Source organism: Molothrus ater, chromosome 4, assembly GCF_012460135.2.
Source record: "Molothrus ater isolate BHLD 08-10-18 breed brown headed cowbird chromosome 4, BPBGC_Mater_1.1, whole genome shotgun sequence".
NCBI lineage: Eukaryota > Metazoa > Chordata > Aves > Passeriformes > Icteridae > Molothrus > Molothrus ater.
In genome coordinates, this window is record NC_050481.2 from 14,616,335 (window position 1) to 14,904,692 (window position 288,358).

Below are 288,358 nucleotides of genomic sequence, written 5' to 3' on the forward strand. Positions count from 1 at the left end.
CGCACCTGCCATGGCTTCGGGCAGGAGCAGCTCCTCAGGCTGCAGGGCAGGGAATGTCCAACATGAGCAGTGTGCTTCACTGCACCTGGCTCTCTGGGCTTGACAAACCACGTGCTGATGCTGCTCTGGGCATCCCACTGGAAGAAACAAACCCTCAGTAGGCAGACCAGTCTGGGCTCTAGTTTTTGTTAACCTCCTGCTGCTCTTCCCATTGACCAAAGTTAGTGAATCCCTCTTGCCCTGAGAGAAATTCTATTTTATATACATGAGGTCTCCCCATTGACCCTGCCTTCTCAGGGTCAGACCTTCTCCAGTTGTAATTACAGTAAGATGGCAGGAGTTTTATTGCCCCTTCTATCTATCTTATTTTGTTCTGGACACTCTTTCAGCAATTCACCACCAAGTTCTGCACAAAGCCTGGTCTGTGGTGCAAAACCACCATTTAATTGCATTTTGGTCTTTTAATAACAAAGTTGCATGAACTTCTTTATTGCCAAAAAATCCCTGCACCTGCTTTCTCTTTGCTGAATTGTTCAGAAGGAAAGAATAGTAGGGGATCAGCAGTGTTAAGAAAAATTTCCCATATGTTTACAAGCAGATGCATCTGTCATTTGCTGTTCTAGAAATAAGATGATGCTATCACTACTTAAAACCATAATAAAACTTGCAACCTGACCTCAAGCTGGGGCACTCAGGTATCTGCAGAGACTGGGAGTTCATGAGGAGTACAATATTACTAAGAAAGGAGTGGAAAAATGCTCTTTCCTGTCACAGATTTTGATTGGTAAACCATGCCCTGCCATAAGGTTTTTGAGGTGTTCTTACTTTAATTGTAGATGTTGACAGGGTGAAGTTTATTTGGCACTTACCTGTGGCTACTGCAAGGACAGATGAGGGCAGACTGTTGGACTCTGATGTAGAAAACAATGTCCAAGGCACATTCAGCTGAAGAGGTGAAACTCCAGTGAAGACTTTCAGTGAAACCCAGTTTAGCACTGGTGCATTTACAGCCTACACAGGCCCTCTGTCAGCAACTTTTCTCCTTAAACTGCAAACCAGGTAAGAATTGTGAAATGGGTTAAGAGAACAAGGAACAGCATTAAGGAAGGCAAGTTTCTGCCCAAGTCTCTTCTGTGACACAATTACAGTGCCTCGGGTAGCAAAAGCTGCAAGCAGCGTGGCAGTTGTATTTTCATTACAGGACAGATAAATCATTACAGGACAGCTAATGAGATTTTTCTTTCACTCATAAAAGATGGCATCAGAAGGAAACCTGTCATGAAGATCAGCTGGGACAACACTTAACCCTCAGCAGTTTGAAAACCCCAGGGTTTTTCACCCAGCAGAGTGGAAGTGCTGCTGGCCAAGGCACAGCACTGCACCCTGGCCAGTGACTTACAGGCTATAAATTTCTGCTGAGCCCAGCTAGGCAGGAGTCTCAGCTTGGCCATTAATTATTCAGCAAACACATCCAACCTTAATCCCCAGGCCATGGGATTCAATCTCTGGCCCCACAGTGATGGCAAGGCCAAAGCTATTTTGCATACAAAGCTTTTTTTGGTTTTTTTTTCTTAATTCACATTGTGATTTTCAGCCCACAACATGCATTCACTATCAGCAGCCTCAGGTTTTGAAAACTGACAAGGCTGTGGCCCTGCCCACAGTAACCAGCACAGAGCAAGGGAAGGGAACCCAACCCAAGGATTAACTCCTCTGTGCCCCCAGCTGTGATAGGAGAGCAGTTCCATGAAAGAGGACAGAGGCCACACCCATGGAGAATGACCATCCTGCTGCCAGGCCCAGAGAAGGATCCTGCTACAGCTTTCTCCATAATGGACTCCCTGTCCTTCTTCCGGTCACAACAGCACATTACTGCACTCCTCCAAAATCTACCAAGCCATGGTACATGGCTACCAGACAGGAGGCATGCCCTAAAGGCCACCTTCAGGAAAGCAAGCAATCTCAAAAGCCTGACTTCCTTTATATTTTATTTTTTTTTTAATTTTAGTATCTTTTAATCTCCATTTCCAAGCAGTCAGTACCGAGGGCATCGTTCACAGCTCTGCTCAGCAGCGAGGATGAAGAACGAGCTGGGCCGTGGCTACTGGGCTGTGCAAGTCTGGACTTGGCACTGGTGTAACTGGGCTGATGTGGAAACCCATCTGGTGGGTAGCAGTTCCCACAAGTGAATTCCTCAGAGGCAGTGTGGTTAGCCTGGAAGCCAGATCTGATCTGGCTCAGCTCACACCACTGCCTTCAGACAACGGCTGGGACGTGAGAAAGTCTGGATTAGTGTTACCTCTGTTCAGTGTATCACTTCTCAGTAGAAAAGTTTTCTTCTTGTTTGGGTTCTGCATAGCTCCAGGAGTAACAGGAGTTTCAAACATCTCACCTAAAACAGGCTCACAGGACTGGATGGAAGAGACACTAAGACTATTATTCTTTCTCTTTTTATCTGCCTTTTTAAACAACTTCAGTTATAAGGAAAAAAAGCCCCACCACACAGAGCTAGAGCTGAGCAGCACATTGAGAATTTTGGAGGACAGCAACCAGAACAAGATCAAACATGCACTGCAGGTTTAAAACAACAACAAAACAAATGGAAGCAACTTCCAAAGCTTGAAAGCTCCAAGTTATCAGAGCTTCACCATCTGACAAGCCAGCATACCTAGCTGCCACACCTGCAAGGCTAACAGCAAAGATTTATATTCTCCCTCTCCTTTCAACATTTTCTACCAAGTGGTAGCCATGAAAACTGAGTTTGGCACACAAACACCATCCTGCCTCCAGAATGAATCTTTAAGGCCACAGATGAGTTGATAGAGCTGTGGGCCCAGGCAACAGGAGACCCAGCCAGAAGGGAGCTTTGCCACATGAATGAATGTGAGCACAGAAATCTGCAGGCTGTTGCTGCAAGTACTGGTGCAGCTATTTCCTTAGCACTGAATCAAGGAGCCAATCAGTCAGAAGTCATTTTCAGTGCTTGGGTCACTTAGCCAAGACAAGAAGTGCCTAAAAGCTTTGGAGCAGGGAGTCACTGCTCCAATACCAGGAGAATTCTCCAAATGAAACTCCTCCAAGCAATGAGGGTCAGTGCTGGAGAGCTGTACTGGCTTGGCCCAACCATTGCTCCATCTGGAAGTGATTTGTGCATACTCCAGTGGTCTGTGCAGTCCAGGCAAAGGAACAAATTCATGGCATGGAGTTAAATCCTCGGAGGAAGAAGCCATCCCAACCCCAAGGCAGCATTAACCATTAACTGGTTTACTAATCTCATTTGTTAGGAAAACTTGCAAGCTAAGTAGAGCTGCAGTAAATGACTCGAAATCCACAGAGTCCAGTTTAACAAATAAGTGAGCCTGTATTAGCATGCCATCCTGTCACACTTTCCTGCATCCTCTCTATTGTCTTTCTTGAAGGAGAGAAAAATAGAAAAATTAGTGATAAACTGCATGTAACTTTTTTTAAGTTCTACAAATTTTGAGGCATCAATAAGACCTTGCAGTTGACAATCAGAGGGAAGGAAGATAGGCAAGGTGAACAAGCAGCTAAAACAGACAACAGATAAAATGCTGGAATTCTCCAGTATGCAAAAGCATCATAGCCAGAGATTCTCTTTTCCCTTTGGCTTGAACTTCCAGAATTGCCTATTTTGCGTGAGGAAAGCTCCCCATCCCTTTTGGAGTCTGCTTGAGGCTGACTGCACAGAGCTGCCAATAGTTATTTCATGCCACAACTTCCAGAACCAGAGCAAAGTACTCTGCAACATAGGAATGACAAGTCAAATAACAAATAACATTTTATTTCATTTACAGTGATATTTTTGAGTGGCAAAGGAACCATGACATATAGGAGCCTGTAATAAAAGTTCATGTGTCTTATCTTTATAAAATAAATGAAATCATACACGCAACATAAACGAATGTGCTCTTTGAAGACATTTGAAAAATGTCATGTCTTGATAACTATTATTTTTACTTACTGATGTCTGTTCTGCACTGGCTATTCCACTCTGAAATATAATTTAATTGTCAGCATGATAGCTTTTTTTATCCATCAGTATTTTCCAAACCTAAAATGATCATAGAATCATAGAATGGATTGGGTAGGGAGGGACCTTAAAGACCATTTTGGTTTCAATCCCCTGCCACAGGCAGGGACACCTTCCACTAGACCAGGTTGCTCAGAGCCCCATCCAACCTGGCCTTGAACAGTTCCAGGGACGAAGCAGCCACACCTGCTCTGGGCAACTTGTGCCAGGACCTCAGAACCCTCACATTCTGTTAAAAATGGTGGCTATCAAAGCATGATCTCCAGGACACTAAGCTGAGTCACAGATCAACCAAGTACTTGACTTCAAAAGCTATTTATCTTGCAAACAAACATACTACTACTGCTCTTTACAACTGAAAAAACAAGCCCCCTATTAAAAAATTAACCTATCCCTCCATCCCTCTTCCCCCCCACCCCACCCATTCCAACCCTCAAAGAATCATTTTTTTCTAATTCATATTTGGCAACACTTAATGTCTTTATACAGATTAAGATCTTCAATCCATAGTCCAGCTCTTCACTGATTAAAAGCAGTCACAAAAGTAGAGACAAGTGACTAGAACAAAAATCCATGGATACCATGTACACCTTCTTGGCGTTCAATGCACAAAGCTATAAAAACTGAACATAATTTTGTGGAATAAGTCCTCTCTTGCCATCTAACGTGCCTTCTAGCCATCCTGGCTCTCTGGAAAATTGCACTGCAAAAGAAAAGGAGAGAAAATTACTGCATCTTTTTATGTTTGAATTAGTACTTTTCAGCTTTAGCTCCATGACACCAGGCAAAGCATCCATAAAAACTTCCCTTCATCTGCAATCACCAGTTTAAGAATCTGGCTAGGAAAGATAAAGAGGATTATTAACTTGACTTAAATTCTTTATAATATACTTCTGCAAAGCCTATATGGTGAAATAGCTTTTAGGTGCAGGAGACTTCATTAAGGAAATGGTTAATGGAGCTTAGGACAGATTATAAAATAGAAAAATTTGTGCCTTAGGGAAAAAGTCTGAATTCATATCAAACAGTGGAAAACACTTTCAGTAGTTGGGGCAAAACAAGAGCAAAAACCTGTCTTGAGGAGAAGTGATGAATCTGGAAGCTCAGAACCACAGAAGCACAGCATAGGACCTTACTTGGCATGAAAAGTAAGCATGGAAAGGATTGTAGAGGAAATAGAAATGATCCAGATGTCACTCCAAGTATCATCTCTTCAGAATAGAGCTGCTATTAGAAGTGACCAGTGGAGAAAATCTGAATCATTCTTCTGATTAAATCCTCTCTCTGAAATTCAAATACATAGTGCAAATCACAAAACACAAAGCAAAGGTTTGCAAGCTCCTTGTGCCATCCTAAGTGTTTACCACTGCGAATCCCAAAGTTCATGCAAGAGTATCCATGAATATAAAATAAGAAATATTTCAGCTTGGACCCTCAATGCCCCAGAAGTTACTCTGTGAGCAAGAGGACTAATGAAATCTGACTTCCTGAATATATATATGTTGACCACATTTGACAGGAAGTTAAGAAAGAAGCATAAGCCTCCTTTCTTTGGAAAACAGACTAAAAAGGCCTCAAATTCCCCTCTGAGGTGTCTTTTAAGGATACAATACAGATACCTATTTACCTATGTAACTGTAAAATCCCACCCTTTTTAGCAACCTACGGCACTCTCTCCCATCCTAATTTATCCTCACAGTGCTTCTGAGACAGACAGTATTTAGGGAAGACATCAGACAAATGCTGAAACGTGCTGCCAGCCATGTCAGTGCTTTATTTAAAACACATTAACACATGGGGAAATGTGATATTTGTAGCCTTCCACATATCAGGGAAATAACAGTTGAGAGAGAGCAACATGTTAAGTCTCACTTCCAAAAGCATTGTAAGGCTCTTAATTTGAGGACTTAAAAACATACTTTCCCTGGTTTTTTCCTTGTGTCCTATTATTGTTAGACAGCTGTGCTCAGAAATCACACTTTAAACAACAGCTGTAACTCCAAAGAACCCAGAAAACGAAACTGCTTTCAAATGATACTGATAGTTTAGATTCAGCACAAATGCTGGGCTTATCTTTGTAATAAATGTGTTCAGCAAAAAGATTCCAAAGGAAAAACATGCATAGACAATTACCTTTTAGGATCTGTGCTCACACAGTAACTTACATTACTATTAGTAATTAGCAGGCCCTCCTCTCCCTTTGTCCTTTCTGTTCCACAATTACAGAGTACACAGGCATTTGAAACTGCATGGCTGACACCACCACAAACCTCCCTCCAGAAGCTGTAATTCTGCATTTCCAGCAAATGCACCAGCAGCCAAATCCCTCCTTGAGGTCTCCCATACCTACGGAGCACATCTGTATTACAGGAAACAAACTCCCCATAAAATGAGAGATTAGGAAGAAAAGCAACTAGAAAACCTAGAAGTAGGAATTTTCTACCTGTCCTCTGGTACTTAACCTTAATTTCCATTAGAAAGAGGGTAGGTACCACTGGCATGAGAGAGTCTATAAATCCAAGGCCTGTTCAAGCTGAGGGGAGCCCTCATCTGAGGGGATCACATTGAAATTAAAATTTACCTAAAATTTACACAGAGGAGGAAATGCTCAAGCTAAGCTGAATCACATCACTCAACACAAGAGCAAACTTCCAAAGAAATATTTTCCAAGCAAGTTTGATAAGATGATGGTGAACTCTGCTCATTACAGCACCTTCATGGCCCAGCAGCTGGGTTTGAGTGGCAAACACCATTTTCACCCCAGCAGATGAGACCTAGCTGGTACAACTGAGCTCTGGGCTTAGGAAATGAAATATTGCCCATGTACATTACACAGCTCAGGGCCTCACTTGTTGGCAGACAGTTCTTTTAGACTCTAGGAAGACTGAAGAAGGAATTATCACTCAATTACACCTAAGGCCACCATTTCTAGAGATCTTTGCTTTAAAAAAAAAAAAGTAATAAAAACTAATAAAAAAAAGTAACACAGCAAAAAGTAATTCTTAATGTTCAGCAGCTGCAGTGGCTGTCACAGCAGGGAAGGTTTCTGCCCCCACTCCAATCACCTTGTGCCAGAAGGGGTAAGATAGTTGTGTACATCACTGACTGCTTCTGTAGGCAAAAGATATTAATGAAGGTGCCATCCAAAAGTAAAGCTGCTTTAAGCTCCAGTGATCCTATTTACTTTGCTAATCCATTTCTGAAGTACAGTGTGCAACAGCATGCATACCTTTAAAATCAAAACCACTTAACCACGTAAACTCCATTCCTCTCTCATGCACAGCTCTTCTTAAACCCAGGACACAGCCTATTCCTGAAAAAATACCCCACTCAAGAGAAGACATCTGTAGTGTCCCCTTTCTGTCATTTCTTCTCAGTCAACAACAATTACAGTTCTTAGCACTTTCTCAGGCCTGCCTCATTTAAAAATACCTTGATGCAGAAACTACACACTTGGCCTTAAAACTCATTACTAGAGCAATCATCCCACAGGACTAAGGCTCATGCTGGCACAGGACAGGAGGGGAAAACACTCATAGTATAAAGGATACAGAGCAGAGAACTAAACAGTAAATATTTTCAGCAAGATGTAAGGAGTGTATAGCAAGGCTGCACAACAAGATCAAGCACAGAACCACCACTAAAAGCCCTTGCCTCTTAGGACAGTGCAAATAGCAGCCAAGTTGAGAGCTCAGAGGGGGACAGTGACCTCCTCAGTACCTGCTGCAAGGCCTTTTCAGCAGTCTCACTCATGCAGGCAAGGTGCAGGGAAGGAAGATGTCTGAGCATCAGTACGACAGCAAAGGCTATGGAACAATCACCCCAGCTCAAATGGGCCAGCAAAATCTACAGACTTGGAACTTGAAGTGAGATCTGATTTCTTCCAAACAAGAAACACCCTTAGGTCAACTTGGCATTTGCAGCATTGCCTCTTACTTTTCTATATTCTTCAGAGGAAATAGCTTTGATATTGCCAATGTTATTATTTATTAGCAAATACATAAAATTCACAGGCAGCTCTTCCCAGAGACCCAATGCCATAAGCAGACTTTGCTTTGCTCTGGCAGCTCAAATGTTTCACAAGTCTCAACCACAATGAGAGCAGGACTTACTTCCTCAGCAGTATTAGTTCATTGGCTGGGTGCCACTAACTTCAGCAAGACTGAATCAGACACTGATTCACACTGATTTCCACGTCTTTGTGGAAACTGGCTGTTTTGGGAGCAAATCTAACCTGCATGGTGTCTGGCAGAAGAGGGCCTCCCTTCCTCATGGACTGTAAGTCAGAGTAAAAACCTCAAAAAGCAACATAAATGAGGATTACTGAGAGCAACAGAAATCTCACTGCTAAAACCACTACAGCACTAGAACTCATTTCCATAGAACTCAATGATGCTGGCCAATTTTTCATCAGGAAATTCAATTTAAGCAACCAAATGTTCTTGCAAGCCCTCTGTGTTTAGAAAACCCTTTGGGTTTTTGAAACAATCCCTGTGGGTTGAGTTGATAGCAGAAATGCAGAAATATTTATCATGCTTAGGGTTAGCCTGGAATTTGAAATTTCAAAACTCGCTGTTTCCCTTAATTATGCTGTGAGAAGCAGAATTATCTTGAGGACAGAACACAGGACTAGGAGTCAGGGGTCTTCTCCCCATGAATGTTTCCAAGTGCTCTGAACTACACAGATGAAAGGTGCACCAAGAAGTAGCTCTATCTCCATTTTTACCCCAACAAAAGAACCATTTGCACATACAGTGCAATGCATTATTTTGGGAGCACCACTTCTCTTTGATGCAAATCCTGGATTGGTCAGGACCATGAAGACAGTCCACAAGCCACAGCGTGAATGAGAGGGCAGAGAGTGCCTTGGAGTCAAAACCAGGACCATTAACTAAGGCTGGCACTTTGTTACAGTGGGAGAGAGAGATGGGGATGACAAGGGCTGTGTGAATGTGGCTTTTTGTGCTCCTTTTATACTTGGTGGGGATGATGGGTGCCCCACTTTTCCTTAGGAAAAAAAACCACACTCTCAGTTTTCCTCATGTTTTCTCTCCCCTAAAATCGGATTTTAAAAATTGTAAAAAGCCTTGATAAGAGCTATCTTGACAAGTTTTCAGGAAGCCTTCCTGCTAGCAGTTCTGCCAAGGAATTTTTATTGTGTAAACACCATTTAACCTATCTGAAACACTTCTCCAGAGTGAAATTCCCATTTACTGACTTTAAAGCAGTCTCTTTCAAGAACAAGAAATTTAATAACACTTGGCTCCAAGACTGGCAAAATTCCAGTGCCAGGCAGTCTGATTATTCTTCCCCTGATTATTGGGAATATCTGCCTCAACAACAACAGACATGCACAGCCAGCATATGTCTCTCAATCTCAGATTCTGCTCTGCTCCTTCCCTTATGTGCCCTTATCCAGCTGCAAACTCTCCAAGCTTTGCTTCCAACCACTTGAATTATATTGTTATGTGCTGTCAATAATATAGCCTGTAACAACTGGGAAATAAAAATATTGGCACAGCCTAAGGCAAATTGAATAGAAGATTTAAAAAAAAATCTAGTGGATATTGTTCAGATTACGTTATTCATTTTCCTACACAATTCAATTAAATAGAAAACTTTGCCTTTTCTTTTTAACTTACCAGATGGTGCCTTAGCATTTATATTCTATGGCACTTTAATGGAAAGACTGTGGGATTTGGGGAAGCACAATGTACATGCAGTACTGAAAACACCTGAATGTGAAAATGCTAAGGTTCTATACAGATTCCTATCAGGTGATGCAAAGCTTAACTTAGAATATTAGCAAATCTAACCTTGGCAGACTGAGACAGATTTTTTTCCCCCTGTTTAGAAACAGGAAATGGAGATGGGAGCAAAGGTTAAACTCACCTTCTTGCACCAATATTACATTTAGTAGCTATGACAGGTGCAAGACTGCTTCCCTAAATGCCATTATCCTGTCTGAGGCTGGAGCAGCCAGAAAGATTCATCCAGTGTAATGACAGGTGGGAGAGAACCTCTGCAATCAACATCTATGGACCAAGAGGGACAAACCAAGAACGGGGAAGGAAACAGGAAAAAGAAAACAAAGCCGAAAAGAGAGGAAAGAAAAAGGAAGAAAAAAAAAGAGGATTAGAAAGTGAGAGAGGCCGGGTGGAGAAAGGAGAGACTGATAAAACCTTCACTAATGGAAGCAGCACTTTTTAGTAGACATTAATTTAACAGTTACTTTAATGGTTGATACTAGCTGTATGTCAACTTGATTGATGCTTTGTCACTTTGATAGTTAAGGTTATTGGTAGAGCTGCAGAATTGATGTATTATTACTTTAATTCTTCATTTGGGGGCTTTATTAGGGCATATGGGAATTTAAATTGAGTAACTAAAGAACCTGAATTGATTCACTGCAATCTGATTTCAGCACAGACACAGGGGTGCCTGATACAGAAAGAAAAGGCCCATGTCGAGGCATTTCAGAGGTTTCAAATGTGGAGATAGGTCTGCACTTGGCAGGAAAGAGCCATCCATGACATAACATACTGGGAAAAGTTATGAAATTACCATTACATACAGTTACTGCCTTATTACTTGCATGCTCTCCCCATTTTTTCTGCCAATCCACAGCCTACCTGAGGGTGAGAGCCCTGCAGGGCAAGGACAACACCTGTGAAATAACCAGGATACAGCAGAACAAATTGAAACTAATGTGTTGAAGGAAATGTAAGCTTTGCCATCAGAAATCTGCAATTGGGTTTTCCAAATGCAATCCATGCAACCTTTTTTCCCAGTCTTTGGACCTTATTTGTCTGATGACATGGAAAAAGTCACAGTTGAAACATTTCTCCGCAGATGCCAGAGTCAAATTCCATACTTGTTTTGCGGCAATCCAACTCTCCAGTTGAAAAACTCAACCAAAGCTGCCATGCACCAAATCATGGGGCTTTGTCACCACTTCCTGATTTCTCATACCAAGAGAGAAACTTAACATTGCTGTCACACAAAAACATGACACACAAGGAACTACTTCTTGGAAGACTTCCTTACCCCAAGCTAACACAACCCTTGCTGTTCTGCAGCAGAAATGCCTCTCCCAGACATCAAATCTTTTCCACCATGCACTAGATTTTCTTTCCTGTACACAGTTTGATGTCTGCTGAAGAGCCCTATCAGTCATGTTTTAAAAAACTTAAATTAAAATAAGTGGTGTTAAGGACTTTAAAAAAGAGCAATCACTCAGCTAATTCATCTTTAAAAGATTTCCCACCTAACTTGATTCAGACATGATTTGCCTGCAAGGCAGCTCTAATAGGAAACATCAAAAATTATTTTGTAAAGTGGGTGCTGGTAGGGAAGAACCTAGTGGGGACCCCAGACCACTTTATGTTGAAAAAAGAAAAAAACCAGAACTGAAGTGTGGACCAGGCTTGCTGTTTACTTGTTTGGGAGGAGACAGAGGACAGGAATATCCTATTTTACATACCATTAAAAAAAAAAATTTCCTGAGCTTCCCATTCTCCATTTTCAGAATTTGTATTACAGTAGTCACTAGCATAAGGTTTAAAAACTAAAACCTTTCCTATCAGTTTGAAGTCCCTTTGCATTTGCTGAAGGGTAGATCCATGGAAGCTCACTGAGAACAGGAATCACCTTCTGGATGCTCACATGTAATGCTATATTTGGATCCATAGAAATCATTAAACACAGGCCTTCATTCCACACCTCAGTGAATATTCCATTTTCTACCAGTACATGCACACGCTAATGCAGACCTTGATCTAAATCAGTAAAAACTCTCTTTTTTCCTCCGTTGTTCACCTGATTTACCTGGCACTCTGCTTCAAAATCCTGAAACAGATTTTTTTTTTTCTTTAAAGGAAAACCCCTGTGTTATTTTACAACAAGAGTTCACATTTTAAAAAATTCAGTTTCACAGGCCGAGGTGTTCTATTACTGAATAACCTTTTTTTTGGTACTACAACACATCTAAATGATGCTGAAAAATTATACCAGCTGGAAGAGTCTATTCACCCAAAAATCAAAAGCATTGCCTCACAGTGCTAAGGATATGTTAAGTAGCTTCTTCATACCAGAAAATATCTCCATCACCAACTGTGTGCCATCAGCAATGTTGGCAGAATAGCAGTCAGGCTTGTATTTTTATCCAAAGCCATTTTAGCAGTTTTGTCAATTTGTTTTTCATTGCTTTATATTTACTCAAGCAGTACTTACCATCTTCAAATATTGCTCCTATCTGAAATGACAATTCAGAGCTGTGTTCTGCTTCACATGGATAAACTGCTCTTGCTTTTCGGTGGGCAACACTGAAAAATGAAATGATGAATTATAGCAACTTTTTACTATTATGAAGACACTGTCTCGACCATTCTCTCTCCATTCACATTTGGAGATGACTAAAACTTTAAACACAATCTCACATGCATCATTACAGGGTTATAATTCATACACACAGCCAAAGCTGAAGCTTCACAGCTTACTGTTGGCATTTCTGAATACCATACTCCCAACTTTCTGCACACTATTTTTATGACAAACTCGACTTTCAACTACAGTTAAATTTTTTTCATGTGCTAGTCAGCAATGAATTCAATAGCAGGCAAAGTATAATATACTTCAAAAATTCCAGCAGAAGTAAGAAATAGGATTTTTTTTATCAAGGGTTGGGAAGAATTTGTGAATATACCTATTACTTGAATGACTTAATTAGAAAGACATATACTACTAAATTTGAAGGGAAAAGCTAAGATGGTGAAGACCTTCAAAGAAAAAACTCAAAATACTTCAAAACATGGAAAACAACATGGAAAGAAGCAGAAACACGATGGAAGGAAAGCTGGACAAAAGAGTGAAAGAAAAGAATGAAACCAAAGAGAAAGGAAGAAAGTATAGGATGAGAATCTTAAATCTGGCAAAGGTGGAAGAATCTGCATTTTAAAAGACTCTAAGAGAAACACTGCAGAAGAGAGACACTATGAATTGCCCACCCATTGTTAATACAGCCTTCCTGACCACTGGCTCAGGGGACTGTGTGGTACACCAAGGTAGGTGTTCAAAGGAAAAGTAAGATGAAGTAGACAGGTATTTCATTCTGTTAAAATTGCTGCCAGGTTGCATTTCCTGGTTTGAGATAATCATTCACATGCCACGGGACACTGTTTTTTAAGGATACTGAAAAAGGAGGCAAATAAAGAGCCAGCAAAAGTTGAAGTGCACACCATACCTTTCCACTGCTCTGTCAGTGCCAGTGGCAGGGCTGGGGAAGATGAAATTGGGTAGTGCAGCATCTGTGGCAGCCGGGTTAGCAGATGGAATGTTCATCCATGAGACCATCGACGGGCGGCTTTGAGCAGGACTAAGAGGAAATACATTCAAGGCAGAATTAACAACATGAATAAAGTTTCTTATCCTACCAAAATATTTGAATCTTTATAACTGGACAACCTGTGAGATTTTCAAATTCAAACCAATCATATTGTCAAGCTGATTTTGCAGAAATGGCCACCATATGATTCTGCACTCCTCCTTGGAATTTTTTTCCTACATGCCCTACATCCTAAGCTAAGGAGAATTACCGGAGATGCATGACATAAGCAATAAAAGGGCAAAATTCCCCATTCCTTATCTAATAAAGACAGACAAAGTGAAATTGCATAGAGCAGGCTATTATTTGAGCTGCCACTCTGCCTTTACAAGTTTTGATGAATCTATTTAAAAATCTCCTCAGTACTGTACAACTGAGAAGATTTCTAAAGAGGCTGCAGCTATTCCAGCACTGGGATCACGATGCTGGCTCTGGATTGAGATCTTCATGGAGCTGTGCAAACACTGTCTCAGTGGCTGCCCCCACCAATGTTATCAAGGTAATGGCTGAACACAAAGATGCCCCAAGAGGAGAAGAAATAGCAGGCAAAATTTAAAAGTTGCATTAGTAAACACACAAAGTTGCCCCCAACATAAAGAACAATTCTAATTTTACACCTTAAAAGAACTGAAGTGTTCCAGCACTGGAAGGCTTTCCTTCATTGCATGGACAAAACAACAAATAGTCCAAAACCGGGCTGTCAGCATGTCTTTGGAACAAAGAGCTGGACTCCAAGCAGTTTCAAAGCAGAAACAGTATTAAAATCATTTGCACACAGCAATTGTTCCCTCAGAAGCAGAGACTTCCCAATACAGCATTTATGACTTTGTCTTACTCCAAGATTAATCTCTTAGACAGCATTGATCTGAAAAGCACCACCAAAATCTAAGAACTCAGTCAAGAAGGTTTTAGTGGGAGTCTAAATGCACACTGATCAAAATGGAGTGAACACAAGCAAAAAGAGGAATCAAGAATCAGCCCTGTTATAATTGTAGAGTAATAGAAGAAAGCAGGAAATCTAACTTAGCTAATTTTTAACTTATTGTACACTGGGATATTTAATTTCTAGAAGAAATTATTATTTGTTGGTTTGCATAGCATGATTTACAATCAAATTCAACTTTTACAAACTCATATATCATAGTCACTCTAGCAGTTACATAGTTAAGCAGGCATTTATTTTGAATATATTTTTTTTAATTTAGTACATTATAATGTGAATTTCATATTCCTTATTACAAGACAATGGCTTTTCCTTTGGAAATGTATCAGATGGCATTTGAATAAAAACTGGAATTCACAGTTTATAAAACAGCATTCTATAGTTAATTCCACTAGTAAAAATGAAACTTAAATATGTTGGAATCATAACCAGAAGGGTTTATCAAAACATGCTCTGCTTTTAAAAATTATCACATTTACCAAATAAGGAAAGGAATCATGTGTATTAAACTGAATGATGAGCAGGATCATGGTGTCTAGAAACATATTTTATGCTTAACTTTGGAATGAGAATATCCAGTCATCTTTTCTGCCTAGGAATCTTCCACGGCACAATTTTTTACATCTTCCAACAATTACATACATTTAGGAGCAGCACCTATAGAATTTTAGGGTTTTTTTTTACTTTAACTTGTCTCTTTCTCCCATTTTTACCTAATAATTGAAAAATTTTCCTCAAATAAAAGAAAAACCTTCAGCTAAAAGTGACTTCATTCATACAAACCAAAAAAATGAACACCAGCATTTGGATCATTTTCTCTAAATACTAAGAATAAAGCAATTCTCAGTGGTACTGTAAAGTTTATAAAGTTTGCCAGAAAGTAAATAATTTCTTCATCATTCCTCACTCACCATGTCTACATGCAGAATTAATTTTAACTCAGCAGGTGAACACAACAACAACATTTTTCAAAAGTGAATTTAAAAGAAGTATCCTACTTGCACAGACTAAACTCTTCTACTTAAAACAGTCCTGAGACTTAGAGAAAAAATATTTTCCTTGCTATTTATTCAATTCAAATCAATCTCTTGGCAGGGGGGTTGGAAGGATATGATCTTTAAGGTCCCTTCCAACCTAAGCCATTCCCCGATTCTGTGATAAGGATTGGTGTTAGGCTCATTTCTGAAACCTGTAAAACTACTGAAAACAGAAAAATAACACTCCAAGTATATTGCCAAATGAGTATTAAAATGTCTCTAATGCAAAGTATTCATAATTCAAGAATATTCTACCAAGTGGCCTTTTGTAGTGCAAACTCAGATGTGTGGTTTGATTTTCAACAAATGAATATTAAAACTTGCATTTATTAAATATTTCATTGATGGATGCATCATGTTAATCTCTGCAATTTACTCAATCAGCTCTAGAACAACACACACCACCTGCACCTCACACAGAATTAATGACTTCAAAGCAATGCTCAGAACAGACAGAGCACAAAAGGAATCCTCTGACCTAGGGAAGCATTGGTCATTCATAAGAATACTTGGAATAAATACCAGATGGTTTCTTGCTGAGACTTGGAGAGGAAAGAAAGAGGGAGGGAAAAAAAAAAGAAAGAGGTGCGCACATAAAGGAACAGAAGATGAAATGAAATGTTCAGCTCCATGCTATGGCATGTTAATTTCTCAAGTTACAGAGACTCAACAAAAACTGCAATCTATCACCAAGTGAGACTACACTGTCCTTTACCAGACAGGATTATATAGAAGCATGTTAAAATTGGCAGGTTTTCTACAAATTCTGAGCCACTCCAACACTTGTAGTGGAAAAACACTCCAGAAGCACAGGTATGTGGAGTGCTGGGCTGCTCCCTCCCCCACTTTTTTGATGAATTCCCTTAATACTTTAGAGCTGTAGGGAAAAACACTGCAGCAGAATTTGCCTGTCACTTCAGGCTCCTGGTTACCCAGCAAGAGATCATGCTCTACCATCCAGCAGGAGACAAAAAACCCAACACATTTTTCAATAGCAATAGCTTCACCACAGTAAGGAGAATGAAAGAAAGAAAAAAGAGAGTTGATAGCTTTAACTATGAAGCACGTCCTAGAATTTATGGATTTGGTTGTGAGGTTGTTTTTTTTTTTAATTTATTTATTGTACTTGGTTACCTCAGGAACCACTTAATTCTTGTTACTGAAACAGAAGGTTTTACTCAATGAGAAAAATAATTTCCAATGTTGCGGTGTGTAAGCAACAAAAGGTTAGATTTTATTGTTTTTTCCTTGAAAAGGCTCTTGTCAGAGCAAGGCTGCCTTGCTATTAAGATTTGCATACCTTGTTTATCAAGATGATGCTATATTAGAAAGTATTGCACGTGTTATCACACAGCATCTCAACTTTAAGAAGGTATGTTGAAGAAATCCTAAGGCTAAAATGAAGGCAATGCATTTTCTGTGGGTAGGAAAAAAACTCAAAAAGGCTGACATAACCATCTCTCTTTGAGGAAAAAATGCTATTGTCTAGCATAGTGAACGATGGGAAAAGGGAGGAGGGGGGAATGGCTTTACTGAAAATAAGCTAGAGATTTTGTACTGATATTCAGAAAGAAATTTCTGAAAACAAGATTTTATTGGATGTTTATCTGGCTGGTTCCTAAGGTAACACAGCTAAAGAGCAGCCTCTTATCTTGAGAGCAAGGAAGAGAGTCTGTGAAAAGAATCTACACTGCAACTCCTGAGAAAAAAAAGGGTTGTTTCAGACAAGTTTGGCAGCGCCACGGCTGTCGTATCACAGTGTCTGGCTGACAAACTCAATGAAAGGTTTCATTACAAGATGACAGTGTGTATCAAAGGGTGTTGGCTATTGCTGATTCTTTATGCAATCCAGTAGTGACCACCACCACGTCTTCCTGCATCTTAAAATCCCCTGTGCCCTGGGGAGTGGGGAGCAGAAAAATATCTGGCCAAAATTCTAGAAATTGTCATAGCTGCAGCAAAGCTGGAGACAAACAGAAGGCCAGAATTTCCCCATCTGTGTTCCCCCTGGAAAGAAACTGCATCCTCAAAATTTCAAGTATGTGACATGCACGCAGCTTTCCTGAACCCTCATTTATACAGAGCACATCAGTCAGCACTGAAATAGAGGGGTTTTTAACTTGGATTGTGAAGGCTCAGTGAGGCAGTAACACATTAGTGAAATGATCTTTCACACCAGTCTGGTAAATCCAAAGCTAATGTCTACAGCAGCTGTCCCAAGTTAAAGCATTTTTAAATGATAATTCAGACAAAGCAAAAGTGAAATATGTACATCTATAGACTTATAGCTCACCACTGCTCCTTTCAGGGAAAAAAACAATGAGGGGGCTGTGTTTCCCTGGAGGAACGCAAAGAAAAGAAAATAATAATAAATTTTAAAAATTTAAAAAGGAAACTTTAGCTCATCTCAGTGATTGCATCCACACCCCTCCCTGCCCTGAGCACACACACCATTTACCCTGTGCTCACACAGCAGTGCTGCTGTCAAGCTCCCTGGCAGCCAAGGAGATGGCAAGGTCTGTTTTGTACGAGCCACATGACTAAGTTATATTATGCCTGTCTCAAAGAAGCTGCAAAATGAGGGCTCTTGCTCTGCTTGCATAACGAAAGGGTACAAAAAGAAGTGCCTGCTCCGCTAAACCCGCTCTCAAAGTGCTGAATCACTGAAGAGGTGGCAGCTGAAACAAAAACAAACTGCAGAATAAGCACAATGACCCAACAGCAGCTAGAGCACCTTCTTTCAATAAAACAGGATGGTGACATTAGATATTATAAAAAGTTTTCAAGACAGTGAAACCGAAGTCACTCATCATTTATGTAAAACTGCAAATTCACAGCACTGCCAGAAAGTACCAAAAAGAAAGTATTGCCATTTTAAGGGGCCCAGACATGCCGTCTACTGATGTAGATATAACAAGGCTGATGGGAATTCATGCAGCAGTCAAACAAAATTAATAACTATCTCCAAGGCTTCTGTTATGTGCAGAACACCACTATCTCTGCCCGCCCTTGCCATCTGATGGCTCTTTTAACATCAGGTTGCTCACCAGCAATTTGAACAGCTTGAGATTTCATGAAGAATGAGTAACATCTTCCCAGCATGGTCAAAAAGACCCTGGATGCTGCACAGCACAGATCTTGTCACCATTTTGCATATTAAAAACCCCAAAACTAGATCCACAGTGTAGCACTTACATACCATTGAAATGGGTAACAGAATATTTTACTGTTGGGAGAACCAATTAAGAAAAATTCATAAGAAATGAGAAAAAAAAAAGACTTAATTATTTCATCTTCCATTAGTCCCTTGCACGTTCCTGAAAATCTATTTATATTGGTGCTTCCATTTCTCCTCTGGGCCTTGAACACTTTGGTATTTGGACTATCAGGACTGTACCTTGCATGCTCCTACAGAAGCATCCAAGGTGAGATTCAGTTTGGAAACTATGAATCTTACCATTCTTAGCCCAGAAATGTAATTGCTTTAACAAGCCCTGCACCCACCTAGACTACTGAAAATGTTTGAGGGACAGGAATGCTTTCCATCCCCTTGAACTGCAAAATCTCAAAGGCTTAGAGACGGAAAGAAAAACAAGCAAGGTAAACAGATGCTCAGTATCATCTTGAGGAAGGCTATTCCATATCCTGCATCATAACTCCATCCAGAACAACCATCAAAAGTCACCATGTTCCAGCCCCTTGGAAAACCCAGACACCCTGCAGTCTCAGATCCCAAGAATACACTCTCCAGCTGAGAAACAAGGCATTAGTTTTCATTATTTGAATGAAGAAGTGATCATGCTGTAAGTGTAGGATACTTCCAACAAAAAAAGGAAGACTGACCCAATTCTGAAAACCCAGCTCTGTGAGGGGTAAGTCTGTAAGGTCTGTAGATAAGCCCTGGCACAGGGCATTGTACTGTAAGCACAAAGAAATCTTGGGCCAGTTACAGCAACAAATCTTTCCTTATCAGAAAAAGGTCCTCAGAAAGATTAATTACAACACCTAGCGAGTCCAGAGAATACCAAGTGTTCAGCTTCTTTGATCCATTCTGAGGTCAAGTGAAAAAAGACATAAGGCAGTCCACAGTATTTTAGGACATGACTTGTAATCCACCTTTTGACAAATCAGTCATTGCAATGAGGGAAACCTGTATTAATCCATCAGAGGTGAGCTGCCATTACAGCCAGAGCTCTGTAAAGGCTGAACAGGACAGGATCATCAATAAATGATTCTGTAAGTAAATTCTATAATCAAACCACAGCAGCTGCAAAAAAAAAAGTTTCCCTTGCCCTGTTTTAATTTAATTACACCACTCCACATCTGATACTGAAACTTTGGCAATACCACCTCCTTCACTATTAAGAGGACTTTAAATTTTTGGACTTTGTCTTTACTTGCTTAGGTATATTTATTAGACACTGAAGTGTATACCCAGTTTAGCTATCACTGTTATCTTCTGCATGCGCAAAGCCATAGTGCAATAGGGTGAAATTCAAATTTTGTATCACTAACTTTCAACTGCAGGTAAAAGGGAGGATTGACTACAGCTTCACAGTTCAAATGCAGTTTAACAGCTACCCATAACTACTTCTAATCTATATCTCCAAGCTCAAGACCATCACTACCATCAAAACAGTCCGGGGACTAGCTGAGAAAGGCTATCCAGCCTTTTAGTAGCTGAAATCCTGAACTCCTCTTAGGAAACTACATGTGTTGAACTATTAAAAAATTCACCACAGGAATAAAAATCTGAGTGATTAGGGTGCACTATTTTTCAGTGCCAATTAGGAAGGGTCACATCCTCCAGCAAAAAGCCAGCAAGCCTCTTGAAGAAAAGATGTGGCAGATTTACTTACTTTTTGGGCAAATGCAACAGAAAAATCAGAAACTGTGTAGGAGAGTCTGTAAGGACAGTTAGAGAGGAAAAAAGGAAGAATGCAAATGCTGTTAATTAAACTGAGATTGCTGTTGCTGCTCTACCTTGAAGGGAAAAAATGTCCACACTAGTGGAGAGCAATCCTTTACTCAGCTCACAACTCTAATTATGAATTTATTATGTTTGAAATCACCATGTGCAAAGCATCCTTGGATAGAAGGTATTTTCAAACAGTACATGTTTATGACACAGTGCTCCATCAAGTAGAAGTGGTAATTCACCCATCCTAGCTATCTGGAGTTTGAACCCTGTGTCTACAAAAACCTCTGTGTAACTTGGTGATTGACAGGGAAAAAGAAACTCCTATGTTCTACCATAGAGTGTATGTAAAAATAAAATGTATTTATTTTTAGTATTTGGCTCTAGATGGAAGTGTGAAGTTAAAAATAACTTCAGGAAAAAGGTTAAAGAAAGTTTAGGGTGCATGATAGTCTTAAAGCAGCAAAGTCAGGTCTCCACTGAGAACCACCCCTGCCAAGCATCACCCAAGTCTCTACTCACCCCTACAGCAGCACGTGACAACACAGGACATATGTCTGATCCACACAGAGCTTTCAGAGAAAATCTAGCATCAGGCAGACACACACACTTACAGACATGAAAACCAACAGCTTAGCGGGGATTCAGAATGGCACATATGTGAAACATCACCTTCAAGTTACACCGTATGCACAGCACATCTCTAAATACTGACGTGACAATTGAGCAGTCGGGGCTTTGTGAGATATTTCACATTGGTGGCAAAGCCCTTGCTCTCTCAGCTTCTTTCACCACTCTGGACACAGAGCCCCTCCTAGAGCCCATCAGGAGGTGAGGGTGCATTTGCTTCCATTTGGTGCTCACCTCACCATGCTGGAAGCTGTAGCTCTTGCTTTGTTAGATGGGACAAGGAAAGGGCATGCATCACAAAAATCTCTGCCCAGAAACATCATGGTGACAACAGCTATCATTCTGGAAAAAAACAAGCTTCTTCTTTGTTGAAAACAAATACCACAAAAAGTATTCTCGCTACCCATCACGTACTCTTGCTTAAAGCAAACTACTGGCGTAAACCAGCTCTTGAAATATCTGACACATCTTGACCCACAATGCAACATGCCTCCCCTGGGAAAAGCTGCAAGCAACTCTTCTGCCACAAAGAAGTCACCATCACCTTGTTGACTGCATAACTCCGGAGTGATCGATCTCTGACACGGAACACCCATGTGTTACAAACATCAGCAGGAACCCGAGGAACTGGATCCTCTGGTATAATTCCATCTCCCCTAGACTCACTAGGGCATGTGCTGCAGCTCAGTGAACACCTGCGATACCATTTGAGAAATGATACTGTGGATTTAAGTAAGGGTTGATTTTGTCCCAGTTTGGCTCAAAATACAAAACATTTTGAAATCCTGCACAAACAGAAAGGTTTGCTCTTCACCTAACTCTAAGGGTTGGTCCATCTTATGAGAATAGTCTACAGCCAACAGCCAGTGCTACATTTCCTGGAGCTGTGAGAGCTACCAGAACTACATTCTGCCATCACTACACTGGAGCTGCTCTATGTTTTGGTTTGGGTTTTATTTATTAAGGCAGGGCCCTCTGAGTCATCTGAACTAGAAGGGGAAGAGAAGCCAATTTGAGGTGAGAAAGCAGAGGAAAGAAAGAATGTAACGTTCACAGACTATTCTGTCACTGTCCAGGCTTGTTACAGAGGTAGCTCTTAAGCAGACTTCACAGACAGGCGAGTGGAAGAAAGAAACTACTTTTGACAAATTATCTAAATGCACATACCATGCATCTTTATTTTTTTCCTTCCAAAGAGAACTCTAAGTACTGTTTCCAACTGAGAAGAAAACCTCAAGCCATCAAGTCAGGTTTCCAAAACACCAGTGCAATATAATTTTTGATGAAAATTAACAAACAAAAAAAAAATGCAATGTTCCTCCAAACACCTGAAGTTCCCAAATTCTCTGGATAAAACCAACACTCCCCCTTTTATTCTCTGAAGTGACATTATCAGTGTCCTGCTAAACCTGTGTTCCTTAATTAGCTTTCACTGACAGTCCACTTTTATACCAACTACAGCATCTTTCCCACACATGCACCTCTCTTTGGCAAGTACAACTTGTTGCTAATTCTACTCACTTCTAGAGGATAGTACAAGATAACTTCAGACCTCTACTGAAGAAACAATGTTTATGGAAAATACCTATAAATCTGGAATTCTTTCAATACAGATGAGAGAAAAAAATTGTTCCAGTTAATAAACACTCAAGTCAGCAGTTTATTATTAATAATTACTCTATGACTATCTATATATTCTCATGTGTTATGTACATCTACACATACATTTTACTCTTGTTTCATCACCAGAGCTAGCTACTCAGAATGCCATTATGGAAAATATTTGTAAAAGATCTTTTCTCCAGACCTGCTCCTTCCACTGTTCTTGGCACTAAAGGCTGGAAAAGTTTGTCTTGATAGTGGTTAAAGTCTGAATGAATAACAAACCAGAGAATTCAATTCAAGTTCAACTCTAATTTAAAAACAAGTTATGGTCAGCTTTTTGTGTATCAAACCTGAACACGTATTAGAGAGTCAGAACTAACATTTCGACGTCAATTTTTGCTAAATTTTAGTCACGCTCAAAACCAGAACACTTACAGCATCCACTGACGTGACAGACTGCACTTCCATTGGAAACCAGGCACTTAATTTGGTAAGAAGAGATTAAAAATAATAATGTTCTTAGACAATAGCATCTGAGCACACACTCATTGCAGTGTGTTTATCCAAACCCAAAGCTGCGCCCAAAATCTTAGCAGGATGGCATCTAAATGTACCTTAATATTTTCTTGAAATAAAACTAGGGTAAATATCATATAGAGGAATAAATTATATATTCACTGCTTAATTAAAAAAAAATTAAAACCATTTAAAATGTTATAACAGGTAACAGGAAAATGAAGTAGATTTCAATAGAACATTTTTTTCCTACAAGCATTCAAGTAGGCTCTAAGCTCCACCACAACACATAAACACATATTTTTGTAGCAGAAGAAAACAAACACAATTATATGCAATTTCTAAAAATCACTCCTCACCAAACTGCAAAGGAAAATGCGTTTCACAATCATACCAGTGGAAACATCCTTAACTAATATTCAGTTACTTACAGATTTGTTGTCCAGCCTGCAAGATCTCCACTGTCCATGATAAGGTGATTTTCATCCAAGAGCCCAAGGGGGCTGCTGGAGAATGCAGGTGTTGGAGACTGGGAAGAAAGAGAATCCATGCTCCCAGTTGGGGTGTTTTCTCTGGGAGAGCTGTGACTGTCAGCTAGGAAAGAGAGAACAAGTCAGGACAGTCAAAGAATTATCTCATAAAGCCAAATAGTCTGCCTTGGAGATAATGTCCTGAAATATGTAAGAGAAGAAACTTCTGTTCCATCTCCACTGGGTATTTTGGAGGACAAGAAATCTCCCTGTATTTCCCCAAAAGGTATCATTGCACAATTTCCCCCACTATTCTCACCAGGCTTTCTCCACATACAACATATTCCCAGTCCCTTTTCAGTTGTGTTTTATGTGAATGAAATGCTAAATTTTGGGGAGGTGTTTTTAGACAAAGGCAACACTTCTGATAAGAAAACAGTTTAGGCTATGTGCATTTGTCTCCCTAAGAACACAGTCTCTTAAAGATAATTTAACACACATTTGAGGAAATGAGTGCTCTCAAATACAATAAGCACAGTCTTCTCAAACATGAAACAATGACATTTAGAAAGGTCAGAATAAGCAAGAGATCTCTAACAAACACCCAATACCCAAAAATGTTACTTTTATTACTCCTTTCTAATGGTGTTACTTTTAAGAGAGTTCACTGTATTCTGATCTATTTGTTTTCTTAGGCTACTCTTAGGATATCACTTGAGAGGCAACATATTCAAATATGATTGATTAGGAAAACATTAAAGGAATAGCATTCCTATCCCAAGGACCATGAGGTTAAGTTACTAATGTGTCACAGCGGTCACTGCAAACCATGCTGACACATCAAGCCAAACAGCACATTCTTCACTGACAAACTAACCTTCACCCACATAGCCTTTTCCTTCCAATCTTTATTTTTTAAACATCAGCGGGACATTTCAGAAATTCTAAAAGAGGTGCATGAAATGAGGATGTTTTCAAGCATTAAAGTATCCAGCACAGCTAAGCCAGCAGTCTCAAATGGGGCCTGTAGCTGTTTTCAATATATTAATATTTAACAGTAATAAGGATCAATTCCAGCCACTCTTTACAAGGCTCCCTTCCTCCATCCATCCTACTCCCTGTAGCACTCATGAACACAACCCACAAGCCTGCCAAATAACACCAGCAGAAATGTCTAGAGTGGATTAGATACCATTGTCTTCACCATCTTTGTAAAAGAGTTCTGCTCTTTTGGGCCCAAAAGATTTTGGGGAAAAAAAAATTAACAACTATGTCCTAACCCAGCATCAAAATAATACAATCAAAAGCTGTTCAAATATTGTGCTATCTTGACAAGTTATATCTCCCATAAATAGTAATATACAAGATGAAGTCCTGTACAACATTACTTTCTATTTCTAAATTAACTAGCATCTGCTCAGGGAACAACTGAGCTTAACTCTATTTCATCAAGCTAAGCACTACTCTTGCAATGATTTCATTTATGATTTTTTTCTTAATTAATGAAAAGTGCAACATCACAACAAAACAAATGTGGACAATGAAAAGCCACCCTTGATGGAAAAAAATCCTTCTCCTAACTCTATCACAGCCTCAATTTCTTCTGCTACAATAGCTCAGAGTTAGCAAAGCCCTCAGCTGCTTCCCCAGCCATCTCATCCTCACCCCCTCCCAGCAGCTCTGAGAGAACAACTTCCCTAGAGAGTAAAATGACATACAACTGAAAACAGTGAAATGATAAAAGTGATCATCTGGAAATTTCTCCCCAAGTAGCTGCTAATTTAAGGATCTAAATTAGCCTGTAGCACCAAAGTGTGATATGCTCTGAGGAGGAGAACATTACCTGGGAAAATGAGTCACTTGCACTGTGGCAATCCTGCTCACCTGGCACCTCCCCACTGCACCAAGGCCATGGTGCTGCTGCTTCACATTTACATAACATGAGAATCACAGGAGTGTCAGGTAAAAACTAATTAATTACATCTCATTTGCAGATGTATGTGTCACAGTGATAAACATCTGAGAGATCAGACATTACTGATCAGACATTGCAACCTTACTTCATGAATTCCTTAGAACTAGAGTTAAACCCTTTTAATCCATCCCAATTTCCTTTCAAAGCAGTAGTAGTAGCACAGTCTAGATTATCAAACCACATATACCATATTAGAAGGTCACATTTACCTCAACCATTCACTCAGCATTACTAAAACACATTTGAAAGGAATATTAATCTCGTTCTTAATATTACAAATATGACCAGCTCACAGCACCTCCCTACAGAAAGCAGAGGATATCTGTTGAATTGTTTCCCAGAACACAAAGAAGTTAAACCCCAAAACACTGAACACTTGAGTCACGCACAACAGAGTCAACACTGGAGACTGTAGTATACAGGCAATTATGTTTGACATTATCTTAAATTAAACTATGCGTTAAATCTTTCCTCAAATTTTACTTCTTCCTTCCTGAGCCAGTATTTTCTCACAGTCTGTACTGCACTGAACTCCCAAAACTAAGACTGGGTTTTGCACAGTAAAAACAAATCAGGTATTTAAACAGGAAAACGCCTGCAAAATTCTATGGGATTAAGTAAAAACCCTCTAAAAACATGTTCAAAGACACTTTACATTTCTGATGTCTTCAGTTATCTCCTTTTGTAAAGTAAAACAATGTTTTTATTCAGGAAGAGGCAATTCTGTATAACGGCAAATACAGATGACTAATGACCATCTAGCACATTTTCATGATTAAAAACAATATATGCTCCAAACCTAAATCCTCAAAATATAGGGTCATTGCTATGATTGCAACAGCACAAAGACCTCACCCTGTATTGTCAGTGCCAGAAGTTCTCCTAACTTCAGAAATTATAGTACCTCCTGTGCATGGCAGAGGTAACAGAACTGTGCCTCATTATCTCTTCATTCAGCTTAATAACCTGCTTTTGATTAATGCCCATCTCACACTGGGGTCAAACTACATCTTCCAAATAGTCATTGTCCGAAAACATCAGCAGATGATAAAGGGAATGAAGAATCAATTGGTTACTAATTAACAGACTTGCCAATCAATGCATGCACCTTCACTTTGTTAGGCTTTATTTTCAGGCATGACAATAATAAGCACTACTAATTATTATATTACTTCTCATATCAGGTTTCTGTGCTGTGTATTTCAATGATCTCCTTTTTAAGTTTTACACCAAATCTCTTACTGGGAGGGATTTTGCAGCTCTGCAATCACATACCTGGTTTATAAAGCTGTTACAATTTCCCAGCGATCTCTCTGAAGAGGCTACATCAGATGTGATTCTATGGGGTTTTGCTGTGGTTCCATCAGAATGACATTAAGCATTAATTCCACTGCTTACCCCTACTCATCAGTCCCATTTGTACATCCAGGGCTGGCACTTGTTTTAGCCATTAATGTAAATTAATAATAGGAAGAGTTGATTAGCCTCTGTGACCAACAGACTTAGCAGAGTCATTGTTTCTAAGGATGTGCTCCCTTCTGTAATTCTGGGCTACATTTTCCCTCTAAAATCTGTACATTTGTTTCTCAATACAACCACACTTATTTTGTTTGAATGGGTGCAGCTTAGCACACAACCACAACTCCTACTGCCTGTCATTATTTGCAATTCTCCTAACTTTGTCCCATGTGCAAATATATTGTCAAATATTTGTATTTACCTCTCTAAATACTGCTACATCAACAGCATTCCTCCAGTTGCTTCAAACATCTTCAGCAAGCTACAAGATGTTTTAAAAATTAACATTGCCAAGCTACAGAACACCATGACCAGAGACCATTTTTCAGACAAGTTAGGTGACTTTGTGTTATTCAAAATATTCACCTAGCAACAGACCTACCTGTGATCATCTCTGCTTGATTACACATTGATTATCATAACGAAGTTCTTCTTGACACTTCTTCAGAACTTGTAACATACATGGACTTCTAGCTATTTCCCCTTTTTCCACCCCCCTGCCCTTTTCCTGCAGTTTGTTTTGTAGAGCCAGTAAAGACCCTAAGCTGCTGGAGACGTGCCTTTTAAGTTTTTACATGTTTTGTTTCTTTAAGTGCGTGTTAAGGACATTGCTGGAACTGAATCAGCTTTATGGGTTTCCTTTTACCTCAGAAGTCAGGGGCTCCTAATATTGATAGTCAGTATTTTTTACTATTTCTCTCCTCTCCTCTTTATCTCCAGCATTGTTCTCCAGTGAGCAGCATTGTCAGGTCTCCCACTCCTATGAAAAAGCTGACTGCCACATTGGACTGACAGGTCCTTTCGAAGAGGAGCTCCAGAAACTTCCTACTCTTCTTTCCAACCACCTGAATTCTAATAAGCTCTTACCTTCTAAAACATGTAAGATGTGACTGCCTTTAAAGCTCATTTATATTATTCTTTGAGCATACAGTCTGGTGTTCTTGGTGCCTTCACCTTCTCCTTTTAAAAATGTCAATCCCCCTCCTTTTTCTCTCATATTACACTCATTTTTGGGTGCCAAAGAGAGCCTGAACAGATGAAGGACATGAGGCTTCTCAGTACAAAAGCAGTAAGTCTGTATGACATCTCACAAATTTCTGTCAACAGTCCAGCCATCAACTCTTCACCTTCCCTTCGTCATATTTGTGGGAAGGCTCTGAGTGCCTTCAGCTTGGCCATTTTTCTAGAGCTGCCATCAAGCTGCTTCTACAATTCATGTCCCCATCCTACACAAATAGGTGTAAGATCCAATTTTACTATCAAGATAGTTAAAACTTGTTTCACATTCTCATCACCTTTTGCATACTATTTAAATTTTTTGACTGCCTGGATCCTTTTAAACTGTCATGTAAATGAATTTCTTGTTTCACTGATCTAATCACAACACTCATCCAAGCCTTTGAGCTTTCACTGTGCCTCTGCAACAGACACCCTCTGCTCTGCCTTTATGGCTGTTCATGGTTCAGACCAGCTCCATCTAGAAAATAATAACTATCTTAGGCTGATCCTAAAAACTTACTGGTGTGTCTAGCTGCTACTACTAATCCCTCAGTTTCTAACCCAAATATCCTTCCTCCTTCCCCCCTTCCCTGCCTCATGTCACCCTTTCTCATAATCACAGATACCCCCAAAGTACCAGCACAGACTAACATCTACCACATATCCAGCAAATACATAAAACCCTCAATTCCTTCTGCTTTTTATCTGAAGGAGCCTCAGATAGTAAAAGCTCTCAGACCCTCCTTACCAGAGATCTGAACTAAGCTTCTACCTAACTGAGCATGACATGTCTCCCCACTGCCTTTTTTTCTCCTTTTTCCATCTGGCTAGTCTAAGAATATTTTTTGTTGGCATCCAAAGTTGAAAAAAAAGCCCCGAAATACTTTGGCAGTGTCAATAATCAGATCCTTGCTTTACTCTGAGAATTCTAAATAAGAAAAAAGCATTTGTATTAAGGACCATGAAAAGCAGAGTTAACACTATCAGTTACTTGCTTAAGAGACAGTTTGCTTCCAACTTCAGCTTAAGTAAACTGATGAATTACATGTTTTAATGTTAAAAGCAAGACTAATCTTAATGTCAACAGTACAAACAATGCCTACAGTTTAAGGGTAACCAGAGAATGAATACAGTTTATGAAAGAGAATTTTTCTGGAGTAAATGAGGAATATGTAACTGTTTCTATTGAGATACACAGAATACACCAAAGAGCATTGTCATATATGTTTTAAGTGGTCATTGCATGGATGGATCAGGGTAAAATAAGAGGATAAAATCTATCTCAACTTTGACACAAACAGAGTCATAGACAAGGGATGATGGGGACAATTACTGAGGAGATTGTTAAATTACTGAGGAGATAGGTTAAAGATGAGGGAAAATCCCTGTTGCCACCTTCAAGTCTGCCATTTTCTGCATCAGGAGGTGGGGAAGCAGCAGCTGCATTGCTGTGCAGCCACCCGTCCCCCCCATCAGCACCACAGCTGCATCCCGCTCTGAGACAGCAAACATTCCTTCCCCATTAATAGCTCATGTCCCACAATAATCCAGAAGTTCAACCAAGTAGAAAGTAGCTTTGCTCTTACACTTATTTATGGGTATGTACTGTATTTTCATTTTAATAGGAATCTCAGATCGGGGACAGAAAAAAATATTGGTATCATAAATATCTTGATCAAGTAAGTACTTAATTCCAGGTGTTAGATCTTCAGCATCTACAGAAAACAGACACAAAAAGCATAACCAAAGTTTCTTCACACAGTTAATAAATCTTTAAATGATCCCATGAAATGATGTACCAACTAGTCTGGAAAGGATTCAGCCATTCCTGGAAAGCTAGAAGTAAGTCCATTGGAGAAAGTTTTCTGTGATAGTTATCAGAGGAATCTGCAGCCAAGAAGAGCCTTTTCTAGATGCAGGGCTGCCCCCTTTATTCACTGTTTACTGTACTGCTCATCCTGAAGTAAATCAAACCAAACACCAGGGAAACTCAGATATTCTTCTACTTCTTCAAACTTTAAAAAAGTTTTCTGAATTAATGAAGCCAAGTCATCTGTTTCTCAGTAAATTAAGAAGCTGTGTACTTTCATTTGTCATGCCACTAAAACTGGTCAATTGTTTATTACCTCCAGACCACAGAATCTGCTTTTTCAAACAAGCAGTTTCCAAATTAAGCTGAAAGCGTGATTGCAAACTAATAGTGACCTATAATTTGGTTAAAAAAGTAACCATAGTGAATGCTAAAACTAAACAAAAGAATTATTTCAGCGCTCCTGAATAATGGCTATTTTGGAGGTCAGATTCCTGTAAAAACTCAGAAAAATAGATTTGTACTGCCACATTCCATTATCCAAAAGTACCCATTAATAACCCCAGAGTGTAGCAAACCCTATACAATGCAGCCCTGCCCTGGTATGCAGTTAGTTCTTACATAAATTTAGACATCAGAGACTCATCCAGCCTCAAGCCAGCAGAGCAAATGGACAGCAGACAACCCACATTCCCATCAGTTTCATGCTGTCACACAGAGCACATGCAGCAAGAATCAGATCCCTGCTCCAGCTACTTTTTTCTCTCAGACAAAATAATTAACACAATTATTTGAACTGACTACAGTTTTTCCTAGATAAAGACCAACTTTGATATATTTTTCAAATGTGTGCATGTAGTAGCATGCATATATTAGGCACAAAGTAGCTTTCCTACAGCAAGGTTGTTTTCCCCAACTCCATAATGGTTCAGATACATCAGGGAAAAGGAGGAAGCTGTGCTAGACAGAATTTGCCTCAAGACTGGATGATGCAACTCAAGAATTGCAGCCAAAAGGGCCACAAGGTGTTTGAGTTGGGGTTAGGAAAGGGAAAGAAATGTGCTCATCTGCAAGTTAATTAGAGGCAAGCGGAGTTTGGGGACCATCATCCTGTCCTGGCCTCCTCCTTTTTGATTTTTTTGTCCATTTTCAAAATGCAAAGTTCAATTTTTAACAAGCATCTTTCTAGAGATACACTTAACCAGTATCATTAAACAATTAACCTGTAAAAATTTAGCAATTATTTTAATGAATAACCCCCTTACTGCAGGCCATCTTTCAAAATCAGAAGAAATACTGCTTGGATTATTTTACCTCAATAAAATCCAAAAGACACATAGCCTTTCACTGAGCAAGCTAAAATTAAAATGGGTAAAGAATCCCCATTCATTCCTCAAGCTGTGGAAAAACAGTTCAAGACAGTCACAGATACAATGTTGGGATGTTAATTAATTCACATAATTAAATTTTGAAACAACAGAAATCAGATACAAGCCTGCAGAGGGGTTCCTCTTTTGATTTGTGCACACCACGATAACAAGAGCAGTATCTAAACTCAACAATTACTCATTTTTACCAGAGCTGGCTTGGCAGGAAACCACACATGATCTCCAGCCTTACCAGTCTGGCCAGATGCCAGCCAATTTCATGGCTGAGGAATGCAACGATGAACTGAAGCTACTTCCCAAAAATCTGACAAATAGTAAGATAAACAGACTGTCCCACTTCTTCCATAGCTTTTTTGGTAGCACTGAGTTTGGGTTTCCACCAGTCCAGGCAACATTTACCTATGGTGCAGGTCTGTACTGAAACATACAAGGGAACAGCTCTAGTTTAATCCATGAGAATGAGAACTGTGAAAAACCAGAGCAGCTCAAGAAGGGGTACAATCACCAGGCCAAAAAGTTCCCTAAGTCAGACGCACTTCTTAAATACCATCAAAAACTCCAAGTCCATGAAAATATTACTCCATTTCCTTTTCTGTTTGGCACCAAGAAGCTGGAAGATGTGTCTGTAAGGGTGCTTCCACCCCCAAAAGGTAAGGTGTTCAAAAGCTCTTTCCCTCAGCTGTCAAACAGGGATAACATCATGCTGTTGTCTCCTTTTCTCTTGCTATTAAGCTTGCTTCACATGCAGTCACTTCCTATGACTTCTTAAAAGAAGTTTCTCACCAGTAATTCCACAACCTGGCCAATGACAAGGACTAACTCCTACCACATTGTGTCTCTCACAAGAAAGCCATTTAAATATTTTCACTGTGCTGCTGACACTTGGCTGTGCCTCCTTCCTCATTTTGTTCACCTCTCTCCTTTTGCCATAAGAGTGACTTCAGTAGAGGAATGGATCAAGCAGGATACCTATGGCTTGTTAAAAAAACTACAGAAAACAAGATAAGCAGCCCTTAGGGGAAGTTTTGTCAGTTGTTTCAATTGAACATCCAGGTGACAGGTTTGTTGATCTCCCCTAAGAACACCTTCAATCTCCCTGTTGGTTCAGCAAAACAGCTGGGAAGGAAAGAAGTGACAGCAATGTAATTCACCTTGCACTAAGTGCAACTTTCAAAAGAAGAAAACAGAAAGAGAGAAAAAGAAGAGCAAATAGGACAAAAACTTCCAGAAGCTAACAGGCAAACAAGAAGACATTTTTTTCTGACTGAATCAAAAACACTGATAGAGTGGGAGCAAAACAAGAAGAGGAATATTTTCTAACTTGCATATCAGCCCTATAAAAAGTTCACCAGCTCTCCCCTGCAAGATCTCTGCTATTCTTGTCACCAGTGAAGAGAAGCAAGAGCACATGAGGAAACCCCTAATTCAGTGCAATGCATGTTCTCATCCATGGGAAGGTGACTGAAGAGCTCAAGTCTTTGTTCTACTTACACTCTTGTGTGCTGGGTGAAAGAATTTACTTTTACCAATAGAGGTTGGCCAGGGCACAGCTGGCATGTAGTAAAGATATGTCAGTGACTTCATGCCCAGGATTAATGGCTTTTAGCATGCCAAATTAGCCTTCTTACAGCATTATCTGCCCCTGTGTGTCTGTGTGCAGAAGGTAGAGAATTAAAGAGATGAAGGATTATTACAGGAGGTCAGAGATTTTTAATAATGTCTGGCCTCAAGGAAAGACTGACCCATTCTGCTGAACTCTCCCTGTTCCTTCTTTCAATTCAGATTCTAGTTTTAAGTCTATTCAAGTTCCCTTTTCCTGCCCCCTGAGTTCTGTTCTATGCATGTGTGTGAACACGTGGATGTGTTTACTTTGAACATTTCTACAGCCTCTAGATTTCATACATTGAAAACAGACAAGCACTGGCAATGAAACTAAGGCAATTCTCACACCAACCATGAAGATCTGATACACCTCATTCAACAGAGATGAAAAAGTTAGGAGATGTTTACTACATCATGACACAAATTTGATTTTTGCTAGCAGCACAGCAAGTAGACTGCAGCAAAAAGATTACTCGAAGGGATAAAATGGCCAGATAATGTATATTGTGCATGCAAAGTGTGGACCAAAATTATTCTGTATCTCTTACAAACAAGAAAAAAAGAAAAAAAGACCTTCTATGGACCCAAAGCTCTCCAAGCAGAAGTCAACTCTCTGATAGGAAAGTAGGACCCACAATTACAAGAAAAAGGAAAAGCTTTACCTTCACTGGCAGTAGCTCAAAAAGACTTTTAAGTTTGTATTGCACACATCCTACTTGGAGCCATCAGGTGGGAAAAGCTGTGATGAATCACATAGAATTGCAGGAGCTACTCTTGCAGCAAGATGAAATACAAACTGTCAGAAATTCCACATGGCAAACAGCAGTCATCCTGATCTTCCCCTCATGACTAACATTGGTGCATTTATTTTGTGACAGCATAGCTGTGTTCTGCTCAGCTGTTAACAATAGCTTTGTAAGCAAGTGTTGCAGGGCCTTATGGCTTTTTGATATGCCTATGTAGCTGCTTTTCTTTCCATTTCCCCTACTATGTGCCAGGTTACAGAAACACTTCCAAGCAGCAAATTCATAAATAGAAAGAGTTCAAGGCCAGGTTTCACACCTGCAACCTTGCAGTTCTGGGCTGTTTCAGCCCTGAAGACCAGTCTCATTGTAAAGTCCAAGGCTTCCTCTAACATACAGGTTTTCTGTTCAGTAATTCCAAATAAAGTTTATGATTTTTTAGTTGTGTTTGGGATGGTGAGGGGGGGAAGTGTAGGGAGAGGGAATATTGCTATGTAGCCATTACACGTATCACACTTTATTCTGATAAAGTAATTTAATTGAATGACACAGTAATTCATGGAAATTAATTTATCACCCAAATTAAGACACTGTCTCACTCCAATCCCCACAAAAAAATCAAGACCAGCAACTTCTATTCAACATTAACATACCATTCATAACTGTGTCCTGAAATACTTCAAAGGGCAATATAAGTTAGCACAAAGTTTTGAAGGGTTAAGTAGCAGTTCTAATTTCTATTTCTTTTCAAATTCTGCAGAAGTATCTGTTTTCTAAATCACTATAAATATAGTATTTAATTTACAGCAGCAGCAGGCTATCAAAAACACCCCATATGATTCCAGAGTGGGGGGATAGGACACAAATGCCCTAAAAAAAGAACAGTGCAGCCTACCTTTGACACTAATGTGCTATGTCCAGGTATGTGCCAAGGAGAAATTTTGGCACCTAGAGAGTATTCAGAGAATAAGGCATCAGCAGGCCCTGTGGTTTAAGATGTATATTCGGATTCGTTTAGAAAAGAAGTTGTTCTGTCGTTGGACAAAGTGCTACGCATGACCCATTTCTTGACTCCAGGTGTGACTTATGCAACTTGTGCTGATTCTCTGCTCATCCTGGCTGGACTGCATTACACAGCCTACTTAAACAGGACTTTTCTTCCCACATTGCTCTAACAGCCCTGCAAAAATTGTTTAATAATCTCTAAGTCTCTGGCACTGAAAAAAACAAGAAAAAGAATGCAACAAACAAACAAGAGAAATCCCAAACCTGTTGCATTTGCTACAAGACAAGAAAGGTACATTAAAATTTAAATGAAATTGTAAGGGAACTAAATTTTAAATCTGCATTGCCCTCTAGGAGAAATGTAAACAGCAATCTCCTCTGATATATGCTGACTGCCCAAATGGAAAATAAAGACCCCATGACATGTTTAGAACATGATAAACAACTTCCAGTTCTAGCTAACAGTCTTTCTCTGTCTGCATAGAGAGACAGAGGCAATGAAAAGTCATTTATACATAGCTGAGACTGTAAGTCACAGGAGTTTCTGCACTGCTATTCACTATAAAGTTCATTCAAATAGTGAGGGGGAAAGAAGAAAGCAATTTCCATAGATTAAAAAAACCAAACCCCAACAAAATAAAAAAAAGATTAAAAAGCCGTTAAAAACCCAAAACCAAACCAAACCAAACAAACCAAAACCAAAACCAACCCACCACCAAAAAACAAATCCCAAATCTTCATTTAGAAGGCTAAAAAACTCGGGAAATAGTCTTAATGTAAATCTCAGACAAATCTGCATTTTGCTGAAACAAGAACTTTGGGTCTGGGCCACATATGAAAGTAGCTCAGAGTTCCCCATTAGGTCAAGTTCTACTTAAGAAAAGAAACTAGGATGTCAAAAAACTTCAGAGTGAAAATTTAGTACATGGCTTACCACAGAGCAAAGAAGAAAGAAGTTGAAAGAAAAACAGACAGCATCATCTGTGATTCAAGTTGATCTTTCAGGAAACAAAGATCCTCATGGTAGTAAATATAATCCTTGAATTGTTTGCAAATGGGTTTAATCATCTAATTGCCATGTACAAGGAAGGAAAATCTATGCACTATCAGAATTCAGTACAGCTAATTACCAGAAGGCAAAATAAAGATTTTTATCAAACGGAGCGTGTGTTCTTCAGCTATTATATCTATCAATATTTATATATCTTACAGCCCTTTCTGGGTGGTTGCTGCATACATTTTCTGTGCAGTCAAGAAGCTTCTCGACTGCAAACGTGCTTTTAAAAAGAAACCTGGCCCGAACCCTGCATTTCCAATTCAAGCAGTGGATTCTGAAGCCTGTTAACTCCCTGGAGCAGCTGATAGCTAAAGACTTGTTTCCGCTTTTCTAACAATTTCCTGGTTTGCATAACAATCCTAAAAGAAACACACTCAAGAAGTTTTCCAGCACAGAGAGATTTTGTCTCCGACATAGCTCTAGTTTCAAGGCATAGAGAATATTTATATACAATTACCATAACTTTAGAGATATATTTGTCTACAAATATATTTACATATAAATATGTATCAGCTGCTTGTTTAAAACAAGATTATGATAATTTTGCCATATCCAGGAAATACAAAACGCTGGCTTGTGCCTGGTGCTTAACTCATGCCATTGTGAATAAGGGGGGGCGGGGGGGAGGGAAGGGGTTTAATGTTTAATTTCCTGTTAAAAACACACACAGGATAAAATCTTCCAAAGAGCAGTTATAAAACATGCATTTGTTAGCCAAGAAACTAGGTAAATATGGAATGAAGCCCAGGATCACTTCTATTCCTTCACCCCTCTCCGAAGAAGAAAGCAACCGAAGGCCACAGAGTGTGTTTGCAGGCACTGAGCTCTACTCAGGACCAGATAATTCATGAGCCTGGCTGATCCACAGAGCCTGCAGCCACTGGGGCAGTGGCTCAGAGTGTGCACAGCTGGGCTCCAGGCACTGCAGCACTGCATGTGCATGGCACACGTGCCCAAGAGCCATTGTCCCAACTACATTGTCCTGACACAGCGGGCTGGCTGAACAAGGAAAAGAGCCATTAGCATGTGACCAGCAGCTACCAACAGCCTGAGGATCCTGCTACCTTTGGTAGTGGCTTTACAGACCACAGAGGGTATTTTTTCAGCAATTACAAGGGGAAATGTTATTGCCAGATGCCACCGAAATTTCACCTGCAGCAGTTCAGCCCTCACTATGGTTTTAATGTGTACCATGATGCATTAGGCTATTGTGCAGTTCACAGCCCACTACAACTCCCAGACAAGCACCGAGGTTCTGCATGAAATATAACTATTACAGCCTTTAACAATCCCAGCTCTTTGCCAAGATGCCCAAATTAGACAAGAATATGGACTGCATTTTGGTAAAATAGAATCTTTATAACAGTTTTCAACAGTAACACTGCATTTTTGGCTCTCAAAATAAAAACAACCCACCAAGTGCTTTTTGTCTGCAGTGTTTGGGTCAAAGTCAACTCCTCAGTGTGCACCTTGCTCCATGGAGTTTGAGAAGCTGTGGTACTTCTTGGGTCCTGCTAGGATTCACATTCAAAATAAGATGTGAGCAGCTCCGTGAGTGGCTTCAGTTTACCTTTGTTTTTCAGATGAGGATAAATTTATTATTCCAGATGCAGCTCAAGTGTTTTCTTAGCTTTTGGGAGCATATTATTCAAATTAACACATCTTAAGCTTTTTAAGCAGATATCCCTAAATATCTTCTAGTCAAGGCATTTAGTTTCACATTTGATGCAAGAAAAGACAGACACAGATTTTGTATCTCTCTGGTGAATCAAATCTGATGGCAGGAATGCTGAATTTCTTGCTGACTCTTTGCAAAACTGGCTTTGAAACCATAAACAGTCCTGAGTTTATTTCTAAAAGTTGCACTTAACAGCTGTCATAAGTATTTGTCTTATCTTATGAAACCAACCACTGTTAAATACCAATTTTGTGACAGTTCACCAGTGAATCTCTTACTACTGCATGATTCCAAAACCTTCCTGTTTATTTTCACTTGTTGTAACTGGACTTTGTGCCCTGATCCCAGGGCTCTTCATGTGAAAAGACAATTGGCAAAAAACATTAGGAGAGAGAAAAGGAGTAGGGTGGAGGAACACTGTAACACAAAATGAGCCCTGACTTGCCTCCTCAGTACTGTACATACCCCCAAGCAATGAAATTTCAGGAAAATGATTTTGGTTCTGGCCAACAGTCAGAATACATAAGACGTTATTATACACCCTTTGCCTCACTGTATGTTGCTACTGCAGACTCCACACAAAAGGAAGACTTTTCTTTTTTTTTTCCATTGCTTTTTAGTGGTAAGACAAGTTGACAAGTATTTACTGCTAGTTACAGCAAGGTATTAAAGATTCAAGTGAAGTAGTGGTATTCTCCAGTGCAGTGATGACCTGAGCCTTTAATCCAGATGAATTTAACTGTAAAGTGCATTAGCTCTTCTCATAAAAGATTTGCTTTAATTTTAGTTCTCTCTCCATTTATCTTATGGCTGTGTAATCTTCAGTAGAGGTCAAAGAGATTTCCCCAAAGAAACAGGAGCTGCTTCTTTTTTAGAGGAGAAAAGCATATTTAAGACAGTCCGTCCTACTTTTAACCAGAAGTCACAGGACAGTACTCCCTGCTGTCCTCTCTCTGTAGCTCTCCTTGCTGCTTTGCATGTTCCAAAGCAATTACAGCAGCGTGCATGTGCATCCACACATGTATACAAATGAAACATGAAATCAAAACACCTCCTGGAGATAGGATACACAGCCCATCTGATGCAAGGACTGAAATTATACTAACATCTTACCATCATCCAACTCCAGGCAGAGATTGTAAACAGCCAGAGGCCTCTTAATACGCTGTCCTTGTCTTCTTGACTGCCTTGGTGGGGCATTTGGAGGAGATACTGACATAGAGATTGGCTCAGGGAAAGAAGCATCAGGCAGGGTTTTGAAAATCTGCAATCAAGAACACAAAGGGTGTTAATTATTTATCATGACGAGCAACCTGTGCAATGCAACTGTAAACCATTATCAAACAACATTTGTTTTGGATTTCATTCAAAGCAGACAGGAGCCAAAAAATCCATTCCTTCAAGTTTGGGAGTATGCCGTGGGTTTTTAATGAGTGCTTTAAAAATAAATAAATAAATAAATAGATAAATAGAATATGGAAATAACCAATAGCACTGTCTACCCATTAACCAAGCTGCCAATCAGTTAATTCAAACACAAAACATTTGCAGCCACACTTACCAGCTAGGGTGGAGGGGAAGGAGAAAATGAAAGATACTAACTTAGGAACCAGTAACCAAAATGCTTTATAGCTTTAGCTAGAACCTGTAATTTTTACAGAATATGATTTTAATTTTCAAAACTTGTGATACCATTATATCAGCCATTTTAATTAAAGAAACACCACACTCTTGAAGAAAGCAAGGGGAAAATTTTGTGGGCAGGGGTTTTTAATGAGAAATACCATAGTAACAAACCACCAGAGAATTTATTCTGTTAACTATTACATATTGAGACAATTTTATATTAAATACTAACATTCACAAAGATGCATATAAAAAGGACTGCATTTGCTGTCATCCTTTTATCTTTTGAGTCACGACCATCAGCATATCCCCACTCCACAGAGAACACCACGTCATTTCTCTCTGAATTAACTAACAACATAGATTCACTGTACCTGATAGCACTTCAACTGTCACACAAAGGGGACAGTCCAACAGTGCTGATTTACTACTAGAAATTATCACTGTGCTGGCATGCAATTTGCCAGCAGCCTTCTACAAGTGATCATGGCATGAACCAATTGGCTTCATATGTATTTTAGCGAAGACAAAGCAGCAGATAAACACAAACAGGAACTGTGTAAGAAAACTCCTGTGTCTGTACAGCACACCTCACAGCAATGCAACACAGTGATATAACAAGATGTAATGAAACAGTGTATGATGTTCCTGTGCTCTGCAACTTTATAATATTTACTACCAGGACAAGTGGCAGAGGACAGCTGTAATCAATATTTCAGTGGAAGCTTTTTATAAAGTAGAAATTCATGCAGAAACTATAAAGGGACAACACAGATAACACATTTCTGGATAATAACAGCATGTGTCAGGTTCAGGATGACACTAAAAGTCAGACAGGTGAGAAATAATGCCATAAGCATCCTGTAGTAAGGCACTCAAAACACCATGTTAAAAGTACTAAAGACCCTAAATGCCATCATATCTGGCCTGCTAACCCTGAATATTAACGTGTGGGAAGAAGATGACCGAAGATCCCAGGTATGCATTGACTTACAGACATGTAATCATCACTTTTGTATTGGCAGGTAAAAGACTGTGCTGATACAAAATAATCAAGAAAGGACATATGCCATGAAAACAGTGAAGAAATTATCATATTCCCAAAACTGGGCAGCAGTGCATGTATGGTGTGCACAGAAAACCTTCAGTGGAAACATTTCCTTCCTTTCCAGTAAGTGAATGTTGCCATGGGGGAGGTAAAAATGCTCTAATTTGAAGTTCCCCATCCCAGCATAAGGAAAACTGTCTCCCCCTCCTTCACATGCCTACGAACAAGGGACTACGAGAGAGCGCCAAAACAGCACCTCTCTAAAAACAAAATGTTTACAAAGAAGAGAGGAAGCTGTCCAACCTGGTTCTCCCCAGTACAGACACAGCAGCACTCTCAGGCAGTGACAAAGCTCTAGTTGTGCTCAGAGTTCTAAAGCCATTTCTTAAAACATGATGCAATATATAATAGTGAAATCTGATGTGCACCTCCATGGCACTTGGCTAACAGTACCACACTGCCCCCTTATGTGTAAATACAGGGCTAGATTGAGCAGGTTTAGGGATAAATATTTGCTTCTGAAAAATTCAAAGGTACCAAAACTTGAAATGCCATCTTTTTCATGGACTAAGCATTGCATTTGGGCTCCCTGGCAAACAACTCTCTGCCAAGAGGTTTCAGCATGTTGTTTGCTATGCCACATTCCACAGCTGTGTTTATTTCTACAGCCGTATCCACGGATCTCTGCTGAAATTAGTGATGGTGAGAAGAACAAGTATTTCCCAGGAGTACTTCATAAGAGATGAACTTTCTCATATGCTTCTAGGTGACTTGCACTGGTGGCAGTGAATTTCTTCCTTGGTTTTTACTTGTCTCTCACAAATATTGTAATATACTCTTTTAAAACTATTATCATGAGAAATTAGGAGTCACAAAGGCAAAAGACAAAAAGACTTTTTGCTCTTTAAAGCAGCTCATAGTTGTGTTCATCCCTACTTTGGTCTCTTTTTAGGTCTTTTTATTAGGAAAACAAAATCCAGCCCAGCCCTAACTAGACATTTTTCAGCAGCAGCAATCTCTTTCTGTTGCAGGCCAAAGCCTCAGCTCATACTACAGTTTTGCAAAGGAGAGCATCTGAAAAGCAAGCAGAACATCAACCTCCGCTTTCAGAAGTGCACATACAGCATTTCAGCTATCTTCCTTGCTTTATTTTCACTTAGATAGACAAGTGTCCTTCATCCTGGCTTGGACATTTGTCTGCTGCACTGACAGAAGCACTGCTAGGTCTGCCTGAGAATGAGGGGATGGAGAGCTGCTTAATTTAAGCTGTGGGGAGAAAAGTTGGTTTTGGTTTTATTCAAATTTGCTTCTAATCTTATTAACTATTTAACCATCACTGAAGATAAATGTTTCATGACTAATAAAAGATGCCAGCTCTGAGTGACCTGTTGTCAGACGCCCAATGCATGCACACAGAGGACTGAATCCAACATCACACATACACTCACACAGTATGATTACCTGAAATGGCCCCAGCAGTGCTGTGTGCTGGCTGACTTGCACAAAGCAAGTCCTGGGACCACAGCTGAGCAAGTTTAGCAGTACTGTCCTGCACTACAAGCAGCTGCTATCAGATGCATGGCAAGGCAATCACACATATACAGTTGGAGGGAAACTCTCCCAAGGAAGAACAGATTGGAATTTGCTATTTAAGAGATTATTGTTTTGCTGCTCAAAAAACCACACCCCCTGAAGGTCAGATCTACCACTATCACTCATCTGGACTGCAGAAGTCACACAGCTTAGACTAATTCCTGTAATAAAGACAAGAGTGACGTGTGCTCATTACATTACATCATTCTAGAAGAGATAAAAATATACTAAGCCAACCTCAAAGTTTAAAGACTTCACAGTCACGTCCAGTGTTAACACGGTTTTTGACACTGTGGTCAAACTGCATGACATTTATAGACTGTCAGTTCTCTACAATTTAGTTCTCAAAAGCACTGGCATCCTCCTATTGACCTACCTGGGAGTAAACTCTGAAGCTAAATGTAACAATTTACACTTGGGAGAAGACTAATATACGTAGCACTCAAAATTTTAATCCAGCAACAAATCCCTCTGTTAGCCAGTCCCAGTTAGCCCACTATTGTAAATGCTTCTTTAGGTCTGATCTTATTTGAAAGCAAAATTTCAAAGTGCACACCGAATGAACCAGAGGATGAATCTCTGAACCTGCAGCGTAAAAGTTACAACAAAAAAGATGAAACTCTGGTGGATCAATTTAAAACTCTGGTAAGTCTGACCTATTTCTCTCTCTATGTAGGAGTATAAAATGGATGCTTTACAAGCCTAAACAAACCACAAACCATCTTGGGCATACAGCACTAATAACAGCTCTGTCTAGAGCAGTGAGCCCAAGATCATCCCTACACAGAACCATTCCAATTCCTAAATCTGTGTCCCACAGTGTCTATGGCAGCATTTCTTCAGAGTAATGAGCCAAATTCAACATATTATCATACTGTATTCTACCAGCAGATCCACATGGCAGCAGCCCAAGCAATTTTGCCAGATTCCCCTTAATCTGCAACAACAGTGTTGGACTCTAGACCCTGAGCTCTTACGAGAGCTGATTTTAGATACTGAAAAAACCCACAACTTGGGAGGATTTACCTTGGCTTATTCCACAAGTTTATGACTAGATGTATAGCTGTACATGGAAATGTAGATTAGATTCTGCTGCTACAAGAGAATACTGATCTGTTCGTTCTGGTCTCAAGCAGAACTAATTAATGAATTTCAGTATGTTTGCCAGGAATTACATGAGGAAAAGACCCAGACATCAGGTCATCTCTGTCTGCTTTGTTTCACTGGGGTAATTAAAATTTCCTCTAAAAATCAGTGGGAAGCAAACAGCAAGGACAGAGCGGGGTGAAAAAGAGCGGAGAAAAAACTGGAGGCTTAGTAATAGAATTAATGAAGATAAACTTATAAGAAATCAGTGAGATTTCTTATAAGAAAGCAGTCCCATGGTTTTGTTTCAAGAAAAAAACCCTATCAGTCTCATAACACCAAGCACCCAGAACATGCATCTATATCCTTTGAATACACAAAGACAAACCAGAGCATCAGAAGTCACTGTGTAATACAAAGGAAGCTAGAACATTCAAGGTTATTCCAAATTCTTTGGAATTCCACTAGTGGGATAGGCTTCACTACTACATTCATATGTTGTGGAGAAGAGTATTGCTCATGACAAGAATAACATACGTTTCTATTTGGGCAATTTCCCTATGATACCAATTTGATTTGCCATTGTTAAATAAAAGATACAAACACAGACACTTCCACTAATGTTCATTGAATAATATAAAACATTATCTAGCTATGGCACATGTACTGCTCTCCCCTTACACATTTTATCCCTATGGTACTCCTTGCATTTCCATGACAACTGGCTATCATATATGCTGATCAAAGAATATTTTATACATTAGCAGTGAATGGGATAGTGCAAGAGGAGCTCATCACCATGGTCTTTCCTTGACTTAGCTTCTTTTCAATGTAAGGAAAGCCCAATTCAGGTTAAACCCAGCAATCTGCACAAAACTAAAAATCATATATTTATATTACAGACAAAAACACCAAAAAAATGGCAACTGTCTTTGTGGTTCACAGTGTGCTCTTACTCAGATTAATTTTCAACATTTTTTTCCTCTTAGGATAATGAAGACAGTGGTCATACCCTGCTTTTTGCCATTTTCTGAAACCAAAGCAATGATGTCTTTTATGTCAAATTACAATTTTACTGTAGATGTAAGCATTTCAGAAATTGCAAGGTGAAAATAAGCATCCTAAAACACTACTACAATAGTTCAGCCACTAATTATAACCACTAATTGCACACTAATTGTAATCCATTTTTTAACAGTAAAAACCACATTCAATAAAATGAAAAGTTCTAGGGTTTTTATTCCCTATTTGAAGGGATTACAGAAGCTAATTGGAGTTATTAAAAGTTTAATCGTAATAGAAGTTACAAAATATCAACTTCTAGAGTGCTAGGACAACAGTTTTATTTCAAAACTGATTTCTGCACCAATTCTAACAATTTTATAAAACTTCCAGAGTACTGAAATCTTTTTAAAAAATATCCTTTGTTATTATAGTTTCTTACTGGTTCATGTTTTTACTTTACTATGGACAATGTTAGATCAACATGTTACATTCCTGGTTTTGGTGAAAATATTTATTTCTTTTTCTTGTTCACAAACACAATTCAATAAATAAAAACTACATGCACTAGGAATTCTTGACATCGAAACAGAACGTGTTCAGTGTGCAAAATGTCATTAAAGTTGATTACTTCTAAAATTCACATTCAATATTTTTAAATGTTTACAAAATTCTCCAAGAAAAATTATCAGCAGCTTCATCAGAATTCTTAAATAAGTTAGCTCCCAGATGTTACCATCATGTCCACTCCAATACAAGTGTGCCTGCCTCAAAATAGCTATCCTGTCTTTTGCACTTCAACACTTACATACTGTGAAGTATGATTTGCTGTGCACTGCTTTCTGTGAGATTGCAGAAGATGCAGGTTTTCTGAGGCTTTGGATTTGGAGGCTTGAATGCCACTACAAACCACAAAATACATTTATATATTATTCACAACCATTATATTGGGAGGTGGGGGGGGTAGAATCAGATCCAGAGCTGACAACTACCTGTGGCTCAGTCTCTAGAGGGCCACCAACAGAGACCATCAATAATGCCCTTGATGCTGCCCGGCACACACTGTTGAATTGCAGTGCAACAGTGGATGCAGCCTGGAAAGTAACCAGGTGTAAGTCAAAACAAGAAACAGGAATCATCCTTGGCTGTGAGCCAAACCACAAAGCTCTCTAAATAAATAAATTAAAATTGAATCCATCCAAGGCAGCCTTTTCTTCATTGCAAAGATATCATTTGCTGAGCCCATCTGCCTGGCAGCTGGGCCACCCCTAACTAAATGAAACATTGCTTATAGGGATTTGTGGACACTCTGAACCTCAATCTCCTTCTGACTGGAGTACCTGCTATCTCCTCTTCTTATACAAAAACAACTATAGATCTGGACAATCTGCAAACTACAAGAGTGACAAAAGAACCTAGGGAAGTTTCAGGCAGACTTGATGTATCAGTAGACTCTAACAGTCACTCATCTGCTGTGATTCCCTTGAACTGTGTAGTTCAAGTTTTGGGATGTAAGGAAGAACCCAAAAGGCCTGCAAACACAACATTACAGTCTAGAGGACAGCTGCAAAGGAAGGAGAAAAAAAAAAGAAAACCATACCAAGGTTAAGAACGCACGTCCTTTGATGGCTGGCGAATTCTGAGTTTGTTGAGTCAGCCTTTCTAAAAGTAGCACTCCTGATACAAAGACTGCAGCTCCACTGTATCACATCACACTCCACCTTTAACAATTCATGAGAAGAATGCTCCTGGTGCAGCCCATTCACTGCTATCAACCACTCCATTTCAGCCATCAAGGGAAATGAGAGAGTTAACCACATACCGGGCTGGGAATACCTCCACATTTGTCCACTGCACCAGCAGGAACAGCAGGTTCACCTTCTCTTCTGTGCTCACCCTACTCTAACTCACACCAAGGAGAGTATTCTAAAAAGGTTATCTTTCCCTGTTACACATAATAGCTATGTGAGTCTTGTTTAGATACAGGAACTACTTAAAATAGCAGAGAAATGCCTTAAAATTAAAAGATTGAATAGACAGTCTAATTACCTTGATTCCTAAAACATTAAAACATTACACACTTCTCAAAGGAAAATAATGCAGAAGGAGAATGTTTGCATGTATTTTCTTTTACAAAGAGTGTGAGAAGTCCTAAGAAGATGAAAGATGGCACTTGGAAACCTAAGTCAAGACCCAGCAAAAACAACAACTATGGCCAAACACAGCACAGGTATCTTCCCTTCATTTGTAATAAATATACATATGTAAAAACATATATATACATGTGCATATACAAACAAAACCACCATATCTATATATACACATCTATTTTACTGCAGATTTTATGAACAGATAATTGAGTATAAAAACCCACATTTTACCCCCTACCACACTGTCACCAAGCAAATCATCAGAATGAAATGACAAGATCTTCAAGACTATTGCAAATGACATGGTTCCAACTGCAGCCAACCTTGCAGCCTCACCAGCATTTTTCTTTTTCAAAGATATCCTTGCTGCCATTACAAGGATTTTTACCATCATTGCTTTTTCAAATTTTTTTTGCTCATTGTTTTTGTTAAAATACATTTTTTACCTTGCATTATGACTATAGGCTCTTTGGAGATAAAGAACATGCTGTTCTATTGTATGTCCAAATGAAATATTGATGCTTTATTAGTGCAAGAAGCATGCACTTGAAAATATTGGAAATAAAAGTATTATCAGCTGACTGCCATGTACTTTCAATACAAAAATGTTTAATGGTTTGAAATAACTAATCCTTCTGGTAAGGCAAAAGCTTACTAGAATTCCAAAGAGTACATGCAAAACACATTATGTCACACAGTTTCTGCATAAGAATTTACTTTTTAAACTTTTCAGAAGCACAACAACTTTTCCCCTCTTCATGTCCCTTGCAATATTTTACAGAATATTTTCTTTTACTAACAAGACTTTATTTAAGAACATCCATTTTGGCAGTCTCCATAAGGACTTCTCCCTTGCTGCCTCCTCCATACATGCAAGTACAACACCCTGACCATCAAGACTGAAGTAAATATTAGTCACTTGAATTCCACTCCTTCATCATCCTGTCTCTTTACTTACTTAGGAACATTGCTTGTGGGCAGCACAAGATGACATCTCTATCACTTTGAAATTTTGTATGAAGTAGAGGGACGTTCCCTCAAATTAACTGTAAATAAGGTAGGCAAAACAAGAAGTCAGAAATCTATATACTATTTCTATGTGCCATGTATTTGTAGTACAGCATTTCAGCAGGTCTCTTCGACCCCTGAGATCATGAATTTTGTTTTTATTTTCTTTATTAATATAATATGATTTCTCACAGTGCATGTTTTGTTTCTTTTGGACCAGTCTAGCAGCATACCAATCCAGGTATTGATCCAGACTGCCTCTAATATCATCAACTGCAGTCACAAACGTGAGTAGAGATTTGATATTCAGTCTTCTTACTATGCATAGACCACATTTAGAAAACTGGAGTCTTTTAAACAACAACAACAAAAATATTTGCAGTCCATTAACCACCACACGTATGTGTCTTACATGGAAGGGCTTTATGCTATCTACAGGGCAGAGAAAGGATTTAGAGTTTGCTCACACTACAGTGGAACAAAAGAGCTGCTCTGATTCCTACTAGAACTACTTTGTTGTGTCTGTTACCCTTTCTGCTTGAGACTCAGCCATGATTAAGGCATGCAATTAAATTAAGTTCACGAACAGTTTCAATGACACTTCTGATGAGTTACATGCTTCAAGTTCAGCATGTGCTGAATACCCTCCTGAATACCCTCACATGTTTTTACCACAATGGAGATATTTTAATGTCATTTTTCCCCCCTCCAAGTCCAACGTTTGTTGACTTGAGAAACATTCAGCTTGTGGAGGTTTCAAATTGCTGCTCCACAGCGAACCACTATAATTGCACTGCATTGCTTCTTGGTCCCCCTTTGCAGCCAAAGGCAAAGCAACAGGAAAGCTGAAACAAACCTTCTTCAGTAACTCTCATGTGTCCCTTCAAAAGATCTGCTCTGTTCCAAAAAACAGTCTTAAGTTTATCTGGTGGCGTGGCATTCCACCCTGAAGCATTTACCTGCAACAGAGCTGCTGGATTGCCAAGGGGAGACTGTGCTGCTTCATGCTCTAAAACAAACTGACTTCACCGCTTCCATTCCTTCTGTCTCACAAATATTGCATGCATTATGCACTGTAATATGTTTTAAGACAAGATTTTTCAAGGATTACTACATGAAGTTGATGTTGGCTTAAGAGCTCAGTAGTATTAAATTCTTCTCTTCTAGTTTAAAAAAGAAATCATGAAAGTGCCCAAAGTATGAAAAAAAAAGCATTTCATTTAAAAAATTCCCCTTAAAACTAATTTCAACATATCAAAGCTAAGCCAAAGACATTTTGTCTAAAATATGTAAAATCTTTCCCCTTTATAGAAAGATTGATAGAGAAAAGGTATCTGCCCTATATTTAGGAAATACTGAGCTTTTCAGCTTGAGTGTCTTTGAGATAATTGTGCCTATAGGTTGTTTGGATTTGAGAAAAAGGTATCTTTTACATAAGCCTATTCCCTTTCCTCAGATTCTGGTCTTCCAGTCTCCAGAAGGAGCTTCTAGGTCTAGCCCTTCGCTTTTTTCCTTCTAATTTTCTTTCACCGTAATCTTAATCTTCTTTCTGTTTTTATAATCTTGCTATTTGTACTCACTATTCTTTCCTCCCCCATATGCTGGTTTAAATATTCCAGTCCCACTGAGATTTTTATTCCAACCTCCTCCCTCATCTTCTTTCATTTCTTAGACTTTTTTTTATCCTGGTGCCTTTTTTGTCCTTCTTAAAATAATATTCAGGGAATTGAGAAACCAAAATGGTTCACATTACCACTGAGGCATCTCTAAATGGCAAATAAACAAGCCCTTTGAATAGTGACATTCACTCCAATAACATACACTATAAACTCTACAACAAACAGCAAGATAAATGTGTGCATGCTCTTCATGCTGCCATGGCATGGACCAACCTTCTTCCTCACCACAAGAAAGAGAAAAGACCAGAAGAACTAAAATGTCCAAAATTTCCAATCTGTTAAGCCCATGGGAAGAAAAACTAATTGAAACCCTAGAAACTCATTTGGAGGAGGCAAAGAGAAATCAAAATCATTTTTGGGGGCCAAGTTGACTAAGACTTTTCATTAGAAGTTTACCTAAAGGCCAAGATTGCTCCAGGCACTGTACAAGCACAGCTGCAGTCAGCTCCTGAGCTTGTTACCTCAAAGCAAAACAAACATAATGATGAGACACAAACATGAATTCCTTGATGCTTCTTTAGTGAAGGGGAAAATACAGGACACAAAATCTGGCTATCCTTCCCCTATCTGGCTGTCCTTCCCCTATAGCCATAGGACAGAAGCAAAGCAAGATATTTTATGGGTCTAATTATCCTCTGGATTGTCCCTTGCTTCCACAGCAGGTGATTCTGACAGTCCTGAGTAAAATATCTCAGCTTGGGTCTAGTTTTGTCTTTTTCTTACAAAGCAGAGATCTGCTTGTGTAGCTCACCTTCTAAGTGGGCACTGTGAAATACTCTGCCTGACAGAGACCCGCCTAGAACTGACAAAAGCTAAACAGTTCCCTCCCTGATGCTCTTCTAATCCCTTCCTATTCTTAATCATTGTGCAATTTAATGCCATTTAAGCAACACATCAGGCTGAATGGTCTAGCTTCAGTGTTCCAATCTCAGCATTTTGCAAAACATCCCCTCCTCAACACACTGTAACTGGTTCACAGACATGAATTGAGATGTACATATGCAGCCTGTAAACAAGGTGGAAGTGACACTGACTGGTTTCTAGCCAGGAGGATGTACATACCGACAAAGCTTAACAAAAAAGCAAAAAAACCCAAGCAAACAAACAAAACAAAACAAAACAAAAAAAAAAAACAAACAAAAAGCAAACAAACAAAAAAACCCACAAAAAAAAAACCACAAAAAAACAAACAAAACCCCCCCCCCAAAAATAAACAACAAAACCAGCTTATTCACTAAGCATGATACTCTTATCTTAGGGTAAGTCATTGTGTTCAGGTTTCCACACATTCATTGCACAGAAATTCTCTAATTAGAACAAAAAGTGATGATACTGGAATGACTGCACCAGGATTTCAAAGCCAGTAACCCAATTATGTCTCCTAAAAATGAACAGTGGTTCTCGTTCAATAAAGCTATCTACAAAACACATAATGGGAATTGATGGAATTTAAAAATCCTAACCATTTTTTACTGTTCTGCCTACCAGGTTTCCATATTTATATCAGAAATGCTGATGGCTCCTGCTTCTACAGTTGGAAAGTTTGTTGGTCATTTCCTTGGCTACAGGGGAAAAGAAATGCCTCTCTGCAGAGTACCAGAGCTGGAAATTACATGTGCACCGAGTGTGAAGGGTCAGTGCACCTCCATCTTGACTCCATCACTCTCCTACAGTTCCAAATTTTGCTCCTGTCAGCAGAAGATGCTAAAAGTTAGCTGAGTCGGAGTAGTGGCTGAACAAAATATTAAAATATTTTAACCCATAGCCAGTGACATTTCCTAGGACTTCACCTGGGCTATAAATAAAAATATTTAATGCAAGACTCTCAGAAAGTCTGAAATGCATAGAAATTTAAAATAACAACATAAAATGAACATTAGACTAGCAATGACCTTGCTTGCCTTTAAAAGTAGGTCCTTGGTCTGCCTTAAACGAAGAAATGTCACTTGTAAAATCAGCGTACTCAGTTTGACTATAAAATTTTTGTAATGCCTCAACACACCTCTCCATCGCCTTTGTTATAAACACACAGAGGTCACACTTGGGGCTGCTTTCCATTTTGGAGGCAGGTCTAGAATGGGAGAGGTTGCTGCAGGCAGACCACTGATGACAAGTTCACTGTTAGAATTGGCAGTGAAATGACAGAAATCCCTTAAAAAATTATACCCTTCTGGTTCTAAAGAAGGCATAAAACCAAGAAATTATGGAAAATGATGCAGTATTATACTGATGTACTTTCCATTCCTCACTTCTCCACATTTTCAGAGGAGCAAGAAAGGCCACTAATGTTTCAAAAGTAAAACTAGTGTCCAGTTTTAAGAGACATGTGACTGAGCTGGCATAAGAATAGGATGGTGTTAATCTGTGGTGATTTGAATATACACAACTCAACCTCCACATGTTATTAAAACATCCTGGCTCTGCTTGCTCTCTCTCAACTTCCTTTAATTTGTGTGGTCACCTCAAGAGCACTAAAATCATGAGCTCAACTGCAAGGTTTACTTTCATTTCTAAGATCCAAAATTAATACCATGGCTTACAGCTCTTGGAATATTTATTGCTTAGAACTTGAGCCACATGTGCAGCCCAGTTTTTTCCAACAGAACAATGCCATATCTGCTCAGTGTGCGTGTGAGGACAGCATTACACCCTAAGTCAACTAAGCCAACAAAAGCCACCATGTGGACACAGCTATGCCAACAGCAGCTTTGCCCAGCCTGTATCAATCAGGGAGGGAGCATAATTACATTGTCAGAAAAGCCTGAAACATATATTATTTAGAGTAGATAACACTTGACTTAAAGAGCCAATTTCAACACCGTTAACCTTTAAAGGAAATAACAATTTCAATGTGTTATTTGAGTGCTTAAGAAAGGAGAGAGGAAGAAGCACATCTTGGGATTTTTCCAAAGCACTTTTGGTTTTTTTGAAAGTAAGAATTAGGGAGATGCTGTCCATCTCTCAGTACAAAGTACCTTAAACATCCAGTTAGAGAAGTCAACCTAGACACAAGGGACTCCCAAAAGAGTACACAAATAAGGAGACAAGTGAATTACTTTCTTACTATTTTTATTTTTAATTTCAGATCCCAGATTACATGCAGTGATGTCCTGGACAGTACCTTGTACATGTGAGGCACTCTAGTAACTGGCAACTTTAGTAACAGCAGCAACAACAATTTCTATTTTCAGTACTACCTCAAATACAAAGGCTTAAAATAACACACATTCAGCTGAAAACAAAGGAAGTGTTAATACCTGACTCTCTCGTGCTTTTTACATAAAATTTAGAGTACAGTAGTGTCTTCTTTTTTATTTTGAGGTAAAATGGAAACATAAAACAATGAACTCAGACCCTGGTCAAAGTACTTGATGGAAGAGCCAGAAACCGAACCCAGGCTCTTTTCTCATTTTGCATCACTTTTGCTCAGAAAAAAAGCAAATGCAAAAATCCCAATGCAAATCTACTGGCGTACTATGCACACAGAAGCACTACCACTGCCACGAAACATGCATTCTGAAATGTCAGTTCAGCTATGAACAGGAATGATTATCAAGGATAAATAACCAAAAGCGTACTGTGTATAGAGAATATTCTTTAGAAGTAAATTCTATTCGCTTAATGGCATGCCTAATTCCATGCTTAACCCCATTAAGGCTAGCAGATTGTTTCAGACAATGCCCAGAAACGTGAAAACATAGCAAAACTTACCTTCTCGTGATTTTCTATCAGGATTTCAACAACAATATTCTGAAACTTCAGGTCCATGATGGCTGCTACAGTTTCCTCCTGTGGCCTCATTAAGGTTGGTCCAAATACTACCCCTAGGTTTGTCACAGTCATTAGATTCTTCTTGGCATGCTTTGAAACACTTTTTGAAAAGAATTGAAGGAAAAAACAGGAAATGGGTTATGAAAAATTTCCATTACTGCTGGAAATGGCAGTCTACGAATGAAAACACTGCATTTCCTTAATCTATGTTTTAGAAGTTTGTTTTGTGCAAAGTTTCTTCAAATAAAGTCTTACTAAATTCTGGAAAACTGAAAAGCCCTTCTTCCAGTGGCAACTTAAAAACAAAACCAGTCTCTTACTGAACTTAAATATATAAAATGCGCTTAGCCTTGGACCAGGGCAAGTGTGAAACCAACTTAAATTTGCTAACAGATCTCCACTATTCCCTCTGCCAGAATTTGCGAAAAGAAAGTATAATGTTCCCTTTCTCACTTCAATCAAACCCTCAGCTGCTGGCAGGACTGCTAAAGTAAATACTTCTATGGCTTCATTAACGGCTTAGATTTCTGCCTTTCCCGCCAAAATATGCACAGCGTGAGTCAAATGTCTTGTCTGCTTTTGCACGTTTGGTTCTTGGGGCTGAGGATGACAGCATCAAAATGGGCTTTAGCTCCAGCCACACTTCACTAAAGCCCTTTGTAGTCAAAGAATAGTAAAGACAAGAATTCTGACAAGGTAGGTAGGAAAGCAGGTCATAGCACTCACTTTGCTAAATGTTTCACCAGAATTTCCAGCATCTCTTTGTTCTTTTCTGGGAGCTTGTGGACCAAGAAGTGAACAGCATTGACTCGAGATTCCGGACTCCCACTTTCTATGGGATACAGAAATAAATATCTCAAAAAAAAGTAAAATAAAATAAGATCCACAGCAACATAAACCTTCTCCCACCCCTGCATGGAAACATACTGCACACACTTCACTTTACCACTTATGTATCTCCAAACATAGCAACACTGAACATATGTGCTTGTTTTCACAAGTAATATTGTTCTAGAATTATCATCTTATTTACTTATTTTGAGAACTTGTCTTTCAATCCACCTGCAAAAGGATGCCTTTGTTCATCTATTTTTAAAGTCTGACAGATGCAGTGATTGTTTTGCTGCATTGGACCCATGTGCTTAGAAATACACTGCAAGGTGAGCAGCAATGTTAGTGGGTGCCACAGAGAGGAACAGTGGAAGGTACTGCCTTCCACTTTAGCATCATTAACTGATTGTCCTCATGATTAGAATTCAGTTTTGTTTGTACTGTGCACCTAATGATACTGCATTTAGGCTACCTTGCTTTGGAAACTGCAAGCAGATCCAAATGCTTAGAAAACCTAATGACCTCTGAAGACACAGAAGAATAAACATGCAAAAAAACCTACAGAGAATACTATGACAAAGGTTCTGAATAACAATGGCATCTCTAGTACAGTACAGAAATACAGATAAGCAAAGAGCTTTTATTTTTGTCTGTTGCACATCAAATGGAATAATTTTGGCCCCTACAGGTTTCATTGTACACAGATGAAAACAAGAACCTGTAAAAGATGAAAATAAACCATCTTCCTACTTCAAGTTGCATTAAATCACAAAATTACATCTCTGTAGTGGTTATAATGAGAGGAATGGAAGCATTTCTACTGCCTATAATAATACTCACTAGAAAGTGCAGGATGAGAAAAATTTTGACATTCTGAAATTTTGACATGAGGACCACTGGTCAGGTCCCATTTTTCTCTAAGGCAACTGTGATTGTTAAGTGTATTTTCCATAAAATACCACCATTTCTTCAGATTCATCCATGCATATTGCTTGCAGATTTTAGGGCTGTATTTCATTCTTTTGCAGTGAATACGCCTGCACAGATTGCAAGAAAAAAGGCTACCAAAAAGCAAAATCTTTAATTTCTAGTGAGCTACTCAAAATTCTCATGGAAAAATTAGGTCTTCTTTAAAGTGAGACTATTTTGTGCATATGTGAGATCACAAATTCTAATTAAAGAATGTCTAAACAATTTAATTACAAGATACAGTCAAAGCTCATACAACTTCCATCTATACTGATATGCATAAAGAGAACAGAATTGAAGGAAAACCTTTTAATTTTGGCTCCTCCTGCAATAGTTTCAGGGAAAAGGACACTCCATGCTATTTCCAGTGTTGGTTTTTTTTATAGCCAACATAGGAAACAACACTGACTACCTATTTTTGAGCATACTGTAACTCAGATCTGCAATGTTGACCGAATTTCCCTCCCCAGAACCAACTCCTTTACTAAGCTGTTTACTACTTATGAACACTGTACTGTCTCAAACATGTAACTTAAACTGAATTCCTTTACTGAAAGAGACTATAATATAAAGAAAAATAAAGTGAGGAAACTGCTGGCAAAACTTCAGAAGGAGAGAAATTATTTTAACACTTTCCAATACAAACGTGAAGACTCACCACATAGGTAAGGATGTCAACTTTTGTTTAAGCACGTGCCTGCTAGCATGTGCTTTGGCAATGAATTTCCTGAGCTAATTCTCATTTTGAATTAAGGACCAGAAGAAAACACATTCTGCAGTGCTGGAAAGTCATTATAGCAATCTGAAGATGATAAAGCAATTGTCTCAAAGTTTATTTTAATTTTGCTTTCCACAGTTTGCCAGACGTGCTACAGGCTGGAAAGAAAATCAGCTAAATATCTGTGTGATACTTTGCCAAAAATTTTCTTACACAGTTTCCCTCTATCCTCTTCCAAAAAAATTCCGTGTACACTAGATACCATACAACTGAGCTACAAATGCTGTTGTGTCTTCTCCAAGTCTGTATTTGAACTGCCACAGTGTAATCTGGCCCGCTCTTTCCTTTCTTCTAATACATGAGGAACATTCAAGCCAGCCTACACACAGAGCTAGCAAGGCACTGAAAACAAGGGTCAGGCAGCTGTGCTTTAAGGACTCAATGAGCTCAAATGACTGTATTTTCTTTTGCTAAGCTTCATACTCTTTATAAATGGAAGGCAAAAAAAAATCACAGATTAAGTAGATGCTTATCATTATGCAATTAAGATAATAAGAATAAATGTTTACACTGGCTATCCAAAAGTTTTTCCATAAAAGTAAAAACTGTGCTAGGCAGTCATATTATATGTGACACACACTGGAACTAAATACTGATTAAAACATATTCTTAAATCATTTATTATTTCCTGTTCCTGTATTTTTACTAGGATGAAGCATTTTTCTGGAATTGCATTTGCAGAGTGCTCCTGAGGTCACAACAGCACAACAACAAAAGATTTCTATTTGAACTACAGTCATGTATTTACTGGCAGGAACGATGAATTCTCCATGCAACTCGTATGTCATCAGTGGCTCTGGAAGGCTTCTGCAAAACAAGGATGATATAATAAATTTAACTGTATTTTCTTCCAGCTGCATTTACTCTAATCAGGAAGCCTTTTTAACACTCAGTAGCATAATCCTCCTACTGGAAGCAACCATTGTTACAAAGGCCCTTGAATTCAGTGATTTCTAGAACAAAAGGAAAACTCGGTATTATAAGGAAAATAAGACTAAATGCATCCATTCACCTTCCATGAGCTGAAGTGATGCCTCTATCATAAGATACCTTTCCAGTTTCAAAACAAGATTGTGCACAAATACTGTGCAATTCATTCTTTATTAGCACTTTTCAAATGCTAAGAATGACAAGTCAGTGGCTTACTGGAAAGACGCTAATGTCCTAACAACAAGCACCACCACTAGAGTTAAAACCATTTATTATATTGACTTTACTGATGCTCATGAAATATTGCATATCTGAGTAAACATTCAGATGGAAAATACTGTAGGGGAGAAATAATTTATTGTGTACACTTCGGGGGTTTTTTTAATACTTTTCTATACTATGTAAGAGTTTTATCCTTGAGATACTTCTGCAGCACTCATAGATAGTGGTTGTAATAAAATTTTATTTAACAAAAATAGCAGATTAAAAGTACAGTGTGTTACACTGGAGATGCACAAAAGTGTGACATTTTATTTTCTTAGGCAATTTAGTAAAATAGCTTTATTAGGAATTGGCAAAGCCATTTGAATAGCAAACATATTTTAAATTCTTATTTAAAAATTTTGACACTCAAAATATTATTACTATTGCACACAGAACATCAGAGCAAGGGTCAGAAGGAAAAGAGGATAATATTAAAAATTTTACAGCCTTCTCCCTTTTCATTCCATCACACAAACACAAAAAGGAAACAAATTTTAACAAACTTAGCCAACTTTCAGTAACGATTCTCAGCAAGTTTAGTAACACTTCAGTTTTCTGAACCATCAGTGAAATGCTTCTGTGTCTAACACCAAAGTGTTTGGGGGCTAATCTCATATTAACATGAGTATTAGTGCTGATGAAGTATTTGGCTTCCCCCAAAACAAATAACAAATATGGTATTTGTACAAAATGAGCTCCTATTCCAAAACATAGCAAAATTAACTAGTACAGCTTAACATACTGCATAGGAGAACTAAAATAAGAACTTATAGTCTAAAAAACCAAATAAACAAGAGACAGCCTTACCGCAGATACTGCTTCATAGCACTAGTAATTGTCTTCACTTCCCAATCTACAGAGTTTTCCAGGTCAACTTCATTGCAGGTTTTACAATCTAGAAAATAACCAGAAAGAGAAAAGGGACATGAAAAAAAGGGAATTCTAAATCAGTATGAGTTACATGAACAGCAACACATTGACTTTCAACACTATGTGTTTGCTCACATGAGCATAGAAGCAACGTCCTTTTTATTAATATTCAGTGATATGAAGACGACCAAATATCCAAATCTGTTTATAAATTCCATTTTCATATTTCATTTTTTAAACTATTTACTGATTTTTTTTCTTTAATGAAGGATTAAAAACCACCCTCATGTAAAAAGATCTCTATAGCAATTGAAATTTTCACACCTCTAATTAAACAGAGGGATGTTCACAAACACAGAAAGATGTACAAAAACAGTTTAGGGAAAAAAGAAGAAGAATTTCTCTTTTACTCTTTTTCTTTCTTATTTAAAGTGATAGCTTTTTTCCATAGTTTTTTTGTAAACTGTTGATGAGAACAGTTAAAGTGCAGCATGACCCTCGGCATTGTGCGAGAACATTTAAGAGGTGCTTCCAAAGTAGGAAAAGGACTCTTTGCTGAATGTTTGCCTTACTTGATCAGTTTTAGCCACTGGACAAGAAATACTTGTTTGTTTGACCATTTGTCAGGACCACAGAACTCCCACCTTCTCCCAGGTTAGTTGGGAGAGCCTTGGAACAAGACAGATCAAACCAAAAGGTTTGTCTGATTGACCCATCAGGTTGAAGACTTTTTGACAGATTGAAAACAACACAGCACACTGGAACTTTCTGCAATCAAAAAAACTCCTTTTGGCCTCAAAACAGGAAGCCATAGCTAGCTGACACATGAAGAGAGCACATGTATATGGCCAGCCTAGCCCTGTGTGTTTGCTGGCTTTCCTGTGATTATTTACTGCTACATGTTTCCCTCAGTCACTGCAGTGGCTGATGCAGATTATGTGTGGACCCGTTCATACAATTCAGAACTCATTTGTTACTTGGCTTGTCAGACAAATGACAGACACATTTAAAAAATCAAATTAGGATCCCTGATTAAAGGTGCAGTCCTTTTACTGGGACTAAATAATTTTGTTCTAAAAGCTGTGCCAAGCAATTATTTCTGTAACTGAATATTCTCCCTCATTATATCAATTATTTAAATCTCATTTTAAAATACAGGTCAGATAACATTTTCTAGCAAACTGTTACTAGCCAACCACCACCCAAAATACTCAGGATTGTCTCAAATATAAGGTTCTTTATTTTTTTCATTTTACTATGCTAGCTGTTTCCATGTTCAAATTCTCTTTTTCAAGAAGAAAATGTGTCTCCTGAATTAATTAAATAAAAAACTGCCATCACATCAGAAGCTACAAAATCTATGGGGGTTTTGTTACTAAATCACTATGCAATATCCAGTTTTTAAATAGCTGCTTCATAATCATCAACCTCCTTTACATTCAAAGTATGCACTCTGTTCATTGAAATTTGTTGATGAATTTTGGGAGGAAAACAATGGGCGTCTGAATTCCAAAGCAAGCCTCTTAAAATAAAAAATAGAAAGTATTGTTGAAACATTTCATTATCTCTTGGAGAAAAAAAAAAAAAAAAAAAAGAAACAGTCCTGCTACAAACCCCTGGTTTGATAGTAGAAGCCATTAAGATGTAAAGACATTTTCTTCATTTTTGGTTTGGCATTCACTTTACATTGCTCTGTGGCCTTCCACCCAATAGATTTCACAATTCCTGCTCCATTCTCCCCCTCTACTTCAAAGATCCCTTTTCAGTAAGAATTGGAACTTCAACCAGATTTTAAGAAATTATTAGTCTAGCTTTTTTCATGCTACTTGTTCATGTAACAGCCACGGTGCACTCAAGGGCAACTTTATGCTTGTAAAACTAACTGTGCATGTTTAAGGAACAGCTTTTGACAGATCAGCTCTAAATTTTATGCAAATCTTTCTGACAATAAGGGAGCCAGAGCTTATAAAAACTGTCCATTTCACTAAGTTGTTTAGGAGGAGACTCTCTCTGCTTTCATATGCAATATGCCCACTGTAGTGCATGTATACTGTCATCTACTGTACAGAAATTAACAAGGAATTCCATGCATTGTTTTGAAACCTGCTAGTTCTGGGAAGGCAGAAGTACCCAAAAGCTTCCTGCTACATGTAATATCTGGTATTTTTCACACCAGACAGCATCAGAAATCAAACCTGAACTCATCAGCAGAAACTGCAACTGCTCAGCAGTCCCCTCCCACAGGCAATGGTCCATGTCAAAGCTGACCCATGCAGTGGCTTGTACAAAATCTATGGAACAGCGTGTAGGGAATGAGGCACCTCAGATCTATAATGCCAATCATCGATGAAACAGGAACTGGGCCCTGATGCACTTCCAGAACTGAGACTCCTGACAACTCACACTGCAGTGCTTGGAACACATTTCCAGAATATTGGAAGTTCTAGCTTTCTATCCCCGTTTACAGTGAGGTATTTGGTTAATTTAACATTTTCCCTTAAAAGGTAGAAAAGTGCTTTCCTCACCAGATGCCTCCCTTTAAATTTAAACAAGATCATTGCTGCAAAATAGCACAGTACCAGTTACAGGTATCTTCATGGACTAAGTTAATTGTAAATTTTTTTTTTCTAAATAGAATTATGTATTTGATTGCTAAGCCTTATTTTGCAGAGACTTAGCTCCACTAGATTTTTGCATTACAGCTGAAAATCTGTGCATTCATAGTACTAGAAAAGCCTATGTTGGTCTTCTCATACTCTTTTAACTCTCAGTCTACTTTCCAAAAATCTACAGAAAATAATATGAAAAAGAGACAAAACTACCAAAAAAAAAAAAAATTACATCCCTGGCTGCCATTTGGAAGACTTTTTTCACACAAGGCCTTTCCAACTGTGAACTTCATGGTCAGTGATAGGTAGCTTAAAATACTTTGAAATCTTATCAAACATTTTAAAATACAGAAAGTTAATATGAGTTCTTTATGATTCTGAAAAATCTTTCATATAAAAGGGTATCTAAGAGTATGTCCAGAGACAAAGGATTAAAGATTAATCAGTCATTTTAAATTCTCTGTACCACTGTATATCAAAAAGGAACCCTCTTTGTTCTCCTCTGAGGACAGATAGATAAAGAGCAGAGATAGAATCACTTTCAACAAATCATCAGAAAAGAGCACCTGCTTGCACCCTAACTTTTTCCTGTTCAGTATTTTGCCTCATCTTGATACCACTGTATTCCTCCTTTGTCAAATAAATATATGAAACTTAGGAATGACAAAAAATGTTCCTGATTTTAAAAAGTAACTAAAAGCAGATGCTGGAATCCCCAGTAAACTCTTCCAGCTGCTACTGAGCCACTGGCAACCTGAGTCTATTTAATTTGGATACCAATAATGGCAGCAAGGAAAATCTGCCTGCCAGACCTGCACGCCCAAGCTAAGCCAGCAAGAACAAAACTGAAAAGCATCTTGTGATATCAAACACATTAAATTAAGGCTCTCTGAGTGACAGCACATCATTCTTCCCATGGTCAATGGCTAAAGATGGCTATTGCTTACTGAGGCTAACTCCAACACAGATAAACAACTATGAAAATCTGTTATAGATCAGTCATTTTTATTAATCCCAGTGTGTATTTCCAAAAAGAGACTTTTTTCTGTAATACTTTAAAGGTTTACTAATGGAGTACTTCAGGGTGCTGTTAATATTGATTAAAGTAAGACATCATAAATTAATATTTAGCAAGGTCATTATGACAGATTGATATGACATGCAGGTCCTCAAGTCTCAAGATGCCTTATCATTTCTGAGGAGACAGGCTGTTTGAAAAAATAAAGGAAGGAAAGGAAAAGTCTTACAGGTGGCACTGAACTGACAGCAGCATATAATATAAAAGCGCTTTGTCATTCACATAATGTCTGGGGTAATGAAATGAATTCACTTTCTGGCTTCCTTCAGTTTGCAGTGCCAAAGAACACTGTGTTATCAGCACAGATGGAGCATGCATGGTTCTGGAGAAAAGCCTGGTGCAAACTGCAAACAAGCTTCTTTGCATACCAATGAATCCCTGAGAATCAGACCTTTGCTGTCAAGTGACAGGTTTGGAAGCTCTATAAAAATGAACTAATCCCAGTGGTCTTGTCTGACTGCTTGTACTGTCAGTGCTCTGGACAAGAAATGGGGGAACATGGCACATTTTGCAGTCATGGCTACTACTTTGGTGAGAGATGAGGGACTTCATCCAGGCGCCAATATTTCTCTCTTTTTCCCTCCCCCAGGGACAGCAGAGTGGCAAGAGAACTCCAGTCACTGGAATTAAAGATGCATCAAAATTTCCAGAAAGAAAGGGGAGAAAAAATTTTCTGCAAATTATTTTAGCTAACTGGGTATAAAAGAGCCTAAGATGTTTAAGTTTACAAAACCAAATCCTTTCTCCATCTGTCTCCTGCCCCAACACACAGTTATTATTAATACATATATCATATCCCTCCTCCTAAACCAAACAGCTCTTTAACAGTAGGCTTAAACTAACTGTCTTATTTTGCACAGTGATTAACTACAGATACATGGGCGTGTACACTGGTACATTCCAGACATGAGAGAAGGAAGGTGGAAACTTCAAACAATGAACCAACCAGCTTCAAACATCCCTGACTTTGGTATTTTGAATTTTTTGATCAGATCCTTCAACTTAGGCTGCTTTAATCCCACTTCCATCAACCTTGCACAAAGCACAATCTTTTCTCCTCATGTCTCATAGCAGTTCTTAATTTATTCATACCAACTAGTCCAGGTCTTTCTAAAGTAGGGAAATTTACAATGACGTGATGATTATTTGCATGGACTAGAGCAAACTACTGTAAGGTGCTTTAAAAACTAAATATTGACAGTAAAACAACATGAAATAAAATATTGAAAAAATATTTGTAAAATAGAGGCATACCCATCAACAAACTCAGAAGTCTCTGGACCTTTGAACTCACCCCCACAACTCTGTACAATCCTTGGTCATTTATACCTATTATGTAAAAAAAAAAAAAAAAAAATCATGAGATCAACCACAGTCAAATTTAGCATTAAAATTTCTGCCCTAGGCAAGAAATGATCTTCAAAGACAGAGAGACTACATAGTATTAACAGTTCCAAGAACAACATTGTAAATGAAGAATCCTTTTGTTACTCTGTTTTTAAAGTAACTTCATGTTATATTTCGATAAAGATTTCATGTACCTCAATTCCACTTCTGAAACTGAGAGGAGAAGCAGACAGGGACAAAGCTTTACTTGAAAATAAATAAATAAATAAACCACTGACTATTTTCAAATCTTTTCAATTGCATTTTGGGTACATCAACAGCCACATTGTAATAATGTAGGAACTGAACAAACAAATGCTAAATTAAGATTTCTTCAGTAACTTTAACATTTCTTTTCCCCCCCAATATGCGGTGACTTAAACATGAAGAAAAACCTAAGCCTATTCCCAGTCCTCAAAATCAGCACTTTTTCAAGTTTATAAATGCTTTCCATTTAAGATACAAGGCCTCATTCCAACCCACTGTGGTCCAAATAGGAGTTACATCCAGAAGCACCACCAAAAGCTACTGAAGAGTTTTTCTTGGGATGAACAGAGGAGCCATAACCAACACAGCATTTTCAGTCCTCTACTCCCATTCTATATGGACACTGGACCACTTTCCTGGCATTCCTCTGTGCCCTTCCATCATCTCACATACATTCACTTCTCTACCCCTTTTCTGCCCCTGCTTTTGCTTTCCATTACATTAGCCAGTTTTATCCCCAGGGAAGTAAAATTGTGAATATAAATTGAAAAAAAAAAATGAGAGGGAGAGAAGGGGCAGGGAAGAAAAAGGGAAAAATAAGGTAGTCTATGTCTTCTGCATTGTTTCAGAGCCTAGACAATGGGAGGTAAAATACTACAGTACACAGATGTTTGAGAGGCCTCATAATGAGCAGCCATCTACAAACACAATCTACCTTCATAATCACACTGGCCTGGAAGAGTAGAAATGCCACAAAATAGCTGTGTTTCTACTCCAAGGAAATCTTTTCAAATAACAGATTATGTGGTATTCTTATTCAAAATATGCTTCAACAAAGGAAGAATTGTGGAGAATTCCCAGCTTCAATACCAAGCTGTTCCAACAGAGAGAAGGAAAATTAAAACCAGTCATATGAGAAAAAGTTTCTTCCCAAATAAATATTAGATGAAGTATGTAAAAATCATTAGCCTTTTAATGAATTACTGTCAGACAGAGCCATAATACACAGCAATAATTCTCAATATGGTAGAGAGAACTTGGCATTTTCTACCTCCTCCTGCCTAGCCTTGCTGCATCTTTTCTCTCTTCTCTGACGCCTTCCTCTTCCTCACACAGTCTGCAGCCTCCTTGGCCATCCCAGATTCCTGAGCCTGCTGAACTCCTCCCTGCCAGCACTGCTCCTTCCCCTGTCCCAGGGCTGCAGCTGCTCCTTCCCTTGCTTGCTCCACCTGGGTAAAACTGGCCCTTTTCCCTCCCCAGGATGTAGGCACTGCTGGAACGGTGCTGAGCCTTAAGCTAGATGCCAGGTTCAGAGCTGGCTCAAATTAACAGAATGAGCCAGATCTCCTTTATTTTATCTGTGCTCATCCAAACACTCAGGAGTATGCTTGCAGTTCCGCTGTGCACAAGAGAATGACCTAAATAAAACCAAAAGAGCTATGGGGCCACAACACTGTTTTTCTCAAAATAGGAAGTTATCAACCCAACCAAGTTTTCCAATGATCCCTAGAACAAGTATGACAGCATGCTATGCACCACTTGAAGACACTAAAAAAAAATCTCAACAATACAGTCCTTGATACACTCCAAACAAGAATGCACTACAAATCTGTCCTGAAAGCAGCAAATAGTTTTGCTTCCAACTTCTCAGAGGTGTCCAGGAAAATTCTGGTACCAAACTAACACCAAGCTTTGCCAAAATGCATCACACTTCTTTATACGTCTTCTACTACTTTCAGTACCACAGAACAAGCCTTCTGCATCATACGCAAGATAAAAAAAGCTGAAGAAATACTATCACACTGAGCTTTTGCTTATCTCAGAGGTTGATTTGTGATTTCCTGTGGTTCTGACATTAAAACTGGGGGGAACCAACTGTGCTGACCCCAAACATACCTTTACAGGCTTCAATATAATCAAGGTCAAACACAAAACCTATTCCTCAGTATTAAAACAGACATGATAATGCAGAAGTCTCTGGAAAATGCCAGTATTGAAACTATGACAATCCTCCAGCAATAATCATGAGTCTATGATAGAGATTATCAGATAATTGATCAGTTTCAAATTCATCAACCTGAAAAAAGCATAGCTAATTGCTAGCAGACATCAAGGAGTGCAAAGAGGCATTAATATTTCAACATAGTTTGAGATGATACCTTTAACCATACTTTCAAATGATGTTTTATTTAAAATATACAAACCTGGTTTGAAACAGTCCTACTTCTGATTTAATCTGCACATTTCAGATCTTCAGCACATCCAACACTGATAATGCTTGGCATTTACAGAACACAATTGACAGGATGACTCACTGCAAGGAACAGCTCCCCACTGCCTGAAAAGCTGAAGGGTTCAGACGCTGTGTCTGCCGGCTCAACCACTATTGGCAGCCTGGAACGGTAGAGCCCCGCAGCACAACTTCCTTCATATTTACATTATCTCAAGATGTTTGGCTGCCTGATACAGAATTTGGCACAGGGACACAGCTTGTGAGGCATGCTTAGAAATATAAGGTACTGAAAGCAAGATAGTAATTTACCCTATTGTAAGCAAGGTACGGTGTAGAAAAGTTTATTTTGCGACTGGCATTGTACGTGAGGCTGACACAGACTTGCAATATAGCTGCAAATAATAATTTTTATACCAAAATCCATGGCACAGAAACAGCCATACAAGTGACACTCTAAATTCAAGGTAATGACAGAGGGTTTTATGTCACTTGCAAAGGTTTTCTACTCCCTCTTCACCATGTACTTTCTGCCAGCCTGGTCATGCAGCTCAATGCTGCCATCTCTCTCTGCAGCTCAGATTGGCAGCTCCACCAGTACTAAGCTCAAGACAAATACTGCTCTGGCAAACTTTACCCATCACATCCCTTCAGAAGGTACAACCAGCTACTCACACACAAAAACATGCACAGAGTCTTTACTAGTGGAGCACGCAGCTCTTTGATGTTTCAATAAACACCTAGCCCATTCTATCATTCTCAGTAGAGAATAATAAATGAAATACTCCAAAGAGAATCCCAAAATGCTCTCTCCAAGACAAAACACAGAGGCACATCCAACCAGCACGGTGCTCAGTATGTGAGAGATGGGATGCATATCCTGTTGCCTCAGCATGTCCTACCAGTGAAGCATAGCCAATCACTTGTAAGGCAATGGTGAATCAGAAGCTCACATGCATTTTAACCAAGACACTGATTTTTGTGCTTCTATTCATTCAGAGCAAATAATTCCCTTCTTGGCTTTATAAAAGGGAACATAACTGAGAAAAAAAAAATGATCCAGCCATTGACAAGTTTATGTTCAATATCTCCGTTATGCTCTTCTCTCTCTGAATACCAGACTACTTCTGCTGTGACATGACAAGACTATTCTCAGTTTCCACCCACACTAGACTGTCCTCTCTTCCCACCCACGCCAACCTCACACCCATTATGATTAAAAGAGATAAAAACATGGCACACAAGCACAGTCTCTGAAGAAGCATCTGTCCTGTTTTCTCCTGCTGAATATAACTTGCTTTTGATGTGTTATCATTAAAGTAAAATAACCAAGTAAAAATGGTTTTCAAGGAAAAGTACAGGTAGAAAATTCTGCCACTTGGAAGACGGATTTTCTTCATCATACAACTATTTGTCCAAACTCTTTTGAGACAAACAACTGAATGGTCTCCTGGCCCTCCATTTGTTTAGCTCAGCAGACATGAGCAGAAGGTCCTTTAGAGGTTTTTTTGTTTTGTTTTGGAGTTGTTTACTTGTTTTGTTTTTTAAATGCAGTTGATGTTAAGTTCAGAATCAGTAAACAGATAATCATCAACGACTGCTTAAAATGTAATGGAAAAATCAAGTGGATTGAAACCAAACTAAGTGGATTGTTGAGTTCCTGGGAGGTAGCATCTCCCCTAAATATATCCGTGGAACCCCAAGAAGAGAAATATTAATTGAAAACTGATTTATTTTCTTTCTTGAGTACTCTCTGAAACAAAATTAATAGACCCAAGTCTTTTTCATTGGTAGTAACTACCACAAAGCACTCTACTGACTGCACATCTTAGAGAGGCTGTGTACATAGGACAGGAAAGGTGCAAAGTCTGCATAGACTTGGGGAACTTTACTTCTTCCCCAAGTATGTTTCAGGGCAGACCCCACTATGGGGAGAAATGCTGCTACCCCATGAAAGCTCATAATTTGTCTTGAACAAGCCAGTCACACAAATACTTTGCACCTTCTTACAAGGTGCATAAATCAAGGAATAAAGGACAGAGTGAACTTAAACCTCCATTCAGTTTAACCTATCCACCCATATCCCTGAGGGGAAAAAAAAAAAAGGCAACAAAAAACATTTTTCCAAATAGTCATTTCATGAAGAAACTGTTCGCATTTTTTCCACAATTTTGTTATTGTTTCACTTTTCTTGTAGGGTATCAAAAAAAGAAAAAAATAATCAGACCACAACTTAAAGAAAACTATTTGAACACAGTTATAAATAATAAATCAAAATATAGAAATATAGTATACTCCACACTGTTTATAGTAAGGAGAATTCATGAGGTATTGTAAGGTAGCCTGTAACTGTACTACAGGCCAAAACTGGCCTTTCATTACGTGAGCACATGCCACCCTTCTTATTAAATCTGCTTCATTTACTGTAAAGAGAAGATCCAGACTATATTGATACAGGGTTTTGCAGTGAAGACAACTTATCTGTAGGATGCCAGCTTTATCTGCAGTGTTTCCCAGCTCAAATATTCAGATTGGAAATGCCAGTAACTGAAATTTAAAAGTGATGAGACAGGCAAACTTATCTGAAAAAATATTCAAAAGAACAGAATGAACAAATATAACACCAGATAGAATATGGCCTAATCTGGAATAACATCTTTGATGCATCAGACAGGACTGATAAAAAAAGGTCTAAGAGAAAAAGGACTTCAGACACCTCTTGCTGTTTAAATGCAAAACTTTAAGTATCACAAAGGCTGCTTATGTTCCTAACAATATTGTATAGTAAGTGTATGCATGGAAGACACTGTTTTTCACTAAGATGTTGCACTGAGATCAAGCATGAACCTGCTCTTCTGTTCATCTTATTTAAGCTGGACTGTGATACGCAGAAAAATATAAGTATTTTGCCCTGTGCAATGTCAGACCTCCAGAAAAAAAGATCTAGTTTGCGAAAAATTCTAAATGTCTCCTTTGGGAGTAGGAGGGAAAGTCAACAATTTAGGAGAAAACCAAAATCCACACAGAAATTATAACATCTTTTAGCAAACTGAGAAATATACTGTAACCTCACCTACTTTCAGGCCTTCACCTCTTTTTTTAAAAAACCACAACCAAACAAGCTGTTTCTCCACACAATGCCATGTACAATGCAGTGAGCCTCAGAGTGGCTGGTCAACATACACTTCAGCAGAGCATCTCCAAAATCAATCTCAAATACCTCTTGAATACTGTCTGCACACTGACCTCTCCTCCATCTCCAATTCTGGAAGTACAACAATGAGTATATGCAACAATAAATCCTGACAGCATCTTTGTCCCTGGGGTGAAACTAACTCCATGAAAAGTACTTCAACACTTTTTGTTAATCACCTGCCTGCTCAGCTCCTCTTCTTCTGCCCTAAGAGACTGAACAGAAATGAAACACTGAAAAATTACTCAGTTTGAACAGCAAAGCAAAGGTGCAGGCAACACCTACAAAACACAACAGGTTTCTCTTAGGTTTTGTGCACAAAAACTGGCTCCCTTTGTCAAGAGAGGTGCCATTCCCCACTTGTGAGCACTTCTGGCAAACACATTTCTTGAAAGAAAGCCATGCATCAGGGACAGACTGGACAGACTCCTGTCTTGGTCAGTGTAATCAGTGAAATGTCTTCCATGGTAAAGTCTTTTCCAGAGATCTACAGGAGACTTTGCCACCTTCTTCAGCAGACCAGCTGCTTCACCCTCTTCACAAACAGGTTGGGTTGATCATTACCTCGTGTTTCAACAGCACTGATGCACTTTTTGATGATGGTGAACCCTATCTTATCCAACTGTGCACCTACAAAAAAAAATAAAAATAGTTGAACAGTTTAAAAGCACCATTACAATTATGTCTTTCACTGAAAATAAGGCTGGACTTAATCATAAAGCTTGTACTTCTGAGGCAAAACTATAAATATTCTGAAACTGGAAGAATACATCACTTTTTATAGAGAAATTGCGCTTTTCTCCTTCACGAGCCTGCCTAGCTGAAGGAAAAGCTTGTTCTGGTGATAGTGGCTTCAGTGAATCTGTTCACAGCAGCATCCTTTGAAGAATGGGATCTCTGATTAGTTACACATGTTGGCAGATGCAAGATGGAATTTAACAGTACTTACTGCAACATCGACAACATCTGAGAGAGTTCACCAAATGGGACAAGGAAGTACTTATGATGAAAATACATAATTATCAACAGCAGGGCTTTTACTGAGTCCTACCCTCAGCCAAAGAAATTCCCACACTAAAGATACAGGACACATGTATATCATTTCACAGCAGTTAATGATCTGACTACATGAAAGCAGATGCATGAACAGGACAACAGCTGAGCTCCAGCATTCCTTTGTTGTTCCTATCTTACTCTTTTTCTTCACATCAAAACTTCATTTAAAAGCTTATGTTGCAAAGCTGCCCTTCCCCCAAACATCTGGCCTTCTTGCTCCTGGGGACCTGGTCTTGTACCATGAAAAGACAAATCCGAGAAAAACTTTCTATTAATAACACCAGGATCCAGCTTGAATCAGCGATTTCAGGTTTTTAAAAAAGCAAGCATAAATTGCCTCATAATCAAAGAAGGATACCTGTTTTCACTCTTACACTTCACCAACATAAGAAAGCTCATGTTGTGTAAAGAAAGCCATCTCTTCTACTTCCATATTTTAGTTTATATTTTAAATGCACAAATTCAGCTTTTTTGCTGATCTTGATCTTCAGCTGCAATTGCTTTTAAAACCATACCTTCACATTCTAACAGAAATGTACACACAATCTGGATTAAGAAATTGTGATGCATTTACAGACAAATTCACACTTGAATCAATTTCAGGCATGAAGTAAACTGTCAAAAACAATCAGACTGCTTCTCCAGCTTATGTCCAGTCCTATAAAATATGTACTGAGTTAGTATGAAAACCCATTAATTATAAAATTACTTAATTACTTGTAATTACAAAAATTACAAGTAATATTCAAACCTCAAGATTTAAAAGCAAAATAATTAAGGGGGAAAAAAGTTCCAGAGGGGGGAAAAAAACCAAATTACCTTTGTCTTTCTCAATTTTAAAATATTAACAAAATCAGCCTTAATGCTAATTCAAATACTTACTTCCCTCTCGTTTTGCATTCGCTTTATTCAAGTTGATGAGAAGCTAACACAAAAAGAGTAAAAAAGACAAATTATTTTAAAGACTTTCATGAATCCAGAAAAAGAAGATACTCTCACTCTTAATGCTCAGTAGGCACAAATACAGGTGATTATAGCCAGAGCATAGCCCCACCAGCAGCTCCAACAGCAGGACCAGAGGTCTGTGCCCCCTCAGAACAGATACAGCCACGGAACTGGCTGTAGCCAGTTAACAGGGATTTATGGGCTCCGTGTTCCTATGTTTGTCTGCAGGTTAAATTACCGCAGTTTCAAGGTCATTTAAATTATTAAGAATGTGATGATTCCTGGGACTTATGTTCCAGTTTGGGTTTCCCAGAAGTTTTCAACTTACTGGGGAGTCCAGCTCAGCCAACCTGTCATGGTAATAAACACCTCTGCAAATGAAACCAGATCAGTGTAACAATGAGGTCAATCAAACAACTACTGGGGCAGACACGTGACTGCATCTTTGTCTAGAAAACCCCATCATTCCTGGTCCACAAGACCAATACATTTATCATTGTAAGAATAAATAGTGCGTTTCAATTCAACATTTCAAACCTGTTTCATGATTAGAGGCAGAAATTAAGCAAATTCATGTACAACCTCAGTCCCATTAACAAGAACTTTTTGATCTGGTTTTTAAGAATAAAATAATAACACCATGTAACTCACTCATGCAAGTTTTGCCACTGGAATGCAGCATGTCAGCATAAGACTAAGTGAACATGCTTATACTAGACATTTTCTACAACACCAACATTATCATTGGCATGGGAAACCATTTATAAAAATTGATGCTGTCATTACAATGAAAAATTCTCATATCAGCATTAGCAGTTATCTACACTGAGCTTTACCAAGTTACTCATCTCTCCTGAGTTTTATTTCACTTTTATCCTTTATTCATTGAATCTATCATTTTGCAAACTACATAATGCCAGTTTATTAAAGTATAAATGGGATCAGAAAGCAGAGGGTGAGAGAATTCCCCACTACACTATAAAAGAATATTTTAAAAATTATGCTTACAGCTTCTTTTCCATCCAAGGCTTCCATCCACAGCCTCCTGTCTTCCTCAGAAAATGCCTGCATGGTGACAGGAACTCCAGGCCTGCAAATGTACCAACAACATAAGGTAACCGCATTCATCAACAAGTAAAAAATGCTTCTCAAATTCTATTTCCAACTACAAGCAAAAGCCCATTGTCCTAAAAGTCAGGGTTCATTTTCTTTTGCTTAAATAATAACTGAACACCACTGATCTTGAAAATAAAAGATATAGAAGTGATACATGCAGTAAGAAATAGGGAAAACAGGAGGAAAAAGGAAAATTAATGTAATGCAAACTATTTGAAATAGCTAATTGTTGATCACCTGCTGATTCCTACACTTGCTGGAGTTACTGAATTTTGTGAATTGTAAATAAACTTGCACTTGCACTGTTGTTAGATGAAAAATGGGATTTGTTAACTCTATATATAATCATCTTTAAAGCAGCAACAATGATCATAGTTTGCAACCATTCAGTTCTTTTCACTAAATTACAGTTGTCAAGGTATCAGAGGATCAAACTAGAAGCAATACATCAAACTCAATATGTGCTGCATGAAATATCATTTATATGTCTTCAAAATAAAGTCAAAGGAAACAAAACCTTCTCTCATTGTCCTATATTGGAAAAAAAATTAAATCTAGGTAGTATTTCAGAAGGATAATGCTCTTTATCAATAAAGTAACTTTTTCCTATCCTAGAAGACCTCTGCTCTTTCCTTAAGATTTAAATTTCCCTACATTTGCTTCAAGACACCTTCAAGTAAACATGATGGAGTACAGAAAAAAGTATCACTTCCCAGAGATTTAACCAGAATCTTAGCACCCTGAGAGCCATAAATATCAGAATTTAAAGAAAACACGGCCATCTCAGCATTCCTGTTGAAAGAAAAATATGCAAATTTTAGCTAGCTCAAAATTATTTTAGCTAGCTCAAAGTTATGCTTAAGTCACACACAAGATTGAATGTTTGCTACTTAAAAGTCTTCCTAAAATTTTACAACCTTGCCTCCTCTCAAAGCATAGTACTGGAGAAAATCCCATGCCCAGCTGTCAATCCCTGTGCTATTTTTTAACTTGGACAAGCTGAGGGATAAGTGTGCCCTGAACTGATACCAAGGAAACAAGCTAATGGCCTGCAGCACAGAACCAATCTCCATGGGAACATCTCAGCACTACACACATATATTATTAAAAGAAAAATGTCTGATATCAAGGTCACAGCAGATCAAATTGTGTCTATTATATCAAGAGAGAAAGAGGAACTAGATTTTTCCCCCTTTTACCAGAGAAGAGAATGAAAAAGTGTTTTGCAGGATCAAGGAAACCCAGCTCTCCATCCACCTCTGTATAAACTCCAAATACCCCACTGAGCAGATGACACACAGAGGCGGACAGACTGACATTTCTCACGCTACTTTTCAGCAGTTTTATCAGACTCAGTTTGAAATCTGTTATCCCTACTGACCAATCAATACACTGACCCAAGAGGAGCTGATGCCTGGAGTGTAAATCTTTATTTCATTTCATACTGTTGGGACACAGCGTTAGAATAGCTAAACCTCATCGTCCTCAACTCAAAATGCAAGTTCAAACCATGCTGTAGAGTGACAAAAAAGCATCAACTGAGCTGTAAAAGAGCATCTTTGCATCTGCCATGTGGGCTAGAAGGTTTCTGATGCAGTGGGAGTTTCACATCCCTTTACCCATTGCTTGTTGTAGGAATGAACATACCTCTGGCCAGTCTGACTGGTCACACAACCTCAGCACAGATGCTGATTAGAGTTTGAGCACATAATCACAAACATATCTGCAGACCATGAGCCATCACAGGACAGGGGGGCCTGAGAGCATTGACCCTGCTGCTTTTGAAGTGAAAAACACTAAGAATCTGATGCAAAAAAAAAACCCAAAAGCCAATAAAACTTGAAGACCTACTAAATAATAAGTTAGCATGTAGTTAATTGGTGTAAAAAAGGAGAAAACATATAGATTAAAATCAGCTTAGAGGGGGTGGATGCAAAAACTCAGCAGCAATTCAGTAATTTTTATCTAACATTTAATTCCAGATACAATCCATTTCTGGACCAAAAGAACGTAGCATTATCCTGGCCTAATTTATTTGGAGTACCTTATGAAGCTGGATACCCTCACCTTCATAAATGAAGGAAGACTAGAACACTGTTGAAAGACAATGTTTATCAAATTTTGAGGTCCTTTAGAGAAAAAGATTAGCAAGTCTTTTCTTTAGAAATAGAGCAACAAGTGATGCTTCAAAAAGACAGTGGCAACAACGTTCTAGATGCAGTGGATGATTATACCAGGCACAAGAAGCCTCAAAATCCAAATAACCTTATTTCAATCTGAAAATGCAGCATATGTCCTCAGCAGCCTATCATTTTGGAACACAGGAGTGACAATGTGGTCATGACTAGGTAAATTATTACTGCAATCAGTCTTTCACCACAGCTGTATGTGCTTCAATTTAAGCCATGTTTCTTCACTACGATAGCTCTTAACAGCGCCTCTTAACTCTGTCTGTGCTTTTCTTTAATGTGAGCTCAGGCAATGTCTACATTTCAGTTCATTTCCTCTCTGCTTTTGCTACACACAGGTGAGGTAAAACCCAGTGAGCCATGGCAGTGCTTGCCTGCTCCTCAAGTGACCATTCCCATTGGATCTCTGACTGAGGATTGAAGAAATCAGAAGAAAAGACAACAGTAATTTTGCAGTAGTTTTAATTATACCTCAAAAGAGTTCTTCTAGGGTGCTTCACAAGCTTACCTGTCTGAAGCTTCTAAGTCAAAACAGAATCGCCTGTCTATTGTATCTGCATTTCTTTTGGTACAATATGTAAGGACAAAGAGTTCCGCATCACCCTGTGAAAAGAAAGTTTTTATAAGCTTGACCCAGTTCTTGTAAGTTTTATAAGCTCCAGCAAGCCAGCTGTACAAGGCAAGTAAGGTAAATTCATATTGAATGGCAAAAGCTGTACTGAAAACTGACACTTGCAAAAGAATCCGCCCATGTTTGCAGTTCACTTTTCTACTCAATAACATAAATTCTATGGTCATTTCTGGGACATAAATCTAAAAATATTGAGTCCATTTCAGCTGGTACTTTACAGAATGACTCAACACCACAGTAAGTTAAACTAACAAAAATATTTTGCACTGGTTACAATATAAACACTCAAAGAGACTTCTCCCATTTTATGTCAGCCACAGTGATTTCTATAGTAAAGGCCATAGTAAAGGCTACACCAAAGAGAACAAAGGAAGTGCTCTTTACTGTCTGTAACATGTCTTACAGAACCAACTCTCTTTCTTCTAGACCAACACCAGGATCTTATTTTAGCCAGGAATCACAAACTCATCTGTGAATGCTGCCTGAGTTGTACCAGATTAAATCAGGATTAACTGCATATTTTAATTATTTTTTGTCTTATTCGGCATCCCCAGACATAGAAGGCTGTCACTGAAGGAGTAACTGCAGGAATTTCCAAGTAGGAGGTCTTTTAATACAGCAGAAATGGCTTCACAGGTGTTTTAGAATGCTGAATGCTCAGCCACATATACTATATACTCTACTAACTAAAATGGCTTATTACAACTAGGGCAAATTAAGATAAAAAATTCATAGATGTACTGAAGTGATTAAGGAAATCAAATACTACTGATTTTCAGTACATCAGGTTTTCCAAAGCTTTTGAAAGATTCTTCCAAATTCAATATATTCGTAAATACACAGAGTCCTCAAAATTATGTAAGTCATCTCCCCTCTGCTGAAACTAATAGGGTATAATAACTTGATAAAATTCCAACAACATGATCTCCTAACCAAATCTGAACACAGGGCAGGGTGCTGCATTTACAGGCATATTGACTCAAGCCTTAGTTTCCAGATTCAGATATCCTTTTTCTTTGCAACAAAATGCATTTTTTCCCATCAATATAGGGATACAATATAAAATTGTATCCCTACAAATACATTCATTTAATGTGTCATCTTTAAAGGTAATCAATTCCCAACTATTTCAGTAGTTTAGCCATTTAAACATAAACAAAGTCTTGGGTCTTGAATATTTCAGATGCTTTTAAAGATAGCTGAAATTACATTCAGTTATCAGTGCAAACTATATTCCTATCCACTTTTCTAGTTCCACTTCTAGCATTTAAATCTCCAAAGAAAACTCTGAATCATTTAATAAAGAAATTTCAAGGTCTGTTATATTTTCCTGATTTATATTTTAGAAAGTTAAAGACCTCATAAACAAGATTCTAAATGGTGAAACATTGCATGTTATCTGTGCCAGTTCCTCTGCTCTCCTAAAAGGATGCAACTGAAAAGTCTGGAGAATTCTTATCTATTAATAACTTAATAGAAGGTTAATGTCCTTTGGGTTAATGTCCTTTAATGGCAGACTGAATTGCATAAGGAAAGATGAAAAAAAGGGGCAAGGAGGGTAGAGGGGGAAAGTACTTGACAAATCTTATCTGACACATTCTCTGATCTTAATACAGGACAAGTGTAAGAGTAGAATACATAAATATACATACAACTTTGCCTCCTGATCTGTGTTCAAATGGGATCATGGAAAACTTCTTTGTCTCTTTCCTGTACATGCAATAGTGCTTCACCCAACTGGAACCAAAGGGAGCAGGCCCTACATAACACAAAAGCAATCAATAGTATGTACTTTTTCCAGTTTTTGCATTCTCCTCTCCTGCTTTCTAAAATGATACTTAAGAGCCCTAGTTAATTCCTAATAGTGCAGTATTTAAAGCAAAGGTACAAATTAAGAATATTATACAACATCATACTAATGTTAACCACTGCTTATATTCTAAAACACAATGCATGTTGTACTTCACCCTTATGCTTAATGACAAATGGAAAGAATTATTAATATATCTTTCTCTCTCTGTTACAGACAAAATAATTTTTCCCTATAAAGTAAATACCCCCTTGAGACTTTATTTAGAAGAACACAGAAAGCTAGGTTTATACTTGGTAATTTGAAGCTAAATAACCACAGATTACCACACTTCTGTTACAAGTTCTAAACAATCTCATGATTAAGGTCTGATCACACCAGAACTCTCTCCTATTAATCAGTGCATACCCTAGACAGAAGACACTCCCTTTAGAGCCCAGCTTACTGCAAAGAGTATTGCTGAGATTTGCACCATAATGCCAAGTGTTCAAACTTGTATTCTGACCCTTTCTATCTCTGCACTTCTATTACTTAGCTTTTCCTAAAAAACAGGTCTGCAAATGAATCTTTTCACTCTATAAGGGCAAACATCTCAAAAACATGATTTATGCAAAATGTTTTAAAATAAATAATAAATTACAATAAATTGTCATTCCTTGAGCAACAAGAGCTCTGCAGCTTGTTTGGCTTTTTTACTAGTGTGAGAAAGATTTATAATTGTTTGAAGTGTTGACAGGATATGATTTATGCAACATGCACCTTCACAGCAAGAATTTTAACACCAGCTACCTAACATATAGTCTGCTTTATTTGACCCTATCATCACAATTAGGTAATGAAAGTGTATCAATGAATCAAGGAAATGACACTCAATTTCATCATATTCAACAAGCCAAATTTTCAGAGGCTAACTTGACAACTCATCTTGCTGGCTGAGAACAAATGTTTGACAGTTCTAGAGGGGGTCATCAGTAAGGGATTAAAAATAAGATCAAATCCATTCTTTCGTCAAACAAAACTTCCCTGAATTCAGTCACTTTTACTAAAACCTGTCACATTCTCAGCTCAATATTCTTTTTATGAGCCAGAGTAACAATGCTGTTAAAAACTTTGAAAATATACTTAGATGACTCTTTAATCAACAGTAAATTCTTTGGATCATCATGTTACCTGTAGAGACAAGACTTGCCCATATGCCCAATATGTGCACTGTGGAATACAAAATACACCTTACTTTTTTCCTGGACATAGAGGTAGCCTTCCATCGTGAAGTGATTTGCTCTTTTATGTTCCTGAGGATTTCTTCTGATCTTGTTCATGAGCTCCTCTACCTCTGACCTAGTTCCTTCAAAACGATTTCGTGTCTAAAACGAGACAGCAAAAACTCTTTGGTAAGGAGAGTGGAAGAAAGACTTTTCCTGGCTGATAGGAGTCATGTACTGGGTTTGCACAGCAAGGCTACAGAGAGGGCTTCTGTGAGAAGGTGATAGAAGCTTCCTCCCTGTCCCATGGAGCCAGTGCCAGACAGCTCCAAGACAGGGCAGCCATTGGCCAAGGCTGAGCCCATCAGTGACCATGGTAGAGCCTCTGGGATAATGTATTTAAGAGGGAAGAACCACACAATGCCAAATGGAGCCAGGGAATGGAGTGAGAGTATGTGAGAGGAACTCTCACATACTCTCACTCTGTCAGCTCTGCAGACCCCAAGGTCAGTGCAGAAGGAGGGGCAGGAGATGCTCCAGGTGCCAGAGCTGAGATTCCCCTTAAGTGCCTGTGGACATTGGATAAGTCCATGGAGGGCTGTCTCAAGTGGGAGAGACCCCATGCTGGAGCAGGGGAAGAGTGTCAGGAGTCTTCCCCCTGAGGTGGAAGTAGCAGTAGAGTGTGCTGAACTGACCATAATCCTCATTCTCCTGCACCACTGAGGGAGAAGGGAGGGCTGATGCAAAGGCGTGTTTAAGATTTGGGTTTTCCTACTCCAATGTGGTAATGAATTAAACTGAATTCTCCCAGTCAAGTCTGTTTTGCCTCTAATAGGTCTGCAGTTGGTTTCCCTGTCCTGTTCTTGATCCACAAACTCTCCAGCTAAGGAGGGCAGTGAGAGAGCAGGTTTAGAGAGGGCAGAGATAGAGCAGCAGGCCTCTGGCATCCAGCCAGGGCCAACCCAACACAAATAACTACAAAAAGAGACAATGATACAGGCCATTTTAGGACATTTAGTCTTAAAGCATAATTCCCATATATGTGTTCACTCTCCAAGTTTTCTGATATTCTTCAAAAGTGAGGTTTAGATATCAGCTGCTGTGACTGTGGAAAGCACACTAAGACTGCCAGAGTAGGTTTTGAAACAATGCACTGACCTGTTCAGAGAGAAGTGAAATACTGAGTGCAAAATTAATTTGAATATTGAAATTTCCTTAGAAAAATATCACTACATATATTGGCTTAATTTGTGAGACTCCTACTTGTTGTCAGGAAGTAGAGGATTTTCTGTGGTAATTGAGGAAAAACTGTCAGGAAGGTCATCAACAGTGTATACAGACTGAGACTATATATGTGCCAAATGTTTGGACCACACATAAGCAGAAGCATGCAAAAGCAACCTAAAAAAACTTGAAAGTCCAGTTGATTATTATTCCTGAATGTCACTTATTCCAAAGTCTGCAAGCAGCAGGAAGAGAAATATTTATCAGAATATTAGCAAAAACAATCAGAAAGTAACCATGCCACCCACAAATTACATGACAGGACTACACGAAACAACAGAGTAGCTCACAATCTGACACAGGAAACTCTTTGGTTTGGTCTGAAAAACACTGGTAATTGGTAAATGAGCAAATAAAACCACAACAATCATGGTAGTAACTGGTTTTATCTACATATGCATCTGTCCAAGCTGAAAACACTGAAAAACACTTTAAAATCCAAGCTGGTACACGTGTTTTGAGGAAAGCACATAGTTCCAGATGCGTGCTTATGTGCCTTTTTGCTTTCTGAAAGCATCTTTATTTTTCTGAAAATTCGGCCTCATCTGTTTTATCTTTTCCCCAGGACAAGCATACAAGATAGCACAACTTTTGGAAGAATCAGCTTTCTAGAGCTGGGGCTACAAGGCTGGGGTCAGTCTTTTACTTTCTTTCATTTGAGGGGAGGAGATGGGCAGTGAGAGGAAGGCAGGGTTTGTGGTAGGGTGGGGAGAGAAAATTCATAGGATAATTCTCACATTAAAGACAACCTGAATAAAAGGAAAGGCAACTACTACAGCTATACTGGCAACTCTTTAATCACTCTCCATATCCAGCTAGGCTGTCTGTACTGGATCTTGTACCCTTCAATTTCTAACCCATCAATCCAGTGTTCTGCCAGCAGCTCAGCTCTACCACAGGCGGACCCCAGTTCTTTTTTCCTTTGGGATGTCTTGCTGGTCTTCAGCACAGAGGAGAATGTGTCATGTCCTCTCACAATCTTTTCAAATGCTTCCTTCTGTTCTCCTTTTACCTTGGATAGTTGTTGAGCCTTGCTCTGCCTTCTCTCTACAGCCTCTATCTGTCCATAAAACTTGAGCTGCAAAGCTCAAGCTCTTCGGAATCTGGTGGGGCACAGTGTGCTGCCATTCAGTCAATTGAAAATGCAGCTGCTGAGATTAGCTTACTTTATCACTGCTCATCACTTCTTCAGATCACTCCACTGGCTCTATTCCATCTGCATTCTGAAACCCAGCTCTTCAAAACTGTACCAGAGTTTCCCTCTCATGTTTCAGCTGGCATCAGTTCCCCTCTAAGCTGCTCCTCACTCTGTCAAGCACACAGAAGAAGCAAGTCTGGCCTGACATTTTCCCCACAAGCACCGACTTCTGCTACAAAAGTCTGATTACAAAGTTACCACTAACCAGTTCTCTTTCTCAAACCAAACAACAGCTCAAAAGGAAACTTGAAACTTGAACATACAGGAAAGAAAATGAAAGGAATGGTATGGACACTGGACACGTGAATCATGTCAAATCATGTCACTATGCATTACAACAGCTGTAATCCTCCCTTCCACCTCACTGCTAGTTAAGCCATTTCAAAAAACAGACTGTCCTCTCCAAGAAGTAGTTTCTGTGTCTTAATTCCAGGTGCCCTCAGAGGTCAACAAAACAAACGCACCACCAGGAACTGATTGTTTGCAGTAAGGTGTGTGGTGTGCTTCCTACCAAGAGGCCTCTAGCACACCCAAGTTCCTCTGAGCAAGATTTATTCTTCATAAATCTCAAGGAAGCAAACAGACCATCTGACTAGTAACTTTCAGTCCCACTGCTCCAGTCTTCACCTTGTTTCCTGCTCTCCCAGTCCAGATCACACTGGGAGATTTGGGATGAGGGCACACTAAACTAGTGGTGGCCCCATTTGCCTGTCCTTGAAGGAACAGATCTTTTTGTCAAATAGGCAATGGGTGCCAACACCAAGTCTCCTTACACAGTTCTGCACCCCAAACCAACAGGGATGTTCTTGTTTGAAAGGGCTGCTGCAAGACAAACTCCGCACTGCTGTGACGAGCTGGTTTTCTTCCCTTTTCTTAGTTATGGGTAATGTAACCCTACAGGGAAATGACTCTCAGACATGACCACCACATATACTCAATTTCAAAGCACACCCAAAACACTGAGAAGTTAATCTTTCATTACCCATACTCTCAATTATCCAGTGTTTTATACATTTTAACAGACTTCATTCGTTTTAAATAATCCTTGCATACTTTCTATCTCCAAAAAAAAGTAAAAAAGGAGTGGAGGCCTTTTACTTCATGCTTGCTTTTTACAGTATTATTAGAAATTACAAAGGACTCACTAGAATTAGTGATGATTTGTTCAGTGATGTGGTTGGTTATCCAGGAGATGGCACCATATCCCCAAAATTCACAGGCAATGCACTCACATGGAACTCTTAAGGGTTGGCAATGAGATACTGCACATGCAGCAACTTCACCAAGTGATTTTACTCACAAAAGTAGACTCAACTCACATTTTGTATATTCATCTGCAAGGCCGTTTTGTAATGGTTGAAGTCTTTAGCAAGTTCATATCCCTGGTGATAGAAAGTGAACAAACCCTGAAAAAATGATAGCATCTGAAATAGAAAAAAAAAGACTCGTTAGAACAAAAAACTCCATTTTCTTCAATACAATTGCTGCACATAGGCTTTTTTGAAGGACAAATTACAAAAATATTATTTTAAAATAAATTTCCACTAATGCCTATACTTTATGATTATCTATGTATACAGACATTTTGGATGGTCCTGTCTTTGGAATTTCACAATTGATCTCTACTTTCCATTTGACCATAGGAAATGTACATCCCATGTTCCCAAACTTTCCTATGTAACTTTTTCCTACAACTGCTCTGATACCAATGATGTCTGGAACACATATTTGTGCACAAGGAGGTAATGAGCATTCTGTCTTTTCATCACCATTTCCCTGGTCATTGCTGTCTCTGCTCACGACCACTTGGAGATGACTGTCCCATCTGTCACATCTGCTTTGCTGCAAGAAGGAAGCTTTGCCCATTGCTGCTTTTTGTGCACAGATCTGACCTTCTGTCAGAACCAGCAAGTGACCCATTTAGCATATGCTGACTTTAGTATTTCAATTTAAAAGAGCAAACAAGTTGTACTACACTGGAAGCAGCATGAGGTGTAGTCCTGTCTAACTCTCCTGTTTAGTCCAGGTTGTTGGAACAAAGCAAGTGAGACATTAAAGAACAACTCTCCAAAGAGAGCAAGCCAAAGAATGTATTTAATCAAAGTCTAAAGTCATATAGCAAATAAAGTATTTTCAACAAATGCAAAAAACACCCGCATAAATTTTAAGTATTTTAATTTTAAGTAAAGGAAGTAAGAATTTGGTACAAAACTTTCTAGTGTAGTGTAAACTTCAATTAAAAATTAGGCAACATAAAGTACAGCCCCATCCAGAAGGAGCTTTCAGAAATGAGAAAGGGACATGTTGCAAGAACATAATTTGAAGATTCAATTTTTTAGTCTGGCTCTGAGGAAACTTCAAACAGTCTGAAACACAATAACCAAATGCAAAACTATTTAGGGTTAGAAATATATTTTTTAAAAAAAGAAAAAGCCAACATATCTACACCAGAAAAATGCCACACAACCTCTCTTTTCACATCCTTTTGCCTTTCAATGCTAATATAATTGCAGCAATTTATTCCCCCTTAAGTATTTTAGCATTTTTTTTCATACAGGAATGATCTCTATCAGAATAGACAGTTCTTAAAAACTGCTTAATGACCAGCTATTTTGATTAGGGTCATTTGAAATTTTTCTTTCATTATTACATTAAAGCAATTGTATCAGAATAAAAGGACAAACTTGGCCCAAAAGCAAAGACTTCAGAGCATGAGAGAATGGAAGTTGCTTCCACAATCCATCCTCCATTTATTCTCAGTTTATTACACTTACTGTTCTCTTGTTGTTTGATAAATTTGTATTTAAAATACCAAGCTACTGTACATTTCAGAAACCTTTTATAATAAGTTCTTCTCATAGATTTAAGAAAGTCTCATCAGGGCATGCAGCATTTCCACCAAAATTAAATTGAACTCCTTGATTTCTGCATAGATTCAACTGCAAGTGAAATTAAACATATCAGGCTACCCAGGAACAGGCAGCACCTTCCTAATTGATTTATATCTGCAATTCTTTACTAGCAGGACTCTGAGCCCAACCTTCATAATCAAAATTAGATTCCTTGCATTAGTCAGCAATAACATTTCATTGATTAGAAAACTGAAGGCAAGAATCTTGACACCAACATCTTCTTGACTCCTCTATTCTATCTCACAATGTGCATTGAGGTTTTTAGAGTACCACAAAAGGTTTCACACATTTTCTGAAAATCAACATCAGTGGGTCCAAATCAGTTCTTATTACTGAGGTACGATTTGACATGCCTGGTTAAATTTATCTGCACTAGGAATCTGTACAGATGTAACAAGTTAGTTTAAATTCTGTTAAGTCACTCAATTGGTTGTGTTTTCCAGAAAGCAAAGCTTGGCTTTTGCCCAAATGCATTCTTTCTCCATTCCCTGTGAAAGGTAGAGTAGGTTGAATTCCCTGATACTCACAGGCTCCACACACTCAAATTTCTTCCGCTCCTGGATCTCCTGCAGCTTGCACACGTACTCAAGGGACAGCTCATAGAAGTGTTTTCTGTTCTGCTCCACTTGGTTATCTGCCTGCACACAGAGCACACCTCATGAAGTTTCACAGACACTGTGCAGACAGCTTCAGGATAACACACACAAAGAAGTGGCAAGCAGATAACTTTTACCATATTTGAGGGATTTGTTACAACATAGATCATTTATTTACTTTTAAACAACAGCAGCAATTCCCTTTCAGTAGGTAACATATGTTGCTTTGAATCATGAGGCTAGACTTTTTAGAAAAATTCCAGCAACACCTCTTTAAGCTTCTTTTCTAGGGAATCCAACTTTTAACAGCATTGCAAAGGTACCTGTCCAAACAGAGAGTGGGAGCTAAGAGCATCATCCATTGGAAAAGGGGGAAATCATCTCTCCAATCAAATTAAGGAAGAAAATGTTATTTTTGAAAACTACAGTGCTGGTGCTGTAAATTTTACCCTATAACCCAAATAACTGCTGTTAAATAGCCAGAATGTTGCTGTACTCATCCCACACCTGTGTTCACTCTCACTGGCAAGAAATGCAATGGAAAAAACGTTCACTTATTGGTACAACACTCCACAAGTTTCCCCAGAGCATCCAGTGTCTAAAAATGCAGCCTTTCTACCTGCAGCTGATATTTAGCACAGCTTTGCAGAAATGCCAACACCATATTGATGCTGAATAGCTACATTTCAGCTAACATCCATCTGCATATAAATAATTCACTTTCTAGCATCTACCTATTTTTTTATGAAGTGGTTATTTAAGGTACATGTAAGATTCATTCAAATTAATCTTAAAATTTAGTAATAGAAACTGTTATTTTAATAACATTAAAGGAAAGGTTACTCTAAGTAACTAACACTTAGTCTTTGCCCACAAAGATAATACAAAATGCATCTACAGTGAATTGCCAAAGGAAGTGGAAAAAGGGAGAGGTGAAAGGACAAGACTTACTATCAGACTCTCTCTTAAATACTGGGACTACATCCTTCAGGCAGAACAGTAACTGCTGTGCTTTAAGAGGATAAACCAAATTAGCTTTAAGACACTTTTGCCTTAAGACGTGCTTGGCTTTACTGCTCTGTGCTGGAGAACTCTCAGCAGTTAAAGGGGCATAACCACAAATGCCATTAAATAAATTAAGCCCTGATAAGTATTTCAGTAAGCAAATGTTTCAACAAGCCATGCCATTTTGATGCATCCCATAAACTGTGGAATTGTTTGAGTTGTCTGCCTACAAACACAGGAATTGTTTGAGTTGTCAGCTAAGCTTCTAATTATATACACATGAAGGGTACCACAACACCCTAGAAAGAGACTCTGAAGTGGATCTTTGAGGACATCTGGCCCACCACACAGTCCAGAATACTTTATCACACCTCTCAGTTTTTTGAGGCATGAGCCTCCCCACGCACCCAGCAAGCTGCATTGTAGTTTGTGTACTGCTGAAGGAAGACAGAAGTGAGAAACACACCGTGCCTCAGTAAAATTACAGGAATATCCCAGAACCTGGAGAGTTAAAAATTGTGTTTCTGTTAAGACACACCCCACAACATGGCACGTTTTTCATCAAATTTTTGTCAAATTTATCCCTGCACTATTTACTCCAGTCAGGAACTGACACAACTAAACATGAATAAAACTAAATTATATACATTATAATGCAACTATATATACCTGTTCTCTAAGTTTGTGCAAGAAATTGGTTCCGATCTCCTCTGACAACATGCCCTAAGGGCCTTTTTTCTTATACAGTTGTACTCCAAAATTAAACACATAAATGTGAGAGCCTGACTGAAGAATTTCAGAATTTTTGGTCATGAAACTTTGAAGGACATTTAAAACAAATCTATTTGCTCATTCTAGATTTTACACATGCTCTAAAGCTTCAGGCTATATTTGAGACAGCTTCAAAATGCCTCTTAGAGTCATTATGTATTTTTCCATTGAAGTTAGGTCTCATTTCAGATTTGATATCAAGAAACCCATATTTCATCAAGTGATCATAATCAGCCCTTTATCATTTTGTCTGCGTCAAGTTGTTTGGCAGCTGATCAATTTGACAAAAGTACAGGTCCTGACACATGAGCCATGCCCAATAACTTCACTGGGACAGCTCAACTCCCCAAAAGACATTTCTTTACACATTTGAGGGTCTATGTTGCAAGTGCAGCATGGTGAAGCGACATCTTAGTGAAACTCAAGAGTAGAGAAATTCCAGGGTAACTTTGCCAGTAATATTAACCATTGTTATGAAAAATGGCATAGAATGTTTGGGGTGGGGTAGAGGGCAGGGACAGGAGTTACCTCTGAGGAAAACATTAAGGTTTTTTATAGTCTAAACATTAATAATTCTGACACAATTACATTTATCTGGGAAAAAAAGTCCTTTTGGCTACAGCAAGTCTCTACAAGATTTCCCAGCAGTCTTCACACATACTATTTGCCATTGCTCCAGAAATAAAAACTATTACAAATAAGTTGATGATGATAATAAACCCAGAGGGAACCAGAAGGAATGCCAGGCAAAACAAATCTATCAAATTGTCAACAAATTTTTTATAGCACTACTCAAAAAAACCCCAAAACAAATCTTCAAAACATGAGAAAAAGCAAAGGCACAAACCCACTTTATTTGGAAATAAAAGTCTTGCTGTCCTCTGCTGTAAGTGCTAGCACAGGAGATTCAGTCAATACTCATAATGCAATGCAAATTACATGAATGGTAAAGGCTTTTAAGAAATTCAGAGTTTTTCACAGTATGTTTGCACTTCCCTCTTCCCCAATTATATATGAAAAATTATATGAGACTCAGTGCCTCATACACACAAAACCCTTGATTCAGAAAATGGTGGAGGTACTAAGTTCAGCAAATATTGGTTTTCTCACCAACCTTTCCAGATGAGAAAATTGGTTTGTTTTACCACTGAGAATGCTGTTTCTGCATTCCAAAGCCTTTGGCCTGCATTAAAAAAGAGAGGCAACAATACCTCTTGTAATTGTAGCTCTTTCTTCTTAGCTGATAAATTCAAATGTTTTTCTAACAAACTGTAGTTCTTCTCTGTCTCTTTATCAAACTTCTTCTTTTCCTCCTAGATACAGAAACAAAGTAGCAACCATGTCAATATAGAAGTGTACTATTTTTCTTCTTTTAAAATTCTAGTTCATCAGGAACAAAGAGAAAAAAAATCATAGCTCCAGAAAGCAGAGAAAAATATGCTTCATCTCATTTTAAGAATTAATTTAAAGGCTAACTTGAAATGAAATCCCATTGCATCATTATGGTGTAGCTTATCACACAGATGCTTACATCTTCTAAGTCAAAAAAGAAAAAAATCTGGCCTCTTCTTGATTTATTGTATTTTTCATTACTTTCAGGCATCATCCACACCACCTTGTTTTTGAATAAAAGGCATTACATGGAAATATCAGTTTCACTGAAAAAATAACTTTTTAAAATTGACAAGGGAGAAGTTCCAACAGCTCGAAACCCAAAGGAAATACACCTCTATATTCCATAGGATTTCTTCATTTTAAAGCTATACAACAACCCCAGTGCTGAATTCCTATTTCTACCAGAGTTTTATTGTGCCCATGACAAAAACTCAATAAAAAGAAAAAATATCCATAAAACTTAATATCATAGAATCAAAAGAAAAACTCTCACCGACATGTAGGAATATCATTTGAACAATGCAAAACCGTTTCTCTGACCACCAAAAACAATGTATTAGAAGAAGGACAGTCATTACTTTTTTTAGGAAATCTGAGTTTCTGAATCTAATTTAGTAGAAGATATTGAAAAGCAAATTGATTCCTCAGTTCCACTGTATTAAGGCAAAAATCAGTATTCATGAATTCAACCAACCAGTTTTGAAGCTATTTTTAGCATATCTAATTGCAGTTGAAAATAACCTCAAATAAATAAAATCAAGTATTTAATTACATATTCAAGAACTGGCAGATTTAATAATCAGAAATATACTAGTTCAATTAAAATATTTTTCCTCATCCATAGATTTGAAATGACATTTAAATGTATTCTAACCAAACCCCTGGTTAAACTCTACAGACATAATTGCTCTTTTTTTCTCCTCTTAACCTTTGATTTTGAACACTACTATATGTACTGCATTAGAAGAGACACACATCTTTGCTCTCTGAACCATTCGATTCTGAAAATGGCATTACATTAAGGAGGCTGCTTAGGATTGCTTCTCAGCAAGGACTTCTACCAGAATTTTTTTCCCCCACTCTGACAGTCAAAATTTCCTTTAAAAAATTAGTCCTAAAAAATATTTGTTATCAGCTGAGAAACATGAACATATGCATATAGTATCAGGGTGATTAGAGATAACATATTAGCAACATGGGTAATTACGACCAAAGTGCAAGGAAATAGGTGAATCTTTGTGTTTATATTAGTAAAATTTCCATTGATGTGGTGAACATTTGAGTGCTCCAAAAAAAAAAAAAAATAGAATTCTCTTAACTTCTTAACAGGCAAAGTCAGAAACTTTACATACATAGCTTGGGATTAGTGCAGCAACACTTTTCAATAAGGGGTAATTCAATAATTGTCTCAGCTTCCAGTTCTATGAAGCTAAACTTTCCTCCCCTTCCTTTTTTTAAGCTTAACTCAGACCATTTCATCAGCAAAGGGATGTAAGATGCAGAAAAAATCTGAGGCAGCAGATTCAACTTTTATTTTGTAATGGTAGAGAATAAATCTTTCCTGAAGCAAATACTACACAATGTTGCAGATATATTTCATCACTAGATGCCATAGGCTGGTTTTCAGAGCTAAGCAGAGTTATATTTCCAATGTCAGTGTTTAGATTATATTGAATAAATATTCAGTTAAGAATATTCCAAGAGCTAAATATTTTTAGAGGGTTTTTATTTAGAAATTATATAATTATGTAAGACTTCTATTTAAAGGTTTAAATGCCCTTTTTGACAAAATTCTGTAAAAAAAAAGTTTAGATCAGAAAGAAAAGCTACAGCTTCACAGAAACAGTATGCAGGGACACAAGGAAAGAAACATCCATCCAAAAATAATGGGAGATATAGGCTTTGTGAACATAGTTTGTGTTAGAAGCATCGGGAAGAGAATTCTAACTAGGAAATGAGTGAAGACATGAGATAACTCAAAGCATTAGGAGTTCTCACCCCAAAACCAGCAATATTTTTTAACAACAAAAATACTGCTGAAATAATGCATTCATTGCACAGCTGCTTCTATGACAATCAGTTACATTCAGAACAAATTCTCTCTTTCCTTGGAAGACTGGCTATATTACAGATCAAGTTTTTATTGTGCGTTGGTTGGGTCACCTAATATACTTCTCTCAAGTCCATAAAATTGCACAAAGCTCATTGTACCATTGAGCTGAAAGGATTTATGTTCAACAGAGCATTTTCAGTTCATGAACACTGAAATCATATGCAGACATGTTAATCATTCCTGCCAAAGTCAAAATGCATAGTGCTCTCATAAGTGAAACATTGTCTTATCATCATGAAATATCACTGGTGATGAAGACATGAAATTGTAAAATAACCCATATGAAGGTATTTTGAAAATGCATTGAGTTTTACAACAGTAAATTTTAATAAAATGCTAGTTTCTTTCTTTTCTACTTTTTTTAATAAACACTTAAATTTCTCTTCCTTCTGCAAGGAAGGCAGACAGACACAAATTTGTCCTTGTTACTTTTATCCAAATCTAGTCTGTACTTAATACATAAATTTCACTTAGCTTTTTAAAAAAATATTCACAACTTAATGACAATCTTCAAAAAAATGACCAAATGCTTTTATCAAAAATACTTTCAATGAGATCTTGCCCTCAGCCTCTTCATCCCTATTATTCCCATGCATCCAGAGCCAGTGAGTTATTTATTCAAAACAAAAAAAATAAATAAAGGCAGTTCTCCCTTGCAGGTGGCAAAAATGTAGTTAAAAGCATATGGATGAGTGAGCTCCTTTAGGTAGTTAATATTTTTCAGCCCTTGATTGTGCAACTGCAGGCAAATACAAAGCAGAACAGGGTCACCCATTGGAAAGGGGGGGGCAGGCTGTTAGCAGAATTCTTTCTATTCCAGACAGAGCAGATAAGGGTGGTGGAGAGAAGGAAGGGAGAGGACACATTATTCTCTTCTTGACACATTCCATTTGTTTCTGAAGCAAGTTCTCAAAGTAGAAACAAAAAAAGTGTGAACACAGGAAGCATAAACAATAATATGTTTCTGCCAATTACATGTCATTATAAAATGCAATCCAAGTAGAGAAACAGAACAAACTTATAAAGGAAAAGAGGGACAAACCTTTACAGCTCCTAGCTGCTCTTTCCTAAATCTTTCCAAAGGTTTGATCAGAGTTTCAGTAACACTGATTGCCTAAAGAAAACAAAGCATGAATTAGGTTTCTGTAGCCAGATTGATGAGTCATGTCAGCATCCACAATAAAAAGTAAAAAGCAAGGAAGATCTGGGGTAAAATAATAGAAGCATGCAAGTTAGAACTTCTAACTCAAAAAAAAAATCACATCAGAGTTCATTCAAGCTTACAAAATTTCTTAATTCAATCCACTATCAGAAAAATTAAATTAAAAAAAATGCAAAAATTTCAGAAATTTCCAGGTTGCACCCAAAATTGCAACTGCTTCATTTGTAGCAGTCTTGCAGATCAGGTTGAAGGCCTCAATGACTGAACACCAGGATGACACAGAGGACAAATGAGCTTCATTAGGGGGATGCAAAGATATCTGCCACAAGAAGCACTACAGACAACTGTGTAATAGACCAGTGAGTAGCAAACAATAATCTTTTAAGACAGTTAAAGCCACTAGGCATTCATATAAATCTCCAAATAGTAACACACTTAAGTACATTAATAAGACCTTAAGCTAAATTATAAAATCAAAGAGGTGCAAAGTCAATAAACAAGAGGTTGAGATGACTGGGAGAGCATCCACCTGTGCATGTATGATAAAAAGTCTCATGGTCAATGCAAAAAGAAAAAAAGGAGGACACAATATTCCACCATAAGACAGAAAACTGTAGCTTATTAAATCTGCACAGCTACTAATTCACATGAAATTTCCCTGAAGATAGAGCAGGGTTCCATTTGGTGCAAACAAGACTTCTAATTTTAAAAATATTTGAAATTTCAGGAAAGGCTGGATCTTCTTGAACACAGCAGCAGCATGGAAAAGATGGCAAGAGTATTGCAGGTGAAGGAGAGTGGGGGGAGCAGACCTTTTGGTCTCTCCTAAGGCAGATCCACAGAATAAATCATGCCCAGCACTGGGCTTAGCACAGCAACTGGTCTGGGAGGCCAAGAGTTCAGGCAGAGCTCCCTGGAATCCCCCTAACATAGAACAGAAATCTTTCTCTCTCTTTCCTCCCCTTTCCCCTCCCTTTATAGTGAAAATCTTCAGATAAAACATCACAGGCTTAAACCAGCCTCCTGGAACACTTCTGAAAATTCTTATCATAAAACACACACGGGATGTACCCGAGACCTGGCACAACACAAATCTGAGCTGCTCCCACCCATCCCCGCAGCCATGAGGGATTACTGTGGGAGTCATCCTGCCAATTCACTGTAACCACAGCAACCCACATTTCTGCAGGGCCAGCACAGCACACCAACCTGCAGCTAAGTGGAAACCCAAAGGGCTGGCAAGTCTGGGCCAAACTGGGTGCTGCACAGTCATCCACATACCAGCTACATCCTAATTTCAGAGCACCTCTTCTCAGCACAAAACTCCCCTCTGCATCCAGTTCATGACTTTGCCAAAAACATCTTAAAGCACCCTTCAGTGCACCCTTGGGAGGAAGAACTCTCAAGTCAGAGTGGTGAGCCTGGAAACCTCACAATCAGTCCTTCTATACTGGAAAACTTCAAATTGTTCTCTGTTCTAACAAAGTGAAGGAGAAAACTCAGAGAGGATGGCACAAGCTTCCACAAGGTAGAGCACCACACTTCCTGGAATCTTAAAGCATTTAAAGGTAACAACTGAGAACTCACATGGTTAGAGGGTTAAAAATAATTAACAAATGACAAGTTGCTTATTAGTTTTTTTGAACATTTACACAAAAAAGTGTAAGGTTAACACGCATTGAATGTATGCTGAACACAAAGTCCAAATCAAAGGAAACCATAGCACCTTGATGTAACAAATGAAAAAAATACCAAAAAAAGGAAAATATATGCATAAAAGACTGTGCTTTATAAAACAGCAGGGCTGTAAAACACTTGTCCTGCTACTCCTATGCAGTATTAACCATGGGAACCACTACAGGAATTTGTTTGAAGCAGAAAATAATCTTTAAATCAAAATGAGATGTTCTCCTCAGCGACTGCCAAGAAGCAGATTCCACTGCTGCCAGAGGGATGATATGCCAGTAATTCTTTCATTAAAAGAAAAACAAGCTTCCCCTCCTTCCAAAAAAGACATTTCTCATTTTGCACAACTTAAACTTTTGTTAACAGATGTATCCCCAGGTGCCTGCCATGAAGGTACTTTTGATTTGTCACCCTCTTTGCTTTCTGTGCCTGGGTTAAATAACAGAACTCTTGATTACTTCTGGGTGGAGTGAGGTTTTGCAGAGCTTTGGTCATTCTCACAGAGCTTCATACCAGGCCATATATAAGAATGCAAGATGGTAAATTCAACAGTGAATTACAGAGATGTTCTTCTGACTGACCAAGCTCATAATTAAAATACCTCCAATACAAGATTAAATAGAGACTCATTCCTGCTGTTTTCCAGTACTCAGAATCCAGTGCTTGTCATGAAAAACTACAAAAAGATGTATTATTATTTATAGAAAAAAATTATTTACACTGCTATTCATTCTTAGCTTATTTATAACTCGGAAACTTAAAACAACTCTTTTTTTAAAACTGTAGATAACAAATTAGCATATAAGCAAAGGATTACCTAAATATATTTGTAATCATCACTTGTACTTGTCTTCAGAACTAGAATCATGTTAAAATGGAAAATTTCCAGCAAAAGTTAAACTAGGCATTTAAGTTGATTAATATGAAACTAGATGTTCCTTCCTTTTTCAACTTCTGTCTTGACTCTTACATTCATTTTCATCCCTCTTCTTCTCTAATCCTGACAGATTATGACAGAAATGTACTATTTGAAATGACATTTTAAAATCCCTTTTTTTACATCTCTCATCTATCCAAACCTCCATGAAACAAATATATATTCAATTATATCTGGCAGGCAAACTGTGGCACGCAAGTCATAAGTGAACCAATCTAACAAGGTCATGTCTCAGGTAACAGAATTTTAACCAGTCTTGTGAATGTCAGAGTCTCAGGAATGCCCAGAAATGTTTAACCCAATGTGCGCACGTGTCCCGGGCAGACAGTCCCAGACTGCTCACACTAGTCCTGCTCTGCTTACAGCACCTACAGAAAGGTCAAAGAATTAACCTGAACTTGAACATAAACCTGGCAACAGCAGCAATAAAGTCATCAGAGCCATCACCACCTCAGAAGATCACTCTATCCAACATTTCCCACATCCTGAAGTGTGCTGTCAGCTTTGTGTGTATCTATTTCAGATGCCTTTACAGAACTCCATTTGCTCAGCAGAGAAGTTGTACAGATCACAGATTATGGGGCCCCAGCCTCTCTTTCCAACTGCAGCCCTCAAAGGCACAGGCTAAATCCATTAGCAAGCTCATTCACAGCTGCTGGATACTTCCTCAGTCAGGTCAGCAAGACCCAACAGGTCACTGAGCAGCCAGTGGCACTCCACAAGATGACTCCATTTAGACTGTCACTTCTTCCCTTCCCAGAAAAGTCGGGAGTAGAGGTGTTTAAGAACAAATTACTTCCACCAATACCTCCCCCTGTGCACTGTTATCTGACAGAGAAGATCAGGCACCAGCATTCAATGCTCCTCTTGCTTTCTCCTGCAGTAGGCAGGAGCAGGTTTTCAAAGTTCCCACTCCCTTTCCAGGCACAACCAGGCTTATACTGCAGAGGAGGAAAGCTGCTTGCATGACCTGTGAAGGAGTAGCAACCCACAATAGCTCTCCTCAAAGTTCAGTGGCTAAAAAGGTTAAACCAACCTAAGTTAATCCAAGTTTGTTATTAGACAAATGCAGCACTGGCCTCCCAGCCTTCATCCTAAAAACATTCTTAGAGCTCAGCCTTTACTGGAAGCACTGGAAATTGCACACTGCTCATCAACAACTTGGTGGTGAGGTAAATACATATCCTGACTCTGCTCCAGTCTGAATTGACGCATTCTCCCATAAAGAAACACAGGTTTACTGAGAAAGAAGAAAAATTAAGCCATAAACAAACACCTTCCTGTAGACTGCACTGCAACATAGGAGTGCTGAGTTCCCAATTCCATCTCAGGAACTGGAATGCAGATTGGATGCCTTGCATAAATGAGGGGTTTTAGTTTCTGAGCATACCAACTCGACAGATTTATTTGTAGTCAGGAGCAGGATTGTTGGTTGTCCCTCAACAAAGCTATGAGGGAGGCCAACATGTCAGTAAGGCAAAGCCCATGAAACTGAGCAAGTGTCAATGAAACCAGATCTGGGAAGGAAGCTTTGCCTTAGTGAGTGCAACAGAGAAGGCAGAAAGGAAGACATACCTAGCAGTGACTGAATAACAAAATAGTTGACAGTGCTGCTAGATAAAGAAGTTCACTTTCCAATAAAGATATTTACCACTACAGCTCCTCTTCTACTTATAGAGGATACAGTTGTGTTTTCCCTAAGAAAATGCACAATTCAGCCTAATAAAAAAAAAAAAAAGCCAATTCTGATACCTCCAATGTTGGAAGAGAGAGAATATATAAAGATTATTATTTTCTCTAAAAAGCTTTCCTACTTCATATAGTGATTTGCTACTGAAATTTCTCAAAGCATTAAGTCATATGTCTGAAACCCTGCACAATTAAAATTTGCAGATACAATTCCACTACTGAAAACATCAGATGTTATTTGCAAAGTCTGAATCTCTATTCTTTCTTTTCCCATGAGAATATGATTTGCTCTTACACATGCCCCCAGATAGCTGCACAGCCAACCCCCCTGCCATCCCTACATAGAGAGTTCTCTCTCTATAACCACACCTCAGCACTGGTTTTGCATTTATCTGGAGCACTGATGACTGCAGACAGTGCAAACCACCCCCAAGGCTCATTATTTTGTTTTCAAATCAAGTTTTCTTCTAATAAACATGTCTGGATTTTCTCCCTGCTCTAGAGCTTTCCCTGTAGCTTTACAATCTTAGATACTGAAAGGGCCTCAGGCAGACATTGAGAATACAGACATAGGAGTTTTTTGGTTTTTAGAAGGCCTGCAGTACATAGACTAAAGGATTTTTAAGGAGGTCTCACAGCACATTAATACTTGTGTGTCTTTGCATGTGTGCAGAGGCTATAAAAAAGAAGTGACATCCATTACTGTGGATTCATTTGCTGTGGAGGAAACCATCTGGTAACAAGAGAGCCAGGGGGACCAGTGATACACCTCACCTAGAGACAACATATTTTGTTGAAGCACCAGGAGGCATCTGTAACAAAACACATCACCTCCCTCTTAGGTGTTCCAGAGAAATACCCTCAGGGTTTGGCAGGAAGACAAGAAGTTTCTCAAACTGTTCCAAGGGGAATTTCCTAGACCATTGAGCCACTGCCTGACAAGCCTCAATACAGGCAGAATCCTGTGCTCTGCACTTCTAATTCCTTCACAAGCAGCAGCCTTGCCTTACAGGAAATGCAACTGCTGGACTCATGAGTTCACCCTTCAACAGAAAAGTTGTTTCCTGTTCATCTCCTGGAAGTTCATCACTCACCTTAAGGACAGACAGCTAAAAGGGCCTCCTATGATCCATCTGCTATGCTGTGCCCTACTCTGAAACACTGCCCTCATTGATTCCCTTGTCATGAAACTGCTGGCCTCTAAAATCAGATTGGTATCATAAGGAAATAATACATAATTTCCTTTTTTTAAGAAAAAAGATAATTAAATAGACAGTGGGTTTTAGTAAAGATTATTTACTGAAAGCTATTTAATAGTCCTGTCTTCTGAGTAAGTTTATTTTTAGCAATACATTCCACTATAAAGCCATACAAAGCCATAATCATAACAAACAAGAAAACAAAATAACGAGAAACAGACTTTCACACACTGCAACAAATCAGCTTTCCCCATTTGCAGTGAAGGAAAGCTGGGGATAACTCCTCTAAGAAAGACCTCACCTTAGCAAACAGCAACACACCAGAACATGGTCTGGTTTCAATACCATAGACCTTGTATGTCCTGACCAAGCAAAAAGGCTGCTCAGAAAAGAAAAATGCATAATTCCCAATTTCTTGATGCATGGCAAAGCTCTTCACTGAGCAAAAAGATGCCTCTGAAAGTCAAGGAATCCAGCAGCAAACAACGGCATCAGTATTCAGTCAAGAATGAATTGCTCAATTGTCAGCGCTTTCCTCCAGAAGAAACAGTGCTGTTATTAACAACCAGCAAAATCCAAACTGGTGACAGCTTTACAATGCAAATTCCAAACATTTCCCAATGATGAACTAACAGAATGAAAATTCTCTAGTGAATGATGTTGATGCATGTGAGACCACAGAGTTATCTGGAAGAGGAAGCCAGTGGTAACAGGACTTGTCAGCTGTGTTCACTCAGAGGTGGGAGGAACACACCCAGATCTGGTTCTGAACTTTTTTTTCTATTGTACAGGCAAGTCATCTTTGGTTTATAGGCTGATGTGGGCAAGTTCATATGTAACCCACAAAACTATTTCAGAAGACTGTAAATGACATTCAAAACCCAACAAATAAATGAAACATTCAATGTCAGTAGCCACCAAATCAGAGTAAGATGTGGCTGAAATACTCATAGTTGTACCTTCGTGTTCCATATTTTGATAATTACAGGATTGTCATCTGGTCTCATGCCCAGCAGAGGAAAAGGGGAGGCTGGGCAATGAGATATGGCAGCAGATTTTTTGCTTGTTTCTAAAACTGGAAAATGTTCTATTAAATTAGAAAAATTGCACAGAAAAGACTGTAGATGCTGCAATTAAGGTACTCAAATGCTGTTCCTGAGACATGCTGTGCCTCTCTATCTGCATCTGAAATATTCAATGTACTGCTGGCAGCCTAATTTTTCAGAAGTGGTCAACAATTATGTCCTTTCCATTGTCTTGACAGATATATTTAGCAGTTTGCACTGTCAGCAGACTTAAAAGCATCTGAACATATGGAGCACTACATAATGCCTTGAACTCCTGTTGAACAGATCTTGAATGCATCACACATCTAAGACTACTGGGTACTTTTTTACTCCAGATCAGTGAGTCAACTGATTGCTCCTTCACACAGATTTCTTCAGATTACTGTCAAGAGAGATTAAGATTTACAAACCCCTAAATACCACACGAAGAGTGCCAAAGAAAAGATTAGAAAAATTAATACCACCATCTTCACAGTAGAGTCAGCTGCTGAATCGGATCCAGATACAAAAGTCACTAGACAAAAGGTAACAGAGTTAGCTATGCAGGAACACTGTGTGTTAAGTGAGCACTTCACCTGTGAAATAAATACTCATGCACTTCCATATCTTATCACAAGAGGTAGTTTAAGTAAGAATAAATGAGTAAATGTACATACATGTACAGATTATTTAAAGTATATCTTTAAACTTTTGAGTGTACACCTTTGAATGCTAACAACATCTTTTAACTTGTGAAAGCACTGAGAAACTGAGAAGCCCTCTCTCCTCCTTTTTTTTTTTAAGAAGTAATAAAAGAAAGACTAAAAGAGCGACTTCACGGGGATATTTCTTTAAAAATCCATAGAGAAACCGTTTCTTGTGATCCCGATATATACCAGGGAATAACTCTGCTTTTCAGAGATGTTAATCTAGATTTGATTCTGCCAACTGGCAAAACTGATAAAGAACACAAAAGAATTTTTTCAGAGGCCAAAATTGCAAAGATACCCATGGCAAAAGAACAAGCCCTTTTTTTTGCTAAAAAAAATTAAAAGGAGGAAAAAGACTTAAAAGACTTTAAAATTTAGCTGCATAGTACCTTTCCTCTTAGGACATCTGAAGGGATAGAAGTGTGTGAAAAATGTAGCAGGAAACAGAAGAGAATGTATCAAAGTAAAACAGCTTGTTTATATTGCCTTGGGAAATCACAGGGAATATAAGGTGAATATAATTGTATCAGAAATCCCATACAAAGATAAATGTAATGGAGTGAAAAGAAAATAGACAAGTTTGTAGGGGCAAAATTAGAAAGAAGGTAAAAAAAAATTTATTTAGCAGCAGCAGCAAAAAAAAAAACTCTAAGGAAAAGAGGTTCTTCCTATGTTTCTGAAAAGAGAGAGGAAGGAAGCTATAAAACAATTATTGAACTGAAATGAGTGTCAAATCAATGATGGCGTACAAGACAACAGATTTTAATTATCTCCAGAAAGGAAAAAACCCTCAGTTAAATTATATCTATCTAACAAAGGGGGGAAAACAGGTCTTAAGGGGAGAAAGCACTCCTTAAGAGCCATTAGATGTATTCCTACATTACACAACAGAAGTATTAACTGCATTCAAGTCAGAAGGGGCTTTGCTTCAGAATAGTTTAGGAAATCAGCAAAGCAAACTAAAGGGAGAGGCAAGCAAGGTCCCAGAGGATGGTAGAAGAGCAAATATAGCAGCAACTTAAAGGCAAGAAGAGGAGGAGAAAGCAGTAATTCTAACATAAAAGATAGAAGGTCTAAACACAGTGTAATTAAATTGAACAAGGAAAAATACAGATGTAAAAGACCACTTAGAAAGGGTAACCATAAAAATACTACCATGAAGGAAAGGTGATCAGTTTTATTCCATGACTATGGCAGAAAAATTTTTAAAAATTTCCCAGCTTAACTTGTAGTAAAGGAGACTCAGTGTGAACATGAGGTGAAAGAAATGAAGACTAAATAGCAGAATAAAGAGAAATCCATGTTCCTGGAACTTTTTTAAGAACAGGTTAGACCAGCTCTTGACAAGAGTCATGTGAACTCCAGAAGCAGATAAACTCCAAGGAGGACAGAGGAACTCCAAGGAGGGAAAGCACTCAAAGCCAGCACACGAAGGTGACCACAGCAGGAGTGCCAAGCACTGCCAAGATAACTGAGGAAACAATACAAGAGCTATCACATTTGGTTATGACTTAGCAAGACTGGAATCAACAGGGAAAACTAATTAGGGGCAAACTGGTTGTCTAGGAGTAGCCTGGAATGGAGAAAGGGAGGTGTGAAGGAAAGGACCAAGAGCCACAGGCTAACCAGGTAACACTTCTCTGCTCACCACCACAGCTCAAATGGGGGCAGACAGTGAAACCTGCTGTTCTCAGTCCCTCACAAGAATCAAAGCTCCCTTCTGCTGCCAGGAAAAGTGGGGCTGGGAGGGAGGGTTTGGTGCTCTCCCTGGCACCCAGGGGAACAGCTGGGTACTGAGACAGAGCATCTGAGCATCACCATGCTGGGCCTCGCTCATCCCACCTTCTCCTACCACCTTGCCAAGTTCCCTGTCATCCCTGAACTTCCAAAGCACTTCTGCAGTGCCAAAGGAGCAGAATCTAAGTCCTACAACTCCATTCATCCTCAACATCTAAAAATAATTTCCAGAATATTCTCAGGGACAGTGATCCATTTCTGCCCTGGGGAGTTTCACCAACCTACAGTGCTATGGAAAGATGTAATTTGGTTTTTTATTGACCACTCTGTAATAATTTCAGTGAAATGTCTGAATTGTTGCCAACTTCTCTTTTCATATACAACTAAATCCTTTGACACCTGGGATATAATTTCGGCAACCTTTGAAGGAGATGGGAGAAATGGTAAAACCATGAAGTGCAAGATTCCATCTGAATGAAATTATATCCACCAAATAAATATGCACCAGATAAATTTACCTTTCTGGTCATTATTCATTGTAAACACTGACAGCAAGTTTTATGGACTCTGGATTCACTACAATTTCAGAAAACCATGAGAAGAGGAGATGATGAGCATTTACTTTGAGTCTAGAATGTATTTTAATTGTAGATTTGTTTCATTTACAAAGCAGTTCAGAAAAAAATAACCCTTTTCTCAAGTATCTAAAAAACCAAAATGCACAGCAGTGTCTGAAATCCCTTTTGTCCTGTAATTATTCATTGATTTCTTTAATATAACTTTATGGGCCTGAAATTTGCCTATCTATTCAACTATGCAATGCCACTGAAGACAGCAGTCCAAAATCCTCTGGTCATCTTCAAAATAGTAAGGGGGGAAATACTCAAAATAGTAAGGGGGGAAATACTCAACTCTTAACAAAGACTGAGTGCTTTTGAAAAAAAATGCTGCTATATACTTTGCATCTTAATGGAAAGTCTTTGGATCCCTGACCTCATTGCAAACATCTGTGAATGAAACATGTCCTAATATTCTCCACGGGAGTATCTCTAGAGCTCATGCCACTGTTAAAACATCCACTGAGAAGTCAAAAAAAAAAAAGCCAGAGGAGCAGATGCTGGGAATTATCTTTTCCAGTCACCATACAATCATTTTCTTAGAGACTTACAGCCATTGTTACATAAGCTCACTCCAGAAATGATACATAACATTTGCTAGACTACAGATGAAATAAAAAGGTCACACATCTGGTAACTCAGAGAATATATTCTGTTTCCATTTGGTAATAAATATTTTCCCCATTACAACTTATACTCCCTGTTTTTCATCAGTCACAGTTCTAATAAAAACTGCATTTCATCCTTTTCCTATCAAGAAACTGACACAAGTTAGCTTTCAGTATGATAGCACCTTCTGTGTAAGCATGGGCACCATACCAACAAAGTAAGTTAACACAGTTTCATGGCATTCAGTTTGAACAATGGAAGTGTTTCACAATCCAGACAGACAGCACTGGATTCTGCACAGCCTGCTGTGGTGGTGATCTATCCCTGCTGAAGAGCTGTTGATACAGTCACTGAAATGTGCCATGGAATTGTTAAGTCATCCCTCAAAAGCCTGACATCAAAATAATGTGGTAGCTCATTAAGTATTTTTCACTATAAAATTTCATTAAGATTTTCATTAATTAGATTTGTGCAATTCATTAAAATAAAATACAGTTATGGATGACAGGAAAAAGCAAAGTAAAGACTATACTGTAGTATTATGAAAAGCAAAAGAAGTATTGAAACATGCTTGAGCCAATCTCTACGATTTGGCAAAACAGCTCAAAACACTGAAAAATTGTCTCTCCTATCCAAAGACTGTTTTTAGGAAAGTGTGAAGAACCACACTGACCCTAATTCAGACCTTAATGTGGTTCCAGATCAGAACAGCATACCAGAACAGAACACAACACTTACAAGGAACCATGAATATTACTGGGATCAGGACTGGAAAGGGAAACATGGAAAAAAGAATTTTTCACAAGTTCTTTTATCACTTATTTACATATCCCTGCACTGCAGGCACATCTTCTGGCAGAAGGAAACAGGGAAGACAGCAGATTAGTCTCAGCTTCCTCTCAGTGATGCCAAGGGATCACTGATTTCCAGGAAGGCAAAGATATAACCACATGTCAAATACCAAGAAATGCAATTGCTATCATGTCAGATCTAAGCACATGTCCCAGATGGAGAGTCTGGCCTGACTCAAAAGAAAACTGGGTACACAGCAGCTGCTCTATGAATCACTGCTCTGAAACAAAAGCTGGGCACACAGCTGCTGAGAAGAACCAAAAAGAAACCATCCAGAAGGAAACCCCCATCTTCTGAAAAGTCAGGAAACCCAGGTAGCAAGGTGTTTGGCAGAGCTCTCAGCCCCTGCCCTGTGTGCAGCCAACATGAGCCATATTTCACTAATTACACCCCAAGCAATCACAGGCAACAGAACAGAGATCTTTTACACAATAGAGCAAGTGTCTGCAGCTCCAACCTCTCACTGAAGCTCAAATACAAGGTAAAGGTTTCTAAGTCTGCTACTTCAAATAAAACAGATTGCATCCCAGATCCACATAAGCATTGAAGCCAGAGCTACAGAGATTCTGGATCCAAAGTTGGCCAATTGCCAGAACTTGAGTGTCCCCTGCTGCAGCATTAACTCTTTCATTTGGCTTTTTACTGGAAATGGCAAACAAACTTAGGGTGGTTTTCCCATTCACCCCAGCCATAATTAACCTGGGCATGACTATTTTAAACCAACTCATATTTATCCATCCCTACCATACAGATTTCTTCTTTAATGAGAACAAGGTGTTGTCTGCACTCTAGACTACAGAACCAGAGGCTGCACAATGAGAGCTCCCACTTAAAAGTCAGTGATATCAACACCTTGGTGGTTAACAAAGCAATAAAAGCAATTTCACTAATGTTGATCTCTTTGCTATGTGCACAGCTTTTAAAATCATTTATTTCAACTCACCAAAATTTCTCTTTGTTCTTCAAGATTTTTTAAAAAGTTTGAAAACTCATGAAATGATGCATCTGTAATATAAAATAATACAAAGAAAGTTTAATCATGTTGCAGGATGGCATTGACAAAATATATCCACTCATAGTCACTTCTTACCTACCTATGTATCTTTCATCATCAGTCTCTGCATCACCAATGAATTCAAATTTAAAGTCTCTCAGAGAATGAGCAAATTTTCTCTGGGCTGCTGAAAGGTCTGCAAGAAAAAGAGCACAGGTTGAAGGGTAAGCAGTCATTTTATGTAGGCCAGAAGATCTTTCTATACCTAGAATAACCAACTTTTACAAGAAACTCTTAACACAGGTCTGTCTAAGGACATTACAGGACATCCAGTGTTGCCTAACCCTCTTCTGATAAGACATTTGTCACACAGACTTCTTGATGCAAAGCTATACAGTAGAAAGCACATGTGATCATGTGTATAGTGTTGTGTCTATCCTTACAGTGCACTTCAATTTAGGGCACATGAAAACAAATCTGTAATTACAGAAGTCAAGGGCACAACACTGTAAGTTGTACAGGTTGTCTTGCTCTGCTAACCTAAATTCACTCATATATTCATCAGCACAAATACACATTTTGGAATTTTCTAGGGACTATATATAGATAACTCTGCTAGTGAAACCTTGATACATAAATATACATAAACCCAATACAATAGAATTTTTGCACTTGAACTAGAAATTCCATGGAGTTAAACTCTGCCAAAAGCTAAGTTAAATGCACAGCATTAAAATTAATTTTATATAATAACTGTTTTGCAATAGCTATAAAACATTCCCAGCAATCCAAATTTAACCCATTAACATTTGACAATTTCAGGTCAGAGGCTGCACTCTTGCACTTCTCAGGAAGTAATCAGACTCCATATTCAGTCACAATATCATCATGATAAACCCTCCCTGAAAATCATAAAGCTGTAAATAAACACTGTGCACACACTTTTCTGTTGTGCTGACATGTGCATGTTGGGAATGTCACAAGTTCTGGAAGGATTCAATTGTTCAGGAGGGGAAAAAAAAAAAAAGGATGCATGTCCTGGTACACTTCTACCCAATTGTGAAGGTTTTACTCACATTTTTGTTGTCAGCCAAAGTTAAGGACAACCTAAAGTACTTAGTTAATCTATAATCTTTTTCTTATCACATGCAGTTCTGAAGGGTTAAGAAAAACTCTTTTAACAGGCCACCTAATCATTTTGCTCTTTAATATTAACAGGCACTAAAAGATTACCAGTTGGTCTTTTTTGTTCTAGTTTTAGGAGGGAGGTAATTTGGTTTGGGTTTTTTTTCCTTTTAGTTTGGGGTTTTTTGTTTGTATGTTTTGTTTTACCAATAACAAACAAAAAATCACCTAATTTTATTACCAGTCCTGCATCTGACACATCATGTATTTTATCACATGTCATAGTACAACCCCTTATACTGGAAGTTCAGTTCAACCACTTAAAATGTTAAGTCAAATACTCTAAAAACAGCAAAACAGTCTAAAGTGAAAAAAAAAAAAAAGCTTTTTGTTCCTTTTCCTTTCTTTTCACCCATTTCTCATTAGCCCTCTCCTCAGCCATTGTGTAACAGAGCTGTTCCCTCCTAAACCTGTGCATGTACCCTCCAACATATGATGTAGCAGGATGCTGCAGAGGGTTGAAATAACAAGGATAAGAAGGTTGAAGGAAGCAGTAACCTAACTCCCATGTGAAAGGAAACATGGGTGTTTTAATTCAAATGTCTCGTGGGCTGAACAGCTGCTCATAAAGCAAACAGTGAAAGAAACAAGTTCTGTTGGCTGTGAAAAGCTTAAATAACAAGGTTCTTAACCATCTAATGTTACACTTATTTGTGACCCAGGTCACAGCACAAGGCTGAAAAGAATTTATTTATGGGAGAATGGTTCCAACAACACTCACTCTCCCAAACTTATTAAATTTTCTTGAATCCAATAATCCCCTCCCAAAGCCCTGTCATATGAGAGTCAGTGCCACGCTAGAGGAAGGAATTGTTTATTATGTTTCTCCTACTTGTAGAGGTGAAGCATTCAATCATGTTGAGCAAGGTAGATGCCAAGAGACTCATGCAGCACCACACACACACAGCACCCCCATTTCCCTTCATGGACTGAACAGGTACAATATTAGTGACTTTATGAGCCTTTCTAGACTGCTGTCAAACTTTCACCTCTCTCGTGACAGTGACAGCAAACAAAACTTATGGCCACACCCAGATTCTTTCAGTGCAAAGTCCAACATCTACAATCAGCTTGAGAATGGGCTGAATTAAAACATTCAGCTTCTCACAGGATCAGAAACCCATATTCCTGTATTTCTCATTACTGAACCTGCTCAGGGATTGGAAATTACTGACCCAAGGACTGACTACATTGTTGGAAGCAATAACCTTTTCACACATCAAAGCTATATTTGCAGAGTTCCTCATTTAAAACCATGAAGACACATTAAATTTTTGTAACATATTTCCACAAATAATTTCTGAAATGTTTAAGAACCATTACAGAAAATTTTGGAAACCATCGGTGAGTGGGAGGGACTTGGGGATTTGGGTCACAGAATAACAGCCTGATGGGTCAAGAGAAGCTGCAGATACTATTGAATCAACACCTGGAAGAAAACAAGAAGATATTTTCTGGATTTTAAGAACTTGGCACTTTCAACAAAAGAAGTCACTGGAGCAAAATCAAAATCAAGTATCAAGTAGCAATGGAGGAAAACTTTCTCAAAAGGTCCGAGCAAGAATACTGATTTCTTTTTTGTTAAGGTATGGGAAAAATTACAAGGATGGTGGCTGGAAACAAACAAAAAAGGAAGATAGCATAGCTTTGTGGTGGATTTTCTTGCCACCTGACAAACCACAGCCAGAGTGAGATACCTGAGACTACTTGCAGTCAAGCCTTCCATTGTGGGACAAACATCATCAAACTGCTCTGATAAATTCCAAATGTCCTACAATACATACACATAAGTTCACCCAACTATAAGCATTTATAAAAACAAACTAGATGCTGATATCATTGTAAGTACTATAGTGTCTGACTATTGTGCTACAATTTAAATGCTGAGCATTGTTGCTTGAATTAGAAATTTCATAAACATAACTTGGCCTTCTTCCATAATGTGTCAGAAGACCTTTACTAGAGCAAGATGATTTGTCTGGCACTGACAGATACATCCTAGCATTGTTGCAGACCAGCATGAGAGCCTGCAGGACCAGTGTGTGTTATTTAGCAGACTGTAAACCCGAATGGATTGCAGCTACAAACACTAGAATAAGACAGCACTTGAGTACAATTAGGTATCAAACAGCATGAGCAGTTAACTGGTTAGGTGAATATTGCTGTGGCCTACTGAAGAGTAACTATTTTTTCCCTTTAATCTCCACATTTTACAAAGTAACACCAAACTGAAAGATAAAGGAAGCAGCAATAGGGTTGTTGCTTGTTACAAGCTGTGGTTATCACTGAAAAAGGAGGAACAGGGCATTCAAGATCAAAGAGTGCTTTAAATATCAACCAAACACTAACACTGCTGAATACAATGGAATCCCGGCAAACCCATAAGGCAGAGTCATTTCAAAGATTCACCTTCTAAAACACTAAAAGAAACTAAGCATCTGCTAAATGTTTTGGCCAAAAGGCTGAAGACAGATTTCCAAGGAGAGAAGGGAGGGGACCCAAGGACACCAGGGCTTTTAATTTTTTTTCTTTGGCATTATTCATATCAGTACAGCTTTTCATTTTTTCTTTGGCATTGTTCATATCAGTACACTGTACTTCTTCATGTTCAACGCAACTATTTAAAAACAGAGCAGAAGAAACAGGAGCAGCTGCCTGCTTCCTCACCTTGCTCTGAAACACCTTGGTAACAAGTGCTCCCATGAGTTTGTCCAGTGACAGATGCACTGCCAGTAGCCCACACAAAAACCTCGATATTTTTTCCATTTGGATTTGAAAGAAAATACTTTTGTTCCTTATCTGAGTCGAGCTGAGCCAACATGACACCATTAGTTGCTGGGTGGTGGCCAAGCCTCACTTAACAGCACCAGAATCCAATGACTCCCTTTAAGATCAGTACTAATCTCAGTGCTAGCCACACAAACCAGAAGTCTTGCACAAAGCCTGACAATATTGCTTTCTAAAGCTATTCTGGATCTCTTTTGGAAGGCAGAAGAACTACACCCATTTGTATGAGTGTTACTATTTTTCTACAACAATATATACATTTCTGCATCAAGCTTTTAAGAAGGACTGGAATTACATCACCATTCCTCAATCCTAACTTCAAGTTTCACTGACTCTTAACAGATACACTCTGGGAATGAGAGATCTCCAGCAGCTTTATTTAACATGGATTAAAACTGCTCTGGCTTCATTGAACAACATCCTCCCTAAAAAGCTAGAATGTTAACAAACACTTAGATTTAACTACCAAGATCATCTTCAAGCTATTTTAAGCTTAATCAAGCTAATATTAGATTTCTCAAGGTATTTTCTTTGCAGTAGGCCAAGATGAGGCAAGCCACACACCATCATGAAAAAGGCAAGAACAAGCTGAGCTGAGTTGGCCTCTCCCCTCTTCTTCCCAGGCATCAATCTCCTACAAGAGCCAACAAAGCAGCTTCAGAGGAACAGAGCACTTAAAATAGTTTGTCCAAGAGCTGCAGTACAGATTCATATGACATTTTATACAAAAAATGCACCATCTCAACACTTTAAAAGCAACTCTGTTCCTTTTCTGTGTCCCCTTTCACAAGGTGAAAAATGAATCTAATAATCCATGACACTGAGAACATGAACAGGATTTAGTCACTACCTTAGCAAGGTGGATAAACAGGATTAATTTAGTAACTTAGCAGATGTAGGCCATGTGGCAGAATTCCTAAGAGCAGTGACACATTCCAATTCCCTAAAACTAAATAAACTTTTTACTCCTCATTTTTATCTGATAAATATATTGAAAGAGCCATCAAAACAAGAAAATTTACAATGAAGCTAAAACACGAAGTTACTCATTCCCATCCAAAACCTGAATGGAAATCAAGTTCAAAGGTCTAAGAGGTTTCTGGAGTCCCATTTTAATCATGTCACATCACCCATGGCAGCTCACATGTTTCTGAAAGCTTAGCAATTTTGGCTATGAGGATTAAGAAGTAACGTATTCCTGACTTGTCAAGTGACTCAACTTCCCTCCCCCCCTGCCTCCCCTGCATAATACAGTGCATTTGGTCAATCCCACACCTTTAAAACAAATAAGTAAAAGCTCAACCTCTCACCATTTCAGTTTAATCCAAGTAGCATCCTGCTCATGCTGGCCCCAAAGACCCCTCTCCAGTTGTCAACAACTTCACACCCTCCTCATTCATATGCTCAGGTCTGAGGCAACTCCACATAAAGTGTACCAAAGTTACAAATTGTTTTACTATTTTGGAAAATCCCGCAGAAATTTTTCCAGGCACGTAAGTGAGAGTTTAAATTTTCAAAATGCAACAAAAAAAGAGGGATGGCAGCAGCAATGTTTTAGGAAAAGTCTTTCAAAGTTTAACTGGAAAAGGGTTTTTTCAAGGTGAAAAAAAAAAAACAAACAGATGCAACCAAACACTTTGCATCAAACAGAAAAAAAGAAATTGCAAGAGTAAAATGAAAAACAAACATCTCTAAGGTAATTTATATGTAAAAACTTGAGATCAATAAGAATTTGAGCAATCTTAATCACTAATGGAATTTTTCTTCTTGACATAGATAAGAACCAATGTCATTCTTCTACTACAGTAAAGTTCAGATTTTGTCACGACTCTCCAAACTAACGACAACAAAGAAGCCAAAAACAAAACCATATTTTTAGTGTTCAATCTAATAAAAAGAGAACTACTAATATCATGGCAATGAATACCATTCTTCCAAACAGTGCCTCTTTTAGCAACCTACTGCTCCCCAGTGTTTCTTCTACAGTGCTGGACATTCCCTATTACCAGTTTTACCGCATGCTGGGGTCATTAACTGTGGTGTAATTTTGGGACAAGTAAAATCAGGCTATTTAGTCTGAATAAGTCACATTGTGTAGCACAAAAGACACATTCTAACCTCCCCACTTCTTAAAAGAGAGAACCCAACTCTTGCAAGAATTTTATGATTTTCCTTCTTTCAAATGCTTAATCCCATGGTCTAAATGGCACTATTCCCCATACCAATCAGAACAGGAAAGTTAAAAAAATCTTTCAGATGTCAGCAGAGTAGACTAATTTTTTTCATAAATATGCAAAATTGCTTAGATGCCACAACCTCCAACCATTGTTTTCTCCTACAGAAAGTACACCGTACAATAAGATAAAATATGTATCAATTTATTTATCAATTTTCAATTTTTTTCTTCCTTTTTTTCTCTAGTTCTACAACTTTTATCAGTGAAAACAGACTTGACTCATTTCTCCTCTCTCTACCATTTGAACTACAAGGATACAAACTTCATTATCCTCCACATCACAAAACATGTAATTAACATGTTAATTACCACATATGAAATAAAGTAGCATCTTAGGAGAGTATGGGAAAAGTGCCAAGTCCTGCTGGTATTGTCCCTCAGCTGCACCACACCTTCTTGGGCTCTGGCTATTTGCCTTTTTAGTTGGATCTTTGAAATCTGCCAGCAGCCCTACTCTACCCTGCCAAGGGCATTTTCCTCTTTGCATCAGAGGCGTTAGGCAAAAAAGCACATTTAGTATCTCAGCAATGATTAAGGTTTTTCTAAAGCATCTCCAAGAAGCTCTTACACAAAAATCTTCCCACCCCTCTGCCAGCTCAGATGGTGACTACATCTTTCAGTTCTGCTTTTCAGGAACAGCATAAGTTACATTATGAAAGCAAAAGAGAAGCTCCATTCCTGGTCCTACAATCCTGCAGATAAATTCTCTGCTTCAGTGGTAAAGGAATATTCCTGCAATCACGTTGACATAAGACTTGTATCCCAAAGTCTATGCTGAAGAGCCTTGCAACTCTGAGGGAAGTTCCTGTGAAGCACCACAAAGATAATCTGTCTTCAAAGGAATCAGAACCATCTTCCTGATCCCTACAAACTCTGAGCCTCTAACAATGAAATAGAATGAAAGAAATAATAAATTAGAAAGCAAAGGATAAGGAAAAACGGATTTGCAGTGCATGAAACTATGAGAGCATTCCACCAAATTCACATGGTTCCCGAAGATAAAAACCAGCAGTTCAGGATTTGCTGCAAAGGTTTCACTTTGCCATACTGCACCAAATGGCAGCAAGAGGGACACCACTGTTCTACAGTCTGTTCCCAAGAGAAAACTCTTCATCAATCCAGAAGCAATGCTGGAACACACAATATCAAGTACTTATACAATCAAAAGTTTCCCTGGCAAAGCTTCCTACAATATCTGCAAGTCTTCAAGTAGCCCAGACCTGTAAATTGCGTTCCAAAAGTGACTGCATTAGACAATGTGAAATGAAAAAATTCTTTTCAGAGATCCAGATTTTACTATTATTAATGTGAAGATATATGAATTCAGAATGTGAGATTACACCACTAGTAACAAATTCTGAAATGGAAATTTAAAACTGATAGAATTTATAAAACAACTCTGATCACTAAGTAGATCATAGATTTCCAGATGTTTTATTCTTCAATTTAAATTCTTGACAAACACCACAGATTTAAGGGCCTTCTGTATTACTGCTGTTCAGTAGGAAGTAAATCAGAAGACCAGACTACTTAAGGATGAAAAATTGTGCTAGTTAACTGAAAACATTCTCAACTGGGAAACTCCATAAAGCACTTAGAAGAAAAAAATTTGTTTATTCTACAGATACTTATCCAACATCAGCATTCTGAATGTTTAAATTCTGGATAATTGCTTTCATTCCCAGACTGAGTTCCCAGACAACGACAATGTTTACATAAAAAAGAATATATTGTGCTGAAATACTGTTTTGATTGCAAAAGAAAAATAGGAATTGACTGTTGGTCAGAAGTTAAATTTTGCCATTATAGTCTGCAAATTATAAAAGAAGTTTGTGGTCCAGGGACAACCCCACATAATCCAATCCACACTGTGAAAATGGGCAACGAAGCATTAACCCCACACAACTCATCTTAAGTGAAATAATCACTGAATTCAAAGCACTTTTCTAAACCCAAATAACTGACAGGACACGTCTACTTTCTTCAGTCAGCAAAATTTGCTCATGGCAGTCAGGTCAAGTTGTGACATCAAACCAGCAGACGTCCCGACCCACCACCAAGTCACAGAGATTCCTCCTTCAAGAAACAGGACTGACTTCATTACTTGAAGTCTCTTCTTGTAGAAAGCACATGTGACCGAAACTTCATGTGGTTGGGAAAGCTGGAAGAGAAGTCCAGCTTAGCCTGGAACAGGAAGGTCACAACAAACACACCAGCTTGCAGGTTTTTCATGTGCCACATCTGCTGCCACTGAGCAGACATCATCTCAGAGTTCACATCCAAGAAATATTTCCAGCAAGACCTTTTTTTGCAGAAATGTCAACATTAAATATTAAATACCTTTGCAGGAAAAAATATCATTCATATGTTTTTCCCTCTAAAATGGCAGATATCTCAAAACTTTGTCACTTGTATGGAATTACTACCTAAATATTTGCATACGTAGAGAAAAACCAAGAAGGAGATCAAACTTGCATGATACTGTGATTTCTTCACAAGAAAACACGTCCAAACATGCATCCAGCACAACTGCACACCTATAATTAGGGTGTTAAATCAAATGGCTACCAAATACTTCATCATCAGTAAGCCCATACAAGGCTCAGAAAAGGAAAGTTCTATTTTCACCAATTCCTCTGCTTATGAGTCATGAACGTTTAGCAAAACTCTTCCAGTATGCAAAGACTTGAGACAACACAGCTTCATTTTCCCAAGTGCAACAGGATTCAAGTGGGAGACGAGAGAGGAAAACACAACGAGAAATCAGATAAATTTGAGCAGCTGAGATCTATAATTCAACACATAATGACCAAGTGCCCAATCCTTGGGCTATTTATTTCCTTATTTATTAAAAGATGAATCTTCAGCATCAAGAAGACAGAATGACCACAACAGACCCTCATGGAGAGTTCAGGAATAACCCTGCTGCAGCTTGACACAGAAGTGAAATTAATCCAAGTTTTGACAGAGAAAACAGCTGGCAGCAACTGTGGTGCAGAGGACAGCCTGTACCTCTGTCATATACAGTTTCCAGAAAAAGCAGCAGACAGCACAGCAATGGGTAACTTAACATGATTTTTTTAAAATTTGGGTAAATTAAAAAAAAAAAAGCCTTATTCCACACCTTTCCAAAATTGTCAAATAAGGACTTAAAGTGCAAAGTGACACAACAGTTGTGTGTCAAAAAAAATTTTCCTGACAGCTCTAATATGAGCTGTTTCTGACTAAAACATATTAAAAATGAAGCTTCTGATTCGGTCAGACCAAAGCCTTACATGAACACAACAGAATATTTCAACATCTTTATTGTGAGTACAAGTTTCCTTTAAATAAAAAAAGTTACAGGAAGCACCAAAATACATGAAACTTTACTTTAAAGGATGAGTTTTATATTCCCCTTTCCCTGCTCTCACTGTTGTTCTTTTAAAAAATTTATTGCTAGAGAAAGCCCAGATGTCCCAGTCTCATTTCACCTGCCAGCTTCTCCAATTATTGCAATTTATTTGTCTGAGCAAAGAATAAAATTATTGCTTCTGCCACCAATAACTGCTAAGAAAGCTTAGCAGGAAATACTGATTTAAATAGTCAATAATGCAGTGTGCTACATGCCAAAGGAGAAACTTCACTCATCTTTGGTCCAGATGGTTGTGTAAGAGTTGGATTCTGTGCAAAGAAATCCTGTAATCCTTCTGACACTTCCAGATTAGAAATTTTACAAGAGGCCAATGAATCAAATGTAGGCTGATAATGTGCATTTCAAAAGTGACACACAGTAAAACTCACTGACTCTGACTGGGAAAAAACTTTTGACCTTAAAGCTTCTGGCACACAAGCATGTGAAAGCCTCACTGCTTTGGGTTTTCAGTACATTTGTTAAAAATGAGTTTCCATGCCCAGATATCAGTGGCACTTGGTTCCTGAATCAAAGATCACTAAATGATCAAAAAATAAAATAACTGAGCAAAAGCAATTAAAGATAGGCAAGAGCAACCACCACATCCTCATGAGAAGCACAAGGCATGAAAAAGAAACATCTTGCAATCCTACACAGCAGGAAACAAAAAATGTTTCCATCTTCTAATGCAATTCCATATTTCATTCTGTTTTCAAATAAAAAGAACACTTACAGTATATAATACAGTGAGACTCTTTTTTATATTATTTATATGCTCCATGCTTTGACACAAGAATTACCTTAAGTCTACTATGACGGTTTTGGGGAAAAGTCAAGCTTTTTGTTTCTAAATAAGCATAACATACAAAATTTCTGAGTGAAAGCCCAAGCCTAAGTAATTTTTTGATTTTTCCCTCACTTAATTGTTCCAGCTGCATTACTAGGTATTGTGCATTTTGCCATAAGACGTTCTCATGAGAGCAGATAAAGCGGTTTCTTACCCAAGACAAGCAATACCATGAAAGAATTCACAACCTCCCCCAGAAACTCTAGTGTGCATCTCCTGCAGTGGATGTGACTATTCTCCCCACTCTGATGATATGAGGAAGACTTCCTAAAACAGAGTAGAAATACCGAAGTTCAGGACTTGGTTCAGTCATGTTTGAGTTGCATTGGTGGAAGCTGAGGGAAAAGGAGTGAGCCAGCATTTCCAAATAGAAAGATGTTTTCTAAAGTGCTTTCATTGCCATTTCTGGAGTTGAGGCATTATTAAGCTTGAGATAACTTGTTTATAAAACAGAAAGAATTTCTTTTTCCTTTGTCTCTCTTCTCTGCATCCTGTAAACAACAGTTCATATTCAAATACTGTTCCTGCTTATCATCACCTCAAGGATCCACAACCCTGCCCTCATAGCCCAGACACACTTGAACACACTTGAAGCTTTAACTACACATCACAACAAGTGAGAAGCAGACAAAACCAGAGCAGAGACCAAAGCAACCCATGGCTTCCAACAAATGTTGTCAGCTTAATTTAGACATGTGGCCCTGTGGCGCTTGTTAAAAGAAAGATGCAGGACACACTTTTTTATGGACCAAACCAGAAGATCACAGTTTATTCCCACAGAGTTTTTAAAGAACATCCCCTGTCTGTCCCAAACTGGTCAGTAACAAGTGGTTACCCTGTATCGATTGGTCACTCAATCCCCCGGTGCGTACATGCAGAATGGGCTGTTTGTGACACAACGTTTTCGTTTTTCTACCTAATGGTGTAAAAACAGTTTATACGGGTGCCTGGTGTTTCTCACAGTCCTAGAGTTCTTTCTCAGGGAAAGCAGGTTGTTTTCCACAGTCCTAGAGTTTCTCAAGGAAAACAAGTTGTTTTTCACTGCTGCAGGACTGTTCTCTACTGAGAGCTGTCAGTTTTCTCATGGCTTCTGTCAGCTCAAGTCAAGATTCAGTTTGTAAGGCCTCTGGCCTGCTATTTCAGCACCACATACGTGGGTTCCCTTCTCTAGAATGCAAAAAAATGAAGAAAAAAAAACCCGAAAACATTTTGCCAGGCTAAAAGTTGGAATGAGAAGCTGCTTGGATTGTGACAATCTATGTTATAGAGTCATAGAATCGTTTTGGTTGGAAAAGATTGAGTCCAACCAAAACCTAACACTTCCAAGTCCACCACTCAACATGCTCCTGAGTGCCAAATCTACACAAGTTTTAAATACCCCCAGGGATGGTGACTCCACCACTTCCCTGGGCAGCCTCTTCCAATGCTTGACAACCCTTTCAGTGAAGATTTTTTTTTCCTAATATCCAACCTAGCCTTCCCCTGGCTCAACCTGAGCTTCCTCTTGCCCTGTTGTTTGTTCCTTGGGTGAAGAGACCAATCCCTACTGGCTATAGCCTCCTTTGAGAGAGTTATAACAAGGGACAAGCTCTCCCCTGAGCCTCCTTTTCTCTAGTCTAAAAAACCCCAGCTCCTCCTCACAGGTCTGAAGCAGAAATTCTCTCTCTTGCCCTTCTCTGGACATGCTCAAGGCCATCAATGTCATTCTTGTCAGGAAGGGCCCCAAACTTAAGAGAGGATTTGAGGTGCAGCCTCACCAGAACAGGGGGACAATCCCTGCCTGGGTCCCGCTGGCCACACTACTGCTGCTCCAGACCAGGCTGCCACTGGCCTTCTTGGCCACCTGGGCACACTGTTAAAGGTCCTATACTCACAGAAGTGCCCCAGATTCTGAATTTGGGAAATGATAAATATATCAAATTATATATACAAAGACAGGACAATAAATAACACAACAATCTGAAGGAAAAGCTCCAGGCTTTCAGCAGTGAGAGCACTGCATCTGTACAACCCAGGGAAGGGACATGTACATCTACCCACTCTGAACTGTCCTGCAAGGACAAACCCCTCTGCCTTCTGCACTCCAGCTGCACTGGCTCTATAGCTCAGCTTCAGCACTCTCCAGTACAAACTGTCCTGTCTGCTCACAGAACCTGAAATGCACATGCCTTTTATATCTGATTATTTATTCACAGATCATACTTGGAAGCAAGCAGAAAACAATTGGGATGATGGAAGAAAACAAAGTATTTAAATAATACAAACACCAAACGAAACAAAAATTTGAACAAGGCATCACACGCAAATGATCATGACAGCTGCAGGGTATAATTGCTTGACTAGGTCTAGATTTTATCAAATTGATAGGGAAGTTGTCCTCTGCTTGTCCCACCCTCTGCCACAACACACATTACCATAAAAAAAGAAAAACTTGAAAAGATTAGCAGTTAAAGTTATCATCCAACTTGTCCAACTGCCATGTGGTTAAGTTTATACATTTAGAGCACAAATCAACAAGAAAGCAATTTGCTTGGCTGACATTCCAGTGAAAAGGGTTCTTTTGTAAACTGCCCTTAAAGTAATAACCAGACTTAACCAGGTTTCTGTGGATTGCACTAAAGAGGTGGTGCTTAAATACTGTCTGATCTCTGGTTTGGAGCTAAAGAAAGGACTCAGTCTCAAGTGACCAAGCCTGTGTCTTCGGGACAGAAGATGACAAGACTGCTACATGGAAACTCCTGATCTCCGAAGAAAAAAAAATCATAGGCTGTTAGGAAAAGTATGCTCTTAAGTTTCATTTTTAAAAATCTTTCTTCTGGAAACCACAGGCCTTTAGAAAAACGAACACTTTGTTTATTTGAAATAAACTAGGAATTACTCTGGACCCTTTCCTTTCTCCTTTTTTTAAAGCACTCTAACAGGTGACAGGAATGGTCACAGAAGAAAAGAAGGGTATTTTTCATCTATTCCTGAAAACATGCAAAAATACTTTAGGAAGTCTGGGCAATATTGCACAGAGTTACTTATAAAAATTAAAAAGAACCTGACCTTGATGACCGGTAAGAGGGGAAGGGAGGATTTTATTTCTTTTTTTTAGTCCTCTCCCTTCTCTTTGACCTTTTCCTTTAAGAAAACAAAGCCATGTCTTCCCTAATACAATACCCCTTGCTTTCTTACAAGTTTGACATTACATTTATTCCAGCTGCAAAACAGAAACTTTTAACAAATACTTATCAAAACATACAAATTAACTGTGAGATAAGAGTCACTCAAGCAGCAAAAAACACCCTGAAAGTGACCTAAGTAATAAAATGGAGCTCCACATTTCAACAGATTTGGGAGTGGCAGAGTTGTTAGACAATGTAACATACATATTTCCCAAAATTACACCTTCCCATCTGGCTCCTTCAGCAGTCTGTTTCTTCCCACACTCAAGGGACAAAGAAAACCTACAGCTTAGGCTAACATGAAAGAGACACAAGCTTTCCATAAATTTGAAGTCATAAGCTGAAAGCAAGAGAGGGAAAGACAGACAGACTGACCGCCAGTGCAGTGATTACTCAGCTAAGGCAGTCACAGGACAGCATGGGTTTTACCTACAATTTAGTATTTACCCCCACTTAAGCACCTAAAATAGTATTAAAAGAGACACACTGTCAAAAGCATCTTGTTCTAGAGAACTGAAATAATTTTATTCTCCTCCTTTCCTCCCTCAGAAAGATTAAAATCCAAGAGAAAGCATTACAAGAACTACTTGAACAAATTCTGTCCATAGCTAGGAAAACAGCAACAGTAACACCAGACATAAAAGTGTCCCCTCGGGTTTTGGTCTCTGGTCTCACCACAACCATGCTCAGTCTTGCTCAGCTACAGGGATTTAATCCCCCCCGCCTTTCCAAGTGCCACTGTAATCTAAAGACCTTGGTTTTAAATACAGGAGAGACACACACGCTGATGTACAGCAGCACAGTTATTCTCCTTGGACATTCAGCCATGCTTTCTACATCAAAAACAAAGCCCAAAAGGAAAGCAAACAAACAAACAAACAAAACACTAGGAGAGCAAACATTTCACAGCTGGCTTCCTTAATGTGAGATAACCATCTATTGGCATACTTGAAAAGTCTCTTCTTTCCCCTGAAGAACCACCATGAATGATCACAGTATCCTTGGATCCAGCTGCAACTCATGGCAAGCTCTTTAACTGGCAAAGCCTGGTCCTGAAATTCTGCTACTGCTTCTCACAGGTAGCTTCATATGGATAACTAGAAGAATCCATGGAGATTTTTTAGTTTTGTGAACAGTTTACTTCGTGTATCTGGAGCACTACCTTTATGAGAAAACCTCCAAGCACCTGGAATAACAGCTATACATTGTTGTTCCAGAGCAGTGACAGATGCTCTGACATGTCAAATTCAATCCTGCAACAACAGCATGCTCAAGAACTACTCAACACACAAGTATTTAGAAAGCAAACATAATTAGAGAGGTATTGTGAAGCAGTTATCATATGGTAAGCTTCTGAAAGGTTGTCAGTAGTTTTCTGATTAAAGAGAAGAGCCTGTCACAAGACAAATCAAGTATACTTTCATTTGCTCAAACCTTATTTTGGATAATTCCCAGCTCATCTGCCACACAGACCAGAAGGAAGGAGTCAGGAATCCCAGTCTTGTATCTCATTTGTGCTGCACTGCTGGTTTGTAATTGCAGGACTACACTATCAATGAAATATCCACAAAACAAACCCCAAACCTTAAATGTCAATAAAACCTCTCTATACCAAAGGAACTGGCCTCATTCAATCTACCACATATGAAAATAAGGCAGCAAAACACTGGGAACCCTGAAGTGTTCAGTGAATGCATTGTCAATGACAGCTGGAAAAAACATTTGCTGATTTCTGTAGGACACAGGGGATTCTGAATGAGTCTAGTGATGTAAACCAGAACAGTTTCTAACAATTCTGGTCTGTGGCAGACTGCACAGACAAAAGTGATCTGTCCACACGTGGTCCTCAGAACCACAGGGAATGCATGACCTAGTGAGTGTACTGTACTGGCACCAGCAACTCTCCTACCCATCTCATCATATAAACACAACATTTTTAGGTTGGGATTAGTGGCATAAGTATTGAAGACCAAGTGTCAGTTCAAATCTTCATGCTTTTTCTTCTGCTCCTCACAAGCAACAGCTCTTTAGGATTGTTGCAAAACTCTGCAAGATGTGTGAAAGATCCCTTGGCCAACTAAGGCATATGCCTTAAACTTCTTCCTTAATCTCATTTTCAAGTCCCAGTTAGCACCAATAGATAAGTCCTACACTGGAAGTTCCTAAATGCATTTCTTTCTTCATTTACTAACATTTCTTCTCATGTCCCAGTTTAGAATAAAATTATTGCTGAAGCAGGTGAAAAGAAACCCCATTTTAACACATCAGCTCTGGTATTTTAAACTTAATTGGTTTTTTAAGCGTTAGTCTCTACATTGATGAGTCAAAATCAGGCTGTAATTTTCTACTTTGCCCATTTAAAAGTACTTTAAAATACTTTTATTAAAAGTGCTTTGTCGTGCTTTACAGGAAGATGCAAGCATACACACTACAAACTCAGTGAAAAGCAGCTGCTCAAGGCCCAGACTGCTGTTCTGAGTATGTGCAGCACAAAACAGTATCAAAGTCACAGACCACAGCAATCAATTAGCACCTTCCAGACTCTGGGGAGGGAGGTGAGGAGGGAGGGAGAAGCAGATGAAGCAGCTCAGTGGTGCTCAGCTGCACAGGCCAGACCACAGGTACAGTCATGGTAGGTTTGTACTCCCTCCTACAATCACCATGATTTAGGACTACCTGCATGTTAAAAACATTTCAGTATCATGGCAGTATTGTTTCTTACTGCCCTGAACAGATGAAGGCCACACTGGCACAAAATCTCAGACAGGATCAGTCAGAAGCTACGTAACAAAGAACATTAAGCCTTTAAAGATGATTAGCTCCAACAAGTAAGGCTACTGTACTTTTGAAGTGACACTTTCAGTCACAACTCACCCTGCTGCCAAAGCTTTAGAGCTCTATGTTTGTGATCCTCCAAACGCAGTCCCCTGGACCTCTAGTAACCTGCAAAACCTGTTGAATGTGGTTCAATTGCAACTCCTCTGCCTTTCTACCCAAAAGACCCAAGTCCATGAGAAACTTTGAGGGGTGACACCAGCCAAAACAAATGTGGGGAGGTTTTCAGTGGTTGCATATGGTACAAACACCACAGGAAAAAAAAAATTAAAAAAAAATTTTAAAACCATTCACAGAAAAAAAATCCAACAAAGCAACTCAGCATGTGCAAACCTGTAAGTGCCACTTTATCTTATGACAGAGGTATTTGGCAATGCTAATTTAAGAGCAGGAATGCCCAACTAAGAGAAATGCAACAGACTCACTGACTTTTATTTACCTTTCTTCTTATTTTTGTTGACTGAGAGACAGATAAGAAAATCCAGAAAATCCACATGACTGCTGGAGAACAGATATCAAGGAACTTTGCTGGTCAGTAGTAACACTTCCCACACCAGAATTACAACTGTAACTCTCCATAAGTAATAGATTTATTGAGAAAAAAAGACTGTAAATCATTGTATTTGTTGGGTTTTTTACCAAATCTTTCTATCAATGCCAGCATACTTGCAACTACAGCAGAAATGTTAGTTGGATGCATAGCTAAGACACAGATATTTTGTTTACAATTTGCTTACATGGCCACAAGCATTTTCTAGTTATCAACAAAGAGAGTCAAGACAAAAGCCTTTCACTGAACAGAAAATTGGTCCTGTCTTTTTTGGACTACCTGAAGAAATTTCAATTTAATACCAGAGGAATAGGGAAGAATAAGGAAAAGCAAAGGCAGGACACAAGCACAAATTGAGAGCACAGTGATCTGACTCCACATGTAGATGGCTAATTTTAATGATTTATAAAAATGTACTGCTGGATACACAGTGTAGTCTACTCAAAATATAAACATGCTCAAATAAGACCTTTAGGGCCAAGTTGAAATAATCAATTAGTAAACTCACTTCTTCCAATTCTATAATCTTTGTTTCATCGTGTTCTCTAGAGCATTGCAAGAAGTCATACTTTAGTCACTATCACATATTTCATAGAATGATAGGATGATTTGGGTTGGATGGGACCTTAAAGATCATCTAGTTCAAAACCCCTTCCACAGGCAGGAACACCTTCCAGTAGACCAGGCTGCTAAGAGCTCCATCCAGTCTGGCACTGAACATTTACAGGGATGGGGCATCTAAAACTTCTCTGGGCAACCTGTTCCATTGCCTCACCACCCCCACAGTAAAGAACTCTTTTCTAAAATACAGTCTAAACCTACTGTCTCTCCATTGGAAGCCATTCCCCTTGTCCTGTCACTACATGCCCTTGTGAATGCTCTCTCCCCATCTCTCTCATAGGCTCCCTTCAGGTACTGGAAGGCTGCAATTAGGTCACCCTGAAGCCTTCACTCTTCCAGGCTGAATAATCCCACTTCTCTCAGCCTTTCCTCATAGGAGAGATGCTCCATTCCTTTGATGATCTTGGCATCCCCCTCCTCTGGACTTGTTCCAGCAGGTCCATGACCTTCCTGTGCTGGGAGCCCAGAGCTGGATGCAGCACTGCAGATGGGATGACACCAGAGCAGAGAGGCAGAATCCCCTTCCTCCCCTGCTGCCCACAGTGCTTCCAATGCCCAGGATACTCCAATAATAAGCACACAGCCCAACAAAGTCCCTGTGACCCAAAGAAATGAAACTTTATTTATCCTCTTATTTTCATGGCACTGGAAGATGCCACCTAGCCATGATACAAACATGAGAACCACTTACACGAGGCATCCAAAATTTACTGCACAGTGCTGCACTGAACAGCATCCTGAACTACACCTGCACCACTAAACATCAGAGACCACGAAGCTCCTCCCGACCTTCCTCCACCACTTCACCCAGCTGGAAGCAGCCCAGCAGTGTTGCAGCAACACAGCAGCTCTGAAGAGCAGAACACAGAAGTCCAGGCAGATCCCTTGCTTCCACATTATGAAGAAACAGGAAATACACTTCCCTCCCACAGCCAGTTTCCACTTCAGAAACAAACACTGATGACCTGTAGTTTCATTAACTGTTGTCATGTTGATTCTGGAGCATTTATCACATCCAAAAGCCTGAACAAAGTTCAAACCAGGATGATAACCCCCACACATGTGACTGCTGGGTGTTTGAGCTGGGAAAAGGCCAACACACAGGCAACACTCTGCCCTGGTTCACCAAGTATTTCCAGAAGCAGATCAGGGAAAACAAAATAGTGCATTTAGTACAAACAAAAAAAAACCAATTGGAAACACAGAATTCACTTCCCAAGGAGCAGAAATGCATGCAGAAGAGCTGATAGCAACTAAAGCCAGTCTTTTCTAAGGCATCTCAAAGTCTCTGTATACATCACTTCCAACCCTGCAACCCTGATGGTGGGGGAAATAGATTTTTAAAAGCCCAAAAGAACAACTTTTTTTGTTTTTTAAAACACCAACTGAGACACTATTTTGGGACATAGTATCAGTAGGATTTATTTTCCAAGAAAGACCATGTATTAGAACCAGTGAGCTGGTAATTTCTGAATAATCACTGAAATCCCTGATCAATAACAGCACTACCTTTATTTCTGCTACCCCAGCATGTGCAAATATAATTTCACAACTAAATGTGGGACCAAGATGAAAACACCCATTGCTGGGCTTGTGCAGATCCTGCAGCCATGGGAAAAGGACCACCAAGGATACACTGAACACATGGAGGAAGCACATCACACATCGCACTCATCTTTTTAAGAACCACAAGGACAAACCTGATGGCCAGTATCGCAAGGAAAAGTGGATTCAAAGCCAAGTCATGAACCCAGAGCAAGACACAGACAAAGCGTGACTCTGATGATATCATTTATAGCAGCCCAGCAGCTGGCAAATGCCACACACATCCATGTTCTCTGCACACATCAGCCTGGCCACAGCACTGGAAACACACCTTCTTCCCAAATCAAACTGGCATCTGCATGTTTGCAAACTCCAAGCTGCAAACTACTTGCCTAGCTCCATATACCTGCCACTGTTCGAGCATCCCAAGCTCAAAACAGCTGTAGTTAGGCAGGAATTCTGAAGGAGCAAGGGGCAATGATTTCACACTAATGAAATGCCCTGAGAAAATAAACAAACAAACAAACAAATAAATAAATGTAATGTATGTCTGCCAGTACTCAAGTGACTTGGCATAAATTCTGTTTAAAAGTAGAAATAAATACATTGAATTAGGAAAACTGGCTTCATGCACAAAACAATAGAACCAGGCTCAAGAGACTTTGTTTCATGTTCCAGCCCATGAATAGACTTTGATAAAGTCACTGACTCATGCTGTGCCCCAGCTATTACACAGGAAGGTACCTCAGCCTCTTATCAGCAGGATAAAATCTATTAGTGAACAATACACTCAGCTATTCAGGTCACCACATCTCCCTCTCAGCACTTCTGCTACAGGTGCACTGGTATTGAAACAGGGTACAGCTATATCACTAGAATACCTATGAATCTTAAAATACTTGGGTTTTAAAACAGTGGGCTGAACTTACACTGATTATATGTTAAAGGGAGCATTAGCTATTCTTCAGGAAAAAAAAGATGCATAAATCCACAATTAAAACCTTTGAAAAGACACCTGTATAATGAAAAACAGTACTTTTGGAACTGAGGAATCTATCTTTTCAGGCAAATCAATCTACAGGCACTGTATATTTCCATCTTCAGGTTGCATAATCCCAATGCAACCTGAAGATGGAAATATAACAAATATTTAATCAAATCTTCCAATACAAGAACAGACAGCCACTGTAAATCTTAACCTTGATGACTCTATCCAGCATGTCTAAAGAAGCAATAGCTTCAACTACGTACAAAAAATTAGTATTCTCATCACTAGTCTTCACTCTTTTTAAAAGCTGAATGACCCAAACATAACCTCAGAGTAAGCCAAGTGTCTTTATGTAGAATTTTCCTTTCTTAGCTGTATTTCACAGTAATTTAAGTTCTCTTTAATACTACAAGCAAAGAAAAAAGGGATGATGCTGCAACTTTACTTGTACATAATGTTAGACAAATGCTGTAATTTACAGTGAAGGTCCACTGCAAGCTAATTGTCAACAAGTTGGGGGTTCATTATCCAGATCACCAGATTCATATCTGACCTAGATCACAAGCAACTAGATGGTTTAATCCTCTAGCTGCCAAATTCTTCATCATGCTATGAAGACATGCCCATCAAGTCACATTCACACCGTCCAAGTATGTGAGACAAATCAGTAAATATTTATTAAAAACTTTAACAAGTTAGCAATTAAGGAGTTATTTTAGGAGCTTAGGACTCATGGAAGCTAGAAACAGTTTAATTTGCTTATAGCCACACCTGAGCTTCCTCCAGCATTTCTAGGTGTTAGTCCCTAGCCAGAGACAGAAGTTGCCACAGTTTGTCCCTTGCAGTACTGACACAATCCAGCTAATTGAGGGAAGGGAAATCTCACCAGGCATAAAGCAATAAGTTTCCCCATCCATTCTGCACACACACAGTTTAGCTAAGTATGAACTGAGAAACCCAGAAGCCATTATAGCACTTCTCAGGATATCTAGGCATCTTCAGGGAAAAAAAAAAAAAAAGGGTTGAAGTCTGTATAAATAATAGTCTAAGTTTTTTATAGCACTAATTCTCTCATGGATCATATCTTCATTTTCATAAAGTAGGAAACTCCTATCCTTGGTTAAAAAAAAGTCTAACAACCACAGAAATCGGAGAGAACAAAGGACCACAAAAGGACCACAAAAGGAAAAAACAAGAGAGCTAGTAATACACTGGTGGGGGCAAGGGGAATAACATCACTATCAACTCCAGTGACACAGCTTAAATAATACACTGTGATACAGCCAAACAGACCAAATAAGAATAAGATACAAACATTTGTTCCAGATTATCTTCTATTTATTTGAAAAAGCAGTGGGGTTAATGACTCCATAAACTAGAATTATCACTTCTTCAGGGAAGCTCAACTCTAACCTCCCATGGACTGGACCAAAGGACACCTTGGCTGCTGCACAGCACTGCACCAAAGCAATCCAGCAGCCGGATTTGTATAATAAAGAACAGGGTGTGACAAAGCCAGGCTATCAGCTGGAAATTGCTTTAGACAGCTGCAAACTTAGGTTTGCTTTGGCTTTCTTCATGCTTTCAAAGAGGCTTCAGTCACAGACACTCAAGTCCTCTCTGTGTCCAAGGCCTGACAGTGTTAGAGAAAATTGGAAACACAACCCCCCGCCAAAACCTACAGATAACACAAGCCACAAGCTCACCACATTGTTTTTATGCTCTGTATATCTGAAGTTTCATTTGATTCCAGGAATTTCATAATCCACTCTGTGGCTCCAAGCAAAACATCAATAGGCAAAGTTGTTTTGCTCAATTGGTGCAACTCCTGCTACCTGCAGAAATGTGCATTTCAGAAAAACACCACTAACTGCTCCAATTTATTCTTTCCTTGAATTGTGAACTTTCTTTTGGAGCTAGAAGAAAAAAATAAAAAGGTGCAGCCAACCAAATTAAGAAGCAGAGGAAAGAATTATGAAGGCAATTGAGCAACTGGCCACATTTCGTTGAAAGCAACCACAACTATTTCTGACTATACCCATTTAGCCTGTTTGCCGCAGTAACCCAGAAAGACTTTTCCTCTGATACTAGGAAATTGAAATTAAGAAAATCTTAAAGCTAGAAAGCAACAAAACACACTCATCCAAAGCTCTTTTAAGGGAAAGAAGAGAAGAACTTTTACTTCATGTTGCATCATGTCCTTACCTTCCCTGTCCCTCTCTTAGGAATTTGCCTATGATATGAATAACTTCTGAATTACTTTAAAGCAGCTCTCTTTCATTTATCAGCAAGCTAAATATATTTTCATTTCTTAATAAATGAGCAAATTTTGATCTGAAGAACACAGAAAGGCATTAAGGGAACAGAAAATAATTGTTTATGCTTTTCCTTAAACTCAGGAGCCAGCATTTGCACATTCTATATTTATTCTGCAGAAATGATGCCCATAGAGATCCCAGGTTGCTTAAAGGATTCTTCCAATAGTTAGATGATCTTGGTCATGTTATCTGCAATTTCAGCAATCAAAGGGACACTTCTGCACACTCATGTTTTAGTTGCTTTCTTTTTCTAAATTGCATCCCTCCCCGGTCATTAAAGAAAGCAACAGCAGCACCTAATACATTGCATGACAGCCTCACTTAATCCAACATTATAATCCATTAAAAAAAAGGGAGACAGGAGACGTGAGGTCAGTATTAAACTAAAGAGATAGATGGTTAAATGTTGCTGTTCCTCAGCACTAGGAAGGATTGACAACTTAAGCTCATCCTGGGACTCTCAGATACTCAGAATTACAATGTTTGAAGTGTTTCACAATGTCTGCACATCTCCCAATCTCCTCTTATCAAACAAGGAAAGTTTTTATGCTTTAATTAAATATATAATTTATATATTTGGCATAGCAAAACTATAGCCTTTTATTTTAGCACAGAATGGACGAAGCATCTACACATTTTTTTCTAGATGTTCTTTCTGCAATGCTCCCTTCCCAGAAACAACACTGGCAAACCAATACAAACACATTCACTGCTGACAGGCCATGATTTGGCCACATGACTGTCCTGCCTGTATTTCAGGTATTAGCTGTGTCAAATCTAATTATCAGAGACAGCTTGACAAGGTCTTTCAAATTATTCAGGAAAGGCTCACTTGCCAGAACCCTAGTGAAGGCCATGGCATATAAAAAAAAATCTCACCCAACTCAACTGAGGCTTGCAGTTCTGCTGACAGTTTTGCCCAATAAATCACTTCACATAAATAATCTCAGTCTAGCAATCCTCTGTGAGTACTGTGAGGAATTTAGTGACACATAATGTGTAAGAAATACTGCCCTCAATGTTTACAGTCAAATGAATGAGGTTTTCTTCCTACATGATGACTGCAACAGAAATTACACTGGTATTAATTGTACAAATTATAAAAGCTTCTGTGTTAGTATGACAGAGTGCTTCAGGCTATTCTGCCCTCAACTTCAAATCCTGCAATTCAAATAACAACCCTGTCTAGCAAGGGACAGCATATCAAAGAAGGTGTAAGGACTGAATTACAAGTTTTTCTAGTTAGTGGGTGTTTCTTCCCTTCATTTCCTGTCATGGGTGAACAGTACACAGACACCAGGATGCCACACACGAGCACACATACAAGTATCTGGAGTTCATGGGAACACAACATAAGCATAACTCAGATTACCACGATTTTCCTGCAGAAATACCCATCCAAAGCAATTAAATATTCAGGCAGTGTTTCAAGCAGAAATGTCTAACTTAGGAAGATAAGAAAAATTACCCAAAGGGAAGCATATTGGCACATCTGATTAAGGAAGTGTCCAGTATAGTGGAAAGCAAGAAAGGAAAGTACAAGATCCACTTTCCTCAGAGACCCTATAATAAAAGTTCAGCAATAATTTATACTTCAACTCCTTTGTTTCTGTGTACAGAAATTATACAATTAATTGTTTAGATAGAAATGACAGCTCCATCTTCCAGGGGTAGAAGCAGAGCAGGCAGGGAAAGCAAATGCTCTGCAAGGGCACAGGAGAGCTAACAAGAGGGAGTTGCAGTGCCTGAGACTTTGCACCAAAAGCTCCAGCACAGGACAAAGTCTCTCACAGACAGCTTCTGGCCCTTACAGAAGTTGTATTAACCAGGGAGGTTGCACTGGCAGCAAGAGATAATATCAAACTCCAGCCCCAGTACTGCAAAGCATCAGTAGCTTTCCCTCTAGAAGCTCCAGCAGGGCCTCTTTATTTTCTACCATCACAGCTTTGCACTGGGTGTGTGCAAGACCCTGAATACAAGCTTGCACCCAGGTGGACATGGGCCCTCAGTACTGTCAAGTATTTGTTTGTTTTTCATCTTCTTTAGAGGCACATTTAAATCTGGAAGTTGAACTTGTACTAACATATGTTATTGACCACAAGAATGCTCACCAAGTACTGTGTAATTGTGGGGTGATGCAAGAGAAAGAAGAGATGCCCTGGGATGTCAAGAGACAGTCTGATAAGAAGGAAACCTTTAAAGAAAAACAGAAACAAGATCAGATTCACTCCTTTCAGAAGACCTCTCTGCTCCTGTGGCCAAAACCCACAGCAAAACATTATGGCTTTCCTCCAGCCCAGTCCACTCTTTCAAAACTAGTGATTTGGTCTCAAACTTATTTAGAGTGTAGAGTTAGCAGTAGCAGGCACTTAATAAAAACAAACATGAGTATCATAAGCTGATCCTCCCTATTTCTACATTGCAGCAACTTATACCAAAATAAAGTAAAACATACCAAAGACCAGTGTAGGATTCCCAGACAAAGATAGTACAGGAAATTTTGAACAGTGCTCACAGTTGCATAATTATATAGAACTGAGGGCAGAAAATGGATGGTGATTTCCTAATTACAGCCCAGTAAATGAAGAGATTTTTCCCCAAAAAAAATTAATTTCTCACAGTAAAAGATCTATAAAATCATAATTTAATCCTTCTGTATTTAAAACTTTATTTACAGTGCCATAAAGACAGATGAGACAAATGGTTCACATACAATCAGCTATATGGAAACAAAGGGAAAGGAAAACCACTCATGTTTTCTTTCTCATGTATGGTTGTGGGAAGGAGGAGGGGAATCTTCCCCTGATATGTCTCAATCCCACAGCAGGCATCTGCAAATGGAAACCTCTGCTTAAACAGCCTTCTTGTATTCTTGGTCTGATGTCAACTCAAAGCACAACCATCCTCTTGCCCTTATTAGTAACAGAGATTAAGAAATACTTTATAAGGCAAGTAAAATTACTAATACAAAAATAGCTTAAAAATTGAAAACTTTATGACTATTGGCAATGTACAATTAAGCTGGCTTGCTGTTGCCCATTGAAACCCCAAATCCTGCCTGATTCTCAATTTGTTATCTTCTTTCCCATTGGTGGAAATAAAAGGCAGACTGGCTTTACATATATTCTATATCTTCACTCTGGTTTCCAGAGATTCACACTACTCTAAGACACTTATCCATACATAATCAACATAAAACAATGAAACCAAGTAAGATTTAGTTCATGCCTCATTTAGCAGTTCAGTGGGAGCCACCTGCTTTGTGTTAGGGCAAGACTTGAGCTAGGATTCACTTGCAAGGCTCTCAGATTTTTTTTATTTTGTTATTAGTTACCACTGTCAACAGACAGACAGAGAAGGATCCAAAAATTCAGTCAATTACTTTTAGGGCTGGGTAGCAGCCAGCAGGAATGCTCATTGCTGGGTTCAGCAGAGGTTTGCCAGATGATGAGAGATGTTAGAATCAGCAGGGAAAATTTCCTTTCTTGGCTTGTATCTGCTAAAGGCTACAATCACCAAATTAGGACTAAGGATGGGTTCAGAAGAAGAAATTTAGAGCTAAATTTAGGACTGGTGTCAGTAGTAACCATCTGTAAGGGCAGCGACTACGTTGGGTAGGGTCACTGATAGGAAAAGGAGAAAACAGTCAAAACTGGCAGTGAGCTCCAAAGGCTCTGGCTCCATGTAAGACAGACTGAAGCAAGGAGCAGCAGAGAGGCAGCACTGAGCCAAGGGACACTGCAGGGGCTCAGGGTGGCACAGCCAGCTGCACCTTCAGCCTGAGTGAGCTGCTCAAGGTGAGGTTTGGACAAGCCAAAGGCACTGTACTGTAACTAGTGCAGTGTGTGTAGATTGTTGCCTGACTGCATGTAGCTCTGGAACCAATTGCTGGAGTTGGGGTACATTTCCAACCAGCACAAGCCAAAATTCCCTCAGAGCACCAAGGTAAGAACAGTCCCATGTCCTCCATATTCCAGAAAGTACCAAGAATCAAACAGATGGCTTCACCACCTCGCTGGAACATTTAACATGACTGCACAATAAAACTGAGCATTTAAAATCCAACACTCTCTTTGACTCTGCAAGAATCTACACCAAAACAGTTCTGATCACTGGTTAGGGAATTCGATGGGCAGTCCGAAACGCTCACAATTTACACCACAATCCCAATGTCTCCAGGCTGTCTGACAAAACAAAATATGCCAATGCATAGGTAAAAAGGTTAAATGTCAGGGCCTCCTAATAACTAACTCTATCTCCAGTGAGGGCTTCATGTGCAATCCTATCTAATCACTTGGCCTCTCCCTTCAGCCATGTGTAAACAGAGCCACAGCCCAACCTAGTGCACAGGATGTTGAAAGGTTCCCATCTAAAATGCTTTAAGCACTTTGGATTTTTAAGTGCTATATAGGTTAAGAGCTTTGTTTGTTTATTTTTAAGAATAAATCTCATATTAATGTGCTTTAATGTGTACATGCTTCACCTGACCAAAAAAAACACAGTACTACAAATAGAACACAGGAAGCCATTAGCAAGACTTTAAAATGGGTTGTGACTTGGCTGATCATAAGTAAATAAACTCACCCTTAATTCTTCTGATGACATTTTCTGCATATAAATCCTTCTACTGGGTTTTTCTACTGGCAACCCCAAATAAGGAGCTTCATGCTATCAAGAATCCCAACCACACCAAGCTGCTCATTGCAGGAGTATAGGGCAAAGCAAGGAATTTCCCTCTGACTTGGATTCCTAAGTATCTGGTATCACTAAGAGTATGCAGAAGAATTAGTCTTTGCCAGACAGACGTGCTTCGTTTTGCTGGGACACAAAACAACAACTCTCAATTCCCTCTATTCACATTCATTACCCACTTACAGCTGTAACTATGTATCTTCTTGAAATGAAAACAAACATTAAACCAGCTCACAGACAAACATCATTATAACTTAAGAAAACAAACATTAATGGAACTGTTTACGACATCAAGGAATTCTCAGCTCCCTATACTGCGCATACCACTAAAACATTCCCATGGGCTTTGATCCAAAAACCACGAGAAGTCCATGAAGTATCAAAAGGCAACTTGAGAAAAGTGACTGCCAGCAATCAAATTCAACATGTTTAAGCAAACAAAAAACACAAGGGAAAATGAAAACAAATTCACTCAATGATGCTCAATAAATGAATGCTATCATTCAATATTATTAAATATTATAATGTTATACAAAACAGTATGTTTTTTTACTTTTTCCCCCTGAAAAAGGTTAATCACCTGAAAAGGCTGAGGCAAACTGCACTAAAAAGCAGTATAAAGGGTCCCTCTCTGGAAGCAAAGCAACTGGTTATAAGCAAGTGTCTTAAAGAAAGCAAGTAAAAAAGAAACCCCACCACACCCCTCCCCAGAAGAGAACTGACGTGCTCTCTTCCTTTGACATTACTAAATACTGACATCAATTTTTACAGAGCTACAAAAGAAATGTCCTTCCCCCTTTTAATTGTTCTGCTGTGACTAAAAATTCAACTGTCATTGGCCACCCTGGTTTGAGGTTATCTTTTCCAAAGCCTAGCAAGGAACTAGAGGTACACACTTCAAAGAAGATTTGATTCAGCCGTTGTTCTCTCCTACAGCTCTATCCCAAAACCTCTTAGGAAGCATGAGCATGTCTCCATGGTAGCATGTGCTAAATCCCATGCTATAGACCTTTGCTGCTCATCCCTAATACTTCAACTTGAACATTCACCAGAGTTTGCTCTATAAATGTTCACCAGAAAAGCAGCTAAAGACATCAAATGAGGTGAAGAAGGCAGCAATTTCTGCCAACTACAGAAGGAATCTGAAAAGTTACATTACTCAGACCTCTCAGAGGGAAGACAGAGAAAGAAGGACAGAATCACCAACCACTGAGATCATGTCTGTCAACTATTTTCCAATCAAAATTCCTTCCTGGCATCCCCTAGTGCAGAGGCTTGTCACTGGGAATGCCTCTCCAACACACCCATTCAGGCACTCAGAACAAAACTCAGCAGCTGCTCCTATCTCTCTCAGCTACTACACTAATAATAGGGTCTAGGAAGCAATGTTCCAATAAGGCTGTTCAATAATGTCCTCATGATATATGAGATCACCTCCAGACCACTATTAAATATGGAAATATTCTATATTTAAAATAGAAACTGAAAGAAGGAATTTTCTTTTCCTGAAACCCTATGAAAAACAGCATCCTTATTCAAAGATAACACTCCTTAAAGATAAATTCTCTTATCAAGGCTTTGCTATCAAACCTGACACATCAAAAGCATACAATCCCTTTCATCTGCTCACAAGTCTTCAAGATCCTAAAAGCAAGCAAACCATAGCTATCACTACAGGAACAGAAAGCACATGCATAAAGCTTTATGTACAAAAGGACTGAAATTGAAATAAACGTTGATAGAATTATTTGGGAGTTATTTGACATTTTTGTGGTATCAGAAGCTTTTGTTTCAGGAGGGTCTTTGATTACTTGTTTCAGTTATGTGTGGCTTACAAACACAGTTAAGTTCCACTGAAAGAAACCTTTCTGTGTACCAGAGAGAAGTGGTGGAGGAGGCACTATCAGATTACTTGCCTGTGTGGTCCAGTTGCTTCCCTCATCCAAAAAAAAAATTGCTACTTTTCCTGCCTGACATCTTAGTTCCTAATTCCATTTTTAAATGCATCGATGGTAATTATGCCAAGCTAATTTCCAAGAAGGTATTAAAGCCAGCTTCCTTCTAAACACTTTCATTTCAACAACAACAAAAAAAAACATACAAGAGGAAAAAAAAGCCTCCTCAATGAAGCAAGCTTAGCAATAACTTTACCAACCTGAATTAGTACATCCATGAAGCGTTATAGCAAGGTTGGCATACCTGTTTTTCTTCACATCTGCATGCTTTCTATTTAAAAAAGTGAATGATTACATGCTAGAAACCTTAGAAAAGCCAAACTGCTGACTGAAATTTCCAGTGGAAAAGTCTGCACGGCAAGGGCAGAACAGCTGCCTTCTGAGCTCATACTGCCATGCCCTCTGTACTGAGATGTCCACCACATGACTGCTGGAGAATATGGAACATCCTCCTCTCAGATTCTGTATTAAGCTAATTTACTTGAAGAGGATAAAACCAGTTTATAACTACTGTTCAGTTCAAATCATGACTGCAGAAAAAGAGCAGCCTCCCTCCCCTAATGCAGAAAGGACTCATACACAACATTTCTTTGTGACATTTCAATATTCATGAAATGCTTAGCAGATTAATAACCCTAAATTTGAAGCAATAGATTAAATAGTGATGAAAAGAAAGATATAAACTAGTGAGAGGTTTGTCCAAAGCTGCTCACAAAGTCACTCCTCTAGACACAGCTTGGTCTTTCATTTATAACAAAATTACTCATGTATATGAAAAGAGAACTAACTTTGCAGACATGAACCATGACCGCTATAGAAAGATCCTCAAGACTGGCAGCAACCTACTTGCAGCAACTAAAAAAAAAAGAAAGTGCCCTATATACAAACTATGTTGCACCAAATTATAAATTATTTTGGCAAATTAATAAAGAGGAATTCATACCTAAGACACATTCTAATTACAGATATAATACAGTGGATAATGGAGGCAGGAAGGGAAATTGAATTTCCAGGTAAGTGAAGACAAAGAATCATTTTTCTTGAGTCTCAGATACATTTTCCAAATGAAATTTGCATCTTGGATATCACATACTACATATACAGTGTAATATTTGTATATGCACAGTAAAATTTTGTTATGTTGTGTGTGACTGACCTTTCTCGCAGAACTTCAATGTGTTTGTTTTCAGGTCTCAGGCCTCTCCAAGGTCATTTCTAGTCATCAATATTCTCAGAGCTGATTGCACTACTTGGCTCACTAAGTTCCAATCTCCTTCAGTTTTGCTACGGGCCCCCAGAAAAGTTATCTAAATAGAGTGCCAAGTTCCTACATATGACATTCAAGGACACAACACATTAGGCTAACTACACTTAGACTAGCTAACAACATATTAGACTAACTAAAAACTTGAGCTGCATGTCTGGAGCTTAGAACTATTCCTCCACAAAACATTGCAAAAAAACTGCAGCGAGAGGAGAGACACAATTGACAACAATAAATTTCCACACTTGACTAGCTAGTTCCCTACCCCTCAGGATGGCAGCCTTCCCCCTCAGGGACAACCCTACAGAACCTCATGGTCCCATGAGCAGTAATGGTGTTGGAAGACACATAAATGTGTTTTGTGAAACAAAACAAAAATAGCCATGGGAGAGAGAAGCATTTCTTTCAACATTAGATTCTTCTACTTCTTTTGTTTGTTTTGGCTGGGATAGAGAAAATTTTCTTCATAGTGGCTGGTATGGGGCTGAGTTTTGGATTTGTGCTGAACACAGTGACAGTAATAGGGATGTTTTTGTTATTGCTGAGCAGGGCTTACACACAGCCAAACCTTTTCTAGTTTTTGTATAGCCCTGCTGGTGAGGAGACTGGGGGTGCATCACAGGTTAGGATGAGACCCAGCTGGAACAGGTGACCCCAACTGACTGAAGGGATATTACACACAATATGCTGAGTTGGAATGGACCCACAAAGATCACTGAGTCCAACTCCTGGCCCTGCACAGCGCCATCTCCAAGAGTCACACCATGTGCCCAAGAGAATTGTCCAAGTGCTTCTTGAGCTCTGTTAGAGTTGGTGCTGTGACCACTTTCCTGGGGAGCCCATTCCAGTGCCCAACCATCCTCTGGGGAAAGAATTTTTTCCTGATATCCAAGTTAAGCCTCCCCTGACACAATTTCAGGCCACTCCCTCACATCCTGTCACTCGGCACCACACAGATGAGCTCAGTGTCTGCCCCTCCTCTTCCCCTCATGAGGAAGCTGTAACTGCAATGAGGTCTCTCATCAGTCCCCTCCAGGCTGAACAAACCAAGTGACTTCAGCTACTTCTCATGTGGCTTCCCCTCAAAACCCTTCACCACCTTTCTTGCCCTCCTTTGGATACTCTCTAATAGATTAATATCTTGGTTACGCTGTGGCACCCAAAACTGTCCCCAGCACTCGAGGTGAGGCCAGAGCAGAGCAGGACAATCCCCTCCCTTGCCCAGCTGGCAATGCTGTGCCTGATGCCCCCCAGGACAGGGTTGGCCCTCCTGGCTGCCAGGGCACTGACTCACATTCAACTTTCCATCAACCAGCACACCCAAGGCCCTTTGCAAGGTGCTGCTCTCCAGCCTCTCAGTCCCCAGTCTGTCCATACATCCAGGGTTGCCCTGTCCCAGGTGCAGAATCCGGCACTTGCCCTGGCTGGACTTCACTTGGCTGGTGATTGCCCAGCCCTCTATTTTGTCAAGGTCTCTCTAAGGGCCTCCCTGCCTTCAGGGAATCAACAGCTCCCCCCAGCTTTGTGTGTTCTGCAAGCTTGTTTAGTATCCCTTCCAGTCCTGCATCCAAGTTTTAATGGGGATGTTGAAAAGCGCAGGGCTTAAGATGGAGCCCTACAGAACACCACTAGTGACAGGTCTCCAGTGCACACCCTTCAGTCCAGCCCTTTGTGCCCAGCCTGTGAGCCAGCTGCACACCCACTGCATGGTCTGTTTGTACAGCCTTTGCAGATGGACCCTGTGAGAGACACCAGTCAAGCTTTGCTGAAACCCGAAACTTTTACATCAGCTGGCTTCCCTTGATCAACCAGCTGCATTACCTTGTTATAAAAGGAAATCAGGTTTGATAAGCAGGAATTTCTATACCTACGGTGTCATAAAGAAGGAAGTGGGGGAATGTTTGGAGTAGCAGCATTTGTCTTTCCAAGTAACCCTTATATATGATTGGGCCCTGCTCTCCTAGAAATGACTGAACACCTGGCTGCCCACCCATGGGAAGTGAATTCCTTGTTTTGCTTGATTGATGCTCATGGCTTTTGCTTTCCCTGTTGAACTCTCTTGATCTCAACCCAGGTGTTTTCTAGCTTTCACTCTTCTAATTTTCTCCCCAATCCCACCAGCTGGGAGAATGAGCTAGTGGCTGTGTGATTCTCAGTTGTTAGCTGGGATTAAGCCATGACACTTCTAAAAATTAAAAATAAATAAAGGCAATAATTCTAGGCAGTTTGTTTTCTTTTCACAAAGATGCTGAATCCCCTGGAACAAGGGAACAGCTACAACATGCACAGCAGAAATTTGAAACTGTGCATTTTGGAATGACTGAAAGCATGAAATGAAGCACAATAAAAGAACAGTAATATTACCACAGAGCAAGTGTTTGAGAGCAGACTGGACAAAGTCAGCTTTGTTCCTGAAAAGCTTGCAGGCTGACAAGTTGAACAGGCAAAAAGCTTTGGAGAAACAGTCCTTTGGCTCGTGACTGAGTTTGTCAGTCCGTCCTCTCCAACAGAGAGCTTACAGCCTGGGATTTTAAGAGGAAAAAGGCATGAACAAGTTACACTGCTTTGCTCTCAGAGCACTGATGTGTTCCAAAGGCAGTCTATGTTCTATGTAGTCACAGTCTGTTAATCTACATAAGCTGCAAGCTCAGCCCCACAACCGATTCCTAAGAACTGGGACCCACTGTCAAAATGATATTTTGACAAGTTTGTGTCAGATCCTCTGAGACCTGGCAGCGTGCCCCTTCCACCTGTTTGCAAGACAACAGGGTTTCTTTTAAGGAAGCACATTCTAAGCAATTACACTTTTATGTAAAACTGCTACAAGTTTCCCTATACTTTTTTTTTGTTCCAACACACAAACATTTAAATATTAGTAATATTTTTCAAAGCAAGCAACTCTAATGACTGACAAAATCACAGATTAAACCAAAACATTTACATCAGCTGGCTTCCCTTGATCAACTAGGTGCAAACAAAAATACAGCATTCTCTCTCTGCTTGGGAAAACATCCACATTTTTGAGATTTGATACAATAAGGGTTAAACACTTAATGTATGACAAACTTCATACTCCTCAACATTAATTATTTCATTATTTCTAAGCCCCCATGCCTAATGGAGGAAGCCTAATGGAGGAAATGGACACATTCAAAGCTAAAAACCATTCACCAGCAACAAAGTGGCTGAGAACCTATTCCTGGACACCACACACACTACAATGTCCTTCAAGGCCCAGCTCTGGTACAAAGCCCTGCTCAGTTTCATCCTGGATACTCAATTTTCCCTGCCAAATTAAACAAAGCATTGTTTTTCCCCTTCAAGGACATGCAGTCCTAAGCAGCCAGGTGCACATACAAAAGCTGACAAGGACCCAGGGAAGCTGTAACAACCAGATCTACAGAGAGACAAAGCCCCTCTCTGACCTACCTATTGAGCCAATAACCTCCACCTGCCCAGTCCTCTCATTTAAAGAGGCAACAACAGGGGGTTTACTCAAAGGTCTGGGCTGCAGTAAAACCACAATCTGTTTAATAACTGTGATTTTCCATCCCTGTAGATTATTCTTCCCCTCATGCTTCTCCTTTCCCACAAAAGACAAGCTTAGCATGAATGATTTACAGGAACTTCTGATTTGGCCTTGGCCTGTGATGGCCACATAGCTTCTGAGGGCCTGGATGTTTTCTCTCTATTTTTATCCTGAAAGATGAGCAAACACACAGGATGGAAAAGAACAACAAAGGGAGGAAACAAAAACAGAGTAGAAGGAGTAAAAGACAAAGAATATGGTATCTGCAAGAAGCTCCAGCTATAGTTACAATCAGGTATAGAAAAAAAACATGACATTGAGGTTGTCTGTCAAATTTTGCCAAAATTATCTGTTTAGGAAAAGAATTGGAGGACAGTGTAAACCAGGCCACACACTTCCCTTTCCAGCATCTTATTTCCAGTGAGATAACAAGACACATGTTTTGGACAGAAGGCACACATTTATCCCAGCTGTAGAATATGGGGATTCATAAATTACTGCCCTCTCTCCATCAAAGTCACACCCAGAGGAAAACAACCTCCACAGGAGCTGCTGGGATGGAGTACAAGTGCCTCCTTCAAGTCATTGCAAAACTGATGGCTGAGTTTAAATTTGGCAAGGAAGATGGGTTTGACTTAGCAACAAGGCAGATTTTAGATGCCGATTAAGATTGACAACTACAGTGGGTGGCAGCAAGCACCACCAGAGGAATGTTACATTCCCTTTTTTAAATTATTCTGCCAATATGTGCCCAAGTTTATCTGATCATATATTTTACACTCATTAGATACTCCAGAAAGCATTCAATTGCTCCAAGTGTCTTAACTAGCCAACTCAGAAACTCGAAGACTTTTTAAAGATAACCAAAACACTGAGCATATTGTAATATCTAAAGGACAACGGTCATAGAACAGTAAATATGGTACTGAAACTCATAAAAGTGGCATTAGACACAAAAGGAAGCCCCATCAGACATGAGCAAATCATAAAAATTATCTCAAGAAGCCACAACCCACACTATCAAAACATTAAGCATATTGCCAAGATTCACATGCTGTGAACTCTCTCTCTAAAACAGCCAAGCCCCTGGTTTTTAGGTTAATGTGCTAAGTGTTGCAGTAGTGACTGAGGCTGGCATTGTAAAACAAAAGCACTACAGTCAATGTAAACCTTAGACATTAATTACATCATGTTACAAAACAGCTGGGAAGGAGGAGACAAGCGCTGGGATGCAGCTCTTCAGTGCCAGTCCAAACATGTTTGCTACTTCCCCAAAAAAAAAAAAAAAAAAAAAAAAAAAAAAAAAAAAAAAAAAAAATCACCACAGCACTCTCCGTTCTGCCCCCTTGGAAAAAACATCTGGGCCAGGCAGAAAGACATGTTCTGCCTCAATAAAACTGACCAAGTTATTTCAGACTGGACTTGAGAAGTGTTATCAGTGTCATAAGGTCAGCTTGCTAAAATTTGCAACATTTTTGCAATACAGAGCTGGAAGGCACAGGATCATTTTAGGAAGAGCATACACCTACAGCCTTAGCAGTGGGCCTATTGTTCTTAATTTTAAGCAGGTGTTGGCACTTGACAGACTGTAAGGCAAATCCACTCTTTTTTACAACTCCTTAAGATAAACTTAAGATAAACTGAGATTCCACAGAATTCTAAAATTACCTTTTAAAAGTCTTGTCATTAAAAAAAAAAAAAATCAAGGAAAAAAACCTTCTCAACATGATCTACCAGACAACATCTCTAAAAATTATAAATTTATTTCTGTTTGTTTTGGCCTGAAGACTGACAATTACACCTATCAGTGATGCTCTCTTTAATGACCACTCACATTTTATCTAAAGCTGAAAAATGATACCTTTTCCCCAAATTATTAAAAGACAAAATAAGTTCATTTAATGACAGTTTTTTCCCATCTCTCAGAACTAAGAAAATCCATATAAATTCATGAATTTTCATATTTTCTGCTCTCACAGATGTTCAGTAGCACAACGCTCTGCTTTCAATACAGAAAAAAAAATGAACAGTGGAACATCTACAGGACAAAGACAGTAATGGAGCTAGTTAGTAATTCAAGCTGAAGAGATGAGATTCAAGCTGACAAACTGGCATCCTCCACAGAATGAGCCTGACACTTTTTATAGCTACTGACACAGTAACGAATGCTCTACTTGGGGTGGAGCTAAACAAAATGTTCTTTAGAGTACTTTCTTAAATATAAGCATTTCCCTGGTCCTTGTACAGAAACAACTTTATCTACAAGCAGAAAAGGAAAAAAAAATAAAGTGCTGTCATAGTTAATTAGGCCTCAGCTGTGGCAATTATCTTGAAGGGAAGGGAAAAGCAACATTTTATTACATTATAATCAGCAGCTCTTTCTTTAGGGAAATCTCTATTAGATGGGCCCCAAAGTACCTGTTTGCCTTAGTTCTCTAATGAGCTCAATAATGGAAACAATTCCAATAGAAAGTTGGAGATTTTTAAAGGTACATACAGCTCAGTAGCCTTTGCAATACTGCCCTTAAAGTAATTTTTATCTAGCATGGCCCTAGCAGAGTATATTTCAAATTTAAATCTCAGAGCATTCACATACAACATTGATTTGCTTATGGTTATCACACCTAAAGCATGCCTTACAATTGAAATAAAGCCCAGGAGTGAGTTACTAATCACAAAATAAAACAGCTTTCTAAAATGCTAAACGTAAAGATCTATTAATTCAGAGATCTCATTGAATTCAAGGCAAAATAATAAAATATAGAGCTCTAACTAACCTCAGCTGACTTAGGAAATTTTGCACACAAGCTCAACTAAGACCCTCTTGCAATATTCCCCCCTTCCCCATTAAGTATGAACGGCATTAAGTTTTTACTCAACCTTTGGATTCTACCTAAATCTTTAGTGAATGCCCATTTCTTGTCTAGCAGTTATTGATAAGCCCTATATAGTAGTGGTTTTGTCTTACTTCTTTGACATGTAGAACATTTTTGTTGCAAAAAAAAAATTCCTAAGACTTTGAAAGCTGGCACACATTACACATGGTTTCATAACTGCAGATTATATTAAGGAAAGCTTTAAAAAATAGACAATTAGTGCTTAAGAAAAAAATGCACCACAGCTCAATGGTCTTAGAGGTTTTTATGTGGTGTTATTATGTGGATTACCACAGCTTTTGTATTTACATAGTAATATATTCACCAAGTCAGGCCAAAATCTAACTAGACCAGTGTCTGGAAGGTCAACCACCACCACACACCAAGAGAGCTGGCCAAGAAAAACCATAAGGGTTTGGACAATTCAGATCCCAAACTGGGGCTTGGGACTGGATTAGGTTCTTCAGTCATCTTTGTTAAAACAAATACTCATCAGTAACTCTGTATATTCCAACAAACTCTTTCAACACATAAAATAAATTTGGTTGCCATTTTGTGTACTGTCTGGAAGAGTGCAAGAAATAACTCTTCCATGAAAAACACAAAAAGAAAATAGCAATAGAAACAGTCACTGAGTATGCTGGGCTGCACTGGATAGCCAGGATGCCCACTGCACCAAGTACATCCATCTTCTGTCTTCGCCAGCCCATCACAAAGTCACTGTAGTTGGCTCAAACAGAATTCTGCTCCAATTTGAGCCTAAATCCAAGAATGAGGAGGCTCTGCTTTCAGGCACGTGGAACAGCTGTGAGCATGCACTCACAAGTATCCTTTGCAAGGGCCCTGTGAGAGAGCCAAAACCTGTACTCATCCTGACTCTTCCTACTCCACTTGGCATCTCATAAGCAGTGACAGCTCCTGCTGCAGGTATACAAAAAAAAAAATACCTTCAAAAATATCTTCAAAAGCCCCTCAAGAATCTCACACTCATGCAAAGAGACCTAGAGTTGGATCAACACAGGGAGAAGAATTCAGACTAAATACACAGTATTTATCCAGTGCTGTATTCTTTAGCTTCCAACAAATTGCACTGCAGCTTTTTAGGAGCTCAGAACTAAACCTTTTACATTCTTTTCAGGATTCAGAATAAGGATTCTCTTATCAGGCACCTTTAAATTCACTTTCACTGAAGCACAACTTCCCCCGTCCAGAAGTTATTTATAAACTCTATTGATCCTAACTTGTTTAACTGAATTGGAATCTCTCAAGAAGTATTACATTTCTATTTTAAAAAGCACAAGTGTATACCACTTGTATTTACTGATTAGTAACAGTAAGGAAAAATGGGTTTGTACTCCTTTTAAACACATTTAACTGTTATAAGAAAAGGAAGAACCACCTATTGCTAACTCATCTTTCCAATATTTAGCTTGAACTAGACAACTTAGTGATTCAAAACCTTACACAGGAAACAGACAGCTTTGAGTCACTCTTGTTTATCTCTCTATCACATTACTGAAACTACTGAAACTACTGAAACTTTAAAGTGTAAAGATACACTTGAAGTATGCTTGACTCTGGAAATTCAACAATTTAGGAACACAAATTCTTTTTTTTTTTTTTGTTCTCTTTTTTAAGTAGTACAGTCCTGTACTAACAAAAATCAATTCTTCTGAGTTTTAGGTGAAAAATACCATCTCATACGACTGAGGAGACTAAGGGAAAGGAGCCAGTGAGAGGATCCACATCGTGTTACTGTTGTGCCCTGCAAGACACTGATAGCTCCTATGGATTAGAGGGAGTGGTAGCAGTATCTGCTATCACCTGTCAAGATGTAACCCAGTGCAGGCAGCATCAAAGCCACTGACAAGGCCGTCTGTCAGGCAGGAAGAGGGATCTAGTCAATTGCATCAGTTATTCACACCTAAAGAATCCCCATAACGTTTGCTGCCAGCTTTACAAGTGAAATAAGGAAATTGCTAAGGGAGGGAAATGCTGACAGTGTCTGTTGCAGTCCCACAAATTACACATCTCCCACAAATTAAAGAACAATAGTGCACTGACTACGTTTTATACTTTACACACCACTCAGAGCGGCTTATCACACCCACATATCAATTACACCAGGTGCAAATCTCATCTTTTACCTGGTTCTAGAAACAGGGAAATATTTTAGCTATTATCAAGATGATTTTTTTTGTTCAAAAGACTAAAACAATTTTCTAAAAATTGTCAGCAACTGTTGTTTAAGAGGCAATCATCTAAACTCACTACACCCTGCTATATTATCACATTCTCAAAATTGCAGTGAAACTCTTTGTGCAGAAAAGGCAGTTTGGACACAAATGAATAGACCATTGTGTCTAAACCACTTCTGAAGCTGGGTTTGGGAACAAATACTAATCCCATTTGGTTTCCTCAAAGAATTTAGATGATAACGTTTTCTTCTGAAAACACAAGGAGGGCCAATACGCTAACCACTGGGCTCCTTGTGCTCCCTCTACTTTAATTTGTCTTTAAATGTCTGTTTAACAGTGGCACTCCTTCACCAGCACCAGCGGAAGGCAATTCAGCTTCAAACCTGTCACTCAGGGCACTCTAAAGAGGAGAGACAGCTGCAGAAACCTGAAATGTGGGAAGAAGGGTCTAACCTGTTTGTACTTTTTAAACAAGTATGCTGAAAATGGTGGCTAGAATAAGGTACAGCAACTAAACTCAAGAATAAACCTTCTGACTCTCATCTCAGAAAGGAAGGCGGTGCTTAGACCTGAACAGGCAGGATCTCAGACAGCCTCTCTAAATATTCCTCATGGGCTAGCCTGAAGTATTTAATGGAGCCCTCTCAGGCCAGGTGGCTCTGGCCAGCACACTTGGCTTCCACCACACACAGAAAAGCACCCTGAGCACTGCACACAAAGCCAATTTAGCAGCACAGGATTCTGGTATGCCATGGACAGCCAGCTGTGGACAGGATGCTCATTTGAGTTAGGGCTTTCCTCACCACAGCCAGCTCAACGCTTTCAAATTAAGTTTTGTATACATTACTGTACACGAGCAACTGAGAGCTTGGGGCTGTTGCCAAAATAATGTCTAGATGCTTAAGGAAGAGAAATTGAATTATTTCTCTCTACTGTTCTTATCCAATTTTGGAGACACTTTTTTACTTTATACTCCAAGTTAAGATGATTTATACTGACACTTCGAGTCACAGATTTTGAATAATCCTCCAAGATCACAATGTGCAGTAACTGAATGTTAACTGGCCAAAGAATAACAGTTACAGAAAAGTGACATTTGATATGGCATTTTCTACCAGAGACAAAACCAGAAAACAGTGGTTTTTATTTACAGAAATGAGTTAATTCTGGTTTTAAAAACTTCACCATATCCAGGCAGCTACACTGATCAAACCACCAGCCAAAACCCTATCAGTTTAATGGAAACATCCTGACAGCATGATTTCCTGGCTTCAGAAGTTTATCATACCATAGGTGCTGTGCACTTCCGAGAACAAAGTGCCAGAGCACTATTAGTGGTTTATTTGAAAAATTGGTATAGCAAATCGTCCTACTGAATAATTAGGTGACTACACAACTGTGTCTTATGTTAAATGGAAAAAAATACATTAGCACAATAAAACAACATCAAAAAATACTAAGAACATGCATGAACATGGTTATTCAAGGCAAAAAACATGATTCCCACATAAAACACATTATAGCTAACTATTTATATACACTATGTATATACTCAACAATTAAACGCAAAATTAACAAAACACGACCGCATTTTAAGAGGCCAAAGGCATAGAACTGGTAACCAGCGCTGTCAGCACAAAACTAAGTCTGAAAATTCCTGAACACACTTCTTTTGACAGAGGTATTTTCCAGCAGCCTCTCCACAGGCGGCAATGCACAGGCACGCCATGGCTATGGTCAGTAGGCGATTTGCGGCCGCTCAGCTCGCAGCGCACCGGCAACACCTGGCACCGAGTGACCGAGTGCTCCCGGCGGATTTCACACGGCAGCCGGGGCTGCTCCGGGCTCGGCACCGCCGAACACAGAAGCCAGGCCCGGCCCAGGAACCGGGCAGATGCAACAGGAGTCCCCCGGCGCTGCCACCGCCTCTATCCCTTACTCCTCTCCGCAGAGAAGGGCGGGAGAGGACCTGCATCTCCAAGCGGCTGATGGGGAGCCCAAGGGAGAGGCTGGAGAACGCCAGTGCAAAGCTCTGTGCCACAAAGGCGAGCGCCGCCGGCTAAAAGGCAAAGCTCCCGGCGCCGGGCAGCCGCCCCCGCAGCTCCCCGCGCTCCCCGCCACTCACTCTTGGTCGCGGCGATCAGGTTCTTCCCATCCTTCAGCAACTCCTTGATAAACTTATTGGTCTTCTCCAGCTCGGCCTCGTGGGCTCTCACCCGCTCCCTGAACCAGGGGCTGTCCAGGTAGCAGTCGCTGAACTCCAGGGGCTGCAGCCCCATGGCTGCCGCTGCTGCCGCCGCCGCGCCGGGCTCGGCTCCCCGCGAACCGCAGCACCGCCGCCCTCCGCAGCCGCGGCCACAAAGACGGAGCAGCCGCTCCCCCCGCACAGGGCTGGGCGCGGGCACAGACAGCCGAGCTGAGCGGAGCCGCCCTCCCGGCAGCCCCGCCGGGACACGCCCGGACGGGGCGGGCAGAGCCCGCGGCCCGCCCCTTCCCAGCTCCCCGCGGCGGCAGCGGCTCCGGGCGGGGCGCTGGGGCCGCCTCGGTGCCGCCCCGGTGCCCGGGCAGGGCGGCTCAGCTGAGGCGCTGCGGGCGTCCCCGAGCGGAGAACGGGGGCAGGTACCGCTACCGAGAGAGCCCTGTGCTCCGCAGGGACGCCTCGGCAAGTTACCGATGGACAATCACCAACCGCGCCAGGGGCAAGTGCAGGAGTCTGCACCTGGGACGGGACAGCCCTGGCTCCGTGTGTAACCTGGGGAACGGGACAGCAGCGCTGTGCAAAGGACCTGGGGGTCCTGGTCCATGGAAAGTTGAATGTGAGAGTGCCCTGGCAACCAGGAGGGCCAACCCTGTTCTGGGGAGTACCAGGCACAGCATCGTCAGCCGAGCAAGGGAGGAGATTGTCCTGCTCTGCTCTGCTCTGCACTGGGGCGGCCTCACCTTGAGTGCTGGGGACAGTTTTGGGTGCCACAGTATAAAAACGACATTAAGCTATTAGAGAGCATCCAAAGGAGGGCAAGAAAGGTGGTGAAGGGTTTTGAGGGGAAGCCATATGAGGAGCGGCTGAAGTCACTTGGTTTGTTCAGCCTGGAGGGGACTGATGAGAGATCTCATTGTGGCCTGCAACTTGTTCATGAGGGGAAGAGGAGGTGTGGGCACTGATCTCTGTGGTACCCAATGACAGGACCTGAGAAAACAGCATGAAGCTGAGTCATAGGTGGTTTACATTGTGTATCAGGAAAAGGTTTTTCACCCAGAGGGTGGTTGGGTACTTGAAAAGGCCTCCCAGGGAAGTGGTCACAGCCTCAAGCCTGAGGCTCAAGAAGCATTTGGACAGTGCTCTCAGGCACATGGTGGGATTCTTGAGATGTCCTGTGTAGGGCCAGAGTTGGACTCAATGATTCTGATGGGTCCCTTCCCACTCAGCATATTCTACAGTTCTATGATTGTACCAGTCATTGGGTCCCCTGCACCTCATGGAAACCTCTGTGAGCTTTAGGAAAGGGGCTGATCAGGCTCTCAGAGGCAGGCTGCACAGAGCAGCACATGGGCTGCTTGATCCAAAATGGGCTGTGGTGGTGGTTGTCTACCAGCTGAGAAGGCTGGTGTTGCTCACCCTGTCCCACTTGTGTCTGCATGTGAAATACTCAGTAAAGGAGATACAGACTCAGCTTTATGTGTTCATTCAATAAACTACTACAGTCTTGTGAACAAGAACTGTGGCAACAGCAAGACCCTGAGAAGACCACTCAACGCTGAATTGTTTCAGTTAAGAATGTTAGGAAATTCATAAGGAAAACAGAAAAGGCTTATAGTTATATTTGTGTTTATAATTTAGCTATAATTCATGGTTTCAATGGTTTGACAGTAGTGCAATTCAGAGTGCTTTCATGGGACTTTCTCAGATGATTGGGAGGTGTATATATATATTTTAGTCATGAGTGTCTACTTTGGGAGTCAATTCAATCTATTTTTTACTGTATTTTGGCAAAATGGGTTCCCTCTCCATTTGAAGCAATGATGATCTTGGGTATTAATTAAATGTATTATTGTTGGGCCCACAGTAAAGCCCAAACTGCATCTCTGAGATGAAGATAAATGGTGGTGTAACTATCAAGCTTTTTCTGTATGACCCAATGCACTGACCTGGAGAAGTCAAGTATGGAAATAGGTGGGCACTTTACAAATCTCATTTTTAATTACTCCTGTTCATGAAGCTGTATATTGGGAAGTATTCAATTTTGCAAACATTTGGGATTTTTAAAACCTGACCACTTCAGAGCCTGCTTCAGAAACCAGACTGAGGATCTGTGTTACTCATCTGGCAGCAATCACAGAGCTCAAGTGAGTAAACACAGAATTTCATGATCAAAGGGCAAGATAAAGTTCTCATTGTTCATGTAGATAAGGATGGTAAGAAAACACAATTATGTAAAGACAGGGGCAGGGAGAAGGGGCGTGACATGAAGGCTCATGGGTAAGTGTAGTTTCTGAAAGTAGTCTGAAAATGAGTGTGGCCCCTCCAAATGAGATGCTGCCTAAACGTGCAGATGATCTGCTGAAATCACAGCAGACCAGGAGGGGCTATTGAGAGCTGATCCTGAATGTTCAGTTTTTCAGCCAAGAGTTCCACCTGCTAGATCACATTATCTGCTGATACTTATTTTCTAATATTACTTAGCTGAGAAGTTTCTATGCTATTCAAAAATCAGTTTAAAAAGAAAAAGAAAACCACCTTAAAAAACAAACAATCCTTATCTCTGTTTAGATTACTAGAGCAGCATTTCAAGTATAGGTATGCCTTACATGGATAGTTTGTTTACTTTGTTCTGTAGTTGTCTTTAGCATTAAAGTTAGAATAATATTTTTCATGGCTGTTTTTAGTTATTTTAATTTCCCTATTAAAATTTCACTGAAGTGTTGTAAAGTAGTGGGGCCCCATGCTTTGTGTGGAGTTGCCTGCACTGAAATAAAAATTACTTTAAAAATTGAATGTTTGTCTTAGTCCTGGGGATCTTTAGCTGGCAAAAAAAACCCAGCAGGTCTGAAATTTAGATTTGTCCTACTATGACAGGCCCATCACAGGAAATTGGTCCACCTGCCTCAAACATGTGAAGTAAAAATGTATTCCTTTTTAGTTGTAGCCAAGAATAGCATTCAGTCCAATTTATATACATAAAAATAACATATTTTTTCGCAGAATAAAGAAAATCAACTTCTATTTACATAATAAAACAGGAAAGCAAACTCACTACTAAATTGAAATTCTACACTCTTTATCCAGTCAATCAAAACAACATGCTAGACTCCTACCACCATAGTTATTAAATATATGTTTTCCTAAACTTGACCCACAAGTTCAAAATATTCTCACACTCTGGAAAGCAGAATTGTGATTTAAAACAAAAGATGGAACACTGAGGAGAAATAATAAGCTATTATTTATGCACAACAATTACCTATGTAATGAGCAATAAAAGGAGTTGCCCTTTTACCACTAATTACCACTAATTAAGGCTCAAAGTGGCTTTGTATCAGAAAAATCTCTGCTTTTCTGCCACTCCCTACTCAAGGTCATCAAATTTTACAGTCTTCTTGTAGCCTCTTTTAAGAGACTATGACATAGATTGACTATGTGAAGCTGTATCAATATCCTGTCCATACAGTGTGTATTTATCTTTGCTTTGGTTGTTTTCCTTTGACATTCACTGCAAGCATGGTTTCAGGAAATACACTCTTCAAGTCATTTTATACAATAGGCATACACCAGCATATCATATGTTTTGTTCCATCTTACCTTCCTTATGTTCTTTTCAGATCACCATTCTGATTTTTGTGGAAGATGATATTCTGATGTGTGGCTGATTGTGTCTCCAGGCTGCATGTTAAGGAGAGACAGGTTAGAAATTAGTGAATTTAACTTTCTGTTTTACTGATGTTTTGTTACAGAGAATTGATATCAGCTCCCACCATTTCCAACACAGAGCTGTGTTGTTCAAAGCATCATTAGCAACAGCAGCCTTCCAAGGAATTATAATTTTTTTTGTCTTTGTCTAAGCACTTTTACCTCTGTCATGGGTTTAATAGAGGGTTTAAAGAGTTTCCTTCTAATTCCCATTTCGCTTATGACTGTGTCATCACAGTTGACTTGCAAGACCTTAGGGGTCTGATGCACATGTGAGATACCTCGAGGCTGCATGATCCCTCTCCTCTCATCCATCAGCAGTTCATATATAAAAACAGACTGGTCTGCAACCACCCACCATGCAGACCAACATTATTTATTCTACTGTCAGCCAATTTGATGATTATTATGGAAATCATGTATATCTCTGATGGGCATTCCTTTCTGTCACTCCTTTACAGCACAAGCTTTACCCAACAAATTATTTTAGAAAGCAGCAGTTTTGTCAGTGTTACAAAGCATTGTATCCTGGAGCCATTTTTTCCTGAAGTGTTCCGTCACAAAGTTGTGAGTATGAAATTAACAAGTATCCTCGGCAGCCTTTGAAATGAATGGACTCCTGTGAATTTCAAGGGTTTTACTCTGCCATATTTTAGTAATCTTCACAAATGGGTCAAATTAGCACACAGTACTATTTCATTTATGCTTTAAAATATGCCCTATAAAAATTTTATGCTACCCACTAGCATTTATTTGCTCTGACAAAAAATACAGCTGAATTAGTTTGGAGAACCATGGAGGACCAGAGATAATTACTCATTACAATATTTGGTGCACTCCAGTTCTTGTTACACCTCACTGACCACAGGTGATAATTGCATTGTGTTTTTTCTCTCATTCTCACTTGTGATGTCCCATAGGTGCTAACATTTTCTTTGCCTCATAGTATCCTTGTCTAGCTGGAAAGCATAACTAAGCCAAAGTCCAAGAAGGTTGTTCCCTATCCGTAACTAATTTAAAGTTCACAGCTTTTTTTTTTTTTTCCTTTCAAAACTGAATGTAGGCTTGTTGGTACCAATCAACAAGTTGATTTAATGAGGTATTATATTCTCCTTTGGAGCTCAGTCCTCATATGAAATATTTGATACTATTTTGATACTGATACTTGCACATCCTCATGGACTTCATTCAGCTCAAGTGCTTTACCAGATACGTTTTTTCTAGCACAGCTCACAGTTTAGCTGCTACAGCGTTCCATGGGGACTCATGCTCCCACTCTGTATGTGCTCTTTTCGTCTTGTTCAAAATGCTGGCCTGGCACTTTCACACAACGCTCATTTGTTTCTAAAAGGGTATGCACACACAATACCCACAGCTGTAAAAGCGTGGAAGAGCTGCATTCATGCTTTAAAACGGGCAAGTAAAGATGAGCAGCTTCCAAACGCTTCATAATTAGTAAACAATGCCACGGCCTGTTCCTGTCCCAGAAGTAGGACGTGACCGAATGAACTCTGCCTTCTTAGAGCTGCACTCCAGGGCTCCGAAGGGGGCTGTTCCCGAAGGGGGCTGTTCCCCGGAGCAGACAGCTCCACAGGGAAGGTAAGTGGCGACACAGGCATGGGAGGGAGCAGGATACAGAACTTGGGATGTGGAACAAAGCTCTGGGTTTTGCTCCTCGCGATCTGCTGCTGCCGAGCAGAGCTCTCAATCAAAAGGTCCAAGAAAAGCTTGTTTATGACTTAAAGCCGGTGTTGTTCTCCCCTGAGGTTCTCTGGAACTTACCAAGAGGGGAATTAGAGTCAGGATGCACCGTGACTACAGGGCAGTGGAGGGAGGCAGTGCGTACACAGCGCTGGGCAACATTTAAGGTGGTGGTTCTTCCGTGCTGGCCGAGCAGCCCTGAACAGCCCGGACCGCCAAGGGACCGCATCGGGCATGGCTGCGGGTCCCTTCCACAGCCCTGCGTAGGCACGAGCTGCACTGCCAGCTTCCAGAGGTTCGGATGCGGGCCGAGAAAGGACGTGGGTCATGGAAACACCTTTACCCGCAGCACCGACTGCCGCCCGGCGCCTGCGCGATGGCTCGGGCCCGGCGCCGCTATGGCCGCGGCCTGGGAGCGCCGCTGCGCGCACGGTCCCTGACGGATGGCCCTGGAGCCCGTGACGGATGGCCCTGGAGCCCGTGACGGATGGCCCTGGAGCAGGTGACGGCTGGTCCCGAAGCAGGGATGCCCGGGAGTGGGAGAAGCCCCCACCTCCCCCGCACCTACCGGGGCAGCCCCTCGTGGGGGCCCCTCGGCCGCGCTGCCCCGGCCTCGGTGCCAGCGGCGAGGCCTCCCCGGCTCTGCGTGTCCCGGGGCGCTTTGGTCTGTGTTTTGTTATTTATTTCACTGTGTTTTTAAGAAAACTAAAAAAAAAAGAAAAAAAAAGTCTAGTCGTGATGGTGTTGTGTTTCTTGCAGTCCTTCTGCACGAAACCTTCGTGGTGTTCGGCTTTGGGACCAGTCTCTACATAATATAGCCGTGCTCACCTGAGTACCTTAAAGAGTTACAGCGGTAACACGGGCAAGTATAAAAATATGCGTTTTGGTTCCGGTCGCCGTTTTTAATGTTTTCTTAAGGGAAAAAATCGCCATGATGCCTTGTGTAAAATAAACTGTGAATTCATTAGCTCTGTGAGGCTTTGCTTATGAAGATGCTCTTGTTCAAGGAGAAGAAATTTAACCTGCAGATTTTGTGGTTGACTGTGAAATTTATTGAGTGCATAAACTGCCAGTGTGCCACGCTGTCTGGTCAGAGACGTGCTAAAATGACTGTTACGAAAATAAATTTTGCAAAGCCAGAAATGTAATCTGTTTCCAGAACACATGGTTTAACCTAGATGTGGTACACACTTGACTTTTGAATGGTGAACACTCAGAGCTGATGGAATTATGAGTAGCGCAAAGATTAGATGTTTTTAAATCTTAAGGACTTGGTGGGAGAAGAGATGTCTTTACTAAATGCTAGTGAAAACTGAAATGTTTTTTGATCTGTCAACTTTGTGTACAAACGTTTTAACCTATAGTATATAGTATGTGTAACCTTTCTCTTTTTCTTTTTTTTTTTTTTTTTAGAATAAGTGAATATTTACATCCTTCAGAATGCCCAACTCCAATGCCAAACTTCATTCTAACCACAGGGGTGGCCGAGAAGCCAGCAGACGGGAATTGGTTTCCAGGTCTTTGCAGAGTGCTCAGCATTGCCTGGAGAGCCAAGATTTTGGAACTGCATATGCTCACTATCTCCTGGTACTAAATCTAGCTCCTGAGTTAAAAACTACTGTCAAAGTAAGTAGTTTTGAATTACTCTGCTCTTTGAATTACTTGGAATTTTATTTATTCTAATTCTCTCGAGGTCTTTGTGACATGTTTTGTGATTTGTTACATGTCACTGGTTTCTGCTTTTATTGAAGACAGAATTGGAAAATCTGTAATAATTGGGATGGCCAATGGTTTCTTTAATAAGCTCTGTATGAAGGAAGTTCATAGAATCTTCTTTTATTCTCTTTGTGTCAATGGCATTTAATAAAAACAGGGACTTGTTAGTATTGGAGCATGCATTAATATATACATACTCAGTAAACACTGCTGGGTGCTGATCCTCGTGTGTGGGTGTCCAGGTGTATGTCAGGACACCTCCAGATGTTTTCAGGGCTCAGTTCCCTACTTCTGACAACTCCCAGCACCTCATGGTCTGTGCTTTATTTTCTAGGAGACATTTCAGTTTACTCTCTTTAAATGGGCAGAAGAACTGGATTCTCTGGCACGGATTCAAGATCTGTTTAACTGCTATGAGCAAGCACTTGAGCTGTATCCCAATGATGAAGTGATCTGTAACAGTATGGGAGAGCATCTCTTCAGGTTTGCAGTGATGTATATTCAGTTTTTGTAAGGGTCATGTTGTGAATACAAACACATTCAAATCTGTTTGTCTTAAGTAGCTTAAAAAGAGTAGCCAGTGCTAAAATAAATATTGTTAATCACAGCAAAAGTGGGGAATAAAAACCACCATGTTTTGTTGTTGCTCAGGTCTTCTAATGCTAGAATTTTAAGACTGAAATCATAGATCATAATCCGGGTGGTTTTAGTTAGGTTTCCTTTTTGTAATTTCTTTGTTTTAAAGGAACACCTCTCTGAGCATTGTATTAAAATGTATACAAATATTTGATAGATTTAGAGCTTTTCTCAGTGCTGTCTGATTTGAAATTATGCTGTAGGTATCATTAAAACTTGTTTCATATTCACAATTTGGTTTCTTTTAATTTCTTTTTTCAAAATTGGCACTTAATGCAAAAGCTGGCAACTCAAAATTTGGTGGTTTTGCAGGATGTCCCAGTTAAAGAGAGTACCCACAGTTTTATAGCATTCTCTTGAGTTTATAACATTCTCTTGAGTTGAGTATCTGTGAAACTAGATTGCAGGGCTGCTGCTGTCATGTTGTTGCAGTGAGTTCTTGTAAATAAACCTCTTTTACTTTGTCAAAACATGCAGTAGTATATGAAGGTTGGTGCACACAATGGTGTTTCTGAGCTAGCTTTGCATTTTACAGTGACTTGATGTAAAGCTATAAATCATTCTTTTTCATAAAGTAATGGCGTTGTTTCTAAAGATAATTTTTCAAACTAACACAAAATACTTCTGTTGTCTTTTAGCTGACATAAGACCTCTTTACAGACCCTCGGATGTTCACAGCTGCATGCATACTTTCCATTTGTTTGTCGCTTTTGCTCTTAGAATGGGTTTCAGAGACGAAGCAGCTGGCTATTTCCACAAAGCAGTGAAGCTCAACCCCGACTTTGCCGACGCCAAGGAGAATTTCTACCGTGTTGCAAACTGGCTGGTGGAGCGCTGGCACTTCATCATGCTCAACGATGCCAAGAGGAACCTCACCTACCTCAGGGCCATTCAGAACGCTGTGCACTCAGGGAGCAAATCTGTCCTGGATATCGGAACGGGAACAGGAATCCTGAGGTATGCCACAATGCAGGTTTCGCAGGAGTTTAATAGGAAAGTATTGGTTGCCTGACAAAATTGGGCTGAGAGTGGAAAATATAACTGCTTTGATCCTTTTATGGAGACAGAACTTAAAAAAGCAAGCAAAGCTTACAGAAGCCAGTGAGTTTGGAGTAGTATTTTTTGAACCATTTTTCATTATTTGTTGCAAATGCTTTTTGTGCCAGTAAGTGCTGCTGAAATTGAATTACTCACATGGGTTTTGAAGTTGTAATGTTATTTGTCCTGTCTTTAAATATTGACTGTAAAGAGTAGAGTCAGCATAGCTGAGGAAGTGTCCTTAGGCTAACTGTGGTGGTTTTTTTGCTGATAACATATCAAGAGGGTATCAGCTTGTGCAATATCAGTGTTCACACAAGAGATACCGGTTAATCTAAGGATGGTTTTTAGACTTGAACTGGTAGAAATATGAAGCAGATGTGGAGGAGGGGAAAACCCCTGATTCTTGTTTTTCAGTATGTTTGCAAAAAAGGCAGGAGCTTCTTTTGTCTATGCCTGTGAATTGTCCAAAACCATGTATGAACTTGCCCGTGATGTGGTGGCAGCAAATAATATGGAAAGAGAGATCAAACTTCTGCATTTGAAGTCACTTGATATAGAAATTCCAAAGCACATACCTGAAAGGTACGTTGTTGCTCTCTTTTCTGATGGTATTTTGAGTTTGCTCATCATTCCAGGAAAATAGGAAATGTCTTGTGACCTAAACAGGAAGTAACACTTCTGTGATATTGCTCAATATGTGAGAAAGTTCTCTGTATCTTTTATGTGTTTAAGAAGCAGAAATGACAACATGTTCTTCAGATCATCCTAATTTCTATTGGTAGACCAACAATGTCCTAAATTAAGGAGTTTAATTCTTTGATGGTGGGAGCTTTGGGGCATATGTAATGATACTGCAGCAACTGGGAAAAAATTACACTACTATGTCATAGAAGTCATTTTAACACACTTTTATACTTCTAAGATCTTGTGGCTCACTTCTGCAGCCTTTGAATAGGCTCGAGTTACTAACATTTAATAAAGTTGTGGTGATGGTACAGGCTCATGATCTGAAATGGTGAAGCTCCTCGTTTAGGCCAATCAAGCCTTGCCTAATTGGCTTGCCTAATCAGCTGAGCTACTGTAATACATGTATTCGTATCCCTTTAGTGTATATAATGAGTTACTAGATGTCAGCTATTAATAAATAAATTACTGCTGTTCTGGAAGTGTCTCCTCTTATTATGCCATATGTTTTCTTGTTTAATTTCAGAGGACTTAAGATTTTAGAGTTGTTAGTCTGTGTCAGAATTTTTTTGTGCTTTGATTATAGTTTTGGGAGTTTTAATTCCTTTTTATACACATGCATGAGTACATACTATTGCACAAAATATATATTCTGCAGTATCATTGGCTGTATGCCCAGGCTGAAACATCTTCCTGTTTTGGCTAGATTCTTCCCACACAACTTATTTATAAATGCTGAGCAAGAAGCTTTACAGTAAATTCTTGCTCAATATTTGCTCTCTTTTATCTGCATCTTCAATAATTTCTGACAGCAATTCAAAACACATAATTTTTTGGAAGAATTAAATTGTCCATGTGTACTGAAACTCCTGGTAAAAGTTTTGCTCTGAGCTCACACTGGTATGGTGGGGTTTTTTTCTTTAAAGGAATGATTGATTGTTGACAGGAGTGTTTGTTATACATCATATTTTTCTTGTCTAGAGTTTCCTTGGTTGTCACAGAAACAGTCGATGCTGGCTTATTTGGAGAAGGAATTGTGGAGAGCTTGATACATGCTTGGGAACATCTGCTTTTACAACCAAAGGTGGGTGATGTGTGCACGTGCACACATTCCAGACATATGTGAATGAGAAACGTTTGTCTTCTAAACACTTCATTCCTTTTGGTATGCTAAAAATGAGTGATCTGGGCTGGCTCGATGAATTTGATTTTGGTGAGTGGCAGTGAGGCAGAACTTTCATTGTACTTCTGTGAGCTCTGTGTTCTGAGTAAACATGTATTTGCAGAGCATGTTTCCCTGATGTAACCTTCCTTCATCACAGATGGTTCACTCTTAATCACTGTTCATTCATTTGTTTTAAATCTTTTTTGTCCCCCATCTTTGTAAGTGACAGCAAAAGGGTTTGTGTGGATTTTAAATGTACAGCCAGTCTAGGCAGAAAATGCTGAATTATGGTAGAGTTATTTCTCATTGTAACATTTGGGAACACTCAATTATAATTTGGTAAATAAATTAATTTATTTTTGCTGATTTGAACCCTTTTGGAAGACTGAGCAATTCCACTGGGTCTCAGATTTTACTTTATATTTTGTAGGTTTGCTAGTACATTAAGCAAAGTTGTACAACAAGGAGTCTTACATAGCCTAATCTCTGTTAAGCTAATATTCATCCTAATAGAAGGACTTCTCTTTATTTTGTCCTTGCCTTGATTCCAGCTCATTTAAAAAAAAGTTTTAGCTGGCTGAAACCTTTTGTGTTGTACTGAGTTGAAACTGATGACCTCTAGTGTTAAGTACAGGAATGATGCATAAGGGAAAAGTCCTGGAATGTTTCAGTATAGTCTAACAGTGTTTTTCAATCTGCATTTTGTTAGAGTTACACACCGGAAGTAGTAGACTGAAGAGTAAAGCTGATGCCTGGTTCTATTGAGACACTGTATTTAAAAAACTCCTTTAATGGCCAGCAGAATGCTAAAGAGTAGCGACTCTACCAGTCGCTATGATCTTAGCGATGTTTTGACCGTCACTTGAATGGCTCTCTAATATGTAATTTAGGCTTTTCAGTACTGGTAGAAATAATCCACTGTCTCATTGCATGTTGTTGTTCATGTTTTCACAGCCTAAAAACCAAGACATTAGTGCTGGAGACTATGGCAGAGTTATTCCTGCAAGTGCTACAATATTTGGGATGGCAGTGGAATGCAAAGAGATACGTAGACATCACAGGTGTGTTTAAACTCTAGCACAGCTTGAACCCACTTTTTTTTTTGGGAAGAGAGACTGTTTTTATTGACCATTTCTCATTTACTTTGCTCTTTAATTTTTGAATGCCTGATTATCTGTTTAATGAAAAAGATTTCTGCTCTCACCATTCCCACCCCTTTTCTGGGCTTTTTTTTTTTTTTTGCGCCATCTCCCTACCTCTTTGAGGTTCAGATTTTCTGGACCCATTAATCATACAGTTATGCTGAAATACCTGCCTCTAAAACATGCTAAAGAAATTTAATTCCGTCGTAGTAAAATTACTTCTCAATTTCTGAATTGGAGATTCTTGGATTAATGCTTGGCCCTTATCCTCATTTTACCCTCTTTGTTATCTGCTCCATACCTCACTTCTGGGTCTAACTCTGGATCTAACCCCTGTAAAGCCTAAGTGTTAATAACCCCAGCTGTCTTTATCTGTCTGAATGTCCTTTGCCTAATTCTGAACTGGCATACAGTAGAGTTTCTTTGCTGAGACCAGTTCTGACTGTGTAACAATTACTTTCATAGTTATTCCAATCTTTTAGAACATTATCATTGTATGGAGACAGTCTCTGTCTGAGAGGCTTGGACTTGGGGTATTTTGTTCAGGATTAATATTGTTGTAAATTAGAGAAAATATTAACTTCTAGAGGAGCTCCAGTGCAGGATGAAAGGCAGCTGGGCTGCATCAGTGATTTCTCTAATGCAGTAGACCTGAACAGTGGCCAAAAATTCCTGTAGTAGATGGTCACAAAATAGTTTCTTTTATAAGTTAATTATTCATCAATTAGAAGAGGTTTTGCCTTGAAACTGGGCATTGACCGTTACTTACAAAATTTAAAAACAATGAAAGTTAATTTGCTGTTAACTTTGGATTGTTGAATTGATGTTCCATTTTAATAGCTTAAGGTCAGGTGATTAGCAGGACTGAAGTCATTGTCACAAATTAATTATATGCTAGAGGGAAAAAACTCATTTTTAAGTGCCTTGCCTTTATAGTTTGAGATCCCTTTTTGCTCTAGCAAGAATATTTAAGATTATTTTAACAAGTCCTGTTTTTATGCCTGTTCTCAGATTTAAACTACGCAGATCTCTTTGAATTACTCTGATGTTCATGCCTTCACATTTCCTCAAATGTTTTCACAATCTGTAGGAGAGCTTTGGGGTTTGGATATTTTTTACTGAGCAGGAGGCCTAATGAAATAGCAGTGTAGAAGTATCTCTTTTCTCATTATTTTTATATCATCTAGCACAGTTTTTGCCTTGAACAATTAATACAACTTTTCTTTGAGCTTTTCCTCGTGCTTTAATTTTTTTGAGTGGTTAGAAGTAGACATGGAGCCCAGAATTGAATGAATACATGATTTTTTTTTTTTCCTGAAGTACATTTAAAAGTGTGTTTAATTTATCATCAGACACGGATTCATCTTGCTGAGAGAGAATCAGCAATTGTTGGTAATCAGTCAGTTGTTGATAATCTTGTATATTACAGCTATCTCTCTGTGCCTGATCTGATCTTCTGTTTTGTATTCTGTCCCATTCTTTCAGCAATTCTAAGTTATGCTTCATTGCTTGTGCTCTGATTGGTATTGGGTTTTTTTCCCTAGGATATAGTGAAATTCTTAATATGTGTTGGGCTTTTCTTAGTTTCTGGTGACAGCATTCAGTTCTGATTCTTGAAAGTGAGGTGCATTTTCTGCACTTAGAGCTGCTCTGAACATGACAAAAGCCCCACATAATTGTTTTAAGTGTTTTTTAACTTCTCTATTCTAACATTCTGTACATTTAAAAATAATTAGTCAGCCTAGGGAGAATTTCCTTTACGTTTTTGGTCAAATTACTTGGAATTTAATTTCTCCTCTGTTTGCCTTTACTCCCAGAGTGGGAATGCGAGAAGTTGCTGGTGTGTGCTTGTCCAATTCAGTGCAGTTCTTCAGTCCCACATATGCTGCTGCTGGCTCAGAGGAAACTGTGGAGCCCTACACCACCGAGAAGCTCAGTCGTATTCCTGGGGGTTACAGGGCCCTCACAGAGCCCTGTCAAGTCATGACAGTAGACTTCAACGATCTGCAGGTAATGATTTTTCTTACTCCCTTCTAAAGTAATCTTTTTATGGTAGTGAAAGTCCCATATGTCATTTGGTTTTTGGGTTCAACTTCAGAACAGTTCGCAAAAGCAAAGTTGGCAGGGCTGCTCTGAAATCCTCTGCTGGTTTTGATGCTTGTCTGGTTGTGTGGTGATGTGATTCCTCAGATGACAGTCTGTGATTTTTTTAAAGGTGGAGTTTTTTTGTTTATTGGGCATAGCTTAGGGAACTTCATAAACTACCTCACTGTAAGATCAAACAGCTACCATCCTCAGCACAGGGAGGGGAAGGAAAGGATGCAAGAGATACATCCTAAATGATTTATACAGTTATGGAGATGACTTCATTTATTTCTCTAAGGTCAGTCTTCACAAAGCTCTTGAAGACAGGAGAAAGGCTGTATTTTTCCATCTGGCATAAAAATGTAAATGTTAGTGGGTAAATGTAAAAGAGGAGATGAAGAAATTATTCTAGTCAACCATTTGATTCCACACTTCAGCTCCTTTGTATCTTAGGGTATTTCTGTAATAGGGGATTCTAAAAGCTAGTAGCATAATTTTGTGTATTTAGCACAAAATACATTTGTATGTGTATGCTAAATAGGCCTGAACTGGAAAGCAGGGAGCTCAGCCCCTGCAGCTGAGCTTGCTAAAAAGATGATACAGCTGATCTCTGGTGTGCTTCTTGCTCATTGACCTGTGGTGAGGAGCTGGCATTGAGTCAGAGCTTAAAATAGATTCTGTTATATAAATGAAATTATTCTTGGCTGCTGCTTGGCCAGGAGTTGCAGTTTCTGAATCAATAGCTTTTTCTAGTTGGCTTGTCTGACATCCTGAGATGAAAAATGAAATAAGACAAGGCTCTTCAGTATACTATTGGGAGCAATCTCTGTGACCTAATGTTGCTTCTGCTTCCAGTGTCAATAAGAAACTATTGCTCTCATCTGAGAGATGTCTGCTCTTAAACATCTGCCTGCTGGCAAACATGTAAAGATAATTTTAAAGAGTAAAGAACTGTGTTATTCTTTAAATCATGTTTCAGAAGTGCTCCTTTGAAGTTTTGGTTAGACTAATGGAGTGCTCCTGTCATGAAATGTTAAGATATTATAAGGAAAAAGGAAGAAATGCCTCTGTTATGAATCACTGATGTGGTTAGGAATTCTTGGTTACTGTTTGTTGTTACTTTGTCACTGGGCAAATGTGGCAGTTCCAAACACTGGTAGGTTACTTTCAGCGTGGATTTTTCTTTTGGTTTTTTTTTTTTTTTTTAATGTGTTGTATCATGGCTATACCTGGATGTTCAATCAATGCAGCTAAAAATGAGAAAAAAATTGTCATTGTTCCTGTTGTAATAAGAAAAAAATCCTCCTAAACTTAAAACCAGTAGCAGAATTACCAACTAAGAACAGAAATTCAGGTCAGAAATTATTTAGCACTAGTAAGGTAATTTCTAAGACCTATTTTCTAAACTCCTATTTCAAAGATCTAGAGGGATGTTGCATTTATTCTGTTTATGCTAACTGTCCCGACCTAAACTGGCAGAACTGAGAAGAAGACTTAAAATACAGTAAAACAATGTTTTTCAAACTGAGTTGTAGGAGGTATCAAAGACATCAGTACAGATCAGTGAAACAGTAAGTCAAAATTCACAAATAATAATCATTTCAAAAAAGCAGCTGCTTTATGGTGATTACTTTATTACTGCTGTTATTAGCAGCAGCAGCAGCAGCTCAGTCCCTCCCAGGCAGGGGAATGAGGTGTGGCTGTAATTACACTTGCACCCAGCCAGGTGCTGCCTATGTGCTGTTTGCTGGCAGCAGATCAGTGCCACTGGCAGGGGAAGTGTTTACCTCTGCAGCCAGTAATTAAAGCTCAGTCTCACTTTCAGGCCCTAAAGGGACTCTGCTTTTGCCAACAGTTACAGATTTTGGCTCTTCCTAATCCTTCATGAGAAGTTGGTGGTGTGGAATATGTGAGAAATTGTGGATCAAGACATAGGAAATTCAATTACTGCATTTTTGCTGTAGATTTTCCTTCCGTTTGTAGGTCTTTCTTATTCAGAGGACATGTGTCATTAAATCGTTTTGGGGTTTTACTGCCTATTCCTGTGACATTGCTTTATTTCCTTTTCTCTCTCTTAACAAGACTACTTGATAAATTGCCATCCTGATGTGCTACAGCTGTTTAAATCTGTAATTGGCATAAAAATAGGAGAAGGTTTATAAAGTGGCAAATGTGAGAAATAAGTATGGGTTAAGCAGCATGGCAGAGAGCAGGAAAAGCTGAAATAAGCCTTCAAATGGGGTTTTAAGTGATGGCAATGTAACACTGCAGTTACTAAAACCCACTGGATGAGAGCCTTGGGCCTGCTGCTGTTGAGGAATAACCAGGAAGAACACTTCTAATATCAAATACACTTCTGTACCTCTCCAACTCCCCAGAAACCAAGAACCAGATGCATGCTTGTGCTCTTGCTGTCTTATTTCAAGGGGCTTGATGCCAGCAAAGCTTCAACTGACTGCTCTTCCTTCACCAGCTGAGGAGGTACCAAAAGGATGACTGGCAGCAAAGCACATCTATTGAAGAGCAGCGACATCTTACTGTGAACTATGTTTGCATTCAGTAATTTTAACTTGCCCATTGCTCAGCCATCTCAGTTGTGGGAAGAGGGATAGATAAGCTCTTGGAGAACACAGAATGAAGAGGGAAGAATAAGAAACCCAGCATGTGACAGCTAGTCCTGTCCTCAGAGCAGGACATGAACTTTTCTTTTTCCATGTGTATTTTAAGATTGAAATGTAAAGAGAACAAGTGTTGACATGAGCAGATCAGGAAGTTGATAAATGTTTTGGAAGGGCTGTTACTAGGCAGAATGACTGTGACTGAGAGAACCTTTGATCCTTTGTGCTTGACCTCCTGTTCATTGGTTTATGCTGGAACTAAAACACTAGTGCTGGTCCTTTTGTGCTTGTGAATGTTGGTAGCAGAAGGTAATTCCTGAGAAAAATAAATTGTACATGGAAAAAGAGTTAGTTCTTGTTACATATTCAAAACTTTGTAGGAGTATTGGAGAATTTATAAATGGATAGACCTTAGGGTTTTCCCACTAGTGAGATTGTACATGCCTGAGCTTTTACACAAGACCTACATAGCCCAGATAGCAGATAAAACACCCTCAAAGATGTTTGACTTCTGTTTTTATAATGACTCTGCAAGCCTGTGTTTGAGCAAATTCACAGCACACAGTATTTCTAGAACTGATTGAACACAGGTTTTAAGTGAAACATGTGCCTGAGCCCTGGCTTGAGTTTAGCCAAAAGCCTGGCTGTGTTTTTATTTTCTTGTAAGGCAAGCCCTGCCAGTCTGAAGTCTTTCTTGCAGTTTTCAGTGGGTTTAAATGTGGGATATTTGCATGCTTGCTTCTCATGGATGCAGGCTGTCCATGTGGGAAATGGCTCTTGCATGTGGGAGGACAGTTCCCATGCTAATTAGTACTAATGATGATAATTGGTATTGTAGAGGCTTGGTAACTTCAAGTTTCTGTTGGGTGCCCTCACGGATTGGTGCAGAAATTTTGGACGATTTAGTTTAATGAAACCAATTTTTATTTATGGAAATAAACTCCCCCACTTTTTTTTTCTCTTTTTGCTTTCATCAGGAGCTGAAAAGCCTGGCAGATAGAAAGCCCTGGAAGCTCAGCCTGCCAGTCACTGAAGGAGGAATACTGGATGCTGTTGTGGTGTGGTTTGTACTGCAGCTTGATGAGGAGCATTCTCTCTCTACAAGTCCCAGTGAGGAAACTTGCTGGGAACAGGCTGTGTATCCTGTGCAGGGCCTCCTCGGTATGTCCTGTGGGTTTGCTTGTTGTGGTACATTAACTTGGTTTCATTTGGGTTTTTTTTTTGGTTTTTTTTTTCATTTTGATAAGTTAGCTTATCTCAGAGATTAGTAGGTCTAAATAGGACTGGAAGTTCAACAGCAAGTAGCTGAGAGGTGGTTCCTGATCGTGTTTCTGGTCTGTAGAGCACAGTCCCTTCATCAGAGCTTGTTTGTGGGACTTTGCTGTTAAGCAGATGAGATCTGGGAGAAAGCTTTTCATTAAGTTGGGTTTTTTTTTCTGTATTGAATTTAATGCATTGTGGCACATCTCCAAAAAGTGGGGCTACTGACTGGCTCACTTGTGAGAGGAGAGGAAGGGGGGTAAGGTGAGGTAGGAATTGCTAGCTGCTACTGCCACAAAACCAAAACTAAACATTCCTAGCTACCCCTTGCCCCATGTGGGATTCAACTTGAATACCCTCCACATACAGGCATTGGCAGTGTAATTTTTAACAGTGTCTGCTCTATTCACCCACCTTTTATTTTCCTGTTTCCTAGAATCTTAGACTATCTCAAGCTGGAAGGGGACCCATAAGGATGATAGAGTCCAGCTCCCTGCTTCTTGCAGGACTACCTAAAATTAAATCACCTGTCTAAGAGCATTATCCAGGTGCTCCTTGTGCTCTGGCAGGCTTGGTGCTGTGCCTACTACCCTGAGGAACCCGTTCCAGTGACCGATAATCCTGGGGGTGAAGCACCTTCTCTGAATGTCCCATCTGAACTTCCCTGATGCAGCTTCATTCCATTTCCTCGTGTGCTGTGTGTCTGAGAGGGATCAGCACCTTCCCCTCCCCTGCCACCCTTGAGGGGGTTCTAGACTGTGATGAGATCTTCCCTCAGTCTGCTCCTCTCCAGGCTGAACAAAACAGGTGCCCTCAGCTGCTCTTCATAAGCCTTGCCCCTGAGGCCTTTCTCTCTCTTGGTCACCCTGCTCTGCACACACTGTGATGGTTTGATCTCCTCATACTGTGGCACAGATATGAACAAATGAGATATTGGGGTGGGTGGGTTGGTTGGTTTGTTTGTTTGCTTCAAGCACCATAAGGCTCTTCAGTGATGTGTTTGTAAAGTAACTGACTTGACTTTTTTATGCTCTTTTGCCAAGATTATTCTGTGAAGACTGGAGATACTGTGATGATGGAAGTTTGCTGCCAAGACTGCTACTTGAAGATCCAGAAGATTTCTTCCTTGCCTTCAGAGTGTGGGATGGATTTCAGTGACAGAGACGACACGCTGAGTTTGGGCAATGAGGCTGAATTATGTAATGCTCTGGCTGGACTTCAGACAAGCACCAAACAGGATGGCAGCACTCCAGTGTGTGTGCTGGAATCCACAGAAATAGCCCTGCTGAATGACATAGCTTACCACGAATGCTTTAAAGCTGCCATGAGCAAAGTGCTGCTGTCATTAAATCCGAGTAAGGACTTGCACTCCATGGATGTTGATGGACATGGCAGCGGGATAAACCTCCAAGAGAATCAAACCACGATCTCTCTAGGTGTGGATCCTGATGCTTTGTACATTTTAGATGTATCTGAAGGCTTCTCCATCCTGCCAATTATAGCTGGCAAGCTTGGGCCAGTTAGAGCCTACAGTTCTGTTGAGAAAGATCAGCATCAGGCAGCACTTCATGTCATTGCAGAAGCAAACCATTTCCCTAAGGAAACATTAGAGTTTTGGCTCAGCCACTTAGAAGAAGAAAGTGTCGTGCTACAGAGACCCAAATCAGACAAATTGTGGAGTATTATTATCTTGGATGTTATAGAGACATCAGGTTTAATCCAGCAGGAGGTGATGGAAAAGGCTGCAATATCCAGGTACAGTATAAAAGGACAAAAATATTCATAGGAATCTGTAATTACCTGAAAAATTTTGAGAATATTCCTTGTAACTATGTAATTACTGTTAGGTTTCTTCTGTAGAAAAAGGGTTTTTCCTTGGATTGAACCTCCCAGTGTTTCCGGCATGACCATTGTATACATTTTTTTTTTTTTAAAGCATCAAGATTTCACCATCTCAGATTCCTTTATTTTTTTAATGCAAGAATATGGATGATCGTATTCCTTGGTCTGTCAGAAGTTTGCAGGATAACAAAGAATAACCAAGATAGCTTTTAGTGCAAGTTTAGAAAAGCCCAGATTCGTGTGCATGTCAAACGGTTGTCAGAACAAACTGGTCCTGCTAAAAGACAAACCCGTGGTGTGAGAACAGCCAGGGAGGCAGCAGCAAAGCTGCTCTTCCTCACAGCAGGAGGAGTGGAAAGGAAGGCAGAGGAGAAGTAAAATAATGGAAATGGGTAACTAAGCATGAAATGGATTTATCCCCTTTTGTGGGCCTAGGGAAACCTTTCTGTTAACCTTTGTGTTTAGTGATGGCAAATTATGCCTAGGAGCACTTGACTTCAGAGCAAGAACTAGTGTGCCTTTCTTAAATGTATTTACTGTTCCTTCATTACTGATGACTGATCAGCTTTACAGGTGAAATCCCTTTTATTTTACAGGTGTTTACTTCACAGTGGAGGGAAGATTTTCCCACAGTATGTGTTAGTATATGGGATGCTTGTAGAATCAGAGTCTCTGTTGCTGGAGAGTGCTGTTCAAGGAACAGAACCAACCCTGGGGTTTAATATAGCCCCTTTCATCAACCAGTTCAAGGTAGGAAGCTGGTGGGTGGCTTCCAGGCATGGTTTCAAAGCTGCAGCTGTTTAGCTGTTTAGATTTGGTTTAGATTTAGAACTATAAAAAAACACTGTTGAAATTCTCAAGAGAGGTTTTTGTGACCACACAGGGACCTTGAGATAAAATAAAATGGGTGATGTTTGTTTTAGAACTGGCATGGAAGTTTTGTGCCCGTTACTGTACAGAAGAATGACTGTGCAGTTACTGTTCCCAGGCAACTGTATTCCAGTGTTTCAAAAGGGATTAGAGGGCTGTATTTTGCCTTTTGTCTATCTCTGATAGCCATTCCAGTAATTCCTGGCAACTTCAGTGTTAAGTTTACTACCTTTTCCCTTTGTAATAGCTGTTACTGCCTGAAGTTCTGGTCTATTCTTTCAGGTACCTGTTCGTGTGTATTTGGATCTGTCTACATTACCCTGTGTACCCTTGAGCAAGCCAGCAGAGCTTTTAAGGCTGGATCTCATGAGCCCTCTGCTGAACAGCCCCAGCAGAGAAGTGAAGGTGAGTTCTGGGACCCAAAGTGCATTTAAATACTCTTCTGCAGAGCTGCTTCTTAATTGCTCCTGTGGGCTAAACAGGATTTATTTGTCTGCAGCTGTCTCTGAAAAGGATTGAAATTATTTGAACTACTTTGTTTTCAAAGAGCAAAGTAGTATAACTGATCATTATTTTAAATATTTTTAGGTACAAATTTGTAAGTCTGGCCGGGTCACTGCGATTCCCTTCTGGTATCACATCCATCTAGATGAAGACCATAGCTTGGACACATCTGATGAGTCCTCACACTGGAAACAAGCTGCAGTTGTTCTGGATGAGCCCATCCCAGTTCAGGCTGGAGATGAACTTGTACTTGATGTCCAACACCATAAAAGCAATATCAGCATTACAGTTAAAAGGTGAAGAATGTCCTGTGTGATTTATGCTTAATTACCTATGCATAAACTGAATGTTCGGAATAACACTGCTGTTACTTTGTAATAAAGTCTAAATTTTATTTACTGATCAAAAAAGCTGATTTGTTGCTGTAATAAGAAATACTTAGGTTCCAGTGGTGGACTAGAATTTGCACTGTAAGGGTATCCTACCAAGCTAGAGGAGGTATTGTCTTCACTGCAGCACAAACCTGATTGCTGGCTTGTGTAGTGACTGCAGCAGTGGGACAGAGTTCTGCTACCAGGTCAGCTGTAGAGGGGAACAAAGCACCTGGGTACCTGTACCAGCAATAAACAGCTGTGGCTGTTTGGGACAGAGTCCTTCTTTCTCAAACTGTGATTCAACTTCTTAGTTGCCAGAGCCTCCTACATCAGTGTATTGAGATGTTCCCCTTGTGGAAGGACTGAACAGCATTCCAGCTGCAGTATCACTAATTAGTGCTGCACACAGAGCATTCTAAAAAGCTGTAAAGGAGGGCTGTTGGGTAACTCAAGCTATATAGTGGAAGGTAAAACTGGTAAACTTTTTAGAATGCCCCAGAGTTTTTTTTCTGGGAGTACAATGGGAATTAACTTATCTGTAGGAAGTTGTATAAAATACAGCTGTCACTGCAGTGCTCCCAGCGATCGTCTACAGCATTACATCTTGGTATAATGCAGGTAACCAGTTCCTTCTACTAAATTTGTACACAAGTGGAAGACTAATAAAAGCTTTGAACTCAGCACTGATTCTACCTCTGCAGAGAGGAGGAAGACTGTTACCAAGATTTTTCTGTAGCTAAGCTTCTTTTTAATGTGCAGGCTGTTTAATGGAGAAGAGGCAATTCTGTGATCTTGCCTTAACAGCAGCAAGTATAAAGAGCCATCCAAAAATGATTCTTCTATAAGCTCTGGGCCTGCTGAAGTCATGATATACTCTTCATTAAGTCAAACATTTCACATAGTTTAACTTATTTCTATATATCAATTTCTGTAAAGTCCACTCAGTTTAACTTCAGAGACTGTTAGAGCTGGAGTTGTCTCAGCCTCAGCTGAACCTGCACCTGAGAAATTGCTATAATAAAGCTGCTTTTAGAAGGGTGGAGGAAACATCTCCATTTTATTTTTTTTCCAAAGTAGAGGCACAAAGTAATGTTTTCTGAAGATAAAGTAACTGGATACGATCCTTCATCCAAGGGGTACAATGTATAATGAAATGCAAGTGAATGAGAGTAGGACAGAGGCTTTTGATACTACATAAAAATCTGTTTCTTAAACACAAAACCATGATCCATAAAATGTTAAGTTAGTCTGACACAACTAAACCTGGTACATAGTGATTTCACCAGAGTGCAGTTGTATAGAAAAGTGTTCAGGTTTCTTGTGCAAGAACACCTCTGATAAAAACAAAAACCTTACAGTGTAGGTTAGATGTATTTATTAAAATTTTTGTAATTAGGATGAAAGGCAAGTGACTCCAAGACAAATGAAAGACATTCTAGTCTCCTTGAGTAAGGCAAGAGCAATCCTCAAGACTTCTGATTAAAAAACTCGGGAGGAGATTTGGCATAAAACAGCAGAGGAATAAATACAGTTAAGAGGAAAATGGACAATTTGCAAATGAACTTTTTATGTAATTGTGATAGGTTTTGCTGTGGAATACTGTGGTAGTGGTTTTCAAAAGACAGGGTAAGTATCATTGCAAGATTAGTATTTATTTTTTAAATTCAATAGCAGTTTTTAGGGAAAGGTACGATCCTATAAGCTGCTGCAATTAAAAAAAATAACTTTTCTCCCAGAAAGAAACAAACAAGCAGGAATATTATGTTGTGCAAATAGAATAACTGAATAATAATAACTTAGTAGCTTTCAAGAAATACCCTGAAAGAATTAACCAAGACACTTAAATAGCTGTTTTCCTATCAAGGTCCTCTCTGAACCTGTTTTATACCAAACACACATAACTTCAAGTATTAAAAAAAAATTCTTGAGAGTGAGGTTTTTGAAGAGCTAGAGCAGAGTAGCTACTCTGCTTGCAGCAGCCCTGCTCCCTCAGATACTACTCCTACCCCTGCCCCTTTTTACCTGTATAGATGCAGGAAATCAGGTTATTTCTGGTAGTGGCTGCAGTGGGCACTGAGGTCCCAATGCACTGTGATCCTGTACAAGTTGCTTCCTTTTAGGGCAAAGCTGGTACATGCATAAGGTGATACCTGGGATCAAGCATGGATTAGAAGATTCTGATTTTTCATAAACCCAAACAAGAATTCCCTTTACAGTAGAAGCCATGAAATACTGAAAGCACAAACTCTTGCAGTAGTTCTACTTAAGATCCTCTTCTTCTCTGAGGATGGTTGTAGTCATGTGTCATTCACACTCTTAAATTATTGTAAGAGTAAATCAAATTGCTGGAAGGTGAACCGTTTAAATAAAATCTTTAATTGCTTATTTACAACAAAGGCAATGAGTTGGCAAATTGGAAATCATGATTTTCACTTTCTCACTAACTTCAGATACAGCAAGTACATACTCAGCTATAAAATATGCAGCCTAGTGAGTAAGGCGCAATATTTACATCACACTAGTACTGCAAAAGAAGCACTTAAGATGAATTTACTGACAGCCAGAAGTTAAACATTTATCCTGGAAATGCTAACAATGCTGAATAAGAAACTTAAGATCTTGTCATTTAAAAAGTAGTGCTCTACTGGTTTGGTTGTTTTTGTCAGATTGCAAACATGCAATAATAGTAAAAATCTGATAATGGGATAAAAACAAAAAACTGACATTGTCAGTTTTTGCAAAGTAACATTTTGATACAAGTGTACTGCTTCTTGGGCTGAAATCTAGTCCTAGTAACTCCAGTATTAGATTACTACATAGTTTTACCTCAGCAAAGGTCTTCTCTGGGGAAAAAAAAAAACCATTACATTTGAATCCAGGCTATCCTAGAAGCATAATACGATCACACACAGACACAAATTTAAGAACACAAATTACTACAGACACAAGATATCCCACTTTAACAGCTTAAAAAAAAACTTAAGTGTTAAAGAACTTACTGCAGCCCAAAATAAAGAAATCAGTTTTGTTTTCTACTTCCTTTTTGATATCCTTCATTCCCCCTCCATGTATTTTAAGGTAAGTAACCATTATTCTTATTTTAGAAGGCTAGGGAAAAGAATAGTCAAGGTAAAGTATTAATCCAAACCTACCATCCTGGCTGTCTCTTCTGGATATAAAAGACTTACAAACTATGAGCCTTAAAGACAACAGATAACACCAACCATATGATCTGGGCATGATAGCAAGGCCTTCAGGGAATGTTTCCTTTGTAGAGATTCTTTACTAATGCTTGGTAGTAACTATCTTCATGAAGGGACTTTATTTAGCCATGTAGGAATGGGAAGAAGATGGCATCTGTACAGAAGCTATCATTTCACCCACATTCCATTCAGCACTGGCTATGGAAGCTAACCATCATTAAGACAAGCAAAGTTAACACAAACAATTTTTGCTACTGCTCTCCTTAAAATACATTCTTGAAATTAGGCTTTCCCATTGCTAGCAGTATTTGCACTTTATTTTTATATGAGCAGAGGATTTTTTTAAAACGTTACTTTTGCACTAATGAAATTCAGTGTAATTTTGATATGATGTGGAAGCATTTAGCAGTTTAAGGAAATGATGCTTAAATTTATGCAGAAACAGTGTGCGTGTTTCATATCCATGGGGTACTCGCAGATGCTCCCATCCATTACAGATTCTGGATTCAGATGTCAGTTACAGCCATACCATATCCTCTTCCTGTCCATGCAGCAGCTTTCCCAAGCTTTTCAAATTCCATCCTTAACAGTACATGTTAACAGGACACGTGTGGCAAGTATGTAATGACTCCTTGACACATTCAAAGAAAAGGCAAGTTTAACTTTTATCCAGAGCTTTCTCTGCTAAGTTGTTCTCTAGTTCAGGTGATTCTTCAGCATCCTGACTGGCAGAAGGGTTAAAAATCCCATCCACTGCAGGGGCTGTCGTTGGTGTTGTGAGAGGGGTCACAGTGTGTCCAAACCCCTGATAGTGACCCATGGGTGAAGATGGCATTGAAGAAGCATCAGAAATTGGGTCTTGAGTAGATGAAGACAGTAAACTTGTATGCTCATTTTGTTCATGATCCTCAGCAAAAAACATTTTCCTTGGCTGGCCCAAAACTGTCCTCCCTAGAATTATGCAAAATGAAAAGGTTTTTTAATCCTTCCAACACTGGTCTTCAAACACATAAACTCTAAAACAGTCATGTTAAATTAGAAGATAAGTCTTTGCTTTTTATTTGTTTTACATGGGCATTATTAGTTTTAATAAAGAAAAGTATGTCTTTCCATTTTAGAGAAAAACAACTTACCTAACCTTTTCTTTTTAAAAGAAAAATTAAAAACTAGACTCTAAATCAGTCAGGAATTCTGGAAAGAAAAAAGTGCCAGATAAACCATGAAATCCTCTAGGCATGCAGCTGCCACTGATTTGGTAATAGAATGTTCTCAGGCTGCTATAAAGGTGGGCAATAGTGTGACATGAAGCTGGAAATACAGATGCTGTTGATAGATTGTACAAATCCTGTTACTTACCCACATTTCGAACCTGTTCGGAGATATCTGCCCTTAGATCAGAAATATCCCACATTGCAAGGAAGGAGTCAAAGCATGAGCCTTCTTCAGCTTCTTGAACATAAGGTTTATAGGAAAAACTGTAGTGATGTGCAATAGCAGCCAGAAACATCTCCACACAAATGATAAAATCCTGCAATGACAGAGATACTGACTTAATCATTAGTTCTGGGTTTCTTCTACAACTGAAAGGCTGCAATTGCCCTGGGATACTGACATCAGCTACCTTTCCACCAATATATTCATGGCAGCTTTCAGAGAGCCATACATACAGGACTTCACTTAAACAGATAATTTAACAAGCAGCAGCTCTACAATGAATACCTGCAAGAAGAAATGCAGACATACTTCACTGGGGCACATTCCTTCTGCCATGGATATAGAAGTGTTAAGCATAAAACTCACATGGGCTCATTGACTGAAACTTAGCCCAGTTTAGAATAAATCATTACTAATCAAGCCTGTGTTACTTCCTTGAGTATTTCCAAGTATTTCCTTGAGATCAGCTGTGTCATCTTACATATAACCATTTCTGCCCAGAAATAACCATCTGCTCCTACCTGTAAGCCTGTAGCCACAGCTTCCACACTTTGCCAATCCCAGGTGTGTTTCTCAGAAATAACACCAACTTTCACCAGCAATGCAATGAGCACAGCCTGCCTATAAAGAGAATTTATAATAAGAAGTATTTGTATTAGAATTGTAACAGTAGTGCCAAAAATCTGCAAGCAAATCTAGTCATACGTGTACATAGGAACAATCTTAAAAAAACCTTTTCTGTTCATATACTTAGATTTGAAGAGGAGGAAACAAACTTAATGAGATATGTCATTCATCCCTCACCCTAAAGACCAACAGAACAGAGAACTAAAGAAGAGTTTCTTGCTCCAGTTAGTCATTAGAACAAGTTCCTTCTCTTTCAGGATGTTGCTGTAGCTCAGAAAGGAATGCTCTGATAGTCAAATACACTCCCTCATTAGCAGCTCAGTGTGAGCAATGCTCAAAGAGCAATTTTTATTTAACTTACAATAACTTATTTTGAACAAGTAATTTTTTTACTTTTAAAAGGAAATTAGTTTTGAAATAACTGCAAGTAAAGATTCTAAAATAAGTTATGTTCTTGAGAATCACCTTACAAAAGAGCAAGTCTAAAAAATAATCTTAAGTGAACAAGACTGCTCTCTCCAACCAGTAGTACCCTCTTCCCCTCACTGCAGCTCACTAAGATTATGGGTAGACATTCTAAGCCCTCTAACTTCATAACAAATCCAGCCTTTTCAGCTCTTCTACAATCTGCTCTGAGAGCAAGAAGTAACAAGTAAAAAATCCACTTACCAAAAAGAAACAAAAACTACCATCTTCACACAAAGGAACTTGCCAACAGGCTGGATAGGGTTCAGTTCCTCACGCAGTACTTTATAAAACAGCACCAGACAATACATGGCAAACTGACAAGGAAAAGAAAATTAATGAAAGCTTTCAAATCCATGTTTATTTTGTGAGGGACTTGTGTTACACCACTTCTACAGCTAAAATATGTATCATAGCACGAGACAACCTTAAAATGCTATCTATTTTTTTAAAAAAGAGGCTTTGGTTTTATGGCATCTTTGCCTTTCTGTTTTAAAGCACTTTCTTTTCTTTTTCTTCCTGAAATTCCAATCATTTCAACCAGGACACAGAAGCTGGTGCTGCTGTTGGGACTGCTGTCACAGCAGAAAGCAATTACAGCTCCCTCTGTGACAGTGACCCATCAAACACAGGGGTGGCAGCAAGAGTAGGACAGAATTTCCAAATGATCCTAGTTGTTATGCTGTTCTGACTCCTGCTGCTGTTGCCAAGAGAAGTAAGAGCAATCCATGGACTCCAAAATGAAACTCTCAATTTTAGGGGCTAACATCTTACCCTGACATTATCTGACAGCTGACCCAACAAAAAAAAGATGTTGGGTAGGCCAGACTCTCAGCACTGCACACACCATTTTTATTTTTTTCCTGTGAATGTTATCACCATTTTTAACACAGAATTTTTAACATATTGATTCTTTGTATGAGTGCTGGGAGGAAGCTGTGGGGGCAAGTGGAGTCATCTCTTACCAGAGAGGGGCAGGTCTGCAGCTCTAATGCCTGGGCCAGACCACCTCACCCATCAAATAATTTGGGGTAGAAAGGTGCTTACTTAATGGAGCTTCATTGTAAAAATAACAAAGTTTTAGATTATCTGGTTTTCCAGTTTTTTCATACATAATATTTAACAGACAACATTTTTGACTTAAAATAGAAAATATTCTACCTGTAAGAATTACCAGACATTTACACAATCACTGCCAACAGTTCACATAGAAGATTCACATAATACTGATGAATTCCAAGAGCAGAAAGATGTACTCCTGATACTCACTAGCTGCGACATGTTGTTAAGTATAACTAGGTAAGTCCATGCATTGTTGAAGCTGAAGTTTCCTTCATCATACACTCCCACCAGTTCACAAATTCTGGAAGAATTTTTAGAATTAATCACTATGGAGTAACAGATCACTTCCCTCAAGTGCTACATCCTCACTGTATCAGTCAATCCTTAGAATTCAAAACCTCTTCTGGTACTCAAATATGGGCACTGGGGGCCTGCACAAGAATCAGTTTCCAACAGCATGTGTATATATATATATAAATATAAAAAATAGAAATATTTATATGGATATTCATTGTGAGTAGCAACTTTTTTCACAGTCTCACAGAATTAACAGTAATGACCATCAATGCAAAGCTCATGAAATTAAGCTTTCAGCATCATCATGCCTGACTGTCTACTGTTCTTTTACAAACACAGGCTGTATGATATGAAGGCACGCAGTCAGGCTTGTCACATGTGAAGTTTAAAAAAAATTTAGAAGTTACAAGAAATCTGCCTTTAAAACTTCTCAGTTGTTGAAGTCAATGAAAAAAAGGGAGGAGGAAAAAAGAATCTAAAAATTAAGAGATCATAAAAATGTTTTTTCCCACCCCAACAGTACTTCACATTCTATCCCACTGATTACAGAAGCTGGCATTAAGTATTCATGATTTCAATTCTGCAAATAGTCATTTGCTATAGAAAAGCCATAAAGAAATCATAAGTTGATTCAAATTGTTGAGACCTATTTAGCATGCAACACAAGTCTGCTTTCAAACTGCCTTGATCCAATACAAAGGGCATGACAATTCTTTCCAGTGTAACTCAAAATCATATCCTGAAGATCAATATTAATTATTTATTAGTATACTTACAAAGCAATGATGGTAGTAAATGGTCTGACAACAGTGTACTGCAAAACACCCAGTTTACATCTAAACAATAAAACTCTGAAAGAGAAACAAAAAACTCATTGTACAAGGATTTCAATACAATTCTCTTATGGATGAGTCCTATTCTCAATAGATTTACTAAGTTAAATTTTAATTTGATGGTAATTTCAACTTCTACAGCCAGGACTTAAGATGTTGCATCATACAGAGTGTATACACAAAACACACAAAAGAGCTGGATTTTTACAGACACATTACAGGAAATATTCAATGATTCACTTATTTTAGCCATGAAAAGCTTCTGGCTGGACTAAACAAAGAGAATGCAATTTTTGCTGTATTTGAAGATGTAAGAAAAACTTTGAGTCTAAATATAGGAGACTTAAAAATCATAATAATTGCCCTAAATGCTTAAGAGAACCAAAGCTCTTTGCCCAGTATGGCAAGCTGTATAAAGAAGCTGTGATCACTGAAACCCACCTTCCCTTCTCCTCACCCCAAACAGCTTTATCAAAATCAAAATCTCCTGAGAGATTTTATCACTTTAAGCATTCAGATATAAACAGTGCAGATACATAAGGCCTTTCACCCTTCATCTGAAGTAAAAACAACAGGCTACCCAGTCTACTCCCAGCTCCACATGAGGTTTGTGGCAAAGAGCAAAGGAAGCAGATTCCAGGAGAACTTTTTTTTAATATTTCTCAAAAATAAGAATTTCCTTCAGCACCTCCTGAGTCAATCCATGCATATTAGTAACTAAGTCCAAATCAGAGGATGTTTTATAGCTTGATTGTCACTCGTCCACAGCTGCTTTCAGCAGAGGTTCACAGCTGATCAAACCCATACAAACCATAAACTCCCTCCATCAAGCAGCAATTGTTATGCTGCTAAGTATGAAAACAAAATGTTTGGATCTGCCTACACAGCCTAGAGCTTGAAGATGTCATGATATACTCACTCTCCCATAGCCCACGAGGGACAGCAACAGAGAGGGGGCAGATGTCTCTGCTGATCTTTCGCCTCTATTATTAACACCAGGTTTGGGTACCGGTTGGTTAAGTAATTTGAAAGAAAAACCATAAAGTTATAGATGACATAAGCTTCATAGCATTCTCGACATGTATCCACATATATTGCAATCTTGGGGTATTTCAAAGCTATCCACTGCAAGAAGAGAGGTACACAAAAGGTTATGTGCGAGAAAGACAAAAGGGATCCCAACGACAACACTGCTTCAGCAAGCTCTGGAGCCAGCAGGCACTGACCAAAGAGGGCTAAGGGGAGAGCACTGGGCTAAGGGGAGAGCAATGCTACAGCTACAAAATACGGGTGAGTTTCAGACCAAAACCCAACCTTTTACTTTTAGTGAAACTGTGGTTATGGATCAGCTGCCAGAGCTCTCAGTTTCTGACTATCACAAACTGCACAAAGGTTAATGTTATCCTTTGTCCCCCGAACCAAAAAGGAATCATTTTAGCACTCAGTGTAACTCAGGAAAGAATTCTAGTAGTAAGCCTAACTCGGGTAAGGAAGGTACAGCACTGAATTTTAAGGCAGTTCTTGGATCAGTCCTGTTTCCACTTCTGCTATTAACATGGAAGGGCAAAAGGCTCCTGTCATACCCCTTTCCGCATCCATCATAAAGGATACTCATGGACAGGGCTAAGAAAGGTTATCAAAAGCAACCCCAAATCTCCAAAAGAAGACTGTGGTATGACTAGAGCTATGCTTCTGACATGCTCCATAAGCAGGAATGCCTAGAAGTTTTTAGGACTACCCCCTAGATGCAGCACAGATTCTGCCTGACACTGTTTTCCCTCACTCCCACAACAAACAGAATTTGATTGAGCTGGTAACAGTAAGAGAACACTTACACTGTCTAAACTGTAAATCGGCACCATCCACAGAATCCTGTCACAACAACAAAAGAACATTTTACATTACTAAAGGTATTTTTAGTCTGAATTAAATCCAACATTTGTAGCATAGGTAAAACATGAAATATTACCTTATGATTGGTTTCTGTAATTCAGGTTGAGTATAATGGACTAAGTGTTGCAGTATCCCCCAGAGAGATATTGGAATAGTCATTAGCAGAAATATCCCAGCGATAAACCATGCCTTGGTATGAATTCCAACCTTGCAAGATCAAAGTTTCAGTCTTAATACTGTCGAGTTATTACAAGTACACAAAACATTCCACAAAAGCAGAGTAATGCCCAGTACTTAATTTACTGAAACCCACAACAGGTTCCTTGTTTTATGTGTGGAACTTGTCTTCATTCAGTGCTGCATTATAAAGTTTCTGAAAACCTGTGGATTTAAAGTCTTTGTAGCTTTAAAATCAAGTTCCAAATAGTAATCAATTAGTTTTCATTTAACAAACTGAAATAGATATGGATGTAGATACATAAAACCACAATGTCTGCTAAAACACAGGGTTGAAATTTTAAATCATAGCTCTCTGAAAAACAACTAATAATCCTAAGTACCAAAACCTGAGAAACTTAGGAGATTCTTGTCAGTTGCCTTTGATGAGAATCGTTTCTCTGATCCCCTATACATCAACATCCCATGTCTCCTGTTGTTTTCTAGTTTTACTTCTGATCAGTTTCTCTACAAGTATCAGACTTAATGGTATAAACTTGGATATAAACACCTATTATGCTGAGCATGCATTATGCATCAGAACAGGAATTCAAACCCGAAAATTTTCAACACATTCAAGACAGATCTTACTGTCATTAAGTCCTGAAAATGATACCCTGAAAAAGCTTACCTCCAGGGCCACAGACCTGTATCACATTGAACAATACATATATGTTAAGGTTAAAATTTACTTCTTGTTAGAGAAGCAATGTGATCATATGTGTGTAATTCACACACCACAGTTACAGTACCACCAGCATGAAACAGGAGCTTCTCTATCCATAGAGATGCTCTACTGAATTCTCCAAAAACAGACAGAAATACCTTTATGAATGCCAGCATTAGTACTAAGTTTCAAACTCTAAGTTCTGGGATGAACTGATGGAGAGAGCCAGACTCTTCTGGGTGGTGCCCAGCAATAGGACAAGAGGCAATGAAAGAGGCAGAAACTGATGCCCAGGAAGTTTCACCTGACCATGAAGATGAGCTTCCTTACTGTGCAGGGGCCACACAGTGGGACAGACTGTCTAGTGAGGGTGGGGAATCTGTCCTGACAGAGATTTTCAAGAACAGCCTGGACACAATCCTGTGCCATGTGCTCTGGGACGACTCTGCTTGAGCAGGGAGGTTGGACCAGGTGATCCACTGTGGTCCCTTCCAACCTGACCTGTTATTGTCACTTTGAGACTCTTGGTTGACTTGAGTTTCTTCAGAATTGTACCAACTGTTCAAACACCAACTATTACAGAAACAGAAGGGGAAAGAAACACTGCTCTGTTCCTCTGAAGTTCACTAGGGCTTTAGCAACAGGACAAATGAGTCCAGCAGCACCGTGGCACTTCTCCAGCCTGTCTTTTCACGGAATGTGTCAGGTTGGAAGGGACCACGGTGGGTCATCTGGTCCAACCTCCCTGCCCAAGAAGAGTCACCCCAGAGCACATGGCACTGGATTGTGTCTAGATGGTTCTTGAATATCTCCAGGAAGGGACACTCCACAGCCTCTCTGGGCAATCTGTTCCTGCGTGTGGTCACCACACAGTAAAGAAGTTCTTCCTCGTATCCAGGTGGAACTTCCTGTGCATCAGTTTCTGCTGCTGCCTCTTGTCCTATTGCTGGGCACCACCGAGCAGAGCCTGGATCCATCCTGCTGGCACCCGTGATTTCGATACTTTTACACTTTTCCGATGAGGTGGCACATTTCCTCGCCGCCTCCCTGCCCGGGGCCGAGCCCGCTGCCCGCGGCCCGGCCGCGCCGCTCACCTCCAGCTTCTGCAGCTCCCACACGCAGAGCGGCACCACCACCAGCAGCCCCACGATGTAGAGCAGCACCACGAGCGGCCGGATCCATCGCCGCCAGTTCCCGCAGGTGCACGGCATGGCCGCGCCGCCGCCGCCGGCGCTCCTCGCACCGACCTCAGCGGGCCGGCAGCCCCTGCGGAGTGCGCATCACCGGCGGGGCCGCCGCCTCGGCTCCGTATCCCGGCTGCTCTCGGTATCCGGCTGGCGCTCCCTATCCCAGCCCGGCCCGGCCCGGTCCCGCCCCGGCACTCCCAGCCCAGCCCAGCCCAGCCCTGCCCCGCTCACGCCCCCGCGGCGCTTCCGCCCGGCACCGCTTCCGGCTGCCCCGCCCCGCCGACCTCTCTGATTGGCTCCGAGCCCTGCCCATCACTTCTGCCCCGCCCACCGGGGGACAGACAGGAGGAAGCGCGCAGCCGTGCCCCCCCCTAGCTTTGGGAGGGTTGGTGTGTTCCAGCCGCCCCCCCTCTCCGCCGGCGGCAGTGGGCTGTGCCGCGCTCCCGGAGCGGCTGGAGCTGAAGGAAGGAATGAACCTCAGGGAATGGCCGCGGGAATGGCTGCGGTGCCGGATAGCCCGGAGCCGCTGCTCCCGCTGCCCTGCCCGGCACGGGCCTGAGCAGTGCCTCCCTGGGAACCGCCCGGGGTGCGCAGTGCCCTGGAGAGCCGCACCTCGCTGTGCCAGCAGTGGGTTCGACATAGCCGAGGAGTGAAAGCTCCAGCGGGCGCACCAATACTGCAAAATTGCAGTAATTGCAAAATAATGCAAAATAGGTGTTAAACTTCAACTGTTGGTTGAACGTTTGTTTGGAAGTGCCGTGTAAAAGCTGCTGGCTCGCCGGCCGAGCCTGCAGTGCTCAGTGGCAAACACAGGCCCTGAGGTGAGGAACTGAATTAGGCCGCAGGTGGTAACACTGCCTAATGGCCGAGGAACTGCAGCTCCCAATTCTCCAGGAGGCAAATGCCGATTTTACTTTGTGGTGTTACTAAAACGTGCTGGAAGAACTCCCATGAAGGAGGAGGAACAGGACCTGTTATTTCTGTGGAGAAGTTGTAGTTGACATCAAAGCGAAGGGGGCGCTTTCCCAAGCATTGTCTGGGCGGTCAGGGAGCAGCAGTGCGTGGCACTGACTCCATCTCCAGAACGTACATATTCTTCCTGGCTTTCAGAGAGAAGCTGCTTGTGAAATATTGGGGAAAACCAAATGAACAGAGTTCACTATTAGGGCTTCTAACATTAGAGAAAGAGTAACAAAGCTACTCCCCAGAATTTGCACATAACAGATGTATTAGCAGCATTCCCTGTTACTGGAGAGACTGATGTGAATTATTGTTGGTGCCAATCATTATGTACATTCTGCTCTCATGAATTCCAAGTTTATTTTAAGGAGAGTTATGTCAAAATAAAATAAACTGGGATTATGGAACCCTATAAAAATTTTACTAAATTAAAATGGCAAAGGAAATAGACTGTTTTATAATCGTGGTTGGAAAACTATGTGGTACTTATTGTTCATTAATTATATTTTTATTTGTTTGCCATTTGTTTCATAGATTTCATAATCTTTTGTTCTTGTTTTGTGTTATGCAAGTGCAGATGCATGGTTATAACCGAGCTGTCCCTCTTGCCTGATCATAATTTCCCTGTGAGGTGGATACTAAGGATTAATTCTCATACAGTGAAAAATCACAGATTTCCCCTCAATTATTGTGGTCTTAATATCAGCTCTTTGATGTCACGTCCAACAACAAACACCTGATCAGTCTACACTCCTCTCTGGTGCTTACTCACACCGCCAGCCTTTCCAGGGTGTTTTTATTTCATTTTATTAAATATTAATGAGATTTAATTTCTTTTTTCCTTTCCATCATTATTTCTCCATCAGAGGGCTGTCACCAGTTATAAGAAATTGATCTTTGTTAGGGAAATGCTGCCACCATATTCTGATTACTTCCTTGTTTCTTTTAGGGGTGATCATGGAAGAGAGTGACTGGGTTTGGATCTAGAAGCATCTGCAAGCAGCAGTTTGGGTGGCAACTTTAGATGCAGCTTCTTTGTTTTCTTGGTCACCCAGATTTGTGCATGCAAATTAGCTGGGGACTTTTTAGCTACCTCCATAGGTCCCTTCAAACCATTTGGATTATGGCATTCATGGGAATAAGATTTCTGCCATATAGTATGGTGACAAAATATGGTGGGAAAAGTTGCTGCTCAGCACCTCTGCAATAAAATTTTTCAGCTCTGACAAAGATGATAGAAACAAATCCCTCCCATACCCCACCATCTGTGAAGAAAGAAAACTGTCATGTGGACCATTACCAGAGGTCCCTTCCAACTAAAAATTCTTTCATTAAATATAAAAATACATTTATTTATAGCAAATAGTATTACCTGAAGAGCACCCTTTCTTCTCTACCTATTATGTGTCCTTCTGTTGAGAAGTTAATAGCTTTTTACTGAGAATTCCTTATGTTAACTGTTTTATTTACAGCAAGGATTCCTGAACTCTGATTGGAAATTATTCCAGAAAATCTCTACTTCTGGTACAGAAGTGGGCAGTATTGTTCTTAGGCTGTACCTGCTTTACCAGCCACTGTCAATGCTCATTTAGGAAATGTTTGGGGACTGACAAAAAACCCCTCTGTTATCTCTCACCTTGCAACTACAGCTTTAAAACACAGTTTTTGTATCCAGCTGGGGTTGCTAACAAAGCTGAGTGCTTCAGCCTCTCCCTTCTTTCACTCTCCTTCTCAGGAGAGAATTTTTGAGACCTGTACAGCGTTGGAGGGAATGATGGATTCGCCTGTAGGTGGGGCACAGGGACTATTTCTGGGCAGCTCTTCCTCTCAGCCAAATTAAGACGTTAGCTCTGGCAGTATCACATCGAACGTGAGTCAGGCAGCAGCAGACCATGAACTAAAAAATGGGCATCCTTTTAACTGACTTCTGATTTTTGAGCTTTTGGAAAAGCCACATAATAGTAGCACAAAACCTGTTTCTCTCATATAATGATTTTAAACACTTATAACTATAAACAAACAACCAAAAATTTATCAGGTTATAAAATTTCCCTGGAACAACTGAAACTGATTCAAGAAGGGGAAAGAAATATGTGAATCCAAGTACAGGAGGGTCACTGCCTTCCTTCCTTCATGGTATCAGGTTTGCTGCAGAAGTGCTGCCTGCTGATTATTACAAGTAATCAGGCAAATGATGAAAAGAATAGAATAGAATAGAATAGAATAGAATAGAATAGAATAGAATAGAATAGAATAGAATAGAATAGAATTATTTCAGGTGGAAGGAACCTACAACAATCATCTCTTTCACAACTTCAGTGCTGACCAAAAGTTAAAATATGTTATTAAAGGCCTTGTCCAGACACCTGTGAAATACTGACAGGTCTGGGGCATCAACCAGCTGAGAAAGAATCCTGTTCCAGTGTTTCACTCCTCTCGTGGTAAAGAAATGCTTCCTGATATCCAGTCTAAGCCTGCCCTGATGCAGCTTTGAACCATTCCCAGCTGTCCTCTCAGTGGATACCATGGAGAATAAATCAACACCTCCCTTTCTACTTCCCGTCTTCAAGAAGTTGTGGAGATTAAGGGGGTCACCCTTCAGCCTCTGTTTCTCCAGACTACACAATCATGGGGTTCTTAAATGCTCTTCATAAAATGTCCCTCAAACCTTCTTTCACCAAAATTCAGCTTATGGAGCCTGTTAAGGATACAGCACTGCATTCACAGGCCTGCTTCTTTAAAAGACACACATGTCACCTCATCTTTCCTATGGAAAATATATGTTATGAATATGACAATACCAGAGAGTGAGAAATATGCTGAAAAGTTTTGCAGCTATGCAAAATTGTGAACTTACCTGGGAGAAAATATCTTGAAGATTTTCCATGTCCATATCCCCTACTTCACAACCCTTCCCATGTGAAGTCTGTTAAAAATCTCTAAATGGGATTATTATAAAATGTGACAGAGTTAAAGAGCATTTGCTTTCCATTTTCTCTTGATTTTTGTCTGTTTCAACAGAGAGCTCTCTGATTGTGCTGCATGCTTTAGTGGCAAAGCCACTCATTAAAATGCTGTAATAGATGCATTTTTGATGAGTAAATATATAATTTTATCGATTAGCCTAGTACTTAGTAATATACACGTATTACTAAGCTCTTTTTTGCCAGGTAAAGCTGCCCCTATGAAACTTAAGTTGTTTTTTCCTATTGGCAAATTAAAAGAACAAACTACACTACTGTTCATTGCCTTAAATTGGTTAAAATTACACATATTCAGAAGCACATTTTTCCTTAAAAGATATATGGAACCAATTTTAAAGCCTTCTGTGTTCTTGAATTATCTCAGTTTTATTAATTGGCACACTCTTACAAAATTTTAACTTAATTCTTTGTTATTCCATATAGGGAAGAAAGAAAAGTGCATGCACTGAAGGATGCTACAGGAATATTTATGCAGCTGTGACTGAAGTATAGTTTAAAATCCATGGAATAGTGTGAGTACCCACTAGGATGTGCTGTCGGCCTAAATTGAAGCCGTGGTATTTAAGAAACAGAAATTTCAAAATTCTTAAGTGTGTTGTATACATAATCCCTGTAGTATTCTCATTTGAAGGTTTCAGAGAAGTACAAAAGACACGGGTTTTGTAAGAAAAGGCATGGGGGGTTGAATGATAGGCAGGCAAATTTTCCTATTGTGCAACTATCCTTAGCTGGCATACTTGAAGTGAGAGTTTCCCAAAGGAGTGTCACAGCCATGACCATATTAAACTTATTCAATATCTAACATTAGAACTTCTTCAGCTAGGAATTTTTGTGGGAAGGTGTGGTCACTGTGCCAAGACCTCCTGTATATATCACATGGGCAATAAATGTAGCACCTTTACACACACACAAAAATGAAATGTGTTCTATAGTGAATTATTGTAGTTTTGGTCCTTTTGCCTGTTGTGAGTGTAAACATGTAGCAAACAGTGTACAGCTAAGATTTGTGGAATTGAACTGCTATATTGTGTTACTGGGTGTAAAACAATGTACATTTATCAAGATGTAGAGTTCTGAAAACTATTATGATGGAAATATTTGATGAATCATTGCTAAGGTTTGTGGTTTGTCATTTCAGTCGTACTGAAATTTAGAAGTTTTGATACTTTAGCCTAGAAATGGTTTCCTATGTAAGAATTTTCCAGCACTTGCAACTTTACAGTGGCCAGCATACTCTTAAGTCATGTGTGTAGAAAGAGAGCTTAGGGAAGGGTCTTTTTGAAATGTTCAAACCTAGAATGTGATATGAAGGCCTTGGTAACTGACAGTACTTTCATGCCAGTAACAGTTTTTGCAGGCATCCAGAATTTTGGAATTCCTTCAGCAACAAAAGGAGAAAGAATCCTCCTATTAATTTTCTTCTGGATTTTCCATCTTAAAAAACAAAGCAGGGAGTGTAAAATGTTAAAGATTCCTAAAATACTTCAATGTCAGTGTAGTACAGACAGTGCTTCCAGTGGTAGTAATTAAGTGATCTAATGAGCCTTTTCTTTATTTTGAATGATTGTCTAACTGATGCATCAGGCTGGCATAATATTAAATATAGTCTTTCCAGTCATTCATTTCTAACTCCAGACAAAAAATGAGTTTTACTGAAAGTAAGTTTTGGTCATGTTTTCTCAGTTCTTTACCCATCAGTGTTGCTACTAGTCTACTAGAACTGAAAAGTAGTGCTGCAAAGTTTTGTGTATAGTCTGAAAGGTGCCAAATCTGCAACATAAACCACTTTAAAAGAAAAAGGTCTCAGTCAATTAAAACCTGTCAACAGCACAACTCTTCTGTCTGGAGAGCAGGATTTTTCTCCTTCTGAGAGCCTTGAACTAAGTTCTAGTCTGAGAGCCAGGAATTCCTCCATTCTCATTCTGATACTGACTCTGTTGTAGCCTATGGCAATTTATCACAATTTTTTGAGTATGTAAAATGGAAATATTTGCCCAGGGGCAATATGAAGATTAATTACTTAATATTTATAAATTGTTCTGAAAATCAGCATTATGCAGATATTATGATTATTTCTGAGTTGTGGATTCTAATCTGGGATGAGGCCCAGAAAAGGACATAAACAACTGGTGCTCAAGTCAGGTGGAATTTAGATGCCCTGGGTCAAAATTGCAGTCCTAAAAATGTTTACACATTTGCCACAAAACTCTAGAAGTTCATAAGGTTGAGTGGAAGCACCAGCATTTTTTATTATGAGGTGCATTTTGTACTCCAGCAGTGCTTAGTCGTGTTCTCAAAGGTACTTAAGGCCTAATAGGACTGAGCAGCTTTGTAATTAACTCAGGCTGATGCCCAGTAGGTGTCCAGAAATGAGGCATTCCTCTGCATGTCTCCCTGGAGAGTTCAGTCCAGTAGGTGAGCTCTGAAAATGCTGGCCCCACAGTGGAAAAGACTGTAGCTCCATGCTTAGTACAGACAGAAACATGGATGGGGTCCAGGTTCAATTCCCTTGTCTGTCTCAAAGGATCCAACCCCTCTTTGGACCATGCTTTAGTCAGCAGGCAGAAGATGTTTTGGAACATAGGAAGGATTCTTTCCTCTTCAATTCCACTTTGCAAATAAACTACTCTCTAGTCACTGGCAGTGTTTCAGTCTTGCTGTTATGGCACTATTGGTGAAAAAGAGGAATTATTGTGAAAGTTAACAGAAAATAGAGAAATATTCAGTTCTGGAGAAGTACAAAAATAGTTGTAGGAGCTGGGACTAGAACCTAGTGCTCTTCAGTGCTTATATTAGTCTGCTCTCTGTACCACATGATGACTTTGTGGGTGCACCAAATGAAAAAAATTTCCTCCATGCTCTGTATAAATTCCCTAACCTCTGGATTCAATTATGCAGATGACAATCGGATGGTGTGGTACTTGGCTGTGCAGTGCTTTGTCTTCTTCCAGATCTGTCCCAGGTTCAGCCATAGGGATCTGCCAAATATAGAAGGACCAGACTCTTCCTCCCTCTCTTGCCTTGTTTCTCTGTTTCTCTCCAGGCTTGTGGTCAGTCCTTAAAATGAACAGACAAGAAGAATAATCTGAGCCTGACCTTTTCCTCCAGAAGTCAAAGAAAAAACTCCTTGTGATGTTCATTAAATTAGAATAGGGCTCCAAGTATTAAAGGAAGAAGATTTTTTGGAGAAGTTTCCTATACAGCACCCACTATGTAAAACTCCTGCCTTTCTGCTCCGATTCTCAAAACTGCTATTGCCACCAAGTCAATGCCTGCCTCAATACTTTAAAACAACGTAATTAAAAAGCAGTTTTATAGTAAGTTAAACTCAAATGCTCTGAGATGTTGTCTGTTAAGGGACTGAAAAGACAGCTAAAAAGGAGGAAAGAGAAAAATAAATAGGCTTTTCTTTCCAGAATACGTGCACGCTTGTGCTTTATCCTAGCAAGGATATGTTTAGCAAACATATTTGGAGCAGCTTTTGTCTATGATTAGGCAGTCATTGTGGCACAAAATTGTGAAGACAGAGTTTTTAGTTTTTGAGAAATGTTGGTATAAAGAAACACAAAAAGAGTTGGAGACACAAATGGACTTTAATCCCTGCCAACATGTAAACAGTGATAGAAGAAAGTCTTCACACTAAATACATTTCTAAACATCTATAGATAGATAGATAACTATTAGTGAAAAAAAACCCCCAGTTTTCCAATAGTCAGTAAAAACTGACTAAACCCGAATATTTTCATTCTAAACCAGCATTTTTGTTTAAGCATGATTATTTTAGAGGCCTTTTTTCTGTGCTGCAGCCTAGAAAAATCCATGAAACAGACTGAAACCCCCTGAACTGGGCCCCTGCAAAAAAAAAAAAAGGAGCTTTTCCATATTTCAAAGTGGCTTTTTAGGCCTCTCGAGTCTTTCTGGCACATCATTCTCAGACCCTTATGGACTGGGATGCTGCCAAACAGCTTTTTTCCCACAAAACTTTAATAAACTTTGAGTGCTGGACAGCAGAGTAGTGCAATTCCCAAAGAGAGATTTCACTACAGGATCCCAAAATGTGTACGATATAGAAGCTACCCTCTGAATGAACCCAGCAATACTTTTCCTTGGATTTCTTACAAATACAAGAAATGCAGTTCTGTGTCTTACACTGGTTTTAGCATTTTGCTTTTTTCTTACCACCAATATGATTCCTAGCACTGTTTTATAAATTAGACATGCTTATTCTAATGCAAGGATACTTTAACTTTGCCAGACATGCGGCCATACTTATATTTACCTACAACCACATGAAAATACTTCCAACTACAAAGTATTTAGACACAGATGAAGAAATTTACATGAGGTGACAAAGAAAGAACTACAGCAAAAAGTTTCCCATTAGTCACCTCAGACTCCTAGTCAGTGCTACAGCTGCTACTCCAGTTGTGGGCAAGAACACTGAACCTGATTTAGTTAATTTATAGAGTGTTTATACATCAATACACATCGATCATTTATGCAGCAGGGGATCATTATCACGAGCTTGGTCCTGTTTTCTGAGCCAGCATTCCCAGGTGCATGTGAGCACTCCTGTGGATTTGGCTGTAAAGTTGCTTTCACATAATTCAGAAAAAAAAATTGAGTCAAATTATTAACTCAGTTCTGAAAGAAGACATTGACTCACCTTGTAATTTTCTGGTCCTTACCGTGCTCACTCAGGCAACGTTTCCACTGACCTCCAAGAATACAGTTTAGTGTGTAAAGCAGCAGTTAATTCCATTTCAGTGTGAGCTTTGCTAGAGTGAAGAGAACGTAATTACTTAGCCCCAAAAGATAAATTCATGGAGGAATACCCATAATTTACCCAAAATGTACTGATTCTTACCTCAGTTTGGTGAAGACTTGGGCACTCTACCAGGGAAGTGTTGTTGTATCCTTATATTGTCCTTGCACCCTTCTCTAGAGGCCTGCTTTGGATCCTCATGGGTGACAGGAGGGTCTGGTCCAGAATATCTGCTTTAGGTTTTTAGATCCTTTTCATCATTAACACAGAGACAGCACATACATGTACAAAACAGAGCTGGTCAGGAATGTCTCAATTTTACATGGAGAATAAAATGAATCTATTTTTATAGCATGAATTTTTTCCTGTATGATTTCTTAAACAATTACTTTTACTGTTGAAGGGCCTCTCAAGAAATGGGCTTGTTCACTCCTTAAATTGTATGCTACCAAAACAGAATGTTTTAAATCACAGTTGTGCAGTCTCAATGCAATTATTTCACATATAATCACACTACAGTCACAAATTAAATCCTTATCTTGTGACGCTTAATATCTCCATGTATTAATCCCAAACACTTCCCTTTCTCGATGCCATATTTCAATTGCAAGCACATCACATACTTGGTGATCACAGTCACCTGGAGGTCTCTTTCCATGATTCCATCTTCCCATTAGAGAGTAGCTTCTGATTATCTTTTTTAGATGCATTCTTATAATCTTCTACAAATTGATGCCATTTATCTTCTGTCTATATTTTTCTTTTTAAAGCTTTATTCTGTTCCATTATGTTATTATAAAATTAAATTTATTTACTTACTTGTTTATAACAAATCCTTTATTTTTTGAATCCCTTTGGGTTTTTTTTGAAGTAATACTTCTAAAAGGTGTCAGGCTGATTGTCCTAAAACATAAATTCTCCAGCTCTTCTGGATCATAGACAATAAAGAAAGACCCGTAAACTCCTATACTGTTACATTTCACACATTTGTTTGTTAATACATTTCAAATTTGACTTGAAAGGGCTTTTTTAAGCAGTGTTTATATTAGTGAAATTTCTAATGCAACACTCCTGCCACTCCACAGATAAAAACTAATGGTTTAGGTTTGGGTTTTCCTTCCTTTTCTTGTAAGAATGCAGTTTTGGGACAAGAAGCTAGTTTGTGTTAGATTCCTCTTAAAGGATATGTTTTTTAATTGGACTCCAGAAGAGGCGTTGTGTTCTGGACCTTTGTTCCTTTCTTAAAATTTATAATGGAAATCATGACTGCCAAAGCTACACTTGATCTATTTCTGAATTAATTCATTTGGGTACCTGTAGCCATGAATTGCAGTTGCATGCAATATGCTTGCTGTGCTGCTGAGCAAAGTTTGGGCTCTCTAAGCTGAGCTTTTTGTCTGCATAGTGGGATTAAAAACACTGAATCTAGATTAAAATTTCTTTGGCTGTATCTCTTTCTATCTGTAGTTCTGAAACAAATCTATTGCAAATTAGGCATCAAAATCTTCTATACCTTTTGCACCTAAAAGTTTAAAATGCTGTTTATTACTCTTAGTTTAGTGAAAAGGCTGCATAAAACCTTTCTCTTCCTTGACTGATTATGATTCTCAAGAATCTTTGAGAGAACAGTCGTGGAAAATTGATAGAAAGCTATTCCTAGAGATGGAAAGCTCATTTCAATGCAATCTTTAATTGTTTTTCCCTTGTTAATTTCTTGCTGTTTACTGTAATCACCTGCACTAAAACTGTCACATTTTGATCACTTCATCATCAGAAACTACCTGAACAATTCAAAGTATGTTCACATGGGAACTTTTGTTATAGGGCACTAATACTTAAGGCCAGTTTTAAGCTTGGGTAACACTAAAATCTGAAGAAATGGAAGCAGTCAAGAGTTGAGCACAAGTTAACTCTTCCTGCTTATTGGCAATGATAAGTCAACAGTAAGGATCTCAGAGAGAAGGACAAGATAACAAAAAAGATTTCAAGGGCAAACTGTCGGCACCAAGTAATAGAAATTGGAATTTTCAATTTCCCATTTCTTTATCTTGTGCATTACATTATTTAGAAAAGATTTCTCTTAACTTTGAATCTGCAGAGCTCTCAGGGTTCTGTAGTTTGGATAAGGAAAATTAGTTAACACTGAAAATTTCTTGCAGATTACTGCTCACCATCAAACTTATAGGACTAAACATTATAAAGTTGCATTTTTGATGTTCCATAAAATTGTTATGCAGCCTATGTTGCCATGGGCTTGCAGAGCATAGTTTTGAAATAAAAAATTATTAAAGTATTTATACAACAGGCAGTTAAAGCAGCATTTGGAATGTATTTTCAGCTCCCTGATGAGCTCAAAATTGTTCTTGAGTTGAATTGTTTGTTTATTTGGGTTGGTCACTCCTTTCCATTTTCCATCTTGGCACTCACTGTAACAAATTGTTGCTAACACATCTGGAACTGTTAACCAGTTCCATGGGTACCATGGCGAGTCAAAGTAGCCTCACTTGAACTAAGACATAAACAGTATTTTAAATGGATTGTCTGTGTTCAGTTTTGAGACTCAACGTGGAAAAAAGTAATCTACTATTACCAAGTGGATCTTTATAAGAAGTGTGTCAGGTTGGCTTAGTTAGAGAGCACTCCTTTTCTTGTGACATCTAATTATTTTTCATGTAATACATTTTCCATATTCTTTTACTTGATTGGTTTTTTTTACATACAGAGCAATGTTTATGGAATCTCATCCCCGTGGCAAAAAAACTGCAAAGTGGAAATGGCTGTACATGAGAGTTCTTATACAGTGTTTCGTTAGAGCAAACTCTGTTTTCCCAAAGCTTAGAGAATACATCCCCTAGAACAGCTAAATATGTGATCAGGACATGATATTTCTGAAAAGAGGCAGATCCCAAAGGCCTGCATATCAGGAGAATTGTAAGGGTTTTCAGTTTGACTCAGCAGAGTGAGCTCTCACAGAGATATTTTTGTACATATGGAATTCTTCAGGAATACAGCGTGCTACATCCCCTGCAGTAATAAATATTGATCCATGGTTCCTCTACATTTTTGAGACATATGTGCTCATGCTATAATATGTCCACATTGATTTCAGTGTAGGCCAGAATTGCTTCAGTAAAACTGATCTGCATAATTGCAGCAGGCATGTCAGGGATACATAGTGTGAGGGTATTCCAGCCAATGGTCCTTCCCAATATTTGCCTGAACAGGGAGGAGGACAAAGCAATAAGAACATTGGCATAGACTATTCCATTGATATCTGTGCAATAACAGTTTTAAGTAAGAGTCGTATCTTGGAGGAAGGACAACAGGCTCAGGACAATACTCTGGATTTTCAGAATATCAGTATTCTACAATGAGGATTGCCCCTTGCAAGTAGACAATATTCCTTTTCTTCTATTCTGTCTCTGTTGGTGGAGTGGAGCAAGGGGAGAACATTGTTACTTCTGACTTCATTTATTAAGCTGATTTTATGGGAAACAAAGTGTGCTGAGGTTTCTTTGCTTGAGGCTTCTTTGTTTGAGGCTTCCCTACCTGATAATTTCATAATTATTCATCCAAGCCCCACAGAGTCTTTTACTTCTCTCCTGCTTAGCTGCAGTGGGCTTAGTCATGTTGCCACAGTTACCATTCCAATGGGCTCCATCACAAATTCTGACTGAAATCCCAGTCCTACTGAAGTCAGTAGGTTCAGCACTTTATCCCAAGTTACTACTTGAAACTTGAGATTACTTTATTGTCTAGTTTTAGTTTTGATTGGAGTCTTATACTTCTAAAGTAAATGGAAGAGAAGATTTGTTTGGGGGGGGGTAATATTAATAATGTACTTTATATGGAAGAACAACCACTGCTTAAGGTTCTGCCAACAAATTCTCAAATGATATGTATATACATATATATACTAATTTATACAAATAATCATAAAAAAGAACTAATTCAACGCTAGATTCCTTGATTTTTGAGTAGTCCTTGGTATTGACATTGTTGCAGTTCATTTGTGATCAGGAAAGCCATGCTAGATATTACGAAAAATGTTAGTCAAAGATTTTTTTGCAGTGCAAGAAGGCAAACTCAGTAAGCATCTCCCTTTCTTCACTATTATCTCTGAGTATGAGGTGTGTCTTGAAACTAATACTTTAGAGAAACATTGCAGGGAAATCAAAGAATCTTGCATTGGAGAGTTATGTCTTCCTAATCCCCAGAATTGACATGTATTTTATATAATGGAGTGTGAAGATTTATTGCCCTTACAGTATTTTATTCCAGCTCATGAAATGTGGAGTTTCTATTATTCTTGTAAATACCTGCTCTTTCCTGAATTAGCAAAAGTGGTATGGTTTCTTCTTTATCTATTAAAAAATCAATGTATTTTCCACTAGTAGTACTGAGCTATAATCATTTGTCCAAGAGTACTCTCTTAATTTTCTGCTTAAAACTTTACTGTAAAAATTTGTGACTTTTCTGGCAGTGTGGTTTAATTGTGCTTCTGTATTGGAATATACTGTGTATATTTATCTGAAGATGATTGCTTCATTAACACTGTGTAGATATTGGAAAGAAAGCTAATCCAAATGTTTACTTTATTCAGAGGCAATACCAAAGAGACCACTGTACAACAATTTTAGAGGGGGAAAGACAAAAAAACTCAAGACACAGACGTTTCAATAAATATGAAGAGTGGCTACAGGATAGTGTGGCTGTGTAATGATGGATTTCTAATCTTCCCCTCTGGTTAAAGCATGTAGCAGGAGATATGTTCTCTTGGAGAGCCTGGAAGTGCTTCTCATTAATTGTTCTGGATGCTTGATTCAGTAACATCTCAATCTTTTTGCTCACAAGGACTAAGACAATGGGATTGAAGTAAAGGCCTTATTTTGAGATGCACCAAATCATTAATTTCAGAGCAGCTGGCATACACTCAGTTACTCTCAAAAATGTGGGCAGAGTTCTCCTGAAGTTCAGATTGTTTTTTTTTTTTCCTTACCAGTTGTAACACTTACTCTGTTGAGCTTTATTGTAACAAGAAGCTACTGTAGCTAACAGGACGGCAAGGCTGCGACTCAAGTCTCAGCTCAGTTCAGAAGCAGTAGTGTTTGTACAGGGGAAAAGTGATTCGAGATGAGATAGTAGAGGTCAATTAATTTCATCTTCCTTTAGAGAAACTGGAGATGACCTACATTTTTTATTCAGTTCATATCTTCCTTTCCCACACTTGGACTAATGATAAGCTGTATTTCTTTTAGAGCCACATTTTAAACATGCCTGGGTTTGGTGTCTTTTTTTTTTTTTTTCTGTGCAACTTGAGAGCTGTTTCTGGTCTGTAAACTTTTTATATTTTATGTCTTATTTTACTCTGATTTTGGAGAATTGCCTTTATTTAGTCTTTGAAATAGTGAGGAGTGTAAATTAGGAATACTTTGCTGAGCCAATACTTTGCAACATTGATTGTGTGGAAGAAACTTCACAAGGCAATGTTAACATGCTGTCCCAGTGTTTCTTCTAATGAAAATGCGTGCTTTGCCTCAGGGACATTTGAGCAGGAATCTGGTCATACAAATGCATCAGAATTTGAATTTGTACCATGTCTTCTCACACACTGAAACCCATAAGGCTTCACAGAATCAAATTATATAGTAACAAGATTGCAGTAAATATGTAAGTGATGAAAGAGAGGCATATAAAAATAAAATATAAAATAAAAAGAAGCAGCAAGTAATTCCACAAGCAAGGGAACTTACAAATACTGGCTTCCAAGAATTTGTGGGTTGTGGTTTGATTCTCAGATGTCTTATAAGTTGCATGCTCTGATCAAGGCTTTTTCTGCCTCTGTAATGTTTATAACATCTTTCTATCAAGTGAATTTATTGTTATGTACAAACTACATTTCAGAAATTTTCTGCATAGAGCACAAGTAGAATTTTGTTCATCCTGCAGTTCTGGTGAAATTCTCTGTAGCTTCATAAGGATGATAACTCTGTTCTGTAAAATTTCTTGAAATTGGACAGGGGTTGATAGTTGGTTTGGAAGGATGGAGGGACAGACAGGTAAACACCTGAAACTGACTGTATTAAAATCAAAAAAGAAGCATATTCAGATATGAGGGTAGCGTAAGTATCCTTTCTTAGAACCAAGCTAATGGTTTTGTCAGGTGAGATTTATGATGTACGTTTTTTAATGCAGAGGAGCTGGCTAGGTCAGGTCTGAAGCACAGAGATTCATATGTAAATAAATAAATATAGACATAGATATAAGTGAAAAACCCATGTATGCTGTCTCCTTGAAGTAAATAAGTATAAAATATACCAAAGAGGAAATGTTTAGTGAGGGAGTTTGAAAAAAATGCATATTGAAAGCAAAGAGAACAGCTGTATTCTAAAACTAAGTTAAGTTAAGAAGTGAGACTGTCAATGAAATTTTACACTGAGTGGTCTGACAAAAGTTGGGAATTCTGAAGTCTGAAAAAAAAAAGATGAATATGTTAGTTAAATGGATTTTGATTATGATGAACAGACAAAAAGTTTATGAAGTTAATCTGAAGCTTGTGAATTAGACCCTGTTATCTGCAGAGAAAAGCTAGACTTAGTTCAGTTGAGATTGATGCAAACAGCAGGATTAAAAATGTCTATAAAATAAGAAGAGAATGGAAGGATTCTTGTGCAAAGTTGTACTGATGTAAATGAGAAAGCAGCTTCTGTGTGACACCAGAATTGTGGAATACTTTTGTTGGCTCTTTTTGAAAGTCAGCTTTTTCAGAATTGAGGGTAGATACTGTACCAGGAGGAATATTTACTATTCTCAGTGTGAAGAAGAGGAGAGAATTAGAAAAGTACCTTGGGAAGTTTTTCAGAAGCATATTCACCTCATCTCTGCTGCTGCCACGTCACAGCCCCCTTTGTTCTTACAACTGGTTTGTGAGTTGAAGCCACAGCCACCAGTAAAAGTACAAAAAAGCAAACATGGCAAAAAAGAGTATGGGACCTCCCAAGACCTCACTTGTCACTGTTATTTAAACTCTCTCTGTCCTTCCACAGGCTGGAGAAATGGAATGAGGGTCACCAGTTAGTTTTTGCAGGCTCAGATCCCTAAGTAAGCTCACTAAAATAATTCTAAAGAGTTCTAAAAAGTACCTCTCACTTCTTTTAGAAAATTTACCCTCTTCTTTCATTAGTTAAAAAGTTTTGTATCTTTTTATGCTGATGCTAAGGTCATTCAGCATTATGAGGAGTAGGAAACTAGTTTTTCCATCTAGGCTGAGGTGGTTTAAAGGATGCTCTGTGTGTCATGTATCTCTGCCACATAACAGAGTCAGCTCTTGGGTTTAAGGCAATAGATGTTGGAAATGTTAGTCTTGGAAGGAAAATTTTTAAATTTTCATGACTCACAGTTTGCATCAGTGCTTGTAAAGCATAGAAGTGACCCATTTCACAGTCTGAAACTTTTGCAGGTAGATGGGGCTTTTTTGGTAGAAGAACACTAAACTGACCTAGATTGTCTCAATTGCTTACTGTCTTTTGTAGACAAGTAGAAGCATTGTCTCTGAGCAATCACATTACTGGTTTGCAGGTGTATGAAATTTTTTTGTTCATCTAGCCATCAGGTAAACAGCAGAAAAGGGGAATGCACACAAAACTTTCTCCTGCACTGAAATAAAGGAAGAGCAATTCACAACTTAAATCCATTCCTCATGTGTTTATGTTTATCACCTCCTCGATATGTTCAGTCAAAGCAGTAGGGAAGATTTCAGGATGTAAAGAGATTCAGTAACTCAATTTTCTCAAAGGAGAGCATTGTCACTCATTTACTATGACTGCTGGTACAGTTTGAGGATGAAATGTTCTAAGTAAAATTCAGCCAAGTCTCATTCCATACCATGCTCTTAGGCTCTACCACAGAGCACTGTCAGAAGACTGTATTTAGGTTTATAACATATGAACATAGATTTATATGTATTTATACAGGCATATATGTCACAGAGACAAAAGCACACAAAATATACACAAACCAATTTAAAGAACTTTTTTTAAATATACTTCAGAAGATTTGTGTGAATGTAAACATTGGGGAAACTTGTGCAGCAGAAGTCACTGTAGGCACTAGCATTTTGACCTCTTAAATAAAACTATGCAGGATTCCATCTTTCACTGGAAAGGAAACGGATGTTTAAAAATTTGTGGAATTTTGATTACTGCTTCTTAGCCTAGCACAAAAGATGCTATAAATTGCCTAACAGATTTGTGCATGAGACATATTATATATGACACCACACTATTGAGTTCCACCATTTAGTGAAAGGCTACCTATTAAAAATATTTATAGGCAAACTGGAATCTCTTGCCATGTAGCCTTAATGGATGGAAATAATAAGGAAAACATCAGTTTACATATATGCAAGCAATAGCTTCTATATATTTTTAATAGCATTTGTATGGTTAACAATGCTGATAACCTATTAAACCCCATTAAAATCTTTGACTGTTGTGTAAGACAGAGAACTCTGTAAGAAATAAGGCACAAAATATCCTTCTGCACATCCAACTCCTACGGGTTTCCACATTTCCACATTCGCTCTGACTATAACATCATGTTCACAATGTGAAAACAGAGTGCATAGCTGCTCTGATAATAACCATATTCTCAGAATGCTGTGGACAGCTTTAATAATGTTTCACTATGTTCCACTGACCCTCATTTCAACTTAGATTTAATGCAGCTATAGTCTAAATAGATTAAAAGGTTCATATACTTTAAGAATTAACATGTCAGGTTAATAAAAACACATTGTAAGGTGCCCATCTGTGAGCATCTTCCATTCTTTTTGCTGATACAGATTATGTTTATTTTGTACAGAGCATTAGAATAAATAACACAGTATAGTACTGTATTATTAATACCTCTTTTTTTGGTATTAATCTGTGCTTAAGTGCCAAATGTTGATGCTGTTTAAATGGTCTCTTCCTATATTTGAATACTGAAGTGCTACAAATGTGAACTGCCCAGCTAATGTCCTGATCCATTGTAACATAGGTAAAATGCTGGTGTGGACCAAAACATTTTCTAACATAAACCTGAAAAACAGCAACAACAACAACATGCAAAACAAACTGGTGTGTGGACTTTATCCACCACAGAAATAGAACTTAAAAGACAAATGTGTAGAGAGAAATATAGTCACAGATAGATTCCATTTTGATATCTTCTCAAAAGTTCCAGAGTGAATAATTCGAGGTGACAATCAGGTAAAAAGATTGCATTGTACCAGTCACAGACACTGGGCAGTTCCTGCCTGCTTCAGAACAGCAAAACCACCTGTATAGTTCAAGCCAGTTTTTTGTGTCATAATCACATCAATATCCTTTTCAGAGGCAGAATTGCCATCCAGTGGATCTCAGTTCACAGGACATCACAGTTACACTCACTCCATCTACTCAGTCACCTCTAGAATTAGGTACAATGGTGCACGTGTCTGAAGTCATTACAAAACAGCCACTGGCCTTCCTGTTGTAAAAGCTTTGTAGTGACTTTTATTTTCCTGTTTCATTCTGAAATGGTGTGAGAGTCCTTAATTTTCAGTTTATGCTGTCTTTATGGCTGCTTCGGTCTGTATTGTGATTGTTTAGTTCTTGGTTTTTCCATTGAATGCTTGTTCCATTCATGGGCACTGAAGTCACCAAACTCTTAGACTGGGAGCAGCAACAGCAAAGACATGACTGAAAAGGAATAATAAGTAAACAAACAAACAAACAAACAAATAAATGTTAAGACAAATCTCTCAGTTCTATGCAGATTGCCAGTCATATTTTTCATTCAGAAATGACAGATAACAGATTCTAACTGAAAGGAGTGCTAGCTATATTCAGGGAAATTTTTATCCTGGAACATAAATGATTGTAGTGATTGAACATCACAAGTGCAGTAAATTAGGCCCAGCCTGTACCTCTTATTTACAAAAAACTTTCACAGTATGAAAAGGGAAATTTGTTTCACTAAGGTGAATAGATTGAGAACTTACAGAATTCAATACATATTGTTAGGTGCTGGTTTGATTGGTTTTTCCCCCTCTTTATCATTGTACTTGACAAACTTAGGGATCTGCACGCTGCTTAGCATGGAAGAGAAAAGAAGAAAAATTCCCCAGCCCTTGACTTAGGTTTCTTCTCACGTCTTAGAAAAAGACAAAATTATTTTGGAAAAGGTTCAGTGAACATACTGAGGTGGAACATCTTGCACAGTTAGGAATAGAAGCTGATTTCTTACTTATCATGTGAAAATGCTCCCTTAAAATAGTTTGTAAATCTGAGCAAGCTACAAAGACAAACAAGTATTCCCTAAGTGTAATAATTCTTCACATTTTTCTCAGTAGTTTGGATTCTGCCTATTCTCAGACTTAAAGTTTAGTGATACAGTCCTATCATTCTTTGGTTTTCATTGCAGCTAAAGGTATTTCAGTCTTCCATTTCATTACTTTCTTTACTCTCTTTTTTTTTTTTGCTTCCTGTTGTTGCCCTTAATAGGTGGACAGGGACTTGCAGAGGCACACTGTCACAAGGAAATTATTTTAGCCTTAAAATATGTTTGCATTTGTAGGAACTGAAAAATGCAGGTAGAAGACATAATGCATATTTGATTGCCAAAGTCAACTCAGGTGCCTGATTTGGTGTTAAAGCCTGAAAATTTTAGTGATTAATGAGATTGTTTAATACAAGCAGCTTGGTGTCATCAAGAGTGGAAAATAAAATTGTTATCAAGCAAATTCTGTTTCATGTGCATGTCACGTGCAGATAAATAGTATTTACAAAAACATGTCTATCTCAGTTTACACATATGAGGACTACATCAAACTTATTTATTGGTTTAGTATTTTAGATGAAATGGATAGTTTCATCTTGGTAGATGTGCTATGTGAACTGAACTGCCAGCTGGTAAACCAGACAATTTATATTCTTTCATTCCTTTGCAAGCCTCTTCTCTCAGCTGTTAAAAATAGATAACAGCCAAGTAGCTCAGTACAGTTAGTTAACTGGACATAAAATCTTATCAAGAGAAGCTTACCTGGAAACAGTTTTTAAACTTCTTGCTCACAAAATACAGAGCTATGGGGTTTATACAAGAGTTCATGGTTGCCAGGTTGATGCTGATGTAATCCAAGGGCAGCAAGAAACTAGGCAAGAGAAAGACAAACATTTAAACAGTTCATATGATACAGAAGCATCTGTTTTCCTTGTGGTTACAGCCTCTTCTGTCACACAAACTCATTCTCTCTTACCTAACTCCCTCAATCTAATCTTCTACCATGCCATGTCTATAATAACCTGTCTCAGAGATGTTCAGAAAATCTAGAGCAAAGTGATTGAAATAACGACAAACAACATTTTTTGAGATTATGCTACCCCATTAAAACTGAAACTGCTAAAAATGGGTGCAGCTTAAAATTAATGAACACCGCAGTTGCATTGCACAGTGACATTCCTCATAGAAATTCTAAGCATATAGCATTATATTTTTTCAGTACAAAGTATTGACATGGAAAGTGAAGTACCTGAGCAGTTCACATCTGCTGGGATCTCTTTCATTGTATACCATTTTCTTCAAAATCCGGCTCAGATGGAGAGGGAACCAGCAAAGAGCAAAAATCACAACTAAACAGAAAACTGTCTTGGCAACTTCTCGGCGCTAGATAAAGGAGATAAGAGTGTATACTGAGTGCCCAATGCATCCTAGCAGGTGATTGTAGTTAGTAATGTTGGCAGCAAAGCCAGTAATATAGATAAATTTTAAAAGGATTCCCAAAGTGAAGCTTTCAGACTACCTGATGTACTACTCTTTTTTTATGGGGTTTGTCATGTTCTTGATCCTGACCATCCTCAACAGAACCTACTCATCATTGAGTCTGGGGCAGCTGGGCACACAGGTATTGGTACTGCAAGAATATTGTAGGATTCTCTCTGATATAGTGTTCTATAAAGGGATACTGCCCAGTATCTTGATTTTGCTATGTGATCCTTACTGTGAGATCTTGATGTTCTCAGGTAAATAGTTCCTCTACAAACATTTCAGAAATGTTACTATTACAGCTTAATCTTGTAATACTTAGGAAATAATTGCAATTTAATGGGTTTTTTTGTGTGGCTCTAGAGAGTTACAGATGTTTTAGTGGATTTTTGACAATGCATACCAGTGGTGTTTGGTAGGCATGGGTTTGATAAAGAGAAGCATATGAAGGGGTAAGGATTCCTCTGTAATATAATAGTGACAAGCACTGCTAGGCTCTGTCATGAAAGAATTTGAAGTCAAATAGTGATTACAGTCTTGTTAGGCTTCGAATATGACTTCTATAGTTTCCTCTTTTTTTATAACAGCAGCTTTTATCAAAATATTAAAATATTTGTGATTAGACATTAATGTGGAAGGAAGGAAGGAAGGAAGGAAGGAAGGAAGGAAGGAAGGAAGGAAGGAAGGAAGGAAGGAAGGAAGGAAGGAAGGAAGGAAGGAAGGAAGGAAGGAAGGAAGGAAGGAAGGAAGGAAGGAAGGAAGGAAGGAAGGAAGGAAGGAAGGAAGGAAGGAAGGAAGGAAGGAAGGAAGGAAGGAAGGAAGGAAGGAAGGAAGGAAGGAAGGAAGGAAGGAAGGAAGGAAGGAAGGAAGGAAGGAAGGAAGGAAGGAAGGCAAAAGGTGAGGGTTAAAAAGATAAACATTTTAAAATTGTGGCATAAAGTCATCCTGCAGCAGCCAGTCTGAGAAGCTTAGTGGGCACTGCATTTTAGGGCGGTGGATTCCCCCTCCTCCTAGTACATACCATTCTAGTTCTACTGGGTGGAGTAGCCTGTGTGTGGCCCTAGGACACACTGTGTTGCAGTCCCAGGGCCTGATGAGGGAAAAAAAGTGGAGAATCTGCACAAGGGGATGATTTTCCAGTCAGCCCTGATCTGGAATGAACCAGCAGAGGAGGAACCTCTGTGAGAACTCACTCTGATGCAGAAACCACTGCTTTAGGGATTCACATCTGTGAACATGGAAGTTAAAAGAGTGGAATTTGAAGGGCTGATATTAATGCAGGGGAAAAGCTCCAGACTCTTTTTTTAAAGTTCAGTTAAGTGTTAAACATCAGCCAGTGCTGCCAAACCAGCAAAGAGACCTGACGGTTCCGTGAGCGACTGTGTTCTGTGATCATTTGTTTGCTCTGTTCTCCTGTTGCTCTTTTCAAAGCAGCTACAGCAGTGGTACTGCAGCAGTGCAATAACCCTGAGAAGCAAAATCCACTCTTTTCTAAACTAGGTTATTCTCCAATTGCTTTTCATATGAAACTACAGTTACATATCAAAGAGTGCCAAAAGGAGGGAGGATCCATGGAGTCCTATCTATATACAGAGAAAGAAACATTTTTGGCAAATCTTTGTAGTTAAATTTCAAAGCATTTAGCCAGTAGTGATTTGAGGTTAAAGAGAAGGAGGGCACAACTGTCAGAATAAGAAAAGAAATAAAAAGGTTAGTTTCCTGAGCATACTGTCTTCAATACCTCCTTATACAATGATTTAGTCTTTTGTTCCAGGTTCAAATGAATGCCTTAACATCATAAATAACCCACATCCTCACTTTCCACTTCTGTAGTTTACTGTATTCAGGTACACTTTGAAATATTTCTAATGTAACCCACAGAGAGAAGAACAATATTTTCTAGCATTAGTGTTTCTAATATATTTACCTGCTTCAGGTGTTCACTGAGAGCAATTCTCAAGTTGCTGTTTCTTCTGTTTAACATTTCACAGGTCATTAGCGTATAAAAGATGGCAGTACATGCCAACGGCATGCAGAAATAGAAACCAAACAGCCACCAATCCTTTGCATCTTTGTAAAACTGTAGATAAGGAAAAGAAGAGAGCAGATATTTTCTTATGATTGAATGCAAAATACCACAGAAAGGCCTTGGAAAAGCATGACAGTTGGTACACTGGTGTCGTCTGCTTATTGTTGATCTCTTTTTGACCAACATCAAAATAGGAATTGTGGCAGTATAAACATTTACAGAGAGCCTGCCTGTACCTTTGTTGCAATCTCTCTTGGGTTGGAATCAATTTTTTTTGTTGTACTTTCTGAACATTTATATTCATTCATGAAAACTGGAATACAGCTGCATGAAAAAGACCTGCCAAATTGTAGACAGTGTCAGTCCGAGATAATGAATCTTACTAAAAGCCTGTCTCAGGAAATACCATTTACCTCTAAAGCTTCTGTCCTGATGCCAAAAAAGGAAAATTCAAAATGTCCTGTAAGTTTAATCACCTTTTGTTATCAGTGAAAAGGTTGGCAGTTGGTTTGCTTATGTACTGGGCAGATAGGAGCCACTTCATAAGTGTTTGTCTGATATGTGTAAAGCTTAGGGATGGCTTCCAGTGGTACAGTTACTTTTAACCCCTTGACTGCCATTTCCACCATTTGCCTTTTGTGAGGGGACAGTGAGGTATTGATAGAAAGCAATACTTTGCTCTGTGTAATTTTAAGTATTAGCTGTGATGTAAGCAGTGCTGTAAGTTAATACATTTCTGTATTGTGGGAAATACAACATTTGTGAAAACATTTAAAATAGCTCTTTTCTGTAGAGGATCGTGTTTTCAGACTTCAGAAAATACTGTATCTTGGTTTTTAACTGTTATGCCCAGCCAAAAGTATGTGCTGAAAAATAGCATTTCAAACACTTCCTGTGTCTAGGTTATTAGTATAAAAGGGATGTGTCACTCTTTCCCCCAGCTTGTTTGTTCCTAGAGGATGTGCTCTCGTAGCATCACAGTTCCCACACCAAATGTCAAAATTCTTATGCCTGAGGATTTTATGAATCTTGTTTGAAAAACTCAAACTTTTGACATCATGTTGACATTTAAAACCAAATAGCACTAAACTTCAAAAGAGGAAAAAAAGTTGATACAATTCATATACTGGTATTTAATAATGTTACTTTAAAAATCTACTTCAGTTACATTAGGAAGTTGATTTACGAAGAAGAAGGGAATGCTTTTGATTTTTTTCCCTCTGCCCCAACACAGCTGCATACAGAATTTGCTAGTTTAGATTATGCTGCTGGTTTCTGGGCCACAATCCGACCTCACTCTTGGACTCTGTGTTGTGTTGATTAACTTGTTTCCTCCTCCTCATTAGCCTCCTCTCCTCCCTGAGAAGGGGCTGCAGTCTCCTGCATAGCTGCACTTTCCTTGGGGGCAGAATTTCCCCCTCTGGGAGCAAAGCTTTTGCCAGCAGAAAACTGGGAAACAATATGCCTGATATTTGAGGAGTGTGCACTGAGGGCAAATGTAATTACTGCTCCTTCTGCAGAGCAAAGGATTACAAATACATGGAGACAATTATCTTTTCCATGGCAAATTCCTCCAAGTCAGCCTGGAATCACGTTGGCTGGGCAGCACAACAAAATGTGTACTACGTGAATCCATTCCATGTTTACAAGGAAAACTTTGTGTCCTACCAGTGTTCCAGGCTCCATGAGCATTGCCTGTTGGTCAGGAAAATACATTAAAGGTCTGTGTCAGAGCCCTGACCAATACTTCACTTCTGGATGAGGAGTTGGCCTTGTGGAGTTATAAAACCTACTCTGAAATGTCTGTAAATGATTAATTGAGGAATCTGAATTTCACAAAGCTTACATCAATGCACAAAAATGGGTTGATTGAAGCGAAGTAGACATTCTTTTGTTTGTCTTGAAAACCCACATGGAACTGGTTTTCTACAGGAAATGTGCATTTTAAACAAGTTTCCTAGTGCACTGGGCCTCTTGGGAATCATGGTCTAGCATGAATATTTTAAATCTTTCAAAGATAGCTTTAAACATGAATAAAGCTCCTATTAAAAACAGAAGTTAATAACAAATCCTTCCTGAAGTTTAGTAATTGTTTATTGTGGTGTTTGTGGTAGTAAATACTATAGTTAAGGTTAAAATGGTATTTCCACTGTAATCTCATGTTTGTACTTGCTTGCAACACATTGAAACACAAAGCTCTCCATTTTGACTGACACATCCAACATTTACTCTAAACTTGGACATAACTGCTGGTTTGTTTCCTTAAAAATCAAACTGTTGTGGGAAGATTGGCACTTCTGAATTATACTGAGCAAGTAAGAGTTACTACTTCCTGCTAGGAAAACAAACCAAGCTATTCTACTTAGAACATTAAGAACAGAACAGTAATCATTAAAGTCAGCATGCCTATAGAAGACCTGAACTATAATGTTTTTGAGAAAAGGGAAAACTATTCTTTTTCTTGGGGAAAAAGGAAGTGAAGGTTGTCCAGGCACATTTGAGGAGAAAAACAGCCATTAGAGTGGGAAATTTTGCTGCAGTGTGTAATTCATAAATCACAGACTTATAACTACAGTATCTACCATCATATAGGCTGCGGAGTCAAGAAACAAAAATATAATAAACTCTGGGAAATTCCACTCCATCTTTACCTGCATTAATTAGTTGTATTAGGGAATTCCTTTTGTCTTCTCTTTCAATTATCTCATGCTCTTTTGGCCATCCCTATAGTCTGTGTAACCCTACCACAGTTGGGGGTGTTCCTCTGAAAAAGTAATCATCCACGCTTTTTATTTTCTAAAATTCCTAGCTCCACTTTACCTTACCCTTCCCAATGCTAAGCCAAGTTCTGTTCTGGTCCAATAAAAGGAGAAGCACCAGGCATTCAAAAAAGAGAAACTTACACTGTATTATGAAAAATTCTAGTCCAGAAAAAAATACCGAGTTTTTCTCAAGACTGAAGACCTGGTGCTATCTGCCTTCTCTGCAACAGACCAGAATATTACTCTCTCTTTTTCATTACTGGATGAATGGTACCTGACCTTTCACTGTATTCAGAAATTTTAAAAAATTAAGATATTTTCTCATTGCAAGGCCATGTGGAAAACCACTATGCCCCTATGCAGTAATCTATTGATTCTGCAGTGACTTCTCACCTGAGCTGCTTTGCAGAAGTTGATGTGGGTATTGACAGCTGTTAATCTGCAGGAGCACAGAGGGTGAGGGGTAGGAAATGTGCCAAAGCAGCCTGGTGTGTCTCAGGCACTCCTCTTGCTCTTGAGCTGCTGCATCTAATGGCAGCTAACACTGCACAAGCACCTAGCTGGAGGTGTGGGACTGTCAGCTTTGTAGTCATGATTCCTTGTAAACTAAAGGATTATTTTTTATTTGACTTTAATGCATGTAGCATGGCCCCACCCTTTTCTTTGTGTGCCAAGAGAGCTGACTACTGCATACAGAAGGATGACTAATCATGGTAAAACATGTGTTTTGACATTTACAAGCTCCAAGGTGGTGTACCTTGAAATTCAAAACTTTTCAAGGCTCTGGCTACCCTGATACATCTCTTGACTGTACTTTTAGCAGGTGTGAATTGCAAAAGTCTGTAGTAAGAATCTTCAGTAGCAAAGAAATGAAAATGCAGTAAAGCCCCATTTAATCTCTCTGGCTGAAAGCAGAGACAAGTCACTGTGAACATAGGATCCTCTTTGCACCAATAACATTAGAATACATTTTGCAGTTTAATGCATGAATAAACTCTATTATCATCCGATACCGTAATTGTCTAACCCACGTACTGTGGGTTCCAAGAAAGAGAAGACCGGATGTTACTTACCAACATGAAATCATTTGTAGGTTTGAGCATGCAGGTAACATAACTTGCATCCTTGTATTTAAAAGGTACCACAGCAAAGCCAATTGCTTCTGGGATGGCCAGTATGAAGGACAGAAGCCAAATGGAAAAAATTTCAATAGCAGTGATCATGGGGATTCCAATCCCCTGAACACGGCTCCAGGACGCAACTGCTCTGTACCTGAAAGAGACAGGTGTTACTTTCCAGACTGTGGTTTCCTTCTTAAAACTTCATGGTTCAGTGTCCTAGGGCAAGTGAATTCCTAAAGCTGACATCTGAGACTTGTATTAGTTGTTTTTTTCTGCCTATTCCAGGGCCTCTGCCAGCTATCAACTTACCTGGGCCATAGCAGGGCACATCGAGGGGTGGAGAGCAGAGAGCTGGCTGCTCCTGTTCTGCTTGGGTGTGGGATTGTGTGGAATTCTGCTGGGTGGACTGCACTAATGATCTCTAATCAAAGTAGGCAAGGTTTGTGAGGACAGACTATATCTTTCACTAAATAACTGCCATAACAGAGGGAAAAAAGCTTCCAGGCACACAGCCATTCTAACAGATACGAAGCACCCATCTCCTCCAGCTACCTCAGCTGTAGCAGCCGTGCTACCCAAAGCTTTCAGCTTCCAGGCAATGAAACACCAGGAAAATACTCTTGATGAAGTGTAAATGCATTTGTTCTGTTTATACTGTTCAATGAACTGAGAGGATATTTCTTCTCTAGTTGTCTCTCAGTTTTCAATGAACTTGAAGAAATTTATTAACCTTGAGACCTCAATCTCTCTGTCAGCTCTGGTTAGAAGGTTGTAAAATTATTCAAAGACAGATAAGCATAGGATACAAAGTGCAATCCAGTCCATAAACTAAATTTTCAGTAGTAGATTTAACTGTTGTCCTACAATTACTGCAGTAAACTACTTGCTTAGGATTTACAACAATTTAGCAAAGACAGAATCAGTGGAAAGAACCAATATTATTTTTGATCTTGTAATAATCTGAAATTCATTCTGGAGAGCCCTCTGTCATTAATGAAGTAACAGCTTCTGAACTGTTAATGATGTAACTGTTCTGAACTTATTTTTCTTCCTTAAAATAATAGCACCTTCCTGTTTGGAATGACAGTGCTGAATGGATATATCATGGCATCCACTGATGATGAAATAATCTTCTTTGGTTGAGGATAAAAAAAGTCAAGAAAGGTTGTTTGTTTGCTTAAAAGAAGTCATATTAAGAAGGGAAATACTGGATTTGGAATTTTTGAGATCACAGAATGAACTAGGTTGGAAAAGACATTTTGAGATCATCAAGTCCAACCAAGATGGAAGGAATGAGGAGCTTCCAATGAGAAAAATTTTTTGAGGGCTACAGGACCTAGGCTACAGAGATCAGGAAAAATTGGTTATTGAAAGGCTTTCTAAGCCCTCCTTTAACCAATACAGTGACACTGGATTCGCACACAAATAATTTCTTCTGATTTCTTGTATCACAGCCTCTTTTTAGTTTGGAAGTGTGCTTATTAACTAGATGGAAGACTTGGGAATTCCATCCCCTGTGGCCTCAGTGTTGGGGGAATGACAATGCCTGAATGCAAATCCAGGCTTGAGCCCCTCACAAAAACTTCAGCAAGCATTGTTACCCAATATCTGACACTGGGAAGTGTCAGGGCCTGCCATCACCCCTGCAGAAAACAGACTGGAAAGCTTTGCCTTGATATCTACAGCAGTGTCATGCACAGCACAGTCACACGTGAACTACAGACAGGCTCTCAGAGCATCATTTCTATAGAAATGTGGGTAGAAATACTTCCAGCATAAAAAAGCAAACTACAGCTTGGAATTGCACATTAAAAATAAAAACATCATCTAAAGGCATCCTTATCTTCCAATAATGGGAAAAAGGGGAGGAGGTCTCTGAGATTAGAATTCTGAGACTATGGAAACAAATTGAATTATACTGGGAGAACTAAAAAAGAAATATCCATTATCATATCTTCTCACAAATATTCATATTAAAATCCAAATTTAATTTTAAGTAATTTTTCATCCTGTCATATTTCTTTTTGCCAAATATAAAGTTCTGGCTTTTATCACCAAATGGAATATTCATTGAAACTTAACCTTCCACACAAATGCTCAAGTATTTGAGTATTTGTGAACTTTGGAAATTTAACAATCGATTCAAAATTTACTTTCTACAGACCAGCAATTTTGCAATCATTTCTGTCAGCTGCACAAGGTACTATCCCATCCTTGACTGACTGGTGCTTTTAGCAAAGGGGCTTGTACACTGTATATATTTTTCAAGTAGCAAATGTAAATCTTTTTTTATGTTACCTCTGTAAATATAAGAGTAACTTGCGAACTGTGAATCCAGTTATTTGCTTTCTTGCATTTTTGTACCTGTTCTTTTGAGTTACATCTGTTTTGCACATGAGGAGATCACTATGCACAGCAGTAAGGATTTGGCTCCTGTATGTATTTTACTGATTTTTTTTCCCAGTTTAAAATTCAAATAATTCACAAATAAGGAGTTGTTAGCTGAATAATTTTATGAATATTTTCAGCTAAAACATAAGAAGCTCAGTAATTAGATCAGAGTTTGCTGAATGCATATTAAGCTGCAATTACTTGGTCTCTTTACTCACTGCTGTAGGAGTCATTTGAAAAATAGTGGTAGTAATAATAATTTTAGTAGTAATAACTTTTCAGGTGGGTGTTCTGTGGGTTATGTAATATAGAGGATCTTTGTCTAGCCACAAACCTCCCACAATCAAGAGTGAGAAAGTACTGCAGGGTTTATTTCCCTCATACTTGGAAAACATAGGATGTCTGCCAGGGACCTGGCATAAAATACATGCATAATGCATTGCATTTAATTCCTCACTCTAAAAGCTGTGTGAGATTTGGCTAGCTTTCCTTTTGTTCTGTTTATTTCCCTCTTGTCTCCAATCATGTCTAAAATGTTCGCTTTTTTTCCAGGTCACTTCCTGTCCTCTGCTTGATGTTGTGGCTCCTCTTCTCTCTCCCTTTTTCAGCTGCTCATGCATGTGCTGTCAACTTGTATACATACACACAATTAAATATTTTGCACTCCTATCCAGTTATAACGTGCTTAAAGTATTTCTTTCAGAAGGACATCTTGTCTGGATCTGAGAACATCAGTGGGTGCTTTTGTTCCCCTATTCCTTTTAACTCAGATCAGAAATTAGGTGTTAATTAGAAAACTAGGTGTTCAAATGTGCCCTGTAATATAACAAATTCTGTGAGTATCATCAGCCCTTTGTAAGAGTGAAAAGCAATCCAGGAAACATAAAGGACAGGATCAAGCATGTATGAAGCAGCCACTGTCAAGATGAGTGCCAGGACAGTTCCTAAATGTCCCTGCTGTTGCTGATACTGAACTGTTCTGCTCTGTTATTAGCAACCACAGCTGTTCTTCATTTTATTCAACTGTCTTAATACAATAAAGCTCTTGGGGTTTTCTTTTAGTGGCAAAATCTTGACTTGTCTCATACACTTACTGTGAGTTGGTCCAGATAAAAATATCTACTTTAGTATTATTGTTCTTTGCACTGTGCTATGCAGAGGAGGCAAGAAGAGAGTGTATACACGTGAAGTGAGATCCAGATCTTCACTTTTCTACTTCAACCCATTTCTTCGTCAAAATCATTATGCCCAAGACATAAGCAAGCGTAAAAACTCAGGCAGGGAAATATCCTCCCTCTTAGTCACACTCAGGCACTGTTTAGAAAAAGAGTCACACTATCGTCACCATCGTGACCTAGAGTTTAAAAATGCCTGGGGGGCATCTGAGGCAACTTCGAAGTGAGCTTCCTCCGAAGTGTGAATGGCTGGCTTTCTGCCAGCCTCTTAAAACCCTCTCCACATGTGAGTGGCCATTGTTCCCCTTGGGCATGCACAGTTAAACCTTAATACACTGTCAGGGCAAGTCACTCCAGGGCTGTAGTAATGAGGGGAGTTTCACAATAGGATGTAGTTAGCACAGGGATTTTCCTGATAGGAAAAAAAAGAATCCTGTTCTAACTTAAGGCTGTAGTCTGCAACAGGGATAGAGTCAACAACGACTGAAAATATGGAGCTCTGGATTCACTCTACCGATTGACTCCATCTTTTATGTGCCATAGAATGCAAATCCAGGCTTATATAGAGGCAGTATATAGAGGCCCAAAATAATTATAAACACGATAACTTCCAGGAGCTTTTTTAAAGCAAGAATTAACTTTCCCATAGACCAGAAACAGTCCAGCTGTGACAGCACACTGTTTCATATTTACTCATTGTCCGTTCTAGAAAGCAGCCGTTAGCTAATGTGGAATTCTGTGCCCAACTTCCAGTGTCCAACCTAAGTTATTGAAGGTGCTCTGAGCTCTCATGGTTATTGAAGCTAGATTCAGTTCTTGTTTGCAAATATCAGAATCTGACTCTATATATCTGTTTCCTAACACACATCCTCTGCAACCACTTACTAGAGCAGCAACAGATAATAAAGAATATGTCCTTGGCAAAGTGTCTAAGCTAAGGGAGGAAATTAAATAGTCTGAGTCTGATCCTGTACCAGATTTTATACTCAAATGGAAACAGCATTTGGTTGTTGTGAGGATTAGCAAATCTGTCCTTGTAAAATATATATATATATATAGATATCTACAAAAAGGTAGCTTCAGCTGAGTTAGTTCCAATTTATAAAAATGTATATGACTGTGGAACTTCATCTAGTGAAACTGCAGTCATCAGAATTTATCTAAAAAACTGTCTGTGCTTGATCTGTGATTTATTCCTTAGAGTGGTCCATGGGATTTTATTTAATGGTGGGCAGATATTGTTTGAGAAATATAATTGTTTTTTTAGTTCTCAGACTCAAAAAATTGAAGTAGAACAGTTACGTGTATTACCTTTTTAAAATTTTTTTAATTTCTTTTTTTATTTATGACTTTGGCTAATGAGGTACTAATGCAGTAAGGAACTGTATTTTAGGTATGGATACTACCAAGTGATTTATCCACTGCAAACCTTATACATTCACTTTTTCTGTAAAGCCAAACCAATATTAATTTTAAAGCTTCTTTGCATCCCTGTACTAATACACATACTGCATTTTATTTGACAGTATTTCCTGTATTTAGAGGTACTGATATTTTGGAGTGGAACATGATCAAGTAACTCAAGACATAAAACCAACTTTTACAGAAGTCAAGTGTTCATCTGCTATTGCATGTTATGTATTAAAAAAAAATAGCAGAGGCATTAATTTTCAAACTACGTATGTCAAAGTATCAAAGCAAGTTTCCAACATATTTTTCAGTAGAGCTCTGTTAGTTTTGAAAGTTATCAGAATAAACCCTTTTTTATTGTCTATGGGCAGTGAGTTGAAAAGCTAATTTATAAGCCTAAAAAGCTTTACCAGAGCTTTTAAATACCTTTAAAAAACATCTAAAGTTCATTAGCCCAAGGACTTAATATTATACTTTGAGCCGCAAATGTGATGCTTGGCATAAGCCAGAATATAAAAGACCAGAATCTAAGTTATATCTGTATTGTAATCTGCCTGCTAAAAAGACCATGCTTAGTGCTCCCAGATTTAGGAAGTCTGCACGTGCAAGAACAGTGGCAAAAGAGTAAAACATACTGTACCTGTCCACACTAAGGGCACACAGGTTAAGGACTGTGATTCCCACTGATGCCTTCTGGATAAAGGGAAGGAATTTGCAAAGAAACTGTCCAAATTCTGTATTTCCAAAAGGCCACTTCTGAGCGAGGAGCTAAAGAGAAGATACAAAATAATCAGAATATTTAAACAGTAACCTAGCAAGTATGCCACAATTGTAGTTATTTCCTGTCTTAGACACAGCCAATGTAACCTTGAATTCTCCATAACTCAAGCATATCCTTGGTACTGAGTGGATCTGGGAACTAACTGCTACTGTGGAAGCAGAGAAGTTGGAAGTTTACATAAAATGTTGACCTCGTGGTGTCGCAATACTAAATTGCATTGTTGAAATTTCTTTTTTATTATTGTGAACCTGCCAGCAGTACTGAATAATGAAAATCCAACTCAAGCCTGTCACAAATGGTTGTGATTGCCGTGTCCCAGAACCAGGCAGTCACAACATAACTCAGGGTCCATAATGAAATACCTCAGAGCCAAATCCTGGTGCTGCACGCAAGTAGATTCTTGTCATCATAAATGTACCATTGTGTAACTCATGGCAACATCCAGTGCCAGACTCTGAGGAGTGTGAAGAAAACACTGTGCAGTCATAATTTGTTCCATATCACATTTTAAAGGACAACCGTGCAAACGTGTGGGCTGTGCTTCAAGGCAGCAGAAAGGCATCCATTGGAAAGATGTGAGTGAGTGAGGCTTAGAGAAGTATTTCCAAGGAGGCATTTGCATAATAAATATTAGTACAGTGATTCATGGGCACAGTTGTGAAGAATTAGCATATAAGTAGTAATATTTCTAGCTATAACTGTTAAAGCTTTGAACTTGTATTGGAACTCGGCTTTGATAGCAATTGTACACACAAAATACAGGACACATAATTATTCAGGATAATCAAATCACCCTTCACATGTACTGAAAGGAAACTGGCAGATTACATTCAATGTAAGTAAGTGTAATAAATAAAAAATTATTGTCCATACAAAGCACTGAGCCCTAATTTAGCTATTTTAACTCAAGTAAGGATATTTCTATCGAAAAACAAAGTCACTAAACCTCCTCACTCTTGCACTACCATTTTGGTCATCTTCTTCTCTAAGTCTCTGCTGCTGAAACTTAGCAGTAGGATGTTCATGTTTTGAGAGTTAGCTTTGCAACCACAAGGACTAGAAATATTTTTTTAGTAGAAGCTTAGGTCCTGGAATACTTATCTGGTAAAAGTGGGTGTATTCTAGCTCTAGAATTAGAAAAACAAATTCTGGTTGTAACTCAGGACTATAGTATTCAAAGCAAACATTTTATTTCTATTTAAATTAGTGTTAAATTGAAGTATGCTAATAATCACTACCTTTAGCAATACAAATGTTAATTGTGGGAAGTTCAAATTCTGTCTTTACCTCAGTTAAGAAAGGTGTTACCTTTTTGGTTTTTCATAGCATGAGTTTTTCAGAGAACTTTGCTGTAGTGTATAGATGTTTATCACAAAATTCCGCGTTAGTAGGAATTAATCTTCTCCTCATAATTCTGATGTGGATTTTTTGCACCCCCTCTGTTTTATATTCATTCATCACAATGCTGAGTTACTTGTGATTTTGTCCCCCAAATGATACCTGAAAAATGCTGGAAGCAGCTATGCACTCCACATTGCCTGTGTCTCTCTAGTATTATATTAATGTAATTTGATTACTTGCATTTCATTACACACATTTTAGCAACTCACAGTTTTCAGCCAGCTGGGTGGAAACTGTGGATCAAACTTATGTTTGCAAGCACCTTTGTTATGTTATCCCAGTTTAGGATAGTCACATTTGGTAAAAAGCAATCCCCTTTTTCTTAAAAGGCTAGGGATTGAGTTGCTAGGATTGGTGATTTAACTACAGTCAGTACCTTCCGTAGCAAAAGCGATGAGTTTATATCTGCAAGCTCTTGATTAGCTCCTCAGATGCGATCTGTATTTATAGACTGAATGAAATACATTTAAAACTCCAGCAGAACTGTTTTCAAGATAGGTTTGCAATAGTGTAACAAATGTTTGCAGAGAATATTCTGCATTTTGCCTAGAACTCTCATATGAGATTTCAGTTTTTATCACAAAAAAAAAAGTTGAAAAAAGAAGGGATGATCACCCATGATTACCCATAGTAATTCAACCATATTGTTGTAGTCACATGGAATTTCACCTTCAAACTCTTGGCTGGGTTTGGGTAAAATCAGAGTAGTTCTCAGGCTGGGAAGGCTAAATTATAAATGGCACTGCCATGGAAAAGCAGCTCTAGCAGACTTCTGTCAATTCCCTGTGCCAACCAGAGCCCCAAGACCCATTTATCATTACAGATCACACTTGAAAAGGCAACTGAAAGGCACCTATTCGTTTCAGCCCCTGACTGTGGCTGTAGCTACACCAGAAACGAACAAGCACTTTGTAGTGACTGCGAAACTCTGCTACTACAAGGCAAATATTAGCTTCAAAAAGAAAAGGGTTGTACTTGAAAAAGGTTCACTAACTCATTACTCCTCATGGGGAAGCTTTATCATGCTTCCAGCATGTATGCTTCAACCCCACACCCCAGGAAGCTCTCCTTTTTTGAGATTAAAAGTATTTTATTCCTTTTGTTTCTTACACTTTCCACTAATTGAAGTAATCTCAGTACCAAACCATTAGACATTCTTTTCAAGTAGATTTTAATCAAAATCCCTGGGACCAGAAATAAGGTTTTTTGATTTCAAGATTCACTTTGCAATCATTTCTGGGGGTGTACTCCATTATCACTCCACATCAGCTATGCATTCATTACTTCCCCTTGGATCAGGTGCCAGTTTTTTTCTTCTGTAGATATTTTTAGTCAGCAAATCTGATCCTGTCTTTAGTTTTATTAATTTTTGCATCAAAACAAGTCCATTTCCCTCTGTCCTGCCCTAGCATGGTATGGAAATTTCAGAAGGAAATGATACATTTATTTTGTATTACAAAAAATGAACCCAAGAATTTAATTTAATTAATCCTGATTTACTTAGGTGCAATACAAGAACTGGAACTACTGGCTTTGCTCTTTAAGTGCTTTTGCATATTTTAATATCCAAACAAAATGATTATAAAATTCTAGAAAATTACATTTTATCTCAAGGCTCTAGGATAGAAGAAATCAGACTGATTGCTCCTACTTGTGTCCCAGTTCTCTGAGTTGTGGAAGTGGATTGTGCTTTTGCAAACCCACTTACAAAATCTCTGAGGTTTCAAAATAAGACATGTGGCAAAGGAAACGCACTTTTCCCTTGTGCAGTTTGCAACTTAAGAGTATTTCATACTGTGGTGCAATTCCTGAGAAAAGAGTGTGGTCAACATGTATTTTTGCACTGAAATCAGAAATCAAGACTGCTCTTTAAAAACTCACAAAGTGACCAGACAGCCACAGCTTTCTTGAGCATCCTCCCTTCTCTGCTGCTTTATATGGCCTCTCTGCCCTGAGCTGCAGCTGAAGACAAACAAGACATCAGCACTGAGAACATTCCTTTGCAGTGATTTTTAAATGTCACTCCGTTGATTTTATTCTGCTGCTGCTGCTATTTTCCAACCCCCCTCAGTATGGTAGCTGATGTACAAAACATCAAGTCCCACTGTGCATCCCAAGCAATTTATATATAGTCTGAAAGAGAGAATGTTGTAACCCCAGCACATGAGTGCTGCCCAGAGCATGCTCATGTGCAGCCACAGTGTTTATCCCATGCCAGGCTGGTACTGTGTGTGTTTGCAGGCAGATGATGGCCCTGGAGCTCAGCCCAAAATAGATGGGCTTGGTTGGGTGCTGGATTGGAGCTGGCTCTGAGCTGCTCTATTCAAACTCCTTCAGCTCAACAAGTGCATGTCAGGAGGTCCCCTGTCTCTGGCATGTGGCATTGAGGATGGCAGCAAAGGCTTCCTACCCGCCCTTTCCTGCTCTGATTTCATCCTAGTGCTCTAGAGACTGCCCCTTCCTATATCCATGTGGGACCATTGTTGTGCTGACACACAAGATGTTTTTCCTAGAAACTGGACTGTGTTCCTTACAAGCAGCACTTGCCCCTAATGCTGCTGTCATCTAGGACACTCTCCTGAGTTTCATGGCATTTAAATGTTCCATGATACTGCTGGAACACAACCACGGAAGTCAGCTTCTATTCTGTCTTCAGGAAAAACAGAAATACCTTATTTATTCCACAACTGAAGTTATACTTGGGCAGTAATGGAGAAAGGGACCAAGCCAGCAGATTTCATCTGTATAGGTACAATCCAGTTGTGTAAGTGACCAACATCTCCTAACTGAGGAGCAGCAGTTACAAAAGCAGAGTAGTCTGTGGTGATTTTCTTTCCTTGCCACATAGCCCAGAATGAAAGATAAGGGAAATTCTTTTGGTTTTGTTACATCAGCACATTTGGTGTTGCTGGCTTTTTTTTTCCATTTATTTTTTTTTTTTAAGGCTAGTTTCCTCTAGGCAATAATGAGCTGTCTGGATAAAGCTTAAATTGTGTCCTACAATTACATATACCCTTGTCTGATTCAAGGCATGGGCCAGACAAGGTATCTGGTGTTTTGGGTGGAATCCAGGTGATACGTGGCTCAGCACAGAAGTGTCTAAGTTCTGTACCACTGACTTGACTGCATTAAGTGACAAAAGATGATGGTTCTGACTGAAATGTCTCACCTATCTCTGATCTGTAAGACTGCTTAGTTAGGAATAAGGATGTATTGAGTCCTCAGCAGTGGTATTTTGATTGTGGTGACTGAACAGGACCCTTCTGTCCTCATAAAATGTCATAGGGTAAGAATTCATTGTATGTTTTCAAGCATTTCCCTTCTTCCTAAAACACATATATACAGGAGAGAATTGCATTGCTGGACAAAGCTCATCCATTTCTTGCCTCACGAGTCACCTGTGCTCCACCACTTTGCAGGAAAGAGGGAGAGTTGTCAGGATGGAGAGGAACACAGTCTGTCTCTAAGTATTCCTTCCCACTGCTGAAGTGAAAAGCCTCAGATTTTGAAAGGACAGTGACTAGAGGAAAACAAAGAGTAGAGGAAAACAAAGAATGAGGGTAGCCTTCATAATGCAGAGCATAAGATCAGTATGTATATATATATATATATATGTGTGTGTGTGTGTGTGTGTGTGTGTGTGTATGGTGAGGTGATTGTTCAAGCTTCTGCCAGCTTTAGGATAATTTGTTTATTTCCTTATACTTAGATTCACAGCCCTGACATGGTAGAGAAAACACACTGTATGTCTTCAACTCTTCTTTGCATGAAATACATTCCTGATTTTGCTACAACCAAGAACTGTCTTTTTTCCACTTTGGGTGGATAAAAGACTGACTGGTTTTCTTCCTGGAAGGAAGAAAGGTTATGTGGGGATGCATGAGAACCATGAAAGACATTTTTTACTCTGAATTGCCCTGCCAGAGCTTTTTCTGCTATTTTGCTTATCTTAGCCTGGCTGAGTAAAGGTGAATGTAGCAAAGGGTCTCATGCCATTCACTGAATGCCTACAGTGTTTTTCTCCTGCTTAGGCAGCTATGGAAGGGAGTGTATAGTTTTTACACAAGGGAAAATAGATTATACTTCAAGAGATCCTGAAAAGTAAGGAAACAAATGCCCTGGTTTTGCAGCTGAACATTCTTTCTCAACTAACTGAAAGAAAAAGAAATCCTGTTTTAGGTTCTTGTTAAAACGCTTATATTTATTACAAAATTCTACTTAGCAGTAAAGCATTCCTAACAACCCTAGGCATCTCCCCTGTGGTATTTTTGCTGTTTACAAAGCAGGATTACTTTCCATGGTGTTGGCTATCTTCCCATCCTGTTAGGTAAACTGTTTCTCAAGCTGAGCTGCTCTTCTTCAGGGAAATGAGCTGCAAGGTGTGCTTATGTGCCTGGTGATTTGTTGAAAGGAATTTTTTCAATCCCTGGGCATAATATTTCTTTTGTTATTCTTCCAGCTGTGTTTTCTTTTGTGCGTTGCTAAAAAGAGTGACAGGATTTCTAAGAAGTTACTGCAGAACCCATAAGCCCTGACTATGCACAATCAAAACAATTCCTTGTTATCTGTAGAGTTCAGCTGGTTGAGAAATAAAGGCAGAAAACACACTAAAATATTCTCTTAAACCTAATGTGTCTAAGTACTGTACACTATTTCAAATCCACAGGCCAGCAAGACAGGCATGAGATGAGGAGTTGAAGATGAGGGAGGAGCTGTGCATTGATGGGAACATATGTCCCACTCCCCAAAGAACAGTCATGAGTTAAAGGCAGAGTGGATCTTGAGCTAAGACCTAGAATATAAAATCTCTTCATTGGCTGCTACCCTGGTATGTACATTAAACACACTCTGCTGGGGAGCTGCAGTTTGTAAATAGAACAGATTCCTGATGGATTTCTGTTCCCTGCTCCATTTTGGGAAATGTTTGCCTTCAGGACTCAGTGATCAATTCTTGTGCTACCTCTGGGTTTCTGCTGTGTTTGGTCACTACATGGAGACATACACCTGAATAAAAGGTCCTGTGTGGAGCAGGTTCTATGGATTTCTGCATCACACTGGGCTACCCATTCATTCCTTCTGGGAGTCCCTGGTAAGAATTTATTGAAAACCAGAGTGTAGTTGTTCTGGGGAATTTCTCAGAATTTCCTACTTGTGTTGGTACTTCATTGAGAAATACACACTATACATATGAAAACTTCTGCCTTTAAAGAAGGGTATCTTTCCTAAGTGCCCTTACCTTTTTGTGTGCTGTTGGCTTGGCTTTATACTCCTTTGGCACGAAAGATGCCACTTGTTCTATCAGCTACAAGACCAGTGCCAATGTGGTTAATTAGCATCCCCATGTAGGTATAATTGTTAATTCTGTTGGTGAAGGTATTCAGATATGCCAAATAATTTTTGATTCAGAAGGGATTGCTCTGACACTTACACATGTGCTCTAATGCTGAAAAATGTCCATGACTAGAAATGCTTTAGCTGAGTCTTCCTTTACTGAAGACAGAATGGATGAACATGTTTGCTTGCTGTCAGGTACCTTCTATATTTAGATTTTTAATGTTCTGGGTGGACTACTCAGATTTAGATAGGGTTGCAACTAAAGTAAGCATGAGTACCAATTAACAAACCAAAAATCCCCCTGTTTTATTGAAGCAAACATCTCCTTGAGCTGTCTGAGCAGTGAACGCTTGATTTTTTCCTGGGTAGATGTCTTCCACTTTGTAACAGTAAAATTATTAAGAAAATGTTATTAAAAAACAGGTAAAAAGCTACCTAATTTGCTTCATCTACTTTGTAAACTAATGGTTTAAAGAGTTAAGCATATTCTGATCTAAGGCAATGCAGTTGATGTCAGTCCTATGTAGGCCAGTTTCCAAGAAATAGAACTCATTTTTATGTTTTTCTCTGAAGGGCGTAAAACTGGAAGCAGAGACAGCTCAGACTTCCCAATAGCAGTTAAAATTTTGCCATTCTAAAGGTGAGAGCCTTGGTGCAGAGTGTATCAAGCTCCATAAGCTCCATGAGGAAAGAACAGTGGACAGCAGTGTCTGTGGTGAGTACCTGCTGTTGTTCTGTTGCTCTGCTATGCTTCAGCCATGGGAGCAGCAGCAGGAACAGCCATAAGGGTTTGCCAGAGCTCAGAGCAGCCAAGGCAACAGTGGTGCCGTAGCTATCCTGCTGCTGCCTTTGTACTGCCAATGTAAAGCCTTTATGGAAAGCAGCCGTCTAAGGAAGTTTTTTTTGCATTGCATCTGACTTTATTTGCTAAAAATGCACATGGCAATGATGGGTAATGCAGGTGATCAGCAGCTTTCAGTTATGTGCTAATGCCACCTGATACAAGAAAAGGATCCCTTCTCTTCTTCAATGCTTAACCTTACCTCTACAGCTGTGTAAAATATGAAACTTTTATTTTCTGCTTGTCTTTTCCCTGCAGAGAAATAATTCTTACTGATACGAGGCTTTAGGCTTTGACATCCTGAATGTCTGAGAAAGGTATGTTTTGGGCAAAAAGGAGACTGTTTGGCTCCTGGTGGTATAAAAATGTGATTGAAAATTAAATTGTCTTAGTTTGGTCTATTAAGGTTGGATTTATTACAGTCACCATTCCTGTAAAACTCAATTTATTAAGATTTTTACTGCTGATTTGATACTTCAAGTGGATATATTGTGGTAATTAAGTGTAGTGTTGCTTTCACATATCCAGAATATCTTCAAAGGACAGTAAATATTACTCACATTGCAATCCAATTAACAATAAGGGGAATCCACTATATAATTACAGTAACTGGGCAAAGTAAGGAGTGAGTTTTTGAGCCTACTATACCACAAAGAAAAGTTAAAAACATCAAACACCTGAGACCACATCTTTAGTTGGCATAAAATACATAATTACTTTTTTCCCAGCATCATACCTTTGTTAATTGTGTAAACACATAACAGAATAAAGGACTCAATTCTCCTGGGATCTTACATTGCCAATTATTAAAATTTTATGGCTGCTTCTTTCTAAGGGTTTGAAAAAATGGATTTGAGTACCAGTAGCATTACCTATTTCTCTTTTGAAAGTAGTATCAAAATAGTTAAGGCTACAGTATGTTTCAGGAAAGTGACTATAATTATTTCTGATATTCAATTATAATTACAGATATTATACATTTTTCTATACAATTAATTAATTAAGTAATTAATAATTAATTCCATATTTGTTATTTTAATATGCAGCTGAATGCTTGTTTAGTCTGATTTCAGACCTGTTTTGTCCTAAAACTGAAGATCTGACCTGAAAGTTATGAAGTGTTTGAAACCACTCATATGTAGGATATGAATATATGGTTCAACATGAGGCTGACTCTGAAACTAAAAGAATCTTTCTAAATGAAGTTCAGAAGAGTACTACTTTCTAACGAAAATTACTTTCTAACAAAAATTAAAACACGTGAATTTTTTTCCTTAAAAACCTATCACTTCAATTATCCAATAATGCTATTTCCAGGGGCCACCTTTCACACTGTCACTCAACAAGAGGAGCTGAAAGGTGACACAGATTTTAGGATCCCTAGTGGTGCAAACAGGAATGGCATTTGACAAACTTTAAACCCAACTCCTAATGTAAGCATCCACATGGTTCATATGAATGGTTCATATGAAAAATGGACGATACTACTACTACTACTACTACTACTACTACTAATAATAATAATAATAATAACAATAATTTAATTTCTTATCAGATGTACCAGAGCCCCCTTATAAAGCCATAAATGCTTCCCTGTGTCACAATTCTTGCAGCAAACCTCAGACAACAAGGTGGTTGTGTGTGGCAATTTATAAGTCATTTATTCCGCAAGTTAAATAACTGAAAAATAACTAAAAGCTAGAATTAAGCTTTAAAGTTTATTTTAATTCTGCCTTCTTACATGTTGAAATTGACAGAGATTGGTGTCAAGGGCTTGCAGTTTTGTTCATAGTCTTTATTTATCCAATACTTCTCTGCAGCACAAAAAATAATTTCTCATGTAGGCTAAGGAAATTTCATTCATCAAATCAGAACCATAGTTCCACTCATCATGTAAGACAGACCTAGACAAATACACCTATGGAATTCTAGAGAAGTGACAGAAAAATAATAGAAAAAATATATTGCAAAATAGTCAAGAGAATATAAAAAAAAGTCTGTTGCTTTCAACTAAACTTCCAAAGAAGTTTTCAGAAGATCATCAAAAGGGCAATTTTGAAAGGCATAATTAATTCCATATTTCCACTCCTCTTTGCAAAAAAGAAGCAGAGCTCTTGAAAGGTTAGAAAAAATTGTGAAATAAAAATTCTTGTTCTGTCTCAAACTTAGCTCTGAAAAAAACTCATGCCATTTTTCCTTAAAATGTACTATCAGATATACCATGAGAAGTGAGAACACTGCCTTAGCAATTATCCATAAAGACATAAGGGTAATTTACCAGAGGGGAAACTGTAATACATCATGGGAGGTGCAGTCATGGAATCACTGAATGGTTTGGGTTGGAAGGGACCTTAAAGATCATCCAGTTCCAACCCCACAGCCATGGGACACGGATGGACAGGGACACCTCCTACTAGCCCAGGTTGCTCAGAGCCCCATCCAGCCTGGCCTTGTGTAGGCTCTGAGTCCAGCTAGGAGCCCCAGTCTGATGTCCCATAAGGCATTCACCCAGCTGTGGAAGACAGGAGAATCTCAAATCAGGCAGAAGCTAATCTTTCTCATCAATTTGTTAATCCAAAATACTCTGCAGATATCTTATCAACAAATTGACGCTTTAACTTCCCAGGTGGAGTATTGAAAAGTGTAAACTAGAATTTGTGTTAAATCACATCCATAACTATTTACAGTCATCCTAGTTTCAAATTCATGTTCTATTAAACCCAGTTCAAGTTAAAAGACTCATCTGTAATATATACAACTGGAAGATCAGGACCAGGTGCTGCATTTCACCATAGATAATATCACAGAATCATAGAATCACTGGGCTGGAAGAGACCTTCAAGATCATCAAGTTTAACCTGTTCCCTGACCCCTCAACTAAACCATGGCACCGAGTGCCACATCCACTCTTTTTTTAAACACATCCAGGGATGGTGCTTCCACCACCTCCCCAGGCAGACAATTCCAGTACTTTATCACTCTTTCCATAAAAAACTTTTTCCTGATATCCAACCTATATTTCCCTTGATGCACCTTGAGACTGTGTCTTCTGGTTCTGTGAGATGCTGCCTGGAGAAAGAGACCAACCCCCAGCTGACTACAGCCCCTTTCCGGGAGTTATAGAGAGTGGTCAGATCAGCTCTGAGCCTCCTTTTCTCCAGGCTAAACACCCCCAGCTCCCTCAGTTATCCCTCACAGGGTTTGTGTCCCAAGCCCCTCACCAGCCTCGTTGCCTCCTCTGGACGCGCTCCAGTGTCTCAATGTCCTTCCCAAACTGAGGGGCCCAGAACTGGACACAGCACTCAAGGTGTGGCCTCACCAGTGCCAGGTGCAGAAGAAGAATGACCTCCCTGCTCCTTCTGGCCACACTACTCCTGATATAGGCAGGGATGCTGTTGGCCTTCTTGGCCCTCAGGGCACACTGCTGGCTCATGTTCAGTTGGCTGTCACCAGTACTCCAGGTCCCTTTCCTCCTGAGCACTGTCCAGGCGCACCATCCCCAGCCTATAACGCTGCAGGGGGTTATTGTGGCCAAAATTCAGGACTTGACACTTGGACTTATTAAACTTCATCTTATTGGACTCTGCCCATACATCCAACCATTCCAGATCTCTCTGCAGAGCCCTCCTGCCTTCCAACAGATCGAAACATGCTCCCAACTTGGTGTCATCTGCAAATTTACTAATGAAGGACTCAACACCCTCATCCATGTCATCAATAAAGATATTGAATAGAGCTGGCCTCACCACAGAGCCCTAAGGGACACCACTGGTGACTGGCCTCCAGCTGGATGCAGCGCCATTCACCAGCACTCTCTGGGCCCAGCCATCCAGCCAGTTCCTAACCCAGCAAAGAGTGCTCCTGTCCAAGCCGTGGGCTGCAGCTTCAGGAGTGTGCTGTGGGAGACAGTGTCAAAGGCCTTGCTGAACTCCAAATAAACAACATCCACAGCCTTTCCTGCATCCACCAGGTGGGTCACCTGGCCATAAAAGGAGACCAGGTTGGTCAAACACGACCTACCCCTCCTAAACCCGTGCTGGCTGGCTCTGATGCCCGGCCATCCTGTAAGTGCTGCGTGATGACACTCAGTATAAACTGCTCCATAACCTTACTGAGGTCAGGCTAACTGGTCTATAATTACCAGGATCCTCTTTCCCACCCTTTTTGTGAATGGGCTTCACATCGGCCAGCTTCCAGTCCTCTGGAACTTCCCCAGTGAGCCAGGACTGCTGGTAAATAATGGAGAGTGGCTTTGCAAGCTCATCTGCCTGCTCCCTCATCACCCTGGGCTGGATCCCATGTGTGCCATGGATTTATGAATATCCAAGCTGCTCAGCACTTTTCTGACTGCCTCCTCCTGGATAACAAGGGGACCATTTTGTTCCCTGACACCATCTCCCAACCCAGGAGGACAGTTGTCCTGGGGACAAGATGTCTTCCCACTAAAGACCAAGGCAAAGAAAGAGTTAAGCACTTTCACCTTCTCCTCATCTGCAGTTACTGAGATCCCTCCTGCATCCAGTAGAGAACAAAGGTTGATCTCACCCTTCCTTTTGCTGTTAATATATTTATAAAGACATTTTTTATTATCCTTTACAAAAGTTGCCAAATTAAGTTTGAACTGCGTTTAACCTCCCTTAATTTTTTTCCTACATGCCCTAGCAAACCCCTTAAATACTTCCTTAGAGACCTGACCCTCCTTCCAAAGATGATACATCCTCTTTTTATTCTAAGTTCTTCAAATCCTCTGTTGCCCATCCAGGCTGGACTTTTGCCTCATTGACCCATCTTTTGGCACACATGGACAGTCTGTTCCTGTGCCCTCAAGATCTCTCTTTTGAGGCATGCCCACCTTTCCTGGACTCCTTTGTTTCTAAGGGCTGCTTCCCATGGAACTCTCTGAATAAGTCTCCTAAATAGGCCAAAGTCTGCCCTCCAGAAGTCCAATGTAAAAGCCTTATTGATGTTCCTCCTGATTTCACCAAATATCAAGAACTCTATAATTTCATGATCATTGTGCCCAAGTGGCCTCCAACCACCACATCTCCCACCAGCCCATCTCTGTTTGTAACACAGTCCCTTCCCTGGTGTGCTCGCTCACCAGCTGTGACAAAAGTTGTCATCCACCCACTCCAAGAACTTCCTGGACTGCCTCTTTTCTGCTGTGTTAAGTTCCCAGCAGATGTCTGGTAGGTTAAAGTCACCCACAAGAACAAGGGCTGGTGTTCCTGTACATTCTCTGGCTGCTTATTAGAACATGTTGTCCTACCTCTTCCTCCTGGTTGGGTGGACAATAACAGACTCCCAGTGCCTCTGTACAAATGTAATATATGCACATAGAGAGAATTTTTTGCATTCATTAATTCAAACTTTATGATCTTGTCCTAGGAATACCTATGTTATAATGCAGTTATGATGTCAGTGTTATAAAGATGCAAAATGCATGTTTTAAAATCATTGTTTCCTTAATTTTAAAATCCAGTTTGAAACCACAGGGCCCTAGTTATTATAAAACCATGCATTAAAATGTTTCGTTTAAAACACATGTAAATAAAATCATTAGAATCCTTATGGCTGAAATTGTGAAGAACATTTTTTCTTAATTATATGACATATATATTATATTACTTAGTGTTTTATTTACAAACAGAAACACTTAATGTTTCTACTGAAAAAAGAAAAAAAAAAGTCAGATATCCTATCAGCTATGTACCTGTGTACAGTCCACAAAGGGACAGGTACAAGCTTACAAAATTCTTTGATGATTTTCTAAGATGATTTTCTAAGATGATTCTAAGTTAGTATCAATGAAATATATTAAAAAAAGAGCTCAGTTCTGTTCATTCAAGCATGTTCTGGCTTGAACTATATTAGTAAATATAAATTGCATCAGAAAAAGCACTGCTTTATGGCTTTGTTTAATTAAATTGGAAAATCAAAACATTGGGACGAGATAACTTTACACCAGATAAAAGAATTGCTGAGGAGCCTTTTTACACTTTGACAAATCCAGATGAAATTTAGTATTTCAGAAATGGTCTGTGATATAATTAGAATAATTTTGAGACTCTGCTATTAATGAATATTAAATGAAAACCTTAAGGCTCAACTTAACTGATGTAATATCTCCCTTCAAAGTCATAATATGAAGCCTGCGTCTCACAGGGAGTATTTTCTGTAAAAATATAAAGTAAGGATTGGATAATATAAAAATAGTAGCTAGTTCATCAAGGAGGAGAACAGTTTATAAAAAGTCTTCCCTCATAAATTCTTTTGCTAGCTGTAGCAGCGATGAGAAATGAAGAGCTCCTGTGAAATGCCCAAGGCCACACTTTGGTTAGGAGCTAAGAGCTACATCATCTTTAGTGGGAGATACCCTTGTTATTGATGGAGGTGAGACCTGAGAGCAAGGGGTTTGTTGCAGAACAAAAAGGAGTTATATTGTTTCCTTAATTGCACAATTCACTGACAAAAGAGCACTAAATAGAGGAGGAAGCCCAGAGAACAGCCAGGGAACTGGTAAGGAACTGCAGCTGGAATGGGTGGTGGTGTCCTACCTTGTACACGATGATGGGGATATCAATGACAATGTAGATAAGGTCTCCCAGTGCCAGGCTGGCTATCAGCGCGTTCGGGCCGTTCCTCATACACTTGTTCTGGTAAATGATCCTCAGCAGAGTGGCATTCCCAACCATCCCAATGATGAAAATAGCACAGGATACCACGGTGTTAATGTATTTGAAAGTTTCAGCAATCTTAGTCTGCTGGGAACATTTGACAGTCTGGTTGGACACCGGGGGCTGCATGGTGGTGAGGAGAATGCTGGATTCCGTCCCTGAGAAGGTGGAAAGGGGATTTCCCGAGTCGCTCCGATTGGAAATGTCTCTGTCAGAGCTGTCACTGAGGACAAATCCCGGGACCAGCAGCAGCAAGGAAACTCTTAAACACAAGGCTTCCATCCTCAAGTCACCAGTGAGCAAATTCAGTGAGACAAGACCTTCGCTTTTTTCTTCAGTATTTCAGTGAGATACTTCTCATTTTTTCACCTGCAGAGAGAAACTGTAAGCAAGAAAAAAAAAGGAAAAAAAAAAACCCCACATAATCAGTACAACAGATAGTCTAACACATCTGTTTCTCACTTAGGGAAGATATCTGAGTGTTCAGCCTCTGCAGCACATATGTAGCAACACCTGTTTATACTTACTGTGCTGCTCTGAAATCTAGATTACCCCCATTACTTGTCTTACAAAAGGCAAACACAAAAAATTTCTTAAGTAAGTGATAGCTTATGCAAATAAGACCCCACAAAACCCTGCTGAGACAGAATTTGTATAGGGATGGAAAAAATAAGGGGGATGAAATTCTGTTTTAAAATATAGTCTTGCAGTCGACCTGTCTTGGAGACTTCTGAATGGTATTTTAGCTAATAGAAGAACTTATTATTTTTTCTTTGAAAAAAAGTGGTAAAAGCACTACATTAAAAATTAAAGGTAGTAAATTAATCAATTTTCTGAGTATTTTTGAGGTACTGCAACAATTAGACTTTATAATATTTTTGTCTGACTTATTACCTGGATTTCAAATGAGAACTGATAAGACATGTATTTCAAATCAAAATCTGGACCAAATCCAAAATCCCTAAATAACAGGAGGAAGATTTTATAGTCCTAGGATAGGCCTCCAGCCAGGAAAATACCTTCAAACTCTGTCATCTGGTTCTGAATGTAATTGCCATGCAAATCATGCTCAATACTTAGCTACAGTGAAGTTAATAATAAAAAATTAAGCTCTTTAAGGATAAAAAAAATACTTGGTTTAGTATTCTAAGCAACAACACATGACATTTCCAGGTACGGAAGAAAGCATCATAGAATCCTGCCCTAGTAAGTGTGACTGCCTGTGTGTAAGCACTGCCACGGGGTTTGTAGATACCAAACCTCCAGTGAAACCAGGGATGCCATTTAAGTCCATTTTCTTGAAACCTTGGTTTAATTTAAGATTAAAATTTTTTACATGGTTTATATCTGCAAAACAAGACAAAGTGCTTCAGTGTTGACAAACGAAGAGTAGCAAATAAAGTATTTATAACTCTGATTTCCAGGGACTCGCCTGAAGTATTTGGGAGGATCCTTTTAAATAAATGAATCCTAATTTCATTCCCTGTGGGGCTGTTAAGTCAGAGTTTATAGCAAGACATTTACCAGAGAAGGAGGGAGAAAATTTACTGATAGTACTTCTGGAGGAGGCAGAGTATAAATATTTACTAGTATTGCAGGCTCCTGTTGTATGTGGTCTGTGGAAGTGTGTGTGTACCTCTGTGGAGCAGCAGATGCGATGCTAACCCGAGTATTCCTGTCTGGCATGCAGGGTGCTGTCCCTCACAGACCAGGGATCCACCTTTCAATCCTTGTACTGCTGTATTTGAGATCAGCAACTGGCCAACTGCGAGTTCCCATGGACCTAATTTCAAAGTTTAACATACTAAATAGTAAATCCTTCTTTATTTAATTAAATTAAATGCTGGTTATGACAGTATCTCAGGGCACTTAGCAGCAGCATGGTGCAAGTGTTTTCACTTTAGGTTTCTAAATCTTACTACAAAAAACAGAGATGTTTGACTGTAACTCTTTTCAGGCAAGGATTAATACTTGTATTATTTTCTATGGTTATGGTTCCTCAATTTACGGATGGGAAGCATGTATCACTATTAATGGTTTTCCCAAGTAAATGTGATAAAGCTATGAACAGAACCCACAGCCCTGTGTTTTAGTAGTTATATTAGTTTCCTCCTTGCTTTGTGACCCTTTTTGTGAAAATCAGATGTATGTATCATATAAACATGGTGGCAGCATGGCAGTCATGCCGCCAGCATGCAAAGCTGGGAACAAAATTGCCAATTACCATCTCTTCCCTCTCCCGGAAGAAACTTTTCCCTAAGAAGCGAAACGAGAAAGTTTTTAATAGGCTAACTTCTAAGGGTACTTTTTTATAGATTCCTGACAGCCCTTCATTCCTCTGTGCATATTTTTAAAGTATTTATCTTGTTGCAGAATATAACATGCAGCCTGCCTCGTATGAGTAGCACACTGGCATCCCTGATAACTTTCTGTGATAAGATAATCTAGGATTATCCTTCACGAACGCAGCCTGGGTACCTGGAGAGTGTGAGGGTGCTCTGTTAATGCGGGAGCCTCCCGCCTGTGTTGTGCTGTGGATGCAGGGAACTGAATTCCTGACTTGCCTGGAGTATCAAGCCAGAAAAATTCCCATCCCGAGGTTCGCAAGAAGAGACTGTACTAGTGGAAATGAAATTGTTCCAAAGACCAGCTAAAACGTTAACAGTGCTTAATGAGTGTAAGGCAGCTGAGATGTGAACAGGAGCAAATGAAGAGGAGCAGGGCAGGAAGGCACTGAAGGGAACAACGCCGGCAAGAGGGATTTTCTAGGCTGTTCCCAGCGAGAGCTGCCGGGGAAGCCGCCCGCTGCTCCTTCTCCACGGGGAGAGGAAACACGCTCCTTGCTCCACCAGCGAAGGATCAATTCCAGCATGCACTGGCAAACCAGCGCTGCCTGCCCTGCAGCCTATATGGAGAGCCTCTGGCCAGATCCATACATTGTTAAACTTTATGCAATAGCAGTTCCCCCAAGCTGCCTTGTGCCCGTCTCTTGTTCTCTCTCCCTTCCTGTCTCTCACACGCTCACAGCCGCACACAGAGGCGCACCGAGTCCCCGTCCGGGGGTTTCCAGCGGTGCGGGAGGTGCCCGCGGCTCGAGCCGGGCTGTTCCCGGCTGTTCCCGTCCCGGGATGGGTTGGGGGCTCCCGCAGCATCCCACACATTTCCTTCCCCCGCCGCGCCCGCCTCCCCGCCCGGCTCACCCTCATGCTGCCGCCGCCGCCGCCTCGGAGAAATTCTCCGGAGTGGCTTTTCCTGGGATAGTCTTACCAGACCCTCCTGCCTGCGTCTGACTGGGTGGAATTGAGAATCTCCACCTCCGCTACAACAGTGAACGAAAGAGACAGACTGGAGAAGTCGGAGCGTCCCCTCTTCACTGCCCCCTCCCCCAATTAAAACAAACCTCCAGCCCGAACTGAGCCCCTGCCAATGTTAAACACAAAGGCTGCCTCCCGGGCACAGGGGAACACGGAGCTCCTTAACTCCTTCCTCGCTGAAACTGAGCGCAGCTCCTTCGCTGGGCTCATCTAAACCACACCGGGAACCCACTGCTGTAGCTGCCTGCTAATGGCACGCAGGATTCTCAGCAAGGGTCTCTACCTGATCCCACCAGACGGCAGAAGATCCATGAGCAAAAACTGATCCATGAGCAAAATCAGATTTCCGTGGGAAATCTGATGAAATAAACCTCTTCTGCTTTGCATTTGCCCCCGGGCTGGCGGGGATCAGTCTCTGAAACAATCAGTAAAATTGTGTGTGAGAGAGTTTCAAAAATGCTGGATCCGTAAACGGAAAGTGCTCCTGAGTGAAAATTTCTTTGATCCATCCAGGACACATCTTGATAATACATTTTAGTTGCATTTACAAGGATAATAAGAGTGTCATTCCTATGTTTCCTATTACTATTCTTCTGTCAAGACAGAGGTGCAAAAAAATCTGTGCAGAAAAAGTGGAAAGTTCACTTATACCTAATGATATTTTCTCACAATGAGAAAAAAAATGTGTATCAGAGGGAGCAGCTTGTACAGGAAAGAGTTTCAAAACCTCTTCTGTCATGCCAGCAAGTTTATGAAATTTTGAGTCCTTTGTTGAATCATTTCAGGTTCCTCATTTCCTGGCAAGTTTTCATCTGGTTGTGCCACAGAAATTATTTTCTAAACATATATATGGGCGTCTTCTGAATAAAAAAGGCAACCTTCCTAAATAAGATGTAAAAATATGTTGTCCTAAAACTGCAAAAGCAGACTGAAAATAACAATAGAAAATGTGATGCTAGTGGCCTGAAGAATTAAAATATCTGGCACTAAATCATGTAGGAATTTTTTTGAACTTTTTCAGTTTTGCATAGATAAAAGTATGTTTCTGTAATATGTTTGAAATCATCTGATAAATCTTGAACAGGAAAAACCAGCAACTGGATCGACTGGATTAGCAGTATTTTATTACTTGTAGAAAGTCATCTCAGTTAAATGAAGTGTCAAAGCACAGGATCTTTGAAGGAACATACATGTTCAGCTGAGAATCACAAGGAGCCTACTGTTTGCAAATCAGGTAGAAAGTTTAATTCAAAATCTCAGGTTGCTGTGAAGTTCAATAAATGCTGATAAGCCACTAAATTATCCATATACTACTAAAACAATTCTTTACAGTTTGGTCATAGATGCTTAGTATTAATTATTTGCTTTGTCAAGAATCATCTTCATGGTAAGTTGGAAAAATCATTGAAGAGCTGGAAAGGCTGTTATTAAAGACCATGTGCACTTTATGGAGTGCTTTATTGAATGCAACTCTTAAATCTCTTGTGTGTTCTCTAAACATTGTTAATACCCAATTCCTTTCCTGGGATCCTTTGACCTTTATGTCTAAACAATTAGAGCTGTAACAAAAAAAAAAAAGAAAAAGCAAAACAAAGCAAAAAAGTATATTTCTGATCTCATTCAAGCACACATTTTTTTATTCCAATTCATAATAACATGATTCCATGCATAACTGTATTTACTATTACATGAAATAAATGTAATGAAATTATCAAATTTAGTATGCGGTAAAAGATCTATTTCTAGACAGCCTTTATGACTGCTTCTTTACTGACAACCCACTTAAGTAGTATTAGCTATTAGAAATTACTGATCCATGTTTTTTGTTCTTTGGACTGTTGCTGATTTTTTAAATGAAACTTTGTTTTGTCTTTAATCTTCTAGGTGTCTAAAGCTCAGTTGATATCTTGTCTTAAACTAAGATAAATTCAAAAATTATATTTAGTGGTTCCTGCTTTTATGGTGTTCAGGAAACTTACATGGAATAGGAAGTTTTCACATAGGAATTATGAAAAAACTGTAGTTGCAAATGCAGCTGACCTCAGCTACTGGGAAAAGTGATAAAATGCAGTTCTTTACACTAAGATATTTTCATCTCTTAGAGACACTTTCACCATCATTGTAGGACTGCTGTCCTGTGTGGGGAAGAGTTGACTGAGGACTCTGTATACCAGTTTCAGCACAGTGAAAGTGTTTCCTCTGACCTCTTCTGTTTTGTGTCTTCAACAAACTGCTTAGCTTGTCTCACATAACTCCAGAGATTCAGAATAAGGGCAACATATCAATCTCATTAGAAAAAAATCAGATTGCATTTGCAGCTGGAGTTGAGAAGACTATCAGCAAATATCAGCTTTTATAGAGCTATTGATTTCTGTGAAGCCTTCAGGTATTAGAAAGAAATACTTTCATTTTATTGGATTGAAAGGTGTGTTAGCAAATGTATTACCTGTTAAACCACTTACCTCCCCAGATTTGATATGAAATAGGAGCATATGATCATCAAGTTGTGGAGTCCTAAATCGAATTGCTGAGATTCAAAAGACCACAATAAAACCAGGAATTGTCTATAATTGGCATTTCCATGAGCAGTCAGTTAGTGGCTTTATAACCTGTAGCATTTTCAGAAAATCGGAAGTTATTAATGACAAAGGTTGCAAATATCTAATTATTCTGAATTCTTTCACTAGATTTCTGACACAGTTTTTATCAGAAACAATACAAACAATAATAAATAGGAACCATTTGGAGAATTTGGAAAAATGCACCTAAATACTTTGGTTACAATGCTGCATAACTCTTTCACTTTGAATTCAATATCTAGGTCTAATGAACAAGAACTCAGCAAATTCAAAACTTCTCATGGAATCATGCTGATTTCAAAAACACTTGCTGGGCAGGTTTCTCAACTTTTATTACACCAGTTCAGTCAGAACTTGCACCTCACTGAACAAAAAGAAATATCATCCAAACCATAGAGAGTATTTCTATCTTGTGTAGATTATCTGTTCTTTGACAAGAGATGCACCTATGCAGCTGCTTTAGAAGAATTCAGTTTAAAATGGGACCCTCTAGAAAATCTAAATATGTTGAAACTCAGGGCTCATTAATTCCAGTGATCACTGAACCAGTTATTTGCTTCCGTTGTATAACATTTCTGTTTCCCAGCAGCTGATTTATTTAAATTGTATCTCTACTAATGCCATATCTGTAACTCTATTTATGGGCTTAGCACAAATAAATCCTGTTTCTGGCAAGGCTGTCTTGCTCCTCCCTCTCTTCTTGCCTTCTCCTTTCCTCCCTCCATCTTCCCCCTTCCTCTGTCTCTCTTGTTTGTTTCCTTCATGTCAATAGCAAATTTTGGCAATTTACAATAGGAATTTATAATTCAAAGAGAATTGTAGCCAGAATACTATTGTATTAGTTTATTCTTATAACTAGAAAGTTGTTTGTATTAGAACCACTGAAATGTTCCTGCCCTTAGACTATGGGAGCCTGAATCTGTGAAAGAATCAAAAGGGATAAAGGATTGAAGTGTAAAGGACAAAATTGACCATGGATCCAAACAATTAATACAGGAACAACTGCAGGAGCTACTGCACCCCAAAAAGGAATATTAGTCAGGAACTGTGGGTTGGTGTATCTAAATTTTGCAGAATCTTGATGGAAAATTTGAGTAAGAAGTGAGCTTCCTGGGCCTTTATTGTGCAGATTGGAGAAGTAATAATATGTGCTGTTAATTCCCTTCAATTGCTGAGCATTTCAGATTCCTCTGGCGAGCATTTATCTACTGTGTTAAATGCAATGGACTAAGAACATTTCAGAAAAGACTTACTGGGAGAGGCAATGTTGTTGGTCTTCATTTCCATAGATGGAAGCCCTAATTTTCAAGGTCTGGATCTTATAAATCTATTTCTTGGCAGGCAGTAAAGAAGAGAGAACCAGACTCTTCTTCCTGGTGCTCAGTGATGGAAGAGGAGGCAAAGGACACACAAGAAATGTATTCTTGAAATACAAGAAATTAAATTTGAATATAGGAAAAACTGCTTTCACTCTAAGGATCATCAAACAGTGGCACAGGGTGCCAAGAGAGGCTGGAAAATCTCCATCCTTGAAGATATTCAAACCCCAGCTGGACATACTCCTGAGTAACCTGCTTTAGGTGGCTGGGCTTTGAGCAGGAACATGGGACAGATGATTTCTAAGGGTCTCTTCTAATCTCAAAAGTCTGTAAATCTGTGATTCAGGTGAGACTTCCATTATGTCAAGAGTATTTTGGCTCAAGCTCTGGAATGATGATGTTCAAAATTCTTCAAGTTATGTTGTTTGCATTGGGAACTGATGTGGTGTTGAATAGAGCACTAGCTACACACACACACTCACACACCACACACACAAGAGTGCTTGTAAGTTGCTGTCCTGTGGCAAGTTGGATACTGTCCAAATAATGGGTGATGGCAACTGAAATATTTAGCAAAGAGTCTACTTTTAAAATATTAGTTCTATAAAATTAAGAAATTATTTTCTTCTTCACTTTTGAGGCCAACGCAGCAAAATGAGTGACCATAGGGAGCATTTGGGGATCTTCATCCCCATTGTTTCAGGCAACCCTGAAGGTAGCTGTGAGCTGAGGAGCCTGCTCCAAAAGACTAGTCTTCAATGGTGACAGATAAAAATATTTCTACATGAGCCCCTCAGGATGCAGTAAAATATATATACATGAAGAAGAATAAAATAGCAATATGTCACAGAAGATGCCTGTTATGTAATCAAGCAATGAGTGAAATTATGCAATGATTATAAACACACAAAAGAAAAAAAAAAACAGAAGCAATGAAAACCAGATATAAACTAAAATTTGATTTAAAGAACAGCAAGAGGAAGAGAATGTCTTAGATTAGAAAATCTTCCATGATTTACAAAAGTGTCAATCTGCATTTGCAGATGTGAGCCTGTGCAGATCACAAATTCTGTGATAGAGGAATGCTGTTCTGCTGCCAGATGCATCTTTTATTATTTTAAGCACTAATAAAATTATCTAGATAAGATAGTGAGATATTAGAGTGCCATTTTATCTTAATCTAAATAAGGTTAAAATTATTTCTATTGGCTACTCTGCAGTGAAGCTGTTTTTCATGGAAAACCCTGACTCATCTCACTTCTTTCTAATGTTTCTACATTATCTAATTTTTTTTAGTTTGTTTAGGTAACTAAAGCTGAGTTGAAATAAGCTGCTTGTAGATTTACTTTGATTCAGTAAAGTCTCTTTTTTATATTATTTAACATTAAATGGCTAGCATAAACTATTCTACATTTTATCTTACTGTAAGCTCTATATGTAGGCCTATTTACAGACTTATTGAGTGATAAATTAATTATAAACATCCAAGTGTTTTTATAGATGTAAGGAATTCTCTGCAACACAATTTTGATATAAATGATCAAGGTTTCTGGAAAAAGATTCACCATTCTTTTCTGCTATCAAGAAAATATTGTTGTAGGGGGATCCAGTATGGGTAAATGAAGGTGGTATAGAATGTAATTGTATCCCTCAATGAGTTGCAGCTGAACCAATTACTAAAGATTAGGAGAAGGCCTGATGTTAACAGGCCACACCTGTAGCCAATAAGAACAGTGTTATAAAAGAGTGGATTGGTGGGGTCTGGAGTCAGATGGCTGCTGCAAGGACCAGGAAGAGTCAGGGCTTAGAGGAGTTGCCTATGAGAAACATTGAGGTGGTATGAAACTCTGGTAACATGGAATCCTTGCACTATGATGATAATAGAACTCTGGAAATATAAGACCACAGGGTGTTTATTGGAAACCAAAGCTCACCTTTAGGTGACTAATGCAGCATTAAGACAGTGTGAATGGAAAAATCTAGATATGTAATGCTTGCGATAGAAGGAGCTGCCAGTTGTTTAGATTTTGGTGCTAAAATCTCAATCCTTTAACAGTGCAGCTGGCTCCATCTCAAGTTTGGAAAGACTGGGTTGGGATATGACTGTATTCCTGGCTGTAGGATTGGTATGATGTGCTGTCTCATGTTGTCATGCCCTTGTTGTGACCTGGATTTCCACTGCAATGACTTTTACCTGTTGTGTGGTATTGGCTGTGTTGGTATTTGGCTGTGTTAATGCAGTTCAGTCATACTAAATTTCAGTTATGGTTCAATGGTCAAGAAATCTGTTTATTTTTTTCTTGAGGATTCAGAGGGTTGGGAGGAAATTAACCTTAGCTTCCTTCATTCCTCTTCTACCCCAGCCTCTTCATAGAGAGCCTTGTCTTTTCTTCTGTGTTCTGCCTAATAAAAACTTCTCCTTTCTCCACATGTGCCTGGTAGTCCTCACCCACTGACACCAGTGATCATCAGCTGTCTTCCTCTTCCTGATCCTTGTCCTACTGATGACCCAGTGTGGCTCCTCCAGCAGCTGGGATTGTGCCCATTTCTTCATACACTGAACAGAAATGGTTGGATTTTGCTGTTTTACCCTTAATCCCAGTCACAGTGCTGGGGCCTAGTGGGCTGAGGACAGACAGACAAGCAAAGTGGGAGGACTGTGGCATCCCCCTTGGCTGTTGGCCATCTCTTGCTGCTCCCTGACAGAGGGAGAGTGTACTGGGAAGAGGGAGCAATTTCATGTATCTAAGTCCAAGTATCCCAGAGGAAAGGTCCAACTCACTTCTGCTATCTTTGGACAAATATTTTTTTCTCTGGTAACAGCAATTTTATTTGGTCTTATAAAATAACTCGAAACTGAAATGCTTTCCATGTGTCAAGCCACTATGTCCTCTCAAATAAAGGGAAATGATGAAAAGGTAAACTAATGATTCTGTCATGATATACCAGCATATAATAATAGATGTGTATTGTTTAATTTTATTTTTATTCTTGTGACAGTCACTACTCATAGACTGTTCAGATTATGAAATGGAAAGGACCAAGAGATATTGTTGCCAGTCTCCCTTTCCTGGCTGATATTCCACTACAGTTATAAGGACTTACATTTTATGACATTGGATTTTTGTCATAAATAACATACAGAAGCAAGTATAAAATAAGTCCTTTGTATCAAGCTGGAACACAAGACTATTCTGCTTGTATAGACCAAAAAAAATTAAATTTGAAACCGATGCAATTCCTGGGCACGGTGAGGTCAGAAATGATAGTAGTTTTCTATGATAATTCTTATGAATATAGGTAAAAGCGAACTATTTTCAATAATTAAAATCATATGTTTTAGGTATCAAGTAACAGTAAGCTCAGGCTTTGGATTTTTAACTAACAATTATCCTAGTCACAAAATTTCATCTCCTCTTAATTGATTTAGTGTGCTATTTAATTAAACTATTTATGAAGGAGGTTAAAAAATACAGCAAATAAATGCATGCAAGTAGAAGTTTATGTACTCTTTGAACTAGCAAGTTTATTATTTGCATCATACTTTCCTGGGGAAGAACATCTGGAAAAATGTTTTCCACTTACTTTCAGATGTAAAACTCATGTTTTCTAACCCATGAATAAATGGTGTCTGCTCAACCTAACTCAGGTCACATCTAAGATGGTGGGAATGTAATGTTCTGTTTTCCCCACGAAACCTCTGTAGTTATTTAGAATACTGGATTATGAATATACTAAACCCCAGGAATATTGTTGTGAAAGAGGTGCTGAAAGCATACATATTAAGCTTGTGGTCATGTGTTATTTCCTGTAGACCCCTGAAGTCAAAGATTTCTTTGACTGTGGGGTTCTTACAGGCACTGTTGGATTGGATTTTCAGCTGGTATAATCAAGTGTAAATCTCTTGTTGGAAATGAAAGTACATTTATTTGTATAATAAAATATGATCATGGGAATGATCACAGATAGTGTAATTCTTTTCAAGTCACATTAGTGGATGTTGAAAGGAACAATGAAATCATGTGCATGTTTCTCAAAATATACCTGAAACAGAGCAGCTGCTGTAATTTTCTGCAAAAGCTGATCCTGTTTTGTAAGAATTTTGATTGATTTGGATATTTTTTAGTACTGAATTTTTAATGATTATTCCTGACTTTTTAATGGTTATTCACTTCCTAGTGGCAATAATAATCTAGATAGGCAAGTTTTCAATAATTGTTGAATAAAAGTTGAAAATAAAATTTGGATTCTGAAATCTCTATTTTGAAACATTCACCTGAGAATAAAAATATTTAAAGAAATCTGCATCCAAACAGTCTTTAAACTGAAATAAAACTACTTTGTATTGACATTCTGAATGGGCCCTACAGCTTGACTGAAGGCATTTTAAAAATTAATTTTAAAAAATGTGTATGTGTGAGGTTATATTGATCACATAAAGTTTATAAGCAAAGATAAAGTTATTTTTTAGATGTAAACAAATTATTTATGCAGGCATATGAAAATGAAATGAGTGGGCAAGGCTGTGTTCTTGAAAATAAAATAGTTTAGCTGTTTGGCATATGGTCATAGTGAAATATCTGGATCAAAGTATCAGCAACTGCCTGTGGTTGATTTATAGTACCCATGTAGCTATCTCCTTTCTTCTGTTTCCAGCAGGTGATATTTAGATCTCACCTATACTATTACTTTTGAAGTGATAGCAAAGAAGAGCAGAATTATGAACTAGGATTATGAACAGTATAGGACATAAATACCTTTTAGATTTAGGTCCAGAATAAAGTAACAGTCAAGCAAAATGCAAGAGCTTAAATTAGAACCTTGATTTTACGACTTAGACAACTTATTTTACAACTTTATTTGGGTCAGGACCTGTATGATGACTTCTGGAGAAATAGGGAAAGCCATACCAAAAGCCTCAATATTATTTGTTGTAATTTTGTAATGTTTTCTTGGAATTTTGCAATATACTGAAATACTTAAGGGAGTTGCTTGTGGAAAACTCCTGGTGAGATATTTTGGTGTCTGCATACTTTTGAAGTTCAGGTCAAAAAACAAATCTATGAAAACTTGAGGAATCCCAACTCTGAGGAATGTTTGTTAGCTCCACTTTGTGTTTGTTAGCACCTTTATTCCTAGATAGATGCCCTCAGATTAAAGAAATTTACCCACCTTTGTGGTTCTTTGAATGCACATGCCTGTACTTATATATCAGGTACAGAACACTAGATTTCATGTACTGTCAAAAATCACAAATGCCAAGTCTTTCAAGTTATTCAGCAGTAGGAACGAAAAGTGTGTCGTTTTTGCTGCTAGAATTTGGCGAGGTTGAAGGGGAATGAAACAAACAGATGTCCTAGGAGCTGTCAAGACCTAATAGGTCTGGTATTAATAGACATGTCTGGGCCAAGCCCTCTCTAGAGATAGTAACAATAATTGTTGCCTCCAGATAGTCACATGCCTCATCTCTTCAGTTTAGAAAAGTGTTCAAATTCTCAATTGTTGTGTTTTTATTTTTTCTTTTAGTTAATCATTACTTATTATAATGCTGTGTCTAAGATTTAACTTCCCACCCCTAATGAGGTGTCTCAACATGTAACAGATTTTAAGGGTTTTCTTGGTGGTGAGTAGGAACTGATAGTTTAATTCTTCTGCCCTGGAGGGCTGGTATGATTTGCAATATTAAGAAATTCTAGTTTGAGATGTGTTTGGCAGTTTGTATCAGGGTCAGGCTGTCTTCTTCTAGAAGTTTTTCCCATGATAGTACCCCTTGCCTTCCATTGTCACCTGAAGGTTCTGTCAACTATAACTGACAGAGCATCTCCCATGCTCAGGAAGGTGGGTGAATAACACACAGAGAGTCTCCTCTTCACTTAGGATTTTGGATGTGTAATGATGTCAAATCAACTTTTTTAAAAATTTATTTCTTCTGGTAGACTACAGCAATTTTTGGTCTCTTATTTAACCAGTGTTAAAGCACATTGACCTGGTGGGGGACATCAGTTTTGTATCACAATGCTTCTTTGTGGAATACATGCTCAGAACAGCTGCAAATGCAGGTGAGGAGAGGGAGTGACACTGAATATTACTGTTCTTTGATATTGTCCCTGGCTGAGCTTCCTTGCTGAACAAGTGATGGCATCGCTTGGTCACCATCTTCAGAAGGTTCTTCTTCAAAGAACTCTTTCTTGTGCTTTCTTCTCTAATTTGCTTGTGCATTCTTAGGTTTATCATGTTTTCTTTACTTCACTTGATTATGTCCCCTATCATGACCTACAGTATTCTACAGGCTAGACACTGTCTTTTCAGATCTGTACTGAGCAGTGTATCCCTCCATGCTGTTTGCTGAGGCACTGCTGCAGAAGGTATCCCTGCAGTGGATTATTGTCTGCTTTGATTAAGCTCTGCTTCTTAGAGGCCACGCACTTGTGAAAAAAATGTTCTGTTACTGTATTCATTACAGACATTCCTTGCAACTTATCAACAGTGTCTTGTTCAGTCACCTATTTCTAGAGGACTTTACTTAATGTTTTATGCTTATGTTTCAAAAATGTACTTCTTGAGATTAACTTTGAGTAATGGAGAGCAGAGATAGATCCAGGCCTCTAATGAAAACCACTACTCTTCTTGGAAGGCACCACATATCGTGATGTGAATTGCATTTATCTGAGAGGCTCGGGGTTCATTGCCATTTGCTTTATTTATGCATACATAAGAAACCTCAGAGAAATATTCATGGACTGTGTTGATCCTGGAAAGCATTCAAAAGACTGAATTGTCTGTTTAACCAGATCTTTCATTAAATGTATCTAATTCTCTCCTCCCTGTACTCACAAACATCCAAGGAAATAAAGCTATCAATATTTTTAAAAAATACGCTTTTTGTATGTAACATCACGGTAGATGCATGTGAAATTCTCTGTGACAGTCCTGTGGGTTTTTTTAAAAAAGAAAGGATTTTAGGGTTTTTGGATTTCAAAATGATTGAGTCAAATTTTTTCAACCACTTAATGAAAACAAGCTGGTACTAAGCTTTTAAAATGGCTGGCACTAGGAAAAAAATATCTTTGTGCAGAAATTAGAATATTTCTGCAAGTCTGTGGTATTCTTCTGGGGCATCAGTAGGAGAAACCAGTATACAGAATCTTTCTCACTGCTTTGAAATAAAATAGCTCCTCTCTTCCAGTTCAAAGTAGGCCAAGAACAGGCATCCTCTGAATGTAGTTAGCCAAATTTCATGTGGTGCTGCCCATCCATTGCTTGTCATCAATCAGAAGCTAAACAGATCCATCTCCTAAAGCTCTGTTTTGGGAAGAAAGATTGTGTATTTCTAATTCTCTTCAAGCTAGCTCCACCCGATGATAATCCCTGCTTGCACTTGGGCATTAAATCATCACAGCTGAGTTGGTCTGAAACAAATCAAGAGAACTTTGGCCAGGCCCTCTGTCTGCAAGAGTGAGCCGTGAGGAACAGGTAACACTGTGCAAAAGAGATACCAGTTTGTGGCTCTGACTCTGGAGGTTGTCATAAAACTCAGGAGCATTCCTCAATTATTTTTATGTCAAGACTGTGGAGCTCTTGGAAGAGCTGGTTAGCTAGTGTGTGCTGGCAGTTGCTTAAGCTTTATAGAGAGGAGAAAAGTTTAAATAAACTGATGTTTTAGTTAAGTGCTTTCAGCTTCCTGTTTTGCACAGTTTGACTTTTCCTTATATTTTTATTTCCTATTAGCTTGTGAGTATTGTTCTGATGAGCCTGAATCAGTTGTGCTTTGCTGATACTATGAGTTTGCTGACACTTCTCACCTTGGCACTTCTCACTTTTATGTTGAGATTAATTGGTTGAAAAAGATCTTCAAGTGTGGAAGACCAACTTCTAAGCAGAGAGAGAAGTTTTACTTATTTTTTTTGGTTCTTGTTATTTGTATTTATTCTTTTATTGTACTACTATTTACTTATGCTTATATTTACTTAATTCCTTCAGTGTGCTCTCTGATGGGTACTGAAGATTCATACCTAATCACCATGCCTGATTTTCAGCTTTTAAGTCAGTCTATAAAATATTGAATTTATTTTATTTATGGCTGTGATGCATGTGACTCTTTGGTGGGAGGCAAATTTAATTCAAAGTCTGTTTCTTGAAAGGAACATAATAGTTGCTCAGCCACAATCTGTGATTAGAAAGCTATCCACCAAATATGAAAAAATTACCCAACTACAAGTCACAGAGAGAGATTATAAAAACTTCACAAGTTGTAGGTTTAACATCCGCCTAGACTAAAATGTCTAAGTTATTTGAATAATTACTGGTGAGCAAAGAGATAATCTTTTGCTCTTGCATATGTGTTTTACATAGAAAAAAACCCCTACTTTGGATGAGATTGGAAAAATTTTTCTCTTTCCACTAATCTGTGCCAGAATCCAATTATAGAACACATCCCAGTAATGGCAACAAATAATAGTTACAAGAGGAAAATGCATGCTACAATTTGTTGTTGCCAAATAGGACCCTTTAATAAGCCTGGGTTTTCTCTTTAAAGTGACATTTTAAAAGGTTTTCTTCCTCATTTACAACTAAGGAATTGGTGCACTTCCAGCATCTTGGTGCATTTGAAAGCTAACTAAAGCAAGCCTATTTTTTGTACTTCAACAGGTTCTTCCTCCTCTGAATAAAATATCTGAAGCATATAAGGAATGAAATCCTGACCACTTTGAAGTCACTTGGAAAATTCTTTTTGTCCCTCAGTAAAGCTAGAATTTCGTCCCAAGTGACTCCAGTATTACGTTATTCTAAATTGCATTGTGTAGGAGGTTAGATTGCCATTTTATACCATTTTCCTGTTTCAGACTTTAAAGTAAATTCCAACTGGCATCCTGCTTGAAGCCCTTAAGAGATTATTCTCTCCAGCTTCTCTGCCTTGTGACAGAGGTCTGAGATCCAATATGGATTTTTTGACATTTGCATACTGAAAAACAGAAGGCCCCATAAGTCTTCATGCTCCTCTGACTGTACACCAAAGAATTTCTACAGAAAGACTGGTTCTGGAGAATTGGGAGTGTTTTCTGCAACAAAAAAGCAGAAAGTCCAACAGTTATGATTCCTGGAGAGTCAGGGCTCCTATTTCACTGACATTGCATTAGAAGCTTTAGGATTTCTCACCACTGATTACAGACCTATTGCAGAGGAGGGATTGGGCACATGAAGAGTTTTGGTTTGTGCATTTCAGGTAGATTAGCTTCTTTCCATTTATTTGCTACTGGTTCATTGATAGTCTGGAAATATTGTGCTTGTTTTCTGATGACTATCAACACAGCATTCAAGGTTTTGGGGGTTGATAGTAATTCAGCAGACATAAAGAGCTCTGTGTTGGAAGGGACCCTTAGTGGGTCACAGCTGTCAAAGTGATGACTTTAGAGACCTGCTATCAGTAGGACTTAAAAATCTCAACAATTTTAATGGAGCTTTTTTAGAGCCGTTTAGTTCTAAACCCCTTTCCCTCTTCTGTGTCTGGAATAGAATATTCTGTGGATACACAACTGGTAGCCTGTCCAGGAGAGATGTAAATCATGACAATGTTACTGACTATATATATTTTTTATGACCAGGGAAGTAAATGGTAGCACTTCTGAAAGTACATGGGATAAAATATTGGGCTGAACACAGATTAAGAGAAATGATAGTAGACATCTCAAGAAAGAGGGTGAAAAGCTCAGGATATGTCTTGCCAAGAAAAATTGTTTGTGTTTCCAGAGCTACAAGAAGCATAGTATGCTTTTTCCTATAAAGCCAGTTCAAATTCCTTTCAATAGAGCGACATCCTGTAGAGGGTATCCAGTAATGCAGTCCATAAATAAGCATGGCTGGAGAAAGTAAAGTTGATGAATAAGAAATGATAGCTTGTAATCTATAGAACAAGTTTATATTTGAATGTTTATAGAGCATGGGAAAAAATGTAAACCCCCCCTCCCCCCCATGGAGATGAACAGGGTTTTTTGGTCCCTATACCTGGGTTATTAGCTGCCAGCCATTATATATTTTCCTTTGCTTCCTGTTCCTTGACAGATGATGTAATTAAATTGCAAATTTATACTTTAAAATATATACATATAATGACTATATCACTGCATATATCCCATGTGTATGAAGTTTATATAACTGGATAAAGAAAAAAAAGTCAATTTTTCTCTATGCCATAAAATTGGTGTCACAGAAAATCAGTTTGAGTCCAGGATGAATAAGTTTTCAGTGGTTTAGAGTCATATCTGAGGTTGGTTCAGGATGTAGTGGCATTGCCGTAAATAAGATTGTACTGTGTGACTTGTCAGAAAAATTGGTAGTAAAGATCTCAGTTCACAAAACTCTGCCTTGCAGGTTGCATTCATATGAGGGCACCCTCTTTTTTTATCCTGATGAATTCCATGGATTTCAACTAATTTGATTGCCTGATTTTGCAGGTATTTTGTCAATTCTCTCAACATTGACATTAATAATAGTCTTGCTGTAGATTTTGACAGAAATAGGAGAGGGATAGTTTTTACAAATTTCTTTCGTTTTTTTTTTAAACTTCTTTCATTTTTGAGAATCATCTGTGCTTCCGAGAAAGCCATGGAATTCTCCTATGGTTATGTGGTGCTTCTCAAGAATGTGTTGCCCCCTTTCGAAATGAACAAAACTGGTCTGGAAGCCTCAGGGGACCAGGCTTTCCTGAAATTGTTCTGTCTTGGATGGAAATACCCTTCAGACCATCTTTCCCACAGCATTTTGGTGCTGCAAGCCTCGGCTTTGTCTAAAGAAGCTTCATGAACAATCAAAAACATAAGTTAACAATTCTCAGACTGAGGTGATGTTGAGAGTCAGTGAAATTGGTTTAATTTACATTCACAGAAATACTTTTAAAATATGTTTTCTTGAGGAGGAGAACACTTCTGAATCCAAAGCATAGACCTTGTTCTATCCATAAATTGGAGCGTTTCAGTAGTTCCCTGTTTATCTAATGTGTGTAGTTTGTGTTCTTGCATTTCTACAATTTTTGGATTTTTTAGCAGGTGCTGTATTCTCCACATAGAATCTTGCCTCCCACTGGAGAACTTAGGTTTTTTTTTGTAAATGAAGACAGTCAGAAAGGACAAAAGTAAAAAGACAACAGCATTTAGTCAATGTTTGAGTACAAACCATCAATATAAAACAGATCACAGACTTGCAGAAGAGCTGGGGTTGGATGGAGCTTTGAAGATCAGTGCAGGAAATGCAGTATTTAGATGCAGTGGCATGTAGGAGCATTTCCCACGGATTCAGTGAAGTTCTGCAGAGCTCTGGTGAAATCCCATGTGTTCTGTTTGAGAGTGCATGTTCCTGCTGTGCCTATTGCATTTAAGTTTTATTTGCTTGCCTCTGTAAGTAAAGGTTATCTGTTCTCCTTCAGAGATGATATCTATGATGATATACCTAATGTCCTGATTTGCATGATCAGGGAGTGTTTTCACAACATTTAAATGCTGGCAATGAACACACAGAGGTGTCTGCACTCATCCCACCCAATTGATGCACCTAAGCTAGAAGGGTCATCTGTCTGGAATTTTTCCTAATCACGGGGAGAGAGATCTTTCTTTGCTGTAAAGGCAAACCCCAAATCCCTGCTAACATAGGCACCTACATGTGATGATTTAAATACCCTCCTTTCTGCCTTCAGCTATCTTTATTAACATATTCCTGCTTTGTCTAAGAATTTATTTGTTCAGTGTCCAACTTGGTGTGAGAAGACTTAGCTAGGTGTATTTACTAACTCACAAAGAGTGCTGATCCTAGTGCCAAAGACTTGGAACGTTTAAGGAAAGGGGACGAGATACAAAATGATTCACACATGGTATTACCTACTTAGAGGTAGTGTCAGATTTAAAAGTGCCTCAGTCTTACTATGTTTAGGGAGATGACCTTTGAAGTTTTTGTCACTGTGCAGCTGAAATTAGGCATGTGCAGCTGTTAATAAGTTATGTGCACAGATGGATGTTTGCCAGGCTTTAACTTATGAGTGGTTTTTTTGTATAGTACCCTTGTAGGAGTGTATCTTGATCAGATGCTGAGAGAGTTCTAGAGAGAGTAGGCTGAATATAGAGAAACTGGGCAACTATAAAGAAAGTATTGTTTATCTAACTGATAGTACACTCTTTTTGGTTTTGGGTTTTTGGGGTATTTTTGAAAAGAAACTTCAGCATATGTGTATGAATTAGAGAGTTTATTTGCAATAATTTGCCTCTGTGTGCAAAATGTGATTTTTCACTTTGCCACTCCTCATGCAATATTTCAATGATGTATGATTTTCACATTCTGCCTGTCATCTTAATGCTCCTAATTTGCTGAGAAGCCCCTTTGTGTCTTTAATACATGGACTCTCAAAGAGTGGCTTCCTCAAAATATTAAATTCCTAAACTAAATATATCTCTTTATCTCTATCATATATCTGTATCTACTTCTGCACACACAGATTGACAAAATTGCCAAGCCATGGAATGGTTGAGGTTGGAAAGTAACTCTGGAGGTCATTTGGTCCAACCCTCTGCTCATGCAGAGCCACCTGAAGTGGCTTGCTCAGGGTTGTATGACAACATCATAGTCAGGTGTATTTTCTGACAATCATTAGCATTTATATTTCAAACTGTGTTTGTTGTGAGTAGTGCTCAGAATTTTAAACAGCAGCTTATTACTGCGTTACTTTTGTGTTTTGAATCTATAAAAACCACAAAACCACACTTGGGAATATTAACAATATCTTATTCTTGTAATTTACTAAATATTAAATTATTGGATCTTGGAAAAATGGGTTTTAAGTATTCAACTCGCAAATGTAAACTGAAAGAACTAGAAAATCAGGTTGAAATAAGGAATTGGTTCCTTCTCTCTGATGGCAGTAATAGCTTCTGTAAGATGCCTCCAGGTCATGTTTAAACAACTGCAATATAGATCCTGTCGTTCACCTCAGGAATCAGTCCAGAGTTGGTTGTCCCATGGAGGCATTTCAGTTCCAGGACATCCTTTTGCCCCCACAGAACTGTTAACAGCTGCTTCATGTATTCTCTGAAAATGTGGACACTCCAAAGAAGTTGAAGTTCAGGCTTGCTGTGCACAGCAATAGGTGTAAAGTTAAAAGGCGAATTGTGAATTTTGTTACCAATTCCCTTTGTGACTGACTTTTCCAGAGAAAAAATTGCAAATACAGACCAAAAACAAATTTGAGCTCAAGTTGCCACATGTTCCTGTGGTTTTTCATGGTAATGTAAGCAGTACTTACTGGTAAAGAGATTTGTCTTTCTCTGAGCGCCATGCTTTGTTCACAGATTCTATATTTTTAAGTGTTCTTGGAGGAGAGTGGCACTTCAGGTGTATCTCTACAAGAGGGGCACAGTTATTCTCATTCATCCACAGCAGCTTTAAAGGGTAAAAGCTTTGTTGGAATCTTCAGTGTAAACATACCAAACTGAATGTGTGTTTGCAAACTCCACACTTCTGCCCATGTAATTATTGCTCTTCTCATATATAAAATGTTAGTTGGAAAGTCCAACAGCCTTATTCAAGTACTTCTGAAATTAAATGGGTTCTAGTCCTTGACACAAACTTTGGATGATGTTGTATCATTTTCCAACTTCAGTAGCAGTGTTTGGACTTCCATTGAATTTATGAGTTGACTAATGTGCTATGTAAAAATATTGGTATAAATCATTGCTTTCTGACTTTTCTTCCTTGTTGAATAAATCCAGTATTAGGAGAACTCACAGCTGTATGAGACACAGTGAGTATGACTGTGTGTCTGTGGCCAAAGAGTGGGAACTGAAATGTGACAGAAACAGAGTGCAGCTCCAAATGTGCAGCAATCCATGGATCAGATTCTGGTTGCAATCCATTGTAGGGGGATGCAGTATGGGTAAATGAAGGTGGTATAGAATGTAATCTTATCCCTTAAAGAGTTGCAGCTGAACCAATTACTAAAGATGAGGAGCAGGCCTGATGTTAACAGGCCACACCTGTAGCAAATAATGGTATTATAAGAGAGTAGATTGGTGGGACCTGGAGTCAGGTGGCTGCTGCAAGGACCAGGAAGAGTCAGCGCTTAGAGGAGCAGACTATGAGAAACATTGAGGAGGTACGAAACTCTGGCAGTATGGAATCCTTGCACTATAGTGATAATAGAACTCTTGATATATAAGACAACAATCCACGGGTGCAGACTGTGTCAGTAGCACCAGTTCTGGATTTACAGTGATGTCCAACAGATTTGAATCGAAGCTGGTGTGAATTAGGTCAGAATTTCAGAAATAGTCAGTTAAAATTCAACTTTAAATTTAATACTGGGCATCTTGATTAAATGATCTAGTATCAGCCAGGATGAACTCAGAATTACACCGGAGCTTAAAATGATCCATGCTCAGCCTGTTTAAAACTTAGGACATAGTATTAGGATTTTTAGACTGGCTTGGAGAACACATGGGAATTACCACGAAACTTGGCCTTATGGATCAGAGCAAAATATGACGATGCTGGTGCAATAGCATGGACTATGTGTACATTTGATTTATTAAAATATGCCAAGGCTTCTATAACAGTTCTACAAAAGTCATGTTTTCATTATTTCATTTCTTTAACTTTATTAGCAGGTAGTAGAATGGGGCTTTTTCCATAATAAAAGCCCAAGGGTGTTACAGTGCCACAAATGCCTACATCAGGTGCTGTTAAGACATTGTTTAGCTCCATGTCCTCTAGATCATAAGCACAGGTATACATAGAATATCCATTTATTTTCTTAGGAGATATAAAGGCTTGGCATGTGTAGTAGATTTAGTCAGTTAAGGTATGTTACAAATATCCTGTGTGTGCACTTCTGAAATTCCCACCTCCTATGTTCTCTTCTCCAGACACTGTTGATTTGGTTTGAAATATATCACATGCTCACTTTCATTTGTATAGCAAAAGTTCCACTTTTTAAAATTGCCTGTGTATTGATAACATTATCTGACAATTCTAATACTGAAACTGCAAAGCAAACACTGTGTTTGATTAGGCAGTACTGTATAAATCTGTTTATTACCAATGGGAAGGGTTTAACTCTTCCTGTGGTGGTTTGAGTAGCATTTTTTAGTTGGCTTTGGTATCCAGAATTGTTCTAGCTTTTGATGTTTTCTTACTGTTCTTACTCTGATCAGGCTACCCCAAAACCCACTGGGAAATGTGTGAATTTTTGTAAATACTGCACAAATACCTTTGGTTACAAAGAAATGGGGCACTGGGGGACAAAAGATGTCAAGGTTGAGTCAGCTTTGGCTAGATATCCCGATGATTTTGTCCTGGAAATTGAGCAAGAACCGTTGCCTTATGAATTTTTATTACCTCTGTGTCAGCCAGATCAAAAGTACTATACGAGTAACCTCTCTCACGATCTTTGTCTCAATTTTTTTTCCCATCTTGTTTCTTTGACTTAATCTTTTGCTTCTTTCTTAAAGGGGACAGTTCAGACTGAAAAATCTATTATTTTGAAACATGTATAATATATGCATTTGGCTGTAATTTTAAAGGAGACCTTGTATGATGTAGTTTTCCTGTTTATGAAATTCTTCTGTTACAATGTGGACTTGGTTCAAAACTCATTTCAGGTATCTGAATTCCAGGAGGATGTAAGCATCTCACTTCTTTATCTTTCTGAAGGCTGAACTCAGTGGTGATCCAGAGGCAGAGCAAGATATGGGACATGTTGAAGAAGGACAGCTTGAAACAGCAGCTTTAGGTAGTGAGAGTGGTGATAAAATGGAGAAGGGATATAGCTTACATTTTGAAAGGGCATGTAAAGATGGGTCTTGGGTGTTTGCTTTTAGTGCAATTGGATGCTAATGAACACTTTTGTTGTAAAAGATGGAGCAGGAGAACATGAGGGAAATTAAAGAGGAATAACATTTATAAAACTTCATGTTAGAAAGTTAATTGCTCTACTGAGGCTACAGAGAACAGCTTTTAAGAATATTCTTGTACAAATTGGTTTTCCCTTAAATTCTTGAAATAATGCATCTCTGAAATATTTGAGGCTTTCTAACTGATTTATCCAGTGAATAAAATTCCTTTGCTACTGTTATCAGCTATGTTGCCACTTCTGCCTCTTTATATTCATGCTGCCTGGATGAAGGACAATTCCATTCATAACTGCTTCCAGTTCAGAAAGTGTTCACTGAACTCTTAACTCATAAAGGACTGATGCCAGACTTCTTGTCAACTACTAATCTCCACTCATCCTGGTGGTTAAAAGTTTGAGTGCTCAATCAAAGTTTGGTTTTTTAAACTTCCTGTTACTCATGGTAGCTCTGGGTCTGCACTTTTGATGACGAAAGATGAAATGTTTCCCAGCTTTCAGATGAGAAATCCTCCTGTATTACAGTAATTTTGAACTGATTTTATATAAAATTGCTGTTAGGCAATCATATAAAGTAATTATTGAGAAATGTCTCAGTCTATAAAACAAAAATCCTGTGGTTCAGTGATGTTCTGTAACTCATGTCCTGGTTCTCCAGTCCTTGTTTTTTCCCCTTCCCTATTCCTTATTCTTTAAAAGGAAATTGAGTATCCATTTAGGAACAGTAACTTATTTCTCTTTTAGGAAAAGTAGAACAGGGTGAATGAGCAATTAGTTCCTTGGCAATATATGTTAGTCTTAAAACAACATTTTTTTTCAAGAAGAAAACTGCCTGCATTTGACTGGGCTGATTACTGTTAGTTTCCAAACATTGCTACTCCTTTTTTTCCCTTCATATTATTTTCCCAGCACAAACATCTTCATACCTACTGGGATATTTCTAAGAATGGAATTCTGCCATCTCCTTTTCTTCTGGATACCTGGTTAAGGCTTTTAATAATCAGTGACTCATGAAACTTAACTGATTTATTCTCAGTGTTTTCATGGCAAGCAGCGTCCAGCATTGGGCCCAGGTTTTGCAGTTTGGGAGGCTCTTACATTGTAAGCAAGGCACTCAAATGAAAAGACCTTATTTCTTTTCTTGCTTAATAACTAGGTCCAGATGCATTTTCCTCTTCTGTGCAGCTTCTTGTGAATTTAATGAAGAAAAAACACCAGTGCAAATTAAATCACAGGCTTTCAGCAGCATTTGCCAACTGCTGCTTGTCTTGTACTGTTTTAAATACACAAAATGTTCTCTGAAGAGTTGGGTTCAAACTTTTGTTGAAATAAGAACACTGATAAGTCATTAGGAACTCTGGAGGAAAAGGAAAGTCAGGACTTTGTGTTTTATGTTACCCATTAAAAAAATATGGGGTGTGGTTGTATTTGAAGCAATGCCATTGTAAAAGAGGTACTGTGTAGGCAGGGTGACCAGTCTGTGGTTATGCAGTAGGTCAGGTACTAGAAGGCTGAATTTCCCATTGGAGATGCTCACACAGGAGTTTTTGCTCCAACAGTGTGCTGTGCTTAGCTCTCAGGGAGTCCTACTTTAGGTGCTGCTCATGTAGAAAAGTGATTTGGCTGGTGGGTAAATATATAGGTCACAAGAGTCCTTTGAGAAGTGTGTTCCTGCCCTTGTGTGTAGTTGGTACAGAACATGGCCAAAAGAATGGGAAAGAGGAGAACCTATGTTCTGCCTTGATTCTCCACAGATGTATTTGAACAAAAAAAAAACATATCAAGGTTTCCAACTGTGCTTTGGAATGGGGTTTCTTTAGGGAAAGAGTAAAAATTGGTGGTGTCCTGGGCAGGTAGGAAGATCTGAACTGTTCATATAACTAAAAACACTGAAAAAGAAACCAGGCCTTGGTCTCTGTGGACAGATTTGGGGTTTTTGAATTGGATCACTTCTTCATCCTGTTGACATGAAATTCATCTGGCAGCAAAACTATACATGCAGGCTTGCACTAAGAGAAATCCCCCAATTTTCTGTGTTAGGGAAGGAGAAGAAGCAGTGGCCAAAGTGGAAGGACCATCTTTGGTCCATCAGATTTGTGCTTTTGCATTGCAACAAGGCATGAGAAGGCTGTTGGGATTATCTTGGAAGGATGGCAAAGGGGAAGTGCACATGATGTAGCTCACATCCCTGTTATATGAACTTTTTAGGCTCCTGGCCAGTTTATCTTCTGCTCCATGTTTTCTCCCAAGTTAAGTTAAATTCAGAGGGAACGTGATCACAAAGCTTTAAAAAGGATAGGTTTTATTGAGTGGGGAATAGGACCCCAGAATTAAACAAAGAAGAAAGTGAATGCAGCTGAACCTTAAATGCATTGAAATCCCCCATGGGGACTCTGACATGGTCTTTCTCCCTTCTTTCAGCCATCTCTGATTTCCTGAAAGCTGCTCCATATTTATGCAGACCACTTAAACCTTTTCAAAGATTCTAAATTAAGGAGCACTTTCCATGAATTGTCACCTACAGTTCATCTTGTAGTGTTGGCAGATCCTGGCAGAACTGTGCACTGCTGCTCAATGTGAAGGGTTGGTGGTTCATTTTTACATCAAGCAAACCAAAGGAATTTTTCCTCCTGTTTCACTTAGAGCAGAAACCTAGGAAAAGGAAAAACAAAATGTGTGCAGAACTGACTTTCTCATGTTTTCATCCAAGTAACTTTGTCCTACATTATTTAATATTGTTCAAGTGGATGAAGGGTCTGACCACATTATATGGTCTCATCATCAATAATGAGAAGTATCACATATGTTACAGGGCTGCAGCAATGGGGGAATCATCCAGAAGAGTGGAAGAAAGTGACATTTTACACCCTGCTGAGATATATAACCCCCTTTAGCCACAATGATGGAACTGTCTTGCATGGTCAGGGCTGGATAATTTCATACCCTGTGTGTGAGCCTATACTTGAAGAATATTTTATTCATTATAGGCTCATGAACTTACTGGGTTTATTTTTTTAAAGCTGTTCTGTCTACTTCTATTTTGTCCTTCAGAAATCTGACTTGTTTTGCCTTAAGTTCAGATACCAGTAGTTTTGATGGTTTTGTTTTGGGTTTTTTGGGGTTCTTTTGGGTTTTGTTTTGGGGGTTTTGTTTTGGGGTGGTTTTTTGTTTGTTTTAATGGATTCCTCACAGTTTTATATCAAGAAAGATTTAAATGTCTGAAGCTTACAGTTCAAATTACGAAAGCTACAGTTCATTTTGGTTTTGTGCATTGCCACTTGTGGTTGCTTTTTTATAAGAATATGGCTTTTAGGCTGCCGTTTTCAAGTGCTTTTCTCTTATTTTCCCAGTGATAAAAACAGGGTGCCAAATTTTGCTCCCCTGCATTCACAACTGTCAGAAATCATTCAGGTATTACAAATGTGACTGAGTGAGAATTTGGCCTAGATTGTGTAAAGCCCTAGGGAAATCCTATAGCTGTGTGGGAAACATCCAGCTTTTCTTGTGTTTTCCCATTCATTGCTCCTCCTCTTTCCTGTTTGGCTTCTGGGATTCTCCCCAAAGGAACCCAAGACGTGTCTCTCTCAATACAAGTAGACAGAGCATAGAAACAATCTTGGATTTTGTGCCTCTTGAAAGAACAAATGAGTGTAAGTTCACATTATTTCCAGTTCATGTGGTGGCATTAGCTGAGTTGCCTGTTTTTATGACAATAAAAGAAAAGTCATTCAAACAGATTGTGATTTAGCCTCTATAATTTTTGGCTGGTTAAAAGATCAAAAGTAAGATGGTGTGGGATTTAAAATAAACTAGAAAATGAAACACCAGATTTTATTCTTTTATTCATCTGGAAGGACATTGCAAGTTGTGAATTTTCTCCAAGAAAGTCAGTGTTAGCTGAAGTTAATGCTTTGCTCTCTGCTCTTACTTGGACATGCTGTACTTCACATTATTAAACTATTTTGACTCGTGATCAAAGTTCATGCTACCACAATCACCAGCTGGCTGGAAGGATCTGTGCAGGGGCTGTGGGATCGACAGACTGCAGCCCACATACATTTCCTCAGACTTGTGAAATTCCTTGCTATCCTTGTTCTGGAAATACAGAGAAAACAGAAAAGATGGTTGTGTTACCTGTTTCTAATAAATGTTAAAAGACATAGAAATAGTCTATAATAATCTGAAGCTGGACATCTGAAATGAATTAAGCTTTAAAGTGCATAGTTAATTTCAAATCTGCTGATTTCTCTCTGTCTTTAGCCCTCATGGTCCATTTTTCAGTTTGCTGTGTTAAGGCAGGGGTGCATTTCCTACAATGACAACAAGATAAGAGAAAACAACTTCAGATCCTACTATTTAAATCTGATGATTTCTCCCAAATGATGATATTTCTCATCCCACAGCAAAAAAGTAGCTCAAGTAGGCTATATCTATCCATATATATACATGCATAAGCTTTTTTTAATTTTGGTTTCGGGACTTTGTGATCTGATTTATTTGTGGAGATTCTTGTTCCCATGCTGATTTTTGTTCTCTCTATATTTTCAATCTACGGTTTCTTCCCCTCTCTGCTATATCCACTCTGAACAAATTACCATATGTATAAAATTCAGCTGCAAGATTTCTGGCTTGCCCTGGGTCCTGGGAACATACCACCCTCATTTTGATCTCTCTAAATTAGCTTCCTGTACAATTTCCTGTCAAACATGAGTTTCATGAGATTTGTCCTTGAATGTGTGTGTGATCATCCCTTCTCCCTGTAATGAAATTTTGGCTTCCCAACTAGCTGGGATGTTTTCATCAAGCCTGTTTTTGTATGAGCCAATACTAATGAGATTTATTTTTATTTTTTTGAAGTAATGACTCTTGGAAATAGATCTGCAGAGATAATTCAGGTTAACTATCATGTAAGAATATTAAGCAGAAGTATCTGATAGTTGTGTGAAAGAATCTACCCCCCAGCACGTTGTAAATTACTTTTCTTATTATTCATCATGATCTTAATTTCATGAATTTTCTCCCATCTAGATAAAGTGAAATGAAATGCAGGAATAAAGCATTGTCTGCTAGCTAACACTATTGCAGGAAGAGTTTTTATTGCAACTTGATATATGACTAAGATGACCTTAATAAGCATTCTCAAATGCAAATGTTATTTCCTGAGACATAAATCCTGAGGATGTTTTATGTCTCACTGAGTCAGCTTCTGCTGGAGGATGCATTTATCTCATGTGAGAAATCAGACAAATATTACTTTCTTTGAGTCTAGAATCAGTAGATGCTTTCAAAACTTTCTCAGATTTGTTCTTTACTACTTTTGGGTGTTATAAGATTTAATTCTCTGTGTGGTGCATGATTAAAAGTGTAGACACAAAACTTGTAAAAATCTCACTCCTGACTTCCCAATTTGTTTCACAACTGAATTATCTTAGGAGTGTATTCTCAAATTGAAGATTTGCAGGGCACAAGGCTAGTTATAGCTCTGCTTCTGGCGTGGGATGCTTTTTCTGCTGACTGACATAAGAAAAAGTTCAAAGCAACATTTCCAGGTAAACTTGGAATTGGCATAGCTGATTTGTTGTAGTTTGCTGAAAACACCAATTGAGGAAAGAAGCAAAAACTATGTTTTGCTTTCATGCTTTTTTTTTTGTAGGATAACATTAAAAAACTCAAGAGAAAAATATTTTAATGTCGGGATTTTCATGAAATTATTTCATGTTGAGAATTGGTGACTGCTGCACAGTGTTTTCAGGATTAATTTTGCTCTGACTTCATAGTCAAGCAAGAATACTTTCCACCCACAGCTGGGAAACATCAGGACAAACATGAGTTAAAGGAACAGCTCCTTCTGCTGAAGAACACTTCTTTTTGTAATCTGATTATTTATGTGGGCTGTTTACATATACTCCAATTTGTCACCTTTTTTTGGCATACTGGATTGAAGCTTTAGTGGAGTGCTTCCATGTGAATGATTGAGCAAGTCTGATCTTCTCCTTTAAGTTCTAGTTAAAGATGTGAAAGCATTATGTTTTCAAGCTTTTTGCTTGAGACCATTCCTTTTGAATATTGTTCTGCCCATGATGTCTCTTATTGACATCATTTAGGACAAGAAAAATTGTGGACTTTTTTTGTAGGTGTTAGGGATAAAAGCATACAAGAATTATAATGTGGCCTGTTAGGGATAAAAGCATAAAAAATCATGATGTGCCCTCTGGAACTTTGGGTGTGCATTTTGAGGTGAACAGCAGCTTTTTTGCTCTGTAGAATGGCTGCCAGTATATTGGGGCTTGATGCTGCAAGCCTTAGGTACAGAGGCACCAAGATTGATGAGACAAGAGCTAGGGGTGAGGTAAGAATTGTCATTCAGACCTGTGTTCAGATACACAGTGGATGATAAAGTATGCTGACTTCTGACTTTGGATGTACCTTGGCAAGGGCAGGACATTCCTGACTGCAGAAATGTGGGTCTGCTGGGATGGGGGACCAGGCATTGTTCCCATTGTTCCCTAGGGTTGACCTCAACACCTAGAGATTTGGTCCCTGACAGTTGAACTCAACTTTAGTTTTAAAACAGGCCTGCCTGAGGGGGGAAGTAGCCCTGAAATAGCTGCAGAACCTGTGGAGGTGCTGCCTTACACCTACCCAGACACATCATTTAAATTTTGCCACCCAGTCCCTATGATCTGACATCAATACTCAGTCTAAGCCTGAACAGTGTGCAGCCTGGTTCCAGGCATGCAATCAGCAACTGCTACTGGCCAGGAAATAGTAAGAAATCTTGTTCTTATGGCACAGCTCCTCCACTCGACCCTGTGCCAAAATCTAATCAATCCTTGCAGCCCCTACTAGCCTGAACCCTAAGCTTAATACTCAACATCACCACAACTCTATAAGCAAGAAACAATCAGAGGAATTTTGCAAACCCCCCCAAATCCAGTTTAGCAGCTCCCAGGAAGTCCTCTTGTACCAGCAGGGTGGCAGGGAAGTTAAGGGTGAATGAGCATTTCCTGGTCTTGTCAAATCTGGGTGAGAATCTAAAACCTAGCTGAAATTCTGGGATGGTGATTTGACTTTCACCTAAAAATGGTTGGAGCTTATTTCAACCTTCTTTCTCTTAAGAATTCAATATGCCAGAAGACTGTGTGGGATTATTTTTGAGTTTGAGGTTGTGAGACGGTCACTCAGTCATGGCTTGTGAAAGGAAGGAGGATGGCACAAGTAGCTTGAAGAGTTTGATTTTCAGCCTGGCTGGGGATAAGTATAAGGTATGTGTGGGGTTATGAACAGGTTTTTCATGTGAATGTCTGACCACATTGTAGGAGGATACTGCACTTCATGTAGGAAGAGAAAGTAGGGCTACATACAGAATGTTTGCCTTTTTTTTTTAATGAAGACTCATCTTCAGAGCAGTTTTTGATCCATCTGGCTGGCTAGAGCTGCTTGCCTCAATAGGGCTGCTCATCAAGAAATGCACTTGAAAGAAATGAATAGTTTCTGATGGTTTTGTTGACCAGACCTGGGTGATTCTCCAGGCTGTTTTGGGAACCTGGCTGAGGTTTTTGATGTGTGAGTTGCAAGAAGGAGGGAAATAATCAAATTTTCAGAATGAATGGCAGACCAAATCAATGGCTGATGCCAGGAAAGGTCAGCTGTGAGAGACTTTTTGAAACCTGAGAGAAGCTTGGTTTAGGCCTAGTTAGAAATGGGATAGATTTAAGGTACAGGAGTTAGGAGTTCTGTCTGGTTGTGACCCACAAAAATTGAAGAAATGAGTGGGGTCACTTTACTTGATGCCTCCAGTGTATGTAGCCACAGGCCTTATTAATGTCTGTGATAGAAAGCTGCCAACAGGTCTCCCTCTGTGCTAGGAATAGAAAGCCTTGCAATGTGAGATTTGCCTTATACCATCATCACACTCTGGCCCCCCTTCCCTTCTCTGTGCCACACAACAAGCTAATATTTACCTCTTTTGTAGTAGAGGAGAAATAGGAGCAGCCATGGAGAGAGAGGCTTTTGGTAGGTATCAAGAACAGAAAAGCAGATGGATGGAGGAAAGGATAAGGAATAAAGTGAATACAAAATAATTTCCAACTGTAGATAATTTTCTGAAGGTGGATGGATGGACTTGGGCCCAATTAGTTGTAGAAAATTCATATATCAAAGTGCATTTTGAGAGAGAGCAGCTTTACCCTCTTATCTTTTCTCTTTGAAGTATCCCTTTGTCCCACTCTATATATAGCAGATGCACTGTGGCAAATGTTAGATGAGCAGTTGCTTATCAATGTAAGCCCAGGACATGCATGAGCCCTGCTATGGGCATGTGTCCAAGTACCTGGAAATGTACCACAGAGAGCTCTTCCCACTTACTCCTACCTATCCTTAGAGGACAGAAATTTTCCTTAGATATCATTCATCACTGACTTACGAATAATGATACCTCATTTTTTAAAAAAAGACTCATTATAATTGCAGTGTGTGACACTTGTGCATTGAGTATGCACAAGTATCACTGTATTATCTGGTAATTTTAGGTAAGTAATGAATGTGGAATGGCTGATATTCCAGAGTTTTTGAACAAAGCAAATATGTTTTTATGCCCTAATTATTTTCTAATTTGCCTCCATATAGCCCAGGATTTGGTTGTGATTTACCTCCACTTTACAGGTGCAATGAACAACATGCAGACAACAGGGATTCAGAAGGTTGATTTTCAGTATGGCTCCTTATTTGATTCAACATTACTGTTATAATTCATACATTGTCTCTGTTGCACTTGCATATGTCCATTATCATATGTTTTACTCTTGATCTATACTAATTTAAGCGAAATGATAACAGAGGTCACAAACTGAACTATGTGGTTGAGCCTTACTGTTAAAGTTTATTTTTGATTCAACAATAAGGGAGCTTTCACAATGCTAACTTTTTTGTTGTTGTCCTTGCTGATCCCTACTTTTAATTATCATTCAGGAATATAGTTTTCATGCTGGTTTCCCCAGAATGCTCTTTTTTTATATTGCTGACTGCTGTACTCTGAACCTTTCTGCTAGACTGTTGTTTTTGTCATTGGGTAGAGATCCTGAATTTTGCGCTTCTTGAGGATTGAGGGTGCTATTCAAATATGGAAGCTGTTCAAGACTCTGGACTTGCACCTAATTAAGAATACTAGGAAACCATAGGTGCATACCAGTGCTTAGATCTTTTGTGTGACAAAGCCTGCTGTAGTTTGGCCTCAGTTTAACTGTCTACTTTCTGCTTAAATCACCTCTTAGGTACCCATATCTTCTCTTTGAATCTGTCTTTCAACCAATTTTTACCACATTGGGTCAGTGAAAGTAGTAATATCTTTCTTTTTACAGGACAATTTGTGTTTGTTTAATCTTCAGGTAGTCTGCTAAGACAGGTCATATGAATGCTTTGACAGCTAATAAGGCCAGAAATGTGATTTTATGCCAGAACAGACAAGGCTGGGGAGGTGAAGAGTCCAGACAAAAATTGCTCAGGGTGTTTGTGTGACACTGAAGGTAGTTCTACATGTTTGCACACCTTTTTATTATTTTCAAATTGTAACAAGAAAAATGCTTGTTTATTTTTTTGCAATGACTAGTGGGAGCATCAGTAAAAGTTTTTGTTTTCCTAAAGACTACTGCATCATTTAGCATAGGAAACTGGTTCAAATACACTGAAGTTTGGCTACCAGCCCAAACATTGCAGGAAACAATTATCACTTAAGGAACATATTTCATTCTGATTTGCAGAACAAAATTGCTTCCCAAGTATATCCTACTCAGGAAACAATACCAGGTAGCTCAAATGAATTGGTGTTTCCTTTGAAGATAAAAATTAGATTATTCATAGCAAACCTCATCAGTCTCATGTATTTTTTTACAGCCAATTATTTAAATCCATTTTAGAAGAAAGAAAACTGTAGCTTCTGCTTTTCCAAGTCAACTTTACTAATGTTAAGTAATGGCATTATTTACTCTGATTACTCCTATTTATAATATGAACATCAGTACATGGTACTCTTTAGTTCTTAGGTCTCTTGTCTTTTTCTCTTTCTGTTTTACTATAGTTCAGAAAGGAACTTAAATGCAGGTGTTTTTTTTTTTTTTTGTTAAAGCACCATGTTTCTTTTAAATTCAAGATTGTCTACTCATTCACTACATCACAACGAAATCTCATGGTCTTATTTGCAAATAAGTACAATGAGAAAGAAAAGCAAACTGCTTTTCTGAGAACTGGAACATGAAATCCATATGAGCTCATGATGGATACCTCTAATCTCAGGAGATGCTCTGTGCTTTAGTGGGAACTCATGACTTCTTTCCTAGAGGTTGGCCAAGTGCCCAGTAGGAAAATCGACTTTTAACTGTTATGTGCTGTGTTCATTTCTAAGTCATCAAAATATTTAATCTTAAATTTGGAGTAAGAGAGAAACTGCTGCAAATAGTGCTGCAGATAGAGACTTAATAGTTCTTTAAGAGAAATCATCTTCAACTATTATTTTTCCACACCCTTATTGTAATAAAAGCTTCTTGGAAAAGAAAAAAGGGAAGAATGTTCTGTGAGAAAACATAGTAGTCAGAAAATGCAGAGAAAACCCTGGAAGTTCCTACTGAAAATTATCCAGACAGGCAAAATAATCCGTCTGTAAGACATTTGGATTTCAAAATTTATAAAAATATATTGTCCCTCTTTCTAAAGTCTACTTTGTCACTCTGTTCTTTTGAAATGGTCAGCACCAGCTTGCAGGACAGGAGCTTTGATTGTTGCTCAAGAGAAGTGCAGCCAGTGGCTCTAATGAGTTGCTTCAGTGACCCTTCACTAATGTGGTCTGATTTGATCTCAGAGATCAAAAAGTTCCATTGCTTCCAGAAGACTGAAAGCCATTTGCTCTTGCAGAGGCAGCCTTCCATGCAACTTTGAGCAAGTTCATTTGACTTTAGCTTCAGGTCTGGCACCTCAGAGTCCCTGTCCCTTGCCATCGTGGTGGCCTGCAGCTCTGGCCAGGCTCCAGCTCCCTTCTTGGCTGGCTGGCACCCGAGCAGCTGCTCAGCCCAGGCCCTGTACCTGCCAGCCGTTCTCCTTGGTTCTCTTTCTGCCCATGGGATCTCTTTCCTCTGGGTCAAACCTTTCCTTACCCTTCCTTCAAGTTTTGTAACTGCAGAAGAACAGTTACCTTCAGTCCTGTTATCTTTTGCTTTGCATGTTTGTTAAGTCAAGCTTGGAAAAGATAATTTTCTAAAGTGACACTGCAGCAAATCCTGAACTGCTGTGCTTAGTGGCCATTATCACTTGTTTAATCTTTGACTGTTTTTTAAATAGTAAAACCATCCGAGCCTCTGATTTATGAGCATGTTTTGATATGAGCAAGAGTCCCTTCCCCCTTCCCTCCAGAGAGAAGTTTTTCCTATCATACAATACAGAGCAAGATAGAAAAGGCCCTGACTTGTATTTGTGGTGTCATTCCCATCTTAAGCTGTGTAAGTAATGGATTTATTGGCTTGATACCTTGAAACATCCCACTTAATTATACTGGCTGTTGTTTTAAAATAAATTATCTTTGGAGGGAAAGGGAAGAGATGGTAGAAGCGTTTTGTGTTGCCAGAGGTGCCTGCAGGGTGGAACAGGCTGTCCTGTAACATGGTTCTCTGAGTACCAGTCAGCTTTTCTGGTTCCACACTGTTCCCAACTCAGTTTGGGCTGTTCTGTGCATCTAAATCTAATCCTGTCCTTTAAATTCCCCTAGGTTTTGAAATAAGGGTCAATTTTTGGCAAGAGCCACTCTTGGCAATTTAACAACAGCCCAGGAGCAGCATCTAGTCAGTTCTGGGTCTACTGGGTTATGCAGAAGAGCACAGTCAGAGCTGCTCTGAGAATTTTCAGATCCATCTTTTAAGACATTTTTTTCCAGAATTTATTTAAACACAGTTAAATACTGGACAGCAGTATTGCAGCTACATTCTGAAAATATTCAGTGAAGCCCATTACTTGACATTCTCTTGAAATCAGTGTGGAGAGCGAAGGGACTTTGTTTACTGTTTTCCTTGTCTGATGCAGAAATGAAGTCCAGCTGCCAGTGCTGAGGTCTGGCCACATCTGCTGAAAGATAGTGATCATTTTTCAGAAGGGAAAATTTCCTGGTATCCAGGACATTAAACTCTTCTTCTGTCTTATGTTTATAAGGAGTTTATGTTCTGGTACTTTTCACATTTATGAGTGAACCAGGTTAATTGAAACTAATTCCATGTTCAAATGGAGTGTGTGTCTTTCAGAAAATTATTACATTTGATTAAAAAAACCCCGATTATTCTAAGAGAAGCTGGTCTTAACTGTTTAAGAAAGAATCAACCAAAGCATGTTTTATTTTTTGCCTTGAAATTGTCCTTTTTGAGTCCTATTCATAGTATCTCCTTACAGCTTTGATGGTGAACTACTTTCTAGCATATTTCTACTTCCTGGCCAATATTCCCAGGATGACGAAGTTGCTCCTTTAATTAGTTTTGATTAGACTAGATTAGTAGTTACTCCTATTCCCCTGTCAAAGTTGTATTTGTCTTATTTGGACCTTCCTTAGTGCCTAGACATGAGATCTGAACATATTGCCTTGGCATGACTCCTCTGCCAAATATTGGGCCTTAATTGTTCCCTGTTGATGTTCTGGATTCCCTTCTATAGGTACCCATTGATTACATTTGTCCTTTTGGATTCCTCTGGCACAGCAGAAGCTTTATGGCTACCTATTACCCTCTAAACTTTCTAGTCTAATCCACTGTCATGATTTTCCTGGAAAGCATTTAATTTTGTCTATTTATCCCCTTTTCCCCATTAGATAGCTGACTTAACACACAACTTTAGAAAAGCCACGTGCTGCTTGCAGCATCCAAAGTACTGAGCAATCCTGAGAAATCCAAATCAGCAAACTGTTCTTTGTACCATTCCTCTACTCTTCCTGGAATGATGGAACTAAATAATTTTGTCTCTCCCTGATCAGCAAAAGGATTGAGAGGCTCACAGCACAAGCAATGGTTATATGATTTTGTGCCTTTTCTATGTGCTGGGGAATGCAAAAAATTTGGGTATGTGTGCAAGTTGTATCCTTATGCCAGCACATCTAGCATTTCTTCCTAGACACTGCCTGGTGTGCAGGCTGGGAGCTCTGACATACTCAGGCTCAATTCCCAAGTGGGTTAAAAACAGGACTGCACAATGGTGTTTGAAGCACACTGGCCACGAGGTTGTGTAGAGCCCAGATGGAAATGTGCCTGTTTGGTGAGGACTTCTCTTTGCAGCTCTACTTTGAGAGCAACCTCTGGTATTTTGAGCCCCTCAAATGTGTGCCATGTTGTTCTTAGGTTGTTCTCTCTTCTAAATACAAATGGCTACATCAACACCAAGCTGAGCTTCCTTTGTTGCTCCCAAAAGAGGCTGAAGCTGCTTCCTCTCCAAATGCACAATTATCCAACTGTCCTAGATCTGTGCTCAGCCTCTGATTCACTTTGATTTTTAGGCAGTTCTCAATAGCAAAGGCTTTGCAGAAGAAAGTTTGAGTAGGACTTGGATTTCAAGCAGGAGAATTGCATTAAAAAATTAGACATGCAACACTACAGTTATTTTTCTAACCCCTTTTGAGGACCATGCTTTTTGCCCATGATTTTGTTGGAGCAAAGTGGGAAGTTAGCTGGAACAGCAAGACAAAGTCCCTCATATTCATCTGCAGAGAGGTCTGTTTGAGAGGCAATTGCAGAACATTTGTTCCACTTACCCAGGTCACAGCATCATTCTTGCTGTTTTCACTTGTTTCTTGTAGTCTCTTTTAAAATAAATAGCTGCCTTTAAAGCAAATGACTTTACTGAATTGCTTGGGATCTCAGTGTTTTTCCATGACTCTTTGAAAACAGAATTCTCCCTTGCTGTTTTGATTTTTTTTTTCTTCTTTAATGAGCAGATTTCTGTCTCCCTGCCTTCCCCTCCTCCTTCCTGCCTTTTGGCAGAACTTGATGTGTGAATTGTGATGTTTGCCACTGTATGACCAAAATGCTCTGAACTGTGCTCTACAAAGCAGCAGTGAACTTGACAGAGAAAAACATCAGCCTGTTTATAAGACAGAAACAACAAGGACTTCACGCTTTTCTTCTGATGTTTGTTCTTATCTGCTGTGCAAATTCATTTGGTTTTGGTTATGAGCCACTTGGATATTTTTGACTGCTAACTTTTTTAAACTGAATTTATGCAAAATATTATGCAAAAGCAATCTTCCATTGCAGTTATGGAGTTTTTCAATGGGAGCAAAAGTAGAATTCAAGGAGCAAAGTACCTAAAATTGACTTTTTTACCCAGACTGGTGGTGAGATAGGACAACTTTTATTAAGCAAAGCTCAAATGTTGCAAAGTGTGTGGTTTTGAAGTTTAACTGTAAAAAAAAAATGCAGTGCAGAAAGGATAGCAGCAGCTACTCCAACTACTGAATTAATGCTAGAGCATATTATACAAGTGTAGTTATGTCATATAGGTTTTAAATGTCTCACACAAAGACAGCTGGGTTTTCCCTTTCAAGTAGTTTTAAAATCTTCTGATAGCCACCCAAATTTATTCTCGAAAATAAGCAACTATATTTTCAGGGTTTTTCCTTCAGAGATCATTTCTGTATGTACCAAATGCTTACAAAGGCTTAGTGAGAATGAGGTACTGATGACTAGGCTGGTGTCTAAGACTAAATAGGTGTTTCTGACATTGTATTTTAACATGTTGTTATTGGTTATCCAAGGCTGAAATTCTGAAACAAGTTGTTAGAGAATTTACAATCAAATCCCACTGACAAGCAGTTGCTGAGGTGAAACTAAAGTGAAGGTGCCTTTCTGAATTTCTTTATCTGTGTTCATCAAAATATTTCTAAAGAACTCTATTTCTAAAAAACAATTCTTCAAGTTTTCTAAATTGCTTTTCCAAGATGCTAAAGAAAGCATTTATTGGGCCCTCACTCTACACATGACTTTCTTCTATTTCTGGTGTGTCTCTTGCCACTCTTTCCCCAACAGGCAGCTTATTATTTGCAAGCTGCTTGTAGAGATGCTGTGCAAGCAGAGAGGGCTCAACAGGAAAAGTAACCAAGGAGGACTTTGCTAATGCTTCTGTCCATGTGACACAGATGCTCAAGTTACTCATGTGCACATATCCAGAATCTTTTCCCAGGCTATTGCAGCAAAAAAATATACAAATTGTCCAACTTCCTTTTTGTTTTATCAGTGAATTTGTTTTGATTTTGTTTGTTTGTAGTTTCTGGGAGTCATATGATAACTATGCGTTTTCCTCTCTGGTAGCATTTGTCTCTGATCAGATTACAACTCTATACTATTGTAAAATGCACATGTGTTGTTTGTTGCTTCATAATAAGATCACAGAAGACAGAATTTTAAAGAATGTAAGTGAAATAAAAATGTGTGTGCATGTGTAAAATGAATGGTGACTTTTTTAGCTATATCTCAAGGAACTACTATTACTCTGGATGTTTCCATGTGATTTTTCTGGATTTCTTTGATTATTTAGATTAGACCTATTTTCACATTGATGTCTACCTAAAGTTATTGATAAAAAAGAAATTGTACTTAAATCAAATATTTTTCAATTTAAACTCTAATGGTTACTTGGTTTTGTGATATATATCAAATTCTTCCATTTTAACTATTTGAATTTAAGATATTATAATACAATAATGATGATTGGTAAGATATATAGTGACTCTTCAGGTTGTCAGACTGAACAAGACTGGTGTGATTAAAATGTTGCAATATTTTAGAATACTTGCTTCCTCTAACAGATTGCTTCTGAAATTAACTACCAATGGTGTAAGATCTTCAGTGAATGAAAAACTCAAATCCAAGGACTTAATGTTGATTCATGTATTCAACAGAGTTCAAACTAAACTACTTGTCTTAAATATGGCCATATCTGTTTTACATCCTACCTGTATTAGTAATATTCATCTCTTTTCCAGTATCTTCCTAGGGAATGTGAAATTTAATTTTTTATGCCAGGCCATCTGAGGTTGAAATGTTTTTGATCTTTCCCATAACTTCTGAAGAGTAGTCATCACAGGCATGCCCATGGCGCTGAGGTAACAGTGTACACATTTGTGCAGGAACAAAATTTCCCCCATAGTGGAGGAGCACTCTGGATTCTGTGCTGTGCATCAAACACCCCACGTGTACTGTGTTATACACAGCCTCAGATACCCACCTCAGATTTTCCCTGGGATCATTCCAAGCCCCAGCTGACTCACTGTAGTGGTTTCAACCAAGATGTTTTTCCTTCTGGTGGTGGTTTGTTCTTCTTGGATGCAGCACATGTGAATCTCAGTGTCTGTTGCTTTGTTCTGGGACTGACCCCATGGTTACGGTTCTGCACAGAGCACTTTTGCTGAATTAGGCTGTTCCTTTAGTACAGCTGTGTCCTGCTTTTTGCCTGGGCTGATTTCAGTCTCTGGATTTTTTTTTTTTTACTCCCTTTAAAGTTCCTTTTTTTTCCTAGGATTGGTTGCAACAGAAGGGCTAGGACTATGTCTCAACTTGTGTGTGGCAAATCTTCTCTGGAGGACCTAGGTCAAATAACAACAAGAATTTGGTGGGGTATTTTCTCCCAACCATCTCAAGCATGACTCTGGATCAATTACCCAGAGGTCCACAGTCATGGACTGCAGCATTGTCCTCTCAGTACTGTTGTACATGGAAGTATGGGGCTTCAGATGTTTCTTGCTTTCTGTTTCAACTCTTTTCCCATGCTGGTAAACATTTTTAGTTGGCCTTTGGGAGAAAAGAAAGTGCTGTGATAACAGAAGATGTGCTAAAAGTATGTGGCTAAACCCATCTTCTGCATGCAGGGCTCAAATACCAGCATGTCCCCCATGTTCCTCTGGAGCTGCTGAAATGCAGCTGGTGAAAACAGAGCTCAGGAAAATCTGAAATGATGGTGTGGAAAAAAGCAATTTTCATAACTTGCTTGTACTGCATTTCTTTCCTCTGTTTATGACAGCTGATTTCATACTACTCTGGACTCTAGTTTTTATTTATTTGAAGACTTGTCAGTGGTTCCAGAAGCTCAATAGTTTCAGTGGTAGTACAGTTCCCTCTGTGATGTTAGTTCCATCTGTGATGAGTGAGAGGAAGGTTCTAAGTTCAGTGAAACACATCACAGCAATGGTCCACACACGACCCTCAGGTTTGGCTCCCCCAGCAGGGATTTCTGCTGAAGGCTTGTGCAGGTATTATCAGTAAGTGACTCAGTGTATTTCAAATGCTGGGCAGCTTTATGACCACCAGCAGACTCTTGTTTATTTAGGGGGGAAGGGGAGATTTGTTTTGAGAAGTCTGAAATGGAAATACCTACATGGACTTCAGTTGTTGAATTACTGATGTTATCATTCAAGTCTGTTTTGTAAACAATGATATATTGTCATGAGTATACACAGGTACCTAATCTTCCTTTTTTCTGATTTTGAGTGTGGTAACTTGTATGTGTTTCTTAGCTGGGATTTTATTTGGCTTATTTGTTCAATCCTTTTTCAAACCTTGGGAAAGCTGTAAGTGTGAAGGTGAATGGCATAATTTAAAACAAGGCAGGAATGTGATAGTGATCCTTTTTTGCTGGTCGTAGAGTAAGAGTAGCTCTTTGTGACACACCACAAAGGTATATGTACTGAGTCTCAAGGAACTTTATAGCTGAATAGCAACTGGCTTTCAAAGGTTTAACATTTGTTTTTCTGTGCCAAGTGTGTATGGGAGAAGCCTAGAAGGTCAAGAGAAAATAAGCAAAAGTCAAAGACAGATTTTAAGACAAATAGTAACATCTGGTAAATGACTTTCTTCCACATTTGTAGAGCCCTTGTTTACTGCAGTGAATGTGAAATGTTTTTCTTGGCAGAGTTATAACATTAAAGTCCACCAGTCTGGGAATAAAGTTCATACAGGTTTATAACATCACTAATACACAGTAAAAAACATAAAATATAGTTGCATTTAAAACCTGCATGTCGTAAAAAATAATCATCATCAGTGATGCTAAAAAGTTAGAAAATACATATATTTTATGGCCTTTTGTCATTTTTGAGAGGCATTTTGAATATTTCTGCTGGTTCACATGCATGTATAAAGTAGTTTGACTGTGCCCTCTGTCAACTGTCTGTAAATCCATCTTTGTGCTCATCAAAGGCCTGTTTCAGAGAAACAATGGAGCCAAGTAGCTAAAAACTGCTAGTGGTCTAGGCTGAGGACATCACACAAGTGAATGTTTGTGTCTCTCATGTGGGACCCCTAAAAGGGAAAAAAATAAGCTGAAGAAAGGTAGTAAAAGAGGCAGAGCAGATCTGCTTTGGTGAATCTCTGAGAGTTTCCAGCTGATCCCACACTGCTATTGCCTTCTGACAGACTATTCAGGGAGAAATGATCATGCAAACAGAGCTTGATTTCTGTGGGAACTGTCTTCCCAGATAAATGTTGTCCTTCTATGAGGGGGGAAAAAAAAGGGAGTACAGATTGTATAATTTTTTATAGCATGGGTATAGCAAACAAACAACTTGCCCCTTCTTCAGTTCCCCATCTTCCTTCTTTGTAAGACTCCAATTCTGCAGAGGTTACAAAAAAGATCAGGGCCAGCTGGACTCATCAAACAGAAGTTGAAGAGGTTTATTCAGTTGTGGGAGTACTTCACTTTGTATTATCATTAAAAGTTTTATTCTCTTAAAATTCATGTTCCTGTGGTGTTTTGCATTGCTTGGACTTTGTTCAATGAGAAATAGTTTAACTGGAACAACAGTAGTGATGTCTTCTGAGATCAAGACACTTGGATAAAAGAGAAATGAAAAAAAAATCCATGGGGCTTGCTGATTGAAAGAATAAAATCAGTGGTGTAGTTAAATCTCAAATGCATTGTGGAAACTCCTTTGTAGCTCTTAAAAGTTTTAGCTGTAATACTGACTGGAGTCCCTAAGGCTAGGGAAATGAAGATTTCTTCATGCTTGTAGGAACCAGCATGTTGAAAGAGAAAAGAGTTGTTCATGTAAAGCTCTTTGTGTAGGATTTGGTATAGGTACATTTCTAAACAGTTCCAAAAGCCATGACTGTGATTTGGCACTATATGTGTATCTGATATTGAATCATGCTTGCATTACTTGAGAAGTCATGCCAGTTTCTAGAGAACAAAATGTGTCAGTGTCAAAATTCTTGTTTGTTGCCTACAGATGATTTGCTAGTTGGTTTTCATGCCAATCTACCAGCTTGGCTGCATCAACTTGAACAGGGTCTCTCCTGATTTAAACTTGTGTTGTGGAGCCTGGCCCTTTGCATTTATATTTATGAAGAAGTCTGTTTATTGTCTTTGATAAAAGCAGAAGAAGCCAGTCTGTTTGAAAAGCACTGTGAATTGTTCAGTTGTCCTTGTAAAGAGGGACAGTTGTATTTTGCTGTTATCTTTTGATTAATGTGCTCTTCAGCACTACATGTCTTCCCTGCAGATTTCCCCAGCCACATGTCAGCAAGTGTAAGAGCCAATTTCCAATTTCTTGCCCTTTGTAAGTCAGACCAAGGGGAGGTCTTGGGAGCAGAGAGCCATAATGGACCATGGAAGTCTGAGAGCAATTATTTCTAGATAATCAAACACAAGAAATAGCAGGAAGCAAAGTTTATTTATGGAAGAGATGTCTACTAAGAAACCTACAGTTTTTATTTACTACTTCCCGAGAAGATGACTAGAAAAATGAAAATAAAAGCCGTGCAATATTTGAAAATAAAAACAGTTTTAAAATTAGTCAGAGGGAAAAATCTCATGTATTCAAAAGATCCAAGTTTATTTTTTTGCATTTGCTTTCAAAATAATGATTTTATTTTTTTAGGTGGTAATGTTGTGAGTGATGAGGACAAGAAAAAGCGGATGTTTCAAGGTGAAATAAGCTTATTTTCTTTTGGAAGGTAATGGTTAAGAAAGTTTTAAGATACAGACTAAGGCAAGTTATTTATAGTCTGGATTCAGGCCAGTGCAGTGGTACATCAGCCCCCGGGTAGCTTAGGGGCAAATTTCACCTTAAGCAGGAAAAAACTTGATTTCACTGTATTGTAAAAAGTGGCCCAAAGCTACCCCACTTCAGGGAATAATAGACTACCAACTTCCAAGGTACTCTTGTTCTTTCCCACTGTGCAACCATATTTTTCTCTTTGGGGGTGCTGGAGGGGACAATTCCCCCTGATGCTGCAGTAGAAGGAGTGTCCCCTGCACTTGTCCCCAGGCAGGTTCTGTGTGGGTTGTCCTTGGTACCCAGCTGTCCATTACGACTGTCACGGTCTGCCTCTGCATCTGCTGTCAGCTGGAAATCAGATGGAGGCTACTTAGGTTGGCAGCAGACTGCTATCACAAAGAGCAAAACCTGCTTATTTTCTTCATGGGAGTTGTGTCCTACTTATCTTCATGATGATGTATTTGATGTGCATTTTGTGACTTTTTTGGTGGGCTCCCTTAGGAGGAGCATGGTGATGCTTCCTCTCTACTCGGCATCTGTCAGGCCACCCTTGGAGCTGTGTGCAGCTCTCCAGCATGAGACAGAGACGGAATTACTGCAGAGAGCCCAGCAATGGGCCACTAAGGTGACTGAGGGACTCTCACATGGCAGCTGGGACTGTTCAGCTCAGAGAATGCCCAAGGGGAGTCTCACTCATGTGCATGAATGTCTGGAAGCAGGGTGCAAAATTAAGAGCTGGTTTTCTCATCTCTCCTGTTTACCATCTGGTCACATTCGACAAGCCGTTTTAATACAGACTCAACTCTGAAAATATTTGACAAAAGTTTCCACCAACCAGTGAATAATAGCCTGAACTAAATATTGAAAAGGACTAGCATGTCTTGGCCCAGCTACCAGGCACATCTGGATGCACTGCACTATTGTTCAAAGGTTCATTGTGTATAACTGTGATTCTGACATATGAACAGTCTGCCAAGATTATTAAAGAAAATAAGAATAAAGCCATCTGTTTATTATATTTGCAGGTCATTTCCTGCATATGCATTTCTTGGAGATAGATGTTGTAAAGTATGAAACAATGCTTCTTATACATTAAATTAATCCAAGAAGGCACAGTGGTATTTATGACATTGTAATTACATGCAAAGGGAAAGAGGGAAAATCATGCCTTCAGGTGAAGAAAAGCTGACCAAGAAAAAAAACTGTGTGTGAGCACTTGAAATGGCCTTATAAATTAAAAAAAACCCCAAAGCAAAACAAAAAACCCCAATAAAATAGAGCTTCAGAAAAACATGCATGGGTTGCTAAATTGAAGCTTTTTCTTTATCCCAGTAACAGGATCTGAATGGACAGACTCTGAGCCTTTTCTGTATATCTGTTTGGTAAAATTTCTGGTATGCTTTGGCTGTGTGCATTTCCCTGATAAATGCATCAGAGATTCTTCCCTGTCACTGATACACTGGGACAGTGAAAGCAATTCTAATTGCTCTGTGGTGGCACAGGATGTTCTGCCTCTGTCTGTGGTGTGTGTTAGATGGACAGAGTGCTGCTCTGGTGACACTCTGTAGTGTGTGTTTGTATTTGAGAGCTTGCCTATGGGCTTCTGGAATCTACTGGATTAGATCCTCAGAAAACAGGGACAATTACAATTTTATTTGATTTGGCCTGTGGGAAGCCATTTTTTTACCTGCACTCACAATTATGAAGGGTTAACAGTTTCTTTTTAGTTCCATTTATACAGACCTTAGTAAAATATTTACCTGAAGGACTATGTGTAAGCTGCATAGGAAATCAACATATGTCAATCTATTCTTCTTTGGACAATGTCTTACTTTTTTACAATGCAACAAAGAATGTATTTGTAAAAAGTAATTGCACAAATAATCCAAAAGAGGTGTCCATGACATGCCACTGCTTTTCCAGAGGAATGGAGCCTAGGTGCATTAGTATTGTCTACATTAAGAAAGGTTAATGTCTTTTTTTTGAAATTATTCAATTATAAATTGCCCTGGACCCTAAATAGCCTTGACGCTCTCTAGCCATAATAATTACAACTTTTGTAGCCCTGGGAAATACACTCATGCAGAGGTAGTACAGGGTTTTGCCAATTGATTTCTTTGTTTCTGGCAGACAAAAAGATAAATTAATGTTGCAACCTGCCTTTCCTTTTCCTTTTTTAAGTGTTTGCTTTAAGGACTAAGACTAAGATCAAGAGCTTTGCAGATGTGTCAAGAATTAATGACTCTTGTGTAAGTCACACATTCTGTGCCAAAAAATCTACATCCCAGCTGAGATGATGAGTATAGAGACAAACTCTGACAGGGAATATGTCATGGGAGTAGCAACTGTACAGGAACAAGTATTGGGAATGACTTCTTACAGGGAAAACAAAAGAAGATTATAGATTCAGAAAAAGACATGACCAAGATGTCCATAAAAATGAAAGCTGACTAGTCTGACAAGTCTTGAATTTCAAAGTTTTGTTAAGTGTATATCTAGACCCTAATGGGTCTGGTTTTTTTCCTTAGTGTCTTTTATGGCTTTCCTTTGTTTTACTGTGAAATAGAGGTACCCTCCTTTGCAGTGACTCCCTAGAGCTTCTGCTACTTATCTGTCTTTTAATCATAGTGAAGAATACAGGCCTTTTGATATGGTCCCCTATCGCAGAGGAGGATTACTCAGGGTTGAGGGGAATGGTCCACTCCATAGTAGGCAAGGTTGCGATACATTTCAAGGAAAACTCTGTCACAGAACACTTTATTTTAGCTTTTTTTCTCCATGTGCTAGAGACCTTTTGTGGAGAGAAGAACTAATGCATTCTCCTGGGGAAGCAATTCAGAGTTACTACTCAGCCAGTGTCAAATTCAGTGTGGCCTCAGGGAGTTGCAGCCTGTAGGGACAACCTTGAACTTCTGGGCTGTGACAGATGGGGTCATCACAAGGAAGAGAGGTATTAAGCCTTGATGTAGTCTGTAAAACTGTTTTAAGGTGTATTTAAGCTTCTCATGGCAGAAATTATGTAGTAGAGTCTTATATTTTTTGTCTGTGCAGAAGTGCTGGGCCAGATGGAAGACCTGTGCCTGGACCCTTCCTGTGGCACCTTCTGCATCAGGCCTGGGATCAAAACCACATGGATCATGCCTGTCTATGCCCTGGAATAAGAACAACCAGTGATGCAGTATAACAGAGTCCTTGCTAATGTGATTTAAGTATTTAGGAAAGAAAAGCCAAGACCAGATGCGAGTGTTATTGTTGTAAGGCAGCCCCTGCAAATAGCAAAATGATTGATAAAAAGGGTTAGTTAGGGCTGTACCATCACAAGGAGACACTGATGAGTCTGGGACTCTCTCGGCCTTCTTCTCATTCTTGAGAGATGGAATTGATTTTTACAAAGCTATGAAAAAGATAGTTCAAATGCAACCTATTATTGACCAAAGCCTGAATTAATAGCAAAATTTCTTTGGCTATAAATCAATCATCTTCTGGTTTCATAACTATGCAGTGTGCAAAGTAAATTTCTGATATGTGCTGCCAGATAGGAAACTGTGGAAGCAGACAATATCAACAGATCAAAAAGAAAAAAATTAGACAGAACCAAGCACTGGAGGTCCATAAAGAAATATTGAAGGAATTAGGCAGGAGGATTCTACAGAAGACCCATACAGCTTTCGAAGGAGAGACAGAATATTTGGCTATCTGAAACCCAGTAGAGTTTTTTATGTTTTTATGGATGTCATATGTGGTGTCTGGTGAAATCAAAGGCTTAAAGATGCAGGTGAATTCTCTTCAGCAGAATTGAAAGCTTTTTCTCTTTTGGGTAGGCTATCCCACCTTATGCACTGTAATACATCAGTCTGCAGGGAAGTTCTGTTCTTTGTTCTGTTGTCTGTAAATGTTGTCAGAATTTCAGCCTAGTGGAAAAGAAAGTTATAGTTCATTCTTTTCTTATTTTTTTATTTATTAGATAAGATTTCAACTAATTCTTGTAGTTAAATACAGTTACATATTGTGTAGGGAGAGGTGGTAAAATTCTGCAATTATTTTATTCTTGGAATATAGTTTGCAATTACACCTAATGTTGAAAATAATCTAAAAAACTCTGGGGAAATGTGGTTTTACAGCTTAATATAATTGTGTGATATTGAGAAATGGCTAATTTAGTTAACTTTGCTGTTCTCAACTAATATGCCTTACTTTTTGTCATATTTGATGGGATGACCTGATAGATCTGACTAAAATTGGCAGACTTGATCCCTTTTTGGTATCAAGTCACTTTGTTCTAGATTTGAGTTCTTTATTCTGAAAGAAGTTTGTAATTATACTTTTTTTGCCGAAAGAAAAGGTTATTTCTTCCAATTTTTTCCTTCCCTTTGAGTAGTATGTGGCTGTCATGTTTAAGAGCATGGAGTTTATTTCTGTGCATGTAAATGACATGAGTCTGTCAATGCAGTTATGTTGAGCAACCTTTTGGATCCATCTTTTGACTTTGAACAGTCATGCCTTTACTCTGCTCCCTTTGAGGTGGCTTAAGAGAAGACTAAACTATTTTGTGCAATTTATGCACTCCACCAAGAGTTTTTCTGCTAAGCTTTTGAGTTTTAGGGGTCAATGAACACTTTATTTGCTCTCTAAACACTAGCTTAAAACCAATGTGGCAAAAAAAACATAACAGCACCAGAATGCCTGCAACTCTGTTTTGGTGTTAGTTCTTTCAGCACAAGGTACAAGACTGTGCAGAGTCTTAAAGATGCCCTGGAGTGGCCAGTTTGATTCTGCTGTTTCCTATTTCTCTGTCTATATCCTCCCCTGGAAGCAGGACAGGCCTTTCCACACCAGCATGGGAGAGGAATAGGCAGGAAGAATATACTCATTTCTTCAGTGTCAAACATTATCTCTTTATCTTTTTCCCCATAAAATGCCAGAATATTTCATCCAAGATAAGCAGATCCCAAATAGTGAGCAGATGGTGAGCAAATGAGCCTGTGCAGAGCTGCAGGACCTGGCAGCACAGGAGGGGATGAAGAGTGGGTCTCTATCCCTGTGGTGCTTCCCATATCCTCTGCAGTCAAATCCTTCTGCAGAGGTCACAGACCCCTTTGCAGCCATTCCCAGTAAGATCAAATTCTTTCAAGCAGGAGGCTTGTGAAGAGAAGAGGCCCTCACCTATCAGCAGACACCCAAACTGTTTTGCACTTGCTGTTTTTGTGAGTGCCACAATAGTTGGTGTTAGCACAGGACAGCCATCTTTTGTGTCGGTGACACCGAAGATTCCTGCAGAGTCACCCCTGCCACAGCCATTATCACTGAGGCAGTTTCCCAGCTAAACTGAGCTCATTCCTCAGGAGTCTGGGGGGAGGTGGGAACCAGAGCTGGTGTTTGACATCCTGCACCTGGAACAGTACATGCACCCTTTTATAACTTACCACAGGGCTGTGCCAGCCAAGTCCTTTGTGTGGCAGGAGAAGCTGCAGTGACAGGGGCAGGCTGCCAGTGTCCAACTAGAGTGGTGCAGGGACAGAACTGAATGTAGCTGCAACTGAGATGTTTAAAGCTGTATTTTTATGGTATTTATACCATAAATGATTTTTAATATTTATTTATAAATTTATAAACTTTTTATAAACAAATGTGACTGATGAAAGAATCAGTGACCTTTGCAGCACTGCTAATGAATCATCAGGTCTCAGGGAAAGTGATACAAAGTGAGGTTGTAGCTCTTCTTACGTTGAAGAGACTCTTGAAGGTTAACATTTGGAAGGGGGAAAATTGTAGAAATATATTTTCAAAAGTCCTGTTAGTTCTTTGTTAGCTCTCAAAAACAACTTTTAGAGACTTGGAGTAGTGTCCTTTTATTTTCTTGTTTTTATTATTTTTTCTTTTTTTTTATTTTTTGACTTTCACCAAACTTGTATGATAAGGCAAATGACCCTGCAGTCCTTTAGTCTCTTTTTTTCATGCTCACTGGTGGCCAGGCTCTCTTACTCTTAGAAAGAGTGATGGGGCTTGACATGATTTAGGGCTGCCTCAGTTATTAGCTTCCCAAACAAGTTAGCTTTGCTGTAACTTCAATGCCAGAAAATAAACACACATACACTGAAAATCCAGTGAAAGTCAGGCAAAGTCTTTCCAGGGTTTTTTTATTTTTATCCCTACAGCCCTTCTCAGCTAGGGAGCCTGGAGAACAACTAAAGAGTAGAAGGAAGAGTCCGTCCTGCCTGCCTTTCATGTGGAAAAACCTGGCTTCTTCATCCTTTTCAAGGCAACAGAATGTCAAGTCAGGTTGTGTTGCCTAAGGCTGCTATGCAGTAAGGGGATTTAAATGGAACCTCTGCATACAGAAAAAGGAAGTCCTGTAATTCATTCAATATTTTATTAGAAATCTCTTAATGTTGGTCTTATTCCTAAAGGTAAACATCTCAGAGGCTTTTCAAAGCCTGTATTTCATTATTTAATAATCTGTTTTCACTAACACAATTCCCTAGCTCTGAGCCTGTAACCAAGTCCACAAGCTGGAAATATCAGCAGTCCAGGAACTGTTAAATAATTAAGCCATTGGTGCCTGTAAGTGTTAGGGCTTGAATCACTCATATTTTATTTTCACAAACTGCTGGGAAAAAGGGTGTCATTGCAAAAAGATTACTTACTAGCTGTCTTTAAGGACAAGATGACTTTTTTTCTGCAGTGGTATGGCTTAAAACTGTATGAATGTTTGTTTAGCAAGTAGGATTTCTAGGATAACATTTAATAGTGAGCCTACAGACCTGGTTCTTTGTTTTTCAGCTTGTATCTGCAGTTACCCCATCTTCTGGACTCACTGGAAATCCTTATCTCCATTCAGAGCTTTTATTGGACTTGCATATTTACCTTTTTTTTAAGAATTCCCAGGACTGGGCAATAGTGTTTGGCTGCATGTGTGCACATGTAAACATGAGCACAGATTTGCATATGTCCCATCTCTGAAAGCAGGGGAATGTCTCTGAAGGTAATGGAAGGGCAAATATTCAGGCTGCTCCTTTTGGCATCTCAGGCTGAGTTCCACTGAGATGGATGTGGGCTCCTTTTGGACACACAGGAGTTGACCCAGACTGCTCTCTAACTTCAAGCAGATGGAGACAGGTCAGTCCACTGAGGGAGTTCCTCATCCATGAATGATATATGTCAGGATTTTTCTCCATCAGAGAAAATGGGATTGGTTTTATCAGAGAACCATTTACTCTGGAGAAGGACAAAGTAGTACAGTCACGGATATAGTGTAAGAGAAGAGGACTTCAGGGATTGCAGCAGGCTTTTGAGAGCACTAATAACATGCTCTCCCTAATTTAGTCCAGACAGAAAACATGTGAGTGCCATAATTTCTTGTGGCACCAGAGTACTTTCTTTTGTAGACAGTTTGAATCCAGTTGCTATGTGGAGTGAGATGGCTGGGTGGGGAAGGGGGAGAAAATGAGATTTTGATTACATGTAGGACATGAGAATATTTTCCTTGCTCTAAATGGAATTCTGCAGTTAGCAGTGCAAAAACCAATTTAGTGTAAGGCAGGAAATACTTACGGACTGTCTTGGGTACTGGGATTTCTATAGTTCTGTTGCACATGGTGATATGACAATGTTACTTTCCTGTGTCCATCATCAAACATACTTACTGAGCTGAGATCTGAGAAATAAGTACCTAGAGTTAATATTTTTCTTTTTTTTTTATTGACTCTTTGTTTACTTTGGCTTTTTGAAATACCTTGTGACTCTTGCTCTTGTCATCTCTAATGGGAAATCTGTCTGCATTCCCTTCAGAGTTTATTTGTTGTATTTACAAGCTTTGACAGTATTGACACAGTTACTAAGGAGAAGCTGGGTTTTGGCAATGCTGGAAACTTTAGCAACTTTATATACACACAGAAAATTTAAATACACAAACATTAAAGTAAAAACACAAATTTTAAATTATTTAATTTCAAAGTACTCATAAATTAGGAAATACTGGCATCAAGTTCACATCTGTGACCTCTGTTATACCCCTCTGTCTTCTGTATGTTCAGGATAAAATCGTTGGTAATTTTGGCTAGCAGTATGAAAATATTTTTCTGGTAACTTTGAGAAGCACAAATTGCCTCAAACATGTAAATTACCAAAAATGCAAAGCTTGTTTTTCAGGTGACCAAATATTTTAAAATGACTTTCTTCCTGCTTAGGATTGACTGGATTTATTTGCAGCCCCGATTTAAACATCGTATTGACATGTTGTTGTGGTTAGACTCAAAAAGAAATGTGGAGATATTCCATTATTACCTTTACGATATCCTGTGTTCTAAGCAGGCTGTGGACTCTTCTGTAATTGAGACATGGCGAACAGAGGATTAAACACCTCTTTGGGGGGGTGAATGACTGTTGCAAGTCAGTCAAAAAGAGTTGGTTATTGTGAAGACATTCCATTTCTTTAATAGCTCCACTTTAATTACAAAGGACTTTTTTTCCCAAGCAGTTAGGGATTATTTGAAACTATGAGTACTGAAACTAAAGAACTCCCTCCCATCGTATCCTTTTGAGGCTTTTTTAGAAACCAAGGCCTTACCTTACACTTTATCAAAGTTGAGGATTATATTCACTAGTAAAAAATAATAATTTATGCAAAATTTTTCACCAAAAATTTTTAAGTAATCTTTTATCCCCTTACATTTCTGTTTGTTTTCCAGCATGTGATGTATCTTTCCTGGTGGTCATGCTTACCCTTCCTGTGCAGGAAAGGGAAACAACGGAAGTTTCTAAAAAGTGGCCTAAATCTCACAAACTATTGAAGTATCTTCTGCTGTCACCTCTTGCTGACCCAAGACAATTTTGCTCTAGTTCTCATGTTTCTCCTAAATCTTATTTTTCTCTTTGCAACTAGGATTTGAGAAAATTGCTGTAATATTCTTTAATGTAGCAAGTTCAGTGCCACTGCTTTTTTGAGTCACTACACTTGCTGAAGTGGGCAGGTGTGTTCCTTTCAATGCTAAAACTTGCTGATTTTTCTTAATGAAATAATTCAGTACTGTAGTAGCAATATAAGATAAAATCAACTGCAAGACATAACAAGTTAGCTTTTGTTTCTGGAAGGACCTAATTTTTTAATAGGAGTGTACATGTATGGTATTTACCTCAAACCAAGAGGATTCTGGGTCTAATACAATGTTGTGTTGTATTACATCAGGAGTTGAGAGTGCAGGATTTTTTCTTCTTCTGGAATATTTTAGTCTGATGCAATGACAGTTTATTTTTTAGTTCTTCAGATGACCTATGTGAACTTATAGAGCATGTTTTAAAATACCAACTGGACAAAAGACAGGATGGACACTTTTGACATTGTGATTTCTTTTGAGTACGGCAACATTTTGCTCTTTAAATGACACAAATATTTTCTTTTACTTTTTTAATAGTTGCCAACAAGTTGCATCCCCAGGCACCTCACAAAAATATCCAGTTCCTTGTATTCCCTCTATGAAAACCACAGCAAATGATTTATTTTAAAGATATTTTATCTTTTTTTTTTTTAGCAGAGCAGAAGCATTAGTGTGAAGGATGAAAGATCGCTTAAAACAGTAATAAGATACTTAATTCAAGATAAGCAACCTCAAATCACCTCAGATTTGCAAGAAGGAAAGCACACATTCAGTTGGGACAGAGCTGCTGAAATGAGGTAGCTTGTCAAATTTTCTGCCAGGCCCTTGTTCACTCTGTGGAACATATGACTCAACTTGTCTCTCTTTTTTTCTTCACTTTGGGGATAAAAGAACAGCAACATAAGAGGCTTCTGATAGTTTTTATTCAATAGGTAAATTGAGTATTATCTGGGGAATTTGTCCCTGAAGAACAGAAAGAAGAAAAAACTAGCTCATCTTGAATGAATATTCTTTCAATAAACACTTGTGTAAATAGGAGTGATTTAGTGCACGTTATTCTTTAGAATTAAGATGTCCCTTTGGAATTGCAGGCAATTAAGTGTCAAATTCAAGGCAGAAATCGAACCAAGACGCTAATGGATTTTTTTTATCTGTTGTAACAACTGTCATTTCCTTTTTAAAATCTGGCTTATTAAGCTGTTTCAGATGTCACAAAAGGGCATGGACAAATAGCTTTAGATGGCTGCATTAATCTTGATAACTTTAGTACTGTTGGATTGCTGTAAACCACAAAAAGCCATGCTGTTGTGTGTCTGCCCACAAAATTAATCTCAACACCACACTTCAGCTTACTTTAGAAGCCTCTCCAAACAAAAATAAGTTTAAGGAATCCATCAGTTGTAGCTAAATTTTAGTGTATCTCTAAAGAAATGGGATTGAAAGTCAAATTCAGCTTTTTAATACCTGTTGAATTCACAACTTACTGGAATTCATTATTCAGGTCTTTGTTTTAAACTCTTTATTAATGAATTGATTGTTATATAATTAATTTATAATCTATTATTTAAATATGTAATTATTTTATTTAATTAATCTATCATACAGTTATAATTTATTTTCTACATGCCAAATAATTGCCAATTAATATTAAATATTCTGTATTAATATATAAATTATTCAGTTCTTGATCATTAACTTTTAAGATGTTATGAACCTCCAACAACAGCTGTTTATTTTCAGTACTCTACACTTTATTGGTAACAGATCTGGCATTTTTCTTCAATAACAATTTTTTATACCACTTGGGAATTTTTATTGTTTATGCAGAAAAAAGTTTTCCTGCTGTAGCGTTTGTAAACACTTTCTCTGCAATGGTTTCAGTGTCTCAGCCCTTGCTGCCATAAATGCTGCCATATTACCTCTCCTCTGAAATCCAAGTGGTGGTACAGTGAATAATTTCAGGAAAGTTTAACCCCAGTAACAACTTGCTCAGAATAAATATGTCTTGGGAAAAGACTTCAGGAAATTAAAAAATTGTTTGTTTATGTCTCTCTTAAAACTTTTGCTTTTACAACTTTTTTAAGGAGCAGAGTTCATTTTAAACTTATTAGTTCAATGGCAGATCATTGGAAGATGATTCACAGAGATCTAATTAAATTGTTCTTTACAGTAATATCTTTATGGATAATGTATCCTTTCTGGTATTATGCTCTGGGTGACCAAATTTCATTTTAAGGTTTCATGGAGCAGTAGAATGAATGAATTTCAGGACTGTTTTTTCCATTTTGAATTCTCTTGCATGTTGACCAGGTCAATATTTCTGGTTGTTAAAGCTTTTATTCATTTGTTCTTTGTTGTCCAGAATAACCACTAAAGGGCTAGAACACATTTAAATGAACAGTGTTTGAAAATGAGAGGGAAATAAAGTAAAATATAGCAATAATCATTGTAAGGAAAAGGGAGATGACCAAAAGAGAGAGGAATGAAACTGAAGAAAAACAAGTGATGCACAATACAACTGCTCACCACACGCTGACCAGTGCTCAGCCCATCCCTGAGCAGCAACCAGCACTTCCCAGTTTATATACTGGGAATGATGCTCTGTGCTATGGAATATCCCTTTGGCCCATCTGGGCCAGCTGTCCTGGCCGTGCTCACTCCCAGCTTCCCTCCCTCTTGTGCTTCCTCACTGACAGAGCAGCAGACACTGAACAAGACTCATCTTAGGGTAAGCACTACTTAGCAACAACCAAAACATCAATGTGTTATGAGCAGTCTTCTCCTGCTAAATCCAAACCACAGCACTGCAGCAGCTACTAAGAAAATTAACCCAGCTGTAACCAGGATGAAAGGAAATAAGTGGACAATGTAAACAGGAAAAAAAATGTCTATCTCAAGCTGGGTGCATTGTCCTTAACTGAGTGCAAGAATATTTTGACCTTTATCCTCCATTTACTGTCCTAATTAGGTCTAAGCAATCTAATAGGATTATTGTGCTAGAAATGTGGCATTGGAGATTTTTTTTCAATTAGGCATTTTAGCTCTGATACCATATTCCAGGACAAATTCAAATCCTGTCAGCCTCTCTATGGCACATTTATTTCTGTTCAGTTGACACGTTTGTGTATTCTGGAAAAGAAACCAAATTATAAATGACAGCCCACAGAATTCCCCTTTGCATTAGTTTGAGGGAATTGAGTAGGTTGCAGAACTAAGTTTTTTTTACAGCTTTTTGGTTGAAAATTATTGATTTTGCCAGATCCTTGGCTTCCTTTGTCTCAGGCAAGGAGTTTCTGCAAATCCACATTACCTTAAGGAGGGTTTAAAGAATTCACCAGTTCCTAGAGGGTCTGTTGCTGGATTAGTTCAATGCAAGACATAACAGGAATGCAAATTATTTCCATTATACAATTTTAATAAATATGATTCAAAGACAACTGTTCCTGCGGCTTGTCCAACAGAAAAAAAAGCCAAACCAATGGCTGAACAATAATGCCAGTAGCTGTGATGAATTAGAATTAATTTCGGAGAGGAAACCATAAATATATGACCTAAAGGAAAGAAAAAGAACAACTTCAGGCAATGTAATTAGGGTGGGGAAGTCCCATTAGGAGTATGAACTATGGGCTGAGCAGGAAACTCTCAAGTGGTAGGAATGGGGTTCTAAAACTGTAATTGTTCAATACCAACTGGAAATGTATATAAGAAGGATGCAGCAACTCTTGCAAAAGGTGAGGGACAGCTTCTAAATGCTTATCCAGGGAAAATTCAGAAGTATTTTATTTCACATCCAGCCCTAGCAATAGCACAGTCATTTCCCTGTTAATGTTCTTGCCTACAGATGGCTTGACAGGTTTCTGCCTTCTCATGCTTGAGGAGCATTTTCAGTTTGAGACCTGTTCATTTGTTCTTCAGGGTGATTTGCTTAGCCTGCTGCCTATTCCTGTGTGTCTTCTGCTTGTATAATGTCATTCCTCTTCTTGTTTTCCTTCTTACCAGGTATTTCTTACCCTCTAAGTCCATGTGAAATTCTTCCTAGAAATTCTTCCTCTTCACTGCCTTTTTTCTGCTATAGGAGAAATTCCGTGTCTGTGACATGAAACTTACTGTCATCAAGTTCAAATCATGGATCACCATCAATTGCTACAGATCCATTCACTGAGAAATTCTTACTTCAGTGCTACAGTGTGTTTTCTCTTTTCCTCTCCATGTTCAGACCATTCCACTTTCCATGGCATTAACAATGGTTGTGGGTCCCTCTTTCAGGGCTTCAGTTGACAGCTGCGGTGCCGTGCAAGGAAGCATAGGGTGTGTGCCATTCCGCTGCTGGCTTCAGATCCTAGAATAAAAATAGTATTCAAAGATGGATCCCTGAATGTTGAGAGGTAAAAATGCTTTAAAAGTTCATTTTGTTACTCGCTGTTTCTCTATTCTTAATTTCATAAATGTTTGTTTAATTATGGAAGATAAGGCATGTTATCATGGATTTATTTAATTATGGAAGATAGGGCATGTTATCATGGCTTCTGGTAAAATTACTGCTATCTGATGGATTCAAACCAGTCTTAACTGTCCACTGTCAGTGAGACCTTCCTCTGTGGATGTGTACTATTGAAACCAGTAACAGCCTGCAGAATGGAATGATGTTCCATGCCATTATTTCAGATGTACAAAGATTGCAGTTTGAAGTGGTTGTGTTGGTTTTTACCGAATGTTTCTCACATTGCAGTATAAAGACTGAAATTCAGAGGGGACATGCAGCAACCAAGAGAATGTGTATTACTTACTGTTCTAGGGTCATGGCTTTGTCTCTAAGCAGTGACTGAGGTGGAGTGTGCAGAGGCTGGAGTTGCAGGACTCTCTCCATGCGTGGGAGCAGGGCTGTGCTGCTGTGCCCAGACACATAGCAACAAACAGCACACCAAATATTGGAGCACAGTGACAGCAGAGGGGTGACCTTTGCTCTGCTGGCTGCCAAGCCCAGGCTCTTGGGGACTGATGATAGGAATGTTCTCCAGAGATGAGGCCATGCTGAGCGAGAGAGCTCCTCTATGGTGCCTGTGGAGAGACAGGGAGCGTGTACAGGCTCCATTTGATGTTTTTTCCTGGAACTGTGCAGTGGAAGTCAGTGCCTAGGAGCTGAGGTGGTGTCAATGGGTTTGTGTGATCCTTCTTGACACCAGTGTGTTCCAGCAGTTCCAGCCATTTTCATCACTTACCAATTGTGTTTTAACATAAAAGGCCTTTTGAAGTGCCACTGAAGTGTGGAGGAACAATACCAGTGAGTGTGTGCAGAAGTGAGTATAACGTTTGGGAGGAATTCAGCTCTGTGAGAGCCAGGCTGACCTGAGGCATCCTTCATGGGCAGTCCATGAGTGACTCCTGGTGTATCCATGAACTGTTATCCACCTCCTGCTGCTCTCATTCCTTCCTTAGCAGATGTGGAGCACTCCACTGGGCAGCTGTATCCCTACTTTTGGCAGGAGGATTGCAGTAGCTGCTCTGCCATCTCCAGTGTCTAGCCCAGGAGCCCAGTTAGAGGTGATTACTGATATCTGCTGAGTCTGATACTCAGACTGGCACAAACAAAGAGGTGGCATCTGAGTGACATCTGAAATTCCAGCTATATGACTCCAGAACCAAAAACTCTCCTGTTCTCACCCAGTCAGAAGGGTTTTCTATTTAAATGTTCAATGTTAAATTAAATATTGAAGGCCTGATTCTTCATTGCATTGCACTCATTCCAGAATCAGTATTCAGACTGCATCTTTAAATACTGACTTTCTCCTGACAGGATAGAAGGTGATATGCAGCTTCTGACACTGGGCTCCCATGCTGTTTCTTATGTCACTGGTGATAACAATTGCCAGAAACAGTGACTAGCAGCAAGAGACTGCAATATCCACCTTAATTGCATTCTATATTTTCAGACATAATTTACAGTTTTAAAGTGTTGAAAAATGAGTGTCCTGACATGAGTGCTCAGTATCCTGTAGTAAGCCACTGGGAACAGGAAAGTTTTCCTTTCAAGATTCGACAAAAACAGTCCCTTACTTTGTGACAGCAACAAGATGCACCAAACCTGCCAGTGATTCAGCATATTTTTCTAAATTCAAACTGGGCTGCAGCCTAAAGTTTGCAGTAGAGATTCAAACCCTGCAGGGAAACACCAGAGGCTCAGGCCTTCTTCCCAGCATCCGTCATGGTGCCAGGTAGGGAACCAAATGAGTAGCAAAACAGTCTCTGTACTAAAATAGCACAACAAATGGCTCCAGGGCACACAGAGAGGGGCCAATACACAGCATTAATTAGCTTAAAACTAATTAGCAAAATATTGCTAAAAAATCTTAAGTGGCACAATTGAGAGCTGGATGAGTGTTTGAACTCAGGAATATTAAAACCCTTGTGCAGTAGCTGTGAATTTGATGCACATTGGGAGGTTTCAGTGACAAGCAGACCAGTTTTGACTGGAAGAGGAATACAGTATAAAATATAGCTTGCTGAGGAATTAAAGGTTTTGAATGAAATGTAAATTTTTCCAGTAGATTCTGACCTAGGCCAGACAGGGAAGAAGCAATTACCCTTTACTAGAATTTATCCCTTTAATTGCAGTGAACTTTCTTTTCTGAATTTAGCTGTGTTTTTTTAGATGGAAACTGTCTTGAAGTGAATAATTCATCTTTTGAATATTTTCATTATTCAAAAGTTTTGGACAAATATTTATTAGATTAGATTTGAGCACATGGATCATGCATGAATTATTCTTAGTTTTACTTACCACATTCAATATTTAGTATGACATCCTTGAGCTATGTGATGCCTCCCATAAATCTCAAGTTTTAAAATATTTTCCCATTTTTCACTGTACTTCTCCTCTTGACCAGTCAGAAAGGAAGAATATGTTTATCATACTTGGCTAAACACGAGAATCTGTTTAGCTTTCTCTGTTTAGTCTGAGCACTAAGTAGAAATTGCATGTGCCAGAAATGAAACCAGGTTAAAAATCACAGAACAACCTGGGGAGGGATACATTTGTATGCCTTAAAATTGCCTAGGCAGCATGCAGAAGAATTTATTACCAATATAAATTATGTAAGTGGAAATTCAGTTATAGTGATTGTTTAGACATAAGTAGTTAGAGTGTGTCCATATCAATCACTGCAAAAGGTCTTTAGGAGGAGACAGTACAAAAGTTTCAAGATGGACACAAACAGTATCCAGTGGAGATGTCTAATCTAGGCCCTGGAAGAGGGAGTAGTGGGTGAACAGATTCCTCTGCTCAGCCAGCCCTGCCCACAGCCTCTGGAACCAGACAGGGGGTTGGGAATGTTTAATTCAGGGGAGTTTGTTTGTTCCATGGGCTGGCTGCCTTGGAGTCTGCTATGTCAGGTAGCCCTGGCGCTTCTGGAACACCATTATCAATTAAATTATGAATCAATATGTATTTTATGCATTTATGTAAAAATTAATGAAACAATCTTCTTGCCCCCCCCCCCCCCCAACAGCAGCCACTTTTCTCAAATGTTCTTATTGCCATAAGAGTGGTCATATACCTTCAACCAAGCAAGTGGTACTTGCTGTCCAGTGTTGATGGGTCTTCCTGAAAGCACTTTTATTTACAGGTTTTTGTTTTTCTGGGAAGTAGTGGAATTCCTCAAGGAGTAACTGCTTCCTTTCCATGCAAAATCTGGAAAGCTATGAGCTACTCAAGTGCTTTGACTTTGTTACATGTTATAAATGCCCAAATGATGAGATCTGAAACAGTATTTACAGTGGAATTTACTGAGAGCCAGGATATTTAGATTCAAGAGCTTCATTTTATTTCTGTTGAAACATAGAGAGCAACAGCTGTTTTATACAGTTTGTATAAGGGTAACACTTGGTTTAAAATTACCTTCATTATTTGTACATTGGGTTTTCAGTTTACACTTGATCCTAAAAATTCCAAATAAATATTTTTCTGTGCAAGTGTTATTTATTTAAATGTGAGATTTATCAAGTCTTCTGTGATAATGACACAGAATTTTTTTGTTATTTGGTAATTAAGTAACATGATTTAAAATACATAGGTTAGTAATTGTTTTTTAACCCTTAGGTTACGTTTTTAATGTATGAAATCCCCTCCTGTGTTGTTCATGAGAACAGGCAAAGTATCTACCTAGTCCTACTAGGGAAGGGACAAGGTCACAAATGAATTCCCAAATGAATCTTCCCTGACTTGTCCCCTGTGACCTAAAAATTTTCTGAAAAAGGTAAGTGAAAAAAAAATTTTCCAAAATAAACAAAATAGTTGGCATTGATAAAGGCTGGGGTTTGCTTTTCTCCAAAGACTGTAAAACTCTTTACAAATAGAGCTGAAAATTTTGACCTCAAAGCATTTCTCCTTCAGAAGCCAAGCAGAGGTGTTTTTTCATTTGGAAAACATTGATGTATCTGTCAAATTACTGGAAAAAGTGAACAGATTGTGTTAATTGATGTTGATTCATGTTTCCCTCTGCAGACTTTCCAGATCTCTAGGACAAAAGCTTCCTGGCAAGTCTGAAGTCTCATCCTGCTTTTTGAAGACCTTCAGTGGCCTGATCCCAGCTGTATTCAAGACCAAAACCATCTCTCATTTAGAGACCTGAGATAATGACAGGAGTTGGTAATTCTGCTCCTTCTGCAGAATTGCCTTTTAATTTTTGTAGTTTTTGTTCTTTCTGCTCACTCTAGACACCTCAAGTGTCAGAAAAGTGACCATCTTCGTTCAGGAAAAATTCTTGTCTCTGGCACTACTTAAGCAAAAGCTGGTGTGTAAGGGACTAGTGAGAGTATAGTAACCTCCTTGGAACTTTGTCAATCCCCTGAACAAATGTGGGATTGATACCCTGCTAAATTGTAAGTGGCAAAATGGGATTGGTTGCACTTTCTTAAAATATCCCATCAAGTTCATTTCAAAAAGCAATTGAAGTAAATTTGAAGTGTATACATGCTCTTGCTTCAAGTAGTGAGGGACTAACAAGGGAAGGGGATGCTGCTAAAGTCATCTCATGAGAACATCTTCATGTGAGACTCAGCTGGAGGTGTGTGTCTTTGGCTAAAATGAAGCCAATTCCAAAGGTTAGGTTTAAGATTAAGGATGTCAGAGAAACAAAACCTAGCATTCCAGTTGGGGTGGGACTGCAAGAAATCTGCCAAAGGAAAGAACAGTCTGCAGGGAGACTTCTCCCTGCAGAAATTCATCATGTGAGGCAGAGATGGGGATCTTGGGCTTGGACCCAGCCTGTACTTTGACCCCTAAAATCGAGGATTATGTTTAGGATTGGAGATGGCAGAGAAACTAAGTTCTGGGATCACTTGGAGTGAGGGTGCCAAAAGCATTGTCTGCCAAGGATTTCATATGGAACTAGACCTCGCTTCACTGGCTTGACCTAAGGTTTAGTTGATGCTAATGCCTAGGGTTAGGCTGATGAACTGAGGAGAGAGAAGGCTTAGGGCTGCAGGTCAACTCAGTCTGGCTGTAAATGGGTTGATAAAGTGCACAAACTGCACTTTCAAGTTGATAAAGTGGACAAACTGCAAATAAAAGTTATCCTCTGGTAACTTCTTCATGCAGGACCATGCTGTGGAGCTTGGGCTAAGGCTCAGGACCTGCACAGGCCTAAGGCTGGGTTTGGGTGAGAGACCAAGCGTAGAGCTGGAGCTGAAGTGGGGATGGAAAGGTGCTGCCAAAGAAATAGGCAGTCTACAGGCAGACTTTTCCCTTTGAAGTTTTTCTTATGGAGGAGGGCTGTGGGGCTTTCCATGTGGCTCAGTCAGTGCCGAGGGTTGCTGTTGGGGTTGGTAGAGAGGCAGAGCCTAGAGCTGCAGTGCACTGGGACTACAAAGGGGCCATCAAAGGAAGGAGCATTCTGGAGAACGATGCTCCTGCAAGAACTTCATATGAGACTTTGTGTGGGTTTAACATCTAGAGTTCCATTCCAACCTATATTATTCTGTGATTATGTATTTACTCTGGGAAACAATGCAAAATGAAAACCAAAAAATCTCTGTGGCTTCAAGTTTCAACACCAGAAAATTCAGGATTGTTCTCCCATGGTCTTCTCAACATGAAAGAGTCAGATGCAGCAGTGCATTGGCTGCTCTCCAGTCTAGTTGGGAGGTAAATTGTAATCCTCCTCCTGGAATCCAGCCCTCACCGCCAATGCCCCCGACCCCTCTTCTCCTGAGAGCTGAAGTCAGCCAAGAGGAACCACAAACCCTGCAAGAAACTGACATTCACAAACCAGCTCTCCCACTTCTACTCTTCAACATTTCCCTCGTTTGCTGAATTTCCTTCTCAGCCTAGACAACTCCAGGCTAGACAAGTCTTTGCTGTGGCCAACCCTTGAACCCCCTTGGGTGCAGAGAAGACAAAGAGTATTTCCTGGCTCCAGCTTGCAAACAGCTGAGCCTTCATCACACCAAAAATTCAGCTGTTGATGCTGAGCATGTGATGCTTCCAGCACATGTGGGAGAGACTGCCTGGGAACTGGGAATGCCATGTCTTGAATGGCTGAGCCACCCCTCCTTGGGAAGGCTTTTGGGAGTCAGCTGACAGGTAGTTTTGAGGGACCATTCAAGAAGTCAGTCTGGCGTTTCAGACCTGTAAAACATTGATTTGTCAGCCAAATTTACTGTTCTCTTTCTGCAAGAATGCTTTGTTAGCCCTTAGAAAACATCTTCTCTCATCCGTTTGCAGCTCTCTGTATAAATCAAGGAGTTGTAGAGATAAGGTCCAGACCATAGAATAAAATATTGCATTAAGTACTTAGTGCAAAATTTAAGTGTTGACCATTTCAAGGGCCAATTTAAACAAGGCAGGATTAAGCTGAGCTGTTTACCTTCCTAGCACTGCTCACTATAGCATTATAAATGATGGGGCTGTAAGCCAAGGAAGGCGACTACAAGAATGTTTTGTTTAGACTACTACAATAGCCAATTCAACATCATGAGAGGAATGCAGGATGATCTGAACTAGCAGAGCTACCATAAAAGTGATGAGTTACTGAAATGTCTGAAGACATTGAATCTCTATATTACAAAAAAGTTTTGGAACTGGGGAAGACATTATCTTTGTCTTAATTTTACTCTAGTTTTAACATTTCTTTTACATGGGTATTTACTTAACTGTTTCCAGTTTTACCACTGGCTAAGTGCTTTTTGAGAAGATTCATTCTCCATACCACTGTTTTTCTTTCTGTAAAACAGCAACAGAGCTTTCTTCTGTCCCTGGAGTTTCCAGCTCTCTAACATTTCTAGAGAGCCTTCATTATATTCTTGTTTTATTGGCAGCAGGGCCAGCAACTTCAGAAGCACAGAGAACAAAGCAAATTTAGCTTATGAAAACACTCCTATCCAATACAGTGAGAAAAATCCTCCAAGATTCATTTTGCTGCAGGCCTAAGGAGCCTTGTGACTGGAGAAGTGGGATGAGAAAAGGAGAAGCACCCTTTTGCTGCACGAAGAAGTCCACCCTTCTAGCAGAACCTGCCTACCTCCTCCATCACGTCAGAAGATCGCTTTCGTACTATGTTCAAGCCCTTTCTTATTCTTTGTTCTGATTAATAATAATTGACCAAATTGAATTTACTTCCTATTTCTGATTTTTTTCCCCTACTTTTAACTCCTACTCTGAAAGCAGGAATGGGGTGGGGAGGGGGGGGAATGGAAATTAGAACTATAGAACTTAACAGAGGTTTGATATAACTCTGTGTATTAAAAATTGAGAGTATTTGGTCATAGTCTGTAAAAGAAATCAATTCTAGTTCAAATAACCTATGTCTAATAACTGATGATGGGTTGGCTAAAATGAGTATAAAAAGATTGCTTATTTACACAGAACAGTTTTGAAGACCAAGGTAGTTTAGGTCTAATCCTTAAAAATCTATTATTTCTTTAGAATATCACTGAGCATCTCAGCTAAATGTACTGCATTTTTTTTTTTGGGAGGGGGGTGGGGAGGAGAAATACAGAAATACCAGAGGCACTGAAGACTTTCAATGAGACTGAGATTCTGAAGAAAATAAAGGCCAGGTCTTTAAGAATATTTGGTACTTTCCATTAATTTATCTAAGAATGTGGGCTAGAAGAATTTTTGGAATTTGAGCTATAAGGATAATCAGAAGTTTTATCATGATGTCAAAATCTTCCTTTGAACTTTTTTGGGGGGTAGAAGAGAAAACCGGTGAATTCACAAATCTCTGGTTGCATATTCTTATTGGTGATACTGCAGGGGAGACCTGCCCAGTGGTAATTTTACTCTTTGCTTCATTTAGTGTTTCTTGTAAAGCTTGTTCTCAATCGTGCCTACAAATGGAAAATAAAATAGTTGTAGTGGTTCAAGATTTACTTAAAGGTTAAAAAGTTGGTTTAATGGTATTTTAGGATTTTAGTAACAGTTTCTCATGTTTCACTTTTTCACCACAGATGTAACAAATTTATCCCTTTTCTACTTCTCAGACTAAAATCCAACCACCAAAAAAAAACAAAAACCACAACAAAACAAAAGCCCCAAACCATGTTTATTGTGCTGAACAACACCTTTAAACAGTGTCACTGATTACTTACCATTTCTAAAGCAAAATAAAATTAGAGTAACTCTTCTTATGGTATGATTGTTTTTTATGTCCATGGAAACTATGGAACCATGAGGAGTTTCACCCTTGGCTGAGAGCTTGGTGTTTACAAAGAGCCATTTTCTGCTTTTATGGGGATGTGTGTGTTGATAGATCTCTGAGAAGGTCATACAAGCAGCATATTGGATATGCATTTTTATGGTGCCTTAAATGTTAAAAAAATCAGAGAAATTTGCATAATGTTTGGAAGTATTGTTTAAAAATCTTCTGTGATCTCTTTGTCATGGCTAAATTCTAAATTCTAAGTGTTCTTATTTGGTTTTAGAAGGCTTTCTGTCTGGCATTAATTGTCATTCAACTTCCTAAAATGTTCCAATGTTTATCTTCTGTACTGATGACAGAAATCTGACCTTTCATACAAAGCTGGGCTAATAAGCAGCTTTTGAAATTATTAGACAAGCAGTACTACTGCAAGTAGTGAACAATATGAAATGGTGACTCAAATCAGCTTGCTCTGAGCCCTTTGAAATGAACAAGCACAGTGTTTCATCAGGTCTCCTAAGGACTTCTCTGTCCTTATGATAAATATTCATCTGTTCTAAGAGGCGTTGTTTGAAGTGCTTTTAAACCATGTTTAGTATTCTAATAAAGGATACTCGGATAAGGTTCACACTGTGTTGTGCTGCTGCTCTACAAACCCATTGGAAGAGTGGGAGTCAATTCAAAGATGAGTTCACCATTTAAACAGACTAGAATGAAATAAGAAGATAAAAAGTAGGTACGGGGGACCATAGTTTGGTTGATCTCCATCAGATGTAACTGATGGGAATAAAATTCAGGCAGGACTTCCTCTGAAACAAGACCATATGTTTGTGAACCATAAGAACCTGAAATTAAGAAGGAACACCACAGTTTTCTGAGACATATCTTGAGTTATTCCATTAGTTTGAGTGACTACAAATGGTGAGTTCTATTAAGGGTATTTCTCTTTGTTTAAAGACTTTGTAGCATTATGGCAAGCCTTTTTATTTTCTACGACAGTGTAATGGCATAAAACTGTTTGCAAAGCAGTTATTTTATTATTGTAGTGTTTGAAATGCAAAATATTTAGTTGGTGAAGGTCAGTGCTTTCTCTAAGGCTGAATTCCCAGTATGCTTTTCTATCCTAAAATTATTGTCTTAGTCTTAATCTCTTTGGTATCTGTTTAGAATATTTGGCTAGCACCATTTATTTGTGGAAATAGTGAGGAGCCTGTTCCCATAGACTGGTTTAATGTCTTAGCTACTTTGAGGGGCCTTCAAGAAATTTAAATTTGGTTACGTATGTAGCATTTGTATATAATGCAAAGAAAATATTATAGTCTTATTTTTCTCAGCCTGATGGATTAATATCACTCTAGGAATATTTCATCCCACAATAGCCTTCTCCCTCTGGGCTGCAGCTGAGCTGAAATTGCTGGGACTCATTCAGCCTGCAATGGTGACTTTGCCCACTGAAGAATTTAAAGCACATGAGAAGAGCTGCACCATTTAACTGAGCAACAGTCTGGGCCAGAGAGTGCAGGAAGGTCTGATACCCTGAAGGTCTCTAAATTTGTACATGTCCATAGGTAATGTTCATTCCTGTCCTGTAAGCTGGCATACTGGTGTGGACTCATGGGAGATCAGGTACGTAGTAATTCCAGTCCTTCTTGGCAAGAGCAGAAGTATTTTTACCTCCAAAAGAAAAAAGCAAGTTCAGGTGCTGTGCAGGATCTTACACAATATTGGTGGCTCCAAGTTTGCAGCCAGGAACCACCAAGACAGGAACCCAGTGCAAATAATAAATCCATCCTGCTGTTGGTTCATACTCTGTTACAAGTCA

The 288,358-nt window shown here is 39.0% G+C and overlaps 4 protein-coding genes across 6 annotated transcripts; 1 reads left to right on the forward strand and 3 right to left on the reverse strand.

Annotated features, from left to right (window-relative positions):
• Positions 1–4,459: 4,459 nt before the first annotated feature.
• On the reverse strand, positions 4,460–142,488 carry ARHGAP10 (Rho GTPase activating protein 10). Its single transcript, XM_036382758.2, has 23 exons — positions 142,209–142,488; positions 101,197–101,292; positions 101,046–101,107; positions 88,901–88,972; positions 85,562–85,663; positions 82,506–82,616; positions 80,386–80,490; positions 76,617–76,746; positions 75,225–75,331; positions 73,450–73,544; positions 70,645–70,726; positions 69,574–69,616; positions 68,200–68,265; positions 61,874–61,948; positions 56,870–56,957; positions 55,617–55,675; positions 53,017–53,122; positions 52,231–52,390; positions 38,441–38,591; positions 23,514–23,676; positions 13,293–13,424; positions 12,284–12,375; positions 4,460–4,754 (listed from the first exon to the last, which is right to left on the reverse strand). The coding sequence occupies exons 1-23, from the start codon at positions 142,360–142,362 to the stop codon at positions 4,666–4,668; spliced, it is 2,340 nt and encodes a 779-aa protein (XP_036238651.1). The 5' UTR covers positions 142,363–142,488; the 3' UTR covers positions 4,460–4,665.
• Positions 142,489–148,088: 5,600 nt separating this feature from the next.
• PRMT9 (protein arginine methyltransferase 9) lies at positions 148,089–163,646 on the forward strand. Of its 3 annotated transcripts, none has more exons than XM_036381687.2 (14): positions 148,089–148,191; positions 148,449–148,551; positions 149,103–149,315; positions 149,740–149,888; positions 150,762–150,998; positions 151,497–151,664; positions 152,748–152,850; positions 153,886–153,992; positions 155,891–156,083; positions 159,754–159,937; positions 161,080–161,791; positions 162,475–162,628; positions 163,031–163,153; positions 163,337–163,646. In XM_036381687.2, the coding sequence occupies exons 3-14, from the start codon at positions 149,130–149,132 to the stop codon at positions 163,550–163,552; spliced, it is 2,532 nt and encodes an 843-aa protein (XP_036237580.1). In that variant the 5' UTR covers positions 148,089–148,191; positions 148,449–148,551; positions 149,103–149,129; the 3' UTR covers positions 163,553–163,646. The 3 variants fall into 3 exon arrangements, with proteins under 3 accessions (XP_036237580.1, XP_036237581.1, XP_054370540.1); XM_036381688.2 differs by lacking the exon at positions 148,089–148,191 and adding an exon at positions 148,218–148,353; XM_054514565.1 differs by lacking the exons at positions 148,089–148,191; positions 151,497–151,664 and adding an exon at positions 148,218–148,353.
• Positions 163,647–165,979: 2,333 nt separating this feature from the next.
• On the reverse strand, positions 165,980–175,674 carry TMEM184C (transmembrane protein 184C). Its single transcript, XM_036381690.2, has 10 exons — positions 175,418–175,674; positions 173,517–173,647; positions 173,383–173,419; positions 172,467–172,672; positions 171,491–171,565; positions 170,625–170,718; positions 169,560–169,672; positions 168,785–168,884; positions 168,186–168,357; positions 165,980–167,780 (listed from the first exon to the last, which is right to left on the reverse strand). Exons 1-10 carry the CDS (start codon positions 175,532–175,534, stop codon positions 167,488–167,490), a joined length of 1,338 nt encoding a protein of 445 aa, XP_036237583.1. The 5' UTR covers positions 175,535–175,674; the 3' UTR covers positions 165,980–167,487.
• A 16,234-nt stretch (positions 175,675–191,908) lies between these two features.
• On the reverse strand, positions 191,909–225,228 carry EDNRA (endothelin receptor type A). Its single transcript, XM_036382995.2, has 8 exons — positions 225,126–225,228; positions 221,806–222,307; positions 207,532–207,659; positions 201,868–202,066; positions 197,931–198,083; positions 195,771–195,904; positions 195,284–195,392; positions 191,909–193,941 (listed from the first exon to the last, which is right to left on the reverse strand). The coding sequence occupies exons 2-8, from the start codon at positions 222,205–222,207 to the stop codon at positions 193,801–193,803; spliced, it is 1,266 nt and encodes a 421-aa protein (XP_036238888.1). The 5' UTR covers positions 222,208–222,307; positions 225,126–225,228; the 3' UTR covers positions 191,909–193,800.
• Positions 225,229–288,358: the final 63,130 nt, after the last annotated feature.

Bases quoted from the DNA above. Each gene is read 5' to 3' on its own strand.
- TMEM184C (XM_036381690.2), bottom strand. From the start codon at position 175,534: ATGCCGTGCACCTGCGGGAACTGGCGGCGATGGATCCGGCCGCTCGTG. The intron at 172,673-173,382 runs GTAAGTGTTCTC...CTCTTCTTGCAG, and splicing joins CGATTTACAGTTTAGACAGT to TGGATAGCTTTGAAATACCC. The intron at 171,566-172,466 runs GTGAGTATATCA...TTTCTCTTTCAG, and splicing joins CCCTCGTGGGCTATGGGAGA to AGTTTTATTGTTTAGATGTA.
- EDNRA (XM_036382995.2), bottom strand. From the start codon at position 222,207: ATGGAAGCCTTGTGTTTAAGAGTTTCCTTGCTGCTGCTGGTCCCGGGA. The intron at 207,660-221,805 runs GTAGGACACCAC...TCTTCTCTTTAG, and splicing joins TCCCCATCATCGTGTACAAG to CTCCTCGCTCAGAAGTGGCC. The intron at 198,084-201,867 runs GTAAGTAACATC...CCTTATCTACAG, and splicing joins CTACAAATGATTTCATGTTG to TTTTACAAAGATGCAAAGGA.
- ARHGAP10 (XM_036382758.2), bottom strand. From the start codon at position 142,362: ATGGGGCTGCAGCCCCTGGAGTTCAGCGACTGCTACCTGGACAGCCCC. The intron at 88,973-101,045 runs GTGAGTTGAAAT...TGTTTTCTTTAG, and splicing joins AAGAACAAAGAGAAATTTTG to GCAATCAGTGTTACTGAAAC. The intron at 12,376-13,292 runs GTATGGTGTGCA...TTCATTTTTCAG, and splicing joins ACTGACAGAGCAGTGGAAAG to TGTTGCCCACCGAAAAGCAA.
- PRMT9 (XM_036381687.2), top strand. From the start codon at position 149,130: ATGCCCAACTCCAATGCCAAACTTCATTCTAACCACAGGGGTGGCCGA. The intron at 149,316-149,739 runs GTAAGTAGTTTT...TTTATTTTCTAG, and splicing joins AGTTAAAAACTACTGTCAAA to GAGACATTTCAGTTTACTCT. The intron at 163,154-163,336 runs GTGAGTTCTGGG...AAATATTTTTAG, and splicing joins GCCCCAGCAGAGAAGTGAAG to GTACAAATTTGTAAGTCTGG.